At 44.2% G+C, this 243793-nt stretch overlaps 4 protein-coding genes and 1 long non-coding RNA gene across 9 annotated transcripts; 1 reads left to right on the forward strand and 4 right to left on the reverse strand.

The window, feature by feature from the left end:
- The first annotated feature begins 38232 nt into the window (after window positions 1-38232).
- Window positions 38233-104145, forward strand: TFB1M (transcription factor B1, mitochondrial). Its single transcript, XM_047102747.1, has 7 exons — window positions 38233-38451; window positions 41234-41385; window positions 56389-56497; window positions 57813-57964; window positions 73566-73685; window positions 99979-100106; window positions 103357-104145. Exons 1-7 carry the CDS (start codon window positions 38319-38321, stop codon window positions 103598-103600), a joined length of 1038 nt encoding a protein of 345 aa, XP_046958703.1. The 5' UTR covers window positions 38233-38318; the 3' UTR covers window positions 103601-104145.
- On the reverse strand, window positions 83363-85474 carry LOC124528887 (uncharacterized). Its single transcript, XM_047102749.1, has 2 exons — window positions 85393-85474; window positions 83363-84458 (listed from the first exon to the last, which is right to left on the reverse strand). The coding sequence occupies exon 2, from the start codon at window positions 84376-84378 to the stop codon at window positions 83767-83769; it is 612 nt and encodes a 203-aa protein (XP_046958705.1). The 5' UTR covers window positions 84379-84458; window positions 85393-85474; the 3' UTR covers window positions 83363-83766.
- CLDN20 (claudin 20) lies at window positions 85475-90128 on the reverse strand. Its single transcript, XM_047102748.1, has 2 exons — window positions 90041-90128; window positions 85475-86820 (listed from the first exon to the last, which is right to left on the reverse strand). Exon 2 carries the CDS (start codon window positions 86715-86717, stop codon window positions 86058-86060), a length of 660 nt encoding a protein of 219 aa, XP_046958704.1. The 5' UTR covers window positions 86718-86820; window positions 90041-90128; the 3' UTR covers window positions 85475-86057.
- LOC124528889 (uncharacterized) lies at window positions 98780-100050 on the reverse strand. 2 transcript variants are annotated; one of them, XR_006966253.1, is made up of 2 exons: window positions 99962-100050; window positions 98780-99019 (listed from the first exon to the last, which is right to left on the reverse strand). It is a non-coding gene; the product is annotated as an uncharacterized LOC124528889 (long non-coding RNA). The 2 variants fall into 2 exon arrangements; XR_006966252.1 differs by having other exon boundaries at window positions 99830-100013.
- On the reverse strand, window positions 103768-240046 carry TIAM2 (TIAM Rac1 associated GEF 2). 4 transcript variants are annotated; one of them, XM_047102739.1, is made up of 26 exons: window positions 239980-240046; window positions 213809-213975; window positions 211601-212740; window positions 205026-205461; window positions 198921-199093; window positions 196629-196853; window positions 186266-186451; window positions 185434-185580; window positions 173505-173666; window positions 171796-171900; window positions 171511-171589; window positions 169126-169218; window positions 167751-168014; window positions 143951-144054; window positions 119599-119778; window positions 116507-116575; window positions 115822-115947; window positions 114857-114965; window positions 111481-111660; window positions 110944-111062; window positions 109831-109939; window positions 108702-108760; window positions 107931-108036; window positions 106931-107018; window positions 106400-106554; window positions 103768-104870 (listed from the first exon to the last, which is right to left on the reverse strand). In XM_047102739.1, exons 3-26 carry the CDS (start codon window positions 212732-212734, stop codon window positions 104278-104280), a joined length of 5001 nt encoding a protein of 1666 aa, XP_046958695.1. In that variant the 5' UTR covers window positions 212735-212740; window positions 213809-213975; window positions 239980-240046; the 3' UTR covers window positions 103768-104277. The 4 variants fall into 4 exon arrangements, with proteins under 4 accessions (XP_046958695.1, XP_046958698.1, XP_046958696.1 ...); XM_047102740.1 differs by lacking the exons at window positions 103768-104870; window positions 106400-106554; window positions 107931-108036; window positions 239980-240046 and adding an exon at window positions 108091-108224; XM_047102741.1 differs by lacking the exons at window positions 103768-104870; window positions 106400-106554; window positions 106931-107018; window positions 107931-108036; window positions 239980-240046 and adding an exon at window positions 108231-108393.
- Window positions 240047-243793: the final 3747 nt, after the last annotated feature.

Here is a 243793-nt window from a genome sequence, read left to right on the forward strand (position 1 = left end):
TTTTTCAAGTTTCAGAAAGTTTAAAATTAAGAAATCTTGAGGGAAATGGATGAAAATGCAATATCTGAGTTATCCAAGATTCAAGTCGAGCAATCAGGGAGGAAGAGGAGAACGTCTCTGAGAAAAACGAAAACAATAAAATACGGATGCCCTAACTAAGAACTAATGAATGCGAGAAGTGGCGAAAGACCAATCCAGTACGCAAAGCTGCTTCAAACAAACATTCAAGACTTACCAGACCAAATGGCCAGATGGGAGTACTTGGCAACAAATGAGGGCTATGATATAATTAGCACGTAAGGGGCCAGATAGCCTCTTGCTGCCAAACAAAAACTCTGTACGGGAAGGATACGGTGTAGGCACACAGGAGGGGACGTAGCTTCGTATTTTAGGACATCTTAAAGCAAGTTGCGGAACTTTATGGGAAGAGGAAATAAAATAGAATCACTGTGGGTAGGAATGCCATACTTAAGTATCTGGATCAGAGGTTTGGCAGATTACAGCCTACAGGCCAAATCTAGCCCACAGCCTGCAAGCCAAATGAGGTTTAAGAAGAAAAGATCATGTTTCAAAAGACATCATATTAAAAATAAATGTGCCCAAGTAGAAAAATACAAGAAGTGTCATACATAGCAGAAGAGATGCAAATAAAAAAAAAAATTTTTTTAAGCGAAAGGAGAATTGGGGATATTTCTGACGAACCGACCCCGGTATTGAAATCTTTGTGGGAAACATGGGAGGCAGAAAGACAGCAAGAGAATCAATGAGACCAATTGATTGATGATCACAATATAAAAAGACCATGCCGGTCTGAAAAGGAGATAACAGAATGAATCAGTTTATAAAGGAAGGCATTAGTGACATTCCCGCTCCTAAATTAACTTTTGAAGCATATCGGTCACAGATACAAAATCAAATAGCAATAAATAAACTAGATGTTCTTGGCCGAATCAATAATGCATTTTGTCACAATTTTCTATCCCAAACTGGAGTAATCACTGGCAGTAAATGTGCTCTACCCAAGAGTTTAGAAGAAACTCAAGGGTGAAATTTTGGATCCATTGAAACTGTGTAGACAGATCAATTTAATAGAGGGCCGCCATAGTGTCAATGTGACAGGCATTCATGAATAAGGACCAAAGGATATGATTCCTTGTGCATTTAAGAACAAGATAATCTATAGTAAGAAAGGCAAGGTAGCTTCTGAAAGGGAGATTATACTCCTCCCATATTTTTAAGGAAGTATATGGGAAAGACAATCCAATGCATGTCCTCTATTTAAATACTTGCTAAGACTGGGATAAGATTCCATGAAGAGCTATGCATATTTAATAACATTTCTTATTACAAAAGCCATATATATTCTTTGTAGAAAATGTGGAAAATACAGAGAACCAAAATGAATAAAATTAAAATCATCTATAACCCAGCTAAACAGAGATGTCCACTGTTAATATTTTGCCATATATTATTTGGGACCTAATGTGGAATTTAATTAACTATTTTATCTTCGGAGAGAACGAATACCAGCTCCAAAAAAAAAAAAAAAAAAGGAGAGAGGCGCAAGGATAAATATTTTTTAAATTGTTCCAACTCACAAACGGAGGCTAAGATGTAACAAGAGACTGTTTACAATAAAATCTTCAGGTTTGCCCATGATGCTAACTTCTTTTTAATAATGAAATATTATGCCATTTATGCAGGGGAAACTGTGAAAATTTCACAAGACTACATATGGGAGCAGAAAACTGGCAGATGAAATTCCTTATGGGCAAGTGTGAGAGACTTTGGGAGACTGTAAGACCAATTATCATGGAAACCGATGGATTCCAAAGTTTCAGTCACCGTCTAGAACATAGAGCATGCTGTCATTGCACAGTCTACCTTAAAGACAATGTACTCAGCTGACAAAAAGATTAAAATTGAGGCAGAAACCTATACTCTACTCGCTAAAATAATTGTACATCCACAGCTAGAATGTTCTGTGCGTGAACACGGGCCAAAATAATTCAAAGAAATGATCAAAGAGGTCAAAGAAGTGAAGACGCTAGCCTATGCGAATCAATGTTAGTACTGGCCATTCTCAATTCTGCAAAATCTAACTCACAGCTGAAATCTAAATGAGATAAAGTCTATAAAATAGTGATAATTCTAGATTAGGTGATCGTCTTTCACCTAGGGTGCATGGACTTTAGATGATCTATAAACTCCTTAAAATGGCATGCACATTTGCATGTATATATGCATGTACGTATGTATGTACCTATTTACATATATTTGTATATAAATGTATATAAATTTATATATATATATATATGTATATATGTAAAAATGTCCTCCGTTGAGTGGGTACATAGTTATCAACAGATTCTTACCAGGGTTCATAACTCAAAATCTCAAGATCTAGTGGTCTAGATGGTAAGCATATAGATCTGGTCACTAACTCCTGGGAGCAGATCTTGAGGCTTAAAAGAGAAAGGTTAAGAACAAATTAAGTTGTATTTACCCCACGAAAAACAAACATGTACAAGTCATTTCCCTGAGAAATGCCGTAGAATAAGAAGACATTGGATTCATGAGAATGTCTGAGGGAGATGATTGAAATAGATCTCTAAGCTTCTGATATTGGGGCTCCATGAGGGCAACGACTGAGGTCTGTTTTGTTCACCGCTCCATCTCTAGAGTTTAGAAGAGCGCCTGGCATATAGTAGGCCCTCGATGATACTTGTGGCTCACCCAAGAGCTAGACTGATCTTGGCGGTACTATCAGAGGCAATGGCCGTATGAATCTGTCCCCGGTGGCACTTCTGTTATTTCCAGGGTGAGGCTGTTCCCCTCATTCTCTTCCTCCCCCAGCCACATCTCATTGTCTTGCTTGAGGATCTACCACTATGAGAGCCCCTGGATCGTGGGGGAGAACATGGCACCATATCAGCAAAGAACTATGCTAATTTGGCCTTGAAAGAAAACAGGGGGAAAAAAACCAAAAACTAGAAATGAGATATCAAAGCAATAAAAGTTTATAAGAGTTTATGAACATAAAACGTGTGTAAATGGAACACTGTCAAGCAGATTAATTAGTTAACATTTGGAAAGTGCATTGAAGATGAAAATTGCCAAATAAGGGTTTTGTACATTGAATCAATTTCTCACTGTTACAACCGGATGACATAAGAAACCAGTCTACTAACATCTGAGAAAAATATTCTGCCCAATTTAGGCTATGGAGGGTCTTTGGCCTTTGGGAGGCTGAGCCCAGCATAACCTTTCTCTCGGATTTTGAATAACACGTGTTTCCCAACTAGCGATGGGGTTAGAGCTCTGGAGCCCCAGTGCCCTGTAGCTCTCTGCTTTTGTCTGCCAATTCCTCTGTCTCTCTATGGGCCCCCTGCTGGAGGCCTCGTAAGGCCAACTGAAGACTTTGTAAATAGCCATGTCAGATGCTTTGCTTCCAACTTGAATTTAGATTTTGTGAAAATAGGAGTTTAGTCAATATTCCCTGGACGGATGGCATGCTATTCTCGACCAATATGGAAAGAAACCCAGCATGACAAGAGCCGGAGCTCAGTACCAAGAGCTGCCTCTGGCTTGTGCAGTCAGAACAGATACTCTCCCTGAAAGCGGGAGTCAATGAAGGGAGAATCTTGATTCAGAAATCATCTGGGCTAGGAAGCCAATGGCACGTGAAGCCAAAGTCTTTCAGTATGAATTGTCTCTGGAAAAAGAAAAACAAAAACAATAACAAGAAACTACCTGTTTGATATAGTTTTACCTGTCCATCTATATAACATTTTTATTGTGATCAACCTTTGTTTCGATTTATTTAAGTTTTAAGATCCCTCCTACGTCCAAAACAAATTGAGACAGCTTAGAGATTAAAATGAAATGCAAAACACGAAAGCGTTTAGGGATAAAATAGGATAGATGATGTATTCCTATGCTGGAATTCATAAGACACAGCAAACCCTAGTAGAAAAAGTATTGGAACTGATGTTAAAAAAGTCTGGGCTCCAGCCATAACTCAGTCTCTACTGAACTGTGTGGTCTTATGTAATCTTTATCCCACTGGCAAAACAAAGTCTCTGGAAATTTTTCAACATGATTTTTTTAAATGTTTAAAAAATAGAATCGTGGCATTAGTATGTCAGGACACACGGAGCAGGTGAGCTTGTAGAGAGAACCGTTAAGAGGCTAAAGCATAACCCAGGCACAGGGGGTTAACAGTACAAATGGAAAGAAAAGGAAGAAAAAAACGCTTTTTAAGGAAAGCCTGACAGAACTTGGAAATTGACCAGATACCAGAATGAGCAACATGGAAGCATGACGTGGCTGGAAGCATGACGTCACCGTGAATAGAAACGGAAACGGGAAAAAATGTCTCCGGAAGAGGAAGTGAGGTCAGGACTGAGGAGGGCAGACTCGGCGTGTGGAGTCTACAATGACTGGAAACCATCGGAGTGAAATGTCACATAGTCTTGTCTGGAGATCAAAGCTCTGAAGTCATTAGCGTTTCAGTGAAGGAGCAGCTAAGAACGTTCATGAAGCAGAAGGGGAAGGGGAGGCCTGAGGGCTGAGTTAGCCAGGCCCAGAGAGCCAAAAATAGGCCCTGAGACCAGGTGACTCAGGACCAAGCATTTGCTTCTGTCGTTAACGAGTTCTGATATTTGCTCTTCTCAGTTGTGCCTAATCCCATTCAAGAGTTCACAAAAAGGAAGCTTGCGAGGAAGGATGAGCAGAGAGAGAAGAAGCTAGAAGTGGAGTTGCTGGCAGGTGTACTGTTGGCTGTGATGCATTTTTTTCAGCATTCATTCTTTTTTTTTTATTGAACAGACCCACTTAGTTGTTTGTCCTTTTCTGAATGCATATTGACTCCAGACATCCTGGGATTTCTGGAACTACTTAGGTAAGATCAGCGTGTCTTCAATCTGTGTTTTACTTAGATTTCCCCAAACCTGCCCCTGTCCATTCCAAGCTTCCGTGCTTCAAAGGATCCTTTTCTGTGCTGGGCTCACTGTCAACCTTCTCCAGAAAACTTGGGCAAGTTAGTCACGAGTTTGTTAAGATCTCTTTCCTACCATTAATCAAGGGCAATTGCACAGATCCCGTATCCAACTGCATGAGTCCCCCATGATTCCTTCTCATATATAATAATACTCAGCTTTGTTAATCCTCAGAGGCAGGCAAATAGTTCCAGACTTTTCCTTTGTATGATATTTACTACTGGCCACATAATAAATTACAGACCAATGTATGAAATTACCAAAATACTCATCAAAAAATGTTTCTATTTCCCTTTTTGTCCTTCCCCTCCTAATCTCATCATCAAAGACACCGTAGTTAGTAAAATAGAGGGAAATATAATCCGTTAGAATAATTAGCTTCTATGAAATGTAAATTGGACATCTCCTCAGTACAACACGCATATATAGTATAATATTTATTACTTACAGTTATATGATAATATATATTAATATAATTACTATTATACTTACATTATTATTAATATATTGTGATGGAGTATTTACCATCATAATATGTGTTGTAATAGATATACGTCTTAGTAATTGGAAAACTTGATGTCACTCAGATTTTTTAAATAAGTTCTGGATGAGATTATCAATGTAGTTTATGCTAACATTTGCTAAGCCAGCTTTCCTAATGATACTCGTGTAAGACACAAGTACAACAATAATAAGGCCTGACAAAGGAAGAAATGGTGTGTATGATATAAGAGGAAGAAGAACAAACTGCCTACCATTACTATCAAGGATAGAAATTGGACGTGACTTTGGCTTTCTTGGAGAGCTGCCCCTATCCCTGGTGGTCTATGAGTAAGATTCTTCCAGTTCCTCCCCTCCCTGGCTCTCAGCTGTTCCTGAACTAATGTCAGTCTCAAACGGAAGCAAGTTAAGCTCTTAGGGACAGCTGGGGTACAGAACAGCCACAGCAAAATAGTTTTCATTGCACTGACTCAGCCCTTCTCATACCTTTTCTATCATTCCTGTCTCTTTCCCTTTAAATGGTCATGGTAGCGGGGGCACCTGGGTGGCTCGGTGGGTTAAGCTTCCGACTCTTGATCTCGGCTTACTTAGGTCATGATATCATGGTTCATGAATTCGACAGCGCAGAGCCTGCTTGGAATTCTCTCTCCTCTCTCTGCCCTTACCCAGCTCGTTCTCTCTCTCTCTCTCTCTCAAAATAAATAAACTGAAAAATTTTTTAAATGGTCATGGTAGTAAGCCAAAACAATATAACTTTTGTGTTAAAGAAGTTGTTAGATTCTCTGCTCTTGAAGCATAGAAAATACAACAATTTACAAATTTTTCTCTGTCAACAAAACAAAAATGAAATTCTGTTGGTTTAGTTAATGTTGCGGTAACGTTTGCTCTTGTTTTTTTCCCAGTAAGAACGTTGATTCCATAAAAAGACAACTCTATCTTATCATGAATATGACTAAAACTAATATATTATCTGCAATAAATATTAAACTTGAATTAACAATAACATTATTTGCTATCCCCGATTTTAGAAAAACTTTCTAGAGAGGATTTGGATGAGTTGAGCCTCCTTCAAAGCCAGCTGGTGAGCAGGGACCATGGCAGCAAACGAGGGTCAGCCCCCGGTGGAGTTCTATTGTACACTTTTATTATCACTTAGATAAGTGAACTGAGAACATGCTAATTAAATTTGGAGGGAATGCTCCACAACTTTAAGATCTTGTCTAAAATTAATAAGGATCACAAGCTGGAGACGTGAAGACAGACATACACAGAATGAAATTGGACGGGGATTCATGAGAGATTGTCATCATCTAAGAGGAAGAGGAACAAACTGCCTACCATTACTATCAAGAAAGCATTTCCTGACTATTCGCCAAGCCAGGGGAGATAGAACTACGGTGGAAGAGGTTTAAAAGTAGGAAAAGAGCTGACTGTCAGAGAGGAATTTAACACCCTACATTAAAAGCAAAACAAGAGAGACACAAACAGTTATGAAATAGGCACATTTTCTAAGTATAACAGACCTGAAATAGTCAATAAAAGCAGAAATTGTGGGGGTTCGGGGTTCCTCGGCCCTTCTGTCTACTCGAGCGTTGCACATAACACCTGCAGTGCCACCTGTTAGTCACTACCTACAGAGTGGCACGGCTATCTTCCTCCTTGGCCCTGTATCTGTTCTGTCTTTCCAAGTGGACCTATCTGACTCAACACAGGCACTCAGTAAACGTTTGTCGAATGGAAAAGCAAATCAGCGTTCTGTTTTGCCTTGAGAAGCACTTGGGCAGAAGTCAGGACTCCTGACTTCTAACCTTGCCTCAAGTGCTCTGGGCATTTGGATCTGGAGTAAGTTGTGATGAGGAGTCTCTTACCTTTTGAACACAAAAGAGTACATCTATTACTTCTCCCCCACGTCGGACTCATGCTGGGAAAATTTTGGACTGCCAAATCCCCTTCATTAGGTGACAGGTTTTTCTTTTTCCCTTGAGACAACCAGTGTTAACGCACTAAGTTGATATGATTATTGCCGAGAGCCGAAAGTTACATTTTTATAGTCTGTACAACTTATGACTGGTAAATATTCCCCTTTTTAAAACTGAAAATAGATCATTGCTACCCTTGCATTACCACTGTCAGAGACCAAGCCCCCAAGTCGAAAGCAAGTCTTGATCCTATCTATGGGTCCTTCTTGCTCCAACAATCTTGAACTCTGTATAATTTGGGGTTACACCCTAGAAAAGAAAAGGCTGGTCCTTGATAGCAGTCTACATTCGAACATACATGATTATGGATAATTATTTGTGAAACGCAGGGAAAGTGAAAACAGGGAAAGAAAATATGAAAGGAATCATCGATTTAAATAGAAGCCAGAAGAATGTACATTGGCTTTAAAAAAAAAAAAAAACCAAAAAATTCCTCACAACAGGCTTTTCCATGCACAACACAGAATTACCAGAGATGCTGGTGAATCCCATGGTCCTCCCTCACCAGCCAAAGAGAGTCAGGAATCCATTTCACAGTATGTGAGACCCACTGCAACACCCCCGCCAACAAACGTATGAAGTACAGATGGAGAACTATGGTATTTATTAGCCATGGTCTCAGAGAATGGGGGGCGGGGTGGGGTAAGGGAGAGGAGAAAAGCAGAGCAAGAAACACTGCCTTCCCAGGAGACAGAATGGAAGGAATAGAGAGATTCCCATCTAGAATCTAGGGTGGGAAGCCTGGACCCCCTCTATGCCATCGGCAGGCCCCATATAGCCACTATCGGACTCAGGAGACACCCTCCTCCTGGCTCTCCTTCAGCTACCCCATGCCTCCAATGGAGATGGTCACCTTGCCTCATTCAGGTTACTGGGCGTAATATCAGGTTTAGGTACTTTGACAAGTTGAGAAAGTTATGAAACTGTAGAGTCATTTTGAACATTTTTAAGAAACAGGTAAGCAGGGAGGTGGGGGGGATGGGGGAAACGGGGGATGGGGATTAAGGAGTGCACTTGTCATGATGGGCACCAGGTGACATACGGAATTGTGGAATCACTGTATCGTCCCCCTGGCACTAATATACTATGTTGCCTAACTGGAATTAAAATACAAGCTTAGAAGAAAAGAGATCAAAGCCTGAAGCCCAAGAACAGCAAAGAAAAGATGCCACATTAAACAAACAAGCAAACAAACTGAAAAAGGACATGTGTCCTCTCCTGGTAGACCACATAAAAATCAAGTCATCAAATAAAGATAAAAACAGTATGGAAAAAACGCAAGTCTTCTGCTTCACATAAAGCATGCATACCTTTTCTTGTACTTTGTATATTTCCAATAGTATCTTATAAACAATAAAGATGTCACTTTTTCTGTCACAAAGAAAAGGACAAGCAGCTGTGTGCACCTGGGCTGAGAGAGCACTATTGCCTAGAGGTTGAGGCGTGGGCTCCTGGCTACCTTTTCAGCCTCCGATGCTCTGATCACAGGGCTAGGGAGGGCAGGTTCTCAAACCCAGTGCCTCCTGGGTTGTGCTTAGGAGGTCGACCCAGAAGGTGTGCCCTTTGCTGACAATAGCTTAAAAAATTTTCCAAATCTTTCTTCCCTTAAGTAAGAATAAAAGAACTAGAAAAAGGAAGAAGGAAATCACAAAAGGAAAAACAATAAGGGTATATTGGGGAATGTGAAACATGAGGGAAGGAAATAAGAAGAGGAGAGAGGAAAAGATCAGAGAGAAAAGAAGGACTTATTGAGAAGAAGAATAAAGAGAGAAGCTGAGACCGGATACAGGCCAACTTGAAAAGAAAAGGTAGAATGTGTAAAAACACCGCCTTCGCTGAGCACAGGAATAAAAGCAATGCCAAATAAAAGGCAAAAGGAAAAAAGCACTAAAATGAAAGAGCTATCAGAAAAAGAAAAATGTCATGTAGAGATAAAAGAGACCAAAAATTGGGGTAAAAAACTCCTCCGAGCATTTTTATTTAGTTATCTAAGGAAGAATATAAATTCGAGAGGATAGGGGAACTAAGAACGGCAAACAGTTGTGTAAGAACTTAAATGATACCAAAGAACAAGGAAGAAAGGAGACAATGATTTGGGCAAAGGAAAAACTCTTATATAAGAAATCTTCAGCTGCTAAATTAGGTTAAAAGCCTTGTTGTCAACATCGTCATCAATAAAAAGAGTTTATTGAACTCGCTTTGAACCTGGCAGACACAGGTAGTGAGAACAGAGAGCCCCCTTGGAGAGGAACCAGGACAAATCAGAAAACAAAGTAGTTACCCTGGAGTAAAAGCTCCAGGGCACACAAATCAGTCTTTTATCTGCCACCTGACACAGACAAAGCCTTCTAAAAATATTTGTGAAATGAATGAATGAATGAATGAATGGATGGATGAATGAATGAACGAACGAACCTATGAATAAATCTATGGGGCTTCAGAAGCCTCCTGTATACCTGTGGCTCCCCACGGCATGTGGATACTCCTTTACCTCCTCTTGTTCTGCCAGCAAAAATGACAAAATCCCTCTGATCCAAGGTCACCCCAGCCCCATTTTCCACGAGCAGGGGAGAAGGAAATGGTGAGAATTTTCAACTTTTCACAGCATTTATGAAATGCCTCCTTTTATCCCTGGCAAGCTGAGCAAGCCAACATAATTATCGTTAATTCAAGGCAACACTGAGATGTCTAGTAGTCATTTTATCGACTCCAGAAAAGGAGAGCAATACAGGTGAGAATGGCCAAGTAGAAAGGCCCCCTGACACCTGATTGAGGGAGATTTTGTAACTGCTTATGGATGGAGTCAAGGCAGCTTCATTCAGAATATCTTTGAGAAAGTGATATGTTGGGTGGGTTTTAAAATTGGAAAATATAGGGCTTGAGGATCTTAAACTAGGGAATGGGATACACTCAAGCGCACACACACAGAAACACACACACACACAACGATACTACACTTCACGCGGTCAAAATCAACAGTGAGAATTCTAGTGTTATTTAAATGGCCCTGAACAAAGACTGGAACACTCTCTCCAGCTACTTGGATTGTTTTTATAATAGACTCTCCATCCTCCCTGCCTAAGCCTATTACTAAATTTAAGGCTTTTTTTTTTCCTTTAAGGAGTATCCCTTTCTAAAGCAAATCCTGTGATAAAACTAAGGAGACACTAGGCAATAATTTAAAATAATTAAATGTATGTCAATCTCAGGCTTGAATGTATACAACTACAAAGGACAGTTTCAGGATAGAGTTTATATTACAGAAAGTGATCTTAAGACCTGGGGAATTTCTCATCAGTTCCCTGAGAGCCAGAGAAGCAATACTAAGAAATATAGCCAGGCTTCAGAAGAGCAAATCAGAGTTAGACAAATACGTGTTCAGGTTAGCCCAGAGATTTTCAAGTTGCATATTAAGGATGGCACATTTAAATAAATGCATTTAAAATCATAGCATAGAGTAAGCCATGTTTCATTTAAAAATTTTTTTTTCAACGTTTATTTATTTTTTGGGGACACAGAGAGACAGAGCATGAACGGGGGAGGGGCAGAGAGAGAGAGAGACACAGAATCGGAAACAGGCTCCAGGCTCCGAGCCATCAGCCCAGAGCCTGACGCGGGGCTCGAACTCACGGACCGCGAGATCGTGACCTGGCTGAAGTCGGACGCCCAACCGACTGCACCACCCAGGCGCCCCAGCCATGTTTCATTTTAAATTGTCAAGAAACCCATTAGAAACTGCATGGGCTTGTCCTTTTAAAACATATAATATTTAACTGGGAGGCTTATTTTAAATAGTATTTTGAAGAGTCACACACATTAATGGAATTATCGAAGGTCGCTGGGTGCATTAAGTTTATTCTGTATTTGAGGTTAACTGGACTTTCTTTCATGTCTGCTTTCTTCAGATCTGAAGTAACCCAGGTGTTCAGAGAGCTACTGGGATATTATTACTGCCTTCAACTCTAAAACATCAAAATATTAACATCCGTTTCTAAAGTGAATGCAATTATTTAATTTATATAATATGACTCATTATTTTCTTAGCTTGTGACACTAGAAATGGGTGTTATTTTTCTCTTCAATCGAGCAGAGTTTAAACTCAGCCTCATGTATAAATCAGGGTCACAGAATCAGAAATTAAGATGGTTTACACAAGAAGAGAATAATAGAATTTTCTTGGAATTAGAAGGAAACTTGGCAATCATCGTCATCACTTAATAAATGCATGTCGACCTGAAAATTTTACCAATAATGAAGAAACTGAATCTCAAAAGAAAGTGCCAATTATATGTGAATCCCTCCTAATCACTGATTATTTTTAGTAATTTCTATTAAAATGGTCGAACTTTTTTTTTTTTGTAGTACAAGACAAAGTGGAACTGAGCAATGACATAGCCATGTGTCAGAATAAATTTTTGCTGTTGAATTCATTGCCAGAAGTCACTTTTTAGTGGTCATGGGGAGCCTTTTAATGAGACCTAGGAGGGAAAAAAAGATCAGATGACCATAATAAATGATAGTGCAAATGGAATGCAGTTAGGCTGAAATGGACCAGAAACATTGATCCACTGACCTACCTGAAAGGTAAACGTCCCCTGGAACAAAGAGGATCTCTTCTTATCAACTTTCATTTATTTTTTAAATTTTTTAAATGTTTACTTATTTCTGAGAGAGAGAAACAGACAGAGCACAAGCGGAAGAGGGGGTGAGAGAGGGAGGCAGACAGACTCCGAAGCAGGCTCCAGGCTCTGAGCTGTGAGTGCACAGTCCGACGTGGGGCCGGAACCCACAAACTGTGAGATCATGACCTGAGCCAAAGTCGGCCGCTTAACCGACTGAGCCACCCAGGTGCCCCTCTCATCAACTTTTAAAAGCTCCTGATGGCACCATTTAAGGCCACATAAAAAGTATTTGCCAAAGGAACCCTCGTGTACTAGAAGACCATAAGTGAAGAGCTAATTCTCAGAAGAGATATTGGTCATATCGGATCACGGCGGGAGCAAGTGAAGAACGCAACACAATCTCAGAGCGCTTTCCTTGCTGAAATTTACGCATTCGTTCGTTCATTCAGCTGATGTTACACATATTTACAGCCACTCCAGTGAATTTGTTAGGCAATACTCATGCCTCCATGAGCATTCTTTTTTTTTTTTTTTTATTGAAACAGAAATAAGTAAGGTGGAACATTCATCCCACACTATTTTTATTTATTTGATTTTTTTTTTTTTGGCCTGGGTGGCCACGTCTGATTCCTGCTTGGGTAGTGATTGGAACAGAATGACAGATGTGGGAGCATGATTCAAAACTCAACCAGGGCAACTCTTCCAAAAAATAATTGAAGACTGTGTTCAAGCCTTGCATATACATAGACACCTGCTATATTTGCATAGCCCAAGCTTGCAGGAAGCTTTAATCAATCATTTTCTGTGTGGAATTATCCAACCAGAAAACCATTCCTTATTTCACCAGAAAAAAAAAAATGTGTTTTTCCTTGCTGCTAGATTAGTTAGCATCTCGTCTCCCACTCACCTCCCTCCACCAGCTAACGAAGTTTATACCAAAATATATGGACCAATGTCCCAGTTTATAAACAGTCTTGGCTTTATGTTTAAATCCCCCAAAAGGCATATTCTGTCACTTCCTTTGCCAATATGCATAAAACTTCTATCTTCCCTCACACACCTCCTCATTTGTATTTATTGAGTGTTCCTTAACATGCCAGGTGCCAGGAAACTAACAAACAAAAGAAGGAGACAAATATTGATTAAATAATCATAAAAAGTATGTAATTACAGATCATGATGACTGTAGAGCATGCTCCAAGAAAGGAAAAAACAGAGGAATCTGATAGAGTTGTAGGACCAGAGAGGTCGTGGGTTAAGAAAGAAGCAGTAGTTGAGCTGAGATTTGAGTAACTAGACATGAACCCAGCAGAAGTTGGGAGAGATGGATCAAGCAGCAGGCGGGGGGAGAAAGTTGCGGGCAAGGAAAAACATCATCTGCAAAGGCCCTGGGGCAGGAAGGAGGCTGCTCACTGAAGACCTGAAAGGCTTAATAGAATGCAACATAGAAAAAAGTTGTGGAAAAGTAGAAAAGTTGAATGAGATAAAGCTGGAGAGAACTGGGCCCAGAGCATGTGAAGCTTTGCAGACCTCACAAGGAGTTTGATCTTCAAGAGCAGTTAGAAGTCATCCAAAGGTCGTCAGAATCATATTTTTAAAAGCTTCTCCTGAGTGCAGGGTAGGAAACATACTTCAGTGAAGAGGCCTTCCAGTCGACCTGAGTTAGATGGCCGCGGTGCCTGCTGTAGAGATACATGTGAGTTAGAAAGGAGCATACTCATTCTAGGGACACACAGGACTTGGCTTGGTTAAATAAACATATGAATGTTAATAGTGAATCAGCCCTCAAAACAATTTGCACTCATTCTTCCCACTTACCATACCAGCTGAATTTTAGAAAAATTCTCTATACAGATGGTAACGTTAAAAAAGAGAAAGGATAAAGCTCCATCCAATAGTAGTGTTTTACAAAACAAGGCACGTGAACCCTTACATGGGACTTATTTCGTGTTATGGATGAGCAGTCTTTAAGTCAGTTATTTTTTTCCCTTTCGAATATTTTTGCGAGGGACGCTTCCAGTTTTCCGATTTATTCTCTATATTTGTTAATATGTAAACGTTCATAGCTTCCCATTTGGAGCCAGATCACTGTTTTTTAAAGTGTGCTCCCCAAAACTAGCTCTTATGGATTTGGTAGATGCTGCTCACAACACTACTTTGTAGTAAAGAAACAATGATAAGCAATATTTAACAAGCTTCCTCACTGAAGGGCTTTTCAGAGCCCTTACTATGCTAATCTGCATTATGAACTTCCAAGAGAGAAGTATGTAGGACATCCCAACTCATGTGTCCAAGGAATGCTTTCCCCTAAATCATCTCAGGAGACTGACATCCTGTAAGATCCTTTGGATCACAGAGCCATATACGTATTGGCTTAGCTCCTTGGACAGGATTTTACATACAACAGGTCTTTATAATTTGTTGAATGAATGAATGAATGAACATACGGATTAAGAGTCGCAAATTCTAAGACTAAGTCTCTTAGATGACAGAGGGCCATCGTTGGAAAGACAGCCACTCACTACTCAGCTCCAACCAGCTCATTGACACGAAATATTCCAATTTTTTTTGAGAAGCCAGAAATCTACATTTTTACATGAAATTTCATTACTTTTTAAATATTTTAAATAACTGCAGTTCAAACGGGACATCGAGGCTACCAGTTTTCAACTTCAGGGGTGTTCTGAAACAGATTATTCTCACCACGTAAAACAAAATTACAGCGAACAGCCGGAAGACTTTGCTCCAGCGGAATAGCTAAGAACCCTCCTGTGCAATCCATAAAAGCTGTCCTCCCTTTTAAGGAACTCACACTGTCCATTTGAGGAAAATTAACTCCTTTGTGGCCTGGAGGCATCTTCAGAAGCCTGACAATAGGTATCTTCGCAAATAATACTGTCAGACTTTGAAAGAAATAATTATTTCATTAAGAGAAGCACATGTTCTCCCTATTTAGAAAAGATCAGGTCATTCAGGAATAAAGAGCAATAGAAAAGCAACCCCACTTGGGAAAGTGCATTATTACACCAGGGGCAACACTTAGATACAGAACACAATCAGACCAGAGTTTCATTACAGATGGGATTCTTTGTTTGCTAAAGAGAAGAAATGCCATTGCTTAAAAGAAAGTCCGCTCTCAGTTATTTACGTTGTGATTCATCATCTTATTGGTTACCCGGCTCCCCCGTTTTTCCTCTCTTGTTTAGAGTAATTGTCCTTTTCAACATAAAAAGGTACAGGAAAAAGTGCACCTCTAGGTTTATATTTCTTAAATTGAATGAAAACTGCTACACACACACACACACACACACACACACACACACGCTCCATACACACAGGGTTAGGTATTCTCTGTTCTGGTTTTTGTCTCATTTGTGCTATTGCAATAATGACTGGTTTATTGCTTCTCCTTTGCTTAAAATTCTGCTTGTATACCTTTTCCTTTGTTTTATCATTTAGAAGTCTAGCACAAATAGTGGGAAAAAATGAGAGTGGTAGCATGTTTCTACTTTGTAAAAATCAATTGTATTTTTAAATGAAGTGTTAACTTGAAAAAAATGAGATTTTTTTTTTTACTGCTAAGGGAACCGTATATAGATATAATAACACCTCTCTAATCTGGAGATAACTTGTTTCATGACCTCAACAATCTGAAACATATCTAAGAAAATGGAATTGAACTAATAGGTCTGTGAAAGCCAAAACAGATCATAACAACTTCATGTCGTCAAGGAAGTTCTTCTTTAAATCATTTTAAAACACTTCCATAAGCATAATCTCATTTGGTCCTCTTAACAGCATTGTAAGAAAGAAAGGGTTGGCAATATTATCCCCATTTTCCAGATGAGAAATGTAGGGTTACCATATAAGATTTCATCCAAATCAGGACAATAGTTGGGGCCCTATTAACTGTAACGCCAGGAGAACAAATGTTACATGGGTTGATCCCAAGCAAACGAGAACGTATCATCACTTTAGAAATATGATGGCTCAAAGCCACGCCCTTACATAAGGAAGCCCTTCAGGCCTTCTGTCAGAGCTTATCTGCTCCTTGGAATAAAGAGCTGATGTGTTCCAGTATGCGGCAAGATGCTACCAGTAGGTGACAGGAGAGGGGCACAGAGTCAGCCTAAAAGGACAGGGTTGAACCTGGGAGTCTCACACAGACGAATCAGGCCAATGGTCCGAATCACAATGATTAGGGCATTTAATGAATCTGTGGCTAATGTCTGATTCAAATATCAAATCAGTGCTAAGCACTCATGCAGCGCCTAGACTTTGGATTCAGGCGATGGAAGAGTCTTGGTCTCAGGGCTTTGTCCCCAGTATTTCCAGGGAGTAGCTGGGCTACTCGGGGCGTAGTTGGGATTGGTCGGGAGGGGAGCTACCCAGGGAGGAGTTGGGATTGGTCGGGAGGGGTCAGAAATGATGAAGGAGAAAAGGACAGCAAAAGCTAAGAAGGTAAGTCTGGGAGAAGAGAGCTGAATTTAAAGCAGTCCCCAGTTCCAACAGAGGACAGAGCTAAAAGGAGTAGCCGGAAAAAGTTGGGGATCTTAGACCAGGCACGCGTGTCAGGCTTCTAGGGCAATAGCGACTCCTGGGGAGTTCACATGGCGAGGGACATGAGGACCACATATCAGATTTAAGGCAACAATACCAAACCCAGGAATGAGGCTTCTAATTTCTGCTAGGCTAGCGGCTAGGGGAAGATCTTCATTAGATGCAGCCAGGCAGGAAGAAGGGAAGAACAGAGAGTCTCCAGCAAACCCCGATTCCGACAAGCTTCATCATCTCACCATCTTGGTCACCCACTGTGGGTGGGGAAAGGGACGCTGCTGGGCGCAGGCAATGTCACCGTCAGAGAATCGCTGACCGACTGACGCCTGGAAAGACACAGATGCCCTTGAACTAGTGAACAGGGCCCTGCACGGGCTGAGCAGGATTCTGAGATCCAGGAGTTCCCGAGGGCTCTCGGTTAGATGGTATCTAATGGGCTTCTGAGCTCTAAATCGATTTTTTTTTTAAATGACAAACATGATTCTTCTTTTTCACAAAGGCCAAATTATATGCTGTTTAAAACGGTGTGGCCAAAAATCACAGACCTTAGAAAGATCATTTGTCCAATTAATCATGTTAACTAACATGGAAAGACCTGGGTGCTTTAAGAGAAAAGCCCCCTGACCTTCTCAGAAGCCTCAATTATCCAGAAGGAAGCATGCAAAAAGTGTCTGAGAGTGCAAATTTCATTGCAACTAAGTTTTATTTTGCTTTAAAAGATTAAGAGCCTTCCAAATTTTTTTTTCTTAAAAAAAGGGGGGGGCGCCTGGGTGACTCAGTGGGTTAAGCGTCCAACTTTGGCTCAGGTCATGATCTCACAATCTGTGGGTTCGAGCCCCAAGTCAGGCTCTGTGCGAACAGCTCGGCGCCTGCAGCCTGTTTCGGATTCTGTGTCTCCCTCGCTCTCTGCCCCTCCCCCACTCCTGCTCTCCCGCGCGCTCTCTCTCTCTCAAAAACGAATAAACATTAAAAAAAAAAAAAGATCAAGAGCCCGCCAAAATTAGCACATAATCCCTCAACACTTCTTAGTCCCCACCTCCCACTCCTCACCAGTGAGTTGTGATGTTCAGGGAGCTTACTGGCATGCTCTAAATCTCCTATTTTCCTCTGGAAATGAGGGGATTCGATATCTAAGATCAGGGGTCAGTACACTAGAACCCACGACACAAACCCGGCCTGACATCTGTTTTTGTAAATACACGTTTATTGGAACAGGCACCCTGCCCATGACTGCTCTCCATCTGCGATGGCAGAGGTAGGAGCCGCAGCAGCGACTGTAGGGCCCCCAAAGACTGCAACATTTATCATGCGGCAGACTATTTACTACTCTGCAGAAAAAGTTTGCCCTTATGTGACTTCATTATTCTTTTTAAAAATATTTATTTATTTGAGAGACAGAGAGAGGGCACACAGGAGCGGGGGCGGGGCAGAGGGAGGGGGACAGAGGCTCCGAAGCCGGCCCTGTGCTAACACACCATGATTTAATTATTCTTGATTTTATAAGTGTGAACAGGTATACAAGTACCGAAGTCTGTATATATGCAGTAGAAAACCTGCTCCCATTATGAATGATTTCCCTTCCTCAGAGCTTAGACCTCACCCTTTCTTCTCTCTCTCTCTGCCTCTCTCTAGTAGTTATCTCACTGATCACAGCACTCACCCTTTACCTCCCTTGACAGCCTTTTTCTGGTACTTACTGTCTCCTTCTCTCTCTCTCTCTCTCTCTCTCTCTCTCTCTCTCTCTCTCTCCCCCCTTTGTGTCCATCTTCCAGAAACATTTGTCCATGATTAGCCCCATATAGCTAATGATGCTTTGAACTGATACAGTATTTTTCTTTAAAAAACAAAACAAAACAAAACAAAACAAAACAGAGGCCTCGGTGCCAGTCAGTTAAGGGACCGACTTCAGCTCAGGTCATGATCTTGCGGTTGGTGGGTTCGAGCCCCGCGTCGGGCTCTGGGCTGACCGCTCAGAGCCTGGAGCCTGCTTCGGATTCTGTGTCCCCCTCTCTCTCTGCCCCTCCCCCCTTCATACTCTGTCTCTCTGTCTCTTTCAAAAATAAACAAGCATTTAAAACAAACAAACAAACAAAGGCTACATGGCACCTGGCCAGCCTGGGACTTGGACTCAGATCATGACCAGGGTTCATGGGTTTGAGCCCCACACCCCGCCCTGCACTGGCAGCGGGGAGCCTGCTTGGGATGCTCGGTCTCCCTCTCTCTCTCCTCCCCCCCCCCACTCACTTTCTCTCTCAAAATACGTCAATAAACTTAAAAAAAACAAAGGCCTTCGAACGTGGTGTGACATGGCAGCCAAGACAAAGTAACTTTTTAAAAAATAAAACAAAGACAGCATCGAGGTTGTCTCCCTTCCTGCAGAAATGACCACTGAGCCCCCGAAGCCTCAGCCGCACGGGCATGAACCCCGAGCTTGGCTTCAACTGGGCTGTGTCCCTGCTGTGCTCTGCTCCTCACGCTCTCAACCTTCCATTTCAAGGGGAGGTTTTGCCTTCATCTGCGCCCTGCTTTCCCAGACCGTGCCCCTGCCCTTCCCCTCACTGCTTCCTCCGTTTCGTGTGCACATCTTCATGGTCTTTGGGTCATAAAAGAAACATTTGGGCTCAATATCATCTTCGCTCCACGAAAATCTCTCCCACGGTCTTCTCTGTTCTCCTACATCATCTTAAATCACATCGGAAGCTTCTCTTATCCACCTCTACCGTAAATATGCTTACCATTGAGCATTCGATGGCTACCATTTGTCTCCCTTGACTATCCCAATATGGAATACTTATCGGGCAGCCAGTCATTTGTATTTTGGAAATCGGCATGGGGCTTCCTTTCCCAGTGTGCTGCTATTAAGAGGACTAAAGCAAACCACTAACACAAACCATGATGCGGCTTTTTCTCTGCAGTGAATCTGAGAACAAGCAATCCAGTTCAACTGATCACAAAGCACTGGACACCCCGTAATTATAGTTACACCTGCGGTGGTGTGGTCCTGGTGAAGAGGGGAGTTCACTGAGAAAGCACGTGTATAATGTACTTTGAACATCACTCTGCAAACTGCATTATCCACACTGCCAATGAACATTCCGTACTAACTGAAAAGCAACTAGGACTGAGGCAAGAACATTTTTATCCTACAGTGCCTCTAGTACGTGTAGGTTTAATAACTAAAAATAAAAAGCTAACATTTGTGACCACTCAATGGAGGACAGTCCCCCTGCATGTTAAGTACTTTAGAGAATTATCTCTGGTAACCCTGCCCAGGACCACTGCCAACAGTGGTTTAGGTCGTACACTGCACAAAAGTAGCGTATCTACGGAGAATGTCATATCACAGCCATGTTACGGTTTTGAGATTTTTTTAGAAATTTTTATTGCAAGTTCAAATTTAGCTTCAAAGATGAGCAAGTTACATATTTATTAATACAGTTTTGTGGCAGGTGACTGTAAAATGTCTTTTTCAACAGGATTGATATATATCCTTTTCTATTTGGACTTACAAAGGAAGAATATGTTTGATCATTAAAATAATTTGATGATCTAACAACATTAGAATAACTTCTGTTTCTAAATAAGAAGTTGCTTTCTTACTGAAATACTGATTGGTTTCTTAAAATTAAAAAAAAAAAATCTCTGTCAGTGCCAATATACTACAATTCATATACTCTGCCAATTTGTTTTCTGTACTGAGTGGGATCACAGAGTTCCCATTTTAAATATACAGGCACTTTCTTTATGAAACAAATAACTAGGTAATAACTAATATTAATTTAGCATTAATAATATACAAAGTGAGTATTAAATTGACAAATTAGAGGTTACTATGTAACAAGCTGCTAATTACATTAGAGCACTTGTTTATTTGTTGCTATGGAAATTTCATAATTAACTGCTATTAAAATTTTTGGCTTGTTATGTATCTATTATTTTTAAATTTGATTTTCTAATTATTGTGATTAAAAATTCAAATTGGCTATTATGTTTAATAATTTGATTTGAATTATTTATTCAAAACGATTTTGTTTGTATAACTGTAATTAATTAAAAATATATCATATGTTAACTTCAAAAAAAGATTTTCCACTTGAGAATGGGAGTGTTTCTCTAACTCATTCAGAGGTGTTTTATGAGCTCGCAACAGCCCTGATTCTTCCACCAACCGTGATGGAGGAGATACTATTATAAGTCTTCCTTCACAGGTGAGGAGAAAACAGCTCTAAAATGTTAAATAATTTGCCTGACGCCACAGAGATGACAAGTCATGGGGATAAGAGTCAAGCCCTAACAGTTTGAGCCCGAGTCTTCCTACCTCACTGCTGAACAGCACGGTGGGCAGCTTTACAGGTCTCCCTCCCAAAAGGGACGTCCCTCGTGTTCCTGCCTGGCTGGACATTTCTGCTACTCATGTCACTACAGAGCCGACCACAAAGGTGAAGTGCATTTCTTCCAGGAGATCACAGTAAGGACAGTGGAAGCTGCTCACAATTAGCAAGCTGGAAGGGCAGTTCAATACTAGATTTCCAAAAACGTGTGTGTGTTATGGCAATAGAGTATATTTTGATGAGAAACAGAGCTAGATTCAAATTCTGCGTCCACCTAAGAACTTGCCCCAAATGCTTGGTCCCCTCGCAAGTCTCCAGCCATTCATTTGTCCAAGCCAGAAACGTGGGAATCACCTGGACACCGGCCTTTTCCTCACCACCCCATCTGTTCACACTCATCACCAAAACCGGTGCCCTTGGCTTTCCAAATGCTCTCACAACCCGGTGTGTTTCCTGTCATCTCTGCCATGGCCGCCCTGGTCTGACTGTCATCTCCACCGAAACTATTGCTACACCCCCTGTGTCAGTGACCCTTTGCACACTGACTCCTCTCCAAGTTATTCTCCCTGCTGTATGCAGAGTGACTCTTCATCTGATGGAGGCATGCATTTACTTAAAACCCTTGAGTATCTATTGCTCCTAAACATCAACTTCTACCCTAGCCTCCAGGGTCCTAAGAGATCAGGCCCTACCTCCCTCTCCAGGTGTCTTCCCGCCTTGACTCATCTCTCCCCTCTTCTGCACAGCGAGAACTGCATTCAGATTCTCAGACGCTCTCACCCACCCTTTTACATTAAGGCCTTTGCATTCACTGTTCACTTGGGCCCATTATTTTTCAAGACTCAGCCTAAACATCAGGGCCTTCGGGTACACCTTCCTTGACCTTGGCCTTTCCTCCATATCTGTCCCCACCTCACTGGCCTGTGGACAGATCAGGTCACCCTGTGCGAGCTTCTCCTATACTGCACCTTTCATTTTTCCTTCATGGGCTTTCTCACAGGTTGCAATTCCATTTGATACATAGTTATTATTTGATGAATGTCTGTCTGCCCCTATGGATACTAAGCTCAAAATAGGAAGTGACCACATCTGTTCTGCTCACCATTTGGGATCTCTGTGCTTAGCACAAAGCATAGGTCACCAAATTCCTTTTAAATGGCTGAAAGAACTATGTGGCTCTGAGCAAATTACTTAAACATTCTAAGTCCTTCTTTCCTCAACTGTAAAAAAGGGTAATAACAAGGGCTGCCTCAAAGGTCATTGGGAGGCTCAGCCACGACCAGCATTGTAAAGCACTAAGCAGAGCCTTAATCAACACAAGGTGGCTATTCATGCTATTATTTCCTTCAATAGCTGCGTGCTGTAAGAATTAGCACCTATTTTCCAATTGTTTATATTCCCATTAAACAGGAAGACATCCCACAAAATAATAAAACACTACAGAATATGAGCTTCTAATACTAGCCAATAGAAGGCTAGCCTCAGGCAAAAATGTGAAGTAGCCAACATTCGGGACACCTTACTTCTATCTCCTCTCCCCCGGGGTCTCCAGGAGCCCTACTGCTGGACAGCCAACACCTCCTCAGCATGGTCCTTCACAGGGACACCTGCTCCTTCTGCCTTCAGCATCTTCCAGGAGGGGGTTGTGCTGGTGTCGCTGCTAGAAAATAAAAGTTTCTGAGCACAGCAGTCATTTGAGAATCAGGGCTTTTTTTTTTCTTTATACATTCCTGCCCACATCAACAACAATAAGTACTCAATTAAGGTAGAAAGAAAGAAACAAACAAAGAAAGAAAGACAGGAAGGAAGGAAGGAAGGAAGGAAGGAAGGAAGGAAGGAAGGAAAAGAAAGAAAAGAAAGGAAGGAAGAAAGGAAGAAAGGAAGAAAGAAAGAAAACAAAAAGAAGAAAAGGGAATGAAGTTTCAAAGAAAACCATGGATAGGTAGAAAAGACAATAGCAAGAGGAACCAGGCTTTGGGGCTAGGTGGGGGGTGGGGTGGGGTGGGCCGTGTACAGGTCCAGAACAAGGTTCTGTTCAGAGGATTTTCAAAAGCCAGATCAAAGGAAATGGAACCTCAGAAGGGGCAGCTTTGGTCTGTTTACCCTTTAGCTACTTCATAATTTCCCACAATCCCCACCCCTGGGTCTGCTTTGACCCGAGATCTTTAAATGATGGGGGTGCAGGGAATCGCCCAACTGCTATCTGATTCTTCATCCACCAAATACAGCTAATGACACTGACCTTCCTCAAAGAGCTATTGTGTGGGATAATTAATAATTGCAGGATCCTTTGAGAGTATAAAGTGCGCCATAAATGCTAAGCATTATTTCCATACCTCTAAAGTACATTCTGGTCTCGGTGCCTTTGATCCACTGTTATCACCTGAAATAGAGCAAACAATGCCTTTGTCTCATGAAGCAAATGCATAATGAATGCTATTCATTGTTAAAGGTTACTTAGCAATATAAGTTTTTTTTTTTTTTCTTTTGAATGGGGACATCCTCCTGCGGGAGGATTATGTAAGCTAATAGCTAATGTATCAAAGGAATGGGGAGAAAAGCAGCAGCCATGGCAACCGGAACCATGAGGCCCACACTTTGGCCTTCAGGAGAAACCTGCACCCACCTTCCTTCCGAGGGAGGATAAGGAGTAACTGGGAGAAAACTAGCAGGGCGGGCAAGCAGAGCAATCGGCAGGGGAAAATGGCAGGCTGCGGCCAACCCCTCTTCTGCCACGGGCTCTCTGCTCGCTGTACGAGACGTGATTTGTAATGTGTGCGAGGGCAAAGGTTACACGCCAGAGTCCGGTTCTCCAGCATTACCCTCTCCCCAAGCCCTTGGGCTTTCCTCTTCATGTTCACTGGTGCTTCATCGCGGGAGATTAGGTTTTTCTTTTGAATATAACCTTTCCTAGACATAGAGGTGGGCAGCACTGTGATCAGAAAGCCTCTATCCTCCCTGCGTTCCTACTGATGCTCGTTCATCTCCACAGAAACGGACCTCGACTCAAAGCCCCGCGGACACCAATCTAGATCATTAACTCTGGGAGCGATCATTCCCAAATCCTAAAGGTAAGCTAGATAGCCTGGCAGAGACCGTGGTCTCCGATAAAATGCGAAGAAGCTCAGAACTTGTGGCTTGGCTCATTTTCTTTAATACTAAACTATTGGAACAGGATTAGAATTCCCTTATGTGTTTCCTTTAGATTTAGGCAAAAGAAATCACAAATGTCTGTTGACTTGGTTTACTTTTTGTAGGGGCAGGCTTTTTACACTCCAGCGGTTTTAAGGTATTTGGTTACTCTGCAAGTTAAATCTTTAAACGGTAGAGTTAACTTTTCAATCATGTTTCTCAAAAACCATATAAATTTACAATGTACTCCTCTCCCTATATTCCTTTAAATAATACCCAAAACGCAACTCTCATATACCCCTCTATGTTTTACTGCCTCGACTATAGGGATTTTATGTCTCCTATTTGGCATTGCTATTTATTGTCATTCCACCATAATTCTGGGTTTTTGCTGACCTGATTTTATTTCAGTATCCTTTTGAAAATCTTTCTTCACTACACTTGGTTAATTCAAACTTTGGCCCTACTGGTAAAAGCTAGAAAATCCTTTCTTAACATGGAACGAGATCGCCACCCAGTGGCCAGGCTGGGCTTCCTTCTGTGCCTGCTTCCAGATCATCTCCGCCAACATTTTTATTTCGTCGGATCATGTACAGCAGAGGTGTCCTTAAAGAATAGCTAACCCAGGCCCTTCATCTTTCACTTGACAAAACCTCAGGTCAAAAAGGCTAACCTATTTGGCCAAGGCCACAGCGTCACGGTAAGACCCATGCCTCACGACACACAGCCCTTAATTTTTCCAGTGACAGTACCGCAGAGACAGAAGTGGACTTTAGGGCCAACCGATCCAAGCCTTCTATCATATAGATGAGGAAACTGAGGCACAGAGAAAGGAAATGGCTTCTCAAGGTTCATAAAGTTGACTGAGTTTGGATAAGAACCAAATGTTTTCTTTTTCTCCCTTGAGCCATTGTAATTCCAGTCTTAAATAGGTGACCATAGTACCTGAGAATAAAGTGGTCAAGGTTTTCCTTCCTCACAGTGAAAGAGTATACACCACAGGAGCCCTTAGAAAGGCAATATTCATGGGGTGCCTGGGTGGCTCAGTTGGTTGAGTGTCCGACTTCAGCTCAGTCGTGATCTCGCAGTTTTGTGAGTTCGAGCCCCACATCGGGCTCTGTGCTGACAGGCTGTTTTGGATCCTCTGTCCCCTTCTCTCTGCCCCTCCCCCACTTGCACTCTCCCAAAAACAAATATTAAAAAATAAATAAGTAAAATTTAAAAAATAAAAAAATTACAAAAAGGTAATGTTCATTCTCACGAATGAATGGTTTCTTTTTGGTATATACAAAAATGTTTCACTACTTTTCTTGACACCTAGAAGGGGGTGAAGGGAATTGGAAAGTCGAACTGTGCTCCCTTGGGGTTTAAAGAAAATACTTAACTCTAGCTCAAAATGTCTCGATTCTATAATTTAATCGCAGGGATTAGAGAACTTTTGTTGGCAAGTCGGGATGATGCCACACCGTCTTTCAACCTCTTCTCTAACTTCACTCATCATGATGAAATAAGAATGGTTCATAGCACTGAAGATTCCTTATCACTCTAAATAATTGTGAGTCCCCAAATTCTCAGGTGGGCTAGGATTCACACGGTGAAGCAGGTGCCGCACATTCTTGCCCTATCTCCCCAGGTCCTCCGGACTTCACCTGCAGCTGCGCAGGTGGGCAGACTGCGAGCTCCCCACCTTCCCCCCCACACACACACACCGCTGTCTTCCATTCTGAGGGCTTCTGGAGCCTCCCCAGCTTCCGGTGGGGAATCTTGGGTGTTGGGCTTTACAAACTTTTTCAAAGAGTCTCTGGTGGGATTGAGCCTTAGTTGTTGTAGAGCCCTACCATTCATTAAACCACTTTTTAACCACATTAGTTGGTTTTTCTCCCTTTCCTATCACATGTTTCCAATTTCCTCACTTGTGATTCCTGGACTCACCTGTCAGATAAATGACCTGCCTGCATCCCAAGTCCTTGCCTTAGAATCTGACTTTGGGGAGATAGGAACGATGATGCCCATATTGTAAAGGAGCCCTTGTACTGCCTTCGTGGCATGACGAGTCCTCCGATGATGGTGTCCCTGGAGGTCATTTAATCTGGCCTTACCCCTACACACTGCAGGTGGACCCTTCGGGAAGCTGTCAGGCTTTTCACCTGAAAAAGACTCCTTCAAGGCCCCGGAAGCACCCTGGAAACGTATTCACGTGGTTGTATGTCTTTGTAAAATTTGCAAAAGTGAGACACTTTCACTGCAGTTAAGACCGTTGTCCCTTTCTAGGTGGTATTCTGGTGGCGGAGGGTCCCTTGAAATATCTGGCAAAAGGGAAAACTGAGTTAGGAATACACATTTTAACCAAAATGTGGAATGATATTTTAGAACGTTTCAGTAAAACAAACGCAGTATTCTAGACAGCTGATTTGTGTGAATTTGGAACGTGTTTTCTATATCTTTAAATCTAAGGAATTAAAGAATTGAGAGATAACTTAGATTAGAAAAAGTAATGGGTGGGTAAAACACAAAAGAAATAGTGATGAATAGAGCAATAAAATCAGTAGAAAGTATTCCTATATCAAAAGTGAACTGCAACAAAAAACTCCATCATATCAAGTGCAGTAAGTTATTAAGAGGAATAAATAAATTGAGTAGAAATAATGAATAGGCTCCTGGATTGTTTGATAATCCAATTAATAAAGAGGAGAGAATCATATAAATACACTGGAAAAAATTAAATATCTTGATTATTTAACACCAAATGCTGACATCAATGAATATAATATAAACTTACCTCACTACAATGAGGGCATCTATGACAAGTTGGTTAATGAGTGTCATTAATTCAAACTGTTTAAAATTAGACACTGCACAAAAAAAAACTTGATATTTGCAAAAAATAGGTTTTCCAACTTTGACAACAATCCCGACAATTTATATGACATTGCCAATAATAAGTTATAAAGCTGCAAGAAATGTTTCTAAACTGTCAAAAACAAAAACAAAAATGAAATTTTAATCAATCATGGTAGAGGAAAAACTCAATTATCTTTCTATTCTTTCTATGGAACATATTCCCCAAGCCTTATCATATGAAGAGGCAACCAAAGAGTTTGCTTCCAGAAATGTAAGGGAAAAATTATTAAAGAAGTATGAAAGTAGTGGGGCGCCTGGGTGGCTCAGTCAGTTGAGCGTCCGACTTCGGCTCAGGTCATGGTCTCACGATTCGTGGGTTTGAGCCCCGCATCAGGCTCTGTGCTGACATCTTGCTCAGAGCCTGGAGCCTGCTTCAGATTCTGGTCTCCTTCTCTCTCTGCCCCTCCCCTGCTCACGCTTTGTCTCACTCTGTTTCTCAAAAATAAATAAATGTAAGAAGTATGAAAGTAGTTAATTATAAAAATTATTTGATCATTTTGGTGGATGTTGTGATGTTTGTGCTCTTTGTCATTAAATATTTGTCACGTCTTAGGGTTTCTTTCCTTATTCCAGATAACTACTGCTTTCATATCTAATTGTGGATTTATAAGTCTGTATTCTTTCTCTTAAAGAGAGCCTTCCAAATTGTAGAAGCTTCCGAGCCCATCTCTTCCCAAGTCTTCCCCAAACAGTGAAGGTATCCAAGAGATACATCCAACAGAAAAGAAGCAAAATGCTCTGTTCTGCTTATATTCCAGAAATGGGTACGTACCATAAGACCCCCCCCCTCCAAGAGGCAATTCACACGAGAGAGTGAGAAAACAGTCTTTGATCTTTTGATATGGCATAAATCAGTATATTTTATAATAACTGGACGGTATGTGTGTTTATTCAAGAAAAAAAGAAACTACCCATCTATTGCATTTGCTGGTGATCTGTCCTGCTAGCACTTCAAAATTTAAAAAAGCAAACAAAATAAATGTGTCATATGAATCACAGAGTAGTCATCGCAGGAAGAATGGCAGAGATCTTGGCAGATCATAATCCATCGCTGAGTGTTAAAAATTAGTATAATATATCGTAACAATCGGTTTCTAGAAAAGACAGTGCATCACACATAGTTAGGTTGAGTGTTTTATGAAAATTGTGCATGTGGATGTGTGTACAGGGTCACAATATAAGTGGCATTTTTACTGTGAGTCACAGCCTGAAAAGTCTAAAAAATACATATGAAGAATATGAAGCAGCTGCAGACTGAAGTTCAAGAGAAAAAGAATAAGAGGGCTAGTTTCCAGAATGCAGTTTGGCAATTTGTAGCAGATTATTTATAAATTCATTGGAATTTGGGAGGCATTTTTCCTAAGGAAATAATAGTTTGTCACTATTGGATGTCTAGCTAAAACCACAAACTCTATTTATTTAACTCACAATGTAGGTAATGTATAAATTATAACATGATATATGGTACAATGGGATATGATATGATTAATACAATGATGTGATGTAACATAATGAACATAATATAATGTAAATTAACTATGCTAGTTATGATAGCCCTAAGCCAGCTCTTCCATTTTTCTCCCCATAGTCTCACCCATTCACATGACTCCTGAGCAAACTGTTTTTTGTGTTTATTTATTTAAAGTAGGTTTCACACCCAGCATAAAGCCCAATGCAGGGCTTGAACTCACAACCTTGAGATCAAGACCTGAGCTGAGATCAAGAGTTGGGCACTTAACCAACTGAGCCACCCAGGTGCCCCCTGAGCAAACTGTTTCAAAGTCTAAAGTTACAGGATTTCAGTCATGACATCATGCATATGCATTTCACAACACAAGTTAACATTTTATAATGATAATTTAATATTTTATGTTTTGTATTGCCACCTGATTTGGTATAACTGTTACCGGAACCTCTCTGCCAGTTACAACCTCTTACCCTTCCTTGCCTTCCCCTCCCCAAAAGGAAAAAGAGAAGTACTGAATGGGCTAAAATTATGACAGTTTTTAAACTGGGTGGTAGTAAGATCAAATAACCCATTTTTTTTCTAAAGTATAACATTTGTAATCCTATCCTTAAGATAATTCTCTATCGTTAAAATTGTCAGCGTCTCTGAATAATGAAAAAAAGAATAAAGAGTTAATATTCAACCGCCAAGCTCAATAAAAATCTGCAGAAGGGAAAGTCATCTTTCATGAGAGCCACAGAATAATAAATGGGCAGGTAATCCTCTGAGCTCACTTTGTCATATGTTACAACAATAAAGGAACAATATTCTAATGGTTATTTGATTTCAATACCATAAGAGTATTAACAATTCAATGTTGATTGTATATAGCTAGATTTATATCTATCCGCTAGATAAGTGTGTTCAGACAGGAAGAGAAAGGGGAAAAGCATGAACATTTATGAAATATTTTCAATGTGTTGGCACTATATTTGGTCTCTCATATGCATTATCTTATGAGATATAGTGATATAGTATTTTGTGATATTTTAATATTGCAAAATTTTTGTAATATGTTACCTATTACTATTCTCACACTATGGTTAAAGAAACTATGTTAGTTTCCTCGGCTGCTGTAACAAATTACCATAAACTTGTTGGCTCGAAACAACGTAAATTTATCTCACAATTCCATACTTCAGAGGGTGAAGTGTGTCTCACTGGGCTACCACCAAGAGGTCGGCAGATCTGTGTTGTTCTCTGTGGTTCCTATGGAAGGATTCATTTCCTTATCATTCCATTTTCCAGAGACGACACCTTGAAGGTTGTATCCTCTGAGCTCTTAACCCCCTTCCTTCATCTTCAAAGTCAGCCACTTTGGGCCATTTTCTTTTCATGCTGCAGTTTCTTTGGGTCTCTCTTGCAATTCCGTCTTCCAATGTTAGGGACCCTGGTGATTATATCGCGCTCACCCAGATAATCCAGGATAATCTATCTTAAAATCAGCCAGTTGGCACGCTAAATTTCATCTGCAACCTTAATTCCCCGTGCCTGTGTAACCTCACATATTCACAGATTCCAGAAAATTGGATGTGGAAATCGGGAGTTGTTATTTTGCCCACCACAGAAACTGAGTTTCGAAAAGCTGAAATACTTTGCCCAAGGTCACAGAAGCAGAAGGAGAGTGGAGCTTGGATTCTGACTCAAATTTGCCTGACTTCAGCGCCCCTGCTACTCTGTTCAGCACCTTGCTGAACAGTTTATATGTCCAAAATGAAAAAAAAAAAATCTCCACCGTTTGGGTCTGTTCAAGAAATGTATCTTGAGCACCTGTTGTGTGCCAGGCACTGTGCTAATGCAAAATACATAAAGATGAATGAAGTACACTGTTCCTTTTGTAGAACTGAGAGTCTGACAAAGGAGATCCTACACTGTATTATTATAATGCAGTATATTATGCTGCATGCTATACTGAGATATGATACATAGCACAAGAAGTTTGAATTTTTTACTCTAAGTGGGGAATAGGAACTAGGAAAAAAAATTAGGCTAACGACAGGACATGAGAAGATTTGGGAATCCTGGAGACAGAGAGACTGTTTGGAGAGGATGATGTGATCATTTCAGTATAGGTGCTCTCAGGAAGGAATGCCAGGCATTCTACAAAAAGTCTACCCAAACTTTTTTGGAGTCTCACATTCCTATAGAGAAAAATATAGTCTTCTCTAATCAGAAGGGAGTCCTTTTCATTCATTTATTTAGCAAATATTTATTTATTTATTTAGAGAGAAAGAAAGAGATCATGAGTGGTAGAGAGAGGTAGAATCTTTTTTTTTTTAATTTTTTTTAAATTTATTTTTGAGATAGAGAGACACAGAGCATGAGCAGGGGAGAGGCAGAGAGAGAGGGAGGGAGACAGACAGAATCTGAAGCAGGTTCCAGGCTCTGAGCTATCAGCACAGAGCCCGACGCGGGGCTTGAACTCACAGGCTGTGAGATCATGACCTGAACCGAAGTGGCACACCCAACCGACTGAGCCACCCAGGCGCCCCAGAGAGAGGTAGAATCTTAAGCAGGCTGCACGCCAACCGCAGAGCCCAATATGAGGCTCTATCCCATGACCCTGACATCATGACCTGAGCCAAAATCAAGAGTTGAACACTCAGCCGAGTCACCCAGGTGCCCCAATTTAGCAAATATTTATTAAATAGTCAACTGTGTTTCAGGCTTTATGCTAGGTGAATAATCAGTTGACGTTAGTGAACAAATAGATACTGACCTATTGTCCTGGTTCCCACATTCTAGTAAGGTAGACAGGCAAAAAAGAAAAAAGAAAAAGAAAAAGAAAGAAAGAAAACCAACAACAAAAAGTGTAGCTGTATGGAAGGAGACAAGGACTCCACAGGAAACAAGGACTGAGGCACAGAGTCATACAGGAGGCAGTCCCTTGGGTAAAACCAGGACTGATTGGGATTTTCCGAGTGCCCCATTTTTGTTAAAATATCACAATAGGGTATAGCCACACCTGTTGTACCCTATTTTAGTAGATGTTTCTAGGTTCCCTAAGTACCTCCCATTGGTACTAGAGCCACGCCGGATTCTCCCACGGAACTCCCTAGCAGTCCTCACCAACCGGCAACCAGAGAATTGTGCTTGGACCGAGAGGAGCCTCCGGTGTCCTGCTCCAGGTCCAAGACCTCGTCCATCCTTTCGGATTGTTAGGCGCTGTCTGCCACCTCTTGGTAGGTGCGTTAACTGACACATAGAGAGGAGAGGGAACTGTTGCTTGCTCTGGGTTTGTTCTACCAAAATGGACGCCTTTGAGGAAATGTGTTGATACGACAGTTATTTAGATTATCCTAGGGGTGCCTGGGTGGCTCAGTTCATTAAGGGTCTGCCTCTTGATTTCAGCTCAGGTCTTGATCTCAGGGTAGGGAGATCAAGCTCCAAGTTGGGGCTCTGCGCTGAGCGTAGAGCCTGGTTAAGATTCTCTTTGTCCTTTCCCTATGCATGTGCATATGTGCATGCACGTGTGCTCGCGCTCGCTCTCAAAAAAAAAAAAAAAAAAAGAATCTCCCAGAAATAAAATGTTAGAGGAAACAATGTAAAAGCAAACTTTATGGAAAAGTAATCAAAGGTCAAATTAGCTTTCTTTCCTGTTAGTATTTGACAAGAAGAGTTCTAGCTGAGGAGGCACCCTTAATGACGACACATGGAAAAAGAGAAGGCAACCAAAAAGTAGAAGGTAGAGAAAACTACACAAGCAGAAGAGAGCAGGCAGAGAAAAGCAAGCACTGAATTTGAGCACATCCTGACTGAGGTATCAGAGAGATCTCCCGGCGGCACATAAAGCAGCCAGCTGTAAATGCAGGTTTGGAGCTGCAAATACATTTGAGAAGCATCAGTACAAAAGTGGCACGCAATCCATGAAAATTAATGAGATTGTCTAGGAAGAAGCCGGAGAGAGAGAAAAAAAGATCTCGCACTGAGCCCTGAGAAATGATATACTTGAGAGTTTGGGTAGAAGAGAAGGCGGCTCCTGAGGCTTTAGTAGAAGTTGAGAGAACAGAGAGCTCCAAAGAGGGGTCAACTGCCAGCCATTTCAGGAGTCAACACAGCCGAGAGTGGAGGTGTGTGGATGTGACAGTCACAGGGTCTGAGCTCGAGCTTCTTCTTTCTCAGGGAAGAGCTACATGAACTTGGACACTCAACTTCTCTGTGCTCCGGTTTCCTCATTAGTAAAAGGGGACAATATGTTTAGAAAGTTAATATGGGCACGGCACCTAGAATTTGGCAGGCTACGTAGTAAGTGTTGCTAAATCGAACTACCGTTGTTCCACATTAAGTAAGGTGAGAATAGGTAAGTGTCCTTTGGATTTGGAAACACGGGGATCCTTGGGACTCTTGATGTTAGTCACATTAGAGGCAAGGATGGAGTGGGCTCAAGTGTGGACGGGAAATGAGGAACAATGGGGCTTCCTTCTTCAAGATGAGGCTAAAGTGGGAAGGGCTAACGGTGATTTTCCCTCCTCCTTTCTCCTGAGCATCCACTGTGATATCTGAAGCAGGAGTGACCCATCTAGACCTTCATCTCAGGTGAGGGGGGTGGGGAAGTTGCCCACCTAGACTTCTGACCACGATGTCTGCCTGGTCCCAATTCCCAAACTGGAGAACATCATCACCAACCGGAATGATGAATACGAAAGCTTGTTCTAGGTCACTTCACCCAATAGCGGAAATTCTCTAGGGGAAAGACAGTTCAAATTGGAAATGCAGAGAATAGTGAGGAAAGCATTCATTTGGGATGATCTGGGGGAGGGGAAGTCTAGTAGGGTAGAGGAATGTGGTTGAGTCCAACAGCACTCTGAAGACACCAGGCTCCATGTGGCCCAAAAGGGAAATGAAAAGATGCCAAAAGCCCGCTCTGGCTCTCCCGATCAAGGTTGAGCAAGACCCCCCAGCCTTCTTCCTCTTGTCTTCACCTGCTCCTTCTCAGTTGGAAGAATAGGCAGCCAGTGGCTGTGGACGAATTCCAACTTACTAACTGGTACAGAAAGAGGCAGATCACAGGCCAAAGTGCACCCGGGGCCACTGCCTTTCTCCCGGGGCCTCTGCCTACATCATTTGGTTTCCAGGGCTTGAGGTGGTGATGGTCAAGGAGGGAGGACCTAGAGCAGAGGAAGAAGGAACAGGTGTGGCCTTATTTACTAGTCCACTCATCGTCCTTTTGCTGCAGAGGGACGGAGCTGTCACCAAGATATCCAAGGAGGCCCATAACTGGTTGAACCCAGAGCAACTCCCTTCCCAGAGCAGTTCGGTCCTGCATCAGTTTTTAAATGCACGGAAAAGCCTTACAGGCAAATGTATTCATGTTCACAGTGTTATTTATTCTTAACCTTTTTTTTTTTTTATTTTTGCAATTAAATGTTGAGGTTTAGGCTAAAAACTTAATATAATGAAGGCTAATTCTTTTTACAATGCCTTTAGCGTGTGCTGATTTTTTTTCTTCACTCACAAAAAGGTTTTGCTTTATTGTGCAGGGGAAAAAAAAACCAAAACCTACCCACAGCTGAGTCACCCTGAGTCAAAAGTGTTGTCTATCCTCATCACCTTATTAGGAAACTTGACAATAATTCACAGATCTTTGGGGATAATCAGCAGGCTTTCCAATACTGCCCGGAATAGTGGTAAACACTGTATTTTTAAAAATAGCGTAACTGTTACATGGTTCCCTCAGGCAATTAGCCGGTGTTGCTTGCCCTACAATGCCCTGCTTCTATCCCCAGAGAATAAGCATTTGGTCTGTTCAGAATTATCATGTATTTCCTTCTTTCCTCTACGTAGGTCACTAGATTCCTCTGTGAACAGTGGGCATCAAACAACCATTAAAAAAAAAAAAAACCTATGTACAAAATGCAGCCGTTAATATTTCTCAAGAGCACTGAGTTGTATTGAGTCATATTATGTGAAATTATAAAATACAATCAGAAAAGGGCACTTCACATGCCATCATAGTCATTTTGTAAAGTTCAGTTTGGTAATTCCGAGCCGCATTTAATTTTCTCTGAAAATTCCCACACGGCAGAAAGATATTGCTCTTTGTGGCTTTCAAGTCTATTTCAGAGAACTGTAAAACCACCACCTTTTGGAATTAGCACTTTTCCTATAAATAGACACTACATCACTTATACCAAATAAAGTCACATAGGCGTTTTCATTAATATGAATGCTAAAATAATAAGTGGTTTTCCTACATAACCATTCTGGGATTTATGAAAATTAGAATTCTGCATTTTAGTTTGGTCTGAATCATTTGTAGTTCTTCATCTTCACTGATAGGGGGGGCTAGTAATTTCTGTATTAATTATAATATTTTAGCATGTTAAAATCTATATCTAGATGAAACAGATACTTCAAAGCTTCAAAACTGATGAAACTGCATACTTCTCTTTTAAGGGATAAAACCGTTTGCATTAATATGTGAAATATACTACTAAAACACCCCCTGCTGATTTCATAGGCTTTGCAGGGAGTTATGCATAATTTTCTGAAAATTAAAGGACTGAGGATCAGTATTTATGAGATCTCAAGAACTATTAAAAACTTGGAAGATTCTCCTAAAATGGAATTTTAAAAATTCAGCTCAACAATTATTTAACACACGCCAGAGGTAAAACAGCAGAGTAAACTCAGAAGATCAGAGTTTGAGATTCAGCCTCATGCTTACCCACACCACAATGGTGCTCATCTAATATCTTTGCAAACCTACGACACAGAATTGAAATGAGAATTAAGTGAAATAACTTGGGAAACTGCCTTGTAAAATAATAGGATGTAACCTCAGAAATGCTGACTGCTGAAGGTAGCATGCTTAGGACAAGAATTCTCCTATTTAGATGTGAGGATAAATTCTCAGGAATCCACAAATTCTCCATGTAAATGTGTTTTCACTCCTTTTAATTTTGTTTGTGTTTTTATGTTGGTGTCAATCTTTTTTTAAAAAGTTCATGGAGCACATTCTAGATCATCGGAATATCCTCCTTGCAACTGCCACACAATATACATATTCAAGATAGTATTAGTGCCAAGTAATTCAGCTTCATTTGTTTCCAAGCTAATGAAAACAGATACAAGTGGACTTTAATTTCTAGCTTCCGTTTTCCTTTTCCTCCAAGAGAAAGGCAAGGCACGTGGGCAACAATTCTGAGCAAAGATTTGGTGGTAATGTAGATCCAGAAAACTGATGAGAAAATCATTACATGGCACACCATAACCTTAGTAAGCTGAACTTTTAAGAGGACAAAATCTTGCCAGTCTGCATTAAGAGCAGTGATTTAACACCCTGATTTAACATCATTTGTACTGATGTTGCAGCTTTGCATATATTTATTGTAATTGTTTTAGTTAAATAACCATATGAAAACTGTAAACCTAAGCTTATACTCAGATTCATGTTCCATTTATTTAAATAACATTATAGGGGCGCCTGGGTGGCTTAGTCGGTTAAGCGTCTGACTTCAGCTCAGGTCATGATCTCACAGTCCGTGAGTTCGAGCCCCACGCTGGGCTCTACTGACAGCTTGGCTATGCTGACACCCAGAGCCTGCTTCGGATTCTGTGTCTCCCTCTCTCTCTGCCCCTCCTCAGCTCATGCTCTGTCTCTCTCTGTCTCAAAAGTAAATAAACATTAAAAAAAATTTTTTTAAATAACATTATAAAATTAACATACATTAGTTAACTTAAAAATAATTTAATATTTGAGGGGTGTGGCCCATGAAATCAGAACTCAGAAAAGAAAACACTAGTTAAATCTTCTTTCTACACTTTGCTGTGTGATCCTGGGTAAGTCAAATGACTCCTTAACAGTAAAATAAGGATAATAATTTCATTCACATAGGAACACTCTGAGGAGTAAATGAAACAATTAATGTAACTGTGAACGGATGTCTTCCCAGGTATGGTATGTTGTGGAAAATAAACACACTGAATCAAGAGTTTAGGCTTTCAAACTACATTTCTATGCTGCCTTGGGCAAACTGCCTTACCTCTTTGAGAGTCACCTCCAATTTTCTAAAGCTAGGAGGTATGTCAGATTATCTCACAGTTCTTTTTAATATTGCTGTAACAGAAGGTAGTTGTTTGGGTTTTCTATTGAGATTTCAATGGAAATTCCATTCATTTGATTTCACTCATATCATCTCCCCAGTTATTTGGTTTTCCATTAGCTTGATTTTCAGCTTACTTCTCTGAAAACTTAAAAAAAAAAAAATGTTATGATTTACTGTGGTCAATGCAGCAGTTTGCAAAACCAGGGTCAGAAAAGCTAAATTCTCTGATCTAGCAGAGAGATTTCAGTCTTTCTTTGCTTTGTTGTTTTTTCTGTTATAATAGAAAGACAAAACTCAGATTTGAGTCTTTGTACTTAGATGTAACCATTCAAGGCAAGTCAAATGATCTCTCTACCTTGACTACACTGCTTACAAAGCAGGCTCTGGACACAGACTTGTGGATTCAAATCCTGATTCCACTACTTATTAGCTATGCAGCCTAGGAAAAAAAATTGCTGAACCTCTCTAAGCCTTTATCTTTTGTAACAATTAATGGGATAATAGTTGTAAAGCACCCAGCTGTGAAGCGTGGTATTTTTGGAAAACCTCAGGGAATGTTAGCTATTATTAGTATTGTCACGTTTATTTCCCTTCCTTTTCATCCTTACCTTTCCGGTTATGCAAGACTGCAAAACTTGGAGCATGGAGGGGTAATAAGAAAGCTCTGGGAAAGTAAACAAGGAGTGGCAACTGGTAGTCAATGCAAAGGCAGAGGACTAGAAAGAACCGCCACCATACATGTCCAGAAACTTAGACTGGATCTGGGTTCCACAATTTTCTAGCTTTGCGAATATCAATTAATTCATATCACCTAAGTTTTTGTTTCCTCCTCTCTGACCTGAGACTAGTAATGTAAGACTGTTAGCGAAAGGCTCAAAAACCGATATTCAATATACATGACTTCCTGAACTCTCAACACGGCGGCTTTTCTCCTTGACAGAGTTTAGAAGGGTCAGAAGAATTGGATTCTACTTCTAGCCTTCTCACTTTTGTACTGTGTTCAAAACCTTTAACCTTCTGGGTCGCCTTCATCTGCTACATCATTACAGTAGTAACGACCACCATGGATTGCGGGCTTACCATATGCCATACATTGCACTATGTTCTGAATCTGCACACAGGGCAACATTCTCAATTAGTGCTTGCAATTTTAAGGCAGATATATCCATTTCACAGATGAAAAAACTAAGGCTGAGAGAAGTTAGAAACCTGCCATCCGGCACCTGCAGTGCAAAGGTTCTAAAATCACCCACCATAAAAGAGAATTGTTAGCCACCAATAGCCTTGCCTCTAATCACTGGCTTTCCCACAATTACCCACAGAGGGGAAAGTAGGCACGTCTACCCTCCAGAATTCACCACGGCGTGTGCGGGGCTCCACCCATCCTCAGATCCGCGCCTGCGCTTTCCAGTCCAGGCCCCGCCTCGCCCCGCCCCCGCGGGCCGCTCTGGCCACCTCCCACCCGGGAGAGGCCCCGCCCGCCGAGGGAAAAGCAGCGCACACCCAGCCTGCACCGCGCTTAGCTAGACGCGGAGCAGGAGCTCTGGGTGCACCCGGATTTCCTGTCTGCCCTCTTCGCTTCCGGCGAGGCACCTCCGACCAATGAGGTGGGCTGGGAGGCGGGCTCGGAGGCGGGCCTTTACGCTCCCAGACTCCCGCCACCTCCCTCTCCGCTCCCCGACGATTTAAGAACAGCGTGAAAAAACTAGCCAAGTGGCTTGGGTGGTTTCGCGGGGCCTTATGGCTGTTTTGGGGACGCTGAGCACTTTCCGCCTTCCGCCGTTGCCCACGATTCGAGAAATCATTAAGTTGTTCAGGCTGCAAGCGGTGAAGCAGCTATCCCAGAATTTTCTCCTGGACTTGAGGCTGACAGGTGGCTGTCTTCTCAGTTCTCCCCGGCTGTCTTCCCCGCATCCCTGGGGACCCGGGCCGGGGGTCTGCGCGCGGATCCTGCGGGCGGGTATCTGGGGTCAGGCAGTGTGCAGCGGGCCTTAGGTCAGGTCCTTCTACCGCTCTGTGTTAAAGAACTCCGGAGCCCCGCCCAGGAGACGCGTGGAATGCCTTGTTTGCTCGCGTAATGGCGTGTTCGGGGGTTTGCCGTGGGCCAGGGGAAGCAGGTGGTACAGACGCCGAGCAAACCCTGGGGGAGGCAGGGGTTGCGTATCGTGTTAGGCGGTTGTGGAAATGCGAGTCTTGCTGCATTAACACTAGGTTTGATTTTCATGCAGTCCGAAGTTAGAATTTCAATTAGTGCGGGGAGTTCTTCGAGAACACGTCGGAAAGTGGGTCGCTCATGGGATTACTTAAACGCTTACTTGTTGAATGCAAAACCCGCGGGGCGCAAATATTCAGTAAAATACGCGTCAAACAGACGACTTTGTGCTAGTGCTGGAGGTGCAGTTTGGGAGTGAACAAGGCAACGTCTTTCCGCAAGGGGCTTAACGTTTTTTAGTAGGTTTACATTGTTCCCGTCCCTGATTTTAAGTCGCTTTCTGTGAGGTAAAATTCACGTGCCATCGAATGAACTAGTTTGAAGTGCAGAGTCTGGTGACAAACGTATGCATGCGTTTAACCACCGCTCCTGTGTCTTAGTGATACTTCTAGAAGGTGAGGTTGCAAGACTAACCTGTCTAACAAATGTGTCCACTAATTCACTGTTGCAGTAGAGTATTTGAGATACTGATACTCCATTTGGCCCCCTTTAGGAGCTAAAAAGATCAACGAATCATACCCAAGAAATTCATTTTCAATTAAAGGAAGTGGAGTTTACAAAGCACAGTAATGGGATGTGGAGTCTTTATTCTGCCAGTAGAAACTAAGCTTCAGTTTCTCCTATGTTAATTAGAGGAGGGCCCCTCCTTCCAGAGCGTTAAAGGGTTATCTGCTTCTAAAATTCTTTAGTCCTAGAAATGACCAGAGCCAGCATTGCCAGTTGTTAGTCACATATGATAGACATAAAGCACCATTCTCAAGGCTGAAAATAGAGATCTTTGTATGTATGTTTTTAAATGTTTGAGAGAGCATGAGCAGGGAAGAGGGAGAGAGAGAATCCCAAGCAGGCTCCGTGCTCAGCCCTGAGCCAGACTCAGGGCTCCCCATCCCACGACTATGAGATCATGACCTGAGCCAAAATCAAGAGTCCGAAACTTAACCAACCAAGCCACCCAGGTGCCCCGATCTTATATTTTTAATATAAAAAAAAAATTCTTCATTTATAGTATCTCATGTGAGTCTTTATTCTCCCCGCGGATAAATTCTGGAATCTAGGTACTATTCCCTCTTCTCTGGGAACCAGAGTAAGAGATTAAAGTACTTGTCTGCGGTGGGAAGTTCTGGTGGGAGCAGATGGTTGGTGAACTGACAGTGCCTCTTTGATACTCATTTGTATTTGAATGTGCCTGAAAAGTTTGAGGGCAGAGCCCCTGACCTGCCTACCATCCTAGTTCTCCATTAAAAAAAAATGAGAATATTGAATTCATTACGCCTTTCCCTTCTGAAAGGGATAATAATCATCCCTGTACCCTCTAAAGGGCATTGGTCTGTAATGGAGGAAGGATTGCTTTAGAATTTACACCTGAGCTGGAGTCCCTTCTCTCCCATTTGCTTTCTAAATGACCTTGCCCAAATGAAACAAATGAAAAGTTAAATTGGGATAGCAGTTCTTAATGTGTTGGAAGGATTGTTGAGATGCGTGGGAGAAAGCTTGTAAACCACCTAAAACAAATGGTTGGGGACGTGTACTAATTCCCTCCCAGCCAGTCAGAAGGCAAACTATTTTTGGATGGTTGAAAGACTATTATTGCGTTTAAGCCTACAAAAAATGGTACTATACAATCCCAGCGAACACTGCAGAGAAGTGCTGGTGTGTTTTCAGTGGCTAAGTTCCCACTATCCCAGGAGCCCCAGTTACTTGGATTTTATTATCTCCGTCAGTAAGACCAGCCCGTTGTATGTTATTCCAGAAGTGATGATCGATTGCCACAATCCTTTTCATGATTTCTTAATGTCTGCTTACTTACAGAGGCTGATTAATTCAAAACATTAACTTTTCCATATCAATTTGCATATTTGCAAAGTTTAAAAAACTTCCAGGTATAAGTTTAGCTTTTTCCAGAAAAGTGACCAAGAATCTGTAAATTTCTGCTAATCCTATGATCTAGCAACTTGTTGCTATGGCCATGTTGACCAGCTATATGTCTATAGGTAAAAAAAAAAAAAGGAGACTACCATTACTTTTTGCTTTTGAATTTATAACTGGGAGCAGTAGAAATTCTGAATGTGAAACTGGTCTTATTCAGATATTCAGTACCTGGCAAGTGTAGAGAGATGGTTTAGCTGGTCAGTTGTTAGGAATTGATTGGTTTGGCAGAGGAATGGATAGAAAATACAGTGTTAACTACATTTAAGTTAGGAAGTTTTGTCATGATAATCCCGTTTTTCCTAAGGGACTGATACAATTCAGCTATAATGTGGTAGAATATTGGATGGCCACTACATGTTTATTGGTTTAGGCTAAGAGTTAAATAACTAGATAAATATGGTGTAAAGGATTAGTTAAGTCATGGTTGATAAGAATTTGTGGAGATTACTTTTTTGTTAACTTCTATACATTGAAATTTGTCCAGATAATTAAAACTTTTTTTTTTCTCTCCTAGATAAAATTGTAAGGAAAGCTGGCAATCTGACAAATGCTTATGTTTATGAAGTGGGCCCTGGGCCAGGGGGAATCACAAGATCCATTCTCAATGCCAATGTTACTGAACTTCTGGTGGTTGAAAAGGATAGTCGATTTATTCCTGGATTACAGGTGAGAGACTTAAAATGCCTTTTCTAGGAGGTAAAAACCCAATTTAAATCTTCAGTCCATGATTCTTTAACCTCAGGATATCCAAAGGTTGTGTAGGTTGCTCCTCAAACTGCAGATCTCCAGATCCTTTTCCAGAGATTCTGATTCTGTGGTCTGGAGAAGTCTAGGAATTGCATTTCTAACAAGCATCCCCACATGGTCTGTTGACCACTATTTGAATAAACCTGCTTTATGTATTAATGTTAACCTAGTTTTGTGTGATCTGTTTTTTTAATCTAATAGCCATGTATGTTCTGGCCCATTCCTTCAAAACTAAGGAAAATAATTAATGCCAATAATGACCCCGCTATTGGCATGACTTCTGAGAACTTCATTTAGATTCAGAAAATCCTTTCTGTAAGCAAAAGATGGAGAAAACCGAGGTTTCTTTTAAGAGAGACTAATTGTCAAGCTTAGGCATTTAAGAATTTCTTAGGCGAAGAAGTGAAGTTGTACCACTGTGCACGTAAATTTAAGATGAGGTTTGAATGAAATGAAACAATAGGTGCTGTTATATGAGAAATATTTGAAGGAGCTGGGCGTGTTTCCGAGGAGAGGATCTTTGAGTGAGGGAATTCAGAGCTGCCTGTGAAAGGTGGCAGTGAAGAAGATCGCTTATTTTGATTTCTAGAAAAAAAAAAAAAAATCCTACAAATAGGTAAGAATTGAGGGAGGCAGATGTGGATTTAAAATAAGGTGGGACTTACATTTTTTTAAGTGGTAGCAAACAGCGGAACCCATTGTATCAGGGATATTGTAAAGGGAATTCTTCACAGGGGGCACTTAATGGCTTAAGGAACTTTGATTCCTCTGTAATTCTAAAAGTTTAGAAGAGCCCTTAGCCTTTGGCTTAGATAAGCAGCAATTTATTGAGTGTAACCGAAAAATAAAGTTATCTGCGTTATTACTATCATACAAGAGACAAATTGGTTTACAATTGGTACGTCCTAATGCTTGTGTATGCAACAATTGAAAAATGTTTAATTTCTGCCAGAATAGTTTGAGGAAATTTGTTTGAAAATCTAGGGCTTTGTGTGCATGCAATGGGTTTGTTTTGTTTTTTTTTAAGGAGTTTTTATTTATCAGATTTTATTTGGCTACATCTAGTTTTTGCTTTAAACAGTTATATAAAATTTAGTTTTATCTAATTTTTACACTATTGACAGAATTGGTTTTAGATTTATAACTTTATTTTGGGATTGCCATATGGTGCATATTCCTTGATCAAATATGGAATTTAATACTGATTTTTTGCTTTGAATTACTTTCTTTCAAGAACTGTCTGCATCTCAGAAGTGAAAGTGGGAATATTTTATTTTCAGTGAGATCATGAGATAATAAAAAGAAGCTGAAGCACACTATGTCATTCCCTTCAGGTTTTTTCTTTTTTCTTTTTAAGTTTTATTTATTTATTTTGACAGAGAGAGAGAGAGAGGAGAGAAAGCATGAGCAGGAGAGGGGCAGAGAGAGGGAGAGAGAGAATCCCAAGCAGGGTCTCGGCTGTCAGTGTGGAGCCTGACGTGGGGCTTGAACTCGCAAACTGAGCTCATGACCTGAGCTGAAATGAAGAGTCGGTAGCCACCCAGGCGCCCCTCAGATTTTTTCATCTAGCCCTTTCTGGACATAAGAATACTCCTCTGACTTTATTGCCCTTGAAGAGACTTCCTAACCCTCAGTCTTCCCATCTGTTATGTGCAATTCTTTCTCATAAGGCAAGGGGGTGAATCAAATTTCTGTTCATCCCCACCTTAATTTACATACTCTCCTCTCTGATCCTAACAAAAGATGTGTGAAGAGGGGCTGTTTAAAAGACAACTACACCCTTCTCTTTTCAAATGCCTGCCCCAGCCCCTGCACTCCTAACCCCTGCCTTGTTTTATTTATCTCGTTGGATTGATCATCATCGGATACATTGTCTGTATGTTCTTATTTGTTGTCTACCTCCCCCCGCCTGGAATGTACTGCAAAGAACATAGATATTTTTGTGTGTTCTCTTCCGTGCTGTATCTCTACCACATGCAACAGTGCCTGGAGTATAGCAGATGTTCAATAATGTCTTAAATGGGAAAATAAAAGGTTGACTTTATGTGTCTATCTAATCAGCCAACTAAATGTGCCATTTTTTAAATTTTTTATTTATTTTGAGAGAGAGGGCGCGCGTGCATGTGCCCATGAACGGGGGAGGGGCAGAGAGAATCTGAAGCAGGCGCTGCACTGTCAGCACAGAGCCAGACCCAGGGCTCATCTCACGACGGTGAGATCATTTAATCACGAGAATGAATAATTGTGTGGCGTTGGTTATTTAAAAAGTTTTGTGACCTTTTTTTCTGAATACAAAGATTTGTTTCAAGGTAAATTACTCTGCAAGAAATGTGTATTTGTCTTCTTACATGTTTCTGTAGAAGAAGCAAAATTAATTCTTAGTGTCTTATATGCAGGAAAAGAATTTGCCTTGAAAAGAAATGTTGGGTACTAAAATATCACATAGATTTCTTTTTCCTGTAAAGAAGGTTTCAATATGTAAAACCACTTTCATTTAGAGGTACTAAATTAATCATGAAAATGAATAAAGGCAGAAGGTGTGATCTATTTAAAGGATTCCATTTTAGTGGTTTCTGAGCTAATAGAATTACTTTTTAAAGAAATTGTAATAATTTATAAAATGTCTGCTAGCTGAAAGTATGTCATTTGTGTCTTGATCCAGTTCTTATAATATCATCTTAGGATCTTATAAGGCCTCTTATATCTCACTATATAAGGCATCTTACTTATAAGGCATCTTATATCTTAATATATGAGGCATCTTAGGATCTTACTAAATACAGTAGTATGTTACTAACACAGTTACTAACACAGTACTAACATACAGGTTTCACCGTCAGCATGTTGTAAGGTAAAAAACATGTCTGATATGTGAAAGTACTATAATATAGCTTTGTGTTTAAAGAACACAGACTGCAGCATCGGATTGGGTTTGACTTCAGGCTCTACCATTTACTGGGTGTATGACTTTGGGCAGGTAACTGTCTCAAGGCCTCAGTTTGCTTGTAGGATAGTAATGAGGATTAAATGAATGCCTCATACTTAGTTAACCATGCAATGTATTTTTCGATATAAGTAATCAATTAAATTATTATCCCTGTGCCTTGGGCATTTCTATTAATTAAAGATTGATCATGAGACTGCTAATCTGGAAAGAGGTAGAGGAGAAAGGTTATTCCTTTGGATCACTGGAAAATAAATCCCTAGTGCTGTGGGAATGTTGGAGCTTTGTCCCACCTCCTTGAACCAGCATTGGACATTCAGGGTTTCTTTCTCTTAATATTGTAGCATTCTCTTGTGATTATGCACTTGTGGGGGGGGTTGAGGTCTTTATTATTTTTTACTTATTGTTACATTTCTGTGGCTGAGCCGATTGTCTCTGCTTTGGAGGAGAGTGAGATTTTTTAATACCTCAAAGAACTTGAAATCTTCCCCCATTTCTGAATTGGAGATAACGTCACAAATAACATGTTCTCCTTGAAGTAAGTAATCTGGGTTCTTCATTTTTTGTTTTAAGGATTTTGTATATTAATAACAATATGGAGGGTTTACTGCACTAAATACTTTGTTTTACAGCTTTATTGAGTTATTAATGTTCAGTAAACTGCACATGTTGTTAAAAGTGTACAGATTACTGAGTTTTGACAAATACATAATCTCATGAAACCATTACCACAATCAAGAAAATGAACACTCATCACCTTCAAGATTCCTCATTTTCCTTTATAATCCAGCCCTCCCTCTTCCCTTTCCCTATCTTAGGGCAACCACTGATGTGCTTTGTCAATATAGGGAATTTCCATTTTTCAGAATGTTATATAAATGAAATCATACAGTATGTGTGTTTTTTTTTTTTTGTCTGATGTCTTTTACTGAGCATAAGTATTTTGAGATTAATCCATGTTGCAGTATTTATCAATAGTTTAATTTTTTTTTTTTATTGCTGACTAGTTAGTACTCCACTGTATGGCTATACCAAATTTATAAATCCATTCACCAGTTGGTGGACTTGGAGTTGTTTTTATTTTTTGGCAATTACATATAAAGCAATCATCAGCATTCACATGCAAGTCTTAGTGTGAGTACATACTTTGATTTCTCTTGAGTAAAGAGCTAGAGGTGGGATGTCTGAGCCTCATGGCAGGTGTATGTTAAACTTCTTGTGAAACTGTTTTACAAAGTGGCTGTACCATTTATCATTCCCACCAGCTGTGCGTGAGAGTTCCCGTGGCTTCACATGCTTCTCACACTTGGTGTGGTCAGTCTTTTTAATTGTAACCATCCAAGCGAGTGTATAACAGTATCTTACAGTGTCTTAACGTAGCTTTTATTTGCATTTTCCTAATCAGTAATTTTGGGCATATTTTCATGTGTTTATTTGCCATCTGTATATCTTTTTGGGGAATCGTGCAAATATTTTGAGCATTTTTTGTTTTGTCTTCATATTATTGCATTGTAAGAGGTCTTTATATAGTTTAGATACAAGTTCTTTGTCAGCTACGTGTTTTGTAATGCTTTCTCCTCAGCTGTGACTTACCTTTTCATTTTCTTAGACATTTAACAGTGTCTTTCAAAGAGTAAAATTTAGTTTTAATAAAGTTTATCAGTTGTTTTTCCTTTTGAATTTGATGCTTTTTGCATCTTATGTTAAAGATAATGGCCAAAACAAGAACTAAGAATTTCCATGTTTTCTTTTAGATGTTTTGAAGTTTTAGATTTTGCACATAGGCTTATGATACATTTTGGGTTACCTTTTGTATGTAGTGTGAGGTGGGAGTAGAAGTTCATTTTTTTTGCATCGTTTGTTGAAAATTGTATCTTTTTCTTATTGAATTGGCTTGTTAATATTGTCGAAACTCAGCTGGTCTTATATACACTGGTCTGTTCCTGGACTTCCAGCTCTTTTTTCTTGTTCTAGATCTCTCTTTTCATTGATACCAACCTGTATTGATTACTGTAGTTCTATTGTAAGACTCGAGAGCAGGTAATTTGAGTCTTCCAACCTTGCCTTTTCCAAAATTGCTCTTGCTATTCTACGTTCTTTGCATTTCCATATAGTTTTAACATTAAATCATAAATTCCCTCTTTTTTGTTTTGTTTTGTTTTGTTTTAAGCCTGATTAAAACTCTAGATCACTTTTAGGAGAACTGGCATCTTAATGATCTAGGCTTCTAATCTTTAAACGTGGTATATTTCCCCATTTATTTAGATTTTCTTTAATTTCTGTCAGCAGTATTTTACAGTTCTACGTATTCAAGTCTTACACATCTTTTGTCAAATTTATCCCTAACTATGTCCTGTTTTTTGATGCTATTATACTTGGTATTGGTTTTTAATTTCAATTTCCATTTGTTTGTTGCTACTATGTAGAAATATCATTTGTTTTGGGAGTGGACTTTGTGTCCTGCAGCCTTGCTGTGCTCACTTATTAGTGGCTATTTTGTAGATTTCTTAGGATTTTCTGCATGTATTATCATTTCATCTATAATAAAAACCATTTTACTTCCTCCACTTCAGTCTGTTTGCTTCTGTTTCTTTTTGTCTTGGCTAGAATCTCCAGTACAGTTAAACATCCTTGCCCATTCCTGATCTGAGGGAAAGCATTCAGACTTCCAGCAGTAAGTATGATGTCAGTTGTAGGGTTTTCCTAGATCTCCTTTTTCAGCCTGAGGAAGGTCCTTTCTGTTCTAGCTACCTGAGAGGTTGTGGTGTTTGTTTTTTTAACATATACATTTTTTAAATAATGTATTTGCAAAAATACTTTTTCTGAGTTTATTGAGATAATCATATGGCTTTTTTTGTTTTTAGTTTGTTAATATAGTGAATTATATTGATTTTTTTTTTTTTTTCTAATGGTAAGCCAACCATCCATTGAATCTGTGGTGATAAAGTCTCTCTCATTCCGGATATTGGTATTTTGTCTCCCTACATATTGGTCAACTTTATTGATCTTCTGAAAAAACAACAACAACAAAAAAAAGCTTTTGATATTGATTTTTCTGTCTTGTGTTCTGTTTTCTATTTCACTGATTTCTGCTCTGAAATCTTTATGTTCTTCCTTCTGTTTCCTTGAGGTTTAATTTGTTCTTTCTATATTTTTTTAAGGTGGAAGCTGAGGTTTTCTCTTTGAAGCCTTTCTTATTTTCTTATAGATGTTAAGTGCTATAATTTTCCTCTCAATACAACCTGAGTAGAATCCTACAAATTTTGAGGTGTTGTGTTTTCATTTTCATTTATTCAAAATACTGATTTACTTAAAAAAGTTTTTTTTAGAGATTTTATACCTAAAGAAAGATTTCTAAAAGAAGTTGAGAATTTCCACATAAACCTTCAATTCCAGTTTCCCTTTTAATTTCTTAATTTGACTTCTTAGAGTATTTAGACGTGTATCATTTAGCTTGTTTTTCAGATCTCTTTCTGTTACTGATTTTTAACTTAATTCCATTGTGATAAGAAAACTTACTTTGCATGACTTAAAATCATTTTAAATTAATTTATACTTGTTTAATGGTGTAACACATGATCTATCTTGGTAAATGTTCCTTATGCAGAATATGCCTTCTGCTGTAAAGGATATACATTCTTCTATTGGATGCTATGGAAATTTCAGTAAGGTCAAGTTGGAGTTATTCAAGCCTTTTGTATTCTTAGTGATTTCCTACTTGTTCTGTTGTTAAGAGAGGGGTATTGAAATCTCTGAAGTGCAGATTTGTTGGTCTGTCCTTGCAGTTCTCTCAGTTTTGCTCTCATCTATTTTGAAACACTGTTATTTAGGTGCATAAACATTTAGGATTGTTAGGTCTTCATGACAAATTGGCTCCTTTATCATTATGAAATGATCATCATGATCTTTGGTGATATTCTTTCCTCTAAAATCTACTTTGATAATAACATAACCATGCCAGCTTTCTTTTGATTAACGTCAGTTTCATCCTTTCCTGTATGTCTTCATATTTAAAGTCGATTTCTTATCGACAGCATATAATTGGGTCTTGCTTTTTTTCTCACCAATCTGACCACATCTGTTTTTGTACTAGCTTTCTATTGTTGCTGTAACAAATTCCCACAAACACAACAGCTTAAAATGACACACACTTATTCTGTTACAGTTCTGGGGATAAGAAGTCTGAAATGAAGGTCAGTAGGGCCGTGTTCCTTTTCTGGAGGCTTCAGGGAAGAATTGTTTTTTTGCCTTTTCCAGCTTCTGGAGGCCATCTGCATTCATTAGTTCATAGACCTCTCACTTCCACATCTATCATTGACTTTGATCCTTCTGACTCACTCTTTTAAAGTCTTTTGTGATTGATTATTTGGGGTCCACCCAGATGATCTAGGATAATATCCCCATTCTGAGATCTGTAATCACATCTGCAAAGTCCTTTTACCGTATAAAGTAACATAGTCACAGGGATTAGGATGTGGGCATTTTGTGGGGCCAGTACTGGGCCTACTGCAATTTTTATCTATAACTCTTTGTTTTGTTATTTTTAGTAGTTTATTGAAGGTATATAGTATACATCTTTAACATATCCCAGTTTGCCTTCAAGTAATAAAATACCACTTCATGTGTAGCATACAAATCTTAGAATAATGTGTTTCTCCCTGTCAGGCCTTTGTACTGTTGGCATCCTGTGTTTTGCTTCTCCATGCTGTAAACTTCACAGTACAATGTTATTTTTGTTCTAACAGTCAATGCTATATTAAAGAGGTTTCAATACAGTAGACTTCTGTACAATGTGGGGGTTAGGGGCACTGACCTCTGCACAGTTGAAAATCCACGTATTACTTTGTACTCCCCAGAAATTTAACTAAAGCCTACTATTAACCAGAAGCCTTACCAATAACATAAACAATCACTTAACACATTCTTTGTATGTTACATGTGTTAAGTGCTGTTTATGACAGTAAAATAATCTAGAGAGAAGAAAATCATATCATATTCCTATTATCCTAATCATATTAAGAAAATCATAAGAGAAAAAACATTTATAGTACTGCAAGAAATCCGCATATACATGGACCAGTGCAGTTCAGACCCTGTTGTTAAAGGGTCAAGTATAATAAGAAAAATTGTTACATATTTACCCATATGGTTACTGTTCTGAGTGCTCCTCATCCGTATGTCCACCTAGTATTGTTTTCTGTCTACCTGAAAGACTTTCTTCAGCATTTTTTGTAAGTTTTGTGGAACTTTCAGTGTTTGTAAGTCTGAAGAAGTATTTTATTTTGCCTTTGTTGTTGAAAAACATACTGGCAATTGTTTTCTTTTAGTACTCTAAAAACGTGGCTCCACGGTCTTCTCACTTGCATTGTTTCTGACCAGAAATCTGTTGTCATTCTTATCTTTGCTCCTCTGCCTTTTTTCCCTGGTTGCTTTTAAGATTTCTCACTGGTTTTGAACAGTTTCATCACGGTGCACCTTAGTGTCCTTTTCTTGGTGTTTCTTTTGTGTGAGAGTCCTTGAGATTCTTGGATCTGCAGGATTTCCTGCTTTCCTGCTGTCCAGTGTCTGAAAACTGTAGTTCCGTCTGTTTTTTATCTGTTTAAGCCAGAAGAGACTATCTGGTCTTCTGTTCTCCATCTTAGCCAGAGTAAGAAGCTCTAGGATTCTTCTTAATCATTGTGTGTTTATTTTGTGGAACTTTGGAGATAGGAAGTCATGATTATTGTTAGTGTTGCCTCTGGGTTTTATAATAGGTAAACAGTGATTGTTTCTACCTGATAGGTAGGATGGAAAGTTCACAGAACTGAGAAGCAAATTGGCTGATGTCAGATCTCAGATAAGGCACTTAGTAGCTTTCTGATCTTGAGCTTGCTGTTGTGAACCTGTTTTAGCTTCAGCTTTCTCATCTGCAGCATGAGGATAATAGTTATTGTTTGTGATCATTACAAGGATGGTAAGAAATTTATGTAAAGAGATGGGCATATAGAGCCTAGCATATTGCCAGTAGCCAGTAAGTGGTTGCTATTATAATTATTCCCCTTCTCTGTCATCTTATAAAGGGATCTGTAGTTTAGTCATCCTGGCAAAAGGAGCTGTTTTTCATCAGAGACTGTAAAATTTTAAATTCTTTCATCTCTAGCAAAGTTTACAAAAGGGAAGATGGCCTGACTTTCTGTCGTGGCATGATTACATACTTCACACATGTAATTTATCTTTAAGATATGGCTACAGCCATAGTTAATCAAAACTCAACAAATAAGTAAAAGGTGGCTTACAACCAAAGTGACTTCCTAGTCCACTACAAACTAGAAGTAGATCAATGCTAGAAGCAGACCCACTGACAATAGCAAGAAGTGACAGTTATTACTGTGGCAGAAAAGCTATAAAAAGCAAACATAAAACTGAAAAAAAGCGCAGTAGTAAGGGATCATAACCACTGACGCCATTACTCTACAGGCAACAATGACCCCTAGTCAAGAAAAGGGTGAAATTGGTTCATTGTTCTTGGCTTAAGGAAGAGAATTTTGTGATATTGTATAGCAGGATTTCCCTCTGTAACTTTTTCTGTTTATTTTTCACAAATTTTTTTTATTGAAGTATAATTAACACAGTGTTGTGCTAGTTTCAAGTGTACAGTATAATGATCAACGTTCGTTATGTTTCTCCACGCTCCTCAAGATAAGTTTACTCTTAATCCTCCTTGTCTGTTTCACCCATTCCCCCACCCAACTCCCCTCTGGAACCGCTAGTTATTTCTCCGTATTCAAGAATTTTTCTATTTGTCTCTTTTCTATTTGTTTTGTTTCTTAAATTCCAGAAATGAGGGAAATCATACGGTATTTGGTTTTTTTTTTTACTTATTTTACTTAACATTCTATCATCTGCGTCCATCTATGTTGCTGCACATGGCAAGATTTCATTCTTTTTGATGCCTCAATAATACTCAATCGTATATATATACACCACATCTTCTTTATCCATTCATCTGTCCATGGACACGGGTTGCTTTCATATCTTGGCTATCGTAAATAATGCTGCAGAAAACATAGGGGCGCATATGTCTTTTCAAAATACTGTTTTAGTTTTTGGGGGGTGAATACCCAGTAGTGGAATTACTGGGTCATATAGAAATTGTATTTTTAAGTTTTTGAGAAACCTCCATACTGTTTTCCACAGTGGCTGTGCCAATTTGCATTCCCACCAACAGTGCACAAGGATTCCCTTTTTCTCCACCATGCCATCATTTGTTATTTCTTGTGGTTTTTATTTTAGCCATTCTGATGGGTATAAAGTGATATCTCATTGTGGTTTTGATTTGCATTTCTCTGATTAGTACATTGAGCATCTTTTTATGTGTCTGTTGGCCATCTGTATCTTGTCTTTGGAAAAAGACATTTTTCCATTTTTCAATAGAATTATTTGTTTTTTGTGTGTTGAGTTGTAGAAGTTCTTTATATATTTTGGATATTAACCCCATATCAGAGCTATCATTTGCACATATCTTCTCCCATTCAGTAGGTTGCCTTTGTGTTTTGTTGATGGTTTCTTTCACTGTGAGAAAACTTTTTATTTTGGTTAGTCCCAGTAGTTTAATTTTACTTTGGCTTCCCTTGCCTGAGGAGATGTATCTGGAAATTTTTTTTTTTAAATGGCCAATGTCAAAAGAATTACTGCCTGTGTTTTCTTCTAGTAGTTTTGTGATTTCAGGTCTCACATTTAGGTCTTTCATCCATTTTATTTTTGTGTATGGTGTAAGAAAGTGGTCAAGTTTTATTCTTTTGCATGTAGCTATCCAGTTTTCCCAGCACATTTGTTGAGGAGACCATGTTTTTTTCCCACTGTATCCCTGCCCCTTTGTCAAAGGTTAATTGACCTTTCAAACTTGGTTTCATTTCTGGGCTCTCAGTTCTGTCCATTGATCCATGTGTCTTGTTTTGTTTTGTTTTTTTTTTTTGTTTTTTTTTTTTTTTTTTGCCAGTACTGTACTGTTTTGGTTACTGTAGCTTTTCAATATATCTTGATATCTGTGGTTGTGATACCTCCAGGTTTGTTCTTTTTCAAGATTGCTTTGGCTATTTGGGGTCTTTTTGGTTCCATACAAATTTTAGGGTAATATGTACTAGTTCTGTGAAAATGTTCATATTTTGATAGGGGTGCATTGAATCTGTAGGTTGCTTTAAGTAGTGTGAACATTTTAACCATGTTGTCTCTTCCAATGCAGGAGTATGGAATATCTTTCCATTTGTGTCATCTTTAATGTTTTTCATCGGGGTTTCATAGTTTTTGGAGTATGGGTCTTTTGTTTCTTTGGCTAAGTTTATTCCTAGGAATTTTGTTATTTTTGGTACAGTTGTAGATGGGATTGTTTCCTTAACTTTTCTTTCTGCTGCTTCATTATTATTCATCAGAAAATCATTCACCATGATCAAGTGGGATTTATTCTAGGAATGCAAGAGTAGTCCAATATTTATAAATCAATCAATGTGATACATCACATTAATGGAAAGAATAAAAACCATATGATCATTTCAATAGATGCAGAAAAATCATTTGACAAAGTACAACGTCCATTCATGATAAAAACTCAACACAGTAGATTTAGAGGGAACATATCTCAACATCATAAAGGCCATATTATGAAAAATCCATAGCCAATGCTGTAGTAAATTGTGAAAAACTCACAGCTTTTCCTCTGAGATCTGGAACAAGACAAGGATGTCCATTGTCCCCATTTTTATTCAACATAATGCTGGAAATCTTAGCCATAGCAATCAGACAAGAAAAAGATAGGCTACTGTAGAAGTTTCTCTTTAAGAAATGCTAACGCTGAAAGGAGTAAGCACTGTTTGAATATAAAGTTTATTAAATCTCTAAATCCTTGATGAGGCTGAGTGCATGAGTTTCTGCGATGCATGTTTTGGTCCTGTTTAAAAAATAAAACGAGACTTTTTGAAGTCATGCTGTCATCTTCTTCCTTAAAAAAAAATATCTATTGTAACATTATCTTAAATTCCTTTTGAATAATAGCATTAGTCTTTTCTGTGTGTTCTACAGAAGAATAAAAATTGTTTTTCACCTATCATTCTGTATTATAGATTCCTTCATTCTCATATAGTTTTCCTAACAGTTTGCCTAGCACTTATTTCAACAGTGTTTGGGTTCCTACTATGTAACCAGTCAGGAAGAAGGTAATATCGCCAGGCTGTGTAATTAATGCTTTAGCTCACTCTACAATGCTGGCTGCCAGGAGTCCCTCACCCACCATGAGAGGTGGCATAAAACATACCAAATGGCCATTCAATATAGTTCTTTGTTCTCAAGGAATTTCTAGTTGTGCATAAGTTCCAAAAGTCACATAAATTATTTCCTCATCAGGGGCACCTAGGTGGCTCAGTTGGTTAAGCGTCCGACTTCAGCTCAGGTCATAATCTTCTGGTTCTTGAGTTCGAGCCCCGCATCGGTGTCTCTTCTGTCGGGACCGAGCCCACTTTGGATCCTCTGTCCCACTCTCTCTGCCCCTCCCCTGAATGTGTGCTCTCTCTCTCTCTGTCTCTCTCAAAGTAAATATAAATAAACTTAAAAAAAATTTCCTCATCAAATGAGATCACCAACAAATTACCTAGGTGGACCTTAGGTGCTTGCCCCCTGCAGAAAAGCTATCTCTAAAACCTTGACTTCGAGAGATTTTTTAAGTGACCATATGAAGAATACTCCTGCATTTGTTTCCTCATTTTTGTTAAAGGCATTCTCTATTATTTTGTTCCATATACCCCTCACAAAACTTAACGCTAGGAAGAAAAAAAACACACATTTTCTCTCCTGGAGACTTAGTATAATTATTTCCAGTAGAGAGTAAAAATTCTATAATTCAGTGTATAAATTGTCAGAGCTAACACCTGTAGGATTTACATACCTGCTTCTTTCATTGTTTGGTTTTCTGTTTCTTCTTTTACAGCCTTATCTAATGAATGCCTTTTACTCTAAACTGACTTAAATCTCATTTTGGAAGGATATGGCATTAAAAACTAAAATAAAAATGATGGAACAACTTACAAGTGTCTGTAAGAATACTCATTTGACTATAATCGGTTGCCTGCATTTGTAGTCAGCTGTGCTTTGAGCACATTACGAGCTAACACCGTCAGGGTCTTAAAGTGTAAAGCAGGGGTGCTCTTCTGGCTTTCCCACCTCTCCGCCATCCCCCAAATACTGTCATGGTAATGAAAACATCATTCTCTATTAGTGGTTGGTAAGAAAATGTGTGTCATTGCTGAATATCATTAGGTGTTTAAGTGGCTACTGTCTGTAATCATTCATACTATCGTTTCAGTTTGTGTGGCGTTTTCCCCTCCCATAATTGCTTCAAGGCTTTCACAGAAAGCTATGGTCACCAGTATTCATTTCTTCCTCAGTGGGGAGTCTGAAAGGGGAAGATCAAGCTACAGAGTAGTCTTGGGAGGATTTGCTTTGTCATTGGATGAGACTTAAGTCTGAAGGGCAATCCTAAAGAAATAGGCTAGCAAAACAACTTTAAACCTAGGAAAGGAAGGTTAACGTGTGTTACACCAGTTTTCTGGTATGCAGCTGAGTGTGTATCAGTTAAATGTTAAAAAATTAACATTTCAAACGTGGTTATCAGAGCATGTATATTAATGCCAAAGATCTAAGTTTACATGGTTTTGTTTTGTTTTAGTCTTAATTACTAATTACTTCGTTACTTTCTATATATACGATCATGAAGCATAAGCTTTTAGTTCTTCTGCTTTGTTTTTGGTACGCAAATTTGTTTTGCTTTAATTATGTGAAGCAGAATTCTAGAAAACAACTAATATTCTTCATTAATGGTAAATGCGGTCATTAAATGCATAGTTTTTATGCAATAAGAGCCTGTCCCAAAGAGAGTTACCTCCTTTTTTATTCATAGTATGTTGGAGTTCCTATGTTTTCCATGATTTATTGTCCGGAACTCATCAGATTAAGTTTTAGCAAATTTGGTAATTTGAAATAATCTATAAGTACAATAGTATTGGAGATACACAATTTTTTTTTGCTAAACTACCATGACTAAATATACCAGACTAGATGATTCCCAAACTGAAATGTTTAGCTTCTTACCAGTTTAAGCATTTCAGCGCTGTATTTTTGAAGTGTTACTTGTATAATTCTACCCGATTTATCAGTGAAATAATTTTTCGCAAGTTTCTTGACTTTACAAATTTTGGGAATCTCAAATCTCAGGCTGGGAGGAGAAGTTTTCCCGTTTTATAGTTGATCGTTCGCTTATTCACTTATCAAAAAATGTGAAGCACCTACTATGCACTTTGTAGTTGCAGGGGACATTAAGATAGATGGGAAACGGGTGCTACCCTTAAGGAGCATATGTTATCACAGGGAGAAGAAACCTCTCTATGCACAATTACGAGATAGTAGGTCATAATGCCGTAAAGAAGCATGTGCAAGGCACGGCATTTACCCAAAGGCAGGAGTAATCTACGAAGTAGGTGCCTTGGTCCGGGGTCTCTTCTCTGATTTCTATGGTGTTTCTTTCATCCTTCCTACCAGTGGCCAGAATTAGGCAAGAAGGAGGTTAGAAGAGAGAATCAGCAGCACCAAGGGGTGCTCAGGGCAAAAGTTCCCTAACTTGGAGCCGAGGGTGTCTGAGCCTCTTGAGGTGATACCTGATGTGGAAAGAAGGTCACCTCTTCCTTATAAATCTCCTTTAGAAGGGATGTTAGTGATACATGTACTCGCTCCTGCTCTTAAACTTCCTAGGCTTCAGGGGACTGCATCTGGGTGGTGGTTGTTGTTTTTTAAACCATGAGGAATCAAGTTTTATGTTGGGTGCAGGGGTGTGTGTGTGTGTGTGTGTGTGTGTGTGTGTGTGTGTAGAGAGAGAGAAAGAGAGAATGAGAGAGAGAGTGTGTGTTTCACTATTCTCCAAAGTATGAACTCATTTTATTGATCTTTTTGTAAACTAGATGCTTTCCGATGCGGCACCTGGAAAACTGAGAATTGTCCATGGTGATGTGTTGACATATAAGATAGAAAGGGCTTTTCCAGAAAGTCTTAAAAGACGGTGGGAAGATGGTAAGTGATTTGGGGTTGGTTTTCTTATTTTCTTTTATAATTATTTATAGTACAAATATTTAATGCTATTATACATTACAAACATTACACATTTATATTAAATATTATAAAAACAGAATTGAATACATAGTGTGCATTATAATTTTTTCTGCTTTTCTACTCTTTTCCAAAATGATAAATCTAATTACTTTTTCTTCTATTTTATTTGTCTTCTATTTTTCAAATGTTTAGGGTTCTCCTCAAATAGGCTTGCTATTTTTATGACACCATGTGATGATGGGATAAACTAGGAAGTGTTACTTTTTCCAAATGGTGAAAAAAAGAAGTGTTTTAGTAAACGAAGCCACACCCAGTTACCAGCGTCTCGCATTCCGTGGCCAGCCAAGGGTCTTCATTTTTTAGACAGTCGGGTCCCTGCTGTGTACCAACTCTTTGGAATCCGGAGATAGATGGCGTGTGTTACTTGCCTAGAAAGCCCTTGAGAACACGTACTGCTGGCGTGACTGCTTCCGTGTGTGTGGCCGCAGCACCAGAGAGGTGGCTACTGCCTGCCTCGGCCTTCCGGCTCTCCTCTCAGCACACTGCCTTCAGGTCTCCGGTCCAGCCCCAGTCACACCGGAGTCAAGTGACCTCCTGATTTCCTCTCTCAAACCTTATCTGACGGAGTTCTCAGGCATTCATTTGAGTGTTACCTGCTCTTCCGGATGTTTTCTCTGCTCGTGTCTTCCCTGACACCAGGTCCTCCCGTTTTCCCTTTTACATTGTATGACTTTCTCTAGCTGTTCCTTGCAGGTGGTTCTTTTTCCAGCTACCTCTTAGATGTTGTTCCTGAGATCTTTCTTCTTGAGCACCTGCTCTTGTGCTCCAGATTTGCCGGAATTGCTCTGCTCCTGTGGTTACACTTACCACCTGTGTGCTGCAGACACTTCTGTCTATGCAGCCTGTACCCCCTTCCTGGGCATCTGATCTTCTGACAGCTTCACCTGGGTGCCCCATAGGCACTTTGACCTCCTCACGTCCGGATCAAATTACCTTTTCCCTCAAATCCGGTCTCTTTCATAGTTTTCCTAAGCTGGGAAACCTGAAGACTTTGAACACTAATTAAGGTAGAATGTTTTTCTTAATAATTCAAAGCTGACGATGAGGAAACATTGCTTTTGAAGAATAAATGGACTGAAAAATAGGTAGCCGTGTCGTTTCATGTATTTTTGTTTGACGCTGTTAGTACCCAGTTTGACTTTTATTCTTAACCAAAATAGCATTCAGAATACTTTGATGAAATCGTTACAAGTTATTTTTTCCTCCTGCTAACCAGATCCTCCAAATGTACATATTATTGGAAATCTGCCTTTTAGCGTATCAACTCCACTGATTATCAAGTGGCTTGAAAATGTTTCTTGTAAAGATGGACCTTTTGTTTATGGCAGAACCCAGATGACATTGACTTTTCAAAAGGAAGTGGCAGAGGTAAGTTCTGACCGTGTTTTTTTTTTTGGGTTTTTTTTTTTTTGGTTTTTTTGGTTTTTTTTGGTTTTTTTTTTTTTTGGCTCTTCGAATTCCAAAACAAAGTAATACTGCATTTTTGTGACAGACTATGTTTTCTAAGTTAATGCTCCATTACACATACACACCAACACCAGCTCAACCAAAAGTTAAGCATGTCATGATGATGACGGGTGTTACTGCTGTGAGCTCTCCGTGGAGAACACGAGTGCTGTGCTGCCAGCCAGGAAGGCCGTGTCGTACATACAAGGACACAGTAGGGCCATAGAACAGTGAGAGACGTGATCTGTGGGCTGCTGCTGATACAATAATACATAGGGATTGGCCTGTGATCGGTTAAAGTTGATACATTGAACTTCATGAGATGGTGCAGAATGCGGTAATCAGTCGGTTTGGAGAAAGGGAAGGAGGTTGGTGTCTGATTATGCAGTACATAGACTTTCACTTAATCCCCTACTTCTGCTGGGCCTGCTATGCCTGCATTCCCATGGCAGGAGTGTTCCCAGGTCACTCTCTAGAAAATAATCCTACGGGGTAATAAGCAAGGGAAGGTTTTGTGCTGCAGAGGTTTAATGAGGGGATCTGCAGACTATAAGTGTTTTTTTTTTTTAATTTTTTTTAAAATTTTTTTTTTCAACGTTTTTATTTATTTTTGGGACAGAGAGAGACAGAGCATGAACGGGGGAGGGACAGAGAGAGAGGGAGACACAGAATCGGAAACAGGCTCCAGGCTCTGAGCCCTCAGCCCAGAGCCTGACGCGGGGCTCGAACTCACGGACCGCGAGATCGTGACCTGGCTGAAGTCGGACGCTCAACCGACTGCGCCACCCAGGCGCCCCTGATTTTTTATTATGACTTACAAATACAGAAGAGTATGTGATGGATTTGTATGGCTTAATAAAAAGAACACCTGAATCCCCCCCACTCAACTCAATAGTTAAATTCCCAACATCGTTGACACCCTCTTGTATGCCTTATTCTGATTGTATCTCTGGTTTTCCACCTGCTACCAAAGTAATCAGTACCATGAATTTGGAACTTATTATTCCCTGTTTAGTTTGTCACATAGATTCTTATCTGTATAATTAATATACTTTAGTTTTCTCCATTTTTGAACTTACGCAAATGGATTCATGCACTATGTACTTCTTTTCTCCTCATTCACTTATGCTGCTCATAGCTGTAGTTTATTTGTGTAGTTATACACTACCCACTCTTTGACTAAGTCATAATTTATCTGCCCATTCTCCTGTTTTGGAATCCTGTTCCAGTGTTTTTACGAACAAAGCTGTCATGGAGATTCTTCTATTTATGTCAGCTGGAGCACATAAGCAAGCTTTCCCTAGAGAATATATCCAGAAGTGGCCATGCTGGATCTTAAGTTCCCCCAATCTTCACTTTGGCTAAATAATGCTAATTTGCTTTCTGAAGTCATCATGCCTGTTTATATTCCCACCAACTGTGTGTGTGAGTTCATTTTGCTTCATATCCTTGCCAGTACTTGATATTGCCAGACTTGTACTTTTTGTTAATCAGAGCTGAATGGTGTGTTTTGTGGTTTTATTTTGTCTTTTGCTAAATTTTTAATCAAATTGAGCGCCAGGGTCACCTGGGTGTCTCAGTCGGTTAAGTGTCCAACTCTTGATATTGGCTCAGGTCATGATCTCATGGTCAAGATCAAGCCGTGTGCTCAGTGCAGAGCCTGCTTGGGGTTCTCTCTCTCTCCCTCTCCTGCTGTCCCTCCCTCACTTTTGCACATGCGTTGTCTCTCTCTCTCTCTCTCTCTCCCTCCCTCCCTCCCTCCCTCTCTCCCTCCCTCTCTCTGTCTCTCTCTCTCTCAGAATGAACTTTTTTAAAAAACTAAGCACCATTTTGCATGTTTATGGACCTTTGAGATAGCGTCTTTTTTGTGAAGTACTTGCCCTTTGCTTATTTTTCTGTTGGATTGCTTGGTCTTATTCTCCTATATTTGGAGGAGTTCAAACATGGTCTTCGTACTAGTCTTTTATTAAGTGTGTCACAAATTTCTTCTCCTCCTCTTTGGCATGTTATGGTCTTTACGGTATCCTTTAAAGACCAGATGCTTTTAATTGTAAATTTATGGTTAGTGCTTTTGTGTCTTATTGAAGAACTCTTTATATCTTGATATCATGAAGATATTCTGTGTTATCTTCTAGAAGCTTTTATTGTTTTACTTTTCACATTTATATCTGTAATCCACTTGGGATTGATTTTTGTGTATGGTGAAAATAGAAGCCACTTTTCCTGTTTTTCATACATGACCCCAGTGAACTTAGCACTTCTTCACTAACCTCTACCAACACCTCTGACATAATGACAAAGCCTCTATCGCACTGGTCTGATTAGAGACCCCAAGAAGAACGATTGTATGAATCTAGGAGACAGAAGGCCCAGTGTTATAGAAGACAGAGCGTGGAATCCTCAGAAGAACATTCAGTTCACCTCAGAGTAGCACAAAGAATTTGATAAGACACCTATCATGTTTGCATATACTGAAAGAATAGGTAAGTTGGGGAGTGTGGGATTGAATTAGTGATAAATAGAAAATCAAATACAGGAAGGATTGAAGCAAACAAAATATATCACTGTTAGAAAGACAAGTAAAAATGTTATTGGAAATATATAATTATTTATTCTGGAAACTGAAGGGAAAAAGAGGGACCTGTATAAAAAAAATCACAGAACTTTACTGAGAGTCTCAGAAGATCACTGAGCTAAATCAAGAGAAATAGAACCCTGGAAGAAAAAAAAAATGAGTATTATAAAGCTGCTTCATTTTTCCAAATTATGTTTTTTCAGTAACATCTTGAAATGTAGTGAGTGAAGTCCCAGGGATCATCTTGAGTGGACCTGCAAGAATGGAAAAGAAATTTTGAAAAAAAGAAGAGTGATGAGAGAAGCCTTTCCTATCAAATGTTAAAATGTGTTGTAAACTCTAATAACTGAAGCACTGTGACTCATTATGAGACGGAGTGATGGCTACCTTAGAAGGCACAGAATCAGGGGTGCCTGGCTGGCTCAGTTGGTTGAATGTCTGACTTTGGCTCAGGTTATGATCTCTCTGTCCGTGGGTTCAAGCCCCGCATTGGGCTCTGTGCTGATAGCTCAGAGCCTGGAGCCTGCTTCCAGTTCTGTGTCTGTCTGTCTCTCAAAGATAAAAAAACATTAAGAAAATTAAAAAAAAAAAAAAAAGCCAGAATCAGACAACTTCCTATTTGATAACGATTGTATCCTGTGTCAGCAAAGGAAAAAAAAAGATTATTTAGTGAATGGTTGGATATTGAAGCAATTTAATAATTCACCGTACGTAATAAAAAAAATAATTCACACATAAAAATTCCAGTTCCTAGAGCCCACCGGCCACCCTGCTGCCACTGTCCCTGTGGCGCCTTAACAAAGGCACCATCTCAAAGCACGAGCAGTCCTAAAGGTGCCTGGAGAAGTCGGGGGTATGGACACACTGACCAGGGTATTGATAGCCTTCTATGAAGAACCGGAGAAACCTAATAGTGCTGTGCGTTTTTAATACATTTTTTTTAACGTTTATTTATTTTTGAGACAGAGACAGAGCATGAACAGGGGAGGGGCAGAGAGCGAGGGAGACACAGAATCTGAAACAGGCTCCAGGCTCTGAGCGGTCAGCACAGAGCCCGATGCGGGGCTCGAACTCACGGACCGTGAGATCATGACCTGAGCCGAAGTCGGATGCTTAACCGATCAAGCCACCCAGGCGCCCCGTGCTGTGCGTTTTTAAAGCATCACTTAGGAGCTGCTGCCCCTAGAAAATCCAGAAATAGAGCTGCCTCACCTAGAATCGACAGAAATGAAAGAGAAATATGAAGCTATTGTAGAAGAAAATAAAGAACAAAAACAAAGCTTGCTCTGTATGCACCACCTCAGAAGTGTGCTGAATAGGATTCTTCTCAGTTGAAAAGACACTGAAAAAATGGTGCTGACTTGAATAGTTTGTATAGTATGTAATATTTTGCAGAACAGCTTCCGTAGAACTCTTGATACGTTGAATTCACCTGTATCACACTTTAACTGTCACAAACACATATACTTTGAAACACCAACAATATAAAAAAAAAGTTTTCAGTTACTGTATCTTCAGATTCACTACTCTGTTGTGCAGTGGCTAATCTGTTGTTAATTTTAGTCAGTTTTCATTTTGGATATTGTAGTTTTACTTCTAGAAGTTCCATTTGGGTCTTGTATTTTCCCTTACTTCATTATGTTCATGCTTTCCTTGGCATCTTTACATATGTATAATATTTATAATAGCTGTTGTAAGACCTTTGCTTATTAATTTCACTACCTCTGTCATTTCTGTATCATTTTACCATTTGCTTTTTTTCCCCTCCCTCTTTCTATGGGTCCTACTTTTCTGCTTCTTTGCAAGCCTGGCAATTTTTATTATTTTTAATATTTATTTAATTTTGAGAGAGAGCACACAAGCAGAAGAGGAGCAGAGAGAGAGAGAGAGAGAGGGACATGCAGATTTCAAAGCAGGCTTCAGGCTCTGAGCTGTCAGCACTGAGCCTGATGTAGAGCTCAAACTCTCGAACCCATGAGATCGTGACGTGAGCTGAAGTCGGATGCTTAACCGACTGAGCCACCCAGTCGCCCCACAAGCCTGGTAATTTTTGGTGAGATGCTAGATATTGTGAGGTTTTGTTTTGTTTAATCTTGTGGAGGGCTGGATTTTGTTGTATTGGCCTGAGTGGTGGGTTTTGTTCTGGCACAAAGATGAGTCACGTGCATATTGGTTTGGAGCTTGCTTTTAAGCTTATGACAAGTCTATAGCAGCCTTTAATCTGAGGCTAATTAAAGTCACACTATTAAGTCCCAACCTTTCTGAGGAATCCACCCAGTACCCCGTGTATTTCAAGGGCTCTTTACTTGGCTGTTGGGTGTACAGACTATCTCTAGCCCTGTGTGACCTCCATTTGTCCCACTTTCTGATGCTACTTTCTCCAGCCTCCCAACCTCATGCACTTCTAGATCGATGCTCTGTCAGAGACTTGAAGGGATCCCTTTGCATATCTCAGGAGCACCCTCCCCTTTCCTGTCTCCCATGCCCCCTGTCTGTCTTTGTCTCTCTCTCTCTCTTTGTGTGTGTGTGTGTGTGTGTGTGTGTGTGTGTGTGTGTGTGTGTGTGTTTCCGTATCCAGTAGTGTGCCTCACAAGTTCTGGCTGCCTTGGCCTCCCAGAGCCTGGCGTCTGTCTCCTCTCGTCAGACAGACCACTGGGCTCTGTTTCTACTCCTGCTTGTGCTGCTGCCTGAGTATGGCTTCCAGGCTGTTAGCTGCTCAGTTGTAAGGCTCACCTCTCACCTTCTTTCTCCGGTGTCTGTGCTCATAGTCCCGTAATGCTGTTGTTTAGTTTATGCAAAGTGTCGTTTCATACATTTTATTCAGCTTCATACTTGTTTTTTTGTAGACAACTTTTTAATATCAGAATTCCCCTGAGAGAATTATATACATATGTGAGAATTACACACACACACAAAACACATAAATATATAAAATGTAGTCACATTAGTTCTGTTCTTTAGATGCCTTCTTCTGCATTTACACATGTGTAAGAATTCTGTTCCTTAGATCTCTCCCTCTCTCTTTACCCATGTTCCACTTGAGAATAGTGGTTCTCTGTGGAGACGATTTTGCCCCCAGCCCCCCATTCAGGGACATTTGGCAGTATCTGGAGACATTTTTTTTTGTAGTGCGTGACTTACTCAAATGTGGTACGTTTACACTGTTGGGCAACCACTGCCTCTGTCTAGTTCCATAAAATATTTAATGCATACCTTTTGAAAGCTATATGAAAGCAAAGATTACTTGAGTGATTCAGAAGAAATTTCTGTCATTTAACTCACTAGGCAATTTATTGAGTTTTACAGTTGTAAATTTTTAATTATATGAATATTTTTCACTTTGCTTTTAATTTGCCTATATACTACTGATAATAATATCGGCTCTTACTTATGGAATGTCTGCTATGGAATGGATGCCACTTTAGGTACATTTTCTTATGTAAGCCTCAAAGCAAGCTAATGAAATAGTATTTTTTAATTGACATTGACACACAAAGTTAGTTTCGGGTGTACAATGTAGGGATTCAGCAACTGTGCACGTTGTGCTGTGTTTGCCCCAAGAGTAGCTGCCATCTGTCAGCACACAAGGTATTACACCACCGACTGTATTCCCTGTGCTGAACCTTTCATCCTTGCGACTTACTAACTTTTGATAGGAAAGGATACTGAAGCTCAGAGATTTTAATTAGCTTCTTCAAGACCACACAGCTACCAAGTAGCAGAGCTGGGACTTAGGCCAAGCTAGTCCGGCTCCCAAAACTTGATCTTCTAATCACAACAGAATAATATTCACGTGGACACAGATTCAGTATCTATGACATGTATAAATTATGAGGAAAGTTAAACTGAGCAAGCAGAATTCTGGGTACATGTAAACTCAAAATTAAATGCTTAAAAACAAGTGATGAGAAGCAGCTAACAAAACACCAGAAATCTTCACAGAACTATTCAAAATTAAGGAATTTAAAACTGAATTAAGGAGCTTTTGCTGGAAGATTTTCATATAATTTCAGAGACTTTTATTTAATTATTGACCTGTCAGAATCTTAAAATCATGATTTATAACCATTACCTTCTTTCTCTTCCATCACTGATTACTCCCTCTTTACTGGATTACTACGATCAAAAAGGAAACCTGCTCTAATGTCATCTGTTTTACAAAACAAAACAACTCTGTCTCTCTCTGTCTCAGAAACAAGTAAACATTAAAAAAAATTTTTTTTTTTAAAAAAAGGCGCCTGGATGGCTCAGTCAGTTGAGCGACTGACTTCGGCTCAGGTCATGGTTTGTGAGTTCAAGCCCCGGCTCAGGCTGTGTGCTGACAGCTCAGAGCCTGGAGCCTGCTTCAGATTCTGTGTCTCCCTCTCTCTCTTTGCCTTCCCCTGCTCACACTCTGACTCTCTCTGTCTCAGAAATAAATAAACATGAAAAAAAAAATTTTTTTTAAACAAAACAAAATGGGAGCCTGGGTGGCTCAGTCGGTTCAGCATCCAACTCTTGAGTTCAGCTCAGATCATGATCTCCTGGTTTGTGGGATCGAGCCCCACGTCAGGCTCTGTAGGGCCTGCATCGGATTCTCTCCCTCCCTCTTTCTCACTGTCCTTCCCCCGCATGTGCCTTCCAGAGCTGGCTCTTGCACGCTAGCGTTCTCTCTCTCTCTCTCTCTCTCTCTCTCTCTCTCTCTCTCTCTCTCTCACAAATAAATAAACAAACTTTAAAAGACAAAACAATCTCCCTTGACCCCACCTCATGCCTTCTGGCTATCTATAACAACCTAAACGAACACTGTAGTCTATTTAACTTGATGGTTGCTTAAGTTCGAACCCATTCTAGAAGCATTACAATTTTATCCTTCCTGCCCATGTTTTATGTATTTGATGTCCTATTTTATGTCTTTTTATGTTGTGTATTCCTAATTATCATAGGTATGGTTGATTTGACTACTTTTGTCTGAACCTTCATACTAGCTTTTATGAGGGGTTCATTTACTACCTTTAATGTATAATACTGTTACCAGTGAATTTTTTTCTTTTGTGATTTTCATCCAGTTATGGCATTTTCTGTTTTGCTTAAAGAAATCCCTTAAACGTTTCTTGCAAGGGCTGGTTTAGTGGTGATGAACTTCTTTAACTTTTGTTTGTCTGGGAAACTATCTCACCTTTAATTCTGAATGATAATATTTCTTGCTGGGTAGAGTGTTCTTGGTGGTAGGTTTTTTTCTTTCAGCACTTTGAATATATCATGTGTTCTGGCCTTCAGATTTTCTGCTGAAAAATCAGCTCTTATAGATATTTCCTTTTATATAACCAGTTGCTTTTCTCTTGCTGCTTTTAAGACTCCTTCTTTGTCTTTAATTTTTGAGATTTTAATGGTTATCTGTCTCCATATGGACCTCTTTGGGTTCATCTTGTTTAGGGTGTCTCTGCTTCCTGGATGTAGATCTGTGTTTTCTTTTCCTTGTTAGGTAGCTTTTCCGTTATTTCCTAAAATTAAGTTTTCTGGTCCTTTCTCTCTTCTTTCTGTGTGACTCCTTATAAGATGGGTGTTGTGTGCCCAATGTTGTCCCAGAGGTCCCTTAACCCATCCTGATTTTTTTCATTCTTTTTTTCTTTTTGCCATTCAACCTGAATGATTTCTACTGCCCTATCCTCCAGATCACTGATCTGTTCTTTTGCGTCCCCTGATTTGCTCTCGACTCCCTCTGTTGTGTTTTCCCTTGCAGTTATTGTATTCTCCAGCTGTAACTGGCTCTTTTTTATGTTTTCTATCTCTTTAAGTCCTTGCTGAGTTGATCCACTCCCTCTGAGTTTGGTGAACATCTTTATAACCATCACTTTGAACTCTTTATTAGGTAGATTGCTTATCTCTTTTTGTTTAGTTCTTTTTCAGGCTTTGTCCTGTTTTGTTTGGAACCTTTTCTACTGTCTGCTCATGTTATCTAACTCTGTATTTGTTTCTATATACTAGGTAGGTCAGCTGGGATTCCTGTTCTTGAAGGAAGTGGCCTTATGTGGAAAGTGTGCCGTGGGTCACCAGAACCAGGTGCTTCAGGGGTGTCCCCTGTTGGCTGTATACACCCCTCTGTTGGCACTGGACTGTGATTGCAACAGGTACACTGGGGGGGCACAGATGCCCCACCCACTTCCCCGGCTAGAGTTGATTTTGGGGGCAACAGTCTCCCTGAGGCTCTCTGCCAGGTGTACAGGGTAGGAGTCCAGGAGCACCTGGCAGGAAGGCGGGTTCGGCAGTGCAGGTCTTCAGGGGAACACCGGGGCAGGGCAAGCGGTGCCAGAAAGGTATATGGAGAGTGTCAGACTGGTGCCCGCCAGCATCGGACACGTAGGCTGAGAGGGTAAGAAGAATAGTGCCTGCCAGCATGTCCACTCTTGGATAAAGTTCTTACACAACCCTGCCCCTTTGGCCTGCTCCCTAAAACCAGGCAATATATTTTCTGCACATATGGCCACTTTTCAAGCGGCCGCCTCTTTGCGGAGTCTCGGAGCAAGTGAGGTTATGTGTAGTCCCGTTAAGCGCGGAATCTCCATTTCCGCTAGCCTTCCAATTCTCCCAAAGCAAAGCCCAGCTGATTTTCAGAAACAGAAGTTATGGGAACTTAACTTCCTGGTGCAGATCCCCAGGGTGAGGGGTGCCTGGTGTGGGGCTGTAACCCCTCACTTCCCAGGGAGGACGTTTGCACCTGGGATATATCTTCTCTCACTCTTGGGTTTGGTTCCTGACCTGACCGTGTCTTTGTCCCTCTTTCCCTTTTTGAGGCTTTCTCTATATATTTACAGCTACCTCCGCTGTTCTCCCAGTCGTCAGGTCATTCTCAGGGAGAGTTGCTCTGTACGCAGCTGAAGCTGTGCTGTGTTCACGGGAGTGAGCTCAGGATCCTCCTGCTTTGCTGTATTCCTCACCTCTGCCCGTCTGGAGATATTTTTGGTTGTTGCAACTGGGGGGTGCTTTTGGTGTCTAGTGGGTAGAGGTTAGGGAAGCCGGTAGACATCCTTCAGTGCGCAAGATAGCCCCAACAACAGAGAATCGCTCCACATTTACCAGCCGAAAACGTCAGCAATGCCGAGGATAGGAACCTTTGCTTTAGGGTATTTAGCCATAAAATCTTTTTCTCAGCCATCTTAGAATTTTCCATCCCAAAAACGTAGGGCCCTTTTGTGTTTGTTAGGAACTGTAAGGCATCACTACTTTCCTAAGGCCCATGTCATTCCCGGCTTATGATTCTAACTCTCTTCTGTGTGTTTGAGTTGAGCATATATTAATAGTTTTCTTGTTTTCTCAGCCTTTTGATTTGTTCTTGGACTTCTATTTTCTCAGATGACATGATTATTATGGTATTTCTGTTCTTGAATAACACAATAGAGATGCAAAACACTATGTACTCTAATTCTTTTGGGGGAGAATGCAAAGGAACAGAGCTTAAGAGGTGGAGGAATATTTTCAGTGACTCAGAATGTCAGTTGTGATTATTAATAACAGTGTTGCTTTAACTTCAGCATATGCAATTATTTTTCTTTAACCAGAAAAAAAATGTTGATTTTAGTTAAATTTTAGTACGGGTATCAAGAAGAGTTTACATTGAGTATAATTTATGGAATGCTCCAGAAGCATGGTTAACACTGGTCCTCTGACCAATTTTCACATTTTGCGAGTGAAAGTCTAAACAGGACAATATATGGCGAGCAGTATTTTCTCATATACCCTCTGTTTGCTCTTGACAGTGTCATATTTGTGATTTTATATTCCACAGAGAGCACTCGTTAGGCATTCACTTTGCTTGGCTTTGTTGAGTTGTAGAGCAGAAGCGACTGAGCACAGTCCTCTTCTCTCCAGGTCTGCAGGGTCTAAAGCTAAGAATTCAGCTCACACACATTATAGAACATATAGACAGTATAAAGTTCCAGCTCATAAAATAGAATCAGACTGTGTAGCAGTAAATGAGACCTTAACAAATCTCATCTAACCTCATTTCATAGATGATGAAACTGAGGCTCAACATAAGTTAAGGTCTGGCAGAAGGTCACGGAGCTAGTTACAGGGAAAGCTGAACTTGAACCCGGGTCGTGTGTTTTCTGCTGCAGTCATGATGTTCAAGTTCTCCGTGTGACCGGACCTGTGGTCTTTCCTTTCTGGGTCCAGGATCAGCTTGGTGCTCTCCTCCCATCTTCAGGGGCCCCTGCTGCTTAATGGTCCATCCCTAGCAGGGAGGGAGGGAGTTACCTTGCCAGGAAGTATGTCGTTTTCAGTGTCCCTGATATTTGGCTGTGTAGCTTCCCAAGAATAAGCCTAATTTTTCTACTTAAAATGATTTTAGATGAATGAGGAAGAAAATAACACTGTCTTTGTGAAATCTTTGACCCCTGGTTTTTCTTAAACTGCCTCAGAAGGCTTTTAAAATCTCCAGGGTTAGAGGTTTCCTTTTACTGAAAAATTAACTGGTTTGGTTTCCCGGCCTTTTGTTGTTAAAATCTCTACCTTGTAACGGAGTTTGAACTCTAATAGCTTTACATATAACGTATCATAGAAATATTAAGTCCTGTTTGGATGACTGATTTTGACCATGTAACTCTTGTGCTAGTTTGTTGTTATTGTTGTTGTTTTTTGGGGGGGGCGGGGGTTAAAAATGTTTTTTTTATGTTTATTTAATTTTTAGAGACCGAGCAGGAGTGGGGGAGGGGCAGAGAGAGAGGGAGATAGAGAATCCAAAGCAGGCTCCAGGCTCTGAACTGTCAGCACAATGCCCGATGCGGGGCTCAAACCCACAAACTGCGAGATCATGACCTGAACAGAAGTCAGCTGCTTAAACAGCTGAGTCACACAGGTGCCCCTCTTGTGCTAGTTTTTAACGAAATTTTTGCAGAGCTTTCTGTTCTGTGGCTTGAATTTTTCCATAATGAATGTGCTGCTTTCTTCTGAGTTCAGGTGTATTATCCACAATTTTCATCTCCACAGCCTAGGTGTATTTGCTGCAAAGTTTGGATGGGTCAAGTTGAGGGGTCAGGCTTTACTGGCAGGAGTGGAGGCCTACCTAGCGCCCTGAGTGAAATATACTTAAGCATGCCTTCACGTCCAATTCGTTTACCCTCTGTGCCTCACTGGTTTGCTCTTTGGTTAAAGTGATTTTTAAAATTTTGTTGAATTCATCAGTGAGAACACCTTTGAGATATAAGGTAAAATATTGGAAAACAATCCAGCATAAATACTAATTTTCATATGCAGACTTTCTTTTTTTTTTAATGTTCATTTTTTAAGAGAGAGCGAGAGTTGGGGGGAGGGGTTGAGAGAGAGGGGTACGAAAGGATCCGAAGCGGGCTCTGCACTGACAGCAGAGAGCCCTATGTGGGGCTCGATCTCCTAAACTGTGAGGTCATGACCTGAGGTGAAGTCAGATGCTCAACTGACTGAGCCAACCAGGCACCCCTGGTTTATTTTTTTTTTTATTTTGGGATTAAGTTCACGCTAGATTTTAGTTTTACACAACTGCTTTGAATTGTGCCGGTTGTACAGTGCACTTTGAAGTTTTTACTTTCATGGCAATGGTACATTTAAGCTCCAAAAGAAATTCGTGAGGAACTAGAAATATTTTTGACCCTTTGATCCATAAGTTTATTCTTTAAATACGTGCTTCTGGTGTTTGTCTTTTTTTTTTTTTTTTGCTTGAATATCTGCATTTCTTGGTTTTACAGTTTACTAAGGAACAATTTGCTTTGTCATTTATATTGTAGCAGCCTATCACTTATCCTGAACTGGGCCTCCCAGTCACTTCAACTGTCTAAATACAGACCAGAGCCAGGTAATTTAAAAAGAGGGATGAGGTGGAGGGATGGCTTCTGAGTAACAAAACAGATGCTACGAAATCTATTACTTTCCCCACAGGAAATTTTCTGAGCATCTCAGTTTAATTTTTTTTTAACGTGCGTTTATTTTCGAGAGTGAGAGCACAAGCAGGGGAGGGGCAGAGAGAGAGGGAGACACAGCATCTGAAGCAGGTTCCCGGGTGACAGCACAGAGCTTGAGGTGGGCCTCGAACCCACGAACTGTGAGATCATGACTTGAACCAAAGTCGGATGCTTAACCGACCGAGCCACCCAGGCGCCCCGAGCATCTCAGTTTTAAAACCTACGTAAGGCAAAGCTCTTGCGAGCCAAATTATGTGGTTTTCGTGTCCAAACAGGTCAGAAGTAGCAAATAATAGGGAATTTTAGGGATCTGCACATGACGGTGAAGCAGGAAGACAAAACGCAGTGCGGTAAACACTCATTCATTTAGTGGTGTGGCACACGGCCGACGTGCTCAACTCCGCGATTAATCCAGCAGCCATTGGCGTTTGTAAGGCTGACCCTGTATCACTTAGAAGAGGCTCAGAGTATCCAGTAAACTCTAAGAACATAGAGAAGCAGGATACACTTTTTAAAAGTCAGTGTGCCTCATTTTTTTTTCATCCTCCACTCAGTTATGTCTAATCTTACAATATTGCCATATTTTTATGTCTTTTTTTTTAAGAAATAAAATGTTACAGATATGCTTAAAACCCTCTTCTGCCCCCTTTCTTTCTCTCCTGTGAGTTGTACTCAAAATTGATACTCATCATTCCCATGCATGTGTTTTGCAGATAACATATATGTTCACACACAGGAAACAATGAGGGGTAATGTTTTGAAGTTTTTATATACATGGAGTCATATTCCACATGTTTTCTGCCACTTCATTATTTTCTGCTCTATTTTGGGATCTCTGCTGGTAACACCTTCTTACTCATTTTAACTGTTACTTAGTATTCCATTGTCAAAATTACCACAGTTTGCTTATTCATTCCTGTTGACGGGCCTTTATGTTTTTTTCGCCATTTTTGACGCTATGCATGTATGATGTGGTAGGGAACATTCTTCCACGGTATTTCCTTGTGGAAGTATATGTACTGTTCTCTAGGACACGTCCTGAAGGTAGACCTAAAGGGTCATGAGGGTGTACTCAGCTTCGGCTCTCCTGTATATTTTGCCAAATTGTAATGCAGAGTGCTTGTACCTGTTCTCCCTAGCGGTAGGTGGGGGTTCCTCTGGCTCCATTATATTCACCAGTTCTAGGTTCTGCCAGGCTCTTTGTGTTGTTGTCGTTGAAATTTTGTTCATTTCGTGGATAGGAAAGCTTATCTCATTATAGCTGAAATGTGTATGCCCTTAATTTGTAATGTGGTTGAGCATAGTTCATGGTTATGGTTCATTTGGGTGTTCTTAGTGTAGTTCTTAGCATATTTTCTACTGTTTATCTTTCGGTTACTGATGTGTAGGAGTTCTCCTATGTTTTGAACACTAATCCTTTGTCAAAGGAGTTTCAAATACCTTCTCTCTGTGACTTATGTTTATAGTGTTTTTTTATTATGGAGGTTTTAAATTTTAATAGAGTAAAGGATCAGTCTCTTACGGCTTTTGCTTTTGCATCTTCAAGAAATTTTTGCCTAGCATGGAGTAATAAATACTTATAAAAATTTTAAAGTTTTGCTCTTTATTTTTTGTTAATGCACTTGGAATTTATTTTTGGTTGTGGTACGAGATGGGGAGTTACTCTTTTCTCCTGTAGATATACCTACTTCTACCAATATCACAGATTGAGTGGTCCATCCTTCTTCTATTAGTGGTTGCTGCCTTACATCTGTCACACAGCAAACATCCACATCTGCTTGGGTCTGTTTCCAAGGCCGTTGTTCTGTTGGTCTGTGCCTAGAGTAATGCCATACTTGGCCTCAATTTTGATGTCTGGTGGGGTGAGTCTGCCCCAGCCTGCCCCACGTTGATGTTCTTCAGGCGCTTTCTGGCTACCCTGGGCCCTTTGTCTTTCCATATAAAATTTCAGGGAATTTAATGTAAATTTCCTTCGAAACATCCTTTGAGATTTTGGTTGAAATTGCATTGCAATTATGAGTTAATTTAGATATACCTGGTTTTGGGGCACCTGGGTGGCTCAGTCGGTTAAGCGTCCGACTTCGGCTCAGGTCATGATCTCGCGGTTACTGAGTTCAAGCCCCGCGTTGGGCTCTGTGCTGACAGCTCAGAGCCTGGAGCCTGCTTTGGATTCTGTGTCTCCCTCTCTCTCTGCCCTTCCCCTGCTCATTCTCTGTCTCAAAAATAAATAAAACATTAAAAAAAAAATTTAGATACACCTGGTTTTAAAATTGTTTAGGTTCTTAAAAGATGAAATTCCTGGTTTTTGCAAAAACAAAAGAACACTTTCCAAGAGTTCTGAATATTCAAAGTTTTATTAGATTAAAAGATTTTTTTAATGTTTATGTTTGAGAGCGAAAGAGACAGAGTGTAAATGGGGGAGGGGCACAGAGACCCGGAGACACAGAATCTGAAGCAGACTCCGGGCTCTGAGCTGTCAGCACTGAGCCTGACATAGGGCTTGCACTCCTAGACTGTGGGATCATGACCTGAGCCGAAGTCGGCAGCTTAACCGACTGGGCCACCCAGGCGACCCTAAGTTTTATTAGATTTAAATAAAGAAAAGCACACTATTGAAAATGTTCCTTCATATATTTTGGTAATTCATAAAATTAAATAAGTCTTTTTAGTTCTTAATTATGCTTACTAATTTCTTCATTCAGCAAATATAGACTGATATTTGTTTCATATAGGACCTTCTTCTACATAATGTAACAGTGGTTTGAAAATCCCCAGCATCCAGTGATAGGGAAGTTTTCTTACTGGATTTTTGAGTGCATTATATAGGATATAATTCACATTTCCTAGGTTCGCTTCTGCTGATATTGGAGGAAAATGTTCCCCATGCTGCCTGTGTATCATGTGTCAGATAGCCTACAGTTTTAAAATTTATCTCAACACTCCATCTAGTGTCCATAGATAATAGGATGTTGGCTGCATTCTGTCTCATCAGACTGGATTAATTATTTGCTAAAAATTCCTCTTTGTCCCATAGAGACTTACAGCCAGTACAGGAAGCAAACAGCGCAGTCGCCTTTCTGTTATGGCCCAGTACCTCTGCAACGTTCAGCACATCTTGACCATTCCGGGTCGGGCTTTTGTCCCTAAACCAGAGGTGAGTTTCTGTTTATTTGTAAATCTTTGTTCATCTGAGAATGTGTCATAGGAAATTATCTCTAGGATCTGATCTTCACTTCCATGCAAACTGTACTGTTTATCTCTCCTGAATAAGAAAAATCACAATGTGTGAATAGTTCTTGTCCTAATTTTTCTCCCTTTTACAGTGACCAAATGTCTAGGTTTACCCATGCTGCCCTGGTGTTGGTGGTATTATCACCTCGTACTCTTGAAAGTATTCTAGGATGGAAGATAAGTTGTATGGTCACCTCATCTTCAGAAAAAGAAATCAGTATTCGTTTTGTGATTTCTGCATAGATTTCTAAATTCAAGTTACCTCAAACATTTTTTATCATGAATTTTTTTTCCACCTTTTTTTTTATTTGAAGTGCAATTAACATACAGTGTTATGTCAGTTTCAGTTGTACAACATATTGATCCAGAAATCTTCTACATTCCTCAGTGCTCACACAGTAAATAAAAATATATTTATTTTGAGAGAGAGATCATGTGTGTGTGTGTGTGTGTGTGAGAGAGAGAGAGAGAGAGAGAGAGAGAGAGAGAAAGAGAGAGAGACAGAGAGCGTGCACATGCGAGCGGGAGAGGGACAGAGAGAGAGGGAGAAAGAGAATCCCAAGCAGGTTCCACACTGTCAGCCTGACACGGGGCTCGATCCCACAAACTGTGAGATCACAGCCTGAGCTGAAATCAAGAATTGGATGCTCAATTGACTGAGACACCCAGGTGCTCAATGACTTATTTATTTTATAACTGGAAGTTGTATTTATTTTACCCATCTTCTCACCCCCCTTCCCTCTGGCAACCACCAGTTTGTTCTCTGTGGTTAAGTCTGGTTTTAGGTTTGTTTGTTTCTTTGTGTCTTATTTGTTCGTTTGTTTTGTTCTTTAGATTCTATATGTAATTGAAATCATGGTATTTGTCTTTCCCTGACATATTTCACTTAGAATATACACTCTAGGTCCATCCATGTTATTACAAAAGGCAAGATCTCATTCTTATTTTATGGCTGAGTAATATTCCTTGTGTGTGTGTGTGTGTGTGTGTGTGTACATGCATGCATATGTACCACATCTTCTTTATCCATTCATCTATAAATGGACACTTGGATTACTGCCATATCTTGGTTGTTGTAAATAATAACTGCTATAAATAGGGGTGTATATATCTTTTCAAATTAGTGTTCTTGTGTTTTTTTGGGTAAATACTAGTAGTCATATTACTGGATCATATGGTATTTCTATTTTTAAGTCTTTGAAAAATGTCCAAATTGTTTTCCACGGTAGTTGCACCAATTTACATTTCTCCCAACAGGGCACAAGGGTTCCTTATTCTCCACAATCTCACCCACATTTGTTATTTCGTGTCTTTTTGATTCTAGCCATTCTGTCAGATACAAGGTGATGTCTCATTGTGGTTTTGATTTGCATTTTCTTGATGATTAGGGATGTTGAGCCTCTTTTCATGGGTCTGTTGGCCATCTGGATGTCGTCTTTGGAAAAAATGCTTACTCAAGTCCTCTGTGCATTTTTTTTTTTTTCAACGTTTATTTATTTTTGGGACAGAGAGAGACAGAGCATGAACGGGGGAGGGGCAGAGAGAGAGGGAGACACAGAATCGGAAACAGGCTCCAGGCTCTGAGCCATCAGCCCAGAGCCCGACACGGGGCTCGAACTCACGGACCGCGAGATCGTGACCTGGCTGAAGTCGGACGCTTAACTGACTGCGCCACCCAGGCGCCCCTGTGCATTTTTTTTTAATTGAATTCTTTGGTGTTGAGTTGCATAAGTTCTTTGTATAACTTGGATTCTAACCCTTTATCAGATCTGTCATTTGCGAATATCTTCTCCCATTTAATAGGTTGCTTTTTGTTTTGTTGATGGTTTCCTTTGCTGTGCAAAAGCTTTTCATTTTGGTGTAGTCCTGATAGTTTATTTTTGCTTTTGTTTCCCTTGCCTCTGGAGTCATATGTAGAAAAATATGGCTGTGTCAGAGAGATTATTGCCTATGTTATCTTCTAGGGGGTTTATGGTTTTGGTCTCACATTTAGGTTTTTAGTTTATTTTAAGTTTATTTTTGTGTATGGTGTAATGCACATACACAGTATGTTTTTATAGTTCTCTATTCCTTTCTTCTTCTCTTGCTCTCTTCCCTTGTGGTTTGATGGCTTTCTTTAGTGTTATGCTTGAATTTCTTTATCTTTATTTGTTGTATATCTGTTACAGGTTTTTGATTTGTGGTTACCATTAGGTTCATGTATATCTTAATGTGGATAGAAGTCTGTATGAAGTTATGGTTGCTTAAGTTTGAACATATTCTAAAAGCACTAAATTTTTACTTACCCTGTCCATGTCTTAAGTATGTGATATCATATTTTACATCTTTTTATGTTGTAAAATGTGAAATCCCTTGGCTGAGTTTGGTACATATAATTGATTTTACTACTTTTGTATTTAAACCTCCATACTTTATTAAATGATTAATCTACGTTTATTAGAAGTTTGCTTTTATCTGTGAAGTTTTTTTTCCTTTCATAACTTCTTCTAGTTATGGCCTTTCCTTTCCCCTCAAGTCCCTTTAACACTTCCTATAAGGATGTTTAGTGGCGATGATCTCTTTTAATGTTTGTTTGGGGAAACTCCTCATCTCATCTTCAATTCTGAACAAAAGTGCTGCTGGATAGTATTCCCGCTTGCAGGTTTTTGCCTTCCAGCACTTTGAATGTATCTGCCAAAGCCTTCTGGGATTTTCCTTGTATGTAACTGTGTTTTCTCATGCTAGTTTTTTTGTTTGTTTGTTTGTTTGTTTTATTTTTTTTTTCAACGTTTATTTATTTTTGGGACAGAGAGAGACAGAGCATGAACGGGGGAGGGGCAGAGAGAGAGGGAGACACAGAATCGGAAACAGGCTCCAGGCTCTGAGCCATCAGCCCAGAGCCCGACACGGGGCTCGAACTCACGGACCGCGAGATCGCGATATCCAGCAAGATCGCGAGATCGTGACCTGGCTGAAGTCGGACGCTTAACCGACTGCGCCACCCAGGCGCCCCTCTCATGCTAGTTTTAAAATTCTTTCTTTATGTTACTTTTTTTACATTTTAATTATTTTGTGCCTTGGTGTGGACATCCTTGGGTTAATCTTGTTAGGGGTTTTCTGTGCTTTCTGGATCCAGATGTCTCTTTCCTTTTCTGGGTTAGGGAAGGTGTTTCAGCTGTTATTTCTTCAAATAAGAGTTCTGCCTTTTTATATTTTCTCCTCCTAGGATCCCTACGATGCAGTTGTTAATACAGTTGATGATGTCTCTGAGTTCCTTAACATACTCTCATTTTTTATTCTTTTTTTGTTTTGCTGTTCAGCTTAATTGCTTTCCATTGCCCCGTCTTCTGGATCACTGATCCATTCTTCTGCCTCCCCTGATCTGCTGTTGGTTCCCTCTAGTGTGTTTTTTTAATTCTACTTATTGAGTTCCCCATCTCTGGTTCTGTTTTACATTTTCTCTTTGTTGAAGTTCTTAGTTTATCCATTCTTTTTTCAAGTCCAGTATCTTTATGACCATTCCTTTTATTTTTTTATCAGGCATTTTGCTTATCTTCGCTCATTTAGCTCTTTTGCTGTGATTTTTGTCCTGTTCTTTCATTTGGGACACACTCCTGACTCTTTGTTTCTGTCTAACTTTGTTTCTGTGTATTAGGGAAGTCAGCTACGTCTCCCGGCCTTGAAAGTAGTGGCCTTGCATAGAAGAGGTCATGTGGTGCCCTGTAGCACAGTGCGCCCTGGGCACCAGAAGCAGGTGCTCCAGGGGCGTCTCCTATGTGGACGGCATGCACCGTGCTGTCGTGGCTGAGCCACGTTTGTCTTCAGCCCAGTCAGCTGCGGTGACCCACTTTTCGTGTGCTGTGGGTGTGCTGGACGGGGTTTGGTCCTTGTGCTGTTGAGGTGCCCGTCTGAGGACTACCTGGGCTTGTAGGTGGGTAAAGTCAGTGATCAGACTAGGTGTTTGCAGTCAGCCTCTGCCGCAGCTGCGGGCCCACTGAATGGCAAGGCTCTGTCCCTGCCTAGCCAGCGAAAGGCTCAGCTACTGCAGCTGGACGCCGTGCTGCGTGGGCTTTCCTCTCCCTCTCCCCGGGGCAGCTGGCACTTTTGGAGTGGCCCCGAGCCCTGCCAGGGCTGCTTGCAGTGTGTGGCAGGGCAGGAGCTGCTTTGGAGGGATGCCTGCCACGGCGGGCAGGTTAGATGGGGCCAGTCCACAGGAGCACACGAGGGGACGGGGTACGGCACTAGCTAGACAGGTGGGGAGTGTTAGTGCTGGTTCCCGCAAAAGTCCGGCTAGCTAGGCCAAGAGCAGGGATGAGAAATGGTGTTTGCCAGCGCTTTGTTCTCGGGGAGGTCTTCTGAAGACCCCTGCCCCTCTAGTGCACGTTTGAGATTCATAAGTAAATCTCCTGCACATATTCCGTGGGCACTTCTCAAGCTCCTGGTGTTGTGCTGTGCTTGGGTGGAGCTGTTTAATATGTTGGCTCTTTAAGGGTGGGGACTCAGTTTCCTATGTCCTCTTGCTCTCCTGGAGTTAATCCCACTGATTTTTAAGGTTCCCAGAGTTAAGCCCCACTGATTTTAAAAGCTCCCTAAGTTAAGCGTCGCTAGTTTTCAAGGCCTGATGCAGTGGGTGCTTGTGTTCCCGGTGCTGGGGTGTCTGGTGTCCGGTGTGATCTCCCTTCTCCCTGCTCTCTCCTGTGGTCAGTGTCACTGGGGGTTGGTTCCCAACCACAGCTCTGTCCCTCCTCCCCTTTCCAGTGTTGCCTCTGCTGTGATTAGCTGCAAGATCCGTTCTGCTGTCGTCAGGTCCTATTTAGGGTTAGTCACACAGATGTACCTGTTATCTGTTGTGTCCATGGAGGAGGTGAGCCAGGAGTGGTCTTCCTCCACCGCCCTCTTCGGTCCTCCTCTTTGCACATTTTTAAGAGATCCTATTTTGGCAGTGTTACTTGTGATTAATCATCTGTGGAAAATAGTTGGATATTAAACAAGACTGTTACTATTACATGCTAATTACAGAAACAGAGGTTCTCTGCCAAAAATAAAAATCGATAAAGTGGTGTCTGTTTTAGCAAAACTACTACTGGGTGAGTTACTATAGGATATATATTATAAAAACTCGTCTGTTTCTTTGTCGGATGTGTATTGAGTGGAAAGGCCAGGCTAGGCTGGGGCGGGGGCGGAGGGGGGCGGTTGGTGATGCCTGAAAGATGAAAGGGATAGGAGCACCATCAGACATGGAGTCTGCATCAGGGAGTTCACAGCTGGTGAGGAACAGACTTCTTGCTTGCCGAAACTCTCAAGAATAAAGTCGTATAAGGTTTCATTTGAGATTCATTAAGGAAAGTAGACAGCATGAAAAAAATTGTATTATATGGTTTTTTGGATCGAGATGATCTATTTAGAATGGGGCCCCAACCAGTAGTGTTAGCCCTCCTTGTCCATCTTGAAGCGTGGTCTGAGAAGTCTCCATAGTCTCTGCTCCCACCATCCACTTCCTCTGCCATGTTGTCCACCACAGTTGACTGAGCTTTGGGGTGACTGTAGGAATTCAGTCCTTCTTCCCTCCTATAACAGTTTTCAGCTTTTTCTAAGTCAGGCTCAGAAAACTCATTTTCAGTACCACCTCCCTTTAGCATCTCAAGTTTTCAGACATTGTAAATGGTTTCTTCCAAAATAATAGATCCTGTTAGATCCCAGACAGGACCCAATGACTGGAGATGTCTTACAGGTCATCATCAGGTTTAATTTATTTGTGCTTTCAGGTATTTTCTATCCTAGAACAGATGGCCATTGTAATGAAGAAAACCAGTTGACCATATAGCTTTCTTTCTTCTCATAATGCACATATGAGCATATATAACATTTTGAATAGTGTAGGACCCCAATGTATCAGAAACAAAGATCTTTACTTTTAGGCTTTTATACTTAGGATTCTGACCACAGTCCAGAGTCTTGAAGCTATTTAAATTTTACCAAGTGTTTCTTAAGGTAGATTTTAGAATATTTTTAATGAAAAGTTTGTCTTTGTTTTAGTTACTTAGTTGAGGGCATTTTTAGAGGTTGTTATCAACCTTATCCTTGATTTTGCAGTAAGATACACATGCAGTTAATGTTCTTTCCTCGAGGATTAAGGCCTCATGAAAATATTTATTATTTGAAAAAAAACTAGCTATGTTTTTGGTTCACTTTATTGAAGAATGTTTGCTTTTTGACAAATTAAACATATTCATAGCAGTTTTCTTGAGATGCTTTTCATCATGTTATAAATATTACATGCAAGGAATTTATTTGTAATCTAGGAAAACAGTTATCAAAGAGGAGAGAGGCTGTATTATGATAAAGGAAAATAGTAAATCAAATGATTAAATTTTGGTTCTAAGAGAATTCTCTGCTGCTCTGAAGTAGTTGTACTATTTAGCAGATTGGGAATATTCTGAGGAAAGCCAGAAAATATTTGACTGATGGATGGTTGCATTGAACAAATTTAAAAAAAATTTTATTTTCTTAAGAAAGGATAAGAATATTCTAGAGAAGATAAAATAATGGCACAAGCCTATGCCTATGGCTAAACCTTTCTGAATACAAGAGGAGAAAGTCATAAACACAAATAACTCATAACACAAGTGAAAAAAAGTGCTAAAATAGAGGTACAGGCAGGTTCACTGGGGAGTCCAGAGAGGGGGTTAATTCTCTATAGATGCTCAAAGAAGTTTCCTAAAAGTCAGTACTTCTTCTCAACCAACCCTGAGAATTAGATATGAGAATTTCTTTTGTGATATTTCAAGAACGTATTTATACCACCTTAGAATTTTTCTGGAGAATCTGTAATCCCTCCTGGTTATTGGTCTTTAGACAAACCAACTTAATCAAGGCAAGGCTTTTACTTCCGTAACTAGAATAATCCTGTTCAGAATAGTTGACCTAAATTCTTGTCAAACTCATTATTTTTATTAACCTCTCTAGGCCCCAAAATTTGAACCCAAAATTCTTTTCTATCTACAGAAAATGCAACTTCCTAGGTTAGATTCATAAAATTTGTCAAATTGACTTACTCTAGTGTTTCTTAAACTTCTGGAGTTTTTAGTGAATAGAGTTAAGTCAGAATTTTTAAAATTTTGTATTTTCATTTCACTATTGAGTTCATAAAATTATTTTACCAATTACAAGACAAAATGTTTTACAGTGCAGATTCACAATTGAAAAATGCTTCCATGAGCAAATAAAGCTTATTTAAGTTTTTCAAGCTGACATTTTTAAACCCTGAAGAATCCACGTATTTCTGGAGTTCTACAGTAATTTTTTTGAGCTCATCTGCATATTAATCAAATTTGAGAAATACTAAGCTATTAGCTAGACCCTCAAAATTCTGTGTCATTTTTTTTTTCTTTTTAAAAAATGGGGCTTCTAATCTAACATACTCCCAACAGAATGGATAGGCTTTGGGTCTTAACCACTATGCTATCCTCAAACCTAGTAGGTAGGTCGCTTAGATATAAAATGAGAATTGCAATGGGCTCGTTTGATTAATATGATAGAGGCAGCATACTCTGGCGGAATAAATAGAAGTATTTTTTTTTATATGCTTATTTTTATTTTTATTTTTGAAAGAGAGCAAGTGCAAGCAGGGCGGGGGCGGAGAGAGAGGGAGGGAGACAGAGGGTCTGAAGCAGGCTCTGCGCAAAAGCCAGATGCTGGGCTCAAACTCATGCACTGCAGGATCACGACCTGAGTTGAAGTCAGACGATGCTTAACCGACTGAGCCACCCAGGTGCCCCTAGAGGTATTTTAAAGGGAACTGGGTGTACTGGAATTCCAGTGTCCCTAATTACAAGAACTCGGTCAGGTTAATAGGCTGAATTTTAATATATCCCGATCGTTTTGAGAAGTAATGTGAAGTAATGCATTTGGAGGCAGTCAGTGGAAGGTCACTGTTATTATGATTATAAACAACTATTTACGGTATATCCTGATACAGATTTTAATTTTTAAGACTTTCATATAGTTTATATCTAATTTTGCCCTATTAGGAGTACTGCATGTGGAGCAAGTTAACCCTGTATGGGACAGATTTAAAGCATATTGTCAATACAATTTTAGAAGAATTAACGATGATATACCCGTGACATTATAAAGAAAATGTCACGACTTGAGGCATCCGTGCCTGACCTTTGAGGACCACATGTTAGAAGCTTTCAGCCATCTTTGCTGACAGCTATTGAGGCCTTGACTTCTTTGTGAAGTAATCTTGATCTTCGTAAAATGGGTGGATTCACATAAGAAAGCCATTTTTTCAAGCCTTTGTGTGTTTTGAAATCAGATAGTGAGGATGTTATTTCTGTTGAATATTGCCCTATATTTGAGAACCCTGTGGACATATTTTTCTACTTAACTAATATTCTTCTGTGTTAGGTCTGATTGCCTGGAATTAGGGACTGAGAATTTTTATGAAAGTGCCGTATTGAGTGTTCTCAGAAGAAGGGTGAGGGAAGCAGGATAAAGCAAGGGGGGCAGAAAAGCTAAGCAGGAATATTGTGCCTGGAGACCAGCGTCAGCCTGGTCCCACTGGGGTCAGAGGGTAGCGGGGAGAGGGGGAGCAATGGGGCACAAACTGTCCCACAGACTCAGTCGAGGGAATGGCATGTTCTACACGTGTGTGGTCAGTCTTTGGCTCACGGCCACCTCCTAGGAGCAGTGGTGCCCTAGTCTACCAAGGGAGGCAATTCCGCACGTGTGAGCTGGTAGCGCCCTGCACTCACAGCAGCTGGGGACGGACGCACGGCCCAGTGGGGGCTTAGGCAGCACCCCCGGCAGCCTCTCTAGCCTCTGTAGGCACCTGCCCAAGACCACCATCAGACGCCTCGTGGCCTTCTGTGCCTTGGTTGCTCCAAGTTCTAAACTAAGTTTCATACGTAATTCCTTTAGTAGCTTTCAAACAGCATTATTTAATAGCATCCTCTCTCTCTTCTTTGTAACTTTATTTTATCATTGTTTTTGTTCTTATTATGCTGGCAATTTTATCGTAAGTAGCCTCAAATTCTTTTTGAGAGTGAGTCTAAAATAAAAATAAATGTGTAAACTAAAATCCAGTTTTATAATTAAAGTACAAGAGTCCTTCTTAAAAATCAAGTTAGTGTTGGATAGAAACAAGATATTTATTATTACAATTTACCTTCATACAAGTTATGTTTTTATAACTACTCAAGAATAAAATAAACAAGTACTATAAGCCCAATGAAGGAAGAAACAAAATTGCATTTTTGCAGGTGACCCATTCATGTATGTATAAAGTGCAGTGAAGTGAATTAAAAAATTATTGGAGGTAATGAAGAGATTGCAACAGGTTCACGGGATTATAGGCTATGATACAAATCTCAAAAGTCAGTACAGTGAATTTATGCTAAAGCCTTGTAGCTAAAAATATAGTCGTAAAAGATGTAATGAGAAAACATTGAATCCAGAATTGGATCTGTCTATACCCAGCCTGCTCCTGCCCATGTGTAGGTAGTGTGCTGATGACCCTTTCACCTGCCCATGTCGTTGCCCAGATTACTCGCTGATTTCTTCAGTCATAACACATACACACACACACACACATATACATACGTACATATACACATATATCTGCTCTGTAGGTAAAATAAGTAGGACATTCTGGGGCTTTCTGGTGTTTTCTTTTGGTTTGGTAACTTTATTATTTTCTTTAAAATGAATGTTTAAATAGAATTCAAATACATTAGATCAGGGTTTTTCAGCCTCCTCACAATTGACATTTTTGGCTAGAAAATTCTTTGTTGCCCAGGAATTGTAGGGTATTTCATAGCATTTCTGGCCTCCGCCCACTGGGTCCCAGTACCGCTACCCCAGCTGTGATGACCAAAGCCGGCCCCCGGCGCTGCCCTGTGTCCTCTGCAGGCTCCACCCACCCCCCCTTTGGAAAATGCTGGTGTAGACCAAGAAAGTCCCGAGCGTGCTTACCGCTCGCGCCCCTTCAAATGCTGCGTGCACATCCTGTCATTGAATCCTTACAGCCCCTGTGTGCGTAGGTGCCGTTCTATCCTCATTTTCACAGGAGGGGACCGAGACCTAGATTCAGTAACACGCGCCGCGCAGCCTTGTGCCCTGCGTAAGCCGGCAGGCACCTGGTCTGACTCCAGGGCCAGTTCCCTCCGGTTGAATCCCATCTCTCCGCTTACCAGCTGCCTGCCGTTGGGCAGGTGAGGTACCGTATTTTCCCCTGGTTCAGTTCCCGTCTGTGCTAGGAATAGTGCCTGCCTCCTAGAGTCCTCCTGAGGTTTAAACCAGTCCATGTACGTTCCGGAAGGACTGGCACGTCCTCGTAAGCGCTGTCGGCAAGTTAGGAGGCTACAAAGGTAAAAACGGTACCTTGTCTCAGAGTCTAGTCGGAGATGCAATAACTTGTTTGAATAGACCGTATTCCCAGAGAGTACAGGGCTGGAAGCAGCGACCCTCGGGGAGTCAGGAGTGGGGTCACAAAGGAGGTCCCGCGTGAACCCCGAAGGAGGAGTTGGAGCGTGGGCGGGCAAGGAAGGGGTGAGTGTGGTTGGATTCCGGGTGGAGGAATGCAGCAGGGATGCGGCCTGGAGGGACGGAGGGACTCCGAGCCATTTCATCATTGCTGTGTCCAGTCTGGATAGAATTCGGCCATTATTTGTAGGAAATGGCTGCTTTTCTGGAGTTCAGAACATCCCTGTGCCTATTTAAGAAGAAAATATTCTAGAGCAAAATAAAAATTATTTTTTGAAGTATGTATAGACTTTTATAGAACACATACGGTGAACTTTTAGCATAGGACTATCAGGTACAGAAACTGCATATAAAGCCAGTCCCAGTAAGCAAAAGGAGAGAGATACAGGTGCCAGACCAATCTGGTCACATTAATTTGCATAAAAATACTTTTTACCAGTTATTTTTAGTATACATGTGTTTAGAAAATATGTTGATCCTCCAAAAGAAATCCATACTTTAAGCTTCTGCTTAAATATGTCTTTTCCTAATTCCCAGATGAAATGATACCTTTCCATTTTAGCCATCCTATTAATGGCCAATGACACTGTTGCAGAAGAGAGTGAGTAAACTAGGTATAAAACATGTTAGTCTCTACTTCTGTAGGCACAAATGAAAAATATGTAGTCACATAAAAGATATTCTTCACACTTCCTGAGTTACTGATGTGCAAAGAAATGATCCTTTTTCCCCCTTTACCATTTTATAGTGAGCAATGACTAAGCCTAATTACATGAATTATTAGAAACAATAGTGGGCCTTGTCCCCTTTGTGCATTAGAAAATCCAGTTTTTATTTTCTTGTTAAGATATTTGGATTACATATCACAAATTGACTTACATCTTTAAAGTATTCTTTATACTTTAATTGTTGTTCTGTTTACTACTGGAAGCAGCTCATTTATAAGAGAACAGCAGTGTTTTTGTTAACGTGAATCAAACTTGAGAAAAAAACGACAACTTAAAGTAATTTCTATCATCCAGATACTCATCAGTGAGAGGGAAGGGGAAGACTCTGGGTTGTAGGATAAAATGAACGGAATCTGGAGCGTCTTCTTGCTAGCAGCAGAAGACGGCACTTCTTAAGCACTCTAAATAAAGCAAACTGTTGTTATTGTCACTTACTTTGTACTTAATGCCTTCCAATCCTGGAGATTTCAGTTCGCGCTTGATTTGGTTTTGCTTTGCTGTGGTAGCATTTACCAGCTTCTTTTCCTTAGTTCTGCCTGCCTAATCTTTGAATGGCCTATCGTTGGCTCTTGGACACGTACGTAGATATTTTCTAAAATGAAAAAGGAAGCAGGGAGGTCACGGTAGGTAGGCAGGGAAGCTGGGGAGGCTGGTTTGGGCAACACTTAAGAGAGATGGACATCTCTTCTTTCCCTCATGGTCAAAGGGCAGGCTTGAAAACAGAAGCAAGTCCCTGTGGTTACCAACAGCCAGCAAAACCAGATGATACCCTGGATTAACACAGAGAAAGGCGCTTTTTTATACTTGGCAATTTAGTTCTTCTATAAAATCCAACTAAATAACAATTCAGAAGATGTGTCAACAGTTTATCTTAAAAGGAAAAAAACCCCATCAATTGTCTTATAAAACAGAACCTCTTTCAGTTATAAACCACTGGATAAAACACGAAAAAAGGAATGGAAGAAGAATCTTAAAACGGATCTAATTGCACACAATAGTTTGTTGGCATTTTAAATGACCTCATTTATAGTTTTCCTCTAAAACGAAAAGACGAAAGCCACAGCAGGCACCTAAACATTCCATACGCGTGACACGGTCATTTACACGTAATCTTTGAGGTTGTACGCGGAGCTGCCCTCTGGCTGCATGGCGGAGGTATGCCGCTGCTTGGCTGCAAAGAGCCAAGCTTCCGGAGCCTTTTTCATACAGGAAGTGCAGAAAATCATGCCGGAGACGAACAACAGCGCGGCCGAAATGAATCCGAGGTAGATGGCGCCTCCGGGCTCATGTTTGTTGCTTTCTGGAACCGTCAGGTCCAGGAAGTTTGCTATGATCTCCTTTGTGTACCACACGGTTGGGATTAAACCAGAGACCCCTGCAGCCATGAAGCAGACTCCTCCGGCAAAAGAAGCGTGGCTCTTTGTGTCTCCGTCCCCTCCTAAGCGAGTGCATTTCATCCCCACTGTGGAAGTGCAGATCCCCAACGCGGACAGGACACAGGCCAGGACCATGGTGGCCCGTGCGGCCTGCACGTGGATGGGGAGGGACAGAATGGAGTACTTGAGGGTGCAGCTGAACATCCCGGTGCTGTACCACGTGCAGTCCATCCACAGCCCCTGCAGCTGCACGACAGCCGTGATGATGTTGGAGCCCGAATCCACGTTCACCTTCCAGTTGGGCAGCAGAGTGGCCGTGAGCACTCCAGACACCCCAGATAGAGCCAGGACGAAAGCCAGGAGCTGGAGACCCGCGGACGCCATGACGTTACCTTGTCTTGGTACCCCGTTACCTGCTGCTTGATTATGATGGCCCCTGGTCAAAACCGTAATGCTGTCTGTGCGGCAGAGAACCAAGTAACAAAGGCTAGGGAAGGAAGACAAACCGGGATTAAAAGAAAGGATAACGCAAAGGCTTACGTTTCCACGTACGGTGGGAGCAGGAACACATTTGAGTGGGCCTCGCAGTAGATGAGGACACTCCAGCCCGAGAGAAAAGCTCACGCCAGGCCCTCAGAGACTACCGGTCATTCTCCTGAGTGCGGATGGGTGGTTCTCAAAAAGTGGCCACTTTGTTCTTTTTAGAATTTAAACTGTGCTGAAGTCTATGATGATGCCTTCTTGGGAGATTTTGACATACCGAATTCCAGTTGTAGGATCTGATAAAGAATTCTAATAGCTTACAGGTTTTTTTAAACCCTATGATTTCTAATTAAAATACTTAATAGGTAATAAGGGAAAAATGAATAGTTTAAGCCCACCTCTTAAAAATGACGTCTAGGGGCACCTGGGTGGTTCAGTCGGTTAAGCGTCTAACTTCAGCTCAGGTCATGATCTCACCATTTGTGGGTTCGAGCCCCGCGTCAGGCTCTGTGCTAACAGCTCAGAGCCTAGAGCCTGCTTCAGATTCTGTGTCTCCCTCTCTCTTTGCCCCTCCCCTGCTCACACTCTCTCTGTTTCTCTCTCAAAAATAAAAACATTTTTAAAAATTAAAAAATGACTTATAAATCTTAGAAGAGTTTTAAGTATTCAAAAAATGATTTTATTTAAAAAATATTCATTAAGCACTTACCATGTGCCAGACACATAACCCAAGTAAACTGTTTAAGGAGGACAGGAAATTCGTGGAAAGAAGTTAAAGCCACAGGCGTGATTATCCCTAATTTCCTGTTAATAAACTTTTACAAAATCCTTATCTAGGTTAGCACTCGTTTCACTGCAGGTGCAAGACGCTCAGTGCAGGAACAATTAGGCCACTGTCTTTTGCTTGTGAGAATGTGAGATCCTTTCTAGCTGGGACCAGAATCCTTCCCTGACCCAGATGAAGTAAGTAGTCTGCCGTAAAACCGGTTGTTCTGACGGATTCGGTAGTGACCTTGAATCTTGAAAGTACATGCCAGAAATAACCACATCCTTTGTTGTATGTGAAAGAATACCAAAAATAATTTAACATTTTCTTAAGAAGAGAGTAAAGACAGCACCGAATTTGTGGCTTGGCTGTGCTTTACCCTGGCAGTAATTACTGCCTTCTTTGAGGGAAGTCTAATGGTTTCTGAAATACAGTAATAACTTTTTTTGTGTTTCTGAATCAGTTTTTGAATGACATATTAGAGTGGCTCTGTCACGATTCATATATTTTACAAAAGGCAGTGTGGGGCTCTGAATCCAAAATACTGGGCTCAAATCTTCACTTTCCAGAACCTCTCTCTGCTTTAGTATTTTCTTCTGGAAAATAGGATTATAGTATGTATATCGAAGAGTTAAATGCATTTTAAGGGCTTAGAGAACAATATCCAACACCTAGAAAGTACTCCATACATTATAATCAACACTGTGATTCGCATGCTGTTTTCTGTCACGTGGCAGTTGCTGTTTAATAACATTTGAAATATTTTTTCTTTTCTCTCTTCCTTCATCGAACTGATTTATCTCTGTAGAATCTTAGAGCTGAACCAAACCATAGATATGACTCTGTGCGTCATCATTTTTCCCGATTGGGAAGGACACTGAGGTGGTAAACCCCCCGAGGCCACGCAGGTCTCAGCAACAGTGTCCGGGTGTTCCCGCCTCCCCCACCATCACCCCAGTACTCAAGTGTGAGATGCTCTCCGTGTGCTTCCGGGGAAGCACAGAAAACGCTACGTCTGCAGGCAGAGAACGCCATTAACTGTCAATTTTATCCACTCCCTGTCCCACCAAGGGAAAAAACAAAAAAAACAAAAAAAAACACTTCACAAGACATTATTGGGGCAAATAGCTTAGCCTCAGAGACTCACCCAAGGAGGTTGATGCCTGGCTTTTGTAAAATATCTGAAGTAATACTAATCCGTGCCTATATCAGAAGTACAAACTTAACATAGTTATAGCATCGGTTCTCTAAGAAGTTAAATCCTGGGCTGTCTAAATTTGCTGCTTATATTTTTGTTCATAGCTTTAAAATATGACAAACTTAGGAAAGGGTTTCCCTGAAACTTTAAATCCTTAAGCATCAGACTTACAGACACATCAGAGTACTTCGGCTTTTGGCATAGCCGTATGGTTCCTTCTGTTTTCCAAACCTCTTTTCATACCTGACACTAAAATAGCACAGAATAAAGTTTCTAGGAAAAAAAAAAATGAAGCACATGTTTATAGTTTCATAATAGCTGTTTTCAGGTTTCGGTTTTAACATTTCAGATTCCAGGCAGTTCCCTAAATTACCGCTTTCCCAGACCTTTGTCAGCTTATGGTTTCTTCGGCATCGAGATTGCTGTTAACATTCTCGAAGAGCATCTTATTTCCCTCTTTATTTTTACTTTGGTTGAGTAACCTTCATGTGTTGATCAATCTATGCTCAGCTTCCCAATTATAACCTTTTTCTTCCCATTAACCAATACATTTTATAAATTTCAGTGTAATTCAGGCTTGCAGACAGCTTGTTCATCTTAATTAACACGTACTGGCAGTGATAAATTACAGACAGCCAGAATCAGCGTAAACAATATGACATTGCATTCAGCTAGCATAGTGCCTGCTCACTGTTGAATATCGGATCTTAAATGCTTTCTTCTGCACGGAGAACTTCTGCAGAAAAAATTTGTTCTCCACAATGAAGGTCACTATTTCTGTTTCTTTTGTAAAAACATACTGGCATCTTAGCTATATTGCTATGAATTTTCTTTTCCTCTCCAGCCACAAGTATGATACAGTTTGTGGCCTGTTCTCTCACATTGCTATCTCGTAAGTAAGTACGGAATAAAAGCATACTTTGTTTCCGTGGTGGTGGTGGTGGTGGAATACAGGGAAATCCAGCAGAAGCAGCAGAGGGATTGCATGTAAAAACTTAGTTCTAAATACACAGGTCTCTCAGGGCTCCAGAATACACTGCTTGCAGAACAGAGCCTGTGAGTGTTAACTTTATGGACTTACTTGCCAACAGAAAGTCTGGAGTGGATTTCATTAAAACGTAAAGTCAGTTTTCCAGACAAGATCCGTTTATAACAAAACTATTACTTTAAAAACAGACCGACAACTTACAGTTCGAACTAAATACTTAAAGGTCTCTACTTCTATTTCTGAGCGTTGTAGAAGCCTCTCATTTTCCATACCTTTTGTCAGGAGCCTTCAGTGTCTTAACCCCCTTCTGTCAGTTGTCTTCAAACGAAGCTGCTCGAGGCAGGAAGCCACACTTGAGGCTCCCGTCCAGCCTGTGAGTATTAGGGACAGAGCTCCGCCAAGTTAACTTGCACATAAAGACCAACATGGGAATCTGAGGTAGAGACTGCTGATGGTGCTAGAAGATAAATACCAGGTTCTCCATCTCATTTTTTGAGCTGTGGGAGAATTAAGAAAGGAGAGGCGGGGAAGGGAGGGAGTTGTTGTTACAACAGGATTTGTCGAAACCTGAAAGCTGAAAATGCTTTTGTGTCACTGTACAGAGGAGGAATTCTTCGCGTGCTCACAAAAAGGCTTTCTTTTCCTTTAATATTATGTTGCAGTCCACAGTTATAATTTATTTTTGAATTTTTATCTGTGTTGGAAGATACAGTTTGTTATGTCCCCAATTAAAGGATATGATCTGAAATATTTTTAACTAGATTGTGCTTTGCAAATGATAGTCAAGACGATCTTTTTATGCTGGTGCTTGTGACTCGTCTGAAATCAAGAGTCACAAAATTGGTAGCTTTCAAAAAGATGTCCAAAAGACTCTTTTCAAAATATGTATCTTTTCAATAAAAGATAAAGGAACCCTATTGACTAGACTCTGACCAGTAAATCTACAAGTATTTTGTGGGTCAGGGAGGGGGCGTGTCCTGAATTTTCTTTTGTTATTCCTTCCACTGAGAAAGATTTCTGGAGTATAACTTAATAAATCAGAGCTTTTAGAAAATGTGAAGAAATTACACCAAAATGATGTGGAGCATATTAAATGAAATAGTGAAATCAAATATTGAGGTCCTGATACCTTGAATACAGACATGTTTCATGTCTATCGACTCTGAGTTCACATTTTACTTTCCTTCACTAATTCTAATTCTACAAGCTATAAATTCAGAACCACTTTATAAAGAAGGTATTTTGATAATAGACTTTTTTATTTCCCAGATATTGTAGCTATATTAGATGATAGCCATTTCTTTAAAAACTGTAAATAATAAAATGCACGTTTTGATTATCTGGATTTTTCTTGATTTTTTGTTGTTTTTTGTTTCGTTTTCATCTTTTCTGAGTCTGGCATTTAGCAAGGTATTTTTCTTCTTTTAGGAATCTGATGCCTGTGGATTTTTTAGCCAGAGTATTGTAATTTTAATATGTAAACTTATTTTCTTCTGTTTCATGGAAATACTTAAACAGTTCTTTGCGTAAATACTGGGTGAGGAAGAGTTGAATTTCAGGCACTAACAGAACCAGCATTGTTATTTCTGCTGTATCGGAAGAAACCCAGCAGATCCCTTTAGCACCTCGCCTTGTTTGCTTTTTGCCACGGTCGACAGTATGGACTGACCTGTGCTGAGGCTGACCGATGGCAGGTGGAGGGGCCAGCCAGCTCCCAGCTCCGGCCTCCAGGATAAGGACGCCTTCTTTCCATTTTCAGAACATCTCTGATTACTCTTCTGCCTTGGTGGGAGCCCTTCTCCTATAAAATCGTAACTGCCTCTCCTAGAAAAACTTCTGAAGTGCAAATGGCTTTCACAAATTACAGACCTTTAATCAAGGTGTAGGATTCCTTGTACGAAAAGAGATGGAAACATAGAAGTTTATAGAGAAATATAACGCGTTGACCTCCTCTGCTTCCACTGTGGACATGTAAGAGAAGTAACCTTTTAAGCCCAGAAGGTTTTGAAGATAAATCTTATCTTTACCTTAGTTCATGCCTCTTCGCTGGCCCTCTCCCCCTGAACACCCGGCTATATATCCAAGTGCCAGTGTGACATCACTTACACACATTTCAGACCTACCGGGGACAAGGACCGGTCTTCCCCACCCCTGTTCTCCTCAGTTTCCCCACGTCCGTTGATGCCAAATTCACCCTGGCAACTGGCACGTCCCAGGTGTTAAAGGCGTCCTGGATTCCATGCCCAACATCCACTTAATTAACACATGATCTTGTTTCTAAACTTCACAATAGGTCAAGAATCCCCCCACCTCTGAGCCCCTCTACTTCTAACTCCCTGGCGTAAGAACCTCACACAGCAAGGATTTCTGTGTGTCCCCCGTCACTGCTGAGTCTCCTGTGCCAGGAGTAGTAAGGGCACAGGTAAGTATTTGTTGAATGAATTCAGAAGCTAGTTTATATACCTTTGTATGGTTAAAAGTATAGTTGTATCCTTTCTAAATGAGACTGCAGTTTTAAGTCATTTGTTCCTCTTCGGTTTTGTCATTTGGGCCTAATACTAATACCTACTGTTCATAAAACTGTTCCCTGTAATGCCAGATACCACCTGAGGCACTGTGCTGCTTGCTTCTCAAGACAACCCTGTGAGGTCGTCCTCATTTTCCAGATGAGAAAACTGAGCCCCAGAGAAGTGAAGTAACTTGACTAAGGTTGTAAAATGAGTACATAGCAGGAATGGGACGCGGGCCCAGGGTACTGTGATTTTTGAAGCCTTTCGTACACCCCTAGCACTTCCCTGCCTCCACTTAGAGAAGAATGTATTTGTAAATCTCATCAGAATGAGTCTTTTCTTTCTGTGGTAATCTGGATAACAGTGAAAAAAAAACAAAAAAACAAAAACAAAAAACCGACATCTCCATGGCTTTACAGAAAAACACTTCTCATTCACGCAGAGTCCGTGACTGAGTAACTGTCCAGTGACTCAGCAGTCCATCTATTTTCTTTAAAATGTTTTCATGTAGGTATTTTTAAGAAGAAATTGCATATGATTTCCTTAGTGTGTTTTTCTTCGTAATGATCATTTGAAACTCAGACAAGCTTTTCTCTTTTCTCTGAAAGACCAAATAATTGAATATTTTAGAAATAACAACAATACATACTTTTGTATGAGGTTCAGCAGACCTATGTTTCTCACCCCTGCCCACACAGGGCCATCATGTAGCTTTAAAAAAAGCCCGAGGCCCAGGCCCCACGGCTCTTATTTCATTGGTCTGGGATGGTGCCCACTCATGGCATGTATAAAATGCTGCCCACTTAATTCCAGTGAAAAGTCGAGGTTCTGATTTTAAAAACAGTATCTTCTCTTATTTGCTTTCTGTTCAGCTTTGAAAATAATGAAAGTGCAGCATAAGAAAAAGTAGTTACCTATTCCCGTCCCACAGATTTAAAGTGATTGACTTAATCTTAAAATAATGTTTTCTTTGGACCCAGTCTTAGGAAATTAATAGTATCAGCTATGAGCAGGATTAAGTCATCATTTTCCTCCATCTTTATGGTCATTTTAGTTTTAAAATAATGCTTCAGGCTAGCCTGAAGACTTTAACTTTGAAGATTGGTAGCTTACAGATTAGTGGGTTGTAGTAAGGACTTTGTTTAAAATGAAGATTTATTTTCACGGTTTCTGTGTGTTCTCAAATGTCCATTGAAGCCAGCCTAATTCTTTTGATTTTTATAGCAAATCAGGTGTATGTTTCTGCATAGAGTACTACCCTCCCCCCCACGTTTAGCCACATGTGATATGTTCTAAGACCCCCAGTGGATGCCTAAAACTGCAGAGAGTACCAGACCCAATATATACCATGTGTTTTTCCTGTGTATACATACCTAAAGGTTAATTTGTTAGGTGCAGTAAGAGATTAACAACAGCAACTAATGACAAAGTAGAACACTTGTAACGATATACTGTAAGAGAAGGCGTGTGTGGTCTCAATATCTTACTGTACCATAAGAGGTCATCGTCATGACGACGATGTGAGCTGACGAAATGCCTGCGTGGTGACACGAAGGGAGGTGAGTGATGTAGGCACTGTGACACAGTGGTAGGTTACTGCGGACCCTCTGGCACTGTAGCAGGAGGAGGGTCCTCTGCCTCCGGACTGAGGTTGGCTGGGGGCGGCTGAAAGCACAGAGAGCAAACCATGGGGGGGGGGGAGGGCTATGTAAGTTACACTTACATTTGTTTATTAGCTGTTAGCTCATTTTTACGCTTTGTTTCTCCCTTTCATGTCTTCAGAGGAGGGATCCTGAGGTCTCGTTTTCTGTTTTCCTCACATGATTTTAGAATATTAAGACTATCTTTGGATTTTGTGGTGACATTTGCAGATGGATGTAATTTTTTCAGTCTAATAAGCAGTGTAAACATGTATTTGTTACATCCTCTTTGCGCATTATTTTGAAGAGCAGGACGGGTTTCTTTAAAACCTCCTCATTTACCGGCCGTGTCCAAGATTGTGGGCTGAATGGCCTTCTGTAGGCCTGACCCCCGGCACCGACTGCTTCTCTTGCCTTGTTCCTCTTTGCCTTTCTCCCTGTGACTGACTCTCTCTCTCTCTCTCTCTCTCTCCCCCTCCCTCCCCCCCCTCCCCTGCCCCCCCTGCCCAGCAAGGTGTCCTGCGTCCCAGCCCCAGCCCACACTCTGGTGCCCTGAGTCCACGGGGACTTTGTGATCTTGCCAGATTATAAAGCTTGCATCAGTTTGACTCATTTATTTATTTATTTTTATCTCTGGTGATAGGTATATAGGGAAGACTCTGAGACCCCAGAGCTCCGTGAGTTAAACTAGCAAGATAAGCAGGTAAAGGGTGAGATCTAGCAGCTGTAGAATCTGCCTTTCAAAGGACAGAATATCTCTGGGGCACCTGGGTGGCTCAGTCGGTCAGGTGTCCGACTTCGGCTCAAGTCATGATCTCGCGGTTACGAGATCAGGCTCCGTGCTGACAGCTCCGGGCCTGGAGCCTGCGTGGGATTCTGTGTCTACCTCTCTCTGCCCCTCCCCTGCTTGTGCTCGCACTCTCTCTCTCTCTCAAAGATAAACATTAAAAAAAAAATTTTTTTTTTAAAGACAGAATGTCTTTCAAGTCAGAAACCAGAAGAGCCAAACAACATGAGGATATTTAAAGGAACAACACGTCAGCACAAGGAACGCGGCGGTCTGGGTGCTCGTAGCACATGGACCGGGAGAGTCCGGCCCCACCTGTGCCAGTGGTGAGAGGTCAGGCCCTCAGGGCAGACACCAGTGACCATGGCGGCCACCAGTCCGTATATGCTTGCTCCCTTCCGTGTCGCTCCGCGGTCTTCTGATAGTAACGGGGCCTGCATTTAGGGGTAGTTTTTGTCGTTTTATACGCACATAGGGGAAGGTAGTGACAAGGTAACTGGAAGATAGCCCCTAGTCTCTTCGGCAGCGTGGCTCCTTGTGAGCTAATATATTTGCATCTGTGTTCATTTAGGAGTCTTTTAATATTTTTGAGAGCAGCAGTCCTCATTGAGTGTCTCGTGAGTCCGCCTGGATTGACATTGTCCCTGAAGAACAGATGGCACTGGGGCACTGCGAAAGCAGAGGCTGGGCCCTCGTGATGGCCCCGTGTGCCACCAGCCTGCGGCCCCAGAGAGCAGGGCCCCTCCAGATGCTGCTTCACAAACCCCAAAGTCATGGTTGGTGGGAAAGCTCATGGTTTTAGGGGTTTTCCCCATGATCGTCCAGGAACTCCAAGTTAAATGTAACAGAAAATCTCAATCCAGTGTTTGTTCTTGTCCCTCTTGTGCTTTGTTTAGAATTAAGCATTCGCCTCCCTGAAACGGGTTCCCTATTTTGGGACCAAGAGACCGTGACTCATCTTGCTCTTGTTCCGACTAGGCACAATCTACATACATACAGTCACTGACATGCATACATTTACATGCATAATTTACACTGTAAAGCACTCTCTCCATTTGCTCCCCCCACATGGGGGTGTCTTTCTTACCCTTAATTCCTCATCACACTCCCAGCTCACTGTCCTTCGAGCTCATACTCTTGAGAGGAAGTACTGTGACTGTTTTGTGATTCCAAGGAGGAAGAGAAAAAACAACATTCAAAAATATAAAGGAGGAAAAAAAGGTGGGGTGGAACTTCTAGAGAAATTAATACTGTTACAGAAAATACAAATCATAAACTCAAAAAATGTGTGTGTTTATTTTTTGAGAGAGAGAGCGCAAGCAGGGAAGGAGCAGAGAGGGAGGGAGACCCAGAATCCGAAGCAGGCGCCAGGCTCCGAGCTGTCAGCACAGAGCCCGACGCGGGTCTGGAACTCGCTAACTGTGACATCATGACCTGAGCCACTTAACCGACTGAGCCACCCAGGTGCCCCACAAATTATAAACTTTAAAGAAAGATTTGTAGGTATGACAGTGTGTCAGCCTATGTCAAGTACGTTGGGTTCAGAATACCTGGAATGCTGTTAAAGTGTTTGTATTTTAAGGTTTTAAAACTGAAATTCTGTCCTTAAGTTGGCCTTGGGACAAAGATTACAGGCAGAATAAACCAATTATAGGAAATTTGGTAGACATTTGTATTTGTAAGTGTTTTTCTACAAAACGTGTAATTCTAGGATCCTAGGCATTAACGACTTGCCGCTCTGTCACCCTTGTCTGAGGAAGTTGTGACTGCAGGCTGTCGTTAGCTCAGTGCAGGGACCTGAAGAGTCAGACACTGGTGGGTGTGGGATCCAGCCAGACCCTTCCCGCTCCCAGCTACACTAATCTGAGACAGTACCACCTTGACCTTTGAACCCTTCTCTTACTGCTCTTGAAGGCTTCTCAGCGATTCCCTGTAGCCCTTTTTCTCTCGTCCTTCTGTTCTCTCCCAGGTATGGTTACACTTCAGCCAATTATAAATTGTTACTCCCTAAACATTTTCCCTTTCCACTGGGTTGTCCCTGAATGGTCTCGAATGCCATCGGAAGTGTGGAGGACCCTTTCTTAGGGAATGGCTCCTGTTGTTTTCTGTGCCTTTTCCCGGGGTAGTTGGGTAGCTCTCCGCCCTGTTAGGATTCCCCGGCAAGAGCTGGGCGGCACATTCTTCGGCATTCTCTGTTCTCCTGTTGATTCGGGATCTGAGTTGGCAACGTGTGAGATTGGAGATTTACTGGCTTCTTATCCCAGGTCTCCCGCAGTGTCATAACCAGTCACACCCTAGACACGCTGGTCTGGAAAACGGAACTTCAGCCTGCAGCCTTGTGCGGCCCCGGCTGCTGATGTTGAGAAGCATCGTCTCAGCTTGGTACAGCATTGATGTTCGAGTGGATTTGAGAGGCAGATATTTTAGATTCATTACAAATCCTTTCATTTGAAATTTTCTTAGGTCATTTTGGTATCCTGATAGACTGAGTTTGGAAAGCTGCTGGCAACAATAAAATAGAATTGTTAAGGGCATCTAGTGCCTACGTACTGGTTGCTTCTTTGCAATGAAGCCCTTTAATAGAGTTAAAATTCAAGGAAGGAAAAATAATGGTTGCAATTTTTAAATAAGCATTCAAATATAAGTAAAAAGCATTTTTGTATCTGTTACCCTAGTTACCAAGCAGCTTTCCTGTAGTTCTAGAGACAATGGGCTCCATCATTCACAGTAATTCCGAAAAGTGCTTTTGGGGGTGGGGGTGGAAAAGAGGGCGATACAGGAGGTCTTGCAGGGAAGCAGGACACATGACTGGAAGGGCCATTTTCTCAGGGTCCTCCACTGGATGGGAACTGTATTTGATTGTGAGTGGGTATTTTCTTTTAGCTGGGATATACCGTTAGCCATCTCAACTATCAGAACTACATTCGATCTTTAGAAGTCCGCTACAGTTCAGGTGCTGCTGTGTTTGTACAGGGTTTAAGACTTTATGGAAAACCAATGTAAGACATTTTCTATATTTGCAAACACCAACTGTATCTCAAAGAAATTGGGCAAAAAGAAAACCAAAGTTTGTTTTTTTTTTTTTTTTTAACATTTATTTAGACAGAGACAGAGTGTGAGCAGAGGAGGAACCAGAGAGAGAGAGACACAGAATCCGAAGCAGGATCCAGGCTCTGCGCTGTCAGCACAGAGCCCGATGCAGGGCCCAAACCCACAAACTGTGAGATCGTGACCTGGGCCCAAGTCGGATGCTTAACCGAGCGAGCCACCCAAGTGCCCCCAAAAGGCGGCACCAAATTTTAAAATCCAAAGAAGCTGGAGGTGGCAGTTTCTGTACTGGAAGGGGACTGCATCTATCCCTGTATCGGTGCTTTTATTTTTTATTGTATTTGAACATGACAGAGTTTTGATAATGGCCTGGGCTCGGCTAGGGCTTAGATTGTACCCCATTTGCTAAAAGCTTAGTTTCCCTGGAGACAGGCAGGCTGCTGGCTCATAGCTGGGGGCTGTGAAGAGCTCCATCAGGACAGACTGCCACATGGACAAACTGGCCTAAAAGGGAGGGAAGAGTTGAGTCCTGGCGGCCGGCAGAGAGAGAGGGGCGGATGCCAGTGGGCTCAGTGGGGGGGAGGTGGTATGGAGAAGTATAGAGTGATGGGGCGAGGCCTAGAACCTTCTGGACAGCTGGGTTCACTTCTCCGTTCCAGATAAATAGGAGGAAAGGTGGGAATGGATCTTTCAGAGTTTGTGAGCAGAGGCTTTGACCTTTAAAGTCATTATAGTGTTTCGGCTTCTTTCGCTGTCCTCCGCTCAGATTCTTTTTCCTGCCACAGACACACTTTGAGATGAAGCCATCTTTCCCTCCCTGATGACTGACGTGCTCCTGTCCACCCTGAAGCCACCTCCCCCCAGTCTTTATCCTCTCCAGTGCCCTCTCCAACACCCCTGGGCCCTATTCGTTGGTGTTTTTGTGCAGGTCTACAGAAGTCCTGGCCTTTTAACCAAGCCTTTGTTTTCTACAGTACTTGTTGCTGAACTTGGAGAAACTGATGAAGCGACGCATAGAACACAATATGAAAAACTTAAAATTTAATGAGAACACTTAACATTACAGATAGTCCCTCCCTGAAGCGGAATAACTGTCGGTCCACGCACGCCTTCTCTGTTCCCGTCCACGCGGTCTCACGTCGTATGCGAGTACTTCCCCTCCACCCTGAAAACACTCCATCCTCACAGACTGCAGGCCAATTTTGCGGAGTTTTGTAGCCACAAGGATGTTTAGAAGCAAGGCCTCCCAGGAGAACACGATAACCCCTGTGGAATTTTAAAAAATATAGAATGAATTCCTTTTGAAAAGCAGTGGTACCACCCCCCTCCATAAATTGCTAGACTTTAAGCCTCTGAGAGTCTGTGTGATGTTCTAAGTAGCAAATTGAACAACTCCTCAGAGACGAAGGCTTTTGTAAATTATGAACACACTTCCCACTTGTCAGGCCATGGTCTCTGTCGGGCATTTTTGTGTGTGGCAACTGCTCTGACTCCATTTCCGTCTTCATCTTTGCTTTCAATACTATTGTTCCTTTGTTATTCTGAATATATACTTGTGAGTGACCATGAGCCCAGTTTTAGACTAAGACAGGGTATATTATAGACCAACACAGTGGCATTTTGGTGGTTTCCTTTTCCTATTTAATCCTGCCTGGACCTCCCAGGGCATTTAAAGTTGCTCCCGAAAGTGATGTGCACATGACGACCGTGAATTCAGTACAGCTGATTAATCAGTGTCTGTACCCAAAATAAGTGGTGTCCTAACTGATTCCCTTTCTGGGGAGTTTAGCACTAAGTGGTCCCTGGGGGGCCATCTGCCTTCTCTTCTCTGTTTCGAAGCCCAGCCTCATAGAACTGCTGCTGCAGCTTGTTTTTTCTCATTCCAGAGCTAAATAAAACCCTCTAAAGCTGTTATCTGCCTACTGGCTTTAATGATTATTTGGATTGATCTGAAAAGGCCATTGTAAAACTCCATTTTGAGATCAAGTGATCCTCAAGCACAGGTCTACAGGATGTGCTTACAGAGCAGACGCAACCGTGATCGCTCTGAGCTCAATGCCAAGCGCAGCAACTCACCTGCCTACAGTGGACGAAGGCGAAGCCCTTGTAAAGGTTTACGAAAACTACGCCGTCAACCACCCATCCGCCTGTGTTTTACTAAGATGAGTTGTTTTAGTCACGTGATTCCCGTGCCACGGAGTGATGTACCTTTGCTCACGACGCAGGTGGACGTGGGCGTGGTGCACTTCACGCCCCTGACGCGGCCCAGGATAGAGCAGCCATTCAAGCTGGTGGAGAGAGTCGTGCAGAACGCATTTCAGTTCCGAAGGAAATACTGCTATCGAGGCCTGGGGTAAGAATGCCTTCTTCCTTTCAGCCGCGTGCTTTCTAAAATCCTAATGCTTTCAAAGATTAAGAACTTCGTTTTTAGGATTCTTCAAGCTGTCTGTCAATGGTCCTCTTAAGGTGAGCAAAGCTTGACTGCCACGAGGAAACAGCAAAACTGTGACTGAACCCTGGGGCCACGGACACATTGCTCCAGCATCAGTACAGCCTGAAACAGCCACAGGTCGGTAATGACCTGCCCTGCGGGGGCCAGGAGTCCTCCGTCAGGGTCGACCGTGCCAGCTGGCTTTTACGCTCAACACTTCTGACCTGTATGCTTGACGTCGACCAGCCGGCGTCCTACAGGTCAGGTCTGACACTGACGTGGAGCCGCATACACCCCCCAGGTTAAGGGTTCAGGGCCACAAGACCACCCCCGCTTCAGATGCTTGTCGTAAGTCCCAGGTTGCCACTTGTATTTTTTTTTTAACATTTATTTTTGAGAGATCGAGTGTGAGCAGTGGAGGAACGGAGAGAAAGGGAAACACAGAATCCGAAGCAGGCTCCAGGCTCCGAGCTGTCAGCACGGAGCCCGACGCGGGGCTTGAACTGACAAGCCTCGAGATCATGACCTGAGCCGAAGTCGGACGCTCAACCGACTGAGCCACCCAGGCGCCCCCGCCCCCTTGTATTTCTGACCCACAGGCTATGAATTGGGGATTTCTGGGATTTGTGTGACCACCCCCTACCCCTGCCGTTTCAGGTTCAGTAATTTGCTGGAATGGCTCACAGAACTCAGGAAAACCCTTTCACTTATCAACTTACTGTAAAGGACAGAACTCAAGGATGGGAAATGGAAGAGATGTAGGGCGAAGTTTGTGTGGGAGCCAAGGGCTCCTCTCTGGGCTCATCACCCTCCCAGCACCTCACTGTTTTCACCAACCCGGAAGCTCTGTGAACCCCATCATTTAAGGGCTCTCCGGATGTTCCCTTAGGCACAGCTGGTACAGTCACTGGCCACTAGTGATGGAGCTTGGTCTCCAGCCCCTCTCCTCTCCCTGGGGGGCCGGGGGGCCCGGAGGGGGTGGGGGAGGTGAGACTGAAAGTTCCAACCTTCTGATCAGGCTTGTTTCCTTTGGCACCTGTCCCCATCCTGAAGCTATCGGGGGACCCGCCAGGAGCCCCCCAGTAGCATAAACTCAGGTATGGTTGAAAAGGAGTTTTATTAGTAATCACAAATATGCTATCACCCCATCCGGAAATTTAAAGGTTTTAAAAGCTCTGTGTCAGAAGCGTGGAGTGAAGACCGAATGTATTCTCGCACTACTTGGGTTTTCTAAGTGCTTTCTTTCCATCCAGTCGCTTTATGACACAATGAGAACTAGAAGGTAAGTTAACGCTGGAGCAGCTAGAATGGCGTCGCCACGTGTTCACACCACGTATTTTATTTAACGGGGAGCCCCTCTGTTCCGCCGTGCTCGCTGCTCTGCACATGCACGTGGCCACTGTCCGCAAACGCAGCCTGAACGTGGCGGCTTACAGTCCACGTGCCCCCAAAGGCCCTGACGTGAGCACAGTGGTATTCTGTGTCTGGTGGCAGCCGAGAAGATGTTCAGTTCGGCCCAAGTAAGGCAGGAAGGGGTGTGTGTGTTTAAAAACTGGGCCTGGCCTTGTAGACATGCATCTCCCGTTTTCTAAAATCCCCCTCATTTGAAGAGCTCCACTTCTTTTTCTGGTTTTGCAAAGTGTCCCCTTAGCACATATTTCAGGTACGGCTGGCCAGCTGCATCCTGAAACCGTCCCCGAAAACTCACTCCTGAGGATTTGAGCGGACTGATGTTCAATCCTGGGCTTGCCGTTTGTGAACTCCAATTAGGCCAGGATTTTTACATCACCGCACAGGTCCTGCTTCTCGAGCGGAGACCGAAGGAACGGAGCTGGCCCGGTGTTGGCTGCGATGAAGGCCGCGGGCCCCTGCCGGGATGCTTCCCCTTCACACAGGCTGTGACTGGGACAGTTTTATGTGATGGCCCTGATTCATGGAGGGGAAAAAAAAAAAAATCACAAAAAGCACATTTTACTTTTGGAAATCCCGAAATTGGCCTGAGCCCAGAGCTGGCCCTTGTGTTTCCAAGCTAAGTGATGGGCCCCTTCATTTCATATACACAGTCCCCTATGCGGATAGGAACCCCAAATAGCGTGACCCACTTGGACCTCTTGGTGTCCTTTAGTCATATACACCCACAAATTGGTCCCGAGTGATCAAACCCCTCCTTGATATGAAACTGAAACCCCGAGATCACAGCTTGCCCGGACACTGTAGGGAACGTGGAGTTCTTCACTCCAGGACCATGAGCCTGTAAGGAAAACTCCCATCTCAGCCGGCCATGACCTCTGAGCTCCGTAGAGCCTCCAACTGTTGAGAAAAAAAAAAAAATCCAGGGGTAGCTTTCCAACATTTCAGTCAGTTTTGTCATTCATTTTAAAACAGTGGTCTGGCTTGGTTAGATGAAGTTTTTTTTTTTTCAACGTTTTTTTTTTTTTTTGGGACAGAGAGAGACAGAACATGAACGGGGGAGGGGCAGAGAGAGAGGGAGACACAGAATGGGAAACAGGCTCCAGGCTCTGAGCCATCAGCCCAGAGCCCGACGCGGGGCTCGAACTCACGGACCGCGAGATCGTGACCTGGCTGAAGTCGGACGCTTAACCGACTGCGCCACCCAGGCGCCCCTAGATGAAGTTTAAAATACATACTTCAAATCAATTTTAAAGATGCCTCAAGGTAAATCTAAAAGAATGATCTGTTTGCATTTTCACGTCACCGGTTTTCTGACTTTGCATAGTAAGGTCAAGGTCATTTTCTGGGGGGTGTAGAGTTCCCAAGGCTAAGTTCAAATTATAGAGAAGTTAAACAAGTTTCATATTAAGATATGTGGCAAATTTTTTAAAAATGAGGCAAATCAAACATTAAGAATGGAACTGAGCAGATGTCACCTTAAACGATACTTGTACTGATGGAACTGTGGAAAGTACCTTCCCACGGGGACGTACGGCACAGGTCACATTAGCTCTGCCTTCAGTGTCCCTCGTACCTGTTGCCTGGTGGTGAGACCGAGACCCCTCCCCCCTGGCTCGGAGCCCTGCAGCCAAGCCAGCCAGCTCTCTCTTCCAGCCCCTCCGGTGGTCAGTTGTCAAAACGATGTCATTTTCAAATGAGAGTAGGAGACATCATGACTTACAGAGTTCCCCAAGTCAGTCTGATTATTTTCTCTTCTCAGGATGTTATTCCCTGAAGTTCAGCGCGTGGAAAGCACTGAGAAACTGTTAGAGTTGGCCGACGTGGACCCTACCCTTCGACCCAGCCAGCTCTCTGTCTCCCATTTTAAGAGCCTCTGTGATGTGTACCGGAAGATGTGTGATGAAGACCCACACCTCTTTACTTATAATTTCAGAGAAGAACTCAAGCAAAATAAAAGCAAAAATCAGGAAAGAGAGAACGACAAGGAGAGATCCCGACGATAGCTGCCGCTTCGGTGGCAAGCAGCTTTGCGGATATTGGTTTTCCCAAAGTTGAGCTGCTCAGAGGTACGCTCTTTGGTCCACTTTGGAAGGACAATAAAAATACGATGACCAGTGTGACTTACTTCCCTTTTACTGTACAACTCGGTAGAGAAAATAATCAAATAACATACAGTACAAGCTTTCTTTTAATATATATACTGCATAGATAGGACATGTTCAGTATAAACAGCATCTATTACAACCTTAAAAAAATGAAGTATCTGCACATTGTGCCCCTTACCCACATTAAAATAAATATGCTTTAAATAAAGCAAAAACTAACAGCTCAAAGAAAATGCCCAGAGGATTGGGGAGGGGGGGAATGACCTTTTAAAAATTATTAATCACAACTCCATCTTTTTCCACATAAATTAAAATAGACTGCAATTTTAAGGATCCTAAGTCATTTTTGATACCTGCTCAAAAGGGATATAAACTAAGTAATTTACAGATTCTGATCAGTTTAATCTAGTTTTCTGATCTACAATAAATTAAAATAACTTAAATCTTTACAACTATTTCGTGGGAAAACGTATGCTGCACAAAACCAAATGACGAATAGTTTTTCTGCAATTTCCACTTTACCACCAGTTTAAAGGTAAAACAAGCCATTTAGCCCGCGTCGGACGGAAATCCTACTATGACTTTCCGTGGCTCCCTGTTTCGTAAAAACACTCCTCGTTGACCACCGATGTTAAACTCTGGACGCTGAATTCTCGCTGCAGAACAGAACTGAGATCGAGGTTGGCATTTTCAGACTGACTGTCGAGGGACTGGTGACGGATCTGTGCCTTGAGCAAAGTTCCCCTGTCCCGTTTGGTGCTGTTGGCTTTTCGTTTAATGGCGCAGAAGTGCCCGCGGACCAGCTTGGGCTGCTCGCCTCTGGGCCGCCGGTCGGCCGGGTTCGCGTCCGCGTCGTCCGAGATTCTCAGTCTCTGGAACTGAATTTCAATGTCTTTGGTAGGGCTGCCCTGCTTCAGGGTCTGATGGTAGTCGTCCTCCTCGTCGCTCAGAATGTCGCTCTCTTTGATGAGGCCGGAGGACAAGTCAGCCGGGCCTGCGGGTGGGGGTGGTGGGGAGTCCTGCGAGCTCCCAGCAGGGGGACAGCCGCTGCTCTGCGTGCTGCTGCTCAGGCTCCCCTCGTCCGAGTCCAGGGAGCTGCCCTTGCTGGGCTCGCCGGGCCACTCGCAGCTCGAGGAGTTCTTGAGGACTTTTAAGGACCTGGAGGAAGCTGCAATGAGAAAATCACACTTCCCTTCAATGATCGAGAAACAGACTCCACAATGCGCAATTTCGGCATTGCGCGCTTAAGCACTAACATCTTAATCCCTTTAGATTTGACCATCTCACTTCTATTAGCAACTGTCCTGGGACTTGGGTAAAAAAAAAAAAAAATAGATACTGCCAATTTTTTACATAGGTTTTTTGAAATTTTATGCTGGAGGGTTTGCCATTTTTATTCTTAATGACCATTTTTTAAAATAACTTTTTTAAATGATTATTATTTTTGAGAGAACAGGAGAGAGGGAGGGGCAGAGACAGAGAGAGAGGGAGACACGGAATCCGAAGCAGGCTCCAGGCTCCGAGCTGTCAGTGCACAGCCCGATGCAGGGCCCGAACCCACGAACCGTGAGCTCATGGCCTGAGCCGAAGTCGGACGGTTAACCGACGGAGCCACCCAGGTGCCGTGAGGGTTTGGCATTTTTAGATGACCAGTTACCGGAGCTCAGTTGTTTAGCCAGAACAACAAGCTATAAACTGTGACAAGGGCTAGGATTCTCAGTCTGCCAATGGATACATGAAAACGTTATTAATAAAACCTATGTTCCTTTCTTCCACTAAAATGCTTTGTAATTCGATAACCAAGATTCTACCACATTTCTGTGCCTATTGTCTCCCCTTATTTCCCTTGCTGCTCAATTCAAAGTAGAAAAACGCCCTTTATCACTCATGACAACGGTCTCTGTTGGCATTTCTAGCCAACTTTCAGAGATTTAATACGAATAATCATTTGTGTGTGTTTAATTCCTCACTCTTGGGTTGCAGGGAAAAGGGGAGCTCCCAGCTGTGAGGCTTCTATAGACAATAAGTGCGTTTTCGATGGACATAGCTTATTTTGGCAATGGAGGGAAACAAAAAGTATGCAGTAAATTTGAAGAGGTCAAATTGTGACCAAAATAAAGACAAGTATTTTAAAAGACTACACACAAGATCAAAGATGCTAACAAAATAGCTAATGAAAGGTGAAAACACTGAAATCTTACAAAGCAAGCAGAAAGCTGAAGAAGAGCATGACTGGGAATGTTTACTTGCTGACTCACTGAGCAGATAAGAATGAGCAGATCTCGGTTCAGCAAGCAATGACTTTCTAGATGCCCTGAGCCGTTCTGAGCACCGGGATGATGGTGGTGACGAAAGCACGCCTCCCCCCCCCCCCCATCTCGGTGGAAGAAACAGGTGAGATGGTGATTCTGAGCTGTGTCAGCTGGAGGGAAGATGAGGCCTTGGGCTTGGCAGTGGTTACAGTTTACTACAAGGTCTGGGAGCAGGAGGCAGTTCAGGTGTCTTAAAAGGAAAACAACTGCCACCACCTTCTCGCACGGCTCTGTGGACTCGGGTGTCTGCTTCAGAGCTTACGGAGCTCCCCCGGGGACTGTACAACCCGAGGAGGACTCAACTGCCGTGTTGCAAGAACATACATCCTTGCAGAGAAGCTCAGAATGTTTTTCTGAATAAACACAAGGCCGGCAAAGTTCTCACCTAACTTGGCTGAAACAGGAACTCGGTTCTTCAGAGGTACCAGGCGATCCTTGCACGTTTTCTCCAGGGGCAAGTCACACTTTATGTGACGCCTGAAGTTTTCCCTCAGAATAGATCGAATGACCTTGACGATGCTGGTCTTGCTCTCACTGTCACTGGTGAAGAGAGAAGAGAAAACAGCAGTGACGTCCAGTGTCATGCTCCGACCCCACGTGCCCTGGTCCTTCGGTGTCATCTGATCTCAGGACAGACCGGCAGCGAGTTACCCAGCCTGCGGGCTCTGTGGTCTCCTCACTTACACTCTTTTTAGAGTGAAAAGTGATGGTTCTTGAAGTGCCTTGGAGCACTAAGATTTGGATGTATATTTAATCAACGTGTTCTATTACAGGCACAGTTGCCGTGTCGGGGGAGGCTGGGTGTGAACCTGAAGTCATCAAAATTCAGGAGGGCGCTAAAATTAAACTCCCTTTTTTGAGAGAGCATAATTCGGCCTTATTCCCATCGGCTGTGTTTTTTGGAAGTCAGTAGTACCTGCAGCACAGCTGAAAGATGGTTTCCGGCCGTCCTTCTATTTCTGACTTCGTATGGATCAGTTCCCATATGGAATTATTTTCTGTCCCTGTGGAAGAGGAGACAAGGGTCTGCCACTCTGCCAAAGATGTGAAGTTGACAAAGACTCAAGTCAAATATTCCCTGTCCCGGGTCTCCTCGTTTTCTTCCGTGGCTCATTCTATGTTGGACTTTCACAAATGGTTTTCAAAAGTTAAGTACTTTTTAGTTACTTTTTATGTTTCCTGGTAAAGTTTTCCACCCATCTGAACGTGCTTTCTCCCTAGCCCTGGATTTCACCTCTCTGGGCAACAGATTAAACGGATCCTGTTTTTCAACCCCCTTCCATTCACTGTATTCCTTGGAAGGAACCGCGTGCAGGCTGTGCTCAGGTACTTGGGGTAAAAGAGGCCAGCCCAAAGTCAGTTGTTCCAGGAAAGGTAAGCAGTTCACACAAAAAGTAAACAGGGACCCAGGACATCGCCACGTGCCTCAGCCTCTTGGTCCTTTCTGTCACCAGAGGCATTGTCACCGGAACATGGTTAGTCTCACAGGATCTCTGAACATTCTCTAAGGTTGAAGATTTTTTTTTCTAATATCACATATAATACTGCTTAATCTTAAGGAATTTTCTGGGATCTCAAAATATTTTTAATTTAAATTTGTAGACCTTTCTTTCTTTAACAAATTTCAGGGTATCGAGGATATTAGGCAGAAAAGTGGAAAACCACTGAGTGAAGATAAGGAAACGATGAAGAGACATATTTGGCAAAGAAAAGCCATCCGTTGGCATTTACTTTCCGCAAAAGTGTGTTAAAAAAAAAAAAAAATTCAGAACAACCTCTCTTGTCCTCGTTTCCCTTGCCTATAAAATAAAACCCAAAAATTATCCCCGAAGTTCTCTCCTAGTTTTTCATTCCACGATGCAAACGAGTCTCTTTAAAATGCCTTTTCCTGGCATCCTACTGCACAAACCAATTACCTGCTGTGTTCCCCAGTCTGACTTGAAGCGCGGATATGGGGATCAACCAGCGAAATTTAAATGGATCCAAGTCGGCAGAGCCATGTGCAGGCCGGGAATTCGAGGGCTGGAATACGAAAGCCCCCCCCACCCCAAGAAAGGTGTTAGAACATGCTCTCACCCAGAGAGGAGGTGTGCAGGGAGTGGACCTTAAGGTCTCCCCGTGGGCAGGGCTGCCGCGGCTGTGTGAGTGTTCAGGGTGCAGAACCAGATCGGGTCGGGTGTGCTCCCAGTTCTCAAAGAGCTCACGGAGTGCTCGGGGAGAGGGCAGAGCCGTAGTTAGGGGGACAGAGACTTCTAGACAAGCAAGAATGACAACCAAGCCTTCTGTGTCCTCACTGCCTCTGAACGGTCATGACTCTGATGGCTTATTAGCTGATTCAGCTAAGCTGTTGGGTTTGTTTTGAGCCAAGGTAAAAGTGATCTGAAAACAACCAAAGTTACGCGGTCTGTCATGTGTACGGAACAAACATGGGCCGTTTTCAGGGATGTGAAAGCTGATTTTCTGCGTAAGCCCAGCACAGGTTATTTGGCTCTATCTTCTTTTAAAACAGATGTCATTTGTGGGGAGAACAAGAAGTCACCCTGAGTATCTGAGCGGGTTAGTCACCCCAGGAATAAGTCACATTAGTCAAGTGAGGCCGTGGCACTGAGCAGGCTTCTCAGCTCAACGCTGCTAGGAACAGGGAGCCCTGGAAAGGCGGCTGTGATCACAATTACTTCTCGTCTTACCAGTTTCTTCTTCAGTTTGCAGTGTTCTTTATAAACCAGTATGACAGCTCTCTTAAAGACTGTGGAAAGGAAAAGAAAAAGAAAAGTCTTTCATTGTTTTATACAGATTTTGTCCCAAGGCTGAACTAAGTAAGGCTGAATGGTTTTTTGGTTTTTTTTTAATCTGGACATTTATGGGAAATATCCAAATTAAAAAAAAAAAATTTAATGTTTATTATTGAGAGACAGAGACAGGGCACTTGTGCGGTAGGGGCAGAGAGAGAGGGAGACACAGAATCCCAAGCAGGCTCCAGGCTCCAAGCTGTCAGCACAGAGCCCGAAGTGGAGCTTGAACTCATGAACCGTGAGATCATGATGTGAGCCAAAGTTGGACACTTAACCAACTGAGCCACCCAGGTGCCCCGAAGCTGAACGTTTTAAAAGAACAAAGCTCTTCAAACTTATGAAGCTCTAAGACCCCATTATGCCGGCACAGGAGTGAATAAATGATACTTCCCTCTGGTCATATTTGAATTACGCAGGTATACCCGCTCACCTAAAAGCAATTATCTGGGGGCGCCTGGGTGGCTCAGTAGGTTGAGTGTCCGACTCTTGATTTCGTGCTGTCAGCACAGAGCCTGCTTGGGATTTTCTCTCTTCCCGCCCCCCCACCCCACCCTCTGCCGCTCACATGGGTGCTCTCTCAAAATAAACATTTAAAAAATAAGAATGGTTATCTGAAGTAGATCTTGGCAATTTTTAAAAAATTCTTGTTTTATTTCACTGAACTCTGAGGACATGGTGTTTATGTCGGTGAGAACACAGGGTCTATACTGGGTCTCAGTGAGAATTAAGACATTTTGAAAAGCGGCAAACAATTAAGATAACAGGTTTCAAAATAGCCTCAAGAGATCTGTTCCTGTAACATTTGGCCAGAACCACTAAGGCAAGCAGAAGGGAGAACAAGATAATGAGTATGCACAGTGACAGCATTTTACATAGTTGGAGGCTGGCTCTGTGAAGTCAAAAGCCCTTATGACAGTGATTCTAACTCTCAGAAACCCGGAGTTAGCCGGCCTGGTGGCTTTAGGAAGTTCTTCATCACCACCAGCCTTTTGTAAGTTTATGCGCTTTCGAATGGCATACTAACCAAACACCGTGAGCTCGAGGTCCTTTCTGGTTTTTCCTAGAGACAGAAATGGATTCAACCAGGAGACTGCCGAGTGCATCAGAAGTTCCCCCATGGAAAGTTCTGTCACCTGTTTCGTAAAAACGAGAGACACAGACATGGAGACTGCGGGGGGTAGACCGTCTCCCGTTGGGAGCGTGAATCACATACGTGTGTCACCGTATACCGGTGACTGCCAAAACGCAAGCACCCTCGATCTATTGTGGCCCCTGTAAACATGGGGCCTTTAAATAGCGTAAGTTTTGAAAATACGAGCGACGCATCAAACTGTCTGAAAAAGAAGCTAACTGGGAAGGCATTTTGTTCAGTGCACACGTCGTATGTGGGTGAGACACGCCTCGTGACCTACGCCACGGTGCCAATTCCCTGACGGTTCAAGGCTCTCCTACGTTGTCCTCACTAATATTTCCCCGGGGCTCTGGTGCACTCACCAGCCCGGAGCCACAAACTGCTCTGGGCCTGCAAATCAAGAGGCACCAGCGCTGAAACTAATAAAAAAACTCAACTCCAGTTGTTTTCTGTCCTTGCCTTTTTCTAGTGAAACTATGTTCCCTCTGACATGTAGCCTTGAAAAGCTCAAGATCCTGATTTAGTAATCAGCCAGAAAAGAGCGCGAGAGAGAGATGGTGTCACTCTAGGGACTAGTTCTGTAAGTAAGGAGGTGGCCACCGATGTCAGATGTGAAGGAAGAAAAGCAGAAAAGCCCTAGGTTCTCCCCACAGGCTGGGATTCTCTCTGCCAGCTTGCGCCCTCCATGGACGCGCCAGCCTCTGTGCATTAGTCTTGCCTCCTGCCCCACGGAAAGGGAGGAGGAGGGAGGGACGAGCTAAATGAGATTTATTTTCTTCTGTACAGTGTTAAGGTGACACAAGGTTATATTCTCAAACCGGTGTCATGAATTTTATGTCACATTTACACTTAAATGGTGTGGCTTATTGTAAGCTCTTAGATCAAATAAACTTTAGGCCCATCCTCCTCCAGGAGAGCCCGAACAGGGCGGCCTGCTCTGGAAGGTGCCAACGGATTCAGTGAACAAACGCATCACGCTTCTCAGGATCCGCAAGTCCCACTGACCTCCTTCTCTGTTCCACTCTGCTCCGCCACGAGCTGGTCAAACACGGTCCCGTAATCCTCATAGACCTTCTGCATCTCATTGATGTGGCTGGCTACTTTTTCCATCGCTTTTAGTGCCTCTGAAAAGTCGGAAATCGTCATTTTATTAATTTTAAGGCCTACCAACAGTGGTAAGTTCAAGATTCCGGCCAGGACTCGAGGCTTTCCTTACTAACAGAAGCATTCCTCAGGTAGGGCTCAAACAGCCCACTGCCCTCTAGTCATTACAACGAAGAACCACAGACTGGCCTTCCACTCCGGTTTTCTTCGGAATGAGGCGACACGAAGTATCGCTCATGATAAACGCGAACGCTGATTGGGCACTTTCCACTTAGCAGGTGCTCTGATGGGTGGTTTATGTGAATCCTCTCCTTTAATCCCCACTCGGTCACTGTAGGAACTGCAGTCGCCATGTGTGAAACGAGGCCGGGAAGAGGGGCCCCGCGGGCTGGCGGCTGGCAGCCGTCGCGTTCACGAGCGCTGCCTCTGTCTCCTCACCTGTCAGGTGGTAGTGCTCCTCGCTCTCGTGGTCCGTCAGCGACACGAGCTCCCTGAGCAGCAGAGGGTACTTGAGCACCCTCTGAACTGGCTTGATGAGGTAGGACTCGAGGGTGGAGGAATGCTGTTTGGTGGGATTCCGGGCGTCCAGAAATGCCTTGAAGGCTTGATCAGTTTTAGCTACAAGCAGGTGGGGAAAAGACCCTTAGAAGAGCACAGCAGCGTGAACGAAAACCCGACTTCATTTTGTTTCTAATGCGGTCCCAGATCGTCTATTCAACAGCCCTCCCAATGGCGTTCTTTACAAAAACCCAAATGCTTCAGCGGGCCCGGCACCCAGCCGTCAACACGGATTCGGCATCACAGCTCTGGGGCCAATCCCACCGGCAAAGGGAGCTTACATAGGCCAGAGAGGAACACCAAGTCGAAATGCAGGAATGTCTGACTTTCGAGGCATATTCACATGCAAACCCGTGAGAGAGATTGTTCTAGGTGCCTAAAAAGTGAGTTTCAACCAATTCACAAAGCCACGAAAACGTATCATCCTATATCCTGTTCTACAGAAGAATCCCATAGCAAAATAAACCAGTATTCCACCCCCCCACCACCATTCTAGCACAGATTGTTACTTATTCTGTATACTTAGGGGTTATCTTTTTTTTTAAGTTTATTTATTTTAAGCGAGAGAGCACAAGTGGGGGGCTTGGTGGGGGGGGGGGTGGGAGAAGAGAGAGAGAGAGGGAGAGAGAGAATCCCAGGCAGGCTCCACACTGTCAACGCAGAAGCCTGACGTGGGGCTTGAACTCACGAACCGTGAGATCATGACCTGAGCCGAATCAAGAGTCGTACGCTTAGCTGACTGAGCCACCAGGTACCCCTATCTTTCTTTTAAAATAAATTGATAAGCACTGCTGCCTTCACCTCCACAGCTCTGAGCAGTCCAATCCTTCCACCACACGGCACCTCTGTGGGCAGTGAACACTCCCTGTGTTCAGAGTCTGACGTCACGAAGAGCACGCACGGGAACCCAACTCCATTTAGTTTCGAGAGAGCCAACGGATGCACAAGTGGCTGCTTTGGATTCCACCTGCTGACCCTGGGTGACCAGCTGTTTGGAATTCAGCCGATTTGAATGAAATTACACCCTCACCTGGGGTTCTGTTCCAAAGGCAAAACCTACAACTTCTAGGAGGTGCGGTACCATTTTGAATGTGACTACCCAAGTGGTTGGCGAGACGATCCTTCAGAACCGAGCAAAGCATTGGTGATGCGCTAACGTTACTGCGTATTGACCTTGAAGAAGAAGGCGTTTCTGGGAGGAAACGCCGATGGAGTCAGGTCTCTGTTTAAACAAGTACAAGAGGCAGATTTGGGCTGGAGCTCGTTGACTCCCGGCACTTCGAGACTCCGTTTCTTAAACCTGAGCCTGGTCTTCCACGAAACTGGAAAGATCCAGATGTAAACCAAATGGCAGGGGCGCATCCGTGGAGCCGGCTAATGCTCAGGGTGTTGGAATAAACCTCCACATGCCTTCCATGATACCGCAGAGTCTGTTCCCTGGTCTGGAGAAAGAAACACTGAACAACCACCGTGAGATCCTTTCTGACAATGCCGTTTAGAAGCATATGACAGACAGGAGGGGGCTTAGAACTGAGCTTGGCGGCTACTGCCGTGTTGATGCAACTAAGAAACGTTCAAATACAGAAGAGTTCTGTCCCAGAAGAGAGCCCTGACTCACTGGCTTCTAGAGTGGTAGAAGAGAATTATAACGGGAGTGAACCGCATGAGGCCACTTGTATTTCTAAAGAAGGCATTCAAGTCCTGGGGGGGTGGGGGCAGGGGGGAGTCATTTTGATCCTAGGAATTGAAGACATGATAACAGTTGAGGTTTCAGCAGGTTCGGGTCTTATCCCCCAGTTCACACCGGAGAAGTCAGGCAGCCTGGTAACCTGGTCTGGAGACGGTTCTGATGAACATAAACAGGACGGCACACATTTTCAAAAGATGCCTGTACTGTCCGAGCCTCAGACACTCCCGTGTTTGTTTGATGTTCTCCGTACAAACCGAATCGTCGCTGCTCACGACCTCAAGTCCTGTGCCGGCATCACTGATTTGTCCTCCTCTGATCTTCGCCACCAGAAATGTATGAGAGTTCCAAAGACTGGGACAGAGAAGCATCTTCAGAGAGAGACCGATTTGAGAACTGTCATCTCGTACGTGAAGATGTGTGTGTAACTGAGAGAAGCCTCAGCAACAGAGCCACCTCAGGGAAAGCAGCGTTCCTGGTCTGGGTATTACCGGACCGGACCGAACAGCAGGTTAATGCGACGGTGATGGTAACTGTGCCGCAACATTCCTCACAATATGTGTGCACCTAAAGGAGGTCACGGCTGTCACCAGATCTCTGAACACACTTCCCAGGCTGGGCTGACGGGCTGGCCCGTCACCGAAAGCCCAGGTGGCTCAGGGCATGGGCCGTGTGCCTAAACCTGACCCGCTGCCGGGCAGGAACCCGCACTCAGGCATCTCTCTCAGTTCCACAGAGTGATGTCTGATGGCAGCACGAAAGGGAAGAGTGAGGGGGTCGACCACGCAGGTCTACGCAGACAAAAGAAAATGAGAGTCTTCAGTTAAAGCCACTAGAATAAAGTGAGATGATAAAAATGTGGAGAGAGGCACCTGGATGGCTCAGTTGGTTAAGCGTCCGACTCTTAATTTCAGCTCAGGTCATGATCTCATGGGTTGTGGGATCGAGCCCCACAAATCAAGCTCTGTGCTGACAGCACGGAGCCTGCTTGGGATCTATTCTCTCCCTCCCTCCCTCCCTCTCTCTCTCCCGCCCCACCAGCTTGCTCTCTTTCTCTCTCTCAAAATAAATTAACATTAAAAAAAATTTTTTTAAGTGGAAAGATGAAAGGTATTTCAGTGAGAGGGTGTGGGCTGTTAAATGTTAGTTTTTCCTGGTTCCACAAAAAAGGCTTTAAGTTTAGTTAACACTTCTTATGAGTGCAGTGATTCCTTGGGCGTGAGAAGGTTAACAAGGAAGAAACAAAACAGCATAGTGTTTTCTGTCCCCATCCAGGGGCTCATGGTTCTGAGTTTTTAGATCAAGGCATTTGGTAAAAAAGAATCCAGAGGTAACTGAACAGCAAAGTGACACATGGGAAAGAAATTTCTCTGCTCTTAGGACATATGTTCACTGTTGCCAATAAACTGAAATAAACCGAGAAGTTTCCCTTTAATATCTCTCGATTTCAAGGTCAAGAACGGAGCAGGATCCATCAAAACTGCATTTATCCCTACTTATTACATGCAAATTTACTCTGTTAACAATTTAAAAAAAAAAAGCACAGATATAAAGGTATGAGCAACTTACCTCGCTCTAGAACCTTCTGTACTTTGATATGATTAGCACAGAACCCGCTGTACAGTTTAAAATGGTCCGCGTAATAAAGGAAAGAGCCTCCAAGGGAAAACAGTAGTTTCTAGAAGGGGAAGAAAAGTCACATTGGTCATGGTTTACTCAACGTCTGCTGGCCCTGGCGTGGCCTCTGACTACTTCAGCGCATCCGTGGCATCTTTCAGACACCAGAGCACTAATGCCTCAGAAAATCACCAAACGAAGTAAGCCCAAGACTGTGCCATTTTCACGGCAGACGGAGAACAGTCTGGTATTTCCCTCACAGATCTTTAGTTTGATTGAAAGCTTTCTGGCAGCCGAGCCTACTGACACTACAGGCAAAGGGCAAGAAAGAAAGTTCTACAAAAATACACCTGACAAAATGGGATACGAATGACCTGAGAGGATAGCTAATCAAGCCAACTGTGCCTTACTCGGGGCAAATGCTCTCGTCTGGGTACCGCCCTGCCCCCCTTTCTACCGTCTGCCTCCTTTCCTTCCCCAGAGGGGCTCCTTCCGGGTCCCAGATGCTCACACTGGAGACGGGCTCCACAGAAGAGAGGGCTCCCTCAGTACCACCGACCCGTGTCACAGGACCCATGTCCCCGGGTCACGGGACCTTGTGAAAATGAAGGATGAGACTCAGGGCCAGCGCTCCCGCTTCGCAAGCAAACCCCCCACGTATCCTTCAGCGGACTTGAGTGAAGAGCGTGGGCACGGTCAGCCACCGGGCCGACTCCACGAAACCTGGGCCACCCAGACTTCTGCTCACAGGGGCCACTCAAGTAAAATGTAGCCTGTCACCAGCTGCCACAGGACAACAGTGCAACGAAAGCACTGAACTTACCTTGTCAGCAGTCAAGGGACGCTTTCTCTTCCAAGGGCGGACGCCGCACTCTACCCACCCAGTTGTGCTTTCAACCTAAGTCAAAGCTACTTACTCTAAACTGTGAGGGAGTTTCGAGGGTGTTAAAGTCAGAGGCGGCTGAAATCCCATCCTCCAGAGTCTCCAGAAACACCTTCTGAAAGTCCAGCATCTCCGGCAAGCTGCCGAACAGCGACTCCATCTGCGTGAAGGCCGGGATTGAACAGAGGGCATCAGCGGTGGGGGTGGAGAGGGGCCGCCCCACAAATCCCCAGTCCTTCGGGGAGCAGCAGACAGAAGTGAATCCTCGAACGAAGGCAGCGTATTCCCTCTGGGACCCCGTCTGTACACAGGGGTCCACAGCTCCAGCTCCGGCGGTTCCAAACTAACTTTCTAAACGGGTGGAACCTTTTCAGGATTCAAACTGGTAAACGACGAAGTCAGTAGCAAAGAACCCGTTACGGAGATTGAACACGAACAAGTCACGGATTAAGGAGTGACTTTGGGCCCCACTTCCTACAAAAAGGGCGTGACTGTCCTGCATCTACAAACTCTTGCCGCTGGGCCTCACGTGGCAGAGGCCACATAAACGGCTTTGGAGGAGGCCACGCTTGGTCCCTCTGACGATGCTTAAGTCCCGTGTGTTCTCTGGGGAATCAGGAGATACAACCTCCGGGGAGGTCCACTAAAGGGCAAACAGAGACTAACCTGTGCGTTAGCGGACGGCGGTGGGGGGGGGGGGGTGGCGGGGGACCGATTACCTCGTCTTGGGTGAGAAAGGTCTCATTCTGAAGTGGCTCCAAATATAATTCAAAGAGGCAGCTCAGATCCTGAAACGTGGAAGAAAAGAGTCTTTATCACTCATGTCTCCAAAATACCCAAGAGTTTCCAGCAACCCTGACCACAGCTCCAGACTCCCACTGGGAATGATGGAATCGTGTCTTGTTGCAGTTCGTGACCCTAAAAGTGGTTACTATCAGGGGCGCCCGGGCAGCTCCATCGGTTAAGTGTCTGACTGCGGCTCAGGTCATGATCTCATGGGTCGTGATCTCATGATCTCTGACAGCTCAGAGCCTGGAGCCTGCTTCGGATTCTGTGTGTGTGTGTGTGTGTGTGTGTGTGTGTGTGTGTGTGTGTGACTCTTTGCCCCTCCCCCACTCATGTTCTCTCAAAAATAAACATTAAAAAAATTAAGTAAGTAACTAAATAAATAAAACTGGTTACTCTCATTTCTGCCCTAATTCACACGGGCTAATCCCGCAGTACACGCAGCAGCTGGGTCACCTACTCTGCTTAGACAGCTTGGTGACAGAGCCACTCCTTCTGTGGACCGGTGCAAGGGGGCATCCGCCTCCCCTCGGAGAAGGGGAGCTCTGGCGAGGCACTTCTGTCGGGCATGACCACCCCTGCCGGCTCCCCTGGCTTCCTCCTCTCTACCGGGGAGCATGGTGACAGCCCCACCACGGAGCTGAGAAGGACAGGACAAGACCTGGGAAGCTCTTCAACTCTGGGGTTGACGCATTAGCAGAGTTTCGAACTCCCATATTCAAATGCAGAAAAAATGTCCAAGGATCAGCGGCCTATAATCTAGGCCATATTTGAGCCCCCAGTACACCGGGCCCCAGTAGTACGGAACAGTGGGAGTTGATGGCATTTATACAACTCCTTCCATAAATGGTTTATTTGCGATAATGTGAAGCCAAGACCAGGATATAATTTTGTAATAGGAAAGATTTTTTTCTTGTTTCGCTTATTCTGAAGAATTTTGAGTATGAAAACATTAAGTGACCGACTACAAAGTCCGTTACTTTGCTCTCTCATTTTACAATGGAGAAATCGAGACCCAGAGAGCTTTCTGTAAGAGCCCGAAGCCTCCAGAACCTTATGGCATAGATTCGGGGAGCAAGTAGACAGGCCTGGGAGGCCTTTTACTATTTTGCAACAAACGGCTCCCTGGCCTTCCCTCCCTCACCATCCTCCCCGGCGACTGCTTCCGAGCAGGGAGGTGTGCTGAGTTACTGAACCGTATCTCGAGGGAACACACAAAGGCTGAAAATTCCAAGTTGCACGCATGCAGGGATCAAGGTTAGACGAACAAGTAAAATCCCGTGTTAAATGTCAGCCATGAAAAGAAACCACAAAATAAAAACGGTGTGTGTGCGAATCACAAGAGGCACCGGGTGCTGGTTATTTTGTGAGAGACAGTGACAGGCTGCCCTCTTCCCTCGTGCGGCCGGTGCTGCTCGGCGGGACTTACACGCCTCGAGCAGGCAGGCGCGGAGCTGCGGGGCCGGACAGCTGCAGCCCTAAGGGAACAAAGTGCAGGTTTCTTGCAGAGAGAAGGGTCCTTCCTGTCTAGCTCACCCACAACGTCCACCTTTATACCCTACCAGCATCTCAGGGAAACCAGCCTCCCGTGCGGCCTCACGGTAAAACAGAACATCAGCGACAACAGGAAGGGGACTTCAAGGAATTCTGCCCTTGAATCTCGGTGGAAAGCTCATGGCCACCCTCAAGAGGCCGGAGGGTCTCTTGAAGCCTCAAACCACAGCGCACAAAGCTGCTTGGGAGAGGCCATCACGGTCACAGGAAGATCCAGAAATCTAGGCTGAGCTCCCCAACGTTCACATCATCCGCAGAACAACACGTAACGGGACGTGAAATTAAACTGTCAACTCCATAGCTTTCTTTTCTTCTCTATGGGACCAAAAAGAAGGGGCTCTGGGTAGTTTTCCTGGGCTACCTGTGTATGAGGCCTTCAGTAAAGCCCAGATAAAATGACAGGGACACTAATGAAAGGGGAAGCTCAGGCCCGTCTCGCGGAGAAAGAAGGTGACAGCTGTGTCTGTGTGTGCACGCACCTGTGCAGGAACAAGGGCACGCCCGTCTGAGACCCGGGAGGATGGAGGTGGAGGGGACGGCCCCAGGCCAGGCCGCTGCACCGAGGCAAAGACAGGCGGGATCCTCTGCCCACTGCCCTGTGCCCTGCTGCTTCCAGAACTGGCCAACGAAGTGAGCTTACGGTACTACCCGAGCCTCAGCAAATACTTAAAGCAAAAGAACTCTGTCTTCCCTTCCCAGGCTCCAGTGCTCTTCGTAAAATATGTCTCTCAAACTATAGGGGCGCCCGGGGGGCTCGGCCGGTTAAGCGTCCGACTCGGGATTTTGGCTCAGGTGGTGATCTCACAGTTTGTAAGTTCAAGTCCGGCACGGGGCCCCATACCCACAGTGTGGAGCCTGCTTGGGATTCTTATTCTCATTCTCTCCCTCCTTCCCTCCCTCTCTCTCAAAATAAATAAATAAAACTTTTTAAAAATGTGTCTCGAACTACTTACTGGGGGCTTCAGAGATAAATAAGTGAATGCTTCGGGTGCCGAAGATTCTCAGCAACCACCCGTCCGCACGGGCGTGGGAGCGGCCGCGTGTAGGCCAGCTGCTCCAGCGTGGGACTCTGTCCCGCACAGTGACCTCCACCAGGCAGGTCCGGGGGCCGCAGCAACAGTCTCCTGGGAGCAAGCTGTTCCCCGGTCCCTCCTCCCCTAAGTGCTCTCCGGCCCCCTCCGACTCCACCAGGAGACTCCCTTCCCACAGACTGCAGACGATGAGCTAGAACATGTTTCCATAGTGAAAGCTACCGTGGTAACCAAGGGAGCCGAGGAGCCGATCCTTCCGGGCCCTCCCAGCTCCTGCACCCTCGCCCCCTCCCCAGCGGCAATTCACCACTTCGAGGGGCAGGGGGCTCCGTCAGGAGTGCTGGGCTTCGGGGCGCATGCGACCCGGGGGCCCCCGCCCACATACCGCTGGCCGCCGCGGGGCCACAGAGCCGGCAAGAACGTGCACAGTCGCCCGTTACCTTCACGTAGGACTTCTCCGTGTCCATCAGCTCCTGGATGACTTTCCGGAGGCGATCCGCGTCGGAGAGGTGGCGAGCCAGCGGCCTCGGAGGTGGCTCCCGGGTCCCCCTCGGCCCTTCCATGCCGGTGGTGTGCGAGTCGTTGAAACTCCTACACAGCGCAGCGATCTGTTCGGCGCTCTGGGAGGCGGAAAGACGGGGAAGGTGACGTTCGGGGCGCGCTGTTTTGGCAGCTTCCCGGCCAGGACGCAGGCGGTGCTCGTCCCTGCCCAGCGCCCTCTCGGGGACCTCGGGGTGGGGGGGCGACAACCTAGCACAGCCGGGTTCGTTCATCTCGGACCGCTCTGGCTACCGTTTAAGGTAACGGGAGTGAAGACAGGGTATCTACGCGGGATGCGTTTCTGTTGTCAGAAGAGAACAGATGGCTCTTTCGTACCGAAACTAGAAAACACGGCACAGGTTGACCCTCGGTAACGGAGTTGAGGTGGCTCTCAAACCAAGGCCGCGGCTTTCTCGGAGCCTGCTGGGGAGCCCCCCGGAAGCGGCGGCCCGACGGCCTCGGGAACGGCGTGACTGCGCGAATTTCGGGGCGACCACAGGGGCTCGCGGCCCGGCCCCCCGTCCAGTCCCCAGCCCCGCGGGCTCGCGCCAACAGAACACGAGTGAGCGGTCAGAGCGGCTGCACCTGCCAGGCCGGGCCGGGTGGGGAGGCAGGGACGTCCCCTACCCTGCAGGGGGCGGGGGCAGAGCCCCACGGAGGGTGCAGACGGGAGCAGGTGACCCGGCCACCCCGGCGAGTGCCGGAGAAGAGGGCTGAGCAGGCTTCCTGGGAGGCTTCGGGATAGCGGGGGCAGTCACACGCCGAGGGGACGAGAGGAGTGGGAACGTCTGGGGACCGAGAGCCTGCAGCGCGAGCTGCTACTCGGATTCCAGCACAGCGATGACAAGGGTTCTCGAGGAGGGCCCCCTCGTCCTGCCTGGCGTCGTGGCTTCAAGGCTCAAACGGGTCTCCTCCGTATGTCTCCACGGTGCCTGGAGCATCACCAGCCTACACTCGGCGTCCTCTCACTTGCCTCTCCCTCCACCCCACCCCCTCACAGGCTCCAGCCCACTTAGCACCTGCCGGCGAGTAAGCCGGCCAAGGGCAGGGCCCATGCCCGTCGCTGCTCCCAGTGCCCAGCAAGCCCTCAGCTCCCCCCCACCGCACGGCAGTGTTACCGAGTGACAAAGCAGTAGCCCCGGTACGCGTGACGAGCGTCCACCCGTCGTTGGCAACTTGCCGTCCCTCCCGCAAATTCCCCCTCCTTCGGCGTAAACGCCTTCATCCCCGATCCGTCCCTCCGGCCGAGGTCAAAAGCCGAGCTTGTCAGGACCATCTCTTAACGTGGAATTCATCCTCTCGGGGACGCTCAGAACACGAACAACTCACACAAGCGTGTGTCGCGCAACCGCAGTGGCCCGACGCACACCCGTTAAAAAAGCTGGCGCCTGACGACCTGAAGTGCCTCGGAGGAAAAACAGGGCACTGCCGCCCTCCCTGGTCCCCCTCCCGGCTCTACCCGCAACACTGACCTTCCGGTTCATCTTCCAAGCTCAGCGGGTGTCACCCGAGGGCCTGCTCTGCCTCCAAAAGGAAGACAGGTCCTGCCCGAGGCGATCACATAAGAAACCCCAAAGCGCAGCCAAGGGCAGAGTGAAAACCAGCCCAAGCTTGTGCGGAGCAAACGAAAGGGGGAAGACGCGGCGAAGCAACGGGAATCCCTCCGCTATGGGCGAGGCTTCAGGGGACAAATGGGTCGTCCCACGGTCCTGGCAGGAACACAGGCGCCCCAAGGAAGAGCCACAGAATGAGCCGGAAGTGCAGTGAGGAATGAGCAGGTTAACATAAAGACCCCAGCTCAGGGCAGTGACCGCGAGCCTCCTCTCCACCCAGATGTCTGCGAGGAGAGCCCCCCAGTCTGCTGGGCCCTTTAAACAGAATCATTTCTCTTTTATTTTCATGTAAATCTTGGTGCCAAAGTTCAATCAACCACACAGCCGGTACTGGGCTTCCAAAGAGCCCATGGTGAGTTCGAGCCCCGCGTCGGGCCGGAGCCTGCTTCAGATTCTGTCTCCCTCTCTCTCTGCCTCCTCCCCGGCTCATGCTCACGCGCTCTCTCTGTCTCTCCCTCTCAAATATAAACATTTAAAAAATTGCATCTTGAGGGGCGCCTTCTGGCTCAGTCAGTTAAACAGCCAACTTCGGCTCAGGTCATGATCTCACAGTTCGTGAGTTCGAGCCCCGCGTCACGCTCTGTGCTCAGAGCTCAGCCTGGAGCCCGCTTCTGACTCCGTGTCTCCCTCTCTCTCTCTGCCCCTACCCTGCTCATGCTCTGTCTCAAAAATAAATAAACATTAAAAGAAATGCATCTTGATTTATCAAAACGCCTCATTTCATGTTTAAAACAACCAAATCTTACAATTCATTGCTGAAGAGATTCCAGCACTGTTCAGCCATGCCCTAAAAGCCAAATGACAGATAGTAAAAGCCAAATAGAACACTGTAGCCAAAAGGCGGCTTTTCTATCTTCCGGGATGTGAGCATCATTAAGGAGCCCTAGGAAGTACAAGGAAACCACTCCAAGTTGTGTGCACCCCCTTTCCAGGGCACCTCAACCCTGGCCACGCATGAGCTTCGTTTCGGGAGCTTTAAGAAACACCCATGGCTAGATCAACTGGTTCACAATCCACACGTGAAGCCCCTTGTAGGAGTATTGTCTTGATTTTTTTTTTTAATGTTAATGTTTGTTTATTTTTGAGAAAGAGACAGAGCACGAGTGAGGCAGAGGCAGAGAGAGAGGGAGACACAGAATCTGAAAAGCTCCAGGCTCTGAGCCGTCGGCAGAGAGCCTGACGCGGGGCTCGAACCCATGAACCGGGAGACCATGGCTTGAGCCGAAGTCGGCCACTTAACCGACTGAGCCACCCAGGCGCCGGAGTATTTTCTAAAAGCTTCCCAAGTGTGGCTAACATGTGAGCCGCGTGAGAACTACTGGTCTGCCTATCAGAATCGCGAGCAATCTCCAACTGGGCTTCCTGGGGGCAGTGCTGCCTTCAGCCTGACACGCTGTCCCCAGGGTCTGGAGTGAAGGACAGCCATATAAAAAATTTATAGACTGAGCTCCTGAGACCGAGGAAGTAGCCAGAATCACACCCATGACCCTGGTATTCCGTCCGGGTCAGGCCCTCGACGAACTGGGCTAAACAACCCCAGATGATAATGATACGGAGACTCCCAAAACTCACTCATTTGAAATCTCTGCTACTGCTATTTGCGCCGCAAGCCCAGACAATGTAATTTTGCAATTCTGACAAGTCACAGCTTCCAGGGCTATGGAGTCTATATTAAGTTCACGTACACCGCATAAAATCTGACAAAACGCACCATAAGTTAATGGCAGCTGGTGAGCTTACAGCTTCACGTTGCTGGGATGTCAGAATCACACCTAACGATGCAGTGTTAAAATAACGAGGTTTTAAAAATAAAGTATCCTTGCCATTTCAGAAAATCAGAATCCGCTTTAAGAACGCTTCTGGGAAGATGAACTTGGAAAAGTGAGTGTTGGTGGAGATTCTGAGAGCAAGTGAACATCTTAAGGTACCATCAACGAAATGCTGGAGCGCTTACAAAGTCCCCTTCCTCACGCACAGCACTTTCACCACCGTCTCAGGCTAGGGGGTGGGGGTGGGGGTGTGGGGACGGGGCGGGGGGATCACTTGGGCTCAGGAGACAGGAACTGGAACAGAAAGAAGATGGGACACCAACGGTGTTTTTACGTTGTATCTGGTTACGTTTCCGTGCCTCCATTCGTAGGGACAGGCATCAGCATTGAACGGTTAACGGTAGAATTTGGAGTGTATCTGGTGAGCAAGTTCTAGGAACGGGGACTACTTTGGATGGGCTGTTTTCACACCCAAAACGGTGACAGTGGCGAAAAGCACAGGCAACATTCAGAGGCCCAGGGTTCTTTCCTGGCTCCGCCCCCAGTCCTCGGCACAGTCCCGGCGACGCTCATTTCTGAGCAACTTCCCTAGATCCCTAACCCATCAGGTAACCCCTCAGATTGCCATCTGGGTCACGGAGTAAAGGGCACTCACATTTGCTGAGCACCTGCTATTCGCCAGGGAGACCCGGGCGGCGGGTGTTCTCCAGAATCTGCTGGCATTTAATCCTCTCCGTGACGGACACTGTATAAACGAGGGGCCCGGAGGTGTGGGCGAGACCCTGACGGCGCAGGGCCACCCCATCTAGCTCTGCAGGGTGCCCACCCCTCCCGGGGATCTGGCAGAGCAGGAGGCAAAGCAGATGTGCCCCTCTGCCCCTGCCCATGTGGTCACGGCGTCCTGGCCCCGACAGCATCCAAACACACTCCTGGTGCGCTTGGGATGTGGCCACCGGCCCCTGGGGGCCACCTCCGCTCGGAGAAGCAGCGTCGTTTCCACACACGACAGCCACATCTTTTAGAAGGCTTCTCTGTACCACCGTCCCAACTCCACCCGGGAACGCTGCTTTAACAACGACAGGCGTTCACCAGGCAGGGCCCGACAATGCGTGCCCGTGCAGGGTCACGAACACCCCGCCTTCGGAGGCACAGCTCAGATTAGGATTTTCCAGTTTGCGGGATCCGCGCTGAGAAACTTGGGTTCGGTGTGGACCTCCTTTTTGAAAGGAGAACACGAAATAAGTATTCTCTCTGTGAATTCCTTTCAAAACTTAAATGGAGTTTTCCCTGAAACTATGCTGTATGGAAAAGCAGGGATGCTGACCAGAACGAAATTTTTTTCGGGACCTGAGCTTACACTAAGGCTGATCGCTGCTTGGAAACGATTTGATCTTGGGGCGCCTGGGTGGCGCAGTCGGTTAAGCGTCCGACTTCAGCCAGGTCACGTTCTCGCGGTCCGTGAGTTCGAGCCCCGCGTCGGGCTCTGGGCTGATGGCTCAGAGCCTGGAGCCTGTTTCCGATTCTGTGTCTCCCTCTCTCTCTGCCCCTCCCCCGTTCATGCTCTGTCTCTCTCTGTCCCAAAAATAAATAAACAAAAAAAAAACTTTTAAAATAAAAAAGAAAACGATTTGATCTTATTTACAGATGAAGACCATCTCACGGAGGACTCTGGCATGAAGCGCCTAAGCGTGCTGGGGACACACACACACACATCCCAAACAAACAGAAAACAAACTTGACTGTGGTAATTATTTCACAATGTTTATGTATAGCAAATCATCAAGCTGTATCCTTTGAAGATACAGTTTCTCAATTATATCTCAATAAAATCGGGGGACAAAAGAGATCTGAACAGTTTTGGGGTTTTGTTTTGTTAGGTTTGGGTCTGCTGTTTTAAAATTTTTTTTTTTTCAACGTTTATTTATTTTTGGGACAGAGAGAGACAGAGCATGAACGGGGGAGGGGCAGAGAGAGAGGGAGACACAGAATCGGAAACAGGCTCCAGGCTCTGAGCCATCAGCCCAGAGCCCGACGCGGGGCTCGAACTCACGGACCGCGAGATCGTGACCTGGCTGAAGTCGGACGCTCAACCGACTGCGCCACCCAGGCGCCCCGTGGGTCTGCTGTTTTAAATGTATGGATAAGAGACCCTTTGCTTCCCTATACTAGGGCTGCAATGGGTCATTCTTCCGGGAGCCCCATTCTCTCAGGAGCGGCCGCAGAACAAGGGGGGTCACGCCCCACCCCCCAGATGCTCCCCGGAGCGCCTCCTTCTCAAAGCGGTTCTGCGATGACCCTTCCAACCCGGACACAGTGCAGTACTTTTTCGGCAGAAAGGTGTCGGGCCGGGCTCCTCCCGGCTTTGGATGAATAAAATCTGATCCCCTGGGCGTGACACTTTGATGTCTACTTTGCTCTTATGTGCAGACGTGGCTCCCTGAGGCTTTTCAATTTCACCCTAGGATTTGGATCTTAAAAGGAAAAAAATCACAGCGGGATAAGCACATCGCAGCGTCCAGAACTGTTTGGGAACGATGAGGGCGATTTCGCAGCTACTCCGTGAGCAATCAGGAGGCCTGCACGCGGCAGGGGCCACGCTTGGCCTGGGCTCTCCTGGCTCCATCCACGGCCAAGACCCCTCACGCAGGGACTGCCAGGACTGCAGACTGGTTCGTCACCGGCACCTAGTTGTACTACTCGGGCCCCCAAATACTTTCAGCCTAAGAAAAAGGGCTGAAAAGTGCTGTATAATTTGGAGTAATATTTCACAGGGAAATATTAAAGGCAAGTGACCACATTTGCAGCGTGCACTTTCCATCCCCGGTTAAGGAGCATAAGGACATTACCTTGGGGGGAAGATCTGTAACGGACTTAGCAGCACGCAGACCTCAAAGGAAAGACCCCTCGTGCTGTCTAACTGGTCCTGTGACGACACGTGGTGGGTCTGGCAGATCCCTAGCTGCCACCGCGTCCTCTCCCTGCACCGCACAGAACAGCTGAGACCCAGCCATCGCCGTGGACCGGATCCGGTCTGGATGACGGGCACAGGGTTTCTCTATGCCAGCATACTAAGCAGAAGAATTAGGTTCCTGCTACTTCTACTGCCCTTCAAAAAGAATGTTGGAAAAAATAAAAAGACAAGCTTCAGACTCTGGGCAAATGGCCAGTTATCAAGGATAGCCTCGCCCTGGGAAGGTGTGGTCAGCATGGTGTGTGTTCTCATGCTGTGCACGGAAAACCTCCCGCTCGTCCTTCTGGAAGCTTCACCGGGTCTGCACGACTCAGTGATCCGAGTGCAACTATGGTGTCGGCTGTCACATCCTAGCTAATTAGTTGTCAGAAAAGTTCCCCTTAGTTTAAAAAAAAAAAAAAGGGGGTGCCTGGGTGGCGCAGTCGGTTAAGCGTCCAACTTCAGCCAGGTCACGATCTCGCGGTCCGTGAGTTCGAGCCCCGCGTCGGGCTCTGGGCTGATGGCTCAGAGCCTGGAGCCTGTTTCCGATTCTGTGTCTCCCTCTCTCTCTGCCCCTCGCCCGTTCATGCTCTGTCTCTCTCTGTCCCAAAAATAAATAAACGTTGAAAAAAAAAAAAATTAAAAAAAAAAAAAAAAGGAATAGCTAAAAATTGTACAAAGGACTTCTTCTCAATTTACTCTGCACTTTGTTAAGGTCCCTAACTTACAGAAAGATCTAATAACACCCCCAAATGGTCTCGGCAGCGGGAATCCAGAAGCAAAGGGATAAATGGCTTCCCCGGAAGGCGAACTGGCTGAGACGGGCTTCACCCCACAGGGAGCAAGGGTGAGCCCAAGGCCCGCAGGAGCAGCCGCAGACACCCTCCAGCGCCCCCTCACGGCCAGGTCAGACTACGGGGTGGGAGCTAAGATGCATTCAAGGTGATCAAATTCCCATATGGGGGGGCCTCTCTTCTTAGTGATACAATCCTTAAACAGAAAACTCTAGGGGCACCTGGGTGGCTCAGTCCGTTAAGCATCCGACTTCTGACTTCGGCTCAGGTCATGACCTCACGGGTCGTGAGTTCGAGTCCCGTGACAGGCTCTGTGCAGACAGCTCAGAGCCTGGGGCCTGCTTCAGGTTCTGTGTCTCCCTCTCTCTCTGCTCCTCCGTCACTCATGCGCATGTGCTCTCACTCACACTTTCTCTCAGATGTTAAAAAAAAAAAAAAAAAAAAAAACCTCTAGAAAAAAACAGCCTGAGGTTTTTAGATTTATCAAAATGGTACAAAAAGGATGAGGAATCACTCACACTCTGTTTTCTAGACCACAGTGTTCTCTTTCCAAAGGCAGAAGGAACGTAAACTGTAAAATTCAACGTGAGCTTATGTCACAGGAGAGCCCTTACCTTACACGGAAAGGTAAAGATGAACCTAATAAACGAGGACACAGAAATACACCGAGGTAGCACACGACGATCACCAGTGACGGGACAGACGAGTGCCTGCTGACTGCAGGTGGCCACGATTTAGTGCAAAGGGCAGAAAGCAGGCCTGCATTTTGGAAAGTAGCTCCTCATGGAGATTACTACGAACATACGTGCATAGATTTTCTAAAAATGGAATGATATATATCACAAATGCAGTGTTAACCAAGATATTTTTATCCTTTGGCTCATTTCAATTTTCCCTTTTACAGTGGTTTAATTTTTTAAGTATTTTTAATGAATGGACTCCTTTCCTGTCACTTTAAAAAACTGATCTGCGGTTGCAAAGGCTCGGAGGGTTCTGTTTCTATGGACACGGTGATGAACAGACGACACAATCACTCCGCTCGCAGTGCCCCAAGGCTGGCTGGGCGCCCTCTGAGCGAGCAATGCGCGATGACTGGTGCCCAAAGAGTAGGTCCTGCAGAGACAGAACAGAGACCTGCCCGGGTCGGAGTGAACCCTGACCCCACGCGCTCACGGACAAACAAGTTCTCTGAACTACACCAAGTTTGGGGCCAGAGGGAGCACGGAGCGCACCAGCAACTGCAGGCCAGTACAGCGTGGCCAGACGGTCACGGCCAGGCAGGGGGCTGGACCTCAGGGGCAGGCAATCCCTGCCACCTTACGGGGGATGGCAAGGTAGCGGTCATGGTGGCACTGAAGACTGGGGAGCGTGCACCCCCGCGGGGCAGCCCATCACCCCCGTGCCCCTTTGCATCACCCCGCTGTACGGGCAAAGCGCAGGCCAAGGGCCTCAGAGCACACGCTGGACCAAGATTTCCAGAACAGTTACTCTGCCCAAGACTGGAGGCTTAAGCACACAGGCTCTGGAGATGCAACCCCGGCCAGGGCGGCTCCCAGCTGTGTGGCCGTGACTGATCCCCCCTCTGGACTCAGGTACTCACCTGGAAAGCAGGGATCACGTGTCATAGGTCCTGGTGACCAGTCAATGAGGTAAAGCGTAAAAATACTTAGCACAGTACGAGGGATCGATAAAGGCCAGGGCTCAACAAAAGCGAACATCTGCACAGGGAGTTGAACTGGCCAAGTTTTGCTATTGTCAGGAGTACAGAAGAATACACGTCCTCTGAATCCCCTGAAGGGCCGGCCACAAAAACCACACTTCACGACGGCAGCGCTGTCTTGTGGAGCCTCCGCCAGACACGCTCTGCTCTAGGTGCTGAGGGTGCAGCCCTGACCCCCCAACATGAAAACCTGGACCTTCCCGAGGAGGAGGAGGAGGAGGAGGAGGAGGAGGAGTCGGGGGAAGGGCAGAGAGAGGCGTGAGGATCACGGAGGCGGAAAGAGGGAGGCAGGGGACACACAGCATTTCCCACCTACGGAAGGGCTCCGGGAAACCAAACAGGGCCACACAGACGGCCCGGCAGGGCCTGCAGCTTCCACAGCTGGTGGAGGAGAAGCCAAGTTTGCGCAAACATCCCAGGACGGGCGGCACTCGTGAGGGCAGAGCCCGCAGAGAGACTGGGGCTCCCAGGCAGTGGCTTCCAGGGGACAGAGCCCTGCCCCAGAGACACTGCTGCCTTCTGCTCCGTTTCCTCATTTAACGGGAGCTTGGTCAGAATTCAGGAACGAGTACGATGTGCGGTCTCTGCCAAGGACGTCTCAAGGGCTAGGGCAGCACCCCTACACCACCGGGCACCCGCTTCACATAAACTCCAGGGCGTGTCAATATCACCCATAAGCAGTTTACACAGAACGGCTCATCCGATCTAATATATCCTGTGCCGGGCACTGCGTTTTCGCTTTCCCATTTTTCACCCAGAAAGCAAGCTATGGCTTATGTCCGATGTACGGTTAAACCTGCTCATCAAGACAGATGCATGTGGGCCAGGACTTCTTGACTTCTGAATGCAAAAATACGGAGCCGGTGGGGACGCCTGGGTGGCTCAGTCAGTTGGGTGTCTGACTTCGGCTCATGTCATGATCTCGCGGTTCATTGAGTTCAAGCCCCACGTCGGGCTCTGTGCTGACAGCTCAGAGCCTGGAGCCTGCTTCAGATTCTGTGTGTCTCTCTCTCTCTCTCTCTCTACCCCATGCCTCCTCACATTCTGTCTCTGTCTCTCTCTCAAAAATAAACGTTAAAAAAATTTTCTTAGTTAAAAAGTTTTAATTAAATTTAATTAAAATTTAATTTTTTTTATTTTATTTAAAAAATAAAAGAGACTTCAATGACCCCATTCCAAACAGACAGGTGAAGGAAGGGTGGATGGATCATCAGAACAAAGGTCAGCAAACTAAGGCCATTGGGCCAACCTAGCCCTCCACCCACTGCTGTAGATCAAGTTTTATTAGCACTCAGCCACGTTCATTCACCTGTCCATCATCTATGGCTGCTTCTACCCTGAAATGCCTCAAGTATTTACTATCTGACCCTTCACCGGGACAGTTTGCCAACGCCTGATATAGAGAGATGCACCCAGATCAAAAGATTCTTCTGAAATCGGCCTTAATTGAAACTCAACATACCTTATAAAACTATTCTGAAAAATTTTAGTGAGTCAAGTATAAATTTAAAAAATGACTTCGATGTTCTTTTTGAACAGACTACGTGGCATCTTAATTCACATGCAACATAAACCCTCTTACGTCCTATGCTTTCAACTGTGTTCCAAAACACAACAAAACACCTGCATGGTCGCCTGGCTCAGGTGCAGGGCTCTGAGAAAGGACTCAAATTCTCTTACTGGTTTTTGCTTCATTTTGTGTTGCTTTTCGATGGCTGAGAGGTTTTCCTGTTTGCCTTTCCTGTGACTTGGGGCATTTGGACCTGAATTTAAATTCTTTCTGTGACTGTATCACTTACCATTATTTCTAAATATGTTTATCTGGTTAAAGAAGTCTCTAAACCAAGGCCTTTCAGCAATTTTTTTTTTTTTTTTTTTTTGGAAAATACATACTTAACGAGGACTTGTTTCCTACCAATACTGCCCTCACCCACATTCCCACCCAGAAGTACTGATTTCTGGCTCAGTTCCACTTCTAGTCTCTTCCTTCAGTATTCTGTCACAGCCTACTTTCATTCTGGCAATCACATAAATTAGTTTAAACTTGTGTATTTACCCTAACTCTTCCTTCAGCGGTTAAGGTCTTCACCGAACATTCTAGTCGGTTTCTGTGTTTCCTGCCTGTTTTCCCAAACACAACATTTCCATTCGAGAGCTAGGTCTCTGACTTTATTCTTGGCAACTGATAATATATTATTGAAGCAGTTTTTGCAGGAAAGGTCTTTAAGTGTTACAGATTCTGAGGATTTCCCGAGTAGAGATTTTTTTTCTCTATCACTGGATTTGAAGGAAAAAAAAAATGCATCAGTATAAACGCCAATTGTAATCACAGTCTTGACCAACTAAAGCTTTGATAAATTCGTCAGCTGCCAATTTTCCAGGCAAGTCAAGTCTACATGATAAATGAAAGAGGACAATGCAGCTGAATCCTGAGAGAGGGACATCGCACACATTCGGGGTTGACGGTTTAGGCTGGTGTCTGGCTTTGCCGGGGACAGTTCTTGCCCAGCAACCTAAGACCAGACTGTCCCCCAGCTGAGGCCTCTCCCCTCTTCTGGGGTTCCCTAAAAAAGTTATTTTCTTTCCGGTTGTCATCTACGTGGGTTCCTGGTTGCCTAACCTAGAAGAAGAAGTAGGGTAGCACCTGGTTCCTAGCTGCCGACCAGGCCCTCAGCTGTGCGAGCGGTTCTAAGGGGCTCAGAAAACTGTAACGTGGTTGCACCCACTCCGGCACATTCCTTGAGCACCTTAGCTTCCGGACCGCCTTCGGGTTGCATCCCCAAGTTGTATCATCTGGTTGGCTTGCTCTATCTTCTTTTGGACCATTAGCCTCGGGTCTGCCTACTTTCAGAGTCCCGTGTCCACAAGGGTGTGGGGCGGTGGGGGGAGGGGTTGCAGGGGGCTTCACGGCAACACAGACGAACAGAGACGACGGTAAGTAGTCCCCCTAACGCTCTTTTACTTAGCACCCCTTGCAATTTACAAAACTCTCTCTCACGCATGGCTCCTCGTTAATTTCGCCTCCTCGAAACTATCACGGAAGATATAGTCTTGTTCTTTTTAACAAATGAGGATATAGGGATTCGGGGGGGAGGCAACTTCCCGAAAGCCCACCCACCAGCAAGTGAGGGAGGCCGAAGCACTCGGGTCCCAGGGCCGCTCCACTTCCCGCCTGGCCCAGCAATAGCAAATGAGGACACGAACATCGACTTTCTATCCCACCTTGGCACAGCAACAGATGAAATCCTTCTCGTGAATCTCATCTCTGAGATACCCCGCTCTCCACATGTAAACTGCAAATATGCTGTCTGGGATAGCCTTGGCCGTGGGGACAGAGTCCACGACAGGCGACAGCAAGAACACTCAGCCACTGAGTGAAGGGCGCACCAAACAGCCAGCGTGCTTGCTGCTGCCCTGGAACATTCTCTCTTTCTGGGACAGGCAGAAGGGAGTATGTGCGCTGGCTTGGCAGAACGAAGGGGGCTACTGCCTGCGAGAATTTGATACAGACAAACTGTGAATTCTTAAAAAGCTTTCTGGTGCACTAAAACTTCACCAACTACGATCTCTTACTGCACAGCAAACCAGGCAGCTGCCTGGACTGAGTGGCATCGCACGACCCCCACCATAGCTTCAGGAGGAAAGCAGCCAGCTCTTGTCACGCGCTCCAGCGGCTGGTGCCTTTGTGACCCTTTAACAGCGACACTGACCTCTACCGACTGCTATTTCAGCAGGTTGCATGGGTCAAGGATGACCCTTAGTCACTTATGAAGAATGGTGTGGGGGGTAGGGAGGGAGGGTCCAGGCATCATGACTTACCTGAAACCCACCACATAAATCCCTTTTGTGCTTACGAAGGCCTGGATTTTCAGTTCTAATACTTGGCTGAAAATAATACTTGGAATCTGGTTTCTAAAACAAGTGTAGCTTTTGGAAGAAAAATCGTAAAAATATAAAAGGTAAATTACCTGTTAATACGCTGATCACCTTTCTCAGGCATGGATATTGCCAAATGCTACGTGCCCTGAGCACAGACACAACCCACTTGCCACCCCCCCCCCTTTTTTTTGCTAGATGTAATAAGCAGTCTTATAATCAAGTCTGTCACATTACTCTGGATTGTATCTTATTGACAGGGCCTCAAATGAATCATCTCATATGGAACACTGTCTGCCTCACACACATTTATCTGAGACCTTACCATCAACCAATCTCTAAAATCGAACACCGAATAAATAATAGAAATGAGGTAATAAAATTCAAACTAGAACAATTATTTTTGATAAAGAGTTTGGCAAATTTTAATATTTTTAATGTCTATCTCTGAGGCGGGGGGGAGGGAGGAAGGGAATGTGTGCAAGCCAGAGTGTGAGCAGGGGAGGGACAGAGAGAGGGAGACACAGAATCCGAAGCAGGCTCCAGGCTCCGAGCTGTCAGCACAGACCCGGACACGGGGCTTGAACCCACAAACTGCAAGATCGTGACCTGAGCCCAACCAACTGAGCCACCAGGTGCCCTGACAGTTCTGCAATTTGATCAAACTTCTAGAAAACGCAAGTCAATCAATCCTAAGTAACCAGAGCCCTGTCCCCCTGGGCGAGACGCCAAGCTGATGGCCTAAGGAAACGTACACAGACAGGCGGGAGCCCAAGCAAAACCAGAAGATGCCAGAGATAACGTGACCGTGACAGAATATAAACTGAAACCTTTTTTTTTTTTTAAAGCCTCAGACATAGAAAATTGATTTTAAATCTCACCTGAGATTACTGGTTTGATAATCATCTCTCCATTTTGGAAACTAATCCATAAAATCATGTGTTCAAGATCTCGCCAGGCAACTCAGAGGTGAGCGCGGACAGCCTGTCCCACCCTGGTGCCTGGAACAGCAGGCCGATGCCAGTCTTCTCATCGGACCATCCCTTGTGTCAGAGCGGAATGAACCGTGAAGGTACTGGATTCTAGAAAATCCCAAACCCAACTCGAGGTAGCAAGGCGGCAGGACTCGAGTGACACCACGCTTGTGGTTTCCGAGCGGTTGGCGCTGGAACCCCAGCCACTGCAAATGCCAGGCCAGGACCTTCTAAGCTACTGCACATCTAAGAGCTTCCTCATCTGACATCTGTGTTCTGAAAACACAAGAGAACTTAGATGGCAGCAAAAAAAAAAAAAAAAAAAAAAAAAAAAAATCAGTATGAAGGAAGGTGAGTCATGGAGGAGGAGGGATGCATTCATCGGAGGCTGAATAAACAAAAAAGGGAGAAGGAGGCGTGACAACAAACAGAAGAATGGAGAGGACAAAAGACAGGTCGGGGGCACCTTGAAAACCACGCCTTCGGTTTTCTCCTGTCTCCCACATTAGTGACGAATGTATTTTTTGTTGCCTGGTCCTTCGTGTTATTATCAAGAATAGCAGGAGACTGATCTGCGAAATGAATAATCCAAGCTTTCCTCTGGGCAGTTAGAGGCCGGTATTTGAGGGGGTGAGGTGTTCCCAGCAGGGTCCCCCAAAACCTCTCCCCCCCACCTCAGCGCCTCGCCCCTACCACAAGTGGGACTAAACCATCTCTGAGCTGACACTACAGAGGAAATTGCAAAATGACTCACAACTTCTCAGAACTTTTCCAACAAGCAAAAGCAGCTACCGTGTGGGGCTGGGACATTATCAAAAGGTGAGAATCTGCTGTGAGTAACAAAGGCGCGAAAAGAAAGCACAGAGACTCAGACACATTTGCGTTCGTGCAGCACAAGCGAGGTCCTCACCGGACTACAGCGTCTCACACACAAGACGCGTAACGAAGGCATAAGAGGACGTCTCAGGCCTCTCACCAATGACTGACATGTGGGAATGCCCTTCTGGAGGAGATCCCAACAAATGATTAAACAAGTAGGTGACGTTATGCCACCCCCCATTCTTGGTAAATACTGAAGGTAAGACAGGTGAGCCTCGTGGTGCCCCAAGAATGGGCAGCCAAAATTAGGTAACTGTGGCTCTTATTCCTTCCAAAGACAAGGAAAGCGGTGAGCAGCATGCCTTCGCAGGCTGGCTGACGTGATGGGGTCAAGGTGAAGTTCCTTCGGTGCCCTTGGGGAAACCACGGGATCCTCTGCTGTCTGAGCATGCCCTGAACTAGGCATGTGACCACCCCTCTGTTCTCACAAACAGCTGTTGATTTTTTACTAAAACGAGTTCCACAAAATGTTGGGTTGGGGGTCAAGATCTAAATTTATGCCTCCCCCCACACACAAAAAAAATCACATTTTTTCACTAATTACAAAAAAACGAACTCCTGAAATGTTAGAACACCAGCACATAATGTTGCGATTGGTATTCACCACTGTAGGGATGTCTAACCACCACATTCAATACCCTCCTTGGTCTCAGCCTCACAGATTTTGCACCTGGGGTGGGGCTGTTATTATGTAATGTTCCTCAAGGTCTCTCAGCACAGAGATAACGAGGCATTAATATTGCCAAGCCTACCTCACCAACCAGACCTGAAGATAAAGACAGAGTTCAAAATGCCACTTGACTAAAGAAACACAGTGCTTTTCATTCTGTAACTACCTGATAATTAAGTCTGTAATGTTAATGATGTTGAGTCAAGACAGAAGCTAGATTACTCAGAGGCTCACCAAAGTCAGAATCATGAACCTAGAGCCCACAGAGTCCTAAGGGGGGAAATCTGTGGACGAGAGTCGTAAGACAAGCGAACTCCCCAGAAGTGCACACGGGTGGCTTCTCAAGGACATGAGCGATTTCCTGAGGGTCCATCACTTTTGTCAGCTGCTCAATGATCCGCCCCAAGTAATTTTTCTCAACCAGGTTAAGAGAGGAAAAACGTAGAGTGGACGTGGGAATAAAGCCCCTAACCATCCTCAACGTTACTTTCCGTTACTTTAAACCTCCAGACATCTTACAGGTTTTAACTTGAGTAACTGCGAAAAGGACAATATAATTAACCAGTGTTAATTCTAACTGGGTTCTTCCAGAATCTAGTTTTCTTTTAAGCATCTCTCTGTGTTGATGAGGAGAAAAGGCTGTATCAAGCAAAAGACTGCTTCAGATCAGGTGCTGAGGCAGAAAGACAGACAGAGCCAGGATGGGTCTCCACAGCCGGGAGACCTACCCGCCAGTGCACAGATGTAAGAAGTCTGATGACCTCTCCAAGGAAGAAGGACTGCCACGTGAGACCTGGGGCCAATCCCACGTGCTCTTCTTCTGAGACCAGCCTAGTCCAGAGGGCCTCCCCTGAGAACATGCAGGAGTCTGCAAACGGCATTGACTGAAAGTAGGGTCTGGCCTGAGACTCTCTGCTCGGACTCCCTGCTTTCTTCTCCTCCAAAATGGGGGATAAAGGGCGCCTGGGTGGCTCAGGAGTCAAGCGTCTGATTCCTGATTTTGGCCCAGGTCATGATCTCACAGTTCGTGAGTTTGAGCCCTGCATCAGGGTCTGTGCTGACAATGTGGAGCCTGCTGGGGATTCTCTCTCCCTCTCTCCCTCTCTGCCCCTACCCTGCGTGCTTGCTCACTCTCTCTCTCAAAACAAATAAACAAACTTAGAAAGGGGGGAGATTATTCTGAAATTATTCTGTCTCCAATCCAGGAAGCCTAGAAAGAAAAGATGGAGAAACGGACGGCTGAACACCATGGAGGCAGAGGATGAAGGCAAAGGAACGGGACAGCCGGTCCTCCGTGACCATGTCCGAGAGCGTATGACCCGCTCTGCCACCACCATGGGCCACGGGGAACCTGCCACCCACCGCAGTCCTGGCAGGCCAGGCCCAAGGGGAGGTCCCCAGGAGCACGGCTGCGGGTCCCTTTCCGCCACCCAAGATACAGGGAGCAGGCTGGCTACTCTTTGGACACGGGCCTTTGCTTGCCTCGGGAAGGTCGAACACCCCCCCTTACGGTCTCCTCTCGGAGAGGATGGGGGCAAACTCCCAGCCCCCGCTGTTTAAGGAGAGGAAGGGCAGGGAGAGGTCTGCACCAGAAACCAGCGTGGCGAGCCAGGGTCATGTCTGGAGCACGCAAGCCCACGAGGGGGCCTGCGGCTCTGGGGAGTCTCGAGGCACCTTCCTGAGTCACGGACCCGGCAGCGCGAGGAAGGGGTGTAATTATCGCTTCAGCACTGGGGCTGCTTCCGCCGCCAGTTCGTTCCAGAGCCACTTCTACCCGACCAGCCCACCCGCCCGCGGGCTGATTCTCACTGCGGCGTGGGCACGGCCTCCTAGCAACTTCCTCCTTCTTCCTCCCTCCCTGTGCGACTCCCAGGGTGACTCCCCGGGACAACGCTTTCTCGCTCCCATAAGACCGGGACGAAAGGTGAAGTCTGGAGGAGAATGAGGAAGCAGGGGCCAGAGAGAGGCAGGAAGGAAAGGGCTGGGGGTGGGAGGTGGTAAACAGGAAGAGGAAGGAAGGAAGAGTCTGGAAGTGAAACCAGTCACATTAACGAGAAGGGAAGGGGAAGACAGGGACTAAACAGCCTCACTGGAGTCAGGTGCCGTTGTGCCCACAGCACAGATGCTGGGACAGAAGAGCAAGAGGGGCGTGGCCAGCCCCAGGCCAACCCCCAGAGAGAGCTAACATCCTACAGCCTGGCTTCCAGACCAGCTTCCTGGGTTCCACACGGCCTGCTGCCTGAACGTACTCTAGGCCAACACAGGGCACGCCAGTATGGCTCCCTGTGGCCCCCACACCCCGGCCAAGCCTCACCCGACAGGCAGCCTTGGCCCCTGAGCTTCCAGAGTCTCCCCGGCAAAGGCCCAGACAGCCGAGTGCTCATTGGACGCCACCATGTTGTTGGCTCCAGTGAGCCCACAGCTCTGCCAATGGCAACTGCCACCTTCCCACTTCCCAGTTTGCTGGCTGGTGCCCAGCGACACACTGGCCCAGCACAAACCCCTTTAGGACCCACCCACCGCCTCCCCCGGCCATGATGGCAGTGTGGCAGCTTGTGGCTGAGAGTGGAGAGAAGTCAACACCAGCAAGATTTCTCCCCACTGCCTACTTGTTGACCCCACTGTTTGTCCTGTGACCCCCTGGACGAGCTCTCCCGGCCCCAACTGCCTGCCATGAAGCCACTGGGTCAGAGAGTTCACTTCTGGTTCTCGATGCCACCCCACTTCCGGCTGCCGGCCTCCCACTGTCAGCCTCCCTGCACCCTGAGCTGGGACTGGATTTTCCTTCTTTCTTCCTCTCCCTCTCTCCCTCTCTCCCTCTTGCCCCTCTCTCTCTCTCGCATCCAACACTGAGGGTGACGTCTCTAACGGCTGAATAGGGCACATAAGTGATCCCTGGCAACAAAGACAACAGGGCTCTTGTGTGTTTCATGTGGCAGGGATGTCCCTTCCCGCCACACCCAGGGAAAGAGTTGGCATCTTCATGACGTATCAGCCCTAATGATCAGAACAGACCAAGAGCAGGGTGCTAATACCCTGGAGCTAGAAAGATAGTCAACAAAAAAAAGCCAATGGGTGCTAGAGAGATCAAATGGCCTTTTAGACTCCCAAGAAAACTAAGCATAGTTGCTTCCAACAAATCCACCAAGTTGCCACCAAGTCCCCACCAAATGGATGTATGGTGTCAGAAACGCAGAACAGTGTGTTTGAGAGCTGGGCAGAAAACTCAGCTCAACTTGACCCTTTTTAGCCTGTACCCTTGGCACCTCTCTATGCCCTGAAGAGACACCCCTCCTCCAAAAGGCCCAAGTGTGTAAGACCTCCTGGACGGGCCATGCCTCAGGCTTCACTTAGCCTCGTGGTATTCACGGCCCACTCCCGCTGAAGAGAAAGGCAGACCTAACATATACTATTTTGTTTAATCATTTGAAGCCTAGCACTCTGAGTAAGAAACACCAGCTCAGAGGTGGGCGGGCTTCGTCTTTGTGCAAGTGACAGACAGCTAAGAGGACCCAGCTGCCAAGCCCTTCGTTTCTAATTCTTTTCTATCTCCTAGCACAGCTCAACGGGATTTGACCACCCGACACTCGCTTCGGGAAGTCCGGGTAGCAGCTGAGATGGGCAAGTGGCGTGTTAGGCTCACAGAATGAGAGAGCATTCCGAACCCCGTACGTGCCTGAGACACGGCAGGAAGGACCCCTTAGCCTAACAATCTCTCACACGTGTGCCCGTGATGGTGCAGAATCCACTCAACAACACAGGGCTGGTGGCATTGTTATTTTTGCCCACAAGTGAGGACACAGAGGCAGAGAACGGTTGGGTCCCTTGCCCTGGGTCATGCAGTGGTATGGCCTGGTGGACCGGAATGTAGAGTCAGGTTTGCAACCATCGGGTCTGGCACCACTGCCTGCCTGGATTTATTCTCTGTGCAAGATGATCGCCTCCCCACTGGAGACCATCAGACCCCAAGTCATTTTCGGGCACGATGGGCTTGCTTGGCAGATGCTGTCGTTCTGTTCGTTCACATGGGGATTATGTCAGGTAACGTGCATTTAGAAAGAGGTACGTTTAGTTCTTTAAAAAAGGTGATGGTCATCCTAATCCACTGAATAGCCACCATGTAGAAAGACCACAACTTGTAAATAAATTATACTTTAATTTCACTTTTTAACTAAAACATCTCTTGAAATAATGCAAGAGACTCAAAGGAAAGTAAGAAAGATGTACAACTTGAGAGTGCTAGAAAACAAATCATGTGTTGTCCAATAACCTTTTCCGTTAGCCTCTCAGATAGGCAAGCTCCTAAAAGGAATTCATGCAAAAAACTCAAAAGGTTAAGCTAAGTGGGTGAGCAGGCCTTAAATATTAAATGCAAATTATGTTCCTGCTGCGTTGTGAAACCTAACCATTAGTGCATGTCCCTTTTTTCCCACCTTGCACAAATAAAAGGACACAATAGACCTTGAGCATTATTAAATTGCAAAGAGGACAACACAGTCGTCACGCTGTGTATCTGCAGATTCCCAAATGCTCTCTGTTCTATCAACACAACGCCTACAAACTGCAAAAATAATCACTTCCAAAGCTGCACTAGGTGATTACATAAAATTCTTCTAAAAGGCTGGGGAAAAAAATATATTTAATCAGGAATAACTAAAGTCAAAACTCCGCTTACCTCACAGAAAATGGTTTCAGTTTTGTGGATTTTCTTTTACAGCGTGAAGTCCAATACGAGCAGTGTGCTTTGCTCCAAGGAAATCTCACAAAGCATAAAATTATTTACCATCCTTAAATTATTCCTGTCTCTTGTCAGGCGGATTTTACAGAGCAAATATGTGGAATTTCCCGGCTTTCTGACATGTTTCAAAAGGACAAAACTACTTCGGATATCCACTGAAAAACCCTTGCCACATAGGAACGAGAAGGGAAAAGTTGACGATGCCACGGAAACCCTAGAACCCTAAAGAAATTTCCGCATCCTTAGCTGTAAAGAGTGTTACAAGATTACAGTCAGGATCCCTTCTGGAAAGAAAGGCATGTCTGCTCATCCGCCTACCAATCTATAGACATGTTAGAGTAAAATCAACTTTCAAGACAGAGAAAAAGGAAAGCATGCAAGCGAGCCCACGCTTGGGTCAGAATCCACCCCCTGAGATCAAAGCCCTCGCTTACTTACACGCTGTGCATCGGAAGGTAAAGTTCAAAGAAACCTGCTCCCTCTGGGAGAAGCGATTGCATCTAAGGTCTGCCTGCCGTTGGGAAATGAGGAAGAGGCACGTTCTCTCCCTCTGCTCTCTCCCTCCCAAACTGTTGTTCCAAGTCACATTCGCAAGGACGTCCTAGCGCCACCAAGCTCTTCCTCTGAGGCAGCGCTGCTGGCTGGGGAAGCTCACCCCCCTCCTTCTAGATTCCCACCCCGTGCCCAGCCAGCCGGCTCTGGGCAGACACCGGGTTAGGGCACACTCAGAGCCCCCGGAGCCGCAAAGTACCACAGTTTCAGAGTCAGCTCAGAGAGAGGGAAACGGAACACAGGCAGTATTTCCGCAGGGACTGCTTAACACACCTCAAGCTCCCAGAACAACCCAGAAACTCTCTCAACCCCCTCACCCAAAGAGAAACTGTTTATTCCTTTCAAAATCCAAACTATTACAATAGTGCAGGCTAATTGCTAACAATGCTAGGGGGGAAAAAGGAGCCCCCACACGGGAGAGGTTGACAAGGGCACACAAAGAGCTGTGACAGTAATAGGCACCCTTGAAGAGAAAGAAGGCAATCAATTATGAACCATTTGTAGAAATTGTGGGGCTGTCAAAAGCCCCACTTACAGCTGTGCTTCATCAAGCCAGGCTGCACTTGCTTTTCAAGGGAAATTATTCCTTATTTCAAGGTCTAGAATAGTATTAGTAAAATATCCCAAACAACTCGGGTTCAACCAGGGTCTAATCTGAAAAGAAGTTAATGACCCCTGAGAAGACTCGAGGGGCCAGAGCGGGAAGCCAGGGAGACAGAGACTGGTCTCCTCTCTGGAGAGCGACCACCTCCTGTGGGCACCGTGGGACAGGCCTGGGCCACGCCCAAAACATCCACACCCAATATGTGGACACACATCGCAGAACTCTAAAACCACCACTGGAAAACAGAAAAAGACTGCTTTCAGACATAACCTGATGTTCCCAGGGGGCTGAAAATATGAATACAGAAGACGGTGTCTTTTAGTTCTCAAATTCCAAACTTTCTTTTCACTAATACACATCACAGTGTGTATACTTTTGATGGTCACCCGAGGGACAAAGAATGTGTGAACTAAGGAACTGCCAGGCATTTCACTAGAACTGTTGAGAAATGTACTGAAATCCACCGTTACAGACCGGTAGAGGGGCTTCAGATCTGACAAAGGAAAGATGATGGTTACTCCAGGCTTGAAAGCCATTGACAGTAAGGCTCCCCACGATCATGTTCTTTCGATATTGTTTTCTTCTGCGTTCTTCGCTTTCTCCTTTAACCACGTTAGCAATGACAACCAAGCTCAGATAGCTCCAGTTTCAAGCTGAACCACAGCTTTCCTCCTTTTCCTAAAATTTCTACCTAACGTGCCGATGTTCGTTTGGTAAACGCTCTGTTTAGCTGTGACCGGCGTTGTTAACTGACAGAGTTGGGAATAGCCTCCACGCGGGTAACTTTTGCGTATTTATGTTATGGAATCTTAAAATAAAATTCGAAGAAAGAACTTAATTTCCTTCTTAAGAACTTGAATATGGAACTCAAGTAGACTGCAACAGAGAGGAAATCATTATCCCTCGTGGTGTTAAGTGATTTCCCCCAAGCTGCCACACTGTGCCAGCACCCCTCAGGCACACTTACCCTAAATAGACAGCCTAGCTTCTAAAGTGTTTCAGAAATGTTTGGGTTTTGTGTGTGTGTGTGTGTGTGTGTGTGTCTGTTTGTTTATTTACAAATTTTAGCCAAAGCAATCGAAACACTTCCAATTGGTGCTCTGGGGGGCATTACTTAAAAAAAATAACTTAGCTATAATTTTGGGTTCCCAAAAGTAAACAACTCACTAGAGACAGAACAGAGACCTAAGACTAAAAATGTGGACAATTTCAGGCTAGTAGAAGAAACTGCATCCTGGGGGCACAGCCAGACCAGAACAGGCACCTGAGTGTTTTATGGGAGGAATCAGAAAGAAGAGAGACTTCAAAGGAGGTGAATCAGGAATGGGGGCCCAGTGCAAGGAGGGTGAGAGGAAGAAGAGGTGGGAGGTGAGAGCCCATCACCTGAAGCAGGCAGGCTCCAACCCGATCCCCTTTTCCACAGTGACCATCACCAAAGGGTGTGCCACATGGCCGCTCCCCAAAGGGATTGGCCCTAGCAGTATTAGTCTAACTGAGCAGACCGTACGTTTTAATACTTGTCATAGCTTATATAGCTCCATTCTTATTTCACATGTAAGACAAAAGCAAGAATTTGAAAAGAGGGTTATGTCAAAATCAACTAAAACTGGACTACGTATTAAAACAGATCATGTCAATTAGACCATTTCTGAAAGGAGGTCTATGAACAATTGAAAATGTAGGAGGGGCGCCTGGGTGGCTCGGCCGGTTAAGCATCCGACTCTTGATTTCTACTCAGGTCATGATCCCAGGGTTGTGAGACTGAGCCTCAGCATACAGCCTACTTAAGGTTCTGTCTCTCCCTCTTCCTCTGCTCCTCCCCTGTGCACACGTGCGCGCTCGCTCTCTCTCTCACACACACACACACAAATGTAGGAAAGGCATGGAATATAACAAGTGTCAGCGAGGATATAGAGAAATTAGAACCCTCATGCACGGTGCCCGTCAGTGTCACGGAAAATGGTGCAGCCCTGAAGAACACAGGTGGGCTGTTCCTCAAAAGGCTAAACAGAATGACCAGATGACCTAGCAATTCCACTCCTAGATGTATATCCAAAAGAACTGAAAACAAGGATTCAGACAGATATTTGTATACCAATCTTCACTGCAGCATTATTCATAAGAGTCAAACAGTGGAAACAAACCACATGTTTACCAACAGATGAACAAATACACAAAATGCAGCATTTACGACAATGGAATATAATTCAGCCTTCAAAAGAAGTGAAATTCTGACACCTGTTACAACATGATGAACTTGAAAACATGCTAAGTGAAATAAACCAGACACAAAAGGACAAATGATGTATGGTCACACTTATACGAGGGACTTAAAACAGGCAAATGATGCAGGAAATGAAATAGAGGCAACGTGGGGTCAGGGTTGGCGGTGGGGGGTGTGGAAGCTCTGAATGGGAGTTATGGTCTAATGGGTGCAGAGTTTCTGTTTGGCCTGATGCGAAAGTTCTGAAATGGGTAATGGTAATGGCTGCCCCATATTGTGACCTTATGTAAGTAACACCACTGCAGTGTGCACTTACAAATGGTTAAAATAAGGGTATCTGGGTGGCCCAGTTGGTTAAGCATCCATCCAACTTCAGCTCAGGTCATGATCTCATAGTTGATCAGTTCAAGCCCCACATCGGGCTCTGGGCTGACAGCTCAGAGCCTGGAGCCTGCTTGAGATTCTGTGTCTCCCTCTCTCTCTGCCCCTCTCCCATTCACTCTCTCTCTCTCTCTCAAAAATAAACATTAAAAATGGTTAAAATACAAAAGTTTATGCTTATATATATATTTTACCACAACAAAGTGACAACATTACAAAAATAATTTATCTTTGGCCAAAAAAAAAAAAAAAAAGTAGGAAAGAAATGAGACTCATTAAACATGACTTTCAGAAAGCCTGAGCTTAGGTTTCCTTTGTTGGTCTGTCCTAACGTACTTCACTTCGACTAAATAAGGAAACTATTTCCCTTAAGGCAAAAACAGATGTTTGTTTCAGGTGGTGGACCTAGGGATCGGATAACCCTATGTTGTTTCCCCACCTCAGGTGGAGGTGGGAATTCACCCTTGCCGGCCGGGTCCCTCTTTTAAGATTTGGGACAGCATCTTACCCCGAACGTCTGCCCCGTTTTCTCCCCGTGGGGAACCTGGGCCAGGGCACCATCAGTCTGACTCCTTTTCAGGCCAGTTGTGATGTCAGGGACGTTGCTGAAATCTGCATAGAAAGTGACAAAACACACATTAAAGTGAGTTGGCCCTTTGCAGAGAATAATAACGGCTGGTGTAAGGGTTCAGATAAACAAAGAGATGAAAGGAAACAGCAACCAACAGCCTAGCGGGCAGCGCACAGCCGTGAGCCTTAACGACACAAGCTGGTCTTCTGAAACGGACCTGGGCTGTCACTAACGAAGCAGCAACATCTCCTGCCACTTTCAGTCAAAGGTGACCAATGACCAATCAAAACAGTGACTTAGGGGCACCTGGGTGACCTTGTCAGTTGAGCGTCCGACTTCGGTTCAGGTCATGATCCTGCCGTTCGTGAGTTCGAGCCGTGCATCGGGCTCAATGCTGTCAGCACAGAGCCTGCTTCGGATCCTGTCCTGCTCTCTCTGCCCCTCCCCAATATGCTCTCTCAAAAATAAAGAAACATTAAAAAAAAAACAAAACAGTGACTTAAATGCCTTGTCACTCTATTTCTGTGTAAACAGTACTTCACTAAGCCCTGACCTTGAGTAATTTATTTGGACCAAAAATCAAACACCAGTGATCATTGTTGGTACTTCCCTATTTTTGGCAAAGTGAGGGCAAAATCACCAGGATTATCTTGGGAAACCAATGATACAGTATCACAGACTCTTATTACACCCCAAAACTTGCTCATTTGAAAGCTTAATTCTTCTTTTTCTGACATCAATTTTATCCTGAATTGAAAGTCCCATAAGGAATAGTAAAACTTTGTCAACTTGCAGAGTAATGATTAGGAAGTAATATCAAAGGTAAGGAGAGCTTGCACTTTTCCAACCTACAGCCATACACACCTGCCAAGCCCAATTCTTTCCAATGGCTCTCAAATTAACAAATTTAAGAAGGACAGAGAGACTAGTCTTTGTCAAAATAGAACACAGGTTTCTATTCTAACTCTTGTATTTGGTAGGTTGTCCCCTCAAACAGGTGAAGCCAGATGGTTTCTGATCCCAGCTACAACAAGATGTCACTGATCTTAAACCTGTCTGAGGTGATCTAGCCTGACCAGGCATAGATAGATGTTGACAAAGAAACCATCCGGCATGATGGGAGCCAGGACACTCGTCTCTAGGAGATCTTTAGAAGCTATGGGAGCCCGAGAAAATTGGTGAAACTCATGCATAGGAATGCTGGTCCATGATCCATGCTGATATAACCAGCCAGTACACAGGCACTTGCTTCTAAGACAAGAGGAGACCTAAAGAAAACATCTGAACAGTCTACAGAATTCTGGAGCTCTAATTTCTTCTTCCTTTTACCTCTTCCAAAATTCCAACCCTACCCAGAAAAGCAGCAGATAGTTCAAGTCACACTTATTTTTGGAGTCAGTTAGCCTGGAGAAGGCAGTGCTGATCACAGATGCAGGAGACATCCCCGGGAAAATTTCAGGCAGCAGTGACAGGTGGGGATGCTCGGGTTTGCTTCTTCCAGGCCCCTAACACCAAACCGCAGAGGCAGTCCAGGCACCAGCAGGCGGACTGCATGGGAAGATTGGTCCCTGAGCCAAAAGGAGCCCAAAGTTCCTCCCTCACTGCCTCGTTATGCTGCCGTGTGCACCTGTGTTTAAGGGAGACCAACTGACAAGAACCACAAAAAACAGCCAGTGTTCCTGGTGTATTTAGCACAAATGCACCTTTTCATCCATCCGTTCAACATTCCCTTTTTGAGCACTTCCTGTTTCCCAGGCACTGTGCTAGGTGCTAGGGATACAAAAATGAAGGAGATGCGATCACTATGCTTAAGGTGAGCTTCCAGCCCTGGAGGAGGTGACGCGTTACACGTGATATGAGAAAAGTCCACACGGTGGGGACAGTCAGGAAGTTAATTCTGCAAAAGACCCTGAAAGATTTAATAGCAAAGGGAACTCTGCGTAAGCAGAGTCTTTCAATCTTGGAGGTATCTATTTGTCCTTAAGGCTGATCATGACCAGTGAGCAGTGGGGAGAGAGGGTTCCAGAAGCAGGAGGCAGCTGACTAAAGGCAAATCACAGGAAGAGCCCAGCACTGTGTGGAAATGTGCTGAGCGTGACTGCAGTGGAGAAGGGGGGAGGGTGCCCTGTGACAGAGGGGTTGACAGAGGGCAAGCCTTTGGGAGAAAAACAGTCAGACAGTCACAGCCACACTACAGGTACGAGGTAGAAAGACCCAAATGAACTCAGTATTCGATAGAGGAAGAGCAAAGAAAAGAAGCAGACACAGAAATCTGAGCAGGTAGACCCCACGGGGGTCCTCTTTGCTGCCTGTCTCACATAAGGAGATCTGGAAAGGAGACAGCACAGGACCTGGTTTTATGCCTCAGGTGACAGGATGGATGGGCAACAGGAAGGGTCGGAGTAGAACTCACGAGCTTAGCTGTGGCAGTTCTGAGTCTGAGATGCATGTGGGCCGTCCAGTGGGAGACGGTCAGGAGTCCGGCCGTCCAGGAAAGTCCACATGGGAATGTGGGTCTGGAGTCGTCAGGCTGTAGCCGGCAGTGAAGCTACGGGCAGAGCGAGGCATGAAGGAGACCAAGGAGAGAACCCCAGTAAGGCCAATCAGAGCGTGTGGGGGAAAAGAGGCCCTCAGAGGACACACCTCTCTTCATTCAGAAATAACAGAGGAGCGTAAGGAGACTAAGAAGGAGCAACGTGACAGAAGCCATACGGTGTAACAGCACCTTAGCGAGGCAAGAGGATCGGGTCGCCATTACTGCTGCCTTTACCTCGTAAATAAGGAGTGTCAGCATCTCCAAAGAGTTGTATCAAGGACAAGAATGAGGACAAAATCAAGACGTTTATTCATGACGAAGAGGTCTACAGCACCTGCTACGTAGCAGGTATGTCCTAAGCGCTGGGGGTACAAAGATGAGGGAGACCTCGAGTCCCCCGAAGATCTCAGACGTGGCACGGGCATAAGGAGCCTGGAGGAGCCAGACGGATGCTGGGGAAAATGACACGGCTGGTGTCAAAAGTGGGTGTCAAGTGAATTCTGAGTCATCTGTTCAACATATCCACAAAACTTCAGAACTGAAACGCTGAACGCTCCTGAAGCTTTGCCCCTCTCACAAAGGCAAAACGGTTACCTGGGAACAGAACACCGGCTACCCTTTCTGAGGTCAAAACTCCGCCCACCTCAGGAAACAAGGCTTTGCTGTGCATCGGTGAGGCTCCCCTATCACCCTTGGTCCCCTTTAACCTCAGAGAGCCATTGGGTACATCTTAGATCCTCCGTGAGGCACGAGCGCAGACAGACTGGATCTCGGGAACCAACTCCCACTGAGGCTGGCCCCAGGGATCTGAGCGGTGGAAGCAGTTTCGGACGGCTCCTGAGTGAGACGGGAAGCCTCAGAGCTGTTACACCACCCAAATTTCACAGAGGCGGGATGGTAAACGGGCAGAAATCGAGTCTCTGCGGTGACCGACTCCTGTCCCTACCCACCAGCAACGCACCGATGCTGTCCTGGACACAAGGCACAGGGGAAACCAAGCTGGAGGGCCCACAGGTTCGGACCCCAGCTCAGGGAGCCTCAAGTTTCGCCAAGACCTGTATCCCCATAAAAACTAGTGTGCCCTTGGTGTTCGAGAGGAGAAATGAGAACAAAGTAAGCCTTGGGAGAAGAGCAGACCGGGCTCTTCAAAAAAGAAAAAACAAAAAAAGTGCAGGCCGGTAAAATGCGAATGCTTACTTACAAAGCTGTTTTAAACAGGCGCCGCACTGACATCCTGTCCTAGGTGCCAAGTGCCTACGTGTAGCCCACTTATAGTCCGCCCACGTCCTGAGCACCAGCTGCCAAAGTGAGTAAATATATCCTTCCCGTCCCAAGCGGAAAACTGGCCTCTCACCTCGGGACAGCCTCCTGGTGTGGCTGTACTCGCCAGGACACGTGTTAGGGCACTTTTCCCCTAAAACAGTAGGCACGTGCCTCCCGCCCCGCTCATGCTCAGCACACTCCAATTCGGAAGTTCAGACCTGCTCCGGAAATCTCGGGCGGCCAAGATGATTATAAATGATGAAAAATAGCAAAATCATAAATTCAAGTCAAGATCTCTATTTGTATCCGGTAAATACACCCTATCTCTCTCATCTTATTCATCGTGGAAATTAACGATTTGGGGTGAGGGCAGGCCACGTGACACATCTAACATGCAACACGACGGACAGGGCCTTCGACACGGCGGGTGCGTGACAGAGCTGCAACCAGCCGGGCCATACGTTTGGACCTGCTCGTTCCATTCAGGTCCTCCCTCATCGGATGGCTGCTGAGCTCTGCACACCCCCTGGGTACCGGGTACTACGCCAAGTGCCGTGCGTGAGACCAGCCTCAGACATCTCCCTCCTCCAAAAACAAGCATATCTCAAGAGTGACGACACACGAGGCAGGCTCTCCTGGAAGGTGACCGACCGTCCCCGCCCTCCCGTTCCCTATGGCCAAGCAAGGAAACGTAAGGGTCCAGGTGGGAGACATCTAATAACCCAGTGTCTTCCTGTCCTGTGTGGCAGCAGAGACCCTGCTGGTACCACTGTCAGCCAAGCAGCTGGGAATCCCAAGCCCTTTACAACTACAGAGCCAAAACTGTGTTCAAGTATCATCCTGGGGATCAACTTAAAAACAGAAACGTCAGGACACGCTAATGTTAAGGTTGCCTTGCCCACACAGCTGGTAGTGTGAATTCAAATCCAACGTAGCCCAGCTAATAGGCAGGAGCGCGGGCTTCGTCGTTTATTTCCCCCATGGCCACAGGAAGCGCCAGGCCATACGGGTGCTGATGCGGCAGGCACGTGGAGTGGGAAGTCTGTGGGACTGGATGCCACTGGGAAGCCTGGGAAGGGCTCGGGCTCATGGCGGTGTCCCCGCCGGTCTCCCGTCTGCCGCTACCGCTCAGGAACTCTCGCTGTGCTTGCTCAGCAGGCAGCCTGGACGTCTGGTTCACCGAGCCGGGCCGTCTCATAAACCTGGTCTTGCTGGCTGCCCGCTCCTCCTTACTCAACCAGGCGGAGCAAGGGAAGAGACAGGAAGTTGTTCCCAGTCCCAGGACAGCCACCCAGGTGGCAGAGCCACCAGGCAGCTTCTGGCTGCGAGGAGGGCGGGCGAGGCACACTGCCCGCAGTAGTCAGGAGCGGCCTCCAGAGGACGGACAACTGGCCCCTGGGAAAGAATGATCCAGAACCCCCCATGGCAAAGGCTGGGAATGCCACTTGCGTTCTTAGAAAGAGCCACTATTTGAGACACTGAGCTAAAACCGCAAGATGATCGCAAACCCCGAGGCTCCAAACAAGAAACCAGAATGTTTTCACCTGTGAGCTACAATCGGACCTTTTGGATAAACTGATGGCGGTAGTCCTACCATCAGGGAACATGCTTCTGGTTTGTGGGCTAAGAATTCGTTAGAAGTACACTAAAAGAGGAGGCAACGAGAATGGAAATTATTTTTAAACGATGCTTTCTCGTGCTTTGAAGCACGCACTGTGGTGCAGCTTCTCAGTTATCACCACATCCAAAGCCCCTCTTTCAATACTATCCTGAAATAACAACATTCATACATAATATAAACTACCTCAACAGGCAGTTTCACAAAAAGCAATATCATGCCCTAATGGTAACACAAGGAGGAAAAAAAAAATGGAAAGGAATTTGCCATTTTTAAAAATGTGTGTTTCCATATGAAAATGCTTGGTTGCAACCACTCTAGAAGCCTGTCCAGCATCCGCACTGCAAAGAATCACAGTGAGTATCTCCGCTTCATCACAGCCCCAAGCCAGTGCAGTGCGCCTTGGTGGATTCGAATGCATAAGAGGTGCTGCCACCAGTGATCGGATTTTCCAAATCGATCAAAGCTTTTGGCCAAGCTCTGACCAAATAAAGGACAAACTTCCCTTGGTTTACTGGTCTGCTGCATTTCTAGAAATTTCCAAGTAGCCTACAGATGTGGGGAAATAAATACTCCGCGTTCATTTGTAAAATGAAGCCAGTTCTTGGCTCAGCTAATTACACGAGTATTTCACCTACACGAATATCCCGGGGAAAAATTCTGCAGTGTGAGAAATTCACTCGAACATGCAGGACATCCAGTAACCACGTCCCCCGACCACTAAATGCTATGTTCCTTCCATTCATTAGGAAAACCAAAACGAATCCCTAAACTTCCAAAATGTCACTGATGGGCAGTGCGCCCGCCCCTGCCGAGAACCATCTCTGCTTCTCCCTGTTGCCAGGTCTATAACCTCATCTCTGTGAAGGTCCGTGACATCAGAGGAGGCAAAATGCACCACAGGCATGCAGCTGAGAGCAGGTGCAATGGTAATATTAGCTCCCTTGCTTCCTGAAGAAAAATGAAATATGCTTAATAAGGCAATTAAAAAGACAGTACCGTGTTCAGATAAATAATGTGGCATATTTAACTGGGACTCTCATCTTAGGCTCAAAAATGTTTTTCAGTTGATGAATCATTAACCCGTAGCCCCCCCCCAGGTGGAAACAATAGAAAGATAATATTCTATGAAGATGATTGAAAAAAATCTAGAAAATAATATCAAAGAATTTACAAGTAAATAATAAATGGTTTTATTACGTTTGTAACTACATTATCCCCAGTGGCATTACAGTTGTACATCTTTGACTTTTAATAATTTTACACCCACTTACATTCAGAGAACATAGTTTGTGGGATTTATGTTCTTAATCTACTCAATCTATTCAATTTCTGTTTAATTTCTCAGAATTTCTACCACGTAAGTCCACAAATGAACAGCTTGTAGAAAATCTATAAATTTTAGACCTGAAGAGAATCTTAGAAATTATCCAACTGAATTCCTTCACCTTATGGATCTTGTGTTTTCTCCAAGCTTCACCCACTGTTCTAAAATTCTGCATTAGTGCCCACAACACACAGTTTCTCACAGAGCCAGGAGCACACTGGACACTGAGTTTCTTTGCACCGAAAAGCTTAAAATCTCTCAACTTTTAAGGTTGAATGTGCAGACCTTGTATGGCATTATTTTTAATTAACTCAGACTTCCCTAAATTTTACGCATGCTTTTACTTAACATGCAGTGATTCGTGACACTTTTCATTAATGGCGTGTGCTGTACTCCGTCATCTAGGCAAACACAACTCATCATCGGTCAGTAAAACAGAATGAAAATAAAACCATTTAATTGAAAGAGACGGACTCTTTATTCAACGAGAGAAAACAACTCTGAGTTGACTGCATTCCAAGGCCAGTCAAGGCCTCCTGCACCATTAACAAAGACATCACCAGCGACACTATGTACTTCTGATACAGACAAAAATTGATCAACTTTTCTCAAGATATCTGGGACTCTACATTTCATTATTGTTACTATTCCTGTGTCAAGAAAAAAATCAAAGCATCTGTCTGAATGTCACTGTTAAGCTGGCAAAGAAGTAAATTCTATCACAGCACAAATACCATGCCAAAAAATGTAAATTTCATAAATCTTCCAAATCCATTTCACTTGAGCTCACATTCCAATTGGTGATGTTCCTAACAATGCAAGGTCTCAGGTGATCGACAGAGAGAAATAAATACTGGCAGGAAATGTTTCTTAATAGGAGGCTGCCCTGATTCAAGTCAATTATCTTATTATAACTACCCCCAACACCTGAAAGAACCTTTAAAGGAACAGGAAAACGGCAGCTGTTTTCAGGGCAGGAATGGGTTGCAGGCCACCACCAGGCCAAATAATGGAGAAGAGCCTTCTGAGAAGGGGCAAGAAGGGAAGTAGGTATATCCACATTCTCATTTTCTAGGCAGGCTATGGTTGTGACAGAGGCATGCACGCAACCCAAGGAAAGAAGGCAAAGGGCCTCGCATCGTACCTTATCAGGGTCCCTAATGAAAACCAGTCAATGGTAAGAGGGATCTCCAGCTAAGGTTTCAGTTCTACAAGAAACTGGTATCTGCCAGAGCTAGGAAGACCCCCAGATGCCGCACTTAATCACACCACAAATACACACCACTGTATTTCAGACACTTAAGAATTTGAATAAAGTAGAATTTAAGTTCAAAACCCTTCCAAACTACTTAGGTGTACTTAAGGCCCCTGAAAGGAAACTTCTAACAAGAGTATGCCCACGATTCTATTAGGGGATGTGCTACAGGAGAAAGAAAACCTGAGGAACACCTTCCAGGAAGGGCTACTGCCCAGTGGGACTGCGAGAGGGTAAAACAGAGTACCACTCAGCCATAAAGGGGAATCCGTGACTGCCTCATGCTACAACATGGACGAACCTAGAAAACGTCATGCTAAATGAAAGCAGTCAGGTACAACAGGCCACATGGCATACGACTCCACTTACGTGAAGTAGCTGAAACAGGCACATCCACAGAAAGAGAATAGATTAGTGGCTGTCAGGGGCTGGGGGGAGGGGCGGTGGGGGTGACTGCTGATGGGTCCACGGTTTCTTCTGGAGATGACAAAAATATTCTGGAATTAGTGGTGATGGCTGCGCAACTCCATGAATATACTGAAAACTACTGATGTGTACACTTTAAACGTGAATTTTTTGTACGTAAATACTTATTTTTTTTTTAAAAAGAAGGTAAGACTGTTAATGTGGATTTTACAGGAGAGAAATTAGAGTTCAAGTCCACTGTGTGAGTGCCAAGGAACTAAACTACACAAAATATACAGTCACTTTACTGAAAGGGTCATGAAAATCAGTGTGAATTATTAAAACAGACATTAAGAATGATGACAGTGAAACTATTACTGAACAAGTGACCTTCCCCTAACGTGAGAAAGCACCAAACACAAGGCAGTGTGCTCCAAATCGCCATCCCAGCCTTCAGATAAGAATACAAATACGGAGGGTCATTACCAATTCGGTTAACACCTGGATTTGTTTTACTGCAGCACATGTTATCACTAGGTTTCAGTCTCCGTAGGTATGTTAATAGACAAATATTTAAAAGGAGGGGTGCCTGGGTGGCTCAGGTCATGATCTCACAGTTTGTGAGTTCAAGTCCTGTGTCGGGCTCTGTGCTGACAGCTTGGAGCCTGGAGCCTGCTTCAGATTCTGTGTCTCCCTCTCTCTCTGCCCCCTCCCCCACTCATACTCTGTTTCTCAAAAATGAACAAACGTTAAAAAAAACTTAAGGAAAAAAAGGAGTTAAAAGCCTTTCCCCTACCTAGACGGAGAAACACGAAGATACACTTCTCTCCCTACCACTGATCATGACCTTGTCCAAGTTACCAGCAGTTTAATGTGTCTCTGTGCCTTGATTTACCCAGCTGTGAAAGTAAAATGGTAATAACACATCTCTGCTCCATCAGGGTGATGTAAGGGGTAATTAATGCTTTTAAACTTCTTTGGGATCTTTAGATTCAAGTCAGCCTATGATTACGAACCCTTAACAAACACCTTCTCTGTGGAAGTCAAAACCTGATGCTATTTAAAGAGGTGATGAGGTTTGTTGCGAAACCAAAATGGAATGCTTGATCAATTACTTTGCTCTTTTCACTTCGCAAGCTTTTGTCAGAAATGCACATTCCCGTGTCATTTCAATTGGTGCTTTATGCCTATTAAATAACTGAGTTTCTGAGAAAAAACAAAATAAAACACTAAATTGTTTTGTTTGATCCTTCATTTTAAGAGTTGAGGGAACTGGAGTTAGAGTAACCCACCCAAGGTCAAGCCCAAGGTTGGAGCTACAATCCAGATCCCCTCACTGCAGATCCAATCTTGCAGACGTGTTACTACCCCCATATTCATCTTGAAACACATCTCACTATCCACATGGACCTACAGTGGTGACACAGACTGTTCCCTCTTAGTTGTGGTTTGGGTTTATCTGCCAAAAGAATCGTATGTCAAGGGTACCAATCAGCCCCTGGAAGTTACAGAGCAGCACAGACCAGGGTGGAAGCCATTCTTCTGAGATAAGCAGTCAAACTCGTTGCAGCTGGGGCATATGGTTCAGCGAACAGCATCATGGGCCATCCCAGAGCCCCTCAGACATGTGTGCAGATGAGCAGAGACTTGAACTCTGAGAAAGTCCCAGCACGCCTCCCTTGCAGTCAAATCTGTAAGGAGGAAAACTGGGAGGCTTCGAGGAATGCTCCAGGATTCTTTTTATCCCCCAGAACCCACTCTTAGGAACACCTCCTTTACTTCACATTAAGAGACTCCTATGAACCTTACTTTCACTTCATAGATATTTGAGGGACACACCTGCTGTTCCCAAGAATCGTGCTGGCTTCCATGTCTTAAGAATCTTGGTATTCGTCAAGGTCTCTGTTTCTCAAGGGATTTTCAAGCTAGTAGATAAACATTAAGTACACAGTGATACTGCAAGGCAGTAAGTCATAGCTGCCATATCAGAAATACCAAGTTCAAAAGAGGAAGAGTCCGCAATCCCCCAAGGTGACGTGTGGGCAGCCCCCTACGTCTCACAGAATACAATCCCAAAAGCGTGAAGACTGCGTTTGTGGGTTCTGTGAAGACTTGTATTCCCAGAGATCTTAACAAATTATAACATGTCTGTTCATAGTCACCGGCCACATACCTTAATCTTCTGCTTCCCCAGTGAACACATACTGGCCTACCGGAGACTAAAGGACATCCGTGTGGCACTACGGGCTCCCTGGCTGGAGCACACCTGATGACTGGCATTTCTGGGGCACAGGTATTAAGCTTATGAAACCTAGGCTTCTTATCAGCATTTTTCAGCCTTTTCCCCCTCGTTTCTAGAACATCTGAATGACACAATTCAACAGACATTCAAATAATGTTGCTAACACTACTATGCAAAAGTGCTTCCACTTCACAGAAGTGTGACAGGGTCATTTACCAACTGAAACACTAAAGTCAGAATTAAATTCCCCGATGACAATCTAGGAGTAATTAGCGTTGGGAAGGTAAATGTAAAAAAGCTGAGAACAGCCATGTTTAGAAGCTTCTCAGTGCTTCCCTGGAAATTCCAGATTCTATAGGAAGCCCGTTGAGAGATTTGGGAGGAAGGAGCATTCTGCACACTGTTCTACGCGGTCCCGCGTCTGCCCGCTCTCCAGGGGCGGCTGGTCAGGCCTCCGCACAAAGGACACAAAATAATTCTTCTAACAATTTCTCGTGTTTCTTTCCAAGTAACTTTTCCCAGAGCTACTCACAAGTCATAAAATTGGATAATGTGAACTTGGTCACATTTTCTCTTAACGTGTTAAAAGATGTCATGGGAACGAACAATTTATAAACAGATAATCAGAGCTGAGAACCGTAGGATCAGAAATAAATTTATAAGATGTAACCAGTCACAACCCAACTGGGTCAGAGGAAAAGAATTTGCTGCACTATTTCAAACTTCATCGTTTTCTCTTACAAAGGAACATATTTTTGCCCCTATACTATGCCTGAAAACCTTTAAAGTAGGCAAGATGTCATTCAAATCTCCTCCCCCCTTCCCCTTATGTTGCTAGTTTTGATGAATTTTGTGGAATTTTATATATGACCTTTCAGTATAAGTCATTTTAAAGCCATTTTGGAAGCAGGTGGAATATTCACTATAAACATAGAGGCTTAACACAAGGTGTTCCAAAGTAAAGTCCTGGTCTTCCCCCAAAACCACTCTATCGACAGCTTCCCCATCTTGGGTGATGGCGACTCCTCGCTAACAGTCGCTCAAGGTCAAACCTGGGAGTCACCCTTGCTTCCTCTCCTTCCTGGACACCCACACCCAATCTCTGAGCAAGTTCTGTTGTCTGTACCTCCACTGCCGCCACTGTGAGCAAAGGCTCCATCATGTCCCACCTGGATCGCTACAAAAGCCTCAACCCACCCTTGGCCTCGGACAGCCTGTTCTCAATAGTCAGTGATCCTTTTAAAATCCTGGTCAGATGATGTCACGTGTCTGCTCAAAACATGGACAGCCCCTCCTATTCTTCAGACTCTGAACTGGGCAAGTCCTCCCTGATCCTGCCTCACATGTCCTCTTGGGCCTCACCTCCCCAGTCCCCTTTCTCTTACCCAGGGACGCTGGGCTATTTGCCTTAAACATGCCACTTACATCCCCATCCTGGGGCACCTGTGGTTGTTCCTCCACCTGGAAAGCTTTGCTTCCAGATGCCCCCAAGGCTCCATCCCTCACCTCCAAGCCTGTTCCGATGCCTCCGTCTCACCGACAACGACTGGTGCCCTATTTACAACTGCAAACTGCCCCCATCTCTACTCCTGGTCCTGCCTCCCCTGATCTATTTGTTTTCCATCACACTTATCACCTGTTCATACACGATATAATCTACTTACGTTTACTGCTTATATCCATTTCCACACACTGAAATATAAGCTCCGTGTGCTCAAGGAGTTTTTACCTGTTGTGTTCACTGCTGTATCTCCAGCACCTCTAAAACAGCGCCTGACACAGAACAGGCAGCCACCAAATTTATTTGTTCAATGAATAAATTAAAGCAAAGTTAAAAAAAGAGACCCCAGGTTTCTCCACTTGGCCTCGGACACTCTCATGAGTAAGGAGTACTCACCGCAGTAGCGGGGTAGAAAACGGCAAGTCTCACATCATGGACAACTTTTGTGTTTGAATTCAGGATCAAAATTAAAATCAAGCATCATGATTCATTTGCCAACTTCATGGAAAAATGTTTTTTCAAAGTCAAATTCTTTCCGCCACAAACTCGGCCTCCTGAACAAAGCCATGATTCCTTTCTTAGCTACGAGGTGTATTTTCTGCACTTTAAACCACATTTTAAGATATAATGTTAAGTATTAGCATCTTGTTGAAAAATCAGTATTGGAAATGCAAGACCTTCGAGGGTTTTGTTTTGTTTTCTTTTATTTTGTTTGTTTTTATTTTTGAGAGAGAGAGAGAGAGAGAGAGACAGAACACGAGCAGGGGAGGAGCAGAAAAAGAGGGAGACACAGAATCCCAAGCAGGCTCCAGGCTCTGAGCCGTCAGCACAGAGCCTGATGCGGGGCTCGAACTCTGAACCGTGAGATCATGACCTGAGCCGAAGGCGGACACTTAACCGAGCGAGCCACCCAGGTGCCCCATTTTTAAAAAATTTTTTAAAGCTTAAAGTCCTGTCATTCCTATATCCTTGATTCATTCATTCCTATGATTGAGCAAAATATTTATTGAGTGGCTCCTCTTACGTGTCTGGTGACTTACTAGTGATAAAATACAAAAGACCCTGTGCTGAGGAAGGACAATGACCCCTGCCAACCTAAGTGGAGGGAAGCCCGGGGACTGTCTCGCCACCACAGTGCCCCCCACTCCTCAACCCCATCCCAGCCTGGCCCACACCTGTATCATTTCTCAGCTGGACCATCAGCAGCTTCAGTGCACCTGCCCTCCCCTCCCCCTGGCTCCTCGTCACCAGGCCTTCCCTGCCTGGCACACAAGAGCCTTTGTGACCTGGCCTTCACCAGTCTTATCTTCTCCACCTCCCCCGTTCATACGTTACTGTCCAAAAACCGTGAATGACTCCCGCATCTGCCACAGCCAGACCCTGACCCCCACCCTCTGCCACTTCTCTGTACCCAGAATGCACTGCTTTCTTCAGGTTTAACACAAGTGAGACCCTCCCTCAGAAGTGGCCCTGAGAACCTAGAACATGAGTTATCGCTGCCCCTTATGTACACTAACAGCCCTTCTCAGAGTGTAGTCTGTAGACTCCTGGGGGTCACTGAGACCCTTGCAAATGGTCTGCAAGTTCAAGATGATTTTCATAAAAATGCCGTCATCTGCCTTTTTTTGAGGACATCTGCAATGGCGGCACAGGACAGTCGTGGGTGGACCTTCTAGTGGCACAGCACGCGTCAGAGCAGCGGCAACAACCGTACTGGTCACCACTGACGCCGTTACCCCATGCTTACATCAGGGAACACGCCAGCGTCCATTAAGAATGTTCTGGGGTGCCTGGATGGCTAAGTCAGTTAAACGTTCGACTCCTGGTTTCAGTTCAGGTCATGATCTCACAGTTCGTGCCCCTCCCCTGCTTGCACTCTCTCTCTGCCTCAAAAATAAATAAACAAACAAAAAATGTCCTCAATGAAGCAGAAAAAATGGCTGATTTTACTAAAACTCAACACTTGGGAACACGTTTGGGAAGTATCCATATGGCTCTCTGCCATGGCTGTTCCAAGAAAATGCACTCACACCACTGGGTTGCAAGCTGAACTAGTTGCGTTTTTTGTTTGTTTTCTATAAAACTATGTTTACTCAAAAAAAATAACTGACAAAATATTTTCTTTAAAATGAACAAAGTGAGGGCACCTGAGTGGCTAAGTCAGTTAAGTGTCCAACTCCTGATTTTGGCTCAGGTCATAATCTCATAGTTGTGAGATGGAGCCCCATGTGGAGTTCCACAATGAGCATGGAGTCTACTTAAGATCCCCTCTCTCTCTCCCCCTCTCTTTCTCTCTCTCTCCCTCCCCCCCCCCCCCCGCCTTTCCCCCACCTGCACATAAGTGCTCTCTCAATAAGTAAATAAATAAAATGAGCACCTGGGTGGCTCAGCCGGTTAAGCATCTGACTTTGGCTCAGGTCATGATCTCACAATTTGTGGGTTCAAGCCCGTGTCGGGCTCTGTGCTGACAGCTCAGAGCCTGGAGCCTGCTTTGGATTCTCTCTCTCTCTCTCTCTCTCTCTCTCTCTCTCTCTCTCTCAGCCCATCCCCCACTCACACCCTGTGTCTCTTAAAAATGAATAAACATTAAAAAAATTGTTTTAAATAAATAAAATGAAAAAAAAAAGAGGCTATCACTTCCAAGAAAAAATATGACTATTATAGATAGAACTCCAACTTTCTAGCAAAACTTCAAATCTGGGAAAACTTGTGTTTACCACTGTGACCTTGATAGCTTTCCAATACATCAAGGCTTTTCCACAGGAAACTGGTGGTGATATTAATGTGATTTTAATGTTGTACAGTGAAATGTCCATATTTGAAAGACCTAAATAACCTAGCAACCTAATATTTTCCAAGTAGCTACTGCATGTTACAAAATCACATGATTAAAAGATCCATTCGAAGTGTAAAGCCAATGGATTTTAATAGGAGCAAGTAGAAAAGTCCACCATTTATGTTTCAGACCCCACATTGCAACTCACTTTGAAGGAATTACCACTTGTTGAGTTTTGGTGTAATATTAAAGAAGGATATCCACAATTATCTGAAAGATTATTAAAATACCTCTTTTGCAACTATGTATCTGTGTGGGACTGAATTTTCTTCATATCGCTTTCATGAAAACAAACACTGCAATAGGCTGAAACACAGAAGCTGACCTAAAAGCCAGCTGTCTTCTAGTAGGACACCCATTGAAGAGACTGCAAAAATGTAAAACAAAACTATTCTTCTGATCTTTTTTTTTTCTTTTTTGGTTTGGAGGCCAGTTCACTAAAAATATGCTCATCATGTTAATGTGAACTAGATTCATTATTCTTACTTTAAAATAAATTTTAATAACTATTTTTTTAAATGTCTAACATAATAAACATTGATAGATAAAATCTGCATAACAATAGCTCTTTGGGGTCCTTGACAATTTTCTAGAGTTGAGGACTGGAGACCAACAAGTTTAGGAGCTGCAGGACTAGAGCTATTACTATGGCGGATTGTGATTGTGGTCTGTCGGCACATCCGCTCCTCCCCCACTGTCATCTGCTCCTCCCTCACTGTAGCAGCCTCAGTAGGACTGTGGTTCTTTATTTTTGTACCTGTTCCATCAAACACAGTGCTTGACACTTTAACTCAAATTTATTATCTTACAGTTCTGGTGGTCAGAAGACTAAAATGGGCAGCTGGGCTGCATTCCATCTGGAGGCTCTAAGGGAGAATCTGTTCCCATGCCTCTGCTAATTCGAGAAGCTGCATGCATTACTTGGCTCCCAGGCCCACATCACTCTAATCTGCTTATGTCCTCACATCTCCAATTCTGACTCTCCAGCCTCTCTCTTTCACTGGGCCCGTGCGTATAATCCAGGATAATGTCCCCATCTCATGATCCTTAATTTAATCACATCTTTGAAGTTTCTTTTGCCATGTAACTTCTTTTGCTATATTCACATAGCCATGTACGAAGATAATGTAATAAAACAGAGCAGAAAAATACCCCACCACATCCCCCAACATTTAAGCGTCTCCAGACCAGAATGAGAAAGAAACTAAGACCAACGGTTACCTCTGGGAGACAAAATGGGTGACTAAGGACAGAGTGGGAGAAATTCATCTATGTTATTTAGTTAACAAACACTTATGTGGCCTTCACTATGTGCCAGGCACAATCTAGTTCTTTCCAAAAATTAGCTCATGAATCCCCTAAAGATCCTAGACTGTGTTACAGTTGCAAAAACTAAGCACAGACCAATTAAGTGGCTTGTCCAACCAAGATCACACAGCTGGTAAGGGGGCAACCCCGGAACCAAGACTGAACCCAGGTCATCTGCCTAGTGTCCACGCTCTTAACCACTTCCCTACACAGCTCGGACTGTGTAACCCTTCATACTGCTGGAATTTCGTACAAGGCACGTGTATTACCAATCCGAACAATTAGAGATACAGTCACAATATAGCTGTCTCCAAAAGTGAAAACTAAAAAGGAGATATCCCTACATGGTCCTTCCAGATGGTCTCAATTCCTGCACAAGGAAGAATAAGGTCAGGAACACAATTCATCTTTAAACCCAACGCAAAGCGCAAACACGGAAATGCAGACAGGCATCGTCTAGCCGTCAGTAGTCATCATATCCACAGGAACAGTCAGATCTTTTTCTTCTTTTACGTAACAGGCTATAGAGTTTCCTCTTTCCAACACCACCTAACGGCTTCCCAGAAGTACTACTGCATAGCACCCCGGCTCACTGCACATGCACAGGAGACTATATTTGATCCAGTCATCCCAAACTCTCAAATGCCTATTAAAAGTGACATATCCCACAGAAATTTCATATAGTGTTCTTTAGAGAAAGTCTGTCAATTTTTACCTGAAAGAGGAATTTGTATTTAAGGTCAGCAGATATAACCTAGGACTGGTTTTTAACTCACAATGCTGGCAAACTTCACTTACCAGCTTCTCCCTCAGTCCCGAGATGGCCTCATCCTCCATGCTGCAGGGCATCTCCTAACCAGCACCCTCCCTACCACAAGCCAGCAGAGCATGGTTCCTCCCGCCACTCCCCTAACTACACCTGTGAGGACCACACCATTCCTGGCCACGGCTTCATGTGCTGAGGCACACTGTGGTTCTACAGGACACCTATGATAATTCATTTATTCATTCTTTCCCCCTCTCCCCCCAAAAAACATTCATTTGAGTATTTATTTTGCAAGGGGCTTGTGGTCGTTAAAAACAATACTTTAAGACCCAAAGGAATGAAACCATAGTCATGGAATAATAAAGCAGATATGCAAGGGGCAGAGTATCTACCCAGAAACGTTTCAAGCTGTGCATTAGTGGTCATAAAGTGACCAGACAAATCCTCTGCATTTTATACAAGGCAGGGGTAATTAATGCAATAGTCACCATGTTTTTCAGACACAGGACATGACATGATATAAATTCCTGAAATTTAGGGTTTTCTACAATCCCCAAAAGACTTTCCAATTTTATTTCGTGCTCACACACTAGCAAGGTGACTTCTACATGCGGTCTGGGTCCCAGGTTGCATGCTGTACGTGAAATGTCCCCCGGACCCCACACCACACACCTCCCAATTGGTAACTGTCCATCGGCAGTGCTCAAAGCAAATGCTAAGCTTTCTCCAATTTTGCATGCCTCTGTTTTGGACTCTTTGCTCAAAAGAAACAAAAACATCAGTGAGAATTCTACTTGAGCTGAACTTCTAACTCTTTATTGAAAATTTTCTTTTCTTAAACAGTGAATTATTATTCACAAGTGTTTTACTTTTCCCACTCAACTATAAGCTTCTTGAGGATAGAAAATAATGATTAATTCATCTTTATGTACCTGCAACATTTAGCAGAGCGTTGTCTAGTTGTTAAATAAACAAGTGAATGGAGGACGAAGAAAGAGAAAAAGGGGACCATATTCCTCTACAACACTGTTTTATACAAGAATTAGTATCTAGGGACCACAGTTCCCTCCTCTGCTCAGAAATCCACATGCTCACTTCCACTGATGAAACGGAAAACGACCTTTGGCACCATTATAAGGAACAAAGATTTCTGACACCAAAGTTCTCTGTGTCCTGGTAAAAGTGGTGTATTTCTCACTCATGGTTTTTTTAAACCAAATTTTAATGCACCAGACACCTTCAGGAACTCATATGCTTTTACATCTGGGGATCTGGGGTGTCAGCCAGTCAGACTCAGTAACAGCAGTTTCACGCACAAACAGAGCACTCCCTGGGCTAAGCACTGTTCGTCATCCTATACCAGGCTACGGAAGCCCAAGCGCCCTCATCCTCATAAACAGGAAATTAGTCAGTTTGCCACATCAGAGCTGGCTCTGGAATTCCTCCGCTGGTGGAAAGCTGTAGAAGGGGCACGTTCAGTCCCAGGAGCAATTCCTTCCAAAGAGCAAATTTGCATCTAAGTGGCTTCTGGTAGTGTGACCTACACTACTCATACATCAATTTTAGAAAGAGACTGATTCAAAGCTGGGTGAGGAACTAAAAAAAAAAGAACCTTAGGCTTCAACTACCTTCATCATCGGATAAGCACTGCTGGGCTGATATTGTCAAAGCGGGAGCAGGAACACAGGTCTCTATTTGGCTCCTGTCAAATATACCTGGACCTTCACAGCACAGTGTTAATCGCTGTTTATGGACAGAGACTACGTTAATGCCACAACAAGCTTGGTGTTGACAGAAAGACTTTCTTCAGGAACTCTATGCCCAAGGAGACTCTCTTAAAAGCTGTTGGAATTTCTCAAAAGATGGTATACCCCAGAAAAGATTTTCCATATAAACCACAAAAATGGCATTAACAGGAACCTGGTGTGATGAGGGCTCGCACACCCAACTCACTCAATGGCGGCCTTGTTGGCTCAAAACTAACACCAGCCTCTTTGGGGGATTCCGGTGGCAAAATTAACCTCTCTGTAATAAGTCTTTACAGAGGACTTTTCTGCTCAAAGTCAAACACAGCCTATGTACACATTTCCTCTCTTTCCACTGTGGGTAAGCCGAACAGAAATTCAAACCCTTAAAAGCAGGGATCAAACGGTCATCCATTCTAAGGAAACCAAGGAACTTAATACTGAATGCTCATCAATTCTCGACGCGTTCCTATCTACTCCACTCTTCACAGAGGATCACAGGAAGATCACAGCCAAGCCAGTGACTCTGCGAAGTTCTTTGCTTCTCGGTGTACTCAGCTGGCTGAACGGGCCAGTGTCTCCTGAGAGCGGGCTGCAGAACACTCGAGCTAACAAGTCAACTTGCCACATCCTGAGCCACTTAGGACAGTGGTGGTGGTTTGGGGAGTATAACCCTCACTGAGAGAACACCACACCAACACAGCAGCTATCATTTGCTGAGAACTTCACACAGATGATCTCATTTCATCCCCAAACCCTTGGCACACAAGGGTTCAAGAAAAGGTAGGTCCTACCTCTCAGGTAGAGACCTGCCTCCTTTAGAGTAATAGCCCCAGGGCAGCGTGAATGAGCCCACTTAACAAGGAAGCTCACGCGACCCCAGACTTCCGAAGGAAGCTGACAGCCAGACCCAGGAATGTGCATTTCAAGTTCATCAGGTTGAGCCTTAAGCATCACAAAGCCTGGGAACCATTTTCCTCAACATCATACATACCAATGAGTCCTAAATACCAGTAGGATGCTTCTTTTCTAGAAAAGCAAAGATGCTGAACAGCGAGCTACAATCACTGCCCTGGTTCCTCAGGATCTGCTACTGTGGCCAGCACTTTTCTTCAGTCAGGTACGTAAAGGATAAAGGGTTTTGTTCTGTTTGCTCTAACCTGATCAAGAGACTAAAGCTAAAAAAGATAAATTTCTGGATACCTAACCAAACCAAAAGTAGACCAAAAGCCCTAAACTCAATGTGGCTTGTCCCCAGGGCCTCACACATTTTGAACACCCAATACGGGGTCAGTAAACATTCCTCACGGAGAGTCAAGATAGGACCAAAACAACAGCTCAACAACTTCTTCTATCTTCTGATATTCTTACGTTTCTAAACAACAACAACAAAGACAGGTCTTCCCTTCCAGAGCACCAGCTGGGTTTTGGGGTGGTTTTTTTTGGATTTTTTGTTTGTTTCTTTCAATTAACAGGTAGAGGAAAACAAAATGGGAAAATCTTCCTTCTTTTCAAGTATTGGGCTGCCTTCGGGTAATGCCAAGGGAACATGAAACTGGGGGAAAGGCAGACTCTGAGATGCCCACTCCTAACTATAACTCAAAATTATATAAAAACTGCTTATCAAAGTCATTTAAGTTGTTTCTTTTGTGTAATTCTTAATTTTTTTTTTTTTTAGCAAGAAAATGGGACTACCTTTTTCTAATTCAATGGCCAAAGGACAACAGGGTAATTTTATTTTTTTTTAATTTTTTTTAACGTTTATTTATTTTTGAGACAGAGAGAGACAGAGCATGAACGGGGGAGGGGCAGAGAGAGAGGGAGACACAGAATCGGAAACAGGTTCCAGGCTCTGAGCCATCAGCCCAGAGCCCGATGCGGGGCTCGAACTCACGGACCACAAGATCGTGACCTGAGCTGAAGTTGGACGCTTAACCGACTGAGCCACCCAGGCGCCCCTAGGGTAATTTTAAATAAAACATGAAGCTACATAGGAGAGGGAAGAGGAGACTCCATGTTTGGAATTCCTGCACGTAAGGAGCCGGGCTGGACACACACAGATGTGGACTCCCTCACGGTGACCCATTCGGCTGAGGGGTGAAAGCTCGTCTTCCAGATGATAAATCAAGGTTCAGTGTCTTCAGTACGGGCTCCCCCGGAAGCAGAGTCCAAGCCAAGGGCAGGGGTTTACAAGTTCATTTGGGAGGTGATCCCAAGAGGCCCAAGTGAGGGAACAGGGAAGGTGAGACCAAAGGGGAGAAATCCCATAAAAGGTGTGCAAATGAGGTTGCTACATGCAAGTGGGGCTCAATTCCTCAGGGACCACCCAAGGAACTGGTCCGCACCTCAGGACTGTCCCCACGGTGGGTAAGGAAGCCAGCGCGTCTGGCTACCCACCTGCGCCCACGGTCGCACAACCGGCAAGCGCAGCCAGGACTCGAATCCAGGTCTGACTCAGAGGCTGCGTTCCTGCCACCACGCCATCCCACCTCCCACTTCACAAACGCAGGCTCCCGAGTATAACCGCGATACGGCGCACAAATGCGGGACTCAGTCTTTTCCTCTTCCAATTCCCCACCCCGCACTACCCCTTAGTTTCTTTTTCCCCATCCTTAAACACACACAGATTTCCTTTGGAGATGCTCACTCACAGGCATCTTCTTTCTTTATAAGCTACACAACTACTTCAAAAAAGGAAATAGGGGCGCCTGGGTGGCTCAGTCGGTGAAGCGTCCAACTCTTGGCTTCAGCTCAGATCATCTCTCGGTTTCGTGAGTTCCAGCCCCACACAGGGCTCTGCCCTGGCAGCACGGAGCCTGCTTGGGATTCTCTCTCTCCCTCTCTTTCTGCCCCTCCCCACTCACACCGACTCTCTCAAAATAAATAGACTTAAAAAAAAAAGAAGAAAATGAAGAAAGCAAATAAATTTGCCAAGTGTTTGGGGAAGCAGCCCATTATGGCTGTTCTGTTTCCAACATAAACACGTTATTGTGGAACAGTAAGGGACAGAGACAGCAAAACCCCAGGCACAGGGTGGTGGCGGGATCCTAGAGAGAACAATTCAGCCCCCCTGGGCACACGGTCTCCCAGGAAACCAGGGAGGGGTCAGGGGGCTCTCCCCGGATGGCAGGAGAGCACCGTCTTGGGACGGACGAGCAGATGGACGTACTGTGGCTGTGGAAGGACCTGGAAGAAGACCAGCTGTGGAAAAGCACGGCCAGTCTGACCAGCTGAGCCACGTGTATGCACAGGCATCGGTATCCCTTAGGGAAGTTAGAAAGGCTTCGAGCATTAGAATGGCTCCCTGGGATAAATAATACAACAGCTTTCTGACCTAGGACCTCTTTGTACTGTTTCTGCACAAAACAAACAAATGGGGTAATAAATAAGTTTAGCTGACCTGCTTGATCGTTACTATTTAAAAAAAAAAAAAAGGTAAATTTGCCACTTCCGCTGCTTTCTACAGAAATTTATTCTTACAGTACCAAAAGTGCTACAGACTCTGCAATGATTTCTTATTATGATAAAATACATAGAGATATAACAGGCAGTGAACGTATCCCTTAAGAATAATGAATCCAATGAACGGACATAGGCATGTGTTATACGGAACACTCAGGCCTGTAACAGAGCCCAGGGTCACTGAGTGATGGCCCTAATATAACCAAGTAATTAATTAGTTCCATCATGATTTTTGCTTTATGACACCTGTTTTTGTATGCCAAGAGTCAATTTAATGGCATTTTAAATTGGAGTACAGTCCCAAGAGAGGAGGAGAAAGCACTCTACACCTTATTGAATCACAAATCTTACATCTGATTCTTTTAGTTCCAAAAATGACCTAATAAACTTGCTTTATAATTAAATCTGAACAACTCCTCTTTTTGTGTTTTTCATTCATTTCTGGTAATCATGCAGAGATGTCAGTCGGAAATCTGTTATCACTGCAATTAAGAATAAAAACTCCCTTGTGTGCACATAACAATAAAGACCCTATGCTCAGTCTTGTGTGGGGGCTTGACCAGCTTCCCCCAGGAATACAAAGGGAAACTACAGGTTTTCAGTATTAGCTGGAGCCTCTGACTTCCTTGCCTGCAACATATGAAGTACGCATGAATAATAAGCTCAGAAATCCACACCTTCAGATTAATTCCTCATATGGTAATTTTACCTTTACAAAAATAAGCTGGCATACAGCTTTTCATTTTTAAGCGTTGGCAAAATTTTAAAATTTATGGCCTACATTAAAAGTTTGCAGTTTAGGGGCACCTGGGTGGCTCAGTCAGTTAAGCGTCTGACTTCCACTTAGGTCACGATCTCGCTGTTCGTGGGTTCGAGCCCCGCATCAGGCTATGTGCCGACAGCTCGGATTCTGTGCTTCAGATTCTGTGTCTCCCTCTCTCTCTGCCCTTCCCCTGCTCAGGCTCGCTCTCTCTCTCTCAAAAGTAAACACTAAAAAAAAATTTAACCTTTAAAAAAAAAAAGTTTGCAGTTTACTGAGAAAACAGTACTTAACAAAAGAGACAGAATTAAATCGTATCAACTCTTCTAAGAACCTAAGAGATTGCTGCAGAATGTTTTTGCCTTAGAGTCGACTGAATAGAAAATCAACTTTGGCATTTATGTTGGCTTTTGTTTATCTGCAATCACAGAGCAATTACAATACAAAACACTGTGGGTGATTTTTAAAGAGTCTGCGATTTTAAAGAATATTATTTTGTGCAGAAATTTATTTTCTTTTTCGTGAAAGTGTTCCAATTTCTACAATGCATGGAATTTTTATTAAATCTACTTGGTTGGCATCTGTGCCCCCCTAACAAGTGACAAAACACTCTTCGAACAGCCTAAATAACCTAAGTTTGCAAGCAAAATTACAGCTTCAAAATATCAACTGTTGATAGCAGCAATGAAGAAGGGAGAGGAACAGAGCCTTACCATTGGTTGTATTCTTTTTAAAGTTATTCAGGAATTCCTCCAGAAGCTGGGACTGGTTTGGAGGGGGCAGCAGACTCTTCTGGTCCTTTGAGAACAAGTCGCTGTCTGACCGGGAAGAACACAAGTTTCCTCTTGTGTCTGGCGGCCGGGCGATGAGAGTGAGCCCCACGCTCTTCTCAGAAAACAGGGTCTCCATCTGCTTAAGGTCCAGATCAGACACAGCTTCCCCATTTAAGGTCATGATTTCGTTTCCCTTTCTCAACCCTGAGAACAAGCAAGAGGAAACAGAGGGAGAAAAAAAAGAGATGACTGGAAGAGATATTTTAACATGAAGGAGGAGGACGGCTACGAGCTCAAGCCATGTGTCCGTAGGGACCGTTCCGCTGAGGTCTTCAAACAAAGTGCTGAAGAGTACAGCATGTGGATGCCACTGATAACAGATTTCAGCCCACTCAAGACTGGGGTTGGAAGGAACAGTTTTGTGGGGGTGCCTGGGTGGCTCAGTCAGTTAAGCGTCACCTCGGCTCAGGTCATGATCTCGTGATTTGTGAGTTCGAGCCCCGCATCGGGCTCTGCAATGACAGCACAGAGCCTGCTTGGGATTCTCTCTCTCCTCCCCTCTCTCTGCCCCTCCACCCTCCCTTCTCAAAAATAAACAAACATTAAAAAAAAAAAAAAAAGGAGGAGGAGGAACAGTTTTGGGTTTTCTGGGGGCAGGGGTTAAGTAAGCTTTACACCGAATGTGGCGCCTGAACTTACAACCCCAAGATGAAGAGTTGCATGCTCTACTGAACGAGCCAGCCAGGAAAGCTCTTTGTTCCTCTACCTGATGTTAAATGCCCTGTGAAATAACACTTGTTTTCTTCCACTTTCTTTCTCCAACTGTCTGTACACATGCATGTGTCTGTGTGTGTGCATATACATATATATGTTGTCTCTGTATGTGTACGTAGTCTCTTTCAAAACACAGCCCCCACACACAAATACTCTATGCACATACATATGCATATTCTTTTTAATTTTTAAAAATGTTTTATTCACTTTTGAATGTGACAGTGTGAGCGGAGGAGGGGCAGAGAGAGGGGGGAACAGAAGATCTGAAGTGGGCTCTGCGCTGACAGCAGCGAGCCTGATGCAGGGCTCGAACTCACAAACCATGAGATCGTGACCTGAGTCAATGTTGGACGCTCAACTGACTAAGTCACCCAGGTGCCCTATGCATATGCTTTTTCAATTAAACTATTAAGTTTACTTTATTTTTAATTCTAGAACAAACCATTTTCTGACAGAACTGTAAGAAGAAAATTTCCCTAGGCAGACTGCATTCCATAGTTTTGAATTAAGAGAGAACAGAGACACCGCGTGCCATGCGGACCTTCTCCATATGCCAAGCCGTCAGGGAGAACGTCACTTATAAATATTCGGCTGAGATGCTGATGCTCGTCCACCTGCGCTGTCACTGCAAACCCTAGGAGTGAAAAGAAGAGAAAAAAACAAGTCTAAATTCAGCACACTAATTAATTTCTCCAACTCAATCAGCAGTATTCCCCCGGACATCTATTCTCACAAGTACACAGTGTCAAGAAAGTCAAATCACAAGTAATTTGAAAACACAGATTATCTAGCAGGGGCAGGAAAAGGGGAACGTGTCAGATCTAAAGGTTTAATATGAGCGCACAACCCTATTCAAAAGCGGAGACAATCTACCCACGTGTAGAGCAGCATTATCTGCAATAGCTGAAAGGTGAAAACAAGCCAACCATCTCCCACCAGATGAATGGAAAACAAAACGCAGTGTAGACATACAGAGGAATTATTCACTCATAAGAAGGAAAGAGATTCCAATGCATGCTGTAACAGGGCCACACCTGGAGGACATTATGTTCTGTGAAATAAGCTGGTCACAAAAGAACAAATACTGTAGGTTTCCACTTAATATAATGTACTCAGGGCAAATTCATACAGACAGAAAGCAGAATGGTGGGGGGCAGGGGCCGGGGGAGGAGGAATGGGCAGTGATTGTTTAATAGGTACAGAGTTCCAGTTTTGCAAGATGAAAATAGCTCTGAACATGGACGACGTTAATGGCTGCACAACAACGTGAATGTATTTAATGTCACTGAACGGTCATTTTTAACCGTGCTTAATGGTTACAGTGGTAAACTCTGTTATGTGTATTTCACCACATTTTCAAAAAAATTTTCTAGAAGTTGAAACCAGAGGATATTCTTACTGAAATAAATAAAATTCGAATACAAAATGTTTGTTAAGAAACAACTCTATATGGGGTTAGGCATTTTAAGTAGGTAAAAAACCACTTGGATGGATACCATACTTGCCCTAAATGTGACCACATGCAAAAACCCAGGTGAGACAGCTCCTCCTCAGAACGCACTTGGAGAGTGCCCTTCTCTGGGATTCCACAGTTAGGAGCACTCGTTTCCCTGACTAGGTCCCAGAATAAGGTGAGTTCTTTGCCAACAAAAAGAATGACGTTTCCCTGTTTCCTCTGTGCCTCAGGCAGAGCCTTGCAGATGTTGGTCACGAAAGGGGATCTTTGTAAGTATCTTCAGTTATTCAAAACACAAAGAAGATTCACAAATACCCACCACGGAAAGTAGAGTGGAGGCCTCAAGAATACAGACAAAATGCTAAGAAGGCTTCAAAGGGAAAACCAATACAGCATTGGTCAGACTATGTAAATTAAGAAACAAAGAGCATGTCCATTATATCAATTAAAAGAAAAAAAAAACAGCAAAGAACAAATCACAAGAAAACATTAACATATTACAATGACTGGAATTTGATCAGGTGGATTCATTTCAAGGGGAAAAATTACATCAACGTATCCAACAAGAAATAGTCTTTTATGGAGATGTGTACTGATCACGTCTAATTATTGAGTGCCCATGGTAAAAGACAGAACAAAATATTGAAATGAACATTTAGACAAGAGCACAGTCCATGAGGAGCTCAAAGCCAAGTTTAAATACATACATATGGAAATGCAAGGATCAAATATTACAAAGTGACTTGGGTAACACTGACAATTTTTAAATTGAAGGTAAGGCAATTAGATAAGCCTTCTTTACGAAAGTTAGAGCTTCATGGGGTGTCTGGGTGGTTCAGTTGGTTAAGCATCCGACTTTGATTTCAGCTCATGTCATGATATCATGGTTTTTGGGTTTGAGCCCCACATCAGGCTCTGTGCTATGCTGTCAGTACAGAGCCTGCTTGGGACTCTCTCTCTCTCTCTCCGCCCCTCCCCCACTCTCTTCTCTCTCTCTCTCTCTCTCTCTCTCTCTCTCAAACATTAAAAAAAAAAAAAGTTAAGACCTCCAGTTAGCTCTTGGAAGGCATGGTGGATTTACACAGAAAAGAGGAAATGGGGCAGGGGAACCGTGAGGGGCAGCATTCCAGGCAGGTAAAAAGCTGAGACCAAAGACATGGGGGGTGAATCAGAAGTTACCCAGCCTAGAACAGCACCTCGCACGCAGGAGATTCGTTGTTACTCTTAATTACCATCACTTCAAACTCATCATTCCTTTTAATTACTTTGGCATTTTTCCCCAGTGTTAATGCCTCTCTTTTTAGCCCGATATAAATAAACAGAGATGAAAGGAGAGAAAGGAAGTTCAGAAACCATGGTCATAGTTTACACTAAAACGTAAACATAAATTTTAAAAAATGAGGTTCAAGATCCCGGGGCAAACTAAGCGAGGATGGACAGGGGTTCCCTGACAGGGGGTCCTAGGCTCACCAAAGTCAGACACACTGCCGGTCTTCGTGAGCTGCACGTCATAAACGCTTAGGGGAAAGATTTCTATTTCATCATAAACCTACAAAAGGAAAACAACAAAATCAGAAAATTTAATGTCACGGTGTCTTGGAAACTTACTTCGATGATTTTCAAACTAGATGCCAAATTCAAACGAAGACCCGCCCCCGCCGCCCCCCCCCCCAACCACATACTTCTAAAATCAAGAGGCCATGGATGGGGCTCAAAGTTCCCTTTCTAAAGCCTTTCTAAATGCACACCACTTGCCTGCTCTTGCATACATTCGTATGGCGCAGGGACGCAGTCCTCGACGTTTTCGTCTACTAATCTTCGAAGCTGCAGGCCATAGTGGCTGGGTTCCAGCTGCCGCATCTGTGAAGAAAATGACAGCTACTCAGATTTTGCATGTTCTTTCTAAACTCATCATGGTTCATTCAAAATCAAAGTGGAAATCCCTGAAGGAGATACTGTATGTGGCTTGTGGAGTTTAAACCCATATATAAGAGTTCAAATTTAAATGTGCAAAAAAAGAAAGAAGGCACAGATCATTATTTTTAAGAATGTTTTCTCTACAGGGGCGCCTGGGTGGCTCAGTCAGTTAAGGGTCTGACTTTGGCTCAGGTATGATCTCACGGTTCATGGGTTCGAACCCCTTGTCGGGATCTGTGCTGACAGCTCAGAGCCTGGACCTGGTTCGGATTCTGTGTCTTCCTCTCTCTCTGCCCTCCCCCACTCACACTCTGTCTCTTTCTCTCTCAAAAATAAACAGTAAAAAAAATTTTTTTTTTTTTAATAAAGAGGTTTTCTCTAAATGACACTGCTTGTCACTAAAGGCAGGAGATGTACTTTAAGAAGTTATGGTGGTATACACCTGATAGAGCTTACCATCTCAGCAAATACTACCCTTTTATACATTGGTTTCACCTAGCTTGAAGTTGTTTCTCATTACTAATTTGCGAAATGTGAACAGTCACAGACTTAGGATTGCGTACTCCAAAATTTTTTCAAAAGGAAAGGGTATATACACGCACTCATTTGTTCGTTCAGGAGTTGATCCCAGGCCTATGTAACTGGATCTAATTGACCCACTACTGCTTCTGGAATCCTCTAGCATTTAGAAGACTTATGAACTTCATAACTGACATTGTGGGTATAAAGCAATATTGTGGGCTGTCTGAATAAAAACCTTACATGACAGAGCGAAAGGAAATTTTCATAAGAATGCAAGCTACATACATAAATGGTATCCTAAGGCTGAAGTCAAAGCAAGAAAGCTAAAAGATAAATAAATTAAAGATCATCCACACCTACTGTGTACCTGGTAAAGAGTTACCAAAGTCTACATGCTTTTTCTTACCATGTATTTGATGGCATTTTCTCTGAAAACTTAAAAATAGCTCAGCTCTGCTACGCCACCTGGTGGATTAAAAACATCTGCTCTGACGTGGAGTCTTATCTCAGGTTTTTTAAGACTTGGCATAAATGTTCTTTTCGGAAGGAAAACCCAGTTTGAATAATGAGTGAAACATCATCTCATGACAATCTCCAGGCCGCAACTGTGAATGGCGTATCAAGTTACTTGTTCAGTCTGGAGAAACTCGGTAAAACTGTTTAGGATTAAATCAAACTACTTCCAAGTTTATGCCACTTTCTTCCAGAGCAGCGTCTCTAAGGAATTTCAATAACAACAGTCTTCAAAATTATTCTAGATGTTAAAAATTATTCTAATACGTCTCCATTTAATTCTAAAGGCATATATAAATTTCAGTAAAACAGCTCAGGTTCTCTTCACGAAGGCAAGGGGCCATAACCTAACAACTCATTCTGCTAAAAGACGGAAGAGGAGAATGTGAATTAAGTTAATAAACAGGACTATTAATAAGCATGTTGATTAACAGATGTTAATCTTTCGGCATAGGAGGGCAACATTAACGATTATTTCTATGGAGACGCAGTTCTGCAGCCAAACCCATTACCTTGCACGCCAAAGTCAAAATATCTTCTACTCTATGTTCTGGCTTGATCGTTACAGTAACTCCTTGATTATCCTGAAAATGAACATAAGTCTGGACTTCCCATGTGTTGTCTCGGGGAACACCATCAGCTGTTGAACCGTATATATGCAGCAGTTCATCAACCTGTTTTCAGACACCACAGGAAATTTAGACAGATGTGATAAACAAAGGACAGACACTACTAAAAAAATGTCCCCCGGATTCATGGTGTATTTTATAGAAAGCCCTGCCACAGTTCTTGCATGTCTGGCTTCTCCTAAACCTCTGGGACAGACAAGCCCGGTGTCTCTTCAATCACTGGACCCACAAAAACTGAAGCCCAGGAAGGCTGACTGGAAGACAATGTGTCCTAGCCATCCGGTATCCTAGCCACGTGCCATCTGCCACTCAGCCCAAGTTAGAACACGACACTGTGGCTACAAGCGTGCTTGGCATCCACGCTCGCGGGTCTGGAACTGCCTGTTGACAAGGGCCCTGTGAAATCTGCATTCCTGACCCAGTGAATTTCAACACGCTCTTGTTTATGGCCACTGATGCCTGCCCACAATTTAACCTGAACTGCACTTAATCCAAGCATGTTTCTCTTCTCCCTTATTTCTACTTGCTTTTTTCAAATCAGTCTCTAATCCTGGAGACATTTTTTTTCTTTCTTTCAGTTATTTCACATCTAGACACTTAAAAATCATCACCTCCAAACATACCACCTTTAAAAGGAAGCTTTTCCCCAAGATATTTATTTCCCTAGACCCCATTATCATGGTAATTTGATAACCTCATGCTAACATGATTTATAAACAAAAACGGTTAACATTTATTAAGCAACTCGGAAATGTTGTCCTCTGGTTAGGTTCTTACACTAGCCTGGTAGAAAACACTTAGGGATTAGAAATAAAAAAAACCTGATGTTCAAGTTACACACTCTACCGTTTAATTAATAGTAGGACAGGACATTCACATACTGAGCCTTGTCTCCTATTCTGTAAAAGGGGATATTAATAATATAATACAGATTTTGCAAGCAAAAAATATAGATGTGAAAGTACCTGATGCACTAGAAAATGTTACATATAGATTCAATACAATCACATTATTATATCCTACCTATCATACATTAAAGTTATCATCAATGGATGACTTTACTTTGAATGTCATGCATTAAAAAAAAACCCTCAGAGCAAAAATTCCTCCAACGCAGGATTAAAAAAGTAGAATAGGTACGTTAAAGATTTCAAAAGAACAGGTTTAAGAAAAGCAAAGGAAGAATCAAGTTGTCTGTGTTGCCTTTTGGAAAATGTGGCATTCTTCTTTACAGTGATGTTTCTAGATCTGTCATGGATCTGTCATTTTCTGGGAAGATGATCATAGCCCAGAATGAGTATCCACCTCACGTGTCAAACCAAAAGAGAAAAAGAGAGGAACAGATAGATGCCTGCAGCCAAGGAGCAGGAAACCAGCACGGACCCGCTTTCCCCTGAAGGATCCTATCTCATACAGATGGCTTGTCCTTCTCTGATTCAACCTCCGGATACTTTGTCTCTGGGGAGTAATTTCAGCCAGGTGCATCAGCCATGAGCAGGTACCGCCTTAAAGGTACAGACCTCACCTCTCAAACCACGCTTGCTCGGAAGCAAAGTAAAAGCCCAGCAGAGGTCACTGCGGAGTAAGAAACCACACAAGAAGCCAGGCCAAGAGGAAGGAAGTCCAGTACTCCTGCAAAGCAATTTAATCCTGCACTTTGAGAGCAGAACAGGAAAAATGTAACTGAAGATCGACAGGTGGGGGGGGGGGGGCACACGAGAAATGCAAACTCACAACTTTCCTGCCCTCCTGTCCCCATCCTTCACTGTCCATCATAGAGCACCTGCCTTACACGGGGCCAGATGGAATAAGCTTTTTGGTTTTTTTAAGTAGGCTCCACACACAACATGAGGCTTGAACTCACGCCTCTGAGATCGAGGGTCGCGTGATGCTCTACTGAATGAGCCAGCCAGGCGCCCCTGGATGGAATCAGCTTTTCACATGCTATCAGTTCGCTCACTAACACCCCTCTATGCATTGTCCTGACCCTCTGTGGAACAGCTGAGGAAAACGAGGCTCAGCAAAGTCTAGAAACTTGCCCAAGCCCAAGCTCACACGGTGAGCTGGATGGTGGCACTATAGGAGTCTGAAACCTAGAAACCTGGCTGCAGTCTGTGCTCACGACCACTGCACTACAGAAATCTCAACCTGGCAGTTACCGCCCCACGAAATGGACACACAACCTTTCTGGATTCTTTTCTGTTATTCCACCCACACACACTACCATTCTAACTGGACAAAATGGCTCACCTGACACTCCCAGCACCCTCTTGCCTCCAGAACCTTATTCATTTTCATTTCCTTTGCCTGCTTTATCTTCCCATAGCTTCAGGGCTGAACCCCATACATCCTTCAGCCTTGTTTCAACTGCTACCCCCTCCGCCACTAATGAAGTCTCTCCTGCTCCCTTCCCTCGCACCCCTAATTCTACTCAATTAAAGGAGTCTACTGTCAGGGCTCCTGGGTGGCTCGGTTGGTTAAATGCCCAACTCTTGATATGGTTCAGGTCATGATCTCATGATTCACGAGTTCAAGCCCCACACTGGGCTCTCTGATGACAGTGTAGAGCCTGCCTGAGATTCACTCTCTCTCTCTCTCTCTCCACACCCCCCCCACTCTCTCAAAATAAATAAACTTTAAAACTAAATGAATAGGGGCACCTCGGTGGCTCAGTCAGTTAAGCATCTGACTTTGGTCCAGGTAATCTCGCAGTTCATGGGTTCGAGCCCCACATCGAGGTCTGTGCTGGCAGCTCAGAGCCTGGAGCCTGTGCTTTCCTCTCTCTCAGCCCCTCCTCTGCTTGTATTCTCTCTCAAAAATAAATAAATGTTAAAATTAACTAATTCATTAATTAATTTTTAAAAATGAGTCTACGGTCTTTATATCCCTGTTGTAGCAGTCAGCTATGCCCAGCTAACTGGACAGTCATTTTCAGGCCACTCTCACATCCCCAAGCAGAGAGCAGAGGCTGTCTTTCCAACTCTGGGTCTCCCTTGACCCTTGACACAGTGCATTCGGCATCCACCACATATCCAGCACATGGGTACTGAATTGGATGCAACTAGAAATTCACAGTCATACATAGGCTTGAAAGGTGAAAGCTGCCCTATTTATACAGTGTCAAGATTTATACACTCAATCTTCCCTAAGTTTCAAGAAAAGAAATAGGAGATTATTGAAGGGGAAGAAGTCCTGGACCAGAGAAAGGCTGCAGGTAAAGGCCAAAGTGGAAGGAAGGACAGACTATTCACATTCTATTCAATTAAACAAGGCTTTGTGCCTACAGCTGCTCCATGGAATCCTTTCCCGAGTCTCACCACTGACCTAAGATTGAGTAAATGATGGAAGAGATGATGCCTATCAAAGCCAAGGCTCTGGAAGATTCCTAGCCTCTCAGGAGATCCTGCAATGAAAATTCAAATGCAATTTTGTCCTGTGCATAACACACAACCTCAAACATGCAGTTAAAGAAAGGTAAAAATCTGGTTATTCCAAAGAAATATCAGGAATATGGAGCTGAGTAGTGGATTAGAATGAGAAAAGAAGAAAAGGCTAGGTGTTTACAGACCTCCTACGTTGTCGTGAGCTTTGCCCACTTGGAGTAAAAACTAAACTGATTCCCTCAAGGGTCAGTGCTATCCATCCATGCCGAGAATATATATACATGGCTTTACTTTCAATAAGCCAGATAAAATATTCTCCCGTATTCTTTTTCCTAAGGCGAACAGAGAATCTTGAAAGCAAGCAAACAAACTAAGCCATCTGGAAAGCTCTGTTGCCAGACTATCCTTTGCAGAGGCACTGTGCATCTTTGAACCACTCATCCAGAAGCCCATGGTCGGCTTCTCCACCAAGGCTGTGCACCCCCAACCTGCCTCCTCCCCCAGCTCTCCCCACAATCCTCCCCACTAAAAACTAGTTCCCAATTAGCCCGCTCAAGGTTTCCCATTCCTGGAGAAGATGAACATAGCAAAATTATAACAGACAATCAATCCGGTCAAATCCCAGCGTTGGGGTAGGCTGCTTATCTAATGTCTCTGGGCTTCCGTTTCTTCACATTTAAAGGGGGGCTAAAACCTTCCAGCTTCATGGGGAGGTCAGGAGATTGGTGTGAGGAATGGCGTTTGAAGGCACATAAACTGTAAAGGGCTGGTACAATGCAAGGGCACTGTTCTGAAATTCAGTCGGGACTGCAGAATCACATCCTAGTGGCCTTAACCACCAAAATTCGACAATGGCCGCTGTCAAGAACGACCTGAGAACCATCCTTTGTTTCAAAACCCTGGGGAGCTACCGGGGCCCAGACCACCGTGTGGTCAGCTCTGGCCATCCACGAGATGATGGGATCATCATCACTGAACCACAGGCATGGCCACTACAGACCCACTAGCTAAGGTCTGCCTTCCTTGGAGGCGACTTCTACAGAAGCGTTTATTATTACTATTCCATTAATGGTCCTGAAAGCACATGTCAAATTACTTATGCTCAGTGTGCCTCAAGGAGAGAAAATTGAAACTCCGCATGTTCTCACAGCAGATGCTTTTGGATCAAATGGCTTGTAATTACTACTTGGATCACTGAAGGGAAGTGAGTAGCAAAATCACAATCTGGCTGTCACAAATGGGCCCTCTACCACAGTTGCTGATAAAAGGAAAGTCTATTAGCAAGTGAGATGAGGAGAAAACACAAAAGGAGTTACATGCTCTTGGTTTTCTTAATAACAGTAAAATGTCATGGAGGAGAAAAGTGTTTATCTCCTTCTTGGGCCGATGCCCAAACATCAGTTGATCTGAAAGGCAAACAAAGACCTATCTATCTGTACATGTATGTAGGTTGTGGAGGGTTCCACACTCCTAACTCTATTTCAACAGACTACTAGGTTATGTTCAGGAGTAAGTGGGTTTCATTCACATTTTCCATTTAAGAAACCAACATTACTAACGTTGGAGCTAATGACTCATGTGACAATACTTCATTCACTCGCAGCCACAGAAAGTTGGTACACCCCAAGTTAATTTTCCAAGACAGACAGCCAAGGCCTCCGGGCTCCACTATTTCTGCAGTGAAGCTGCTGGGGTAGCTGTGGGCCAGAGCCCCAGTAGGGGATTTGTTGTCACTATCTCCATAACAAACACCTCCCTTCGAACACTGCTTGCGACTCATTATTGCTCATCAGAAAGTACTCTATGAAAAGCTTTCATTTTGGGCTCGCCAAAATGTCCTTTCAAAAATGCTCAAATAAGACTGGCTTTACTCCAAACTTAACAGATTTTGAATCAGGATGACTCAGTGTTGGGACTGTTACAGGATGCACCAATTAGACAGGAATATTTAAAAATGCCTGTGACCCCTCCCTACCAAGGCTCAGGAGAGGCTGCCTTTCTGTGCCGCTCACGGACATGATACACTGACTATATGCAAATAGATGTGCAACTTGTAAATACTCTCCAAGAATGATTAGCAGAGGAAAACTAGTGAAATATTATTCAACTAGCTATAGGCAGAATTTTAAGTCCCAGAGACACAAAATACAAATATCTCTAATTCCACCGGCAACTCAATTTAAACCTAGTTATCTGAGTACTGTCGCACAGAAATGATAAATACACCATTAAAGTAGCCGTAGAAGTCAAAAGAATTTTTTCAGTGTCCCTATGCCAGAGGCAAATTTTAGTGAAAATAGGAATAAATGTTTAAGCTCATATGCTTTAAAAAACAGATTGAATATTTGCCTCTCATCCACGATAGCACTGGTGGGACCTAGCAATTAAATCGCAAGAAGATCATTTGGTAATTTGAGCCCAATTTAAATAAGCACTAAGCTTAATTCTAACCATCAATAGCTTTTTTAGCAAAATTTCTTTTTTTTTTTTTGATGTTCGTTTATTTTTGAAAGACAGAGACAGAGCATGAGTGGGGGAGGGGCAGACAAAGAGAGAGAGAGACAGAATCTGAAGAAGGCTCCAGGCTCTGAGCTGTCAGCACAGAGCCCCATACAGGGTCCAAACCCATGAACCATGAGATCATGACCTGAGCCAATCGGACGTTTAAGAACCAACCCCTCCCCCAGGCTCCCCAGCAAAATTTATTTTCAAAGTCTGACATAAGTTCCGTTAATAAAAAATGCTTTGGTGATATAATTTCTTAACTTCTAAAGAACTTTAAATTGTTATTTAATGAGGGAAGAGATACAACCTTAATATTATGGCTTTTGTATTGCAGATCAAACACTTCTCAACTATTATTAAAGGACTACATCTAATACAGGCAAAAGGCAGGTGCATCTGGGTAGCTCAGTCGGTTGAGCGGCCAAATATTGATTTTGGCTCAGGTCATGATCCCGGGGTTTTGGGAATGAACCCCTCACTAGGCTCCGCACTGTGCATAGAGCCTGCTTTGGATTCTCTCTCTCTCTCTCTCTCTCTCTCTCCCTCTCCCTCTCCCTCTCCCTCTCTGCCTCTTTCCTCCACTTGCACTCTCTAATAATAAAAATAAAAAATTCTCTAATAGAGGAAAGGAAAATTCATTAAGCAATACTATATCCTTAGCAAGGTGCTACAGACAAAGAATATCTATATAACCATTAAATATAAACTATACAGAGCAAGGGTCCCTATTACTAGCCTCCCCAGGAGACACGGCTGGGTCGTATCACTAAGGGTTAAAGGTAGTAAGAAACAAGGAAACACAGGTGTCTCCCGCTTTTCCACAGTTCACAATGTGCTACTTTGCTTTCATGCAAGACCTACATGCGTACCTGTTACAGCTAACTGAAAGAAATCTATAGATTCTCACTTTGATGAAATCAGGTGAAAAGCAAAAATGCGTTCAGTGTCTGTTTTGCAAGAAGCCGTTATAGAGACAGGACACACACCCCACAACCAAGAGCGGCACCACCAGCCTCCTTCCCTGGGAGCTACACTCGGCACCTGAGCACTGAACGGTCTCGTGTCTGGGAGCATCTGAGCTCTACCTCCGTTTATTTTACGCATCCTTTAGCAAGATGTGCCCGAAGGTATCCGAAAAGCCTAAGAGGTTATTTTTGGGGTCTGGGAATGCTCAAAATGTTTTCCATATAAATTAATCGTGTCTGCCTCTTTGCTTTAGGACACTTCCACTTTCAAAAGGTTTCACAGGAATCCCCTACTTCCAATCAGTGGGGAAACCTGTAATGGAGATACAATTTTTTTTAATCAAGTGAAAAAAAGGATGGTGACTCCGTCTGGATTTTGAAATAGGCTGTACATGGGTATAGAAGTAAAGGGGCAGGGAATGGAAGTTGTTTACTGACACTTGTTTATAGAAGTCTGACGTTTTGATGACGCGATTTATAAAAAGGAAGATTTGGATTTGGCATCCTTGTGGCCCCACGGCTGGTCAGATCTAGCAAAAGGAGAGCACTGGGAACAGAGAGAAACAACCCAGCGACACAGCCCCTGGCACCGGCCATTCCCTCTCACACCACCCCCTCTGGCAGCCCCTGACCTCTGAGAATGGGAGGTCAAGGGGAAAGGGGTTTGGGGCGGACGTTTTCTGTCCCATTTGAGGACACCTCAGGCAGAGCAGCCCGCTGGGAGCAGGGTCAACAATAACAACAGCATACTCAACAGCCCTGGGGCCCACAGTGGGAACCGAACTCACACGAAGGCAGAAGAGGGAGTTGTCTGTGTTGTACAATTGAGAATCACCAGAAAGCACCTCCCTTACCCCTCCCCTTAGGACCCATCAATAGTGTAACACTCAATCATTTCTCGGTTTTGTCTAGTCGAATTGTCAATTGACTGAATGATCCCAATTAACTGATTGAAATAACACTTCCTACTTCTGCAAAAGCGTATTAAAATTGTCCAAGCCTGTTAAAATCAGGTTTCAGCCTCAACAAATAGTTTAGAGGTTCACTGGACATAAAACCCAAGATGAAATGATCTGGTGCAGATGACAGAGCAATCATTCCGTAACACAAAACACAGCTTTCAGGGGAAGGTATGAATTTGAAAACAAAAACAAACAAAAAAAAAAAAAAACAAAGAAAAAGCATACACTCATCCAGACAACCTTTACCCTAGTCCACGATTCCATTCAGAAACGGTTCTGAGCAACCGTTCAGTCGAGCCATTCTGGAGACTAGAAATGACCCTCTGCTCTCCACTGAGGGCACCTGGTGAGCCACAGCATGGAAGTACTATCTGTGGAGATCTCCGACAACCCTGAGGGGCAAATGCGATTTTGGATTCACTACACTCTCAAACAAGGTAAGTATTGCTGAGCAATCAGGATGCGTAAGTGAAAGTCGCTACTTTGATTTTAGTCTAGCCATGCCATTTTCAAGAGAGGTTCCCCATGAATTTAGAGATCTTCAAAATTACTTGGCACTCTGAGAATATTTCTTATTTACCCACTAGAGACCATCTGAATACTAAATTTATTTTCAACAGATTCACATAAAGATTCTGGACTAGCACTGCCCGCTAACCTTAGCATTTGCATCAATGTAAAACAAGATGGCTGCCCCCTACAGGCACATTTCCCTCACGGGAGTTACAGAGTTTTGAGATGGCAGAATTCCAGAAAATCCTTAACTGCTACTTGGTTCAAATATCTGATGGACAGGAAAAGGCCGGGGGTGGGGGGGGGGGGGGGGAGACAAATGAAATGGCGCTGCAATGTTCATTTGGCAGCTACCCCTTTTCAGTATTTAAAATTTTAAGTTCCATAATATTTACAGGATCTTCACATCAGAATTTATACTAAGTGTTAACTGTGCTACATTTAAAGTTTTAACTTTAACGTTGTCTTTTTTTTTTTTTAACTTCCCATGCGGTTATATATTTCACTTTTCTATAATGTCATATATTATTCAAGTAATCCTGAATCTTCTTGATGTTGTTTTTAACCAAGCAGTACACATTTCTGAAGATGTGAAACAGAGCTCAAAGCTGAGATCACAAAACCACCATGATCAAGCTTGTAACTATGTTCCGAATGTGCACAGAACAAAAACTGTGAAGAAATACAGCTAAATATTAAAAGTGGTTGTGTTTGGAGGTGGGTGGCTCAGTTGGTTGAACACCTATCCAACTCTTGATTTCAGCTCAGGTCACGATCCCAGGATCATGAGATAAAGCCCCGCATAGATAGGGCTCTGTGCTGAGCATGGAGCCTGTTTGAGATTCTCTCTCTCTCTCTCTCTCTCTCTCTCTCTCTCTCTCTCTCTCTCTCTCTCAAATCAAAAAAACTAAAAGAGATAAATAAAAGGAGTTGTATTTCGGTAGAGGAACAAGGAACAATTTATTTTCTAATTTTTGTCTTCTAGATTTTGTAGTAAAATAATAAACATTAAAGGACTGGCCATTTAAATGGATACCTACAGCACATCTATTTCATTCAGTCATATAAATAAAAACATCATAATTTCGTATCTTTTTGAAACAAACATGTTCAGGAGATGGGCTAGGTGGGTGCCCCAAGAAGGGCACTTGTGACGAGCACTGGGTGTTGTACGTAAGTGAGGAATCACTGAATTGTACTCCTGAAACCAGTACTGACTGCACTGTACGTTAACTAAAATGTAAATATTAAAATAAATTTTAAAAAGTAAATAAGTAAATAAATAAAACATGTTTAAATGCTTTTTTCTCAAGAAATCTTACATTAAGAACATTTACTGCGTATGATGGAGTAAAGACCATATTATGCTCATATATAGTTAGTTACATGTCAACATTTAAGAAAAATAAGCAAGTTATCAAGCTATTTATCATCATTACATAGAATGGACTGTCTTGGGGAGCCTGGGTGGCTCAGTCGGTTGAGCATCCGACCTCAGCTCAGGTCATGATCTCACAGTTCATGGGTTTGAGCCCCATGTCAGGCTCTGTGCTGACAGCTCAGAGCTAAGGACCCTTGGCTCTGTGTCTCCTTCTCTCTCTGCCCCTCCCCTACTCACACTGTCTCTCTCTCTCTCTTAAAAATGAATAAATGTTAAAAAAAAAAAAAAGGGGCGCCTGGGTGGCGCAGTCGGTTAAGCGTCCGACTTCAGCCAGGTCACGATCTCGCGGTCCGGAAGTTCGAGCCCCGCGTCGGGCTCTGGGCTGACCGCTCAGAGCCTGGAGCCTGTTTCCGATTCTGTGTCTCCCTCTCTCTCTGCCCCTCCCCCATTCATGCTCTGTCTCTCTCTGTCCCAAAAATAAATAAACGTTGAAAAAAAAAAATTTAAAAAAAAAAAAAAAAACAGAATTGACTGTCTTGACTAAAGCCAAAATTTGACTCAAATAACATTATTTAAACTTCACAGAAGTTCAATTCAAAAATTAAGCCCAGCATTAACCAATGGTCTACTGTTGAACTACCATCGATAACAAAGAAATATTTTTCCCTTGATAACCAACACAAGAGAACTTTGCAATTAAAGAACAAGTAGAACCACAAACTTTAAATGTGACACTCTTTCCATCATACAGGAGTATATAAAGATTGTATGGGAGTATGTAAAACAGAGGCCATGTGACAGAAGGTTCATGTGTCTCCGCCCCCTTAGGTCAACCTAACCACCCCCAACCCCCTCCTCCTTTATTGTTTCAGGGCTGTGAACAGGTCAAAGGAGAGGGTTCTATGGGTTATTTATGCAATTCGCAAAACTAGGATACACAATCAAATATCCATAGAACATTATAGAGATGTTACCGGAAGCATATTCAGAATAACAACATGCCAAAAGTAAAAACAAAACTTCGTCAGCCTTAATCACATTGTTCCTTCTCATTGAAATGATCAGAATATCACAGGACGACTCATCTTTTCAATAGTCTTGGAAAAAATAATAATCCTAAAAACACATCAACCTGCAATATAAAATCCATCATCTTGGGGCGCCTGGGTGGCACAGTCGGTTAAGCGTCCGACTTCAGCCAGGTCACGGTCTCGCGGTCCGTGAGTTCGAGCCCCGCGTCGGGCTCTGGGCTGATGGCTCAGAGCCTGGAGCCTGTTTCCGATTCTGTGTCTCCCTCTCTCTCTGCCCCTCCCCCATTCATGCTCTGTCTCTCTCTGTCCCCAAAATAAATAAACGTTGAAAAAAAAAAATAAAAAAATAAAATAAAATAAAATCCATCATCTTATACCATATTAACGTCATTAGGAAATGTTTCAGACAGGAATATTCAAAATGTTCTAAAACCCTTCACTGTACACGGGCCCCATTTCAGCAAGAGGGGCTCAGATTATTTTTAAAATATTAGAACAGGTGCCCTGCTTGGTCAGTAAGCAGAGGCTGCAATAGCCCAATGCTGCAGACCTCTGGATCCAGGTAGGTCAAGGCCAGCCCTGGCCTGCGGGCGCTGTGCGAACAAGCGTGAGGAAGTGACTTCACCTCTGCAGGTCTCTGGCTACTCATCTATAAAATGGGATGACAAAATGCCTACTTTGTATCATAAAGATGAAGTGAGAGAAGTGGCACAATCGATAGAATTTGGTTGCCGTTAGTCTATTATTAATTTCACGTGTTTGTTTTAATGGAAACTCTTATGCGGGGGGAAAAAATTCTAAAGGCAATGAAGAGTGTGAATTCTTTTCTGATTAGTGTTATTTTTGTGTTCCTGGCGCTGCAGGTGTGAGCAAGGCGAGAATACCTTTACAGAAGCGCCAAAAAGAGGTCGAGCCACTTGCATGCTGTCATTTGGAAAAAGCCCGTGCTAACGGCTGCATTCCTTTGAGTCAACTTTTATCTCATTCTTAATGGATGGTGAACATTTATGATGTGCTGACTATCAAGGATTTTCCACTAAGTCTGCTGTCCCTCCCGTACCGAGGAACTCGCCTGAGTTACGGAAGGTCTTTTCTCCTTCCCTTTTCTTGCCAGCGTGTCCAGTCCTTTTAACGAAGAAAATATGCCCTTCTTGTTTCTTGCTCGCTGGGTCAGGGAGAGTGTTCTCTTCCGGAGAGCAGAGTCATCTCGAGAACATACCTAATTGAAAACACAGTTTAAAAAATCTTAAAACGTCATTATTTGGGGGACAGGACTCACCGTTGCCTGAACAGGAATAAACCTTGCTCGCTTAGCCTGTGTCCTGACCAGCACCGAAAGCTACCGCATGCCTCACATACCAGAAACGCATGCGCCCTTCAGATGCCTCTTATCTGGACAACACGAACCTAGTTACCACTTTCAGATCTCTCCAGGGTGGGCAGCAGGTGGGCAAAATGATCTGCAGACCCCCAGGCGAGAGCCAGTACTCGCCACAGAAGCCAGCCACCCAGAGGCCATTTCAGAAAACCCAGAGAGGCTCCGCGAAGCGCAAACAAAATACGCCTCATTTAGTCCTTGAATTCTTCACACCCCTGTTGCTGTTCTTCAGGGTTTTCTACCTTCCTGACGGTACGAAGCCTACCAGACAGAAAGGCGGATGGAGATGCGAATATTTAATCACGGTCTAGGAGTGGCTGGCTTCCTCGAAGAAACAGTGGAGAAGCCAGGGCTCTTGATAGCAGGATGCCTCCCGCCCTCCAGGCCCTCAGTGTCTGGCCCCAGGTGGCCCCTGGTCAGTTACTGGGTCAAGTCATAGGACAGCTGAACTGCAACCAACTGGGAAAAGGTGAGCATCCACAAGTCTCCCCGAAAGCCACTGAAACAGCCTTTCCCGGGAGCTTACCAGAGCATGGAAAGAAGAAACGGACAAGATGCCCAACCTGCCAAGGGCCAGCTTGGAGGGGCGGCTGGCGGCAGCAAGGAGGCTCTTGGGGTTGGGCAGCTCCCCGCCTTGGAGGCTGGCCAGGTAGCAGCGCGTCCTGAACAGGTCCATGTGCAACTTTTCCAGATTCTGCTCCCACTGCTGGATCTGTTTTGGAAAGAATGGGGGTAACTTAAATTAAAATGAGAAGTTTTCGTGGATCCAAGTGAAAATAGGATGCCTTTCACAAACCGCCAAGGAAAAATTTGTTTCAGCAGGTGCCACACGGTTGAAATCAGCCTTCCCTGCTCACCCCATCTCAAGCCCTCCTGCCTAAACACGCCAGGTCTGACGGCGCTGTACCTCATCAGGAGGGCAAGAACAAAACAAAACCGGGGGTCCCAATACAAAACCACACATGCCGAGACAGCAAGACCCTTGTTGAACTCCGGCACCCTGACCCATGGCAACTTACAGCAGGAGGCACACCTGTAAGCTAGTTACTTCACTTTAATTTCCCTGCACATTTACAGCCTATGATCTTCAACCAGATTAATGGAATTGCACACAGACAGAGGCTGGATAATGGACACAGTGACTTTACACTGTTGTGCATTCTGAATAAACGACTCAACATAATAAGAAACAAACGGGGGATACGGGGGCTCCTGGGTGACTCAGTCGGTTAAGCGTCGGACTTCGGCTCAAGTCGTGATCTCGCTGTTCCCGAGTTCAAGCCCTGCATCAGGCTCTGTGCTGACAGCTCAGCCTGGAGCCTGCTTCGGATTCTGTGTCTCCCTCGCTTTCTGTCTCTCACACTCTGTCTCTCTCTCAAAAATAATAAAATAAACATTAAAAAAAAAGAAAGCCAATGGACTTCAGGGATAAAGACAAAGAGAGCTTTTACTCCTATTTTAAATGTATAGAGAATAATCACCATCTATACATATAAGCAGCACCTGGGTGGCTCAGTTGGTTAAGCATATGACTTCAGCTCAGGTCATGATCTCACGGTTTGTGAGTTTAATCCCCGTGTCGGGTTCTGTGCTGACAGCTCAGAGCCTGGAGCCTGTTTCGGATTCTGTGTCTCCCTCCCTCTCTGCCCCTCCCCGGCTCATGCTCACACTCTGTCTCTGTCAAAAATAAATAAACTTAAAAAAATTGTTTTTAAATATACATCTGAATAAATTAAAACACATCTAATTATTTACACAACTGAAATTTCTATGTGCTTCTTCAAAATTGAACTTATGAACTGGTAAAGAAACATATTCAAATTCTGGGGGGGGGGGCACTCCCCCTTCTTCCAAGGATCAGAACACATTTTGTTTGCGTATCACCTTTGAAAAAGGCTCTAGTCGCTCACCAACACGAGACTCAGCGGCAGGGCAGAAAGCTGGCCTTCCAACGGTGGCCAGAGCCATCGCCACATCCAGGAGAAGGTCTACAGCAAAGGCTTGTCATTAAGATTCACATGTCACTTCATTTGCAACAGCTGCCTCTCTAGTTTGGCCATGTTAGGCATCCAAGCAGATTTTAACTATTCACAGCAAACTTTCCTTTAAGGCCAATCCTTAATACCGGGTAAATGGTATTTTGCAAGATCTCCAACACTAACCACTATGCTCACTGCAGTCTCTCCGGAGAGAAAAGCAGTTACAAAGTCTGGCTTTTCTCCAGTCTCCCTCCAAGTCCTCTGGATGGGTACCTCTGGAAGGTCACCGTATACCTTCTCTACATGAAAGAAACACAATGAGGGGCGCCTGAGCGGCTCAGTCGGTTAAGCGTCCGACTTTGGCTCAGGTCATGATCTCACCATTCGTGAGTTGGAGCCCCCCGTCAGGCTCTGTGCTGTCAGCTTGGAGCCTGGAGCCTGCTTCGGATTCTGTCTCCCTCTATCTGCCCTTCCCCCGCTCATGCTCTTTCTCTCTCAAAAATAAAATAACCATTAAAAAAATTGTTTTAAAAAAGAAAGAAACACAATGGCTACAAGATTTAAAATAATTTGTTGATTCATCATGGTGTGTCAGCAAAACAACAAAGTCCCAGAGTATTCTGAAATGCTCAATCTCCATAGTGAATTGAACCTGTTTAAGCTTCTGCACATCCTTATTAGCGATGCGATAGCCTCCTGGGGTCAGCCTTTTATGAAAACCAGAATGATGTGTTGGCTTTTAAAAATGAACACGTCCAGGCCATATACTTGAAGAGTCTATTCACTAAGTGTGAAGCCCATTTCAAACTCCAACAATCCTGGTTCATAGCCTTAGTGAGGACCACAGCTCTAGACTAACAGGACAGTCCAAATTGAAACTGCAAATCTCTTCTTGAGCTTGCCACACGAGCGCATTCTAGATTCCAGAAGTAACGAAAAGGTATTATGCAACCATGAGCTACCAGCTACCAGAAGCTGTGAGGCACAGTGAAAACTATACTCCCAGTTCTGCCTCTCAAATATCTTCTCTAGCGGATTCCTGAAAATCCACAGTTACAGATGCATTCTTTTGTCTTCTAATAACATGTAGATGTTTCCAGATTGGGTAGTCTATTAAAGCATATCCCTCATTTATACCTCCATGTGAAACCGTTTATGAGGTCATCTCTAGAGGCTCTGTTGGGGGTGGAAGCATCAGAGGAAAGAAAACCAGTGGGGCACTGGATACTCCAAGAAAAAGAAGCCCATGCTATCCACAGTGGATTAGCAAGACAAAAATAAGAAGTAAAATAAAATCTGGGTCTAGGTCAATCGTGAGAGATTAGGGAAGACGAAACTCCTATTTTCGCTGAATTCTGCAGTTTGCCAACATTTGTTTTTGTTTTTAATGTATTTATGTGACTCCACACCAAAACACCACTGGAAAGTGAAGACCACACTGGCTCAGTGATACCCAGGCAGTCTTAAAATCTTGTCAGAAACACTGTGATCATCGTCAGCCTAGACATTTCCACCCAAAATGCAGTTAAATTCATGAGAAGAAAATGGATTCAGATGCTTACATCGTTGGGAGACCCAGACAGCATGAAGATGGTCCCTAACATATGTGATGATGCTTCAAGAGAACTACTATCTCAGTCGATACTCTACATTGTAGAGGTCGTTTTAAAATTGAATTTCATAAAAAATGTAAATGAAAAGGGACTTGATGACTTCTCCATTTCAACAATGTTTCCCACGTTCATCCTGACTCAGCCTTTGAAATGGTTCATTCTGTGTCTGTCAACTTGACTGGGCGATGGGGTGTCCACAGTTATGGTCAAACGTTATCCTGGGTGTTTCCATGAGGGTGTTTTTGGGTGAGATTAACATTTAAATGGGTAGGCTGAGTAAAGCAGATGGCCTCCCCAATATGAGTGGGCCTCGTCCAATCAGGTGAAGGCTTGAATAAAGAACAGAAAGGCTGACCCTTCCCCAAGTAAGGGAGAATATCCCTCCTGCCTGGTGACCTTCAAATTGGGATACTGGCTTCTTTCCTGCCTTTGGACTTGAACTACCAGCTCATCCTGGGTCTTGAGTCTGCCAACCTTCGAATGGGAAGGACACCATCAGCCCACCAGGGTCTCCAGCTTGCCGATGCTGCAGATCATGGGACTTGCGTGCCTCCACAGTCACATGATTATGTTCGTGATAATAAATCTCTTTATACATATTCTTTCATACATCCCACTGGCTGGGTTTCTCTGGAGAACCCTGGCTGATACAGCCTTCAGCTCCATAGATTCCTGTAGCAGAGTCAGTCATCATTAGTCACATCTATTCCATATCCAAAGACAATATTTCTCTTGTTTGGAAGGCTGTGGTTCTTTTAAATGAGGATTTGTGGCTGGATAAGAAACAATGAAATATTCCATTTTTCTTTCCACGGACTCACCCAAGTTGTAGGAAAGGAATTGGGAGAATACCAGGTAAAAGTATCAGGAGGGCATGGATTCACATGCTCGGGTTACTTGGAGGGAAGGGGGAAGTAGATAGGCTGATCCACGAGTCCAAAACAGACCCTGTGACACTGAGAAAGTCCGCCGACTTAGGCAATGAGCTTGCAATTACTACAACCTCATTTCTCAGCGGAGGAAACTGAAGCCCCAGAGGGAGGTGACTTGACCAGGGCCCCGTAACGAGCTAGCCCTTCCAGACCCGCAAAGGCCCAGAGAAGATCCTGAGGTGAGCAGCATGTGTGGAGAAGCTACCATCAAGCACTTGCAAAGCAGCCCCTGAATCGCAGGCCCTCTCACTCGTAAGACTCGTAATGTCTGTGTGCCATTCAACACCCACTGGGGCAACTCTCCTGTAAATTTTCATCCAACTGTCGCCTTTACTTCTCCCCCAAATCCCCAGGCATTCCATGTGGAAGGGAGACTATCTACCCTCTCACTTGGGTGCCCCATTCGTACTGAACACTTTGCCTTCAGTCTCCTTCCAGGTTTGATGTACAAGTTCAGCCCAAATTTTAAGTGACATTAACTAAAAAGATAAACATACTTTACAGTTACCCCTCAAGGATGAGACAAAGGAGGAGATAAAGATACGTTTTTATAAGGCAGAGAAACAGAAGACAGTTTTGTAGCTATTGCAATGCTACCTCGGTAAATTTTAATCACCATCATCATTAACACAGTAATGTTATCTGACATCACATTTATCAGGGAATTTCTGGAGACTTTTTTTCTAACATTATCAAAAACTAAAATGCCCAAAATCAACTCCCTTAATCGTGGCTGTGTTTCCCTTTTCTAAATTCCTTAAACACTGATCATTGTCCCTAGACATTTCTTTATCTTTTAAAATAAATATCAGGACATGAAAATAAAAACTCAAATTCTATGCAGATTGAGCTTTTATTTCTTCTAACGTCCTGCACAAAACAGAAAAATGGCATGAAGAAAACTCACTCTAAGGAATTAACTTCCACTGCAAAAGAAAAAATCACAAAGAACAACATTAAGGAAGAAAACCCCCACTTAAGCACTGTCACAAAAGCAGTACAAAAGTTTCCTCCTTAATATTGCTAATATAGCTATATTTATTTAATGAGCTCAGAAAGATTATGGTCTGCTGTAGAAAGTGGGAGGGGAGGAGAGGAAGCCTCATGCTAAAAATAACACATGAATAAGTGATACATAAAAACGATGACAAGCACATTCCTGCCACACCCAATACCCCTAGAAAAATATTTTCTACCATTCAGTCATTTGATCACAGCATTTGGTCATTTGTCCATTACAAGGTCTGTCCTCAAAGATCATTAGTCTTTCCCTCTTGGTAGAGCAAGTTGAAGTATTTTCCAAGCACTACAACCTAACCTTCTCAGGAGAATCCTGCTAGCGACAGAGACTGCACTGGAGTTAACTAGTGGGCGGAACACCCAGCTAAGGCTTAGAGAATCTGTTTTGTTTTGTTTTCCTTTGAGAGAGAATTCACACGTCGTAAAATTCACTCCAATTTATAATGGATACACTTCCTATCAAACCGAGCCAAAGAATTCAACTTATGGAAATCATTTAAAACCTAATTTCAATTTGCTATAAAACCACGGATCACATGATCAATCAGCAAGCAAAACACAATCTGATTCACAAAAGTCTTATCGAGAGGCAACAGAGCCCAGTGGCTAGTAGTTGGTAGTAGTTTGTATTCAAATCCCAGCTCCACCACTCACCGGCTGTGTGATGTTAGAAAACTGACTTAACCTCTCTCAGGGTGTGTTCACTCATCCATCCAACAGGTGATATGTACAACTTTACCTCATGGAGTTACGGTGAAATCATACATGATGGTGGCCTGAGGTAAGAGCCCTGGTAAATAAACTCATGGGCCCTGAGGACCGGGAGTGAGGCCAAAGAGAGGATATGTTAGCTGGGAATGAAAAAGGGAAGGCCTGAGGGAAGGAAGGCCAGAGCTGGCGTCAAGGAGCGGGGGCGGGGCCCACACAAAGAAGAGCCCAGTGTACCACAGTGAAGAGGACAGAAGACACAGGTACACTCACACACCACCTGGCGCTTTGTTCGATGGATACAGAGACAGAAAAGTTACAGATCCTTCAGGAGCTCATCTTTCAGACTAAGAGCAACCTTATGCACAAGGCGATAATTATAAAATAATGTGATGAGAGCAATAAGAGACCCCGAAATTATGGCAGATAAAAGAGGTCCCTGCTGGAGTGAGTGGAAGGAAGTCAAGGGAAGCCTCCTGATAAAAGTAATCCCTACACCCTTCATCACAGATGAGAAGGGGTGAGCCCAATGACAGGGGGCGGGGCAGGGGACAGGGCATGTCTGTACATAGATGTGTGGCCCATATGGGTCTTCTCTGCCTGAGGGGGGAGGTGGGGAAAGGAAGGGGTGGAACCTACAGGAAGTCTGGCACTGCTAGGAGAGGTTATCAGGGGCTTCATCTTATAAGGAGTAGAAGCCAGGAAGGATTTTTAAACCTGGCAATCACATGATCAGATGTGCTTTACAGATGCAAACACTCTGGCCTGGTATAGAAGAGGCATCTGAGGAAGGGCAAAAGTGACGGCCTCTGCCGCGGTACAGGGAAGGAAGAAGACATTCCTACCTGCCCCTCCAGCTCTCACCTGCACACCGTGTGCCTGAAAACTCAAATTGCCGCGGTGTCCCGGGTGGTTGCAAAGCACTCTGCCTCTGTTCCTGCTGACTCTTGGCCTGGCATTCCCTTCTCCATTCCTCTCCTGATTAACTAACTCCTCACTCTTCAAGAAGCAATGCAGGCACCCCTCCTCCGGGAAGTCTTCCATGACTACACAGGAGGCTAACCTTCCCATTTGTCTTCCACAATAGTCTGGAATATCATTTGCCCTGGATTCATTAAATTATGTTGAAATTATATGCTTAACTGTCTGGCACCCTGCCAGGCTGAGAGAGCCCCTGAGGGCAAAGACAGCATCTTTCTTGAATCCCCGGGCTGTGCACATTTGCCTGGCCCAGATACGCACTTAATATTCACTGAACTCAAGTGAAAGCCCAGAACCTCCATAATCTGGCCTTATCTCCTCAAATCCCTTTCGCCAATACCTCGCTCACCAATGTTTTATTCCCCAAATGGCTTCCCACAAGCACACACCCATATCATATTTTCCTCAAGGCCTTGCTTACTTTGCCCCCGCCCCCACCAACTCAGTTTCCAACTGCCTAGATTCAATCCGTCCTCTTTACCGTTTCGGAACTTTGAGTAAATATTTAAAAGAAGTCCACGTTTCACAAAGCCCAGAGCAGACAGGAGCCCGGCGACCAGCCTGCAGCCCCCACCACATCTCCCGCCCTATTCTGACTGCCTTCCCCCACTGCCCACCCCCCCCCCCCCCGCCATGCCCGGGGCCTCATTAACAAGGGGAAGTGAGGAACACACGGAGGGCATCAGGATGCGGGAAAGCCACCTGGGGGGAAGCCAAGATCCACGAAGGGTGGTGAGGTTTTGTCCCTGTCTGTTTGTTTAAAATAATAAATGGAAAGGAAAATAAAGTACCAACTGGACTTAATTTATAACTCTTCCTCCCTCAGAACTTCAAAAGGCATCCAACGTGTAGACAGCTGCACGGGCCGCTCCACGTTGGATAGGCTCGAATGAAAGCTGCGTCATCCTGCCCCACACAATCTCAGAAAGGCCCTGGGACCAGCCCACGTGATGGTCTCTTTCAAGCAGAGCACGTTACCACCCAACACTATGAAGATCAGCCGTTATTATCGTGATCGCGTCGTTTTATCTTTCTAGTTGGATAGCGTGTACACAGTGATCTCCTCCACCCAAGCACATCAAAGAAAATCCGTTTCCGGAGACTTTACTGTGCATGATGTAACGTACCCCGTAAATTCTGCTATTATTAGGCTATAAATGACCATATCTGAGGTTCTGGGGGGGGGGGTCTCTGGGGGAAAGCGCTACATAGATAAAATATTTTCTTTGACGTAAAATAAAACATAGTGGCGTGGAGATTTTTAAGCGGTAAGTAGACAAAGCACTACTGCTCTTTTAAAGAAGCTTTTAAAAGGGAGTTTAGAGAAAAGTATACAGTTATGGGGTATTTGGGAGGTCGTGTTCTTATTGGTCTGGATTTGAAAACATCTTTGCCTTCGTAGCTTCACGTAACATTCTCCAGTCGAAGACCATCTCATAAAACTAATCCTAAGCATGTGCTTGTTAGCTGCCTTGACTTTTCATATTCTTTGCGTCTGCAAGTAAAGAGCTAAGAGCTCTCTTTACAACCATCTGGCAAACGAGCTAAGGACAGTGAGCGTAGCAAATGTAATTCGTGGTACCCACTGCAAAGACCTCTGGGAAGACAGGACTCAAGTACAACCTTAAAAACTGCCGATATGGCAAGGAGAGTATTTTCAGGTGGAATTTCTAAAGATCAATCCCAACTGTTTACCAAAAATTCACAAGTGCAACAGGAGAAGGGAACTGTGTATACGGGGGGGGGGGGGGGTGAGGGTAGGACGAACCGAAATGAAAAAATTAGTAGGATCAGGACAGTGTGCTTCAAATAACTAATGTAATGATTCTGATAAAGAATGCATAATGTGCCACAAGTAAGAATTAAAAGAGCTTCTCTTCAGCCAACCAAACCATCAAAGACCCTTGGGTCTGTATAGGGTTTTATGTGAATGTAACTCCCCTCCCAGAGATACCATAAATTAATCATTGGTCAGCTATAAAAGACACTTAATGAAACTGCATTATGGCATAAAATTACATTTACCGAGAATGTGTATTTTTTGTTTGTTTGTTTGCTTGGATTTCCTAGGGCCACTAAAAAAGGAAAAGGGAAGGAAAAGGGGGGGGGCAGTCCAAGAGCCTCTGAATGTTGCCCAATTTCCCTTCTCGCCATCGACCCAAACATTTGACGTTATATAAGGACCTAAAGACTCCAAGGTGGACATCCCTTTATAGGACTAAAGTATGGCTTCAAAGGTAAATTTTAGAGAGCCAACAGAAGTTAAAACCACATTTTTCCCATATAATCAGCCCGAGACTGTTTTATCGGGGCGCCCCAAACACTCTGAGACACCTGAATCCAGGAGTTCCACCTCTGAGGACAGACAGACAACTGTGGCTCCTGGATCCTGGATATTCAGGACCACACGCGAGATGTGGCACAGGAAAAACCGGAAGAACCATTTCTCCTTCTTCGAAAGCTTTGTGATTTGTCAGGTAACCCTGACCAAGGTTCACATCCCTACACGCCACAGAGACTGAAAGCTGGGAGATCGGGACCTGCCTCTGCATCTGAACTCTTCCCAGACTGAGCAGAGGAGGCTGCTGCTCAATCAGAAGCAGGCAGAGGGCAGAGAACACGGGGTGGGCTCCTGGGGGTCCTACTTCCTCCTGTGGCTGTGTTCCTGCCAAGCTCCCGAACACCTGCCACCTCTCTCCATTCTCTGCTGGCAGCTTCAACTTTTTTTTCACTTCCTTGTTAACTGGTAGTTTGTAGTTTGCTAGCAGGTCCTCTTTAGATAAATGGCGTATTCCGTTTGAGGAAGAGTTCAGGAGTATCGGATATGCTGAGACACTACGGAATGATAGAAATTCTGTACTCCAAAATCCATTTTCCATATAAATCGTTAAGCTTCTATAGTGTCACCCTGCATCAGGCCCTGGTAACTGCACATCCAGTGCTGTCCCACCAACTAACAGACTTCCCTATGTCATCTGTCCTCCAAATCTGATTAATCTTCTAAAGATACGACGTTCAGCCTGCACTTAGGAAGACGGAGATGCTATGACTTTCATGGACACGTGTCTAAGCGCTCAGGGTGCATGCACAAAGGAAAACATATTAAAAAGCTGCTTCTCCTCCTACAAAATGCAAACAGCATAGAAACTAGCTGTTTAATTATGATACGAATGTGGAACTAGACCGGAGAAAGCATCGTCCTTTAGCATCTTATCTGTTGGCAACATATTTTTTTTTTTTTTTTTTTGGAATCCACGGACACAGCAATAGCTGTATGACGCCAAACCAAACTTTCTGAAGCCACCCTCTGTATCAGAATCCTATCTAACTGTCTAGTGGTTTCATTACAGAAATCTCGGTCTGAAAGTGACAACATACGAGACGATTGGCGAGGCACGAAGAAGCCGTTCAAGATTATGAAAGAAGATCTGGCCACAAAACATTCCGCTGTATGTATAACTAACCACCAAATGTTGTAAAGTCTACCGCCATCACCAATGTCACAAAAGTGCTGCCACTGAGTACTTGAAATGAGAAGCCACAGAAACTATCTCCCCCGGAGGTGTAAGAAACATCACCACCATCAGTTTGCATCCGAACTCAGATTTTTGCTGAGTGACATGAGCAATGAGAGAAAACGCGTAAATAAATACTACCTGGTTTTCGATGGCTTTCCTGTTCTTTGGGTCGCTCACCACGGACAGCTGTAACTCTGCCATCTTTCTCATTTTGCTGTCCATGTCTATCTTCTGAACAAGGTTTTTGGTCTGGTTCTTCAGCAGGCGAACTGTGTCCTCTTTTCCGTGTTTCTTTGCAAAAAGGGATGCGCAAGCTGAATGTATGGCAGTGACCCAGTTTTCCAGATCTGTCTGGCTAGTGGCCTAAACACAGGGGGGGTGGAAAAAAAAACCTATTTGGAATTGTTTTACCACAAAGCATTCTCCAAAGCGGGAGGCTGGGCTTTGATGTGTAAAACCCAAGAAGTACCTTCACTTCATAAAAATGGTTTAATTTCAAAAACAGACCCAACCACTCAGCTCAGATTTGCAGACTTCCTGGACTCGGGAGGGTCTGAGAGAATGCCCAGAGCACAGCAGAAATAATCGTGCAGCCCCAGATCTGACAGGAAGACTAACCACAAACAAGCTGTAGGCCAAGAGCAGAGGAGTAATCACACCAGGGCACATCCACTCAGCTCAGGGTCCTTACACTATGCTGTTCTCTAAATGGGAATTTATCTTCATAATTTTAATACAGTGAGAAAACATGAGAGCTTAAAAGGTTAAAGTCTGAAACATGGACATGAAATTTCATCTACAATATGAACTCTGTTATGAAATCTATAAAAGAATATTGGGGGGATGCACACAACATTAAAATAGTTGTCCTGGAGCATGGGGAGTACACAGAATGGTTCTTCTTTCTCTGCTCTTCAGTTAACTTTAGACACAACGACTACATGCAATTTCCATGTAAGAAAAATATCTTAGAAATAAAACAAGTCTGGATAAAGCAGCATGGGCAAAGACTAGGATTCTAAGCAGGCCGAAAAGCCCTTTCCATTCCCTTGATGTCCAGAAATAACCACACAGATTCAAGCTATGGATGGATCCCCCAATTAGCTCAGGGATCATACAACAGGACCTACTGGGCAAATTTCTTAGGACTACAGATATTTTGTCTGAATCACAAAATACTCATTTCACACTTGCCCCTAAGATCTCTGTGTGAGTTTAATCCAATGTTCTTACCCTCCCTACAGTTCAGATTAACAGCAATTCGTTACTTGGCCTTAAAGCATCGTAGAAAGTCTCAGTAACCTGTGTGAAGAGAAGGAAAATCCAACTTCAAGCCCTGAATCTTTTAAGTCAAGTCGGGGATAGCAATAAGGCCAGAAGCCCTATGAGTTTACCTGGTACCAGCCACAGGAAATCCTTTGCAGGGAATTCTAGATTGCCCAAGTCAGCTGAGAGAACACTATGTTGTTCTGCAGGGCTCCGGGACCAGCATCATCAAGGCACCTGAACCTAGGACCCAGCAGGTCCTTCCGTGAACCTTTCTGACCAGATACAATCTGCAGCCCCAACTGGGTCTCCAGGCAGGACTGGTTAGACTGGGGAGCACTTGAGAAGCACACTTCTCTTCCTTCACTTCTACCTCTTTTGAGTTAATTGGTAATAACAACAGCACTCGGGGTGAGGATTCCTTTAGCACTTAACACACGCAGTTCTTCATCCTCAAAGCAATCCTCTAAGCCACTGTCCCCCTACTGGTTGCGGGCTCCGAAGCTCAAAGCAGTTCAGTAAGCACTCTGTCTACGGTGACCCGACCCACAGCAGCAGGAGCGCCCACCGAAGCCTGACACCAATACTGATGGCTCAGCATCACCACACTCTTCAACTTCGCACTTGCTAGGAAACTGCTAAGAGCTGTAACAGCAGCTACCTTGCATCTTAACATCCCAAGCCCACTTCCACTGGAAAATGAGACTTCCCAGCATTTGTCTCTAAGGTTTTCCTGAAAAGCTGCTTCTTTTACTCCTGCTGGGATTCTTGGGAAAAGTCTAAAGCCATATTCTGTAGGCCTCTCTGAAAAGCCTCCACTCTGGGAATTTCAGACCTTGCACCATTAGATCACGAGCTACTCCAGGATGGGGAATCACGATTTTTCTCTCTTCAGAGCCTCCCGATCCTCCTGTGGGCCCCAGCTCAGCATCCGCAGGGCATCCCGGGGAAGGCCTGCTCTAGGAATTACTGGATGTGCCCCGGCCCCGTATCACCGGACAGTGAGCAGAGGCCAAGCTCTAGCTTGCTTAAGCCCCAACCCAAAGCCCAACTGCGCTTTTCCTCTACTTCACTGCTGAGCTGTGCCTCTTCATTCTGCTCCTTTCTATCCTCATAGTACACAAGCCCTCGTCTCAAACCCCCATTTAGAAAGCTCGGCAGTACCTGGAAAAGGTAGACATCTCCAAAGGAGTTGCTGAGGCAGAACACGTTCTCCTTCTTGGGATGCTCTGGGACGGACTGCACTATGCTGTCTTCCGCAAACAGGGCACACCGAGGGGCGCTACTCTGGTCCGTGCAATTCTTCCCATACGTCTCGTAGAACAGCAGCGTGCATCCTAGGAGAGAGAAGCAAAAGAACATCTGTGCCACTGTCCTGAGGATCCAGGAAAGTATAGAGAAGCTAGGGGATACATCTAAAAGAGAAAAGAAAATGGAAAGAGACAACCACGTAATACAAAAGGAAACCGTGGCATCCAAAGTATGCCTTGTTGTACTAGCATAACTCAAGTGAAAACGACATGTTTTTGTAAACATGGTATCAGTGATAACAATACCAAGCACTTATTACTGCTTACTCTGTGTCAGAAATTCTTCTAAGTTCTTCACTGGCTCATTTAGTCCCTACAGCAGCCCCAACAGGTAGGTGTGGTCATTAACCCCATTTTACAGATGAGAAACTTGGAAGATTATACCATCATGCAGGTCCCACAGCGGGACTGCCCAGGAACTGGCCCCAGAGCTCCTGTTCTCTTTTAAAATTTATTTATTTTTGAGAGAAAGTGAGAGAGCAGGGGGAAGAGCAGAGAGAGAGAAGGAGAGGGAGAATCCAAAGCACATGGCAGTCTGATGTGGGGCTCAGACTCGTGAACTGCAAGATCACAGCCTGAGCCAAAATCAAGAGTCGTGAGCTTAACCCACTGAGCCACCCAGGCGCCCTGAGCACTCGCTCTTAACCACACCACTGAGTTATTAGATCTGAATGCAGGAAGCCACAGAAGACCCATGTGCATTAACCAAGGGAGCTTCTACGCTTAAAAATGGGGTAACAAGAAACCGAGCTTACCTGGAGAACTTTGCCATTTATGAGAAAAGTACCCAGTTAATTCTCCAAATGCCACATAAAATAACTTAATATTAGTATATTCTTTTATGTCACAGTAAGAGGAAATAACAGTACACATTTCACTAGTTTAGAGTAAGAGGGGAAAATGAAACTAAATATCCCTCGACTTTAAAACATTACTCCAAAAATGCCTGCAAGTACACAGCTTTCCATTAAAAAGCCAGTGAAGTATTATAGGTAGAAGTTGTTAAGGATCTACTCTGATAATTAGATAGGAGTGCCTTATAATTATCAGACGCAGTCTTCAAGCAAATTCTAACATGCTCACAAGTATGTTCTCTTGTTCAAAAACCTTCATCCAAAAAAACACTTTCGAGCACTTCTCATGTGCCGAGCCCTGCCACCCAAAAGTGGCTGATGAGGTCACCATCCCTCTGCTTTGCAAAAACCTCTTACACTGATACTAAAGAAGCACCAGCCTGCTCTCACCTACGCTGCGAACGAATGTGGTCCACGGCATGCCTGTCTTACTCTCTGAGTTAGGAGTCCTCATTCACACAAGTGTAAATGTTTTAAAACGCTATTCCATGCTAGCCAGCCTCACTTCTTCCTTCAAAACCCAATGTGAATCTGGACAAACAAGTTCAGATCATGGGATCCAGTGCAGCACAGAAGCCAAGAGAAAAAGAGGCCGGCAGGTAGCTAGCTCTGCCCCCAGCAACAACATCACCAGGACACCACTTTCTCCCTCCGTGGTACTCAATGATCTCAAGAAGCAAGAGCAATCTTTCTCCCTGCACACAAAAGGCACCCACACTAAGGCTGAGAGAGGCTGTTGGAAGAAGGAAAAACATCAGCAGGTATCCAGCCAGAGCCGCTTCTCCAGGACTGAGCCAGTCTCCTTTTCCAGCCACGGATGCAGTGAGAAACGATGCCCCCAAACGTTTCCATCAGGAAACGCCTGAGGGCCGCTGTGATGCCATGACCTGGGGATCCGAGGACCAGGGTCAAGGTGACAGATCCACGCCAGCTCTGCCCAGTCCAAATTCTTTCCGACAGGTTAACCTTTACTTCCCAGTTTCCCTATCACTGTACTCCCAGCAGCCGTGGTTTGAATCATTACATCTAGAGGAAACGAACACGATTTTGGGCAGGTGCCAAGCTGCCGCCAAGCCTCACACCCTATCGACAACAGACCGCAGCTCTACCGTGACAGTGTGAAACCAAAAGAGGACATGTCACCCTAGCCCCAGGCCGGGATGTAAAACGACAGGCACAAATTGTGTTGCCATCAGATTTAAAGAACAGCAAATCGGCCGTAAACCTATTACCTCAAAGTTCTCTTCATCTGTGTCTCGAACACTGGGGAGGTAAGTTGGATGGAAAGGGGCCCATCCGAGTCAGTGCCGTCTCCTGCCCCCGCCGCCCCACACTGCATTTCGGCCATCAGCCCTGCCCTGTCCCCGCCAGGAGCCGGAGTTGGCCTGGAAGGCTGACAGCGGAAGTTCTTCTCACCACGGTAGGAGAAGGAGAAAACGGACTGGAACAGCAGTGGGAGGACAAGAACAGGGGAGGTACTGCTAGAAACATTACCAGCAGGCAAAAGAATTAGTCGCCTTCCCTCAAAGCCACCTTTTCTTTGACGCCCTCTCAACCCACACGCATCACATCATCCTCATCTGCCCTATCACATGGCAGAACCACCAGAAATCCCAAATTACTCCATGAACCCCTCTCCCGATGTCGTGCGTTCTGAGGGATTAACTCTTCAACCTTGCCAACTGCCCCACCCAGAAGTCCCCTGTGAGCCACGTGAAAAGCCACTCATTGGAGAAGACACAGAGAGAGAATTACCTCTGTTAAAGATTTATTACATCCTCCAAGCCCTAGAAAACGTTTCTACCTTTAGCATACTATATATTCAACACAGGTACACAACCAGTGTGCTCCTAGCTGCTCTCCCCAGAACACTGTTTCCAATTTATTTACACAAACACTTCGAAGATAATTTTAAAATTCTGCTTAAATGTGCATGTGTGTATACATACATACACACATTGTGTGTGTGTGCGCGCGTGTGTGTTTTTAACAAGGATTAAACCAAATAGTTAAGTCTCAACATTACAACTTGGATTCTAAGCCAAGAAAGTTGAACTCAACCCATTGAATTCCCAGAGGAAAGAGGTGTAGAAAGCCACATGGAAAAGGTTATGCTGGGAAAAAAAACATCTTTATCGCATGCCTTTCCTTGGCTGCAAAGGAAAGGAAGGAATGTGTGCTTGATAACATTTACACTCACAAAGCACCCTTTATCCGTGGGTCCTGAGGTGTTTTATGAGCAAGCTCGAGACAGCAGCGCGCAGGCAGGAGTGTCGATCCTGGAAATGTCGAACAACTCAGGACCACGCCTGCCGCGGAAGTCCCTGGGGTAGCCTCCACGATGGAAAACAAGAACCCAGACGGGAGCTCTTCCAACAGTGAGTGATACCTGCCTGAATCTCTCCCAGGAAACCTCCGACAATCTGGCTTTGCACAAGCGTCTGCAGGAGCAGGAAACTCAGGAAGATGGTGTCCCTTCCACTTGCTCATGACTCTGGTCACGGTTGTATTTCTTTTTTTTTTACACTAATTCAGAATCTGCTTGCCTTCCATCTATTCGTGCCATCCCAACCTCTGGAGAACCAGAACAAATTCAGTGTCTCTTCTATAGGACTGCTGCTCTCCGCCACGCCAGTCTTTATTTTCTGCAAGCTCAATGATCCTGGATCCTTACACCATCCCCCATATAGCATGGCTCTAAATCCCTCTGGTGTTCACCGACGGCCTCATTTCTTACAGCAGGTTATGGACACACAAACACACACCATCACCAGCCCCCCACCACAGCCCCATGGGGTGTACCCTGGGCGATTTTCAGAGCCATTAAGACAGGCAGGGAACAACTTCCCAAAGCATCGATTTTATTTATTTTCTAATGTTTAAGTTTGAGACAGAAAGAGCCTGAGCAGGAGTTGGAGAGGGGCAGAGACAGGGGAAGACACAGCATCCGACGCAGGCTCCAGGCTCTGAGCTGTCGGCACAGAGCCCGATGCGGGGCTCAAACCCACAAACTGCCACATCATGACCTGAGCCAAAGTCAGCTACTTAACCAACTGAGCCACCCAGGTGCCTCCAAAACCATCAATTTTAACAAACAGGTTTTACATTGAAAAATAAACATAAGTAAACACAATAAATAAATACAATAACTAAAAAATAGATACATGTCACATTATGGAGTGGAGTGCAACTCTTTCAAACATCATGCAGGAAGGAGGCAGCTTCAGACTGTGACTCATAAACAATTTCATAGGCTCACTCCCCCAGAGGGGACATTTTCACTCCCCTCTCCAGTCAAAAATACCTCCGGTGGACCCTATTCAAGAACGCTCATCTTGTTTGCTAACAGGTCTCCTGCACTATCTTGCCCCCAAGGACAGAAATGGCCAGGTCCCCCCAGGGCAGAGGAAGGAGAGACTGATGTGGTTGTAGAACATGGGACATCTCTAGAGTGGGAGAGAGCCAAAGCATAAGAGACTCTTAAAAACTGAGAACAAACTGAGGGTTGATGGGGGGGGTGGAGGGAGGGGAGGGTGGGTGATGGGTATTGAGGAGGGCACCTTCTGGGATGAGCACTGGGTGTTGTATGGAAACCAATTTGACAATAAATTTCATATATTAAAAAAAAAAAAAAAAGACCATGGGACATCTCTAATGATGAAGCCAAAGATCACATTTACTCTTTGAAACCACATTTACTTTTATCTTGACTTCATCACATTGGAAACCATTCAATGAACGGCCTCCAGACCAAACCCCCAAGTCTCCTTCACTTGTAATACCCTGGAGCCACATCTCCCTATCCTGTACTTGGGTGGTTACATGATCATGAACCCTCAGAGCATAGCCTATCCCTTCGAACTGTATCTTGCTAGATTCATCCCCTTATCCCAACTTTCCAAATCTTGTTCATCATCCTGTGTAAGAACCTGCCTCCCCAGTATGCCCAAGCCAGCTAAGCTCTTGGCCTTCCTCAGCCACCACGTATCACAAGGCTCTACATCCACAGCCGGAAAAGAGGACCGCAGTCTGTGCTGGGCGCTGGGTCGCGGATTTTACAAACCTTCCAGTTTGCTAAGGGAAGATGTCACTTAAGGACAAGATACCTTCCAAAGTGCATCCTACCCAGAGAGGCTTATGGGTAATTAGGAAATGGCACCAGCTCCCCAAGGCTGGGGTGGGGGCGTCTTATGATATTTACATAGTGAGTGAAGAAAGGTAGGAAGAAGCGCTGTGGAGGGTTCCAGGCCTTTCACACATATCCTCTGCAGACAGGATTCCTAGTCCCACTTTCTCCCAGGATAGGGAAGGATGTCACCAGATAAGGATAAGATAGGGAAGGGTGTCGCCAGGCTTGGCTCTGAATGCCACACTCAGTTCCTCAGACAGAGTCACAAGACGGTCGTGCAGAAATGCCAGCGGCTGTGAGGCTGCTCCTCCTGTTCGCATCTGTGTAAATCATCTTTACATCTGTGTAAATCCACACTGTATCGACTTAGAGCCTCGCTCTTCCTCAGGACATTTAGATAGCTTCAAATCTATACGCCCATAATGAGCAAGGCAATTATAATTTTTAAGTGGCAATGCCTGCAAGAAATTTTCCTCATCTTAACAAATTCTTACTCCCATTTCCTTCACATTAAAAAGAAGACATTTGTTTGTGATAACAATTAGACTTTCTTAGTTTATAAAGGGTAGAGCACACAAATCAAATAATCCAGAGGAAATTCTTCATCATACAAGCTGAGGAGGATACTTCTCCGGAGTTCTGAACATGTGCAGTTCCGAAGATGGTTACTTATTTGCAGTATTTTTACACCCAGAGGCAGGAAAGGTATTAAAGAATGGTACAGAAATACCTATAAAGTAATAAGCTATAACCATTAAATTCAATCATTATGTATCGGAATGAATAACATATGTGAGTATTACATAATCCGTATTATCTAGGTTTGAGAAAGTATTTGTAGCAAAGCATGCTGGGAATTCTGCATCAAATCCCTTCACATTGACGCAAACTAACCCTGGACTGAACGGCACTTCCTAGGAGAGAGGGCAGCTGGGCAAAATGATCCCAGCGGCCCTCGAGTCAACAATGCACTTACCTTTCAGCGTCACCCAGTATTGTTTCCACTTCCTCCGAGCCACCAGTTCAAGCTTCCTTTCCTTCTGCAAAGTGACCAGGGGTTTGAAGAACAGCCATCCTGCTTTCCGGACCACCCCTTGCTCCTTCTCAAAGAGCAGATCAAGTTGCTCCAAAGAGCTGAGTGACCCGCTGCTGGAGTCAGCGGTTTCCGTGGATGTTTCTGGGTTCTCTGTGTTGGTTCTGCTCATTTCCAACTCCCGCATGAAATTCTCATAAATGTTCTGTTGGAGGGGATCGCTGCCAATTGCATGAGTGGATTCGCTTCTCTGGGACAGGATCTGAGCTGAGCCCCCTGACCACAGCGAAGCAGACACCGGGAAGGGCCCCTGCACATCTGCATTCAGTCCATCTGAGCGGCTGTCAAAGTAGTCACTGCCTTCCTTGGACCTCGGCTCCTGCGAGCAATGCAAACGAACACCCATCAGAGGTTACATACATCCACAGTATCCCTTCCCAAACACTGCAAACGTGTCTTACTGTCGGTTGCTAATGCTGCTGCCTCCAAGCAACATTCTTTTAACAAAAATGCACCTTCAATCATCAAGTCACCAAACCAGAAAGAACTGTAGAAACAGTGTTGCCCAACTCAATCTACAGCCAGTAGAGTCAATGCTTCAAGATACAAACAAAAAATCACTGACTGTCCTAAATCTAATCTATGCTGAGCATCAAGAAGTTAACTAGCATATTTAAAACACATCAGCGAAGATTTCTAGGCTGACATTTCTTCTGTGAATCAGTGTCTTCCTGGAAAGAATTCATGCTCTTGGCAGTCTGCCTTCCTCCTGGATCCCTTTAAAGCTAAGTAGAAAATCACTAGTTCCAGGGTCATAGGGTGGGGTAGGGAATAGGCATGCAGTGTTTTTAGGTGTTGTTACGCAAACTTCTCTTCCTCTGCCAGAAACACAGCCCCCAGCCTCTCACCGCCTCTACCCAAATCAAGACTGGAGGATCCCAGCACCTCATTTTCAACTTCAGGTAGTAAAAACCACACACCTGGAATTCCTTATCTACAAAGGGTACTTGCTACTAACTTGTTTTTCATAAATAGTATTTTTTAGTTAATTTGGGAATTTCTTTCTTGAAAAGAATATATTTCTTGAAAGGAATATATTCCTTATGCACATCCTTTTATTCGAACATCTATTTTGTTCTAGGCATTGGGGATACCAAAGACACGATTCTTAACTTTAATGTTTATGACAACATAAAATCAGACATAGGCAGCTGTAAGTAAAATTAATATTTATGTAGTAACAACTGCCCCCTATTAGACTAAGTGCACCCAACACTGAAGCGGCCATGCACAGAGCTGAAAACATGAATGTTTCCTCATTTAGATGAGAAGTTATTTAATAAAAAGAACTTTCGTACAGGCCATTCACTGGTAAACATCAGTAACTACATTTTTCAGCAGAAAGTGACCTTAATCTAAGATGCTAACATGTCCAAACTTAGAGCTTAGATTAAGGTAAGTCTGCAGAGGGATGCTAACCACACCATCTAATCAGCTACTAGTGGGCTTGCAATCATGTTTCCTTATCCATTTTAATAAAAATGAAGGCAAACTCAATGAAGGACCATCGACAAAGGCCTTATCGTGAGCATTCCACTGTGTGGAGGCGTTTTCTTTTCAGAGATTCCATCCAGATATCAAGTAGCAAATACTTGCTATCTTTTGTAGGAAAATCAACCGAAGAGTGCTTCCAAATACCCAGGGGCTAGAAACAACGGAGCCCCAAGCACAGCGATTACTAACAAAAATATTATTTTCCACTTGTGTTTACACTGTGTCCCACAGTCATATTTATTTATACACAGATGCTTATGTAACGACAAATAAGCCAGCTGCAGCAGTGAGTCACTTAGAAACTTTCAAAATAGTACTAAGATTTTTTTTTAATTGTCACTTTGTTGCTCTTCAAAACACTCCTAAGAGGTGAAGAAATACTGCTCATTTTAGTTAGTATTAACATCATTTCAGCTATGAATAGGATTCTGACTCACAGACCCCAAACACGGGGATACCTCTGATACCCAGCAAGAGCTATAATGGGATGTTTGAAAATAAGCCGAAGTCTGCCAGGGAAAGGCACTCAGGTGCCAAACTTAAATGTAACCTATAAACATTCTTGACTGTGGTTTCTCACAAGAGAGTCTTCAAGTTGTAATGCTGACTTTTAAATGTGCCACCACAGCAAAGCATGACAAATTTTCCCCCATAAAAAATAGGAAAATATTGTATTTTAGCATTTATAACCGATTCTTAGACATAAACATGAACGTTTCCAGTTTCTAATAAATGTCCAAAGCTTTCTATCTAGAATCCCAATAGGCAGTGACTAATTTTCAGGCTGATAAGAAGGAATGAATGAATGAATGTCCATCCCTAAAGGGGCTCAGCTAGATTTCCTGATCACTGTGCTATGGGTGTGAAACTAAGGAGCCATGTTACACATGTACACAAAGCAGTCTGATTTCCATCTCCCCACAATCAGATAATCCTAAACAATGGATAATGGAACTTCATGACCAGAGCACTGCAGCAAAGAGTGCAAAGCTACTCCAGAGATGTCAGTCACTCCTCGGTGCTAAGGGAAAACTCTTGTATCGTCATTCCTCAATCTTCTAGGAAAATGTGCCCAATTCACACCTTGCCCTTCTTCACAGGCCTTTGTTCTTCATCACATAGGGACCATTAGTTCTTTGTGACTATGCAAGCCCTCAAAGAGCAGTGAGCTCCAAAATCAGGAGGGCCCGGAAGCCAGCGTGTCTGCATCCTGAATCTTCTCCACTACAAACTCTGCAGTACTTGTCGATGCGCCCACCAAATATGCCTGGCCCTCCCCTAGGGCACGTGGCAAGGTGATCTTTCTCTTTCTCTTCCTTTCCATCTTTCTCTTCCTCCCTCAGAGTTAGGCATGGCCACGAGACTTGCTCTGGCCAATAAATGTGAACAGAAGTAAAAAGTGGAAGCTTTAGGGGCGCCTGGGTGGCTCAGTCAGTTAGGCGTCAGACTTCAGCTCAGGTCATGATCTCACAGCTCGTGAGTTCAAGCCCCGTGTCAGGCTCTGTGGTGACAGTTCCAGAGCCTGAAGCCTGCTTCAAATTCTGTGTCTCCCTCTCTCTCTGCCTCTCCCCTGCTCGTACTCTCTCTCTCAAAAATAAACATTAAAAAAAATTATTTTTTTAAGTGGGAGCTTTAAAAGCCAACACATGGTTTTCTTTCTCTTTCTGCTACCATGGCTTGTGGTGTTCCAGATGGAACGACTCTGCGGACCTGGGGTGCCAGAAAGGAACAATGCAGAACAGAGTGACAACACAGGAAAGAAACTTTGCTTGTGTTAAATCTCAGAGACGTGAGAGCATTCTGTTACCTCAGCATAACCTAGACCCAGCCTGACTGACAGAACTGAAAATTCACCCAGGACAGGAACAAGGACTCTCAGTACAGCTCCAGGAACACGAAGAGCTTATTGGCATCAAACACATACTTCTTTCCAGCATGTGTTCTCCTCCCTCCCTGCCTGCCTGTCTGTCTGTCTGTCTCTCTCTCTCTCTCTCTCTCATTAGTACGATATTCTTTTTCAGTTGTATATGTTCTTTTACCAATTTACCTTATTTTAGGGTCTAACTCACCAGACTGGTTGAAAGCCCTATAAAAAAGGGGGGGGCTGCCGCTCCTTTTATATCTCTTTTTGAAAAGTCAAAACAAGTATGTCTCTCCATCACGGTAAGGGTTTCTGGACCTTAGTCCTGCTGGCAGACAGAAGTTCGCTCGCATGTGAGCGAGAGAATACGCATTTGTTGGGTGCTGTGTTGTAACATACAGTCGGAAACTTTACTCCCATGCACAGACTACATTTTTAAGGATCTATACCTGATCTTTGCCATAAATTGTGAACAAAAAACAAAGGGGGGGTGGAAGGCCAATGGGAATGGCCTACTTGCCAGAAACACTCATCTTGCTCACCTTCATAGATCAAAAGTGGGAACGCAAGCATAACTAACAAGCTACGTTCAAAGGACACTTTTTAAAACTCCAAAGTAGTTTATTTTAATATTCAGTAAGCCCAAAGCAATATTATTTTTAATATTTATTTAATATATTTAATATTCAGTAAGCCCAAAGTTACTAGTGGCTATCAACAATATCTTGGCCATGTGGCAAAGTGGAAAAAGCTCACCTATGAGGCTTAGCAGAAATGGTTTTGGCCCTGGCTTCTCCAACAACTAGCCTAGTGTCTTCAGGGAGGACCTTCAAATTCCTTGAACCTTACTTTCTTCATTTTTAAAATGAGGGGGAAGTCCTTTCTAGCTTTCAAATTTGAATTTTTTGATTATATAACCATCATGTTCTTTTTCTTTTTTTTCTAATGTTCACTTATTTTTATTTTGAGAGAGACAGAGAGAGAGACATAGTGCAAGTGGGGGAGGAGCAGAGAGAGAGGGGGAGAAAGGCAAAGGGAGAAAAGGAGAAGGGGGAAGGGGGGAGGGGAGAGGGAGAGGGAGAGAGGGAGAGAGGGAGAGAATATCCCAAGTAGGCTCCATGCTGTCAGAGCAGATCCGGACACAAGAGCTTGATCTCAAGAAGCATGACACCATGACCTGAGCCAAAATCAAGGGTCAGAGGCTCAACCAACAGAGCCACCCAGGTGCCCCACAACCAGTCTGTTCTTAACTCCACAGGCTTACAAACCATTCAGAGTTAAGTCTCTGGATGATACAGACTTGAAGGAGGGCATCGCCCACGGGTGCAACGGGCAGTGACGGTGTGACAGGGGCAGAACGTGGCCAATACGCAGGGGCTGCTGGTCTGCTACTGAGCTACCCTGAACCTGAATGAGGCTCAGTAGAGCCGTGTGTAAGCCAGACCACAAACGCAGACACGTGAGAAACACACCCTATGCAAACAAGAGATGTAGAATAACTGGCTCAAGGCCAGGGTCAATTAGGGGTCACAATGGATGCGGACTGAACAGAAGTCAGCAACAGAACACCTGAATCAAAAAGGCACAAAGGTTCTCAGTGTGGGATTACAGCCCCAGAGAAAGCAGAGGACTATTTCGAAACCCCCTTAGGCTCAACTGCCATCAGCTCTCTGGGAACCAGGAGCAGAGAGAAAAGGTCAAATCTGCACTCGGTGGCGAGGCTTAGCATAAAGTGAGTAAGGAGTCAGCAAATGACTACATTTGGGGATATGAAGAGTTCCGTAGCAGGAGGGTGATCTCTGGGTAAAGGGGGAGCCGAGGACAACAAATCCCAGCACGGAAGGGGTGGTGATATGCTTCACGCGTGAGAAGGGAGTAACTAGCGGGAAGTTTTATGGATCTGGAACCATCTACTCAGGGAAGTTCTATTATTTTTCACCCCGAAGCTCTAAAAAATTTTGCAATTAGACACTGATCCAAGATGGATGAAATGCAGTTTTCCTAGAGACAAACTGCCCACTCAAATTCTCTTCAACAACGTGACTTATACTGGGCGAGTTTAAAAAAAAGGGGGGGGGGGAACTTTCTCCCTTCTACAAGAAACAAACAAAACAGAAAAGTCAAGAGCAAAAGAACTGAAAACCTAGCAGTTGCCACTAGAACCTAAATAGGCAACCTATTATACTTTCCTTCCTGGTGACTAAGCCACTTTGTTTTCCCATGACAACTTTATGCATCATTATTACATGTAAGTATTATCATCATCGCAATGCTTATTTTGTCAGGCATTATCATATTTTTGCTATTACACATTCTTGGGTACAAGATGTTTTCAAAACTGTTTGCTATCCCCATTAGAAAGTGGTGAGGTTGTACAAATAGCTCGTCAACTTTTTTTTTTTTAATGTACCAACTTAAGTCTAGAAATTTTAATTTCCCCAAAGTAATGTCAAGTTCAGGAAGGCTACTCATCCCCAAATAACAACATTCTATCTCTCCTTTTTGTTTAGACTTCGAGAGTGAACTCTAGCAAGATTCACAGATGACTAATTCACTGGGGAATTCTCGGCAAAGCTATAATTTGTTTTTTCATTTTTTTTTTAAAGACAGCAAGTGTGCACATGAGCAGGAGAGAGGGGTAAAGAGAGAATCTCAAGCGGGTTCCATGCTGAGGATGAGCCTGACACGGGGCTCAGTCCCACCACCCCCAGATCACGACCTGAGCGGAAATCAAGAGTCGGATGCTCAAATGACTGAGCCACCCAGGCGCCCCCCCCCACCCCCACGCTGTAGTTTCTAAGGACAGTTTGGCCACATCTCGGGGTGACGCCCGTGGAGTTCACACCAGAGTCCCAGGAGGTAAGGTTGCACAGAATCAGAGCCTGAAGTTCTGGGTGAGGGGTAACAAGTGCCCTTCTGAAGCCAAAGAGAAACACCACCACCACCCACTGCTGCAAACAACAAGAGGAGCCCAGCCTGAGGCTAAACTCTGCACTTTCCTGAGCCTCGGGCCAGCGCTCTGCGGGAGCTCTGCAACAAACAGCCCCGTTTGACAGACAGCGCGCCTGCGGGAACCTTCCCTTCCGCGCCAAGGGTGGCTCACCTGCAGCTTCCGCTTCTTTCTGGAGAGGCTTCCGGTCCAGTCGCTGATGCGGCGCATGCGGGCTTTGAGCGTGTCCTTCTTGGAGGCGTCCTCCGCCGCGGCCTTGGACTTGCGGCAGGGGAGGGTGAAGGACGCGTAAGGCCCGGGGTCCCTGCGCTCCACCCGGGACGGCACGTCCATGTCCGAGGCGAAGGACACGCGGTGGCTGAGGCCGGCGCGCGCGCCCACGAACTCGCCGGAGAGCCGGAGGCCCGCGGCCGCGGGGCTGGCGTCCGGGGAGAGGTCGCGCAGCGAGGACAGGGAAGAGCTCTGGTTGAAGGGCTTCGGGGCCCCGGGCGGGAGGTCGGCGCCCAGGCGGGGGGCGGGCGTGCCGGGCGCCGGCAGGGAGCCCTCGGCCTCGCTGGCCTCGCTGGCCTCGCCCACGGGGCCCCAGGGGGAGTCGTACCAGGACGACTCGGAGCTCAGGGAGCTGCCCTTGCTGGAGCGCGGCCGCGAGTCCGGGGGCGAGTCGGGCCCGGGGCCCGGGCTGGGCGAGTAGCGCAGCAGCCGCACCGGGCCGCCCGCGTCCCCCGGCGCCCCCTCGGCCTCCTGGCCGCCGCCGTTGTGGAACTCGACCCGCAGGCAGCCGTCCAGCTTCCCCAGCGTCTTGATGAGCACCCTGGGGCTCTTGCGGTCCTCGCCCGGCGGAGGCGGCGGCGGCGGCGTGGCCGCCACGCTCTCGTTGCCCCCGTAGCAGCTGAGAAGGTGCCCATTGCAGTCCCTCGAGGCCACGCGCTCCTCCGCCCGCTGGTGCGCCACGTAGTGGAAGCCGTTCTCCGGGGAGAGGAAGTCGTTGCCCGAGGCGCTGGTCCGGTGCTTGGCGTACGCGCCGCCTTTGGGGGCCTTACACGTGGCTCCGCCGGCCCTCGAGCCATAAGGCTGATTACTCTTGCAGTGAGACAGGCAGCTCCGGGCCAGGGACCGGGACTTGTAGCCCGCGCCGCCGCTGCCGGGCCCCCACCCGTGCAGTGACTTGTCGTCTTTCGCGTGAAGGCCGCGTATTTTCAGCGAGCAAGGCTTTTGCTTAGCACCAGTGAGAGCGTTGCCGTGATTCTTGGATCCTTGAAGGGTGTACTGACTCTCCGAGTTCCCCATGTTAACCTAAATGAAGAAGAGCGGCATCAGTGAGAAACAGGACCATTATGACAGAATTTTCTTTAGAAAAAAAAAAAGCCCCACACGTTACAGAGTGACTAAGCGACGTTTCTGCTGTGTCTCCTACAAGTCAGAAAAGCAGGGACACAAGTTGCTTACCGAACTGGTTTTCTACATGCCATGCAGGTTATCAGCCAAGTGGATAATACTGCATGCCCACGTGCTAGTTAACTTTAAAACACGTAATTTGTTGTATGATGTTAATTCGGAAGCTGAACGGGCACAAAGATCAGCTTAAGGCGGAGACCCCCCCCTTGAGGCTCGGTGTTGGGAGGTTCTGAATAGAGGATTCTTGAAGGGGAAAATGAGGGAAAAGCACCTGTCACTCCAGTACACTGATTTGTCAGTGATTAGAGAGATTTTCATTCCATACAAAGTACCAGGAGAGCTAACGCCAGTTAGCTAGTATAAGAGATTATTGCTCAAAACCGCCAAGTTTGTAAGAACAGGAGTCCAGGTACCACACTCTGTTGGAGCTTGGGTCTATCACACAGAGTAGGAACACGACAAAAGGAGTCCCCAAAGAGGAGGCTGAGATGAAGAATGGGGGCGGCAGGGGGAGGGGGAGAGAATAAAAGCTCTCATTTGGGGCAGAAAGACATTTTCATAAAGCTAATCTCTAGTGCTTCTCAAGTCTTTACGGGTCCTCACTTTAGAACATGATGAGAAAAAATAGTTTGAAGCTGACTTATCGGAAACCATGCGACTCTTTTTAAAGCCCCACTTTTCTCAATGAGTCTGTTAAGCCAAACAGGCGAGTTGAAATCAGATCTCAATCTTCCCCCTTGGCGTTTCATTCTATCTAGTAGATCACTATTTGAGGCAAGCTGGGGGTCATGTTCTCAGGTCCCTTTCAAAATGAATTTAGTAGGTTTTTAATTGTAATGTTTTTCCGCCTAAGAATGTGCAGCCACAAAACAAAAGTCAAATGAATTGACTTTTCTTTGGTGGGAGCTAAGCATACACATATCAAAACAAAAATGACCAGATCAAACAACTGAGGTCACTCATTACCTTAATCACAGTCTTGCAACTTGAGGTGAACCACAACTCATCTGAGCCGGCTGTACCTGAAGTCTAGTCTGTGCTCTGAGGGAAATTAATAGTCAGAAGGCTTCACGGGGTCCTGGGAACAAGGCAGCATGGTTAACAAGTATGGGAAGGGAGTCCATGAAATGATCCTGAAAAACAGAAATACAAGGGAACCGTTGAGCATTTTACACCAAGCTTCCAAAAAGGTAAAAACAAAGGTTTCATATAAGTTCTACCAAGAAACAACCAGTGTCCAGAATCACTGTCAAAATAACAGATGAAATGTCTATAAACCGCTTGATTCATCAGAGGTGCTGGAAGATGTAAAGGAAGCTAGAACTGCCCATCCACTCTTGTAAAGGCCATTAATTCAACACACAGTCTGCAGTCCAACGTGGGCCTTTGTTTCAGGGGAGGGCAGGTGAAGGCTCTAGCATGAGTCACGGCTCATCTGTCACCACCATCGGGAAAACAACTTGCAGCTTCTGCACACGGACAGGACTTCAGGAGCATCATTGTTCTCGATTTGACTCAGCAGTGAAAACAAAACCCACAACGCGGAATCACAGTAAAATAGTCCTTGGCCGCAACAACTTGTGTTACGGAGGTTGACCCCACGAAGGAGATTCAGAGTTGTTCTCCAGCATATGTTTGGGCCTCTCCACACAAGAAGTAGGGGCAGGAGGCCCAACTCGGAGGGAAGGGGCAGGCTGGATGAGCTGCCATCTGGCAGTGCTCGCTCCCGGGACACAAAGCCTGAGTTTTCTCTGCAGACATAGACAGCAGAGCAGTGACGGTTTAATGGTGACTTCTTTCCCTTTCAAAAAAGGAAATTATTTGTAATTGTGTTACGATACACATAGCAGAAAACTTACCGTCTTAACCACCATAAAGAGTACAGTTAGTGGTGCCAAGTACATTCACACAGTTACGCATACAATCTCCAGAACTCTTCATGTCCTGAAACTAAAGCTCTGTGCCCATTAAGCAACAATTCCCCACCTCCCTCTCCTGAGCCCCGGCACCTACCATTCTATCTCCTGTCTCCATGAATTTGATACCCTAGGTATCTCACGTAGGTACACTCACACGGCATCTGTCTTTTTGTGACGGGCTTATTTCACTTAGAACAATGACTTTAGGGTTCATCCGTGTTACAGCGTGTGTCAGAATTTCCTCCCTTTTTAAGGCCAAGTAATATTCTCTCATACGTATGGGCCACATTTCGTTTGTCTCCTTATCCGTCAGTGGACGCATCGATTGCTTTCCACCTGGTGGCCACTGTGAGCCATGCAGCTATAAACGTGGGGGGACAAACATCTCTCTCAGACCCTGCTTTCCCACAAGTGAAGCTGCTGGTTCATATGGTAATTCTATGTTTTATTTTTTGAGGAACCACCATCCCATTTTCCACAGTGGCTCCACCATTTTACATCCCCACCAACTGCGTACAGGATTCCCATTTCTCTACGCTTTGACCAGCACTGGTTATTTCTCTGGCGTTTTGATAGTGGCCATCGACAGGTACAAGATGAGACCATATCTGGTTTCACTGTGCCTTGTCTCCAATGGTTAGTGATGCTGACCATCCTTTTATTGGCACACAGCTGGTGTAACCCCTTCGGAGAGTTCAATAGTGACTTTTAAAATTAATGAAGCACTGGCCCTGGCCCCAAGTTTCTCCAATAAGACCAGAGACCCAAGTCTTCCTGAGGCCATACACACACATAGATTTTTAAATTGGGGGACAGGAGGATGCCAAAAAGATTTTTCACTTTGGGACTGGCAGGAGGATCCAAGAGCTCGTTTCAGGCCACCGGCTCCGTAATGTGGCCCCAAATGGCACCCGCTATGCTACCGACCACTTATCTTTTTAGTGGGCGGCTCTCACAAATATCTGAAAGAGGGAAGAGCCCACTGGTCGGGATGCCACTGAAACATGGCCCCCGTGACCGCTGTGAGTCTGGAGCTAGATCACAAGAACCCCACCTTTTAAAAGCTCACAATAGGAGTTGTCAGTATTTCTTCAGCTCCGTCTTTTTTAATCGTAGGGAGCTACAAGTGGCCAGCGTTGCTCCTGGCTGTCACCACTGGGACCTCTCCCACGAGCTGACTGCAGGGAGACTCTGTGCTTGTTTATTTTCCTCAAGACCAAGGCCCGGGGATGACCCCAAAGGTGAAAGGCTCCAGGGTCCCTCACCCACAGCCGGCCCAGCTTTGTCAGGCCCTTCTGATCTGAAGGTCACATGCCTGAAGACAGGCACACACAGCCCTGGTGTCAAGCTCTCCAACGTAATTGATACAAAACTGCCATTGAGAGGCTCCCTCTGTCAGCTGCTCAAGACACACAAAGGCCAGGCTTCAAAGTCGCAGAATGGCCCCGGGATGGAAGCTTAGTCCCCAGCAACAGGTTACAACCTACATTCATCTTCCTGCTTTTGAAATTAAGCAGTTTCATTTTTATATCATGTTATATTTGAAACACAGAGCCCTGGATCCTGTCCTTTACAAAAACGCTGTCCACCCAAGGCCTGCAACTTTGGGGCCCATACAGCATTCAAGAAGCGTTTGTTGAACTAAGTGAAAGCAACCTCACATACCAGAAGGCTGACTTGAGCACAAAGAGCAGGAATCATTCCCAACTGGGTCTGACCACAGGACTCACACAGACGCCCACGAGGAAACGTTGCAGTAATTAACACAGCACTGCCCAGAAAAAAGCAGAAGAGGGAGCAAAGAGGTGGAGAACAGTGTGCATTGTTACGTATGGTAATGCCTACCAGCTGTTCAACATCTTCAGCCAATCCTGGCAAAAGAAAACCAGCCTCAAACTGGAACGAGAAGAATTATGCAGTATTTATGAGGAATTTATTGACAGGAAGGGTAATCTCTGAGGGAAACGATTACCCCTGAGGAGTTTGGCAAATTGAACAGATACTTACTGGGCATGCTTCAGCTGTGGCTTTTGTCTGGAAAAAGGAGAATAAATAGGTCAAACGTTCAACACCCCTGACTCCTTTACTGAGGGAATTTTACGGTATTCAAGTTAAATACTTTTTTGTTGTCGTTGATAGAAAGGGGGCTGAAAATACTCAAACGACAAATTTCCTGTGAACTTTTTTTTTAAAAAGAGACTAGTTCAAAGCTCCCAATATCTTTAAACAGAAAAAAATACATAGTAGGTATACTAATCTGCAATATGTATTAGAAATACTAACATGGAGTAACATGTATTAGGTATGCTAACCTACGATTTATGTCATTAGGTATGCTAATGTGCATTGGGGCCCACAGCTGACTGATGGAGAATTTAAGGGAAGTCATTTAGCAAATATTGTGTGCTGTATAAACAAGTTCTTAATAATTCTCTTATTCATTGCAAAATAAAATATTGCAATTTTTTTAAAAAATGGACAATCTCATGAACCTAAAAAACAACCACCTTGTCTTTTGCTCTCTGCATTCCCCAACCATATAAACCTGCTATGTTGCTTGTTGCTTTTTAAAAGCTGAAATCACAAATAAGAATGGATATTTTTGGTTCAACTTGTGATCAATTACCACCCCAGAAATGCCCAGCAATGTGAAGAAATTCACAAATACGTCACTACAATGCCAACAGCCATGGTGCCCTACCGAATTCCACAGCAAAACATCTTTCGGGGGAAATTCAAGATTTACCTTTTCTTTATTTGCCTTGAGCTTGGGCTTGAACTGATGTGTCAGATTCCCAAAGTCTCCATTTCCACGTAGTGTAGAGTTTACAGCAGAGGAAAGACTGCTTTGTCTCTGGCCTGAGCCAGCTGCTCAGAAGGAGCAACTAAAGAGGGTAAGAGCCAACCCCCCGGGGGCCGGATGGTTCTGTGGGGAGGACGGGGGCTGAATGGGGACAGCAAGCAGAACAGAGGCATGGGGACCCTGCACAAAAGCAGATTTACGGCTGGGCGAGGCAGTGAGGGAAGCTGACGTTCTACCACCATGAGACACCAACAAGGCTTCTCACATAATTCCAGAGAGATTTTCATACTGAAATAGGAGCCTCATCCTTGTCCAAGGGCAACATTCCAGATGGTGATAAGAACTAGGAAAAAAGATAAGAATAGGACTAACCATCATTAACCATAACAATATCTACTTGGTTTCCTTCATTGGGGGGAAGGGGGAGAGGAATTCAATCATTAAAAAGACAAACCTCAGCATCCGACTCTGGTTTGTGTCAGAGAACCTGGGTTTAAGGCCTGTTTCCGTCTCTTAAATAGCACAAGTCTTTGGGCAAATTACTTATACTTTGCGTCTCATTTTCTCCACTTACAACTTGAGGATAAAAATATCTGACCTACCTACCTCACGGAGTGAGAACTGGGTGTGGAAATGTATGTGAAACCACCTAAAAAACTGAGAAATACAATACAAATATACAGCCCTATTATTAATTGTGGGTTAGAAGTCTAAATTTGTGTACTATGACATCAGATCTTATGACAGTCTGTTGTTTCAGACAGTTTTAATTATGTTAATTATTACATATATATGTAATATATGTCATATATATATATACATATATATATGTATATATATATATAAATTTGGAATCTTCCAAATTCTGTTAGCACTTTCCTGATTTTTATCAATTCCCCAAATTATAACAGCATATAAAGCTACCGAATTTGTCAGAGGTCTGTCAAATGTCAACAGAAACAATGACAGCCATATACTTATGTTATTGGACAGTCATGATAGAAAATTGTGCTCATTGAACAACTAGTATTACCTGAGAGCAGTCACTCTCAACACCACGTGGATTTTGGCACTGGGGGGACATGTGATACTATCTGGAGACATTTCCAATCAAGCCAACTAGAGTCCTAGCACCTGGTAAGTAAAATTCAGGGATCCTGCTAAACTTCCTACAATCTACAGGATGATCCCCACGACAAATAATTACCTGTCCCGATATGTATGTCAGGTTGAGGCTGAGAACCTGTGCCCTCAAGGTTTACTGCCTGTCTTACTAAAACTACTAAAATACAAGACGATACCTAAAAATCTGAAACATGCATTCATCTCTCTAGGATCCAAACTTACTAAATAGACGCTGTAGATAATTGCCCCCCAAACCTGCTTCTCTCATTCTGCATCAGCGAACTACACTCAGAACTTGAGAACTGAAGGCCATGACTCAAAGGAGCTCATTGCGAACCACGAGACTTGAACCCAATTTGTAAAGGAGGCAGGCAAAAGGAACATCTGGTCTCCCTGGGAATGGTGCTCTGGAAGAGTAATCCTTACAAATAAAGTGGGCAGAAAGCAAGCTGCTGCTAAGGTCTCAAAAGCTGATCATCCACTGTGGAGCCCCACGGGTTCTACTTCAATTCGGCAGGACCCCTTCCAACCGCGTGTTAACAGACGAACGGATAAACCAGCGTGCACCTCCGAGGGTGAGCATGGCTGGTACAGGGGTGGGGGTGCGGATAATCAATTCCACGGAAACAACAGCCTGGCCTTTGCACAGTTCACCACCTAAGGAAGCCAATTTATCACAAGGAGGGTCTAGGCACTCACACCTGTTTTGTAACAAGTTCTAGTATCTGCAGCATTGCTTTAGAAATGTCTGTTCAACTATGAGTCATGACATTCATTTAATGACTCAATTACCAGTATTTTTAAAAGAACAGAATAGAAACAGAGTGGAGACGGTAAAATAGGACAGAAAATGGAAGAGTGCATCCCAGTAAGGGTTAAAACTGTCTTATGAAACTAAATTCCCATGTGTCTCCACGTGTCTGCCTGTATACTGAGTTGTGAAGCACAATCATAGCTTCTTCGTGACCAAAAAAAAAAAAAAAACAGTGTTGAAAACAATGACTTATAAAACCACAGCTTCCATCAGAATGGCACATCCCATTTTAACGAGACCCAAGGACAAACCAAGTCGAGAGAGTCTCAAAACACTTGCTCAATCACTACCCAGGCGAACACCTGAGCTAAAGACAGGAAGACCCAGATGAGGAATAGCCTCTGTCAGCAATTCTGGGCCCCACAAGTTGCGCACGTGGTCCTCACCTACCTCCTTCTACAACTTAAGAGAAACTTCCACTGCATGTGCAAAGTCTTCCTAGGAAGGTTAAAAATTACTTCCCCACCCCCCAAAAAAAGGTAACTGAAGACCTGAGTCTTGAAGAATGAGTGGGATTCTGTTAGATGAAGACAGAAAAGAAGGGCCTTCCAAGGAGAAGAAAACCACATGTTTCTAAGACACGGACACTCTGTGGCCACAAGCTGAGTCCCTAAGCTACTGAATAAGGAAGTGAACTAAGTGGAGAAAGACCCCAGCTTGTACGGGGAAAGGTGACAAGGCAGCAGGGCCTGATCACAGGTGTCAGGGACAAAGTTCAGAGAGATGGGAGCTGGGAGCGGAGGGGAGGCTGGGGAGATGTTGACTGTCGTTAGCCCATCACCCCTCCCCATCCCCCAACTGTCCCAGAAGCACCGCAGTGTGAGCCATCTCCTAGGGACACTTGAGGAAACTGTCTGGAGAAGGAGCCCACAGGTCACACCCCAAAGACAGCATGGGGACAGCACTGGCACAGGAGGTAAATGTTATTAGTGTTGGCAGAAACTCGGGAGCTGAAGCGACAAAGAGTTCTACTCATGGCTCATCAGGAGTTTGGAGACTCTCCTGCAGATCCCACCCCCTCCTGGGCACTATGAGGGAGACAAAAGAGACGTATGGTCTGATCCCATCCCCAAAAGGGTTTATCAGCTTGTGCGGGGAGGGGCCAATTACCAATGTGAACCATGTGTAGAATCAATAAGCGAGTGTATGACAACTTTAACAGCATGGAGTTTATGGTGGGGGGGACCAACATTCCCACAAATATTACTGGTATGTTGTTGGAATGTCGGGGAGTTGAGAGGCCCAGCTCCATCTGAGCCATCACAGAAACTGAAAATATTTCGGGGGGGGGGGGGGGGTGGGCGGTGGCAGGGGGAAGGGGAATTAATCACCTCTTCAAGCAAAATTACAGAATAGTTTAGAATAATCCTGGTGAATATAAAGTTGTTTTATTTTTCTTTTAGAAATTATCAAACTGCCTTTCATATACTTTTATCCATGTTCTTTCATGTGTGTGTGTGTGTGTGTGTGTGTGTGTGTGTGTGTGTTTAATATATCAAATGTTCAGTCCCAACCTTCTTTTTCTCCAAAGTCTGCTTCAAATCTCATCCAAAGTTTGGCCAACATCCTTGTCTCTACAGACCGTGAGCAGTGCGTTTGTTGACTGCCAAAGATTCACCGGGTTCAAAATGTGCTAGCCTGACTTCTAAGTAACCTCTCACCTTAAGCTTTTATGAACATGAACCCTTACACCAAAAAGGGGAGTTCAGGCATGGGTCAGTACTTCCCAAGCTTCGTACTCAAACAGAAGACCTTGTACAGGAACCCGGGCTGTAACCACATGGCTTCTCACTGACTCGGAGACCTGCACGGACGGCATGTGCCTCAGTAAATCAGAAGCAGGCATCATGCTCCTGAACCTCAATCACATTCTGTGACCAAAATATACCATGGTAATTGTACTGAGTGATTCTTGGCAAAATATTTCTTCATTATACACTGTTCCGTGTAAGTTACAAAACGAACAGGCTTCAGCCACACATTTTTTCCCTCATTTAAGTAGGTGTTTTCCTCGCCCTCATAAATGTGTAACTCCTACTTCGGCTCAGCTTGCTGCCTGATTCGGGAGCTCATTTCTCTAAGGCTTGAGGCTACAATAGAAGTTGTTCTGGGGCCCGCAATTAACCAACCATTGCTGAACTTTTCCTTAAATTCTATGATTATTCACAACAAACCTAGTAAGATTTTAGCTGGCAAATTTACGGAAACCTTCAGGAAAAAAATATGAATAGTGTTAGTAGGTATAAATTTTATAATTTATACGAATTTACAATTTTTTTGTTATCTAAAGTAGATGGGCACACAGAGGGAGAGGGAGGGCCTAATGTGCCCTGAGCCGCTGTGTGCCAAGGCTGACTGGGGCACAAGAACCCCCAGAGTTTGCAGGATCATCCCTGTCTTACAGCTTCCAGGGATTAAACGATTTCACCAAGATCACTAAGGGGCCAAAGGCAGGAGTCCAACGTGGATTTTTTTTCACCATCTTTTTTTTTTTTTTTTTAGCATTACATCAAAATTATTTTAAATGTCTCTTTTCAATCTGAAATTATCCTTTCTTTTTAAAAGTACAACTTCACGTTCAGACTTCTCTTCTAGAAAAATAGCTGTGATCCATGTACCTTTCATAAAGAAAGCACTGAAAAAGTCTTTCTCTGGAGGTATCCTTTTTCCAGGCAGGAAAGGCTTGCACAGTTGGGAATGAAGACAGGAGAAGGAAATGAAAAACTCAACTTTTAAGTTAACTAAGGAGCTGTAAGGTTAGAATGTAATCATTCTATTCCACTTTACAAAGAACATCACACAAAGGAGAAATCTGTTTTCTTGGTGGCGTAAACGTCATAATCATTAGCCTAAATATCCACTGGAATTTAGAATATACGTCCCCAAGGCTGTGGGGATGGGACATAAGGACCAAGACCAGGAGGTGGGGGGTGGAGGGAAGGGCAATCCAGAAACAGAACAACCAAATAGCATCTTCCTGAAGCTGCAACTTCATCTAATGCTAAGTAATTTAATAATTGCTTTAATAAAGACATAGATCATGAAGTAAAATATAAAATTGACATTTCTAAGGTAAAATACAGGAGTCCAACAGTATTTAGCATTTGCATTAAGTAGCTGTAGCTACTACATCCAGCATCCTAGGGAAGATACACTTTCACTGATTAACCCAGTACGTGTTTACTGAGTAAATATTCTGTTGGACACGGTTACAGGCCTTGAGGATACAACAATAGAACCCCGCCCCCCCAAAAAAATTCCTGCTTTCACGGAGCTTTAATTATAGGGGGGAGGGATGAACAACAAACAAGGAAAGCAAATTGTTATGAGGTGACAAGTATTTTAGCCAAAAAAAAAAAAAAAGAAAGGGCGTGGTAGGCTGTGTGGGGGAGGGGTGCTGTAATTTTAGAAAGGGGAGAAGAGGAAGGCCTCACCGAGTGGTGACATTTACCCAGAGTAGCAGAAGACAGACGACACGGCTTCTGGGAAAAAGGCACTCGAGGCAGAGGAGAGAAAGTGCAAATGGCCCGAGAGGTGGAACAGGCAGGCCAGTGTGGCTGGTACAGAAGGGGTCAAAGAAGGGACAAGGAGCCAGACTGCAGCCCAAAGGGACATTTTAAGGCCACTGGCTTTCGCGTTGAGATTGAAAGTCATGATTAGAGGGTGGTGACTCCAGAAGGCTCATCACGGGCCACATTTCACGAGGACCACTGTGGCTGCCCTGTGTTGGGCTGTCTGCAGCCAAGTGGAGGCTGGGGGTGGGGGGCGATCAGGCTGCTAGAGGGATCCGGGGGACAGAGGACGCGCGCCGGACTTGGGGGGAGTGACGAGGAATGGCCTGAGTCTGGATACAGTTGGAAGAAGGGCCGAGAGGATTCCCACATGGATGGGCGTGAGGGGCAACAGGTCAAGAAGGCCGCAGTGACTTTCATTCTGGAAGGATGGAGAAGGCACAGTAGAAGAGGTTTAGGAGAAGACAAAATACTGGGTTTGAGATGTCTGTTGGACGTTAAAGTGGCAATGTCGAGTTGACAGCTGGGGGGAGAAGCCGGCATTCAGGGGAAAGGTGGGCTTGAGGTGCAAATGTGCTACTCATCCTTGTGAAGATGGTATTTAAAACATAAAATGGATGAGCTCTCCAAGGAAGTAAACAAAGGAAGAGAAGAGGCCCTGGGCACTCCCAAATGAGGAGGTCAGGCAAATAAGGAGAAGCACACAAAAGAAACAGAAGGAATAGCCAGTGAATCACATTAAGAGGAAAGCAAGAAAACATGTTGCCCTTAAAGCCAATCAAAAAAATGTATTTCGGGGGCACCTGGGTGGCTCAGTTGGTTCAGCATCTCACTCCGCGTCAGGTCATGATCTCCCAGTTCCCAAGTACAAGCCCTGCACTGGGCTCTGTGCTGACAGCATGCAGCCTGCTTGGATCCTCTGCCCCCCTCTCCCTCTCCCCCCCCCCCACCTCCCTCCCCCCGCTCAAAAATAAACACTTTAAAAAAAGTCTATTTCAGGGAGGAGACTGTGAAGTTGCCCAAGGTTTCCGACAGCCCAAATAACGAGGATCGATAGATAAAAGAGCACTGAACTTAGCAACGTGGAAGTTTATCCATGAACTTGACCGGAGCGGAGCGGAGCAGGGGCGGCGATAGCCGGGTTGGAGTGAGTTTGAGGATGAGGTCAATGAAACTGAAGATGGCAAACAGAAACCGCCTGCTCTGGTTTGACTATAAAGGGCAACAGAGGAACAAACAGTAGCTAGAAGGATAGAGGAATCCCCAAACGGGTGGTGGTCCCTGGGGTCTGTCCATCTGTCTGTCTGTCTTCAGGAGAAATTGCAGCATTGAATGGGAACAACTGTGCTGTGTGACAGAGAGAGGGGCAAATGCTCAAATGTTGTCCTTAAGTAGCCAAAGCAGAACTCTCATGCACAAGAGGAGGACTTGGCCCAAGAGCAACCACCCTGGACTATTAGAGAAACTGGAGAAAAACCCTTCGAGAACAATATATGGTTATACAGCAGGGCATTAACTCCAGCGCAGAACTCTTTGGGAGACTACTTATCACTGTGTCTTCTTATAATTTCCACTTTTCCCCTATAAGTCATGTTGTGTGTGTGTGGCGGAGGTGGGGGGGAATAAAGGTAAGTGAAGGTCTCTGCTAGGTACCACTTATTTCTAGGGTGTTCGGTTGTGGTTTTGTATGTACCTTGTCTGGCTGTTTTTGATTCATCTGTGATGATCCTATCAATTTTCAATGGAATACATATGCGTGTTACACATACCTATACATGTGTGAGCGCACGTGTATCCCGTGACTTTATGTACACTTTTCGTGAAGCTCTCTACTCCTTATTAACCTTTACTACCATGCGTTTTCCTGGTTTATGATTGTCTGTGTATAATGCTTCCTTTCACTGGTCACTCCGCCTTCCAGGAATGGCTACAGACGACATGAAAATACTTTCATTCTCTCCACCCAGAATTCCTTTTCATTGGCTTTCATCATACGAACTTTCAGCTTTTGTCGTTCCCAACCCATAGACTCTGCAACTCTTGAGCCCGTCCGCACATCTCCATTTTAGAAGCCCTGCCCTAACAATTCTGCCACCATAGAGATGTGTCATGGTCAAGTACAAAAACAGGATAAGGATTATTTTCACTTTCCAGTGTTGTCCTAAAGATAGCCAGGATTTTTAAACCTTTATTTAAGTCTTAGGAACGCCCTGGACCAACTTCTTCCTGGTGTTATCTGTAGCACCTACCACATCCCTTTCCTACAGTGAAATGATAACTCAGTCTATCACTGTATAAGTGTTTATTTTTCCAAAAGCGCCTTGCATTACCTTGGCACTTAAGTAAAACCCATCTGCTGTTTTTCTGTTCCCTTCCATGCCTCCCTCTCGTAAGTTACAGAACTAACAAATCCTAGACAGTCTTCTGTCGGGATAGGATGGCAGGGGGCAGGGTGGGGGGAACCGCTTCACCTAAGGCTAAACCAGGAAGATTGGCAGATGAAGTCTTATCAGAGCTGTCTTGTCAGCAGAGGTTAGGGCAGCACACGTACACCTAAAATTCTCTCTGGTAATAAGTCAGTGCGAATGATGGCCGCCAAATGAGTATACGACTTTGAATTTCACCAAGATACAAGAAAGACAAGTCTTTGGTCTCCGACTAGAGCTTTGACAAGTAGGTAAGCAAATGAAAGAAAGAATGGAAGGAGGGAGGGTAACAGATGCGTGTAAGAGGTGTGTGTGTAAGCAAATATACATACACCTACAAGCATATGTATACACATATATGCCTCTATCATTTACAAAGATAGGACGGCATATACCAAATTATTTCCAATGAAAGAAACAGGTGGTATAAGGAAGGGACTAACAGGATACGTGGCATCGCATCCCAGCTCAGCAATTAACCATCGCAGTGACTTTGGACAAGCCACGTCAGTTCCGTGGTTTCCCAGCTTTCCCATTTGAAAATCCTCTAAGGTCCCTTCTCAACCTGACAACACTCTGAGCTATAAATAGCTGACAGTAACATACGATATATTCCTGGGATACTGACATTACAGCTCTTACCATTTGTAAGCCTGTTTTAGATAGGGCTGAGTAATAAAGACACTCACCCTGCCATTATCAGAATTCAAACTATCACAAACGCGATGTTTAGCACTTGTGTGCGTCAACAGTCTGAAAGTCAGGATTGTTGCATTACTCCTACATTTCCCTGCTTTAAAATTTTGTTGCTATTACTTTTCAAATCCACACCTTTTTTTTTTTTTGATCCCTCCTAATAAAGGCATCTTTATCTTGGCCCTTACCTTAAGGTACGACACTTAATGTCAAATAAAAAATGCAGGCTAATGCTTCAATTTTTTTCTTTAATGTCCAAAAAGATCTTATTCTGAATGAGCCATGAACACCATTGTTTTAAAATCTCACAGTAGAGTTGAGGGGTCTCGCTCACCCAGTTTATCATCTCCACACAAATGAATCTTTCAAAGTGGGCCAAACCCAGAGGTGCACACAGGCATGGAAAAGCGTCCCACCCGAAATGGAAGGAGCCCATGCTTCTCCTTCTCAGCCTTCCCTCCCGCCGTTCCTCCCACATCCTTCTGACATCTGTGGTAAAAAGTGGTTATAGCGACCCTGCACTGACTTTAAATCTCTGAAAGAGGGAATGTGTCTCTTCGCAAACACAATTAGAGACCACCAGGACAGAAATATCTACTTTACTTAGGGGTTAAATGAGGAACCGCTTGGGAAGGATCGTCTCTTGGCAAGGGACCTAGCCCTTATCTTCCGCTTCTAGACATCTCTGAGCAGGCCCGGCCTGAGGAGAGGGCTTTGCAGCTCACTCCCTCTGCACTGAGACACTGAAGGAAGACCGTTATCTGCTTGCATTCAAAACCCTATTTACTGTCTGGCTAGTTTGGATCGGAGGCATGGGGGGGGGGTGGGCTCCAGGAGACTTCAGTTTCTGTCTACAAGCTCCGGTGAAAATCAAAGCAGTTGACAAATGTTCATCTGACTAGAGGAGAAGACGGTGCTCCGTCCCGGTTCTAAATGTTTGCCGGCTCTGCTAGAGCAGCACTTGCCGGATCCAAAGGAAAAGTAAGAAATGTTACCAATGTTTCTATGAACTCGAACCTACCTGAACTGTACTCGCCACGGCCCCATCCCTAAAAGACATTTCAGCCAAGGAACTAAAGGAATGGACGACGAACGATATATCCCCAGGGAAGAAACACACTGAAGACGCACACTGCCTACCCTAAAATAACTCATAGCCCCATTATACTGAAAGTAAGCAAAAACTCTGGAATCCCTAAGTGTGACAGAGGGCCACGGTGAAATACTTCAACGTGTTAAGAAAAACCCCAGCGGCTGTTCAGCAATACCCTTACTTTCCAGAAATTCTATAAATAATCTTCCAAGTTACAATGACTTCAAAAAAGCTTCCTATTTCTGTCTCTCCACCTACCAATTTTCTGAGAATTACATGCTTGGCCAAATTAACGTAAAGCTGAGAAAGTACTATGCCAAGCCAGGGTTCCTCAATCCCCGCTGATAAGCTCGGGATTCAGACAGACACTTAATGAATGGACAGCTTCTGAGGGATTGGAACACGGATCAATCATCCCACCTGAACTAGGTACCGCCCCCCCACCCCCCCAACACACACATGCACATGGATTGCACAGGATTTCATTCCTTTTTTCAGAAAGTTCAAGACAAAAGGACAAACATCAATAAACAGTGAACATCAAATTACAAGTTTGAAAAGAGACTCTTAAACCAAGTAGCTCACTCGGCTCAAAACTAAGGCCTGATGAAGTTATATAATAACCAGAAAACTACAAAATACAATCCCTGAGACAGTTTCATTTCCCTTTGTGCCCTAAAAGAATTAACTGGTAAAAAAAAAAAAAAAAAGATAATAGTCATTAATGCTTTTACCATAACCACACTGAGAAATGATACTTTTTTGAAATATCAGGAAAAATAAATCCATACAATATATACTATTAGCTTTTGGAAAATTAATTAGTAAAATGGGATAGGCAACTATCATAAACCCCCAGTAGGCGTCAGAAAGCATATACATACTCAAATTTGAGAGTAATACAGTCTTAGAGCAGCCTAAGTACAAAATAACATCAAACAAAGAAAAAGGGTCAGCGCACAATGAAATATTCCCAAAAGGACTGCTTCGAGAAACATTTGTATCTCACATATAAAAGTAAGTCTCAACTCCAGAAAGGGGGGAAATAAACATTTATAACCTTACCTTTGCCAAAACTCTGGATGTAGCCAGGGTTTCTCAGGCTCTTTCAATTAGTAGAAAAAGTTTCACAAAGTCAGGGTTGATGCACAAATCCACAAACTCTCTCTGCGTTCTGCCCATGGCAAGGCAGGAAACAGCGTTGAACACTTCAAAATGCTCGGCCGTTAAGAGCTAAAAACGGATCCTGTGCAATGCTGGATGTATTTTTGTCTGCGAGCTACACACCCTCATCATGTTCAATTTTTTCCATTGGTGGAGGAGTATGATGCAGACTTAACCAGAAAGTGGTTTTCCACGGGCCGCCTGAAGTGATTAGCCGGGACAGCCAGCCATCACGCCGGGGAGCCGCCAGGCTCACCCATGACTGGGCTGCTGTTGGACCCACATTCCAGAATTACCACCAAAGTTCCATAGGAGCGCGGCCCCGGAGTGCGCTGAATAAAGGTTTACTCACTTGAAGGGAGGCTCGCTGCTTTTTTAAGCCTTTCCGCAGCGAGAATACACACCTACCGTCCTTGTGTTTAGAGCGGTAGGAAACATTCTATCTCCCAAGCCACAGCTGGAATGTTACGGTCATAAAAGCCCTGCTTCAAGAGCAGCCCTTCAGAATAATTTTGCAATTTGCAAAATATCGGGTATACACTGTGTGTCAGAGTTATTTCATTTAAAAAAAATTTTTTTTTTAATGTTTATTTTTGAGACAGAGGGAGACAGGGCATGAACGGGGGAGGGGCAGAGAGAGGGAGACACAGAGTCTGAAACAGGCTCCAGGCTCTGAGCTGTCAGCACAGAGCCCAACGCGGGGCTCGAACTCACCGACTGTGAGACCATGACCTGAGCCGAAGCCGGATGGTCAGCCGACTGAGCCACCCAGGGGCCCCCAGAGTTATTTCATTTTTAAGGTAGCTGAGCTCTAGTGCCCTGCCCTGGAAGTACTCCTTATCCCAAAAGGTCACTATTTGATGAAAGATAAGCAATAACCTGACTTTCAAAAAAAGCGACACACCAGACGTTCACGTGTTTTCAAGTCTTGCTGTATCTTTTGATGAAAAAAAGATTCGGTTTATACTTCGGTTCAAAGTGTACCCAAAAGGTAGAGCAACATTTTCAGAGATTATTTTACGTTCATTATTGGCAAAGGCGTGCTGAAAGGGAGAACAGGATTACATCCGGGTACTTTCAAATTTTTGAAATTACATTCTATAGAAAACAGTTTAAGCCAAAGTTTTCAAGCTCTCCTGGACAAACATGTGACAAACAGCTTTTTGAGGTAATATTTTCATTATTTTTAAACTGTGAATGGGGCGCCTGGGTGGCCCAGTTGGTTAAGTGTCTGACTTAGGCTCAGGTCATGATCTTGTGGTCCGTGACTTCAAGCCCCGCATCAGGCTGTGTGCTAACAGCTCAGAGCCTGGAGCCTGCCTCAGATTCTGTGTCTCCCTCTCTCTGCCCCTCCCTACCCTCCCCCCGCCCCCATCTCTCAAAATAAATAAATGTTAAAAAAATAAATAAATAAAATGTGAATGGATCAGTGGGGCACCTGGGTGGCTCAGTCAGTTAACAGTCCAGCTCTTGATTTGGGCTCAGGTCAGTATCTCACAGGCTGTGAGTTCGAGCCCCGCATCAGGCTCTGTGCTGACAGCTGAGCCCCAGCTTGGGATTCTGCCTCCCTCTTTCTCTGCCCCTCCCCCACTTGTGCTCCCTCGCGCTCTCTCTCAAACGAAATAAAAATAAAGTTTAAAATGTGAATGGATCTATGTATGAAACTGACAAGATTCTTGCTTCACATTCAAGACCAGATTGTACTACAGACATACAAGCTTTTGATTCCCTATCTTGCGTGAAAAATAAATTACATATGCGTACACACATCTACACGTAAGAGTACATGGACACACAATTTTTTTCCCATACAGGTTCCGTGTAGTTAATACACGCTTGAGGGGCGCCTGGGTGGCTCAGTCGGTTGAGCGTCCGACTTCGGCTCAGGTCATGATCTCACGGCTCGTGAGTTCGAGCCCCGCGTCGGGCTCTGTGCTGACAGCTCGGAGCCTGGAGCCTGCTTCTACTTCTGTGTCTCCCTCTCTCTCTGCCCCTAACCCACTCGCATTCTGTCTCTGTCAAAAATAAATAACCATTAAAAAAAAAATACACGCTTGAAGGTACGCTTTCTAATCTTAATTAGCAAATAATAAGAACCATTATTCTAACCTCCACAAAACTCTGTTAGTGAACACAGAACCAAAGACTGTTTAGTGCGGGCATGGCACACCTGAAAGCCGCCTGGGCCCAACCCCCTCACTTTACGGACAAGAAATGGAGGCCTTGAGTGACTTTCCAAGGTCCCAGAGCTGGCCAGCAGCAGGCAGGCAGAGCCAGGACATGCCGGTCGAGTAACCACAACCTCCAGGACCGAAGTCAGAAAAGTCACCACGGAAGCCGAGTCACATAACAGAAAACATGGGAATTCCCAAAGTGTTAAGCTGACGTGTGTGTGCGTGCACACGTGCTGAAAAATAGCCTGGGTCGGGCCCCTGGCTGGCTAAGTCGGTAAAGCACGCAACTCTGAATCCCAGGATCGTGAGTTCGAGCCCCACGCTGGGCATGGAGCCCACTATAAAAAAAAAAAAAAAAAAAAAAAAAAACGCCCTGGGTAAACCCAGAAGAAGAAAGAATGCAAGTCATGGAACAGCATTGTTTCTGTTGTTAAAATAAAAGGAAAATGAAGTATCATCGGCTAGCGTAAAAGAAACAGTCTCTTGAGAGGGAAGAAGGAAGTGTAAGAAGACGTGCTTCTCAACGTGAAAAATGTATCAGAAAGACAACCAACTGTGTGGAATACTTACATGCCTGTATTGTAAGACCTGCCTCTACGTTTTAAGCCAATTCTCACCTTTTCGAACACGTTATATGCAGGTCTGTTTATGCCAGAATGGTCTCTAGGAACGAATGATCTCCAACATTCCCCAGACATTTCCCATGGATTTGCATTGCCTGGTTCCCTCTTTTAATCACCAGGTAACTTTAGTTCTATGGATGTACAATGTCACTTGGGGGTTAAAGAGTTTAAACTTTGCCCAACTACAATAAAATACTCTCAACTTAGTACTCTGCCCTAAAATGATGAAAGCCAGCACATCTCCAAATCATAAAAGCAGACTTTACCTTTCTAACGCTTCGTCCTGAGACAACAACATAACGGGACCTATGTGTTAACAAGCATCTAAGGTTAAATTCCTTGGCAAAGAGCTCCAAGAATTACATATATTACTACTTAAGGAGGTATTCTGTCCTCGAACATACAACGCAAAAGGACACATAGGAAAGTAATACAGCAAAATATTAACAATTACAGAATTCAAGCGGTGGTAATATTCACTCTACAATTCTTTCAACTTTCTATATGTTTGCAAATTCTCCTAATAAAAAGTTGGGGGGAAAGGACAGATGGACACACACAAAGTCAAATTCACACAAACAGAAAAGTGGCTGCCGGGGGTGGGGGGTAGGGTGGGGAGGAGGAGGGGTTGGTAAAAACTGTTGTTACAGATAAGTAATCTCTGAGGATCCAACGTGAAATGTGGTGGCCACAGTTGCTAACACCATACCGTGTAACTGAAATTTGCTGATAGAGTAGAACTTAAATATTCTCTCTCTGACACATACACAGGATAAACAGTGAAGTGACAGGTGTTCTTTTTTTCTTATTTTTTTTTTTTTTTTGTGTGTGTGGTTTTATTTATTCTTCGAGAGGGCGATAGCAAGCAGGGGAGGGGCAGAGAGAAAAGGAGACAGAAACCCAAGCAGGCTCTGTGCTGTCAGCGTGGAGCCCCACGTGGGGCTCTGACTCACAAGCCGTGAGACTGAGTCGGATGTTCAACCGACTAAGCCACCCAGGGCTCCCATTTTTTGAGAGAGAGAGAGCAAGCAGGGGAGGGGCGGCATACGGTCTTCCTTAACTGGACGGGGAGATTCCTTTCCCCAGTGCACGCATACATCACACCAAATCACCACAATGTACACTAACTACCCTTCCATTTTATATGTCAACTACACCTCCAAAAGGTGACATTTTTAAGGCTATCATATCTTTGGGGCGCCTGGGTGGTTCAGGTGGTTAAGTGTCCGACTTCGGCTCAGGTCATGATCTAGCGGTTCGTGGGTTTGAGGCCCGTGTCGGGCTCTGTGCTGACAGATCAGTCTGGAGCCTGCTCCGGATTCTGTGTCTCCCTCTCTCTCTCTGCCCCTCCCCTGCTTGCGCTCTCTCTCAAAAATAAACATTGTTTTAATTTTAAAAAAAAAGTACTCGGGGCGCCTGGGTGGTGCAGTCGGTTAAGCGTCCGACTTCAGCCAGGTCACGATCTCGCGGTCCGTGAGTTCGAGCCCCGCGTCGGGCTCTGGGCTGATGGCTCAGAGCCTGGAGCCTGTTTCCGATTCTGTGTCTCCCTCTCTCTCTGCCCCTCCCCCGTTCATGCTCTGTCTCTCTCTGTCCCAAAAATAAATAAACGTTGAAAAAAAAAATTTTTTTTTAAAAAAGTACTCTTTATTAAGTGAAAATAAAGAGCAAAATCAAATTTTAACTTTTTTTAGAGTAAACTGGAGGTGCCCACAAAACCAACAGTCAATTTTAAGCTAATTCAAAAGGCAATGGTAGCATGCTATGTATTGCTTTAAAGCCACAGCAAACCTAAAGTTCATAATACAAGCTTTTTCTAAGTGGTTCAAAGGTACCAAATACGCAAGACACATTTTAATGCAGTCAACTCTCATGAAAATAAGGAATAAATATTTATAAAGTCCAAGTGGTACCTTACATTACATAATAAGCAAGTCTCAAGAACTTAACCAAATGACCAGTTAATTACTTTTGGGAGATGTGAGCAAATGTGAAATAACAGAAAAACTAAGATTTAAAACAAATTCTTCATAAATTTTTCCTTTACATGGACTTTTTTCTATAAGTCATTATATCCACATTAAATACACTTTGATAACTGACAATTATTGACAATGTATAAACCCCTAAAGTTTAAAATTAAATGGAATGCTTTATAGTAAGAGGCATGATTTTTATATAAATGATAAAAATCTGTACAAAAAAATGCTACCAGGGTGCCTGGGTAGCTCTGTAATTAAGCATCTGACTTCAGCTCAGGTCATGATTTCATGGTTCGTGGGTTCAAGCCCCACATCGGGCTCTGAGCTAACAGCTCAGAGCCTGGAGCCTGCTTCAGTTCAGATTCTGTGTCTCTTTCTCTCTCTGCCCCTCCCCACCCTGTGTTTTCTCTCCATGCCCCCCACCCCCGCCTCAAAAATAAATAAATAAACATGTTTTAAAAATCATGCTACCAAAAATAAAACCATACTCATTCATGAGCTTCCGTGAAGGTAACCTAAGAATTTTCAGCAGGAATAAACCATTTAGAAAACACACTGACAAATACTACACACTAGACACATCTGTTTATAACATTTTTTAAGGGTTCTATTGGAACATTTAAGAAAGTGTAAGGAATCTGCCCAGAATTCGATGTAGTCAATTAAAAAGTGTTCTATTCAGCCTCCCACACCATGGGCACAGTACTTCCTTTTTATGGACTAAAGTGAAATCATTCACGCTGAAAGGTTCCTAATCAGTTTAATTCAGAGAGTAATTGGATCTGAGTTTTCTAAGAGACCACAGAGGTCATCCAGCAGGTCCTATCTTTCTTCTAATTTGAGAACCTCCTACGGTATCCTGACAGATGGGCCACCCTCTTCTACCCAAATACACCGAGTGATGGCAAGTCCCAGCTCCATTAGGGAGCACATTCCACTGCTGAAACACCAACTGATGGATGACAACTCCTTGAAACCAGTCATCCTCAAAATTCCACTAATTAAGTTAGTCTTTCTGTCCTTATCAACACACACCCTACGCCGCTCTCCCTCCCGACCGCCCTTACAAACAATAGAAGTCCAATGTCATGGCTCTTCCCCTGTTCTCTCTCTCTCTTTTAGTTTATCTGCACAATGTTGCCAGAAGCACCCTTGTAAAATAGAATGGACGAACAAAACCAGATTGTGTCTTTCACTAAAAATCAAATCCACACACACAGAAGAGAGTCCTAGGATTTCAGTCTGTGCCTCAGTGGGCTACGAGGGCAGTACCCTTGGTAACCACCCCCTCCCCCCCAGAGTCAACGAGGTTACAGGCCCTCATCTGTTTGGTGCCACAAAGTCTGGGAAGCGTTGGGGGAGGGACCCACTAGGGAAGGCAGAATGGAACCTCGTTCCACAGCCCACACACATGTGCAAATTACACACTGCTCCCATTTCACCCAACCAGGAGTCCTGACGACCGATCGTGGGGAAGACGAGCAAGTTTGCTGCTGAAAAAAGACGAAATGGCCTAAAATAGAAGCCAAAGAGTTCTGTTTGAACACAGAGGGGAAATCTTACTGCCCCGCTCAGGAATCACACACACACCTTCAGCGCCCTTTAAAATGCATGCAATGATGGAGGCCAGAGGGCTATACTCCTAAGAAACAGAAGCCGTCTGTTTGCAAATTAGGTTTCTACGAGTATTCTTCAGCGTACACACAAAACATGTTCTGTTCTACCTTTCTGGAAACATGAGACTCTACAGAAACGTCTTTAGGTTTTCCACCACTAATACAGAGGGAGATAGAACTTTTCCAGCTTTCTCCTAGTTCTACTAGAAGAAAAACAACTTAAGTAAAGGAAAACTGGTAACTGGCACGCGGTATCGGGGAGACTGCACGGCGGGGTCACTACTGTAGCAAACGGGCCCACGCGTGCCCCTCCAACCGGGCCAGCAGCCACCTCCCCAGCTGTCCATTGCCACCTGGGATGCACACCGCCGTGCTGCCCGGTGAAACCGCGTTTTAAAGGAACACTGAACATGTTGCTTTTAGCTAAAATTTTCACTTTCTCCAGGTAGGCAACTGGGGCACCTGGTGGCTCAGTCAGTGGGGCGTTTGGCTCTTGATTTCAGTTTAGGTCGTGATCTTGCAGTTTGTGAAATCAAGCCCAGCATCGAGGCTCTGCTCTGACACCACGGAGTTTGCCTGGGATTCTCCCTCCCTCTCTCTGCCCCTCCCCTGCTCTCTCTCTCTCTCTCTCTCTCCCCCAAAATTAATAGGGAAACATTTAAAATAATAGTAATAAAAAATAAAGGTAGGCAACTAACCTAAATATCCTTAAGACCCTTGTCAGGGACGCATTTTGCAGGCCCAACAAAGCTCACCCACAGCCCAGAAGCAGCCAGAAGCCCACCAGTTGGCAACCTCTGATTCATATGATAAACACAAATCCTGAAAGATGTTTTAAAAGAAAGCAATCAGCAGTCCAAACTCTCTGACTTCAGAAAGCTAAATCCTGGGTCTCCAGGGACGTATGGCTCCATACAACCAACCGGCCCAGATGACCAGATGTACACGCAGGATTCTGGACGGGGCCATTTATACCGAAGAGGCGTTGGAATGGGACATACAGGCCATGGCAGCCCCCTTCCTGGGGAGCGAGGAATCCTTTCTCCAGGAATCTTCATCTGCAGTCCAGCAGCCTCTGGACCCACATCCGCCCTGGGAAGTTCACTACTGCACAGGCCGCCCCGCCCATTTTCCCCCAGCTCCTAAGTTTCCTTCTACTCACTGGCCCTAGTGTCTCACTGCCCCTGCGCGCTGCACACATGACTCACTCTCAAGGGCAATATTATGCTCCCCACTAAACAAAATTTTCGGGGCGCCTGGGTCAGTCGGTTGAGCAGCTAACTTTGGCTCAAGTCATGATCTCACGGTTCATGGATTCAAGCCCTGCATCAGTCTCTGTGCTGACAGAACCTGCTTTGAATTCTGTGTCTCTCTCTCTCTGCCCCTCCCTAGCTCACGCTCTGTCTCTGTTTCCCTCTCTCCCAAAAATAAACATTAAAAAATTAAAAAACTAAAACTAAAAAATAAACTTAATATTTTCTATGCTAAATATTCTGTTCCCTTCATCATGAATAGGACACCTTTTTTTTTTTTTTAAAGTTTACTTATTTATTTTGAGAGAGAGAGCATGCAAGCAGGAGAGAGGAGACAGAATCCCAAGCAGACTCTGTGCTGTGAGTGCAGAGCCCGATGCCAGGGTCCAGGTCATAAACCATGAGATCATGACCTGAGCTGAAATCAAGAGTCAGATGCTTAACCGACTGAGCCACCCAGGTGCCCCAGGACACTATTTCTAAACACTCCTGGTGCACCTGGGTGGCTCAGTCGGTTAAGCATCCAACTCTTGGTTTGGGCCACGCATCGGGCTCTGCATTGAAAATGTGGAGCCTACTTGGGATTCTCTCTCTCCCCATCTCTCTGCTGCTCCTTTGTTCACATACGCACGTGTGCGCGCGCGCGCACACACACACACACACACACACACTCTAAATTAATTAATTAATGTAAAAAATAAACAAATAGGGGTGTCTGGATGGCACCGGCTCAGGTCATGATCTCGCGGCTTGTGAGTTCGAGTCCCGTGTCGGGCTCTGTGCTGACAGCTCAGAGCCTGGAGCCTGCTTTGGATTCTATGTCTGCCTCTCTCTCTGCCCCTCCCCACGCCCACACTCACTCACTCACTCACTCACACTCTCTCTCTCTCTCTCTCTCAAAAATAAATAAACATTAAATTTTTTTCTAAATAAATAAACAAAATAAACACTCCTAACCATTCCTAACCATGATCACTGTTGTCCAGACAGTAACATCCTTCTTAGATCTAAGGTGTAAAAAGGAAGAAAGTAGGAAATGAAAAATCACGAAGCCCTGTGCCCGAATGTTACATGTATTTTCATATTTAATTCCCATAGCAATCTTTTTTGATTTGTATTATCAGCACTACTTTGCACATGGAGAAACTGAAGTTAGGCACAGTCGAGTCATTTGCTGAGGGTCACAAAACAAGCACAACTAGAGAACTCAAACCAAGTCAGTCTGGCACCAAAGACACAACAATATTGCTAGCCATATGGAAAATGGCGTATTTGTGATTTATCGCTATGATAACTAAAGTTATTAATAATTGTAATTAAGCCTTTTCTTTCTGTTGACTCAGGGATGTCAACATGTGAAGCAAATGCTCAAAGTCCTGTCTCCACTTTATGAGCAGAATCCAAATACATTATTTTCAAATCCAGTTGATGTACCTAATATATAAAATCCTGAGTATACACTAAATAGCAGAAATTTTTTTTAAGTTTTTTACATTTTATTTATTTTTGGTAGAGAGAGACAGAGCACGAGTGAGGGAGGGGCGGAGAGGAAGGAGACACAGAATCCGAAGCAGGCTCCAGGCTCCGAGCTGTCAGCACAGAGCCCGATGTGGGGCTCAAACTCATGGACCGCGAGATCATGACCTGAGCTGAAGTCTGACACTTAACTGACGGAGCCACTCAGCCACCCCTAAAATAGCAGGAATCTATATAACACGTATATTAACATCCTTAATCACAATCACACGAGGAAAATGCTCTTATTACCCCCATTTTACACAAGAAGAAACTGAGGCACCAAACTTAAATAACCTGCCCAAGGTCACTGAGCCAGCAAATGTCAGAGACAGGATTCAAAAAACTCAGCAGGCAATCTGTCTCCAAAAAAAAAAAAAAAAAACAAAAATCTAAACCTTAGGCTTTTCAAGTAGGTGTATTTCAGTCCTGGCATCTGCACTTCAGTAAAGCATAAATGAAACAGTCTCAAAGGCTAATCAGATATTCCTTTTAAATATTCTAACGTAGGAGCACCGAGGTGGTTCAGTTGATTATGTGTCTGACTCTTGATTTTGGCTCAGGTCATGATCTCACGGTTTATGAGTTCAAGCCCTGCATCAGGCTCTGCGCTAACAGCATGGAGCCTGCTTGGAATTCTCTCTCTCCCTCTCTCTGCCTCTCTCCTCCCCCAAATAAGTAGGTAAGTAAGCAAATAAATAAATAAATAAATATTCTAATATAGAAAATATAAAGGTCAGTTAACACAAAAGTTACCAGACATCATCTAAATTCCTAACTTTAAAGCACCAGTTTTTAAAATTTACTTATTTTGAGAGAGTGTACACAAGCAGGAGAGGGACAAAGAGAGGGGGAGAGAGAATCCCAAGCAGGCTCCTCACTGCCAGCACAGAGCCCAATGCAGGGCTCGATCCCACAGACCGTGAGATCAAGACCTGAGCAGAAATCAAGAGTTGGACACGTAACCAATTGAGCCACCCAGATGCCCCCAAATTCCTAACTTTAATAAGTGCTCTAATTGCAAATAAACTCAAAACACTACAAAACTTCCTTCTTATGCAGAGGATAATGTTAAACCTGGCAATTCTGTGAGAGAATAATTCACATTTAAAAACAGCTCCTGGGGCGCCTAGGTGGCTCAGCTGCTTAAGCATCTGACTCTTGATTTCGGTTCAGATCATGATCCCAGGGTTGTGAGTTCGAGCCCCGCATCGGGCTCCATGCTGACAGCACAGAGACTGCTTGGGATTCCCTCTCTCTCTTCCCCTTCCCTGCTCACGCGTGCACACATACACTCTCTGCCTTAAAGTAAACTTTAAAATAAAAATAGCTACCAAGTAGACAAAGTGGATCTTCAAAATCTCCTCCAGTGCCAACAACTTTCTCATCGTATGACACTGAGTGACTTACACAGTGAGCCGCACTTCGCGGCTGAGCTCATCATATAATTCGGGCAGAAAGCGTCTGCTGTGCACTAGACACGGTCTGAGCCGTGGAGCTACATGGCGAGCAAGACCGACAAGGGTTCTCACCTCATGGAGCTTCCGCTCCGGTGACAAGAAGGCTCAACAGCAAGCAGGTAAATACACGAGACAGAAAACTATCACGCACGACAAGCACTTTGCAGGGAAATAAAACAGGTGGCCACTTTAGATTGGGTGGACAGAGACGATCTCTCAGAGGCAACACCTTGAGTTGAGATCCAAACGGTGTGAAGCGGCACCGGAAGGATGGGACCAGCTGCCTCTGACAGAGCCGGTGCTCGTGTCTGTGAATTTCAGCCAAGTTAAGCATGAACTGTAGACCCTGCCAGCGTGTCCGGGGAAGGACCGGCAGCCACTCCAAACGCTGCTCTGGGAACTGTTCAGTTTTCTGCTTTAGTACTTATGCTGAAACACCAAGACACCGACCAGTAAAACACCCCAGGCAGAATGGAAGAGCCTTAGCACAGCGGGAACCTCCTCTCCCCTCAGTGGCTTCATGTCCAACCTTCCTGAGCTCACCTGATCTTACGACTCCAGCTACGAATTATATACTCCAGATCTGTTCTCCAGCAGGCTAGCCTGTTTCGTTGGGTGTTCAAGTGGGTGCTGTATCTATCTGATGCGTAAAGAGACGGAACTGAACACCTGCCAGGCTGCAACTTTGCCACCTAAGTTCCCAGAGAGGATGGGGACACGGAATCCCAGAGAGAGAGACAGGATCATCCAGTGCATCAAATTAAAGTGTGTTTATAATAAGCCGCTCAGACTGAATGCACCACTGCCCACAGGAAATCCAATTTCCAACCGGAAGGTGAGGAATCCACTTTGGCTCTCCCCACCCAGGTCCACACACAAAGAGCACTTAACAGAGCTCCACGGGAAACAGACCCACAACTGACATACATGAACACCTTCGAGGTGCACAACTGCCTTGAACTTACCACTGGAAGGAGGGTGAACGACACTTAGTGTTAATCATTCATTCATCCAGAATGAGCTGGATGAAGAGGTTCCTTTGTAATTCAAGCACAGAGCCCTGGCAAGGGAAACAAAAAGAGGTGATGAGAAACAATTTATTATAATTTGTAATTGGGCTTGCTATAAAAAGGGAGCAACTAGAAAAAAAAAAAAAAAACAAAAACAACTCAAAAGTGAAGTGGTAAACGATAAAGCAGATAGGAGGGTCTTCCCACAACCTGATTGGAGAAGCAGATTTGCTAGAACTCCACATGGCCAAGCCATTTTAGAGATAGATAGATAGGGGAGAAAGAGCAGACAGAAGAAAAATAGACAGATGGACAGACAGATGGACAGACAGATGTATGACCAGATAGCCAGATAAAGCCTACTGTGATCAAACCACAACTCCAGGGCTGGGGGCAGAGTAGTGAAAGAGAAAGGTCTCTGCTCTCAATGAACTTCATTCAAGTAGAAGAAAGCATCCAAAACAAATGAACAAACACGGAATATATCTAGAGTGATATGTACAATGCAGACATCTAAACAGGATGAAGTAGCTAATTTAAATTGGGAAGGTCAGGAAATGGCTCTCTGAGAAGGCAACTAGGCTGCAATCTCAGTGCTATTTCAAGGTGAGGGAAACAGTCTGCCAGGCAGAGGGACCAGTCAAGACCTTAATAAGAACCAGCGGGTCAGAGACAGTCATCACGGGCTGTGGGGCAGAATCCAAATGCAAGTGGGTTGAATCAAAGAATGAGAGTTGAGTTACTTATGAAGCAGGTGGTTTCTGGGTCCTCTCTTATTGTGGAGAATATTACCTTCTTCTGTTGTTTGATGCGCTGCCCAATGATATATTAAAATTCATGGCCCTATTAGTCAACATACCAGAAAGTACTTCTCTTTTCTTTCATTTTTTTAAAAATGTTAAACAGATTGCTTTCAGAGAGTGAGACTTGTCTTCTTACAAGATATTTCACCTCAGCTATGGTCGTAAAATACTACATTATGCTAATAATTGTGTACTGTGAGTTACAGCCTTCATAAAGAATGCAGGCTTTGGAGCCAAGAGATTGGGGTTCACCCCCCACCCCCAGCTTCCCCATTACCACCTGAGCAAGCCTAGCCTGGTTATTTCAATTGCCTGAGCCTCTGGTTTCTTCAACTATAAAGCGGAAATATTATCTGCTCTGCAGGGTTATTCTAAGTTTTTAATGGGATCATGCACATAAAATACTCAATTAAGGGGCTGAAACATGAAATGCTCAATCGAAGTGACAATAAAGAACTTCCACTGTAAACAGTTGCTACTGGGAACGGTGCAATTATCACAACGATTCAAGCTATAGAAACACACCTCTATAACTGGACGCAGGAGAGATGACAATTTTCATTTATAGGTTCTTTGAATATCTTATGGGTGGACCTCTAAAAACCAGCCCAAACTCTTGCCCTTTACAGGTGAGAATGTAAAGGTAAGAGGTAGGCTGACGTGCCCAAACTGACCTAACCGGTTCAGAGAAAATTTATAGAAATCTGATATATTCGGTCAAGAATGCCTGCCTCGTAAGGTAAATCCTATATAAACATAACTTTTTTCATTTTCATTTAAGTAACGTCTACGCTCATCATGGGGCTCAAAGTCATGTGATCAGCAGTCACATGCTCTACCGACAGAGCCAGCCAAGCATCCCAAATTCTTAATTCACTGTGGAATTAACCCAGTATGGACAAGAAAATATCTTTAAATGGTAAGAATGGAAAATTGAACAAGCTTCAGCGGACTCCATCTAAATAGACTGACAATTTTTTAAAGCCAAGAACTGTCATATTTTACTAGATGGTTATTTACTAACCAAGAAACTATAAAATATAAGATCTGTCACATTTACATTTTCCCAATGATAATAAGATACTGAGCCTCCAGCACCGATTATGCAAGGAAGCTTTCCATACATTTATTCTGAATACTTTGTCATTTCATGAGTGTGGGTTTTTATTCCCCACGCCTTTGCACTTACTGTGCCCTGTTAGGAAGGCTTTCCTGGAAAACTCCTAATTATCCCTCAAGACCCTAAGTGTCTCCTCTGCTGTGAAGCCTTCCCCAACCTCCTACCTTCCTCCCCGAGACATGAGGCACTATCACTCCCTCGTTTACCTCGCCACTCCATCTAATTGAGGCAACGGCACTGCAGTGATCTTTCACTCGTCTGCCTCCTTTACCACATTTTGATTGCTTTCAAAGGGAAGGGCTCATCTTTCCTGATGTCTAGCATAGTGCCTTACACATGGGTGCCCGAGAGACGTATGACCGATAGGTCGATGGATGCATCACACTATTAATACAACACGATTTAATTTTTAAACCAGCCTGCATTTCCGTCACATCACCATGACCTAAATTACATACAAAAGGGTGAGTAGCAGCTTAACCACTCTGATGGTGAATGTCATGTGTCAGCCTGGCTGGGTCATCGTGCACAGTCCTGTAGTCAAACACCAGTCTAGACATTGCCATAAAAGTACTGTTTTAGACGTGATTAGCATGAAATCAGTAGACTCTCAGTAAAGCAGATTACCCTCCTTAATGCAGTGGGCCTCATCCTATCAGCTGATGGTCTGTTGAGCAAAGCCTGAAGTTTCCTCCAGAAGCAATTCTGCCTCCAGACTGCAACAGAGAAACCCTCCTGCAACCCATTTTCAACAAGTGGATGTTTTGTTAATAGTGTAGACGGGTTCGGGTGCCTGGCTGGCGTAGTCAGAAGAGCAGGGGACTCCACCTTGAGGTTGTGAGTTTGAGCCCCACAGTGGGTACAGAGATTACTTAAATAAAAACTTAAAAAAAAATAGCATAGATGGTTTTTAGCTGCTAACTTTAGATGCCACGTTTAGGATGCCACGTTTAGGATGGGGCAGGTACTGTGAGAGCTCATGACTGCAGGTCTAACAGGGCCCTTTGTGTATTTAAGTCTATGAGATTCAAGGCAGTGCTAGGTAACCTACGTCTACAATAAAACTCTAGCAATTTCGCGTTTTCGGTTATACAAAGAGTGTGTTGTATCTGTTAACAGCACACAGGTACCACGTGTGGACACAGTCATCAATCAACAGATTTCACCCATGCTCTTTTTGGCATGAACCCCAGCCAGTCCTGGAGCCCCCGAGCCGCCCGCCTGCTTGCCGCCCTGACATCATTTTAATTCAACGCGAGTAGATTTTGCATTCTTCTCCCTTGAGTTGTGTGAGGAAAAGCCGTTCGGTTTCCAGTGCTGAAGATTCTACCCCCACACCTTCCCTAAGAGCTGAGAGTAACTGGACCCTTGGCCACATCCTCGTTAAAAATAAAGGAAGGCCACACCTGAAGAATGCTACCACGTTAACCAACCTACGAACTTACAGTCAAGCCCTGGGCTGAGTCACAGTGCCCGGGGTTCATAAAACTTTCGCTGTTTCAACCAGAAACTGCTAAAGAAGACAAAGTTACTACCGCTTAACCTGTGCCCTTAAAACGGGCTCCCCTCTCCAACGACGTAAAAACAAGGCAGCTGTCACTGAGAAATTTCTAAAACCCACCCCTTCGTCAAACGAAATCCCCTTTGAAACCACCATCTCCCTGAACAAAACCAAAAAAAAAAAAAATGTTTTAACATTAGCCTTGCTATCGGCTAGGCGGCTTATCAATTCAGAGACTCAATGTCTGTGGTAAAACAGGACAGTGGGAAGGTTTCTGGGAGAGAAAAAGGGGCTGGGAACAAGATATGCAAGTCTATTAACCCATCACAGGAGCCAGGTCTGTGC

Source organism: Lynx rufus, unplaced genomic scaffold, assembly GCF_022079265.1.
Source record: "Lynx rufus isolate CCGP_SWC_20201006 ecotype Redwood Valley unplaced genomic scaffold, mLynRuf1.p SCAF_6, whole genome shotgun sequence".
Lineage (NCBI taxonomy): Eukaryota > Metazoa > Chordata > Mammalia > Carnivora > Felidae > Lynx > Lynx rufus.

Bases quoted from the DNA above. Each gene is read 5' to 3' on its own strand.
- LOC124528887 (XM_047102749.1), bottom strand. From the start codon at position 84,378: ATGATGAAATGGCTCGGAGTCCCTCCGTCCCTCCAGGCCGCATCCCTG.
- TFB1M (XM_047102747.1), top strand. From the start codon at position 38,319: ATGGCTGTTTTGGGGACGCTGAGCACTTTCCGCCTTCCGCCGTTGCCC. The intron at 38,452-41,233 runs GTGGCTGTCTTC...TTTCTCTCCTAG, and splicing joins CCTGGACTTGAGGCTGACAG to ATAAAATTGTAAGGAAAGCT. The intron at 100,107-103,356 runs GTAAGAATGCCT...TTCTCTTCTCAG, and splicing joins TACTGCTATCGAGGCCTGGG to GATGTTATTCCCTGAAGTTC.
- CLDN20 (XM_047102748.1), bottom strand. From the start codon at position 86,717: ATGGCGTCCGCGGGTCTCCAGCTCCTGGCTTTCGTCCTGGCTCTATCT.
- TIAM2 (XM_047102739.1), bottom strand. From the start codon at position 212,734: ATGGGGAACTCGGAGAGTCAGTACACCCTTCAAGGATCCAAGAATCAC. The intron at 186,452-196,628 runs GTAGTATTTATT...TTTCCAAAACAG, and splicing joins GGAAAGCCATCGAAAACCAG to ATCCAGCAGTGGGAGCAGAA. The intron at 111,661-114,856 runs GTAAGTTGCTCA...ACCTGCTTGTAG, and splicing joins ACAGAAGGTTCTAGAGCGAG to CTAAAACTGATCAAGCCTTC.